Source organism: Periplaneta americana, chromosome 11, assembly GCF_040183065.1.
Source record: "Periplaneta americana isolate PAMFEO1 chromosome 11, P.americana_PAMFEO1_priV1, whole genome shotgun sequence".
Taxonomy (NCBI): domain Eukaryota; kingdom Metazoa; phylum Arthropoda; class Insecta; order Blattodea; family Blattidae; genus Periplaneta; species Periplaneta americana.
The window spans coordinates 137,834,613-138,122,970 of record NC_091127.1 but is presented as its reverse complement, the minus strand read 5'-3'; the positions used below and the strand labels follow the sequence as shown (position 1 = coordinate 138,122,970).

General features: G+C 35.3%; 1 non-coding gene across 1 annotated transcript; it reads right to left on the bottom strand.

The window, feature by feature from the left end:
- Positions 1–239,353: 239,353 nt before the first annotated feature.
- TRNAY-AUA (transfer RNA tyrosine (anticodon AUA)) lies at positions 239,354–239,430 on the bottom strand. Its single transcript has one exon. It is a non-coding gene; the product is annotated as a tRNA-Tyr (tRNA).
- Positions 239,431–288,358: the final 48,928 nt, after the last annotated feature.

Genomic DNA, 288,358 nt, shown 5'->3' with positions numbered 1-288,358 from the left:
CCGAACACGACATATTTTTACATTTTCTGTCATTGTTGGCCTCACAGCTGCTCATACCGCTTTAATTGACATATGTAGTACGTGTAATTCCATTGTTGAAGGTCTGTGGTTATTATTTTTTTTATAACATGTGACATTTTGCCTGTCGTTTTGTACTTATAACCATTTCAGTTGTGTTGAAGACTTAATACTGCAATCCTGTGTCCATTCTGTCGTTTTCACAAATGGATACAATTCCACGAAAACGGTCTAAAATTATAACATTAGCAGAACAATCTTCTATGACACAGAGGCAAATTGCTGCAGAATGTCACATCGGTTTGGCTACTGTTAATTCCATCATAAAACGATACAGGGAGACTGGATCCATCACACCCCAGAAAAAAGGAAACTGTGGCCGGAAAAGGAAGACTTCACCTGCAGATGATCGTTTAATTGTCAGGAAAAGTAAATTAAATCCTACACTAACTGCTGTCGACTTAACCCGCGAGTTAATGGCTACCACTGGGGCGAATATTCACGTCACAACAGTGCGGCGTAGGCTTTTGGAAGCCGGACGAAGGGCTCGTAAGCCTATTGGGAAGCAACTGCTAACCCCTGTTATGTGCAAAAAACGCTTAATGTGGGCAAAATTACATCAACACTGGACAGTGAATGACTGGAAGAATGTACTTTTTTCCGATGAGTCTCGAGGTCCACGGCCACCGTGTTTCTTACGTATGGAAAGGATCCGAAAAATATAACAGCAGCTCATCTCCAACAGGCACCCAAATACCCCCCTAAAGTAATGTTCTGGGGTTGTTTTACACATGAAGGGCCTGGAACAATTAATACCTATCAAGGGAATGATGAATTCTGACAAATATATTCACTATTGGAAACCAGAATCGTACGCAGCTGCAAAAATCATTTCCGGATGGCAGAGGTGTGTTCCAACAAGACCCGGCACCACGTCATAAGTCTCGAAAAACTACACAATTCTTCAACAAGAAGAATATTCAGGTACTCCCCTGGTCAGGCAACTCACCCGACGTCAACCCCATTGAGAACTTGTGGTCAATTTGCAAAAGAAGAATGCAAAAAAATGGATTGTTCTACAAAGGACAGGATTATTTCTGCCCTCATTGGTGTATGGTTTCGCGATGAAGAAATGAAGAATATTTATGGGAAATTAGTGGAATCCATGCCAAATCGTCTCAGAGCTGTTATTAGGAACAAGGGAGGCCACATAGATTACAGAGGTATGATTTAGATCCTTTTTTTTTATCCCGTTTGAGTGTTTTTGCATACCGTTGTTCGGATTAATTTGCACGCTACTGTACGTGTAAATAGTTTGTGTGTGTATTGTAGAGGTGAAACTAAGAATAAAACGTTCTATACAACTTTTTCTCAAAACCTTTAATTCTAGAGTTCCAGTAGATGACACCTATATCGCAGTAACCGCATAGGCATTACTGTTCTCCCACACATTTAGTGTGTACTGTGGGGAATCAGTTACTCGGACCTCGAGTTCTACCTCCACGGTTGAATGGGGAAATCTACCGCGAATTCTTGGAACGCGAATTGCATGGCCTGCTACATGATATCCCTCTTGCAACGCGAGTGAACTAATGATTTAAGCACGATGGTGCTCCTGCGCATTACTGCTGCAACGTGAGGGCGTATCTCAATGCTGTGTATCCAGATCAATGGATAGGCCGCGCAGGGCCATCTCCTTGGCCAGCCAGATCACCGGACATGAACCCTCTGGACTTCTACCTTCGAGGTCGCCTGAAGTCGTTAGTGTATGCATCTGTTGCACCTAACGTAAAAGTACTACAACAGCGAATTGAACATGAATGTGGAATTGTTCATGATGAGATGAACGGGCTGTGTAACGTTCAGAGATCACTAAGGCGGCGAGCACAGGTATTTCTTCAAGTTGAGGGATAGCACTTTGAACATGCATTACACTGAGAATTGTGCAAATGTGTAAAGTCTAGAAGAAATTACTTTACATTCTTTACTGTGTTTGGTTTCAGTTCACAAAACGTGCATAAGTAGACTGCCGAGGATATAGGTTTAGTGACTTTGGTTGCTTTGTACTGAAGTCCAAATGCACTGTACGAAAGTGATGATTAGTTTACATTTGGTGTGTTACCCTTTCTTTGTTTGGGAGCGTAATTTCCACGCAAAATGGAGTTAACTCTGGAATTAAAGGTTTTGAGAAAAAGTTGTATAGAACGTTTTAGTCTTAGTTTCATCTCTACATTACACACACAAAATATTTACACGTAATAATGAATCACCCTGTATAGCGTATGTGTACAGCAAATAAACCGTTCTTGCCTGTTGTCTAATACATGATATTGATGCACTGTCTGATCCCTTTGGGTATGGATAATATTAATTTATTATTATAAAGCAGCGGTGACCAAAACGGGTGTCGTGATTACATCGTGTAATCGCAGACATTCAAACGGGTACGAGGAGTTTCCCACACATTGCTGTGTGTTTCAATCACATAATGAAGGAAAGCAGTGGCTGTATCATGTCGCTCTATAAACTCTGTCTCTACAAGCAGTAAGGGATGGTTTCGTAAAGAATGTAAAGAGAACTTCTTTGTTGTTCTGTCGGACAAAATGTAATATATTTACTTTGCTCAGGTTCAGTTAGGAGTATATAGAAACATTAATTTCCACGCTCAATAATGTATTATTATTATTATTATTATTATTGACCACTAAGTATATGTTTCTGTAATTCTTCTTTACGTGCATGAATATTGATTTTTTTTTTAGATCTTCTCTCTAGAAGAATAAAATTATCGGATTTTGCCTCAATTTTAATCTTCTTAATCTTTAACTGAGGGTAACTATTTATTAGTTATTCATTTGATAATAACAGTAGAAAAACCGATTCAATATTATGTGCCAAGGAACTGTTAAACGCCAGGAATTGACATGTATTAAATCATAGCCAGTAAGAGAAAAATGAGATAAATAAATGTAAGGAAGTCAGCTACCTAATAGGGTTTGAAATATCTCGTGCTCTAAAACCTTTTAATAGAACAGAATTTCTCAAAAGAGTAATGAATAAAGTAGCTTAAATAACTTGTCCATAAGAAGTTTTTAATTTTGAAAAAAACTACAAATTTTTCGACCAAATATCGAGAGAAGAATTTAGAAAATTCCTGATTATATTGAAAAGGAAGGTTAAAAAATGAACCAAGAAAAATCGTATATTATTCATTGGTTCTTGATAACATTATTGATACAGCAAAGCTTGAGATTTTTATCCGCGGGATTGATCAGGATGTTAGTACAGGAACAACCACTGGTTGTAGTTTTCATGTCAACTACCTTTCCTCCGTCTCCTTACTTCATAGACTGTCTGTCGCATGTAACCACTGCACCTCGAGTTTTGGTCACCGATCTTATAAAGCTATTATGTTAGTAGGAAAAATTTATTTCTGGTTATAATATTATTAAAAGATGAGAGTTTCCATATATGACAATCAACAAAACATAATCTGAAAGTAGAAATGAAAATCGTAGATGAATAAAACGGCTACTACAAATCAACACTGCTAAATTTGAGTGTGTTAAATGAGTTCAAAGGGAATTTCGACATGAGTATGGTGTGCGTAATGTACCTATATTTAATTTCTTAATAATGTGGTATCGAACATTTGTAGAAACAGATTCTGTGTTAAAAGACATACAGGAGGTTGCAGGCAAAATCCAGTACGAGAAGCAGCTATCTCTTGGCTTGATCCCCGAACTTCCCAGATCTAACCCCTCCTGACTTCGTGTGGGGTTTTGTTAAAGCCATTGTCTATTCACAAAAACCCAGGAACATTGATGATCAGAGAGTGAAAATTACTCAAGCTTTTCAACAAATCACCTCTCTTATGTTACAACGGACATGGACTGAATTGCATCACCGTTATGAGTTGTGCAGGGTGCGCAATGGGGGTCATGTTGAGCTCTGAGAAATCTCCCATCTTTCAGTGTTGTATACACAAAGTTTCAACAAATAAAGTTCAGTAGTAAATGTTTTTCGGTGGTTTTATTTTACCCATACCCAAACGGATCACCCTGTTATTTCGCGTCAACGATTAATTCATGTAATGTGGACCTCACAATTTTGCATATGGTGCCACAATTATATTTCGACCCTCCCAAGTACTAACATTATAACTCACTTTTTTACATTTTTCAGGAGATGAAAATGAAGTCTTAAAATGATCGTGTAAATTAATGTATACAAAAATGTAGAGTAACAATAAGATTTTACATACAATTGGGAACGTTTAGATTTATTCAATGATAGTACTGGGAGAAAAAGAAACTATTTAAGACCATATTAACTAGAATATCTCAAAACCATGGGAGGGTCGATTTATTACATAAAAACCTTTTTCTTTCGGAAAAGCTCTATTATACGTATACTTCGTTCCATAATGTCTGACAGGAGATATAAATATTGCTGGCAGAGGAGGAGAGAAGTATAATTGCTATTCAGCCAATGGAAGAGGTCTCATTCCACGCTTCACTTGAACTTGGGCGTTTTACCCTCGGCAAGGACCTTAGTAAAGGCACGAAACAACAAGGACAACAATAAGGAGCATAACAAAGACGAGGACCGCTATAGTAGCGACAAAAACAACAAGGACCACGATAAAGACCACGACATGGTTAACGACAAGAACAACGTTAAGTATCACGATAATGATCACTAAAAGAACCATGACAATGATCACGACAAGGTTCACGACAAGAACCACGGTAAATATCATAATAACTACGATACAAACCTGGAAACAGTTGGGTCTAGGTACATGTGTAAACTCCAAACACATTTCATAGTAAAATCTCGTAACAGGTACAGTAGAATTGTTTTTAATGGCGCTGTGTTTTAATAGAAACTTAGAGGATATTGAAATCTGTCGGCAGATCAATCTATATTTAAAATTAAACAATGAAATTGGCAATTCACACGGGAGTTACAATCGCTTTTAATCCCATATAATTAAAAATATTCCACCTCTCTAGAGGCATCAAACTCATAACGGAATTTACGTTTTTGTGAGTAATAAAAGCTGTTAACAGCGAGTGGAGTTAAAATAATTCATCTCTCTGCTTGCAGTTTGAATGAAAATAAGAAACAAAAGAAAGTAACTGATAGGTAAGCATATATTATTATTTATATCTGTCTCGTTTTAAAAATATATAGGCCTACATTGCATGAACATATAAATTATGGCAGATAATAAATACAGAAAAGAGAGATCGTTATGTTAAATGCAAGAGTCTAGTTCATTATCATCTATCGTAGAAACTGAAGAGCCTAGCTTCAATTCTTGGTAGGAGAATGGATATTTAAAAGTACTCGTAGATATTTGATACTTGTCATTTATTTCCAGTGTTTCTTGTATCGCATTGAGCTATGATCTTGTAGATTTTTAATCACGACTACAAACCCGCTCTTCATCGATGTTTGATTTCACGGGTGTAATAATAATATTCTTGTCCCAGAGTTTGATATGAGCAGGAAACACACAAGTCTACCTGAAAGAAATTACCTTCGAGGTGGTGTATGTGTCACTTTGGTTAACAGTAACTTACGTGTAATATTTAATGTAAATTATTGTACAGTCATCGTCGTCGTCGTCGTCGTCGTCGTCGTCGTCGTCGTCGTCGTCGTCGTCGTCGTCATCATCATCATCATCATCATCATCATCATCATCATCATCATCATCATCATCATCAACTCTTCAAGCATTACAAGAGCTCTCCGGTTCCAGATTCATGTTTCATGCCATATTCTTGCAGGTCTTCCTGCATTTCTATGGCCAGAAGGTTGACATCTACAATGTTTGTAGTGGAATTCGGATATTATTCATTCTCAAGAGATAATTTTTCCACTTTATTCTTTTATGATCATAATTATAATTAGGTAGTATAACCGTAGCTATTGTACACGTATTTGTTAAATATATTCGTAAGTCAGAAGTTATTTTTATCCATCTATATGTATAATTTGAAATGATAATGGAAAATACGGGAAAACGGCTGAATGGATTTTAATCAATGACCGGTCATTTTGAAGTTTGGCATCCAAGCATTTCCGAAAAATTGTAACTTTGAGTGAAGCGTTAGTTTTCCTACATAATTTTTCTATTTTCCAAAATTCATCTTTTATCAGTTTTTAGAACTAATTGCATTTCAGAACAAAACAAAACACACACTACAATAAAAAATACGCTGCAGCTCACATTACTGCTTATAGCAGTGATGTAAATTGATGCCCACAGGAGCAAGCGCGCGCTTTAGAGCTCAAGAGAGCCTGAGAGATTTACAGGGGAAAGGAAAGAAACAGACGAAAGAGGTAGTATATGCCACTTGGTCGAGTTATATTCAGGGATGGCCAGCACTGATTCAATGGATAAAGAGAAAAGAACTTATTAAAACTGTATCCATGTTAATTTTTAGATTTGTCTGAGATGTATAAGTGCATTACAAGAATGTAAGTTTTAATTTTAATGCTCATTTTTCACATGTTTGATTTTTTTATTCAAAAGAAATATTTTCTCAGTTTTTTATATAGAAAAGTGAAATTTTTAGATATAGGCCCATTTATTTAGTAGCCTTACAGAATGTTTCCGTAAATTTAATATACCGTAAAAACGTATTACTGAAAATAGTGTATTGAAAATTTTGAAAATATTCGCATGGAAATTGTTTGTAAGGAAATGAATTAACAAAGCAACTACTGTTACATCATAAGCAAAATATACGTGCTCATGTGATGTAAAAACGTCAGCTCTATAGCTTCAGCACATTTCGAGAAAATAATTTAATATTCTGATGACAGGCAGTTGCTCACAAATATCACCTTAAAAGCATAATGCGATAAGAGTTTTGTTATGGAATATTAGTTACACTTAAAACATATACAGCACCTAGGTAACTTTGCTTTGTACTGTAATATTGTTTTGATTAGTTTATTGATTACTTTTGTAAGGCTAAAGGTACCATCAATATCAATTCCAACTTTTCATGTCATTATAATACAGCACCTCATCGAGGAAAATCATGAATTAAAACAAATATAAATGACACATTAAAAATATTAAAAATCATAAATAACTCCACAATAGACACCGCGGAACAATTTCACATTATAAAAGAATTTAACTCAGGAAGACCCCTCCTCAACGAACAAATAGCCAATACAAATAACCCACTTTTTAACTTGTTTCAATTATTCCCGCCGAAACAAACACACACAACAACCACACAGGTCCCACCAATACCCCCTCCACTTCCCACTCCAGATGACGTACATTAAGAAAATATTGTAATTGAGCCCGCCATTCTAGTCTCAGCCATGCACCACATAGGAACACTCCAACATCAGCTAAAATTGTAAGTATTTTCCATACAACCTTTTTACGCGATAAATTCCAACTTAAAAAATCGTCTTAATTCAATCTGTTAATATAAAGTAAATTGTTGCAGACACGCATGGCCATACTAGACAGCGGACTCAACAGAAAATAGCTTGTATTATATACGTCTAAGTACTCAATAACAGCATCCACGATTCACAGTAGTCAACTTGAACAACATCAAAAACTCCAACATACAATACTATGGAAAATCAGTGAAAGTGCGTCAAAAAGACAGTTTTTACCAAGAACAGTAAAAACAACCCAATTTTAACGATATAACAGGCCAACACAGCCAACCATATATGTGATAAAAGTGATATAGTGTATACAGTGTTTTACAGTGTTTTTATAGTGTATATATTTTACTTGTTTATATTTATGTGTCATAATAATGGTTTTAACATAATTTTCTATTGTCCTATATGAGTTTTCAAAAGATAGAATTTAACAGAATCATAACAACCAACCACACACTGCTTATAGTAATTTTAGCTAAATTAAGAAATCATGAAAGGTCATACACAAGTGACCAACCCACAACATAATTAAGAAGCTAGGTCTTCACAACACACAATGACATAGACCCCATATCTGAAGATGACACACACCGAGTGTCGAAAACGTTAATATAAATCCAAATATTAAGATAAGCACAGGTGGAAAACAAAAATTGATATTATAATACAGTGGGCTTATCGGCATCTCCAAAATGAAACTAATTTTCATGTCATACTAAATCTCCTTTTTTGAGATATCAATTTCTTTATGAATGATGTGTTTCATCCATTTAGTACAGTATATTGTACTACTACGGAATTTAAGTGAATATTCCTTCTTAACTCTTTATTATGTTATTAACATTTAAAACACAACTACAATATTAACAAATTTGTATTAGTACTTTTGTTTTACAGACAATATAAATAATATCAAACAGAAAGAAGGCGTATGAGAATAACGACATAAAATTTCACGTTCCGTTTGAAGTTTGTGCACCACTGTTTTCTTAATCCAACAGGCTGCTTATTCATAAACACAACCCTTCCTCTTTCCATACTTAGCGCTTGATGCCCGCGCACGACGTCAAGGTCAGAAAAATGCGCTTGCTTTGACATCACTGTCTTATAGTATTCCCCAAGTATTTAAAGCTATCCACTTTTTCTACTGCCTCATTTAGAATTCGCAAGTTACAGTTTTTTCTTGGGAAAGATAAATGCTGTAGCTTCCTGTTGCTTTCCGCACACCAGTCTTAAAAATTCCAGGGGTCACCAGCGTGAAGGTGGAGAGTTTATTTGACTAATTAGGCCCATCGGACTTCACCGAAATTCACCGCAAGGGTTAAACATCAGTCCTCTCAGGATTTCTGACCAGATCAGAGACAAGGAAGTCCAAATTAACTTTATCCCCACATTGCAAACATATTTGAATTAAATCAGTAGGACCTTGGCTTCATATAAGATATTTTGCCCTAATTGTGTAATTTCCAGGGATCTAAGCCCTCTTGCTCGGAAGAATGGTAACTATAAGAATCGCATAGAGTTTGACTCCGAGAGAAGATGTGTTAGTTTTCTGATACTTGCTACTCAAGTTACAAGTTTAATTTCCAATTCAGAATATGTTAAGAAATTTTGGAATAATGGCGAGAGAAAAAGGAGTACCTATCTCGAGAAATTATGCCTCAACACAGTCCTCTGCAGGAGGGCTTCTCTGAAATAAACCAGGACGCTACGAATCCAGTGTTGGCAACATGTAAATTATATCCCCGTCAGTCTAACACCTGGAAATTCGTTAGAATCCGTCAAAATTAAAAATAAAAAGTAATAAGACTCACTCAATAAGTATATATACAAATGAAAAGCAAATTTTAACACAACTTACATACCAATCTTGATTAAAATAATAAATCGTTAACCTCTGACTTGATTATGAGAAAATTTGAAACAGGGGAATCCTTAACATGCAGAGCTGTTAAAAAAAAGGTAAAATTTCCCAAAAATTAAACAATTATAAATGGACAGTCCACTGCAAGAATGATGGATGTCATTTGGAACACATTTTGCAGGAGACGCAATAATTGAAAGTTTGAAATGCTTAGCGCTCAAAGCTTAACTGAGATTTACCGATCATTACTAGACAATGAATATTAGTGTTAATGCCATATAACTCTCTATGTACATTCTATATGTCTTAAGCTATGCATTGTCAGTCTTGGTTCATTTTCGACAAGAAAGTGACATCCATCATTATTGCAGTGGACTCTTCAAATGACAGCAACTAAGAAAGTCAAAAGACGACGTAAATAGCAAAAATCCGTCATCCGTCAGGGTCATTCTTTTCCCGTCCGCTAAACTGACGGAATTTCCGTCCAGTTGGCAACACTGTATGAATCCGAGTCTCCCACAATGAAAAGACGACAGTTATTTCTTCCGGCTAGTAGCGAGGAGAGGAATATAAAGAAAATAAACTCATTAACTTATTAAATAGCACGGAATCAATTATTCTCGCATACCTGTAGACTCGACTTTAATGATGTCGCAGAGCATATGTAGTTTTTCAAAAAAAGGGTCAGTAGGGAATTTCGAAATTTGGAATTAGTGTCTTCCAAGACATAACTTAAATATCCGACTAAACCATAATTTATAACAATTCCTCAACTTTTTTACTTTTTACAGCGCCCCCTATACGTTCTGCAGCCCGAGGGACGGGTTGAGGCCTAAACTGAACCAACTTATGCGTGTGTAGTCCCTGTTTGAGGGCCAGAGTTTTGTCAAGTTGCAACATCCAACATTTTGCCCGTCACACAGACGGCATGGCGAGTTGGTACCGAGTTTGGTGGTCTCTAATTAGACCACAGGTGCCTGTCAGCTCGACCTCAAGTGTTTTCATCAAGTGCGGAGTACAGCTGTCAGCAACATCTGCCGTCCTGCCCGCATTCTTATCTCCGGAGTAATAAACATATATCATGCCAACCCCATACAAGACCCACTCTCGCTCTATAGGCCTACTACCCAAATTCATACAGCCTCTGATTGCGTTAACAGGAGCTACTAGGTGGAAACAGTGCATTTGCAGCTTAGAAAAGTATTTAAAAATGATCACTACATTTCAAATATATTATAAAAACAATTATCTTTCGTTCATGCATAATACCATGCCGTGTTGAAATAAATATTTATTTATTTATTCTGGTAGAGTTAAGGCCATGAGGCCTTCTCTTCCACACTACCAGAAGTAAAATACATAATAAAACAATGACAAAAATACGAAAGTCATATTCAAAAATAATAGTAATATGCGTTACAAGAACGGTATGTTGACGTTTTTATATCCGAGGGAAAGATTTAAAAAGCGAAACGTAGTTGAGCTTTTTTAATTTCCGAGAACATGAAAACAAACATACCGCCCGTGTATCGTACATTATTTTCTGCGAAGATCGTTTATTACATACCTGAAAGAGGAATTTCTAATTAGTTACAATGAAATCTCCATCTTGGTTTCTGTTCAATGACGGCAAATTTGGAAAACAAATATATCTATCTTCAACACTGTTCCTATAAAATCTTTTCTGTGTTTACTATACTGCAGCAGGCCGTTACATACGTCTGTCTTTTTTTTTCCCCCCAGTCTATGATGAGTCTGGAATCTTGTTGATTTTTTCACGGCTTCCTTAATGTTACTTGCATTACAAATGCAGTAACTTTTGTGGTGTTGTAGAATTTACTTAATTTTTGCAAATATTTGAAAACAATAATTAACAGTGCAATTTAGGTGAAATTGCAGTGGCAAGTTTCCAATGTATAATTATTACTATATTGAACGTCTTTAAAAATAATATGTTAAAAGCCTAAAGCAGTAAAATGAATATGACGCTTAAGCGGTAAGAATAGGGAAATTGTTATGTGTGTTAGGTTGGGAATACTGAATGTGGAATTTTAGACTTTCCGCGGATTGGTTTTGCGCGGAAAGCAAGCAAATACGCACGATTTCGCACAAAATAATTTTCATGCACATTAACAAGCTTACATGGGCTATAATGAAATATTAACTATACATGATACATAATTAAGTTATTTACAATTCATATCCTAATTCTAATTTATGATAGGCCTAAATGACAATTTATATACACACAGAGTAATCTATAAAAAATCGGCTAACACTCACAAATCAATTACATGTAAAAGTATGTAATTCTTAATTTAAATTGATTAACCGTTCGGTAGTCCCCGACATGATGAGGTAAGGAGTTCCATAGGCGACAAACTGACACTGTGAAAGAGGATGAATAGAGAGAGGTACGTTTACGAGGAATGGATAATAAGGCCTGATGTTGATTCCGTAACTTTGTAAGATATTTAAAGCGAGTTCTCAGATATTTTGGAGTAGAATGAATAATATTCTAAACAGAAGAGATAAAGAATGTGCTATTCTACGTTCCTTTAGGCGGTCCCAAGAAAGAACTTCAAAAGATGGTGATATGTGGTCAAATTTACGAGTATTGCAGATGAAGCGGACACACACATTATGAACACGTTTTAGTCTTTCAACTAAATTGACGGTTATATTTGTCAAGAGAAAATCGCAGTAATCAAAACGGGGCATCACTAGCGATTGAATAATGTTTCTTTTTATGGAAAGAAGCAGACAGTTTCGTAAGTGATTTAGAGAGTGGAACAATGAAAATATTTTCTTACAGATGTGAGTTACTTGGCTATTCCAGTTTAGATCTCTATCCATGAATAATCAAAGATTTTTTACAGTGTCGCTATATTTAATAAACGACCCATTTATTGACAATCTTGGTATGGTTTTGTCGTCAATTGTACTGAGTATGCGCTGATGTCCCATTACAATTGCCTGCGATTTTCCTGGGTTTAACCTCAGTCCAAACTTTTGTGCCCACAAATAGATAGAGTTTAGGTCTTCAGTCATTGCGGTCACTGTATCTGTTAGTTCATCAGGACGAAAGTGTGTGAAGATCTGTAAATCGTCAGCAAACAAGTGGTATCTACAGTGCTGTATAGTTTTTGTCACGTCGTTAAAATACGTAATTATAAGAGGACTGTGTTTTACACCAAACAAGAAATTATCCTCTTCTACGAGTCAAAGAATGTTATAGTGATCATTTGTAGTACTATATCCTCTATTGCTAACTAAAGTGTATACAAGACTAGGGCCCGGTTTCTTCAACCTTTGTTAAATTATAAAAGTGTGTTATTCCATTTTATCTGTAAACTTAACAGTTGAAGCATTTCTGCAACTACCGTTAGTACTAACAGGCTGTTAAAACTCATGTTCATTTAACTGCCCAATTTCATGCAGTTAAATCATTTAACTCTCTGTTAGCATAGAAGTATCCAACATACCTGGATTATTTAGAAAATTATATCCATGAATACATCAACAGAGCGGATGATTTCTGTGATTTGACAGACCAGAAGTTCATACAAAGGTACAGGCTATTTTCTGCCAAGCCTCACTTTTCGCTTTCAACTTAGTTCTGGTTGTTTGTTTATTCTCATTAATTGGTTTATACTGCGAAATAATTTCCAGCAGAAGGTTTCTTTCGAACGAAGAGAAATTAGCCCCGCGATTTCTTTTCGTTCCAGTGTTTTCCATTTCATAACAGCAATACCAAAACGCCGCTCCACGCTATTGTGATACAGACGAGGAAAGAAGCAGAAATCAAACCTGAGAGAATAGAAAGACTTCTATTCTCTCTGAATCAAACAACAGAAACAAGCGAGAATCGCAATTGTCAGAGTTCAGAAAACAGAAGTGAGCCTATACTTGGTTATAGGTTATGGTTAAACTCTAGTGTCTCTGGTCCTAACAGAGAGTTAACAAACAGAATGTTAAAATGTGAAATGTAGAGTCGAAGAAACGCTATATTTTTAACTGCAATTCATACTTTTAACTTACAGTTAATTAACGCTATGTTAGGTGCATTTTAACAAAGGTTGAAGAAACCGGGCCTAGATTTAATTACTTCCATAGATGCATTTGTTTATTTACATTAAAATAAATCATAATAAGCGTACATTTAACAGATATAGAATTAAAAAAAAATGGAGTAATTATGGCAGTAGACTAAGAAGAGTTCAACATTAGAGAAAAATTAACTCCCTCTGACCTGAATTTTTTTTTATTTTCCACAATATTATGGGTGCGTAAGGTCATAGAGACACCATGGAGAAACAGAACTATAGTCCCGTCGCTCTTATTTCCGGCAGCCAATCACGTTGCACATCGGTTACATTTAAACATGTGCGTCTTGTCATTCGCTGTTGATTTCGTTATGGACTTTCTAAGGCTCTATAGGTACTGGGTATAATCGTCCGCCATTTTCGTTCTTTCCTTGCCGTTTGCAGCAAACAAACGAGAATTTACAACAGTAAAAATTTTAATTACGCGCTCTTTTGTTTAAAATAATAATAATAATAATAATAATAATAATAATAATAATAATAATAATAATAATAATAGAATCAAGGGTAACAATCGACTTAGAGCCATGCAGCTGGATACTCCGGTAATTAAACCTTCAACAAACAGTGCGACATTTGATCCACATACATTAACATTATAGTCAACAATTGATTTCGTTACGTATGCAAAAGCTATCTCAACATTCACTTAGCTATTTATTTTTAAGCTTCTCACATTAAATATTATGACAAGAACGTAATCGACAGATTGAATTTTTTCCGGCAGCGAGTCCCACAAAGCGCGGGGCCTGGGGTGACCGCCGAAGGGCCGGCCTTCCTATGAGAAACCACAGTTCCAACAGACCTAAGTTGTTACACTGCAAACTGAGATCCGTACATATGTTACTCCCAGTAACTGGGAAACTAGTACGGTACAGATTTCGAATAGGAATCACTTTTAAAAGTAATTCTTTCTAAACATTTCACTCGCTTTGACTCCCATCTAAAGTTAAAAATAGAAAAACTTTTGAAGGTGTCAATGTCTATTTTGAACATGGCACTTCGAAGTTAGTAATTTTTTCTCCCTTCCCAAAAAACATTTTGATTTCGAATTTTTTCTATGCTTTCCTTAGATATTTATCTATGAAACCTAAAATTTACAATGCGATTATCATAGGTGCTACGACGTGATAATGTTTAACGGTGCAGAAAATAGCGTCGTCTGCTAACCGTAACTGGCAATGAAAGAACTAAAATGGCGAACGATTATATGTACCTACTCTTTATAGAACCTACTCTTACTAGGACGTAAGCAAAGAGGCGGAGCCACGCCGGAAATAACAGCGACGTGACTATACAAAGCAATCCTCTTCCTAATAACAGCTGGCCAAGGATCTGGCGAGTGCTGCACTCTTTCGGTAAAGAACAATACTACTACTGAGGATACCAAATGAATCATTAGGCAAATCATACGAGCCACAGATGACAAAAATGTTAGTGATTCCAAATGAACTCATTCGAGTGGAAGGGAATAAAAGTAGCTTAAGATAAGGTTCGGGATAGAAATAGAGCTTATGTTTAGAATATATTCAATTATAAAAAAGAGGGGAAATACAAAAACCAACATTCTTATTTGTGCAGCGTAATGAACTTTCAGGTATCTGTTTTCTCAAACATGTTGTATGCCCTAAGAGACTTTGTAATAGAATCCATTTACGAGAGCTATAAACCGTGCAGGAATGTGACACACTTGCCGACCAGCGTTATGGAGGTCATAGCAACTCCTGACCCGTGTGCTTCAAAGTATACACTTCCAGGTGTGCTACCAAGACGGAAACTTCAAATCTTGACGAATGTAATGCGGAACTTGTGACAAACAAATTATGATATAAAGGTTCTCCAGTAAGTAGCAATTCCTCATCAAAGAAGTAAAAGATTGATATTTGCCATATTCTGTAAATTAATTGTGGAGTAGGCCTAAATGTCGTTTGACGTTTAGACTCATTTCCCAATAATTAATGTCTACTTCCTTTATCATCGCTCAATAGTTTCTCAAGTCCTCAAAGATGCAGCATTACACTTTGTTCCAAAATAGTGGTACAATTTTCATATCATTATTATAAATTAAGCATTCATGCGAAATAAACATGTTATACGGCAACTGATACTCAAACTTTCGAAGTTTCAAGTTCTAAGTTTCGGAAAATGTATTTTTTTCTGTTGCCATGGGAGACATTGTTGTAAAGTGGAAACGGCATCACAAAACGTTTTGCGTCCAGTCCAAACAGCGGAAAACAAGACTCTTTCATGCTGAACTCGGATTGTCATAACCAGATAGCTCTTGAGAAGCAGGTCAAAGACAATTTATCACCATTGTATATAAATTGTCTTTTTATCTAAAGTGAAATAAACTAATTTTTAAATGAATTGTAGTGCTGAGAACCTCTTTGTATAACAAGTAAAATCTCCTGCTATTTACAATTTTAACTTTAAAGTTCACAGCAACTGTGTGTTTGGTAATGATTGTTTGCTTCAGTTTGTATTGAAGATGTTTAACAAATATTTTTGCGCGAGATCGTGCGTATTTGCTTGGTTTCCGCACAAAACCAATCCGCGGAAAGTGTAAAATTCCACATTCAGTATTCCCAACCTAACACACATAACAATTTCCTCTCTTCTTACCGCTTAAGTGACATATTGATTTTACTGCTTTAGGTTTGTAACATATTATTTTTAGAGACGTTCAATATAGTAATAATTATAAACTGGAAAATTACCACTGCAATTTCACCTAAATTGCGCTGTTAATTATTGTTCTTAAATATTTGCAAAAATTAAGTAAAGTCTACTACTCCACGAAACTTATTGCATTCCTGATAGAAGTAACATTAAGGAAGCCGTGAAAAAATCAACGAGATTCCAGATGCCGATGATATTACTGCAATATGTTATATAAATAATATTCTGAAAATATTAAAATGAAAAATTAATCATTACATAACCTTACCGTTTGTTTTAAGTTCGCATTTATAGACTGGGGGAAAAAAAAGACAGACGTATATCACGGCCTGCTGGAGTATAGTAAACACAGAAAACATTTTATAGCAACAATGTTGAAGAAAGATATTTTGGTTTTCCGAACTTGCGTCATTAAACAGAAACCAACATGGAGATATCATTGCAACTAATTAGAAATTCGTCTTTTAGGTATGTGGAGTAAACGATCTTCGCACAAAATAATGTACGATACACGAGCGGTATGTTTGTTTTCATGTTCTCGGAAATTAAAAAAGGTCAACTACGTTTCGCTTTTTCAATCTTTTCCTCGAACATGAAAACGTCAACATACCGCTCTTGTAACGTATATTACTATTGTGCGAGATCTTGCGTATTTGCTTGTTTTCCGCGCAAAACCAGTACGCGGTAAGTGTGAAATACCACATTCAGTATTCCCAACGTAACACATATAACAATTTCCCTCTTCTTACCACATTCATTTTACTGATTTAGGCTTTTAACATATTATTTTTAGAGACGTTTAACATAGTAATAATTATAAATTGGAAACTTACCACTGCAATTTCACCTCAATTGCACTGTTAATTATTGTTTTTAAATATCTGCAAAAATTAAGTAAACTCTATTACTCCACAAAAGTTATTGCATTCCTGATAGAATTAACATTAAGGAAGCCGTGAATAAATCAACAAGATTCCAGATGCCGATGTTATTACTGCAATATGTTATATAAATAATATTCTTAAAATATTAAAATGAAAAATAAATCATTACATAGCCTTACCGTTTGTTTTAAGTTCGCATTTGTAGACTGGGGAAAAAAAAGACAGACGTATATCACGGCCTGCTGGAGTATAGTAAACACAGAAAACATTTTATAGCTGCAATGTTGAAGATAGATATTTTGGTATTCCAAAGTTGCCGTCATTAAACAGAAACCAAGATGGAGATTTCATTGCAACTAATTAGAAATTCGTCTTTCAGGTATGTAATAAACGATCTTCGCACAAAATAATGTACGATACACGAGCGGTATCTTTGTTTTCATGTTCTCGGAAATTAAAAAAGCTCAACTACGTTTCGCTTTTCCAATCTTTTCCTCGAACATGAAAACGTCAACATACCGCTCTTGTAACGCATATTACTATTTTCTGTTGTCATGGGAGACATTGTTGTAAAGTGGAAACGGCATGACAAAACGTTTTGCGTCCTGCCCAAACAGCGGCAAACAAGTCTCTTTCATGCTGAACTCGGGTCGTCATAACCAGTTAGCCCTTGAGAAGCAGGTCAAAGACAATTTATTATCTCCATTGTATATAAAAAAAAACTAATTGTTTTCAGGCACTGTAAAAAATTCATCTTTTTATCTAAAGTGAAATAAACTAATTTTTAAATTAATTGTAGTGCTGAGAAGCTCTCTGTATAGAAAGTAAAAATCTCCTGCTGTTTACAATTTTAACTTTAAAGTTCACAGCAACAGTGTGTTTGGTAATGATTGTTTGCTTCAGTTTGTATTGAAGATGTTTAACAAATATTTTTATTTTGATTTTGTTAGACTCAGTTAGACTTCGCCTTTGGGCAATTGATCTAAATACCTAGTAGGGATTGTTTTGAAGTTCTCGCAACTATATTAAAACGGATTGAGGGAGGTGGGTTATGATGGTAGGGATAAATCGCAATATAGCGAACGCCACTAGGGGAAGTTATCCCCACCCACATGTGTATTCGACACAACACTCGCCTATCACGTAGAGCAGGGGTCGTCAGCACAGAGCACGCTGGGGCTAACCTCTCTTACCCGCAGAAAACGAAGTGCACTGTAGTGCTCTCGTAGCTGCTAGCGGGTATGCTCTCTATCTCTCCCTGTTGCACGACGATGCGCAGGAGACGGCACCGCGTATCCATTGCACATTCCAGCGAGTGCTGATGACCACCGACGTAGAGTGTCTAATGAGCTAGTAGGGGAAAAGTGGAAGGGATCGTGGGCGGAGGTTCTACGTTCGCTATATTGCGATTTTCCCGATGGTAGAGACTGAATTAATCTTGCTCAGGATACGAACGGATGGCGGGCTTACGGGAGGGCGGCAATGAACGTCCGGATTCCTTAAAAGCCATTTCTAAATAAGTATATCTACTGATTTATATCCATCAGTCCATAAAAACTAAACTTTTGTTTGTTGATTTGGTGTCTAAATTTTTTTATCTTAAGCATCGAAGTTTTCCTTTTCAGTTAACCTAGGCAAATGGCGGTATTATGACATCATGCCTCCACCAAGAACAATTTTTTTTTAAATTTTATTGGGTTATTTTACGACGCTGTATCAACATCTAGGTTATTTAGCGTCTGAATGATGTGAAGGTGACAATGCCGGTGACATGAGTCCGGGGTGTAACACCGAAAGCTACCCAGCATTTGCTCGTATTGGGTTGAGTGAAAACCCCGGAAAAAACCTCAACCAGATAACTTGCCCCGACCGGGATTCGAACCCGGGCCACCTGGTTTCGCGGCCAGACGCGCTCACCGTTACTCCACAAGTGTGGACACCAAGAACAATGATGGATGCAAATATAAAGCCCTAAGAAGTATTCGAACCCACAGCAATAGTTTTACTTAATTTAGATGGAGTCTATGCTTTAGTGTACTGTGAATATATATGCATTATGTGAAATTTACGTAGAATTTTTTTATTATATGTTTGCTGAGTTATTTAATGAAGTTTCCTGCATGATTTCCCACACAAATTACCCTCATTTGAATATGCAGGGAGAGAAATTTACTATACTGTTTGTTTGTATTAATAATAAAGCAAATAGAACACATGACTTAGAACTATATTGCTTCTACGAATGGCTCCCTCTGGCATTTGCCGCTTACCATATTAATTCCACACACTTCTAAGAAAAACATAAATATTATGTACACAACATTTCAATCAGTCTGGAAATGTTTACACAACACTAGAAATTTGTATACCTGTTTCTAGTATTACGACTTCTATAACAACGTTTTGTAGGAAGCAATTTAAGCACTGACTGATTGATTAAGGTAAGGTAATTAAAAACGTAACGAGTGTGAAGTACTTTGAATCTTACTGATGTATTCATAATCACATATTTAATATAACAAATAATGCTTTCAAAAATCTGGGTTTTATTATTAGAAATTCAAAAACTTTACAGACCACTTCGACTTTGACAATTCTTTTTAATTGTCATGTTCGCGCTAAATTGGAATATGCATCTGTAATTTGGTCACCCACTTGCAAATCACATAGTAATCAAATTGAAAAAATTCAAAAACGATTATCTAGATATCTGTATTTTAGAAGATATCATTGTTCAGCCCTCCATAACAAAATTTCGTACAACAATCTACTTGCTGAATTTAATGTAATGTCTCTTGCCAGTCGTAGATTACTTACTGAACAACTTTTTTTATATAAAATATTCAACGGTCTACTGGATAATAGCGAAATATTATCACAAATCCAGATTAACGCTAGAACATCACACTTAAGAAATCGTCAATTGTTATATTATAAAAAACCAAACACTTCAGCACATAAAAATTCACCAGTGTTAAAAATGTGTTCAAATTTCAATGAAATATGTAAAACATGGGATCTAGATTTCTGCATTTCTTACATGGAATACAAACATTTTCTTATTAATATACACTGAAGGTAGTTGATTTTATATAATATTGCTATTTGTTACTCTGTAATTTGCCAATTATAGCTACATTTTACATTTTTGTCTATGATATCTATATTTAACTATATTTAACTATTTTTCATCTATTTTATTTTGTATTTTTCATTTATATCTATATCTGTATCTCTTATTTAGGTAGTATCTATTTGTCTGTTCTTTTTTTTTTCCTTCCGTTTCTCATTTTCCTTTTAATTTGTATTTACACTTGTATCTGTTTCATCTCTTTTTTCATGTTATCTATGTTTTTTTTTTTTGTAAACGAATATCTGTACTGTCTATTATAATTGGGGCTTGCCCTGTTATAGGCATAAATATATAAATAAATAAATAAAAAATAAATAAATAAATTTAATATCGTGCAGTCCAGTATGATGTGAAGTATAAAGGAAATTATCAACAGCACACTCACTAGAAGTTTTTATTTATCTAGAGGAAATCAAAACTCGAGTGGGATTTAATTGACTGTTTCACAATTATAAGAAAAGAGATAAATATTGGAAGAAATAAATTATTCTAATACTATAGTTATTAATTCACTTACTAAAATTCTATTTCACTGATGGGAGCTTCACAAAAGCGATTGAAAGGAGCCGCCAGTTTCAGTTGACTATGCGGAAAACAAATGACGAAGTGACGAAAATGACGAAAATATAAAGTAAACACCCAAGCCTATAACTACAGTACATACAGTTCCATTGTTCTATCAGAATGAATACTCGACAATATTTGGTCACCGGATTGCATTTTATTCAATTAAACTGATTACATGTACAACAAATACATCCCTTCACTTCAACAACCCGTGTACGGTGATTCAGATTTCCGCATAATTTTATACGAGAGCACAGAACACTTAACAATAATTTTACTCGCTCCACGAGATTAGTTATATATGTTTTACGACTCCACATTTAATAATATCAGGTTTTTTATATTTCTAGTATTTTATTGATTTTACTACGATCAGCACATTGATTTCTACTTTCTGTATGCTTCTCTATTCACTTTCAACAAGTTATAGGCAACAGTACAATATATTTAAGACACCATGTATTGAGATCTACTTCGTATGCCAACATCACGTATTCAGTTTTATTTCATAGCTATGCAAACTCACGTCGTTTTAAATTTGTTTTTAACATTCTGACATATTTTAATGCTATTGTGGATGATTAATATTGTCACTATGTCATATTTTTACTTTAGATATGTCATTTCCAAATTGAAAGCAAGTTTTTGTAATTGATTTTTGATGATATTTGTTAGTTATAGCTCGTACCTGAAGATGCCCTACAAACGGCGAAAACGTTAGTATTAAGACTAAATAAAATGTAACTCATCAATGTTTTTCTTTCATATGTAATTCAATGCTTAAGCCATAAGACGGAATAAATAATTAATTATATTTTGATATATGTTGTCATGTTCTTTTGTTTTGTGTATTTTCGGAAAGTATAATTTCAATTAATGCTCCATCGTAAATGTTGTAACTAAAACCTTGTGCATCCCTCGTGTTTACCGTCCGGATCGTACTCCCCCACACGTTACCTGTAGAGATGGGAACGAGATATCGGTTTTTACTAAATACCGATATTTTCGTTTAGATATAGCGATATATCGATATCGAAATTTTGATTCAATATACCGTATAATATATCGGTTTTCTCATAAATTTATCGATTTTTTTTGTGATATTATCATCATTATCAACAACAACAAAATCCACACTAGACAACTCCGATAATTCCCGAGAGATGGCGCTACTGAAGGTGGACAGTTGCATAATTGTGCAACCGCACTCAGTACCTTGTTCTAATTGGCTGGACTGGAATTCGAATTCAAACTGTTTAATCAGCGAATAGGGATTATAAAGAATGGACACTGGGCGAATTTTCCTGTGTTTTGTTTCTCTGTGCGCCAGCGGCTAGTTCCACTTTCAAGCGCTAGAGGTAGTGTAATCGAGCATACGCTGAGATAATAATTGAGAATAGAATTAAGGCACAGGATCCAAACATCGCCTACCTTATTGCATAATCCAGTAATGCTTTGCTTCAAATAAATTCAAGTTAACAGCTTTTCCTTATTTCTCAGTGACAAACTAGTTGTAATAATAATATTTTATATTTCATATATCATAAATTATATTATAAAATAATATAATACATTATAAAATTAAGTATCGAATTCGTTTAATATTTGTATATAATATAATAAAGGTATATGGTTTTACTTCTCGTAAGAGTTTTGTTTTTCCATTTTCAGCGCTATCAAATCATTACATATTTTAATTGTTGTTGGGGTCAACGTCTGAACTCTCATTATAAAGGAACTCTAGAGTCTAGACATTACAGTTAATGATGGATTTATTATTTTATGGATCCAATTTATTTTATTTGAGTCCATAATGTACCTAGATGTATTAATTGTACGTGTTATATTTCCGCTGTGTCGACTGCTAGCTGGTGTGATGTCAGCGCCAACTCTAGGGAGAAAGCAGAATCTGACGCTCTAGCTGGCTTGAAGGTCATTGAAATCAGTCCGGCTACATCAAAGGTACCGACGCGAAGTGTCCATTCTTTATAATCCCTATTCGCTGGTTTAATATGCAGCACCAAATTCAAAATGCAGCGTGTGCGAACGTGATACAGACGGGAGGTTTATCTACTGGGATTTTGATATTTTTATTAATGTTCTACAAGGCAGGAGTAACTCCCACCCTGAAAAGGAACCGTTTGACCTCAAAACGGGCATCAAAACTTTTATTTCTATATTCTGAATTGGAAAGAGAAACAAGGATTTAATACCGATGTGACATTTGTTTACGTCTATGATTTATATGCACAAACTGTGCTGAAATTCTGTTTTCTTATTGTATCTTTTAGTGCATAAAAATTCTATCCCTATCATCATCACCATTGTTGTTTGAAATGTTGGAGTGTAACAATAACTTGCAATGAGAACTTACTATAGAAGGATTGTATCAAATCAACCATGAAGTTTGCTAAAACTTGTAACGTTCTAATTACGGTTTACTTACACTTAAAAATAATTACAAGTTTTGTTTACTTACATTTAAAAATGATTACGTCGTTAGATAGAAAAGAGCATTATACAGTGTGTCCTGAATTGAATCCTATATAATATTAGATTAATTGAATCGTGTTCCAATATCAAATATTCAACCATGTAGAGTTAACTTAACTCTTTCCCACTATATCATTTAAGCTCCCTTGCCTCCACTATAATTTTGATTTAGGTTAGGACCTACATCATATGGTATTGAAAATGTATTGTTTACTGTTACAAGTTTACATATATGCTTTTGACTGTTATGATGTTAATTTCAATGGTAAAAAGGAATATTATAATTTAAGTACTTTTATTTTAATGCAGTAAATGCACGCCTTAAAATCCAATTTGCTTACGGAATAGCGATATATCGATAATCGTTCGGTATATCGATATATTTTCAGCGATATATATCGTTTATCGAAATTAGGTTTGCAATATATTGCGATATCAATATATTGGTATTTAATTTATTTCCTCCATCACTAGTTACCTGCACTTTGGTTACGTTTTCACTGTGCCTAAACGAGACGCTCTACTGTAGATCCAAACTCCAGAGCTTTTCAGATTAACCGTTTGTATGTCTGTTGTTCTTGGCTTACTTAACCGAATTTTCATAGGTATAAAGATTTACCACACAATTTTCACTAATCACTGAATTTTTTTATTAACAATTTACGGTGTTTTTATTTCTTGTATGCCCATCTCTAATTTAGGTGTACAAAAAGTTCCTATGCAGACCGGTCCCGGTAGTAATATTCCGTCGGTTTAATGACGGTATTGTGGAGCGCCTATCCTGAGGAAACTATGCGGTAAACTGTAAAGGGTGCAGTGGGACCGGTTTGCGCAGGGCAGGGTGTACAGCTACGTCGGCGTACAACCACTCGCTGTCTTCATCCAGGTTATATTAGTTAAAGCTCGTTAATAATAAACCGGGAACGGAAACGACAACGAGAACTAGAAGGGAAATTTTGTTAAAATAAATGTAATTTAAATGTGAGCATTCACAATTAACTATTCCGAATGCTCGCATTTAAATACTGTACATTTATTTTAACATTATTTCCGTTCTCGTTTCCGTTCCCGGTTTATTGTGAACCAGTATATACTATAGAAAACTACACTTTCTATTGGTGTGCAAGTTATAAATTATTCTTACAGAACAATTCTTATTGTATTGTAGCCATGTTGCAATATAAAATGATATAGGCCTATATAGTTTACAATAATAAACCTATACGTTATAGGAACGAGAATAACAAATTAAGAATTAATAAGATTTCTAATACGTTGTATCTAATGATACTTACAAGACAATAATAATAAATAATAACCATTAAATAATCCTGAAAATCATAATCTTGATCATCCTAATGATTACGGTAGTGATAATTATGATAACAGTGATACTACTAAAACAATAATGATATTTTTTAGTAGGTTATTTTACGACGCTTTATCAACATCTCAGGTTATTTAGCGTCTGAATGAGATGAAGGTGATAATGCCGGTGAAATGAGTCCAGGGTCCAGGACTGAAAGTTACCCAGCATTTGCTCATATTGGGTTGAGGGAAAACCCCGGTAAAAACCTCAACCAGGTAACTTGCCCCGACCGGGAATCGAACCCGGGCCACCTGGTTTCGTGGCCAGACGCGCTAGCCGTTACTCCACAGATGTGGACTAATAATGATATAATGGTCACAATAATAATAATAATAATAATAATAATAATAATAATCATCATCATCATCATAATCCATCGCTGTAGCGTAACGGTTAGCACACCTGACAACGATAACGGAAATATTGTTAAAATGAATACATTTAAATGTGAGCATTCTCATTTAACTTTCCCGTTCCCGGGTTCCTGCAGTCTTCTTGTTGATTTTGAATGCTCACATTTAAATACATTTATTTTAATATTATCTCTCGTCGTTTCCGTTCCCGGTTTATTGTGAACCAGCCTTTAGAGGTTGCAGTGGGACCGGTCTGCATAGAAACCCTCTGCACTGTACCTTTGTTTACGTGTTAAGTATAATAAACAAATTGTATTCATATAAGTTAATTCAGTAAATGGAAAGCATTATGCTGAATATTTTAGCGAACCGTTTCATGATGAAGTACTTCTTCTAAATACACTGCAAATAATAGAAGATGAAAAGTTGTGAATGTTAGTCGATGCAGTCGGTTATGTTAGTAAAAAGTGTAAGTTTCTTTTAACAATAAGGATTGATACTTCAGAGATTTTACAGCGTGATTCTTCACAAACTTCGTTATATTCGTACTCGTGTTAAACTACATATACAAAATTTAATGCATAACGGCAGCGTGAAATTATTTTTGAAGCTGTAATAACGCTACTCTGATTCTTCATTTGTTATTCTTTCTGTGTTTGAGACTTCGGAGTTTCGACGTAATGAAATGTCACACCCCGTGTGTGTGAATTTTGCCTATAAGAAGCGTTTAACGAGCCAGTGTTGGCAATAGTGCACAGCAGCATGCAAAACTCTTTAATAATTCAAGGTTATCAATTATGAAACAAGAATTTATCGTGCGGTTGTGTTGTTGGTTTTAGCTTCATTTCCAAAGATAATCCGATCACTGCGTTGTTCACTTTTTACAACCAAAAAAAATTTATATTTCTAACGACCGTGCAATCGGCTTCATTTTTCCGCGAAATATTGTGACGAGATTTTCTTGGGTGATTTAAAAGATTACAGAGAATTATGTATGTTCAGAATTGTTCATGTTAATTTGAATTTTTTTGTGGTTTTCAAAATAAAAACTTACGAGATTATGGCCATGTGTGCGGCTGCAAATTCACTCACCAATTCATTTATTCAAAAATTGATGTTGGAGGAATTTGTAATGCAAAGAATACACTCAGATCATCACATATTTTGTTTTCTATTATGATGCAATATCTTAACGAAACTCACATATCTTAAAAGTATTTATTTCAGTCACTGACTTCACAGCATATGTTTAAGGTACTACACCTTTACATTACATATTTAAAGGACGTATGAACGTTTTCGTTGGTCTACGCCAACATCATCAGATAGGAAGTACATTTTAGCAATATCAGTGCTCTCTACATAATATGTACAAATACAAAACATATTTAGTGGCATGCAAAATGAGACATATTAAAATACAACATCGCTGTGATACATATTGACATTCATATATGATTGCCTTGATTGTCACTTACTTAAAAACACGTATAGATTACAAAATATATTGATTCACATATGTATATATAAATGCAATTCTTCACATATGAGATAATAAAATGACATGATTTGAAAGTGATAAAAATAATAAAATATAAAACTGAGATAAAAAGTATTATGAATGTGAAGAGTTGCAAAATTACAGTAATTACATTTATTATACTCCTATTTCTGTTTCACAATAATATATATTTCCACCATTCAGAAACGTATGTATCATGGTTTGTGTCACGTAATTATTTGAATATTTTTCAAATTTAAATGGTTTTATTATAAACGCCAATATATTATACGTTGGATTGTTTGGTGTTGATTAAGTGACAATCAAGGCAATCATATATGAATGTCAATGTATATCACAGCAATGTTGGTTTTTAATATATCTCATTTTGCATGCCACTAAATATGTTTTGTATTTGTACATATTATGTAGAGAGCACTGATATTGCTAAAATGTACTTCGTATCTGATGATGTTGGCGTAGACCAACGAAAACGTTCATACATCCTTTAAATATGTAATGTAAAGGTGTAGTACCTTAAACATATGCTGTGAAGTCAGTGACTGAAATAAATACTTTTAAGATACAATATAGACTTCTCTGAAAATTAAAAATGAATTGAAAAAAAAAAAAAAAAAAAGTAACTCATATAATCTAAATAGGTAAATCTTGTAAGATAAATTTTAATACTGATCTTTTGTTTGTTACCGAATGGTTGATCAGTTTACTGGAACACTGAGTGCGTTTTCGTGCATTGATTGGAGATAGTTTCCCGGTTACATGAGTGAGTTAATATTGTTAATTTTTATACTGAACAACAATATAATTTTATTATTTCAACAATTACTCTTCACTTTCTACAATTTAATTCTGCTCCCGTCAACAATGGGATTTCCACCCCACACAGTAACACAGTATTCGTTAGTGCACTCCACAGACGATAATGACAATTTACTTGGACTATTACGAACAACAATGAACTGTTAATCTTAACTAATATTTACAAAGCACTATTTACAACACAGAACTGTCAGTTCTCAGTTCACAGCTCGTTTGTCTTGGCTAGTTATTCTAGCTCAGTCACTCGCGTTCACAGAATCTCGAACCCCAGACCTTCAGAGACGATCCGCTGCACTTCGAACTCAGGTCCCCCAACTGCGGTCCACTACACTCGAACTCCGGGCTTCAGGCTCCACAGTTACGGACACAACTCAAGTCGCGCTCTGGCTTCACTGCTACACAAGACTAACTCGCTTACTGTCCAAATCTGCCTGTAACAACACTGGCTTACTGACTGACTGACTTTCACTTGCGTCTTCTCTTTTATATAACCAAACCATAGTTACGAGAAAGTTCGCGGTCAGAATGGCATTCTCGAATAATCTGGATATTTCCACTTCGACGGACTTCTGGACGATTCGGGAGGGTCCGTCCCCCCCTCCTACACTCCGCACGTAGCAGTTTGCTTCTTTCCCCACTCGGCAAGTAGCAGATGCGCGCGCAACCTCCCCTCGCCGCGTCGCCGTAGTACACTGCCCCTCTGCCCTCTCAGCATGCAGATGCTCCCCGTACCAGCCTTTCATCTACCGCGCGCCCTGTCGGACACGCGTTCGAACCCCGGTGCAGCTGTCACAATATTAATTATTGCGATTTGGTCGAATCTGTGCTATTAAAAAGAATTTGGATGGTGGTTTGGGTTGGTTTCATATGGTTCAGTTTCGTTTGGTTGATTGGTCTTGAGTCAGTTTCGTTGGTAAATTACGGAAGACTGTATGGATTTTCTTTTATTGATTAAATAATCTCTAAAAGGACGGTGGAACTCATTTCCGATGTAAATGGTGATTCGGACGAAGAGTAAATAGTACTTTTGAGGTGGTAGTATGAACTATTCTGAGAAAAAAAATTATAAAAATTTGTCCATTTTTCATTGGGTGTGAAAATGCTCTATTCGAATGTTACGCGTAACAAGTGTTACAAGTAGCAAAAAGGAAAGAGAAATGACTTAATGTTTACATTTATTGCTATAATTTTTTGTATAAAATATGATTTTGTAATGAAAAAATAAATTACTTCTAAAAATATCAATCTATACTAAATAAGTTTTGCAAGAGAAAGAGTTCATCCAAAGGGCTGGACTCGGGAAGGGTACTCAAAACGCTCATTGCATTTCCGCGTTGAATTGCAATACTTAAACGTTGACGCAAATAAGTAGTGCAACGACGATCACCAGTAATGGAGGTCAAAATTTGGTCGATTTGAGATACCAAAACTTTAGCGACATGACTCCAAGGACCGAAGGTCTACACAGCAAAGGGGACAAAGGTATAATTGTCTAAAAGATGTGCTTACTTATTGACTTTTTTTTTGACGGCTAATTCAGCAGCAGATGCTGCGCGTCTGGAGGTATTCGGCAAATGAGATGGAGCTAGAGTGTCAACGCAAGTGGAGTCCCAAATTAAAGATTTTCCTCTACACCATGGATTTAAGGTGAGACCATCGGGTCGTTTACCATCCGCGCGACTAATACCTGGTGGTTCCAAAAGAGAGGGATGCGACAAGAAGTCAGAGATCTTTTAATGATATCATTGAGTGATGTATGTCTGGGAATGCGACCCTTGTTCCTCGCACAACTGAGTACATGATGACCGTAAATATCAGCAATTCCTCCGCAAATACAGTACATTGGTGTGGCTGGCAGAGTTTACACCCAAGGCGTAAAGCCATTGCGATTTTAATGTTAATGTTATGTTTTATTTAACGACGCTCGCAACTGCAGAGGTTATATCAGCGTCGCCGGATGTGCCGGAATTTTGTCCCGCAGGAGTTCTTATACATGCCAGTAAACCTACTGACATGAGCCTGTCGCATTTAAGCACACTTAAATGCCATCGACCTGGCCCGGGATCGAACCCGCAACCTTGGGCACAGAAGGCCAGCGCTATACCAACTCGCCAACCAGGTCGACTTGCGATTTTAAAGGATGTACTATCTATTAGAGTGCAGATGTGAGGAGAAGGTAATGCGTGTAACCAAGCTCCAGGCTCTCACTCTTGAAGAGCTAGGAGACGTGCAATGTCTTGTTCGGATTTGAAAGAAGAAAGGAGTTTATCTAAAGTTTTTTGGGAAAAGATAACGTCCCACTGGTTTTGAAATTCAGGATGGGCAGGAGGATGAGTGGTTTGTGAGGAAGTATACCAACTAGTCAGAGCATCACGCACATGACAGATTTCAGTTGCATCATTGTATAAAGGAAAGAGCGATTTGATGCAACGGAAAACTCCAAAGGCAGAAGAAAGAAAAGCAGGTATACAAACGTCAGAAAGTTTCCAAATGCCCACACCACCAAATTTAATTGGGAGAGAGGCTTGAGTCCAACTAGTATCGCTAAAACATATATTTAGGATCATTTATTGCGTATTTATATAGTAGCCTATCAATACATATCAAAGTAGTAATTAAAAATAATTTCCACAGCTGGTTTCAAACACATAGTCCAAAATATTTTCCTAAGCGCCTTATTCTCAAAATGACATTAGTCTCTGTTACTCTCTCAAAGTGAGAGTTCAAATTTCACAATCATACAGAACAACTGATAATATAACTGTTTTATAAATACGAACTTTAAGCTTTTTTAGAGAGACTGCATGGCAATAGCTTCTCAACCGAATAATGACAGCAATTTTCCATATTTATTCTGCATTCAATTTCCCCCCCTCCCCCCCCCGAGTGTCATTGATATGTCTTACTATTGCTCCACCTGTTTTACTGACCTATATGGGCTCTGCTGTATTTTTTACAAAGACACATTTTATTTAATCGAACTAGTTTTTCGGAATACCAAATTTAATAAGAATATTATAAAACTTCTGTCTTAACCAAGTCATATGCCTTTTTGAAATCTATGAATAACTGAAGTATTGTACCCTTATACTTCCAATTTTTCTCCGATATCTTTCGAATACAAAAAAATCTTATCTACATTAGATTTATTACGACTAAAAGCACTCTGATGATCTCCAATAATTTCATCTAGATATGGAGTTAATCTTCTCAAAAGGATATTGGACAAAATTTTGTACGAAGTCAACAAAAGTGATATATACATCTTGATTACACAACTTTTAACACTGTATCACTTTCGGAATATATATTATATAACTTTCTTGTCTTAAATTCTATCGTATGTGGTTGATATGTTTCGACCTATTATGGATCATCCTCAGAACTGGTCGTTGTTGGTCTTGGCGCCTCACAGACATACAAAAACACATCCCAATGAAATTCTCAACACACAACTCAATTTCAGGACACACACACTCTTTGACCCCACATTACACCACACAAACACACCCTCACAGGAAACAAAACAAGAGGCGCCAAGACCAACAACGACCAGTTCTGAGGATGATCCATAATAGGTCGAAACATGTAAACCAGGTACGTTAGAATTTAACACAAGAAAGTCATATAATACATATTCCGAAAAGTGATATTCCTCGAAAGTTACTACAGTTAGTCTTTCATGAGGATAAGTAGACTGCAATTATTATGGATTCCTTCCATTGTTCTGGTACAAACTGCTTTTCCCAAATAGCAAGTACAAGATTCTAAATTTCGATAGATAATGCGTTTCCACCGTCTTGTATTAATTCTGCTGGAATTCGAATAAGATTTTCTATCGCAATTTCAGGTTCAGAAAGTGTGGGTTCGGATATAATTGATTCAGACGTTTGTATTTGAATTTCGTCCCAATCATTTCTATTTAGCCTAAGAGCGTATTCCGAATCTCAGCGCTGAGCAATCTGATTGCATCACGGTGTTCCGAATTTCACCGATGGCGACACTGATGCTCCACCGTTGTCGCACAGGTGCCATCAACTTGCAGAGGTGGTGGCAGTCTCCATCAGCCGCCATCAGTGAATCTGATTGGTTCTTGTATAGGGCGGGAATTAACAGACGAATGACATAGTGCACTGTTGTGTCATGGCGGTGTGTTCTGCTTTAGTTCTGCTGTATTGTTTGTAATGAGCACAACGTAAAAACAATATATTAATGGCTTATGAGCGAACTTGTCAACGGACCAGTTATTACTACCGGTTCAAGAAATAAATTGTTTATGCTCTCTTTTCTTTGAACGAGATGGCAGTACGGAAATTTCGCAAAATTTTTCTAGCGTAGAACAGACAACAACTTATACAGTCGCCATGACAGCCATCAATCCTTCCAATAAGTTTGTTCCTAATTCGATGCAGCGTGACGTCATTGTTGTCCACCGGTCCGGTGAGATTCGGAATACGCTGTATGTTGGCTACATTTAGTAGCTGCCCAAAATATTTTTTCCATCTGTTCAGAATTGAATGAGAGTCTGCAAGGAAGTTACGATTCTTATCCTTGATCACGTTTACCCTCGTCTGATATCCTGCAAGTATCTAATGTGAATTTATCTGCAAACGTATAAGGAAGGTATGGCTAAAATAATTCCTACGCAATTCACAGAAATGAATCGTTGGAACAGAGTGACATATACCCTTCTTGTATCGACCTGATAGATTCAAACAACGGTGGCGTATAGAGTTCCGGTGACTGGTTTCAACACGTTGGCAGCGCTATCTCGTGGCCTTTCAGCGCACTGAAAGGCGCTGGCTTGTGACAAACCTGCAATTGGTTCAAAAACAATGGCGCCCAACATGTAGGTCAGAAACCTCAGTGCTGCCATCTAGGACGAGATTACCCATTTTTACGGCTCGAGGAAGATCAATTGCGCCGAACACGAGTAGCATGCATGGCGTTGTCTGAGAGACGAAACGTTCTGGATATTAATTTGAATAACACACTTCTAGTTAGCGGTAAATGGCGTGGAAGTAACGCGGACACAAACTGCAGAGGGCCATCATTTAAAACCACTTCCTACGCGAACCGTCGTGTAAGATTAGTTCCAGGAACTGTCTTGTCGAGTAAGTTTGAGTGTCTGAGTCTATAAAAATTATTTTCTTACCTTATATTCTCAAAAGCTGGATGTAAATCAAGTGACAAAGATAATTGTCTCGCTGTTCCACACAACTTCTTTCCTGTAATGAAAAGACAAATTCAACTTAGTCATATGAATAATACCTTTAACACAATGTGTATCCATGCACTTTATACCTAATGTAGTATTATTCAAGTGTAGAAAGAAGTGGTATTAAAAATTACATTAAACCTCGTTAATCCGGACTAATTAGAGGAATAAGTTGACCGGTTTAACGAAAGTCCAGATTAACTAAAATAACAGTAGCAAGTGCATTAAAACTCCGTTTATTATTGCGTATTTAAAGGGCTGGATTTAAATACACTACAGATGTAATATTATAATTATTGTAATTCCATAATTATTAAGTATAAAAGTAAGTCTTAAAACAAGTACTTTTATTTTTTCAAATTCATCTTTTTTTTTTTTTGCATGTTCGGATTAAGCGAAGTCCGGTTTATCGGGGTCCAGGTTAACGAGGTTTTACTGTATGTACTTCTTACTGGGTTATAAATAAAGTCCTCCGTTAGGTCACTTTGAGTACAAGTTAGGTGTACATGGATCATACGCCTATTAGCTACGATTGGAACGGGGACCACTGACTCGTCTCCCCGCTCCTTTTCGTGTGTTTACCTCTTCTTATTCCTACAGGCAATGAACAATGAGGATACTATTGACCTACAAAATATACTGTCACGTGGATTTAATAACAAACTAATTATTTAAACTAACTTATGGACAGCAGAAGATTTTTCTCAGAACAAGTAAAACGGATCTAAATTCTAGATAGGCCCACTTTTTGTATTGCAATACATTTATCATAAAAAGTAAAAACTAATGCTCATTATGTTTCTCTCAATTGCAGGATTTTGAATATCTAAATTGAAGTTTTTGAAATAAATAAATACATTTTATTAAACTGAAACTGACTTTGGAAGTATATAACGTAAGTTGCTGAAATGATTATAAAATTTCTATATTCAAAATTGAAATTAAGTTAATATTGAAATATATCAAATATATTTCGCTTCCGATGATTCAACTTTTATTCATTTAGAAATTTTTGCAGGTTATTTTTATCTCATTGTATTACCGTCTCTAATGCCAGATTATGACTTGTTCCACACGTGAACGTTGTAACTGGACACAGTCTATATAGGTACACATCTGCTATGAATGAATGAATGAATGAATGAATGAACGTATCAATGAGTAAATGAATAAATATATAATTATAAATAAATAAATAAATAAATAAATAAATGGTAGAAATTACAATAATAAAATAAATCACAGCAAAAATATATCCACACCGACTACATGCTTCCCGACTTCTACACATTACGAGTGACTGTAAATATTTTAAGCTTTTCAAATGAAACATTTCGTCTTGCTGATAAAATATATTTTCTCCTTTCCAAATAAAATACTCACTACCAAATCCTCCCATGAGAGCACTGATCTCTAAGCGAATAGCGTTGTTTTGTTTTGACATGTTCACTGGAAAGAAGACCTGAAGTGTGTACGCCGCACTATACTCCATCCATATCTACACAGTTGCGGGTTGCTTGGAACGTCTAGATAACCAAACGCAGAACTCTAGTTCTAACATAGTCAAGAAATTCGTTGATAGGAGGTCGTGAGAGGCTGCTGTGCGATGTATCGCAGAACACATCGAAGTAGTGCTCGTGCGGATAAATGAGAACATTGTCGAAGACAAAAAAATCTTATCGATAGTCGATTTATTATACCAAAAACCACATTGATGATCCCCAATAATTTCGTCCACGTAAGGAGTTAATCTTCTCAAAAGAATATCGGACAAAATTTTGTAAGACGTCAATAAAAAAATTATATTCGTGTTGAAACTTCCGACCATGCAATACATATACCCTCCAATAATATTGAAAGAAATTTTAAGAATGAGATATACATGACTAGAAAACCGACCGAAGTTTACCTAGCAACGGATTATCGGTCTGGGAATTCTCTGGCCGATGCTTGATCAGGAATTAAGATTCCACGTAACGAGGACACACTGTATTAACAATGGGATGCTCCTTTGTTTCGTTATTAATTTATGGAATATGCTGCTGATATCTGTATGTGTGTAATATTTCAAATTAACTTTCTACTTACAACCTAACCGAATGTCCTTGTTCCTTTTACGATCCATTAAACGATATTCTGCACTTGGTCTTACTGATTTCATTGCGGCTATCTCCATTCTTTAACGTTAGTGCTCTGTTAAATCCTAATTTTCTGCACCATACAGCAGTACTACAACAACCACTGCTTTATAAAACCGTAATATAATTTCCTTCCTTTATCTGAGGTCCAATGCAATTTTTAATTTTTCTCAAATTCTATACAAATCTAGAGTTCCATTCTCGGTTATTAGGATAGCAGTATAAAATGAAATGCTCTAGTAAACACAACTAGGGACTTGTTACAGTACATTACTATCAGATACTTTTCAATAATACTTATCATGATATATTTCTAATGTAAAAAACCGCACAAACAATTTCTTAAAAGGAATTCTTAATTTATATAGATTTTTCAACTGAGTTTCACTTCGTAATGTTATTTATGCTTTCATGTTGACATATTTCTCCTATCTTATAATCTTCCATCAAATAAAACGACTTGGGTAAGTAAATGCTTTCTTTTCAAGCTGTTATTTTCTCTTAACACTGATTATAAAATGCTGACAAAGGTATGAATATCTGACTAGACTGTTAAATACGAAAGCTAGTCTCGCAATTTCAACATTTTTGTAATAATCGATCCCGATCTTCCCTCATAGCTGGACACTGAAATTCAATTGATTTATTTCTGCTACCAAGTATGTATCTGAAGAAGAATTCGGTGGCCCTACTTCTGAAATATTGAGAAACACCATAAAATTGAAAATAGTACTCAAAAACTGCAGAACAATTTCACCAGAACGGAAAAGTCGCTCTTACATCAATACAATTATAAAAGTGAAAAACTTTTCTACTTTTCAGATGTTTAATTCCTTCGGAATATTTATTTGCTTAATAGGTCTATTTACTTATTTATTTACATATTTACTTATTTTCTTACTTAATTTGATACACCTATTTATTCATTCCTTCCTTTGTTCCTTAATTATCTCATTCTCTCATTTATTCATTCATTCATTCATTCATTCATTCATTCATTCATTCATTCATTCATTCATTCATTCATTCATTCGTTTATTTATTTATGCATTTATTCATTATCAGAAAGCGGTTGTTTATAAATTCTTAACACTAAACTCTAACCACTAATTTTTATTATTCAGTGCTTTAGTTTTTATATTTAAATAGGCCAGTTTCCTCTACACTTGTACCTAGATTATGCTTATGCATGGTTTCAATTGTCTTTTCCAGAGCCGAGTCGGGGACGATGCATTCACTAGACTTACAGTGTCCTTATGTGGGACATATAGCCTACTTGTCTCTATGCGATGAAGTTTTTTAGTCATTTATTATGATAATGTATAAACTACTAGGTTACTTAACGTCGAGAGGATTAGTAACAGTGAGATATTTGGCTAATGATAAGGAAAATAATTAGCTGTGAGATTACATGACATTCGCTTTACTTTTGAGGAAAATTTCGAAAAGACCTAAACAAATAATCAGCCCAAGGGAGATTCGAATCCATACACGATCGCAGCTCCGAAAGAGCAAGTAAAAACGCTATTGTCTAATATGTATCAAATATGAATGAGGTCTCGCCCACCTCATTATATTTTGCTCGACTAGTATGACTAGTCAGTTTGTTTTTATACCATTAAGTACGAGTATTGTCTAAGTTATACTGGGGACTGCGATTAATATTCAATTCTGACGGATGATCTGGGTGGAATTCCTGAATCAGATGCTTACAGGTGAGCCATTCAGTCTCAACGCTGATGGAGCTAATTCCCATCCCCAGACAAGCACCTGATTGTTACGTCCTAAGGATGTTAATCTATATCACTCCTATATCACTGGAAACCCGTGTTATCGCCTAGTTCAGGTACATCAAAATATCTGCACTGCGTGCTCTCAAGAACCCCACATTGCCTTAAGTGCGATGATTGTACTTTATCTTGCTGAAAAATGCACCTTATTGGATTTGTATTGCTTTTTGTATGAGCATGTAATGCAGGCGTTTTGAATGCCTGGTCTAGTCTATGCATGAGGAGAGTGTTAAATTGCTAAACAAGTATCACAAACTCAATCAAAATAAACAATTATGGCAGAAAAATCAGATAGTACTTTTTTTTCATTGGCAGGGCCATTAACTAATCGTTATTTCTCTTAACTTTACGAGTGTGTTAATAGATGTCGCTAGTGCCGAGAAGCGTAGACGTCTTAGTTCGTCAGAGACTATCCAGAGTGCACTGTAGGGAATGGGTCTACGTTGCACTCGTAATGAATGAAGACGGAGATTTGTTGGACGTCACAGGGAACCCGTAGAAAGCCTATGTGTTGCTTGGACCACGGGCTTGACCAATACAAGTTATAAGATGGATTTGAACTCGGGCCCCCTGGCTTATAAAACCAACGCTCTAGCGCTGAGCCACCGTAGAGAATAATTTGACAAGCAATCATCACTCCCATTGTCTTTTCGAGATTCTAACTCTGATCTGATCCATGCAATGAGGGTGTTATTGGTCTCTTGTATGAGATCGCCATAGATACTTTATGATTCTGGGCGCAACTCGTGAATCCGATGCCGACAAGCAAGCCATCCTGCCTCAACTCTAAGGGAAATAGGTCCCATCCTCAGATGAGTGACTGATAAACCCAGGGTGAAGAACTCCAAGCTCTTAAAGTCTATATCAGCGTAAGACATCAGTAGTACCACCCAAGGCATCACCACATTATTTTTAACTATAGCAGACTAGGAAAAGAAATATCGGAACTAGGAAATGTAATATCAGGCGTGTCTCAAGGGGCGGTCCTTGCACCCCTATTGTTTCTTATATATATATATATATATATATATATATATATATATATATATATATATATATACACATATACATATACGATATAAATAGAAATACTACGTCTCAGATAAGGTTATTCGCGGACGACTGTATGATATATAGACAAATTAATGATGAATCCGATATCGCCGCCTTACAAAACGATCTTAACGTTATTGAAACCTGGACGACAGAATATAAAATGAAAATGAATGTCAGTAAAAGTAAGTCAATATCCTTCTGTAGAACGCATGAAGAAATTTGTCTCGGATATCAGATGAATGGTACATCGGTGCCACAAGTGAACATTTGTAAATACCTAGGTAACAAACTGGGTTGGGAGGAACAAGTCACTAATACAACAACGAAAGCCTGGAAAGCACTACATTTCTCTATGCGTATTCTGAAGAAATCTAACCGAAAGTCAAAAGAATTAGCGTACAAAACCCTTGTTCGCCCAATTATGCAATATGGAGCAGTAGGTTGGGATCCGTACAGACAAAACCAAATCGATTCAATAGAAAAGGTCCAACGCAAGGCAGCAAAATATGTCAAAATGAGGAAGGGACATGGTGAGGAGATAGTAAAAGACTTAGGGTAGGAACTTCTAAAGTCAGGCGACGAAAAACCAGACTCACATGCATTGTTCAAGGCACAAATGGGACACAAAGCATGGACCGATATCAATTCTAGATTAGCAAAACCATCGTACTTAGGAAGGACTGATCATATTAGGAAATTTAAATGTAGGAAACAAAGAACGGACCAGGCAAAATTTTCCTTCGTTAACCGCACAATAGTAGACTGGAACAGCTTACCTGCGGCAATCTTTCAGGATGGTCCTCTTAAAATCAATACATTTAAGGAAAGGTTGAGAAGATTAGACTGAAAATGTAATTGGAGGTGCAGTGTAATTATTTAAGTTGCGTCATGTAATTAATTGAGTTGATATATAATTAATTAAGTTGATATGTAATTAATTAAGATGATATGTAATTTAGTTGATATGTAAATAAATTGAGGTGATATGTAATTAATTAGGGTGATATATAATTAAGTTCGTATGTAATTAATTAAGGTGATATATAATTACTTAAATTGGTAATTGTTGGGTGACATAAAAGTACTTATAAGTTAGATTTACTTATCGTAGGCATTATTATAGAATAGTTTTTATTCATAGTCCTAGGTTTATTGCATCAACTATTTATAGATTTACGTTTATTTTATTTTATTTCATGTAATTGTAATTATTGTATATTATATATCACTACCACCGGGTGTATACCCAATTGTAGTGTTAATAAATACATACATACACATAGAAGGTGGATAAAATAAGGGAGGAATGGAGTGTTTTGGAGGAATGATGGAGGAAAACTAGAGCACCATGAGGAAGTCCCTCTGCAATGACCACTTTTTACACTAGAAATTCCATTACGACCAGGCTGGAGATCGAACAAAAATCAGCGCACTATTGCTAAACCACAGACACGGTCTACATTTACGTTTAATTAATATCTGTATCAGATGAATGTATCTGAACTATTCGGTGGTCTGAAACTATGCACAATTTCTTACTTCTCCCACAACTATAAATTCGAATAATATGACTTTTATGTGACTTGGAAATTAGTATATGGCTGAGATAACACTGTCAAAGATATAGTATATAAAACTTTTTTTATAAAATATATGACAGTAATAGGTTTTCTTTTATCAAAATTTTCGTAACATATAACTGCATCTTGTTGTCATTTATTATAAATCTGACTGGCTTGAACCCGATATAGCGGGAAGTAAATATTGTTGGACTTGTTATACTACTGCACTACGACCAAAATGCTCATATGAGAATATGAAGCAAATGCAATGCTATATAACACAAAACACATGAACTACAAAGCAGAAATAAAAGACTAGAAGACGTGTACATAAAAATAACAGAGACTATAACCCTTCTACAGTAAGGATGCACAAATCTGGAGACCTAACTGAAAAATATCTTCGTTCAATTTCAAACAATTTAAGTAACATTTCAAGTCCTCGCATTGTAGCTCTTTTAGTTAGTTTTGATGGAAATATTTCTTGTCACATCTTGCAATCCATGGTTTAAGCCACAAGCGTTTCCTTTTCTGTATTCTTTTCAGCAATATGAATATTGTAATATTTTTAATTAATTATAACTAAACAAGCATAGTACTATTCTCCATTCATCCATGCTTACCTGTGATAAAAACAGACTATTTTATTATGCTATAAATGTAGACTAATGTTTCTTGTTTCTTAATTTTACGTTTTCTTTAATAATAGTAATATGCGTTACAAGAGCGGTATGTTGAAGTTTTCATGTTCGAGGAAATGTCTGAAAAAGCGAAACGTAGTTGAGCTTTTTTAATTTCCGAGAATTGAAAGGAAACATACCGCTCGTGTATCGTACATTATTTTGTGCGAAGATCGTTTCTTACATACCTGAAAGAGGAATTTCTAATTAGTTGCAATGAAATCTCCATCTTGGTTTCTGTTCAATGACGGAAAATTTGCAAAACAAAAATATATATCTTCAACATTGTTGCTTTAAACTGTTTTCTATGATTACTATACTCCAGCAGGCCGTGATATACGTCTGTCTTTTTTTCCCCCCCAGTCTATGATGAGTCTGGAATCTTGTTGATTTTTTCACGGCTTCCATAATGTTACTTGCATCACGAATGCAGTAACTTTAGTGGAGTTGTAGAGTTTACTTAATTTTTGCAAATATTTAAAAACAATACTTAACAGTGCAATTTAGGTGAAATTGCAGTGGTAAGTTTGCAATTTATAATTATTACTATATTGAACTTCTCTAAAAATAATATGTTAAAAGCCTAAAGCAGTAAAATTAATATGTCACTTAAGCGGTAAGGAGAGGGAAATTGTTATGTATGTTAGGTTGGGAATACTGAATGTGGAATTTTAGACTTTCCGCGGATTAGTTTTGTGCGGAAACCAAGCAAATACGCATGATCTCGCACAAAATGTTTTATGTAGTGTAATATACTCCAAATTCTACCTTTCATCACAGATATTTGATGAAATACAAGTACTTTATCACATGATTATTCAAAGAACTCTGATAAGCTTATGTTAGGGTACTGCAGTACCACGCAGTTTAACAAATTATCAATAATCCTAGGTCATATCAAAACTATTTTTCTATAACAGTGACACACATTTGTCTTTTAGTTGCTATGAAACCGATGATTTGCTTATATCTGTTGTCGATATTGTAATAAAACACATTAAAAAAACCATTTAAATCAGGCTTGGACGCTATTAAATCCATTCAGTCACTGCAGATCATCCCTGAACTACCCACTCCACCTTTCCCGGCTGAAACAGTAAAGTTTTGGTGCGGTAAGAGCAGTTCTAAACGTCAGTGACGGATTGTATCAGGCGGGAATCATAGCTTTTACGTACTTTCGGCTATCACTGGCCGCCCAAATCCACCGCTGATGCATAGAGCCTTACTCTGCGTTTGTTTATAAGGCGGCGTAAGCGAAAAGGATACGGGGGGTGAGTTTGTCCGTCCCTTTCGCTTCCCCTCTTATGCCTTCGGCTGAAATATAACTTACAAGCAAACGTTCTGATGGGGGCAGATAAAAAAGTTATTTTTTTCTTACACCATGTTAATAATGTCAAAAGAAGTGCTTATGCAAATTTTGGCCACTCGACCCCAATTACGAGGCCGTCCAGAAAGTGATTTTCCCTGGGGCCGTTTATAGAAAAAAGCACAATTGCATGAAAATATTTATTGAAACAGATAAAGCAATTATTGCGCTATTTGTCGACATATCCCCTATAGGAATTGAGACATTTGTCATACCATTGGATCAATTTTCGTATCGTAGAAGTCAGCAGCCTTAGATCGGAACCAGCGTTTGATTGCGTCTGCACCTGTCTCTGTCGCTCCCATGATATGAGAAATGTCTCCATTTCGATGGAAAATATGTTGAAAAATAGCTCAACAATTGCAGTGTCGGTTCCAATAAATTTATCCAATGAAATTATGTTCTTTTCTGTTAACGGCCCATGGCAAAATTTATTTTATGCTCGACCATGCCGAAATGTAGTAATTATACACCTGGTAGTAGCCCTTTAATGCACCTCATTAAAGTACACCTATTGATTATAATTCAGTTGTTCAGCCAATGAGAAATCACCATTGTACCATTATAAAACCGCAAGTATCGATTACTCTCGGATATGCAATCGAAAGTCAATTAACGAAAAGTCACGGAGGCTGGATATCCAATACTGTCGCAGAAGGTAATGTTCTGTTACTACAATAATTAGCGTTAATTGTAAATAATATTCAAACAAATTCAATTTGTCATCTCGTTTTCCAATTCTAAATCAATTTCCACGTTATATCAAGACTAATGTTCATGTTATTCTCTAGATTATATCAAGGTCAATGACATTCGTGCCTCGGAAAAAATCAATACTTTCGCGTCTGCGCACGTCTCACAATTCAGGTCAGTTCCGCTCTTCACTTAGATAAACGTAACATGAATACTTATGAATAATTTCACGTTAGAAATATGGTCGAGCATAAAAAGTCGTATGAAACTTGCCTATAATGGTAATTAAGACGCTCTTATGAAAATTATGAAACGAGCGCAAGCGAGTTTCATAAACAAACATATTCGCGTCGTAATTACTACCATTATAGGCTCGTTGCGTAATGTACTATTTTTACGGCCCTCGCAATTGCGGTCGAGTGTCTAAAATTTGTGAAAGTACTTCTTGTGACATTATTAACATGGTGGAAGAAAAAAATTTAACTTTTTTTATCTGCCCCTATAAGAACGTTTGCTTGTTAGCTCTATTTAAATGCATATCTATTTGGGTTATATGTTGCGTTTTACCTGTTTTTCATTGAAAATGTGTAATGATATAATCGCAATTCTAGTGCTTCTGTGTTTTATTTAAGGCAAGATAGCAAAATCAGCAGCTGAAGAAGTATGTGAAGTGGAGAGTGAAAGTGTGTGTGGTCATTCGCAGGACAGTATAGAACTGGTATTAAGCAATTCAATGAGCACCGAAACCTTGAAGAAAAACCTCTCGCTTAAGAAGACCTATTATAGAGAAGGTGGGATATATCCACGAAATTTAAAGCAGCAACTCGCTAGTAGCAGTGCATTTTCACCTAGTCTGGTCTTTTTAAGTCCACAGTCTGTCACCAGTTTCGCCGAAATAGAATTGTGTCTAAATAGCGATTAAATTCGTTTGAATCGACCAAAGCACAGTTATAGAAAAAAACTTTTCAAACGACCTAATGTAAAAAATTGTGACTGTAATTTTTATTATTATTACCACTAATAGTTACACTTCATCGTTGCCATTCCGACATTATTCTTTTTAGTTGTTTATTTAACGACGCTGTATCAACTACTAGGTTATTTGGCGTCGATGAGATTGGTGATAGCGAGATGGTATTTCGCGAGATGAGGCTGAGGATTCGCCATAGATTACCTGGAATTCACCTTACGGTTGGCGAAAACCTCTGAAAAAAACTCAACCAGGTAATCAGCCCAAGCGGGGATCGCACCCGCACCCGAGCGCAAATTCAGACCGGCAGGCAAGTGCCTTAACCAACTGAGCCACGCCGGTGAATTCAACATTATTAACGTCATCGCAGCTATCACCACTACCACCACTATCATCATCAATATCATCACTAACACCTTTATCATCATGATCGCTGGTATCGCCAGGATTTCCTCCATCATCATCATCATCATCATCATCAATCACTTTTCCATTACCGCTTCTATCACCATACTTTTAAAAATGTCTCATCTTGTACAACATACGTAACAAATCTGATGAAGTCGAGCAGATTGGTCGTGTGGGTTAGCTCACTCTCCCACTGAACGACTCATTCATTTCTTTCATCGACTAACATCGTAAACAAGAGTACAATGTGTAACACACACACACACACACACACACACACACACACACACATACTGGACAAAATTTCCAAGAATTGAAACAAAATTGTAAGCGTTAGGGAGGGAAGACTTAACTTGAAGTATTCATATAAAGAACAGAGTTTAGAAACTGTTCTCCGTTCCGTGGAATTCCTGGAACGACTCCAAAATTTCGATTGTGACCACAAAGTTGTTCTTAGCATTTTGAAAGCTGCATACTGCAGGCAGGCAAGCGGGTCTGAATAATTGCTTTAACGTAACTTTTGGTTGCAAGAAGCTGCTCAAATATACTTCAGCACGCAGCTACAATTAGAAGGCTCTCGAAAAGCCGCGGAGCTTAAAACAAGACGTCCTCCAATACTTGGAATGAAAAGCGCAGCGGGAACAAGCAACAGATACTCCTGAATCCTTCATTAAGGTCGGTCATTTAATCTAGTTATAAAATAAGGAAATTTAACGCTTTTGTTAGACATCATATTATGATATTATATAGCTATCAATAGTCACCACCCCGATTATCAAAATTCACCTTTCCGATTGTTCCTTTCGAGATTGTGAATGTCCTATTTTAATTGAATCATCAGAAGTTATTTAGGCATTGCAATCTACCAGCATTTATAATGGAATAAACATATTATTGTAGGATACTTGTGCCATAGGTTACGCAAACAACTTATTTCTTTGTTACACTTTGGTCATATTTACCAGTTATTACATTACATCTCATTTACATAGCTTTATTGTTCCCTGGTATGCAATTTTAGGGTGGAGAAGTGCTTGTAATTCTACTCTCACTCCACTAATACTAGTTCAGAAAATAATAATTAAAATATGCCTTAACAAACCACTTGATTACTCGTCCGAACTTTAGTTCACCCATTCAAATGTTCTTTAAACTAGATAAATTTATTATAATGCCTTAGTAAATTTTATACATGAAAATCGCAATAAATTCAAATTGTATCATTATAAATATAGAACCAAAAGAACACATTTTATATGTGATCAGAAACAATGGGGTATAAGTGCACTTAAGTTATTTGTAAGAAAATGCGATTGAAAGTACGAGTACTTAATATTTTGTAAATTCCGTGATTTTTTGTTTCAATTTTAGTATGTAGTGTGATTAAAAGATGTATCCCTTTGCCATTAAAATTTTAAATGTTTTATCTTGCCCTGGATGCACTTAACACATGCTCTTAGAAATGTCACTTGTACCTCTTTGCGTCTGATCCTCTTATATGACTGGAGCAACCAAAATGTTTCACAAGTACAGCTCTTAATCACGGTACCTACTTTGGTCTAAGTTTATATAATAAAATAACTGAAAAATATCGAGGTATGGAAAATTTTAGTGTCAACAAACTCAAAAATAGCGTTTAGAATTTAATTTTTAAACAATATATATTTGTTTAATATGTAATTATACACATTTGTAGGAGTTAAATTATTAACATTGAAATCGTATTTTTTAAGTTAATTTATACTTAAGCTTTTAAAACCACTTTGTGTCTAATAATTATGTTTATCGTTGTTACGTATGTGTTTGGATAACTCCTGAGCATGCATTTTTACTCCATCAGGGAAGATTTCTGTTTATAATTCTGTACAAGTTATTTTACTAAAAAGAAACGTAACTGCTAAGGATCAGCATGTTCCTGAAATATGAATTTTAATATAAAAACCAAAGAGAGAGATTCTTCAGATCAGACATATCAATACCTACAAAGACAGTAGTGGGTGAGTAAAGGAAGAGTAGTTTGTTTAGATAAAATTACTCAATGTTCATGAAAATATAGAGACAAAACTTAATCTGTCTTGACATAAAAATTTTAAAGTTAACATAATGGAATTTATTTCGCAAACATCAAGTATTCTCATTCCGAAATTCCTTTTTATTAAATCAATTAAAGCATACTACTTATGTCCCACTGGAACATGAAACATAAACATATAAATCTAAGTTACGTTTCACTCAAATTTAAAAGAAGGTAGGTTTGTTAGCCAAGTTGGTAAACAAACCGACAGAATTTGAAGAAAGTAAAAGAGATAGAGAGTGGAGAGAAATGCTATAAAAATATTTTTGTGTTGACGTAAGGGACAAGCAATTACTCTAAACTTCGTCTGAAGGAGTGTAAGATCAAGTTTGTAGATACCAGGCAAAAAGTGAGCATCGCAGTTATATGTAATTACAAGAGCCTTGAGATATAATTAGACACATAAGAAAATTGAATTTACAAGAAAATTGAATTTTTTAGAAGAGATAATGCGAAGGGTCTGAAAATGTGAACCTAACGCTCGAATAGAGAGACATATTATTATTGTAAACAAAAAAAAAAAAAAACGGCTGCAGTTTCTTCCGTAAGTACAGTTATTCATATACACATAATTTGCTCATTTTCTTGATAAAATGGAAGTTAATCATATCACAATTATTGCTTGGAAAGTATATATTGGAAAGGATTGTAATTAGGAAATATGTTAGCTTAAATTTATACTCACAAGCAAACATTCTGATAGGGGCAGATAAACAAGTTATTCTTTTTCTTTCACTATGTTAATAATGTCAAAGAAAGTGCTTATAGAAATTTTGACCACTTGACCGCAGTTACGAGGGCCGTTAAAAATAAGTTCACCAGGGGCCATTAACAGAAAGAAAACACAATTTCATTGAAAAAATTTATTGGAACGGACACAACAATTGTTGAGGCAATTTTCAATATATTCCCCACCGGAATTGAGACATTTGTCATGTCATGGAATCAACAGAGAGATGCAGACAGCTGTCAAATGCTGGTTCCAATCCCAGGCGGCCGATTTCTACGACACAAAGATACAAAAATTGATCCCATGGTGTAACAAATGTCTCAATTCCAGTTGGGGATATGTTGATAAATAGAGCAATAATTGCGGAATCTGTTTCAATAAATCTTCCCATGCAATTGTGCTTTCTTTTCTACAAACGGATCAAGAGAAATTCACTTTCTGGACTGCCTCGTAATTGCGGTCGAGTGACCAAAATTTGCATAAACACTTTTTTGACATTATTAACATGGTAGAAGAAAAGATTTAACTTTTTTGTCTGACCCCATCAGAATGTTGCTTGTCAGTTTTTAACCAACACAATTTCTGTGCCTTACTTAGAAATGGCTTTTAGAGAATTCCGAGGTTGAATTCCACCCTCACATAAGCCCGCCATCGGTCCCTAACCTGAGCAAGAATAATCCAGTCCCAACCATCATATCCCACCTCCCTCACATCCATTTTTATATTATCCTCCCATATACGTCTCGGCCTACCCAAAGCTCTTTTTTTCACTCAGGCCTTCCAACTAACACTCTATATGCATTTCTGTATTCACCCATACGTGCAACATGTATTACACATCCCAAACCTCTGAATTTAAAGTGTCTAATTATGTTAGCTGAAGAATACAATGCGTGTAGTTTTCTGTTCTGTAACATTCTCCTGTAACTTTATTCCTCCTATCTTCCACATATACTTCTTTACTTGTGCCCCCGTATTTCAGTCGGAAGAACGTCGAAATTTAGATGTCAGCATCTCAGGTTCAAATCCTCGTCACTTCTTTTCATTTTACTTCGTTACAGGATAGGATAATATAATAATACAAAAAGAAAGAACCTGTAAGTGTATTGTTCACAACCTAACATTAAATTTCTACTATTTAGGCTACATCGCTAAAGAACGATAACAGAGTATAAATGATAACTTGAATATTATTTATATCGCTAAAAAACGATAACAGAATACAAATGATAACTTGAATATTATTTATATCATTAATGAACGACAATAAAGTAAAATGCTTACTTGAAGAAAGCTCGAACTCTTACTTACTTACAAATGGATTTTAAGGAACCCGGAGGTTCGTTGCCGCCCTCACATAAGTCCGCCATTGGTCTCTGTCCTGTGCCAGATTAATTCCCTCTCTATCACCATATCCCACCTATCTCAAATCCATTTTAATATTATCCTCCCATCTACGTCTCGGCCTCCCCAAAGGTCTTTTTTCCCTCCTGCTTCCCAACTAACACTCTATAAGCATTTCTGGATTCGTCCTTACCTGCTACATGCCTTGCCCATCTCAAACCTCTGGATTTAATGTTCCTAATTAGCCTATGTCAGGTGAAGAATAAAAAGCGTGCACTTCTGCGTTGTGTAGTTTTCTCCATTCTCCTGTAACCTCATCCCTCTTGGCTCCAAATATTTTCCTAAGAACCGTATTCTCAGACACTCTTAATCTCTTTTCCTCTCTCAAAGTGAGAGTCCAAGTTTCACAACCATAAAGAACAACCGGTAATGTAACTGTTTTATAAATTCTAACTTTCAGATTTTTTGACAGCAGACTATATGACAAAAGCTTCTCAACCGAATAATAACAGGTATTTCCCATATTTATTCTGCATGTAATTTACTCCCGAATGTCATTTATATTTGAGCCGTTCAGAGCAGAAGTGGTGTAAGTCAAGAATGGTTAATGAGGGTTAAAGTAAACATTCTGTAAATACAACGCATAGTAGCAATTAATATTAAATTTATTTACACTATTAGTAGTCAGTGGATAGCAAGGAGGACATATTAATTGCCACTTTGCGCTGTATTTTACAGCATTTTTACTTTAAACCTCATTACCCAATTTTGACTTACACCAATTTTGCCCTGAACGGCTTATTTGTTACTGTTGCTCCAAGGTATCTGAATTTCTCCACCTCTTCGAAGGATAAGTCTCCAATTTTCATACTTCAATTTCGTACAATATTGTGGTCAGTGCTAGAACTCACAACCTTCAAATTATTAAGCGAACACACTATCGCTCCTCTACGAGGCGCAGATGTCGAATTACTCCTACTTAAACATCACAGTTCCGAAACTGCTTCTATAAGCGCATGCATCGTGTAACATCACCGTAATCCGAAGAGGACTTAGAAAATTTTCGCTGTTCACGAGTGCGGTCACTTTTTTGACAGCTGTACATCTATTATCAGGCAGTACGTCTCACTTGAAGATATGTGTCAGAGGAAGATCAATTCTTTATATGCGTCTGAAGTCTGATTAGTGTAGACCCTAATAAGTTATGTAGCTAATCGATGATGTATCAATGGAGGGGGAAAAAGGAGCTGATCACCCTGCCACATTATACCCTGGCCCAGTTGCCTCATAAGTGGTGTCTTTTGGTATCACTTGTGAGGTTCAGATCTGTCTTCCGACAGCTGACTAAACACAACAGTGCCGCCGATGAACTAAAGTATGAAGCATCATATCCTTGATCTTGTATCAACATCCTCTCGTTCTCTTATTATATTCTTTGTTTTAATTAATGATTTATAGATTCCAGATGGAATTCCAATGCTATACATCTTTTATACATGTATTATGTATCTTTCAACTCGAATGCGCAACGCATTTTGTAAGATTTACTGCTAACAAAAGACGGTCTGTATCCCGGTTTAGAGACACTTCTGCATCCTTAAAGAACTGCTGTTTGTATAAATTAAGGGTTGCATACCATATGTTCGATACACAAAACATCATATTTCATGCTTGGATGTCTGGAGTCGAATCTATAGAAAAGGAGAGGTTTGCCCTTACAAGAGGAAGACCATTTATCGGCAATCCATAAAACATAGCGGTGTAGCGAGTTGCATCTCTTTGTTGTGCAGGCTGAATGGCGCGCCTTTCTATCTATGTGATGTCGGATGTTCTGAAATGAATGGAGCCCAACTTTGCATAATATTCATTTCCAATCTGTTGCCTCTTTATACAAGGATTTCGAATATTGTGGACAAGAATTGTACACAGCTTCGATTCTTAGACTCCGCAAGCGAGCGAGAGATCAATCGGCGATATTTTTGGCTCACAAAGCTTTCATTCTGAAAGGATAAAGAATGGAAACCTGAAATCCATGACACTAGGATAGGAAGTTCATTGTAAAGCCATAATCAACACAAACATGACATATATTAAACTTAAAATATTTCACATTCACGACAATTTTTTTGTCAGTAGTATAGGGCCGTCCAAATAAAACACTTAACAACAGAACTCTAAGTTTTCAGGGCAGACGATATTTAAAAGACAGGTTCGTAGACATATTGACTTGAAATCCTAGTCTTCTGTAACAAATTTACACTCTGTGTAGTTAAGCGCCTCTTCAAGACCTATTAACACCGAAAATCTTACTTCATTTACAGCTTTGTCCAACAGAAATCCCTGTGGTCTGGCGAGAAGTTATAACTAGGGACCGTATTCTGTTCCAAGCCGTACAGAGATAAGTTTAATTGTTTATAGACTATATTTGCATGGCGTCATATCTGGCGTGTGGCACAGACACTATGAGAGAATACTTGCATTTTGTGTGTATAAGAACCTCAATCAGACGTATGTTATGCAGTTGACGTTCTACTCAAGATTCAAAACTAGATCTCGAATACTGTTGAAAATCCTTTCTAGCAATAAGATTGATGCTGCAATGACCTTTCCTACAATTTAAATTATTAGTTTTATTTATTTTTACTGATACTAGAAGAGGTAAGGCCGTAAGGTTTCTCTTCATCTCAATCAGTACAAAAATACACAGAAAATATGTATAACTAACATCAATACGGGAAATAATAATAATAATAATAATAATAATAATAATAATAATAATAATAATAATGATAACTATAATAATACTTACTAAGTAATAGCTTCTTTTAGAGAACCCGGAGTTCATGGCCGCCCCCACATAAGCCCGCCATCGGTCCCAATCCTGACAGAGCAAAATTAATCCTGTCTCCACTATCATACGCCACCTCCCTCAAATGTATTTTAATATTATCCTCCAATCTACGTCTCAGCCTTCCCAAAGGTCTTTTTCCATCCGGCCTCCCAACTAATATTCTATATGCATTTCTGGTTTCGCCCATACGTACTATAGGCCCTGCCAATGTCAAACGTCTCGATTTAATGTTCGTCATTATGTCAGGCGAAGAACACAATGCGTGTAGTTCTGAGTTGTATAACATTCTCCATTCTTCTGTAACTCCACCGCTTTCAGTCCCAAATAAATAATTAAATAAATATATAAATAATAATAATTTATCTAAAACTGGTTTAGCAATGTGTATACATCATCCAGTGTTCAATACTCTAGTTTTACAAATTAATTTTAAACATTATATAACATATTATAGACCTACGTATAATAATAATAATAATAATAATAATAATAATAGTAATAATAATAATAATAATTATTATTATTATTACTATTATTATTATAAAAGAGAAATGTGTAGATGTGTTTAATTTCATGTAAATCTAAGAGTTAAACAATTACCATTCAGTGTTATACAGGGACATCATTTTATTTTTACTTCAATTGTTATTGTATCTGAGTTTTTGAATGTACTTAACTCCCACCCCTTCTACTAAGGAAGTTCCAACTCCACACAGAACCAAGACCGCAGAAAGTAAGCAGTACTGAGTTACTGAGTATAGTACGTTCCAGAAATATGTTCGCGTTTTCCAGTGACGAAAGAGCTTTCAATATTGAATCATATTTTCGCACAGGTACTGTCCGTTTGCCTACGTCGCATCCCGATTTCCCCCACCTGCTTCTGCTCGCCCCTCTGTAAAAGTTGGGCTGTCTTAGCTCTTTTCTGAAAACATTAATTTCTCTTAGGAATTGGAAGTTTACGTAATATTATACAACTGTTTAATTTAACTTAAATAAAAGGGCCTCGTTAAGTAATTAACTGTCACGTGATTTCCTCCCTTTCTACAACCCTGCGGCATAACCACTTGGACGGACAGTAGATAGCATGTCTGAGTAATTTTATATTTTCGGGTCGGGCAGAAGTGAAGATTGAATTCAAAGTATGTAGAGTAGGTACAGAATTATTTCAACATGAGTTACTAGTACGAAGGACGAAACTGGCAATTGGAATTAGATGCAATAGTCTATAGTGCGATAATATGCACAAAAGAACTGAAGCCTGTATCGAAATGAACGGCCACCATTTTCAAAATTGTGTTTAAATATTCATATTATGATTATTTTTCAATTTAACTTCTTTCTCTATATTGTACGCTAATGTGCTGTAGACAGTATAATATACACTGCATAATGAATACGTTCGCATGGATAACTCACTTCGTGAGTAAAAACACTTATTCTTAATACAGTACTGTACTTTGATTAAAGAAAAACCTAATGAAAATTATCAAACTCAAAATCGCGATATTTCCTAGTTTACGTAAATGGATGAACTACTTTTCTTCCTTCCTATACCTAGTAGAGTGATTTGTGTTTTACGCCAGTATCATCGAACTCCAGTCTTGGAAGGGGGAGTAAGCGGTGTTTCCGGTTCTCTAAAGGTATAGACAGGTTAATATTAAAAATGTTAGTAAAAATAAAATGATGTCCCTGTATAAGACAATTAAAGGGGATGCATTCCAAACTGTCCTAACTCCAAATGACAAGTAATGAGAAAAATGGCAAAAAAAAACTGATAAAATAAATATGACGCCCTTAGATACGTTTGGAAATCAAATGCAGACACTAAGTCAAGACTTCGGAGCGTTTGTTAAATAAACTTCCACAGTTACCATACACACCTACCAGAATTTTTAAGTAAAATGTTTTACACACAAAAACGCGTGCTCGCTCGTCTCCTTAGTTTAGCAACAGTGTGTCGCCTGCTGACGTACGAATGCATACACTAGGGAAGGGAAACAGCCACTCTGGGAGAGAGCTTAGCTTCTCCCGCAGCAATTGCTGTTGTACGTAGGTACTCATGCTGACTGCTCTGTTTACAATACGAGTTTCCCATCCCGTCACACACAAACTCGTTCTGAAAATCTGACAGTGAATTCCGTCACTATGGCATTATGGTATAACTGCCAGATTTCCTAACGATAAGTATTATTTTTTTTTTAATTTTATTTGCAAGAAAATCATCCACATCCATAATTCCTTATCAGTTTCTATTATAATAAGAGTAAACTTCAGGATCGTACGGACAGTACCTACCGAGTGATACAGTGTTAACATTGAGGAGAAGAATTTTTTCTGAAAAAAAAATTATTAATTTGGGACCAACATTGTATTAAAATTTCCTGTTGTACTGCATCCTAGGAATAAACAGTTAAAATCCGTACAGTTACATTACTTCCACCCTGTATAGAAAGTAATAAAAGTCGCACACAATAAACATAGGACGACGAAATCTATCATCACTGTTGGACATTTTGTTCTCGTCTTGAAATTCAGTTTACCTCATTTTATATTCCTACCTCTATCTTCTTTGCCTCCGGCCAGTTAAGAGGTTTCTTTCCAACAAAGTTCATGTAGGAATTTATGCATCTTTCTAGAGATATATTTCCAATACAGCACTATGTTCCGCATGACGATAGACAATTAATGGAAAAAGGGCATATTTACCACAATATTGTTTTCCAGCGAATGTAGAACATCAAGAAATATACTTGACTCTGATAGTCTATGGAACTAACCAACAGTTACTGATATAGGCGTAATTATACAAATTAATTTTATCACAACCGAAATCATGACAGTAATATAAATGCTACTAATATCGCCGTAATGATCAACGTTAATCACAGTTATATTATCAACATCATTATCATCACTATCTCCACTATCGTCAATTGAAACTCTCAGTCATCAACGAAGTTACCCTGTTATAACCAAGACATTAAATATTATAACGAGCGATATCATTGCATCACAAAGCTTAATTATAGACAATTATCTTATTATTAATTAAAACTATCCTTGTCAATATCAAAGTGTGGCAGGTTTGATCATTTTCCAATCTAAATTAGCTGGAATTTTAACATAAGCTAGAGATATATACTATGTATATATGTATATATGTATATATATATATATATATATATATATATATATATATATAGGGACATCATTTTATTTTTACTAAAATTTTTAATATTAACGTGCCTATATCTCTGGATCAACGCCGTTTGCTACCCCCTTCCACGACTGGAGTTCGATGATACTGGCGTAATATACAAACGAATCACTTTACTAGGAATAGGAAGGAAGGAAGGAAGGAAGGAAGGAAGGAAAGTAGTTCATCCATTTACGTAAACTAGGAAATATTGCGCTTTTGAGTTTGATCATTTTCATTAGGTTTTTGTTTAATCAAAATACAGTACAGTATTAACAATAAGTGTTTTTACTCACGAACTGAGCTGTCCATGTGGACTTATTCATTATGCAGTGTATATTATACTGTCTACAGCACATTAGCGTACAATATAGAGAATAAAGTTAATTGAAAAATAATCATAATATGGATATTTAAACACATTTTTGAAATTGGTGGCTGTTCATTTCGATACAGGCTTCAGTTCTAATGTGCATATCATCGCACTATAGACTATTGTACCTAATCCCAATTAGCAGTTTCGTCCTTCGTAACTAGTAACTCATGTTGAAATAATTCTCTACCTACTCTATAAAAGAGTACCTTACGTACTGTAAATTCAATCTTCACTTCTGCCCGATCCGAAAAGATAAAATTACTCAGACATATTATCTACTGTCCGTCCAAGTGATTATGTCGTAGGGTCGTAGAAAGGCAGGAAATCACGTGACAGTTAATTACTTAACGAGGCCCTTTTATTTAAGTTGTTTTAAACAGTTGTATAATATAACGTAGACGTCCAATTCCTAACAGAAATTAATGTTCTCACAAAAGAGCTAAGACGACAACACAGCCACTAGCTGGCGAATAAAAGCGGGTGGGGGAAACCGGGATACGACGTAGGCAAATGGACGACAGTACCTGTGCGAAAATGATTCAATATTGAAAGCTCTTTCGTCACTAGAAAACGCGAACATATTTTTGGAACGTACTGTTTAGTATGACCGTAAGGCTATATGACTGTTTATGAGGTCTTGGATCTGTGTGGAGACGGTTGAACTTTATTAGAGAGGGGGTGCGATTGAAGTACATTCAGAAACTCAGGTACAATAAAAATTGAAGTAAAAATAAAATGATGTTCCTATATATATATATACACAGGGTGGGCAAAATAAAATTGGCCCGGACGCCTGGACGTTTTAACGCATGCACAACAGTAAATTTGTAACGATACAGATGCAGATGCTTTTTGATATTGTTTCGACACGACGTTCTCTAAATTCCCACTTGCACAGATAAACGGCGTTGCGATTTCGTCGGACTTTATTCCACGCTTTCATACATTCGAGCAATGTTTTCTGTTTTTCGAACTCTTTTCGGATAGCTACGGATTTTATTCGCTACAGAGCCCGTTTCACGCCATTTTGCTACTGAGCTTTGTATTGCAGCCTTTGCTGGCGGTTTTTCCAAAACACTTCCAGGCTGAAACTCTTGCGCAAACAGTTCCGCACACTTTCTCCATGAATTGCGCTTCGCATAACACTCGACAATGAACACGAGTTCTTTTATCGTGAGCACCAATTTTTGTATCGCATTCAACTGGCCACTAAACACATCTGCTCCTCTCACTCACTCAAACGTAATGACACAGCGAAGCTCGGGACAGAGCATGCGGGAGATTCGCATGTGCGGACATGTGACAGCAACCCATTGTTGCATCTAAATCACGGTTTCTTGCATTGTCAGGGTCATTTCCGCGTCAGTCTTATACATATAAATTCATATATTTCATATATATTTCCCGAGCGGGCTAGTTTTATTTTACCCAACTTGTATACATATATATTTTGTGCGCGATCGTGCGTATTTGCTTGTTTTCCGCACAGAACTAATACGCGGTAAGTGTGAAATACCACATTCAGTATTCCCAACGTAACACACATAACAATTTCCCTCTTCTTACCGCTTAAGCGCGACATTCATTATACTGCTTTAGGCTTTTAACATATTATTTTTAGAGACGTTTAACATAGTAATAATTATAAATTGGAAACTTACCACTGCAATTTAACCTAAATTGCAATGTTAATTATTGTTTTTAAATATTTGCAAATATTAAGTAAAGTCTACTACTCCACGAAAGTTATTGCATTCCTGATACAAGTAACATTAAGGAAGCCGTGAAAAAATCAACAAGATTCCAGATGCCGATGTTATTACTGCAATATGTTATATAAATAATATTGTTATTAAAATGAAAAATAAATCATTACATAACCTTACCGCTTGTTTTAAGTTCGCATTTATAGACTGGGGGGGGGGGGGGAAGACAGACGTATATCACGGCCTGCTGGAGTATAGTAAACACAGAAAACATTTTATAGCAACAATGTTGAAGAAAGATATTTTGGTTTTCCGAAGTTACCGTCATTAAACAGAAACCAACATGGAGATTTCATTGCAACTAATTAGAAATTCGTCTTTCAGGTATGTAATAAACGATCTTCGCACAAAATAATGTACGATACACGAGCGGCATGTTTGTTTTCATGTTCTCGGAAATTAAAAAAGCTGAACTATGTTTTGCTTTTTCAATCTTTTCCTCGACAATGAAAACGTCAACATACCGCTCTTGTAACGTATATTACTATTACATGATTATTTAACGACGCTCTATCAACCATTATGTCATTTAGCATGGATAGGACTGACGATTGCAAGATGTTATCTGGAGAGATGAGGCCAAGGATTCGCCATAGATTACCTGAAATTCGTCTTACGGTTGAGTAAAACAACGGTAAATACGCAACCAGATAATGAGCTCAAGTGGGAATCGAATCCACGCCCGAGAGAAACTGTGGATCGACAGACAAGCACAGATGACTGAGATACAACGGTAGCCAACTATATATTAATAAGCATTTCGATTCTTTCCAAGTGGGTAGAATTTAAAATATTAAATACCTTTACCAGTAAACTTTCAATATTTCCCTAGACTGCAGATAAGTTAGAAAAAATGTTGCGCTAAAACTGATACAACGGTCGAGTGACCACAGCAAGGAAACCGAAACCCTGGTAAAAGCATGAGATCTCACTTTCATTTTCCAATAGAAATGAAAATAAAAATACATTGCCACAGATCATCCTGTGTGAGTAATGGCTGTACCAATTTGGTAATAACGTCGGTATTATAAATTTGTTATATATTCTTGGGCCTAAATTACTACTCTGATTAAATTAATTAATTAAAAGTAAATATGTTGCTGTATGTCTTGTTATTTTTAAGCCACTGTACATTTTGGCAAGTCCTCTTTATCGAGGCGTTTGCACTGAGTGTCCCTTATGTACCTGTTGCACTGAAGCAGCATCGAAGCTGATATAGCCACTGAACCCACTGGACGTCTAGACTCTAGAGGACATCACAGCTTGTTTGTGGACTTTGTCGAGACGATCTATAGAAACCACAAAACAATATTTCGCGGCTATATCACGTGAGAGCTCAGAGATCGTTTCTGCTCTCTGTTTTTATTCGCACTGATTTCGTTCGTCCACCTCTTGACTTCATCGTAGTCGTACGTTCCCAAGAAGGATGTGACATCATAAGTCTGTCCGAAACAAACCATCGTACCTATCTTCACCCTGTGCATTCCACCTTCATAAAAATGTTTTTTTTTCTTTCTACACAATTTCCAAAACAAAATCTGCAAAACATTTTACGTTCACATAGAAAAGTAAATCGACGGACTTTAAAACCACCTTTACTTGTCACTGCGGATTCTTTTCACTTTGGGAATTTAAACGGTCGAGATGTTTAAAAAGATGTTCTTTTTCTTCTTACTAACACTACCGCAATTCTTCACGTTTACTCTGCTTCTGCAAACATATTTAATTTATTTAACTAGCTAGCTAGCGAGTACGAATTAAAGTTATAAAACAAATATGTTTCTAGCCACTACCGTAATAGCCATGCTCGTGTACGGTGTGGTCTTAGCCAATAATATAACATAAAATTTACAAGGACAGTTTACTAAATACAGGAAGTAACTTAATTCAAACCAATAAATAACACACAAAAGCAGAAAAAAAGAAGAGTAAAAGAGAGAAAAATACACTTTAATATAAATTGACAATCAGACAGAAGCCAGTGATATTCAGTAAAAACATGAATATAGTCAACAAAAATAAATGGTAAAAAAAATACATTTGTTAATATGTATATCATTAATAATTTTATAAATTTATTTTTTAAAAGTTTCAATTTTAAAATATTTCAAATTTGGAAAATGGTTTCTAATTTTATTATAACGTCTTAGGCCGAAACCAAGTTTAAGAGCTGCACTTATATGACATTTATTCTCAATTAATGGGAAAGTAAACTTTTGTCTTCGAGTACGATATTCATGTCGATTAGATTTATGTTTTATTTGATTTCTTTAGTAGTAAGGTAAACTATATTTATAAATGTCTTCAATAGTTAATACTTTAAAATCTGTATAAATTAAATTTGTTGGGTAATCCATATTTTTGGTTACACAAATTTTTATTAATATTCTGTGTAATAAAAGTAATGGATTAAGTACAGATGATGCTACTCAATCCCAATTTATTATACCATATTGTATTAATGATTGTACTAAACCTAAAAATATTATTCTCAATGCCTCCTTAGTGATAAAATTTCGAAGTATTATGAATTTATAAACTGTATTTCTTATACTTTTACACATAAAATATATTTGTTTATCCCAACGTAAATGCTTATCTATAATAAATCCTAAATATTTGACTTGTGTGGAAGTTGTTAGATGTGGACAATTACAATAATTATTTGTTAATTCATTATATGAAATATTATGTATTACTAAGTGATAATTATTCATAGGTGGAGGTAAACATTCCGTTGTCAAAGAAAATGGAATATAGAAGGTTTTATTAGTATTAAAGGACAGGAGATTAGAGTCAAGCCAATTTTTCAGTATTAACTGACAAAAAGTTTCTGATGTCTTGTATGACTTTCTTTCTGAAGAGTTGGTCTAATACGTGTAAAGAAAATTAATTTTCATATTTACAATTGGATACTCAACAGCAGAAAGATGCGAAATGCCAAATTTAAAAATAAAAGTGATATTTCACATTAAATATCTTAAATATCAACAGGGCTAGGTCCAAAGAAGATTGTAGAGTATAATTAAGACTAAAAAACGGCAGTGGTGCAATGTTACCAGGGCTTTCTCATAAAAAGGTGCAATGTACCATTCGTTTTGATTTCCCTCCGTTGTTTTTGTCGTGTTAATAGTGAAGTTAAGACAAAAGGTATTATCGATTGTATACCGTGGTGTTTTCCACAAACGGCAAGATCAACGTAGATAAATCTTGTATATAACAAAACATGTAGGTAATGTAGGGCTATGATTACTAGAAACATAATGTATTACCTCTACATGACACAGCTGGTTTGTTTCAAACTCTTCAATTCCTGGTGTTAAGCGGCATGAAAATGCACAATAAAATGCAGTGAACTAATACGAGAGTAGAAAATATCTTTATTTTCTAAGGTACATGACCAAGATTAATCAACATTATCAACATCTCTTTGCTGTCATGCCAGTACAACGACTTCAATATAGAACGTATGATAATCATGATGAAAGTCGATGATATTAAGTTCCAATTTCTGAGAGTGATTTTCTTCCAGTCTGCAAAACCACTTTAATGGAAGTATTTGCATAAATGAACAGATCTGTGGATAATAAATGGATCATATGAGAAATATTAATGGGACTTAATACTTACTTACAAATGTCTTTTAAGAAATCCGGGGGTTCATTGTCACCCTCATATAAGTTCGCCATCGGTCCCTATCCTGAGAAAGATTAATCCAGTCTCTAACATCATATCCCACCTCTCTCAAATCTATTTTTATATTACCTTCCCGTCCACGTCTCGATCTACCCAAAGGTTTTTTCTCTCCGGCCTTCCAAGTAACACTATACCAAATCTCATAACTTTATTCCTTTGCTGTGGTCGTGCCAGAATATCAGTCCCATTCCGAGGCGTATTTCTGGTTTCGTAACAAGCCGTTACGGCGATGGGTTGTTAGCCCTTCGCCCTACCCGCAAGCTGGAGGACCACCCCTTATCGGTTGTCCGAGACTGCTCATTCAATATACGAGTATTTACAGCTGCCCTCATTTATTTGGAGGCCATCTCCTCTATCTGCAATCTAAGGACGAGCCCTGCTGTGGTGATAGGGACCCACCATACATGGAACTTAGACTAACATCTTTAATAAATTGTGAAGTTCGTTTGTCTCTCATTGTGTTAATTTTAGTAGTACCATCAAAATATTAATAAAGATTGGAGAAAAGTTTTCGTAAGTACTATCAATTCAATTATAAAAAAATATATATATTCTTAAAATTGTTCAAGACTGCAAGTTATTTATTAATAAAATAATGTTCATTAATTTGGCACTTTGCACCTTTCTACTGATAAGTTTCCGATTATTGTACTAAGATTTTATTTAATATTTTAGTCGGATCAGTGTAAATTACTTTCTGTAGAATTTTGGCATCCACTTATAATGTAACAATATTAAATTCGCCTGTACTGAGGACTACAACCTATGTAGGTTTTAACATTTTTAAGTATTGCTTTCCAAGGGCCTAAATTTTTCTGTGGTACATAGTTTTGCAACTGCCAGATTTTGTATAGTTAATGTCTGTGTAGTTTTAACTTTTGATATTGAACTGCTTAACGTCATATCACGATGTTATAATTCTCCTAGCCTCTTTGAGTAATTTGTGCTCTGCATTCCATTACAAGGGAGGGCCCGCTGTGTATTTCAAGGGGAATTATATGGAATCAAAGCATCTGTAAAATGGTATGTTACCAATATATCTTGTGTTTCAAAAACATACAACTCCACTTTAAATACGGCTTCATTTGGTTTCAAAAACAGACAACCCCAGGACTTAGTTCCAGAGATGGACAATTCCACTTCTTAAAATTAATTGCGACCTGAATATTAATTTTAATCGCATTTAGAGACTGAAAAAATGTTTCTATGTCCCATGAGAATGTATAAAAAATGTACGCATAACAGTGATATTGGTTACAAACAATGCGGTTTTTCACTTCTTCTGTAAAAAAGCAAAAGTGGAGTCAAACTTTGAAACGAAGCTCCTCAAATTATTTAAATTCAAAGGTCTTGTAACTGTTTGGGGAAGGTAAACAGCTATTTGAAGGTTTTCCTCAAAATCAGAAGAAGAATTGGTCTCTCAGTTTACAAAATATATTTCCTAAAAAAAAAGCAAGAGCGAAGTGATGTGTTTCTAAATATGAACGAAGATCGAATTATTTTACTTGAGGTCTGCAAGAATTAACCCGCACCGAAGTTGTTAACCTCTTCGCTCGAAGGCGTGAAAATTGATTACAGGAGGACGGTGTAACGAGATATTCCAGCTCGCAGGATTATCAATGTAATAAGCATGGAGGACGCGGCTGTCGATAAGAGTAACAACTTAATTGGATTTGCATTAAACTTAGCAAGGGGTACTTGATACAAAACGGCGGTGATGGTAAGCAAATCCTGCATCAAGAGTACCGGACTCACTTCAACAGAATTATACAGTACATATAATGATGCAGCATGAGTTACGCCATGGGTTCAAATCAAAAATAAGATTTTTTGTGTCCTAGGTACTGTTCCACAGTGGTCCAGTACACTGTCAGGTGCATTTATCTGGATGATTGTGAAATTATAGAACCAAAGAAAATTAAATACCACCACCACCACCACCACCACCACCACTACCACCGTTTTGCTCAGGCTACTTATTTCTTTTGACTCTTACATTATCAGCTTAAGGAAATTATGGAGAGAAAATCGCGGTCGATTTCAAGAGAAGTGTTGCAGTTACTCTCCGAGCTTTCAATACTCGGTGCTGCCGAAGAAGAGACTACCGAGAGGATACAGATTCTAATGGGGATACATGTGACATCTGAACGAGTATGATATGTAGTAATATTCCTTCGTCTTACTATTTCAATTTTAGGCGCATTCCACATGATGAACATTAATTTATCTCTACAATATTCCTAATTTTATTTTTTTTTGTAAAATTAATTGATATTTTCATTTTCATTTTTAAAAAATTATTCACTTTAATAATTGAAAATATAGGCTATAACAAATTTTTATGAAAATTGAGCTATTCGTTTTCGAGAAATGATATTTAGCCTGCTAGACTCTCTAAAGTACACAGTGTGCGCAGTGGAGTCAGGGTACTGCAATCAATAACTCCGCAAGAATTGCGAGAGAATGTAAACAAACACGTCGTATCAGATTCCACTGTTACTTGCTACCAAATGCTCTGTTTCACACCATTCTTGCACTAAAAGTTCGAGTATATGTTTTAATGTATGAAACAAACAAAACATTAATTTTACCAAAAAAGTGGAGCCACCCCTTTTGCTGGGAGCCATCAATAGACTACTATCAATCTTAAAAACATGATTTAATATAGAATTAGAAGAAAGAATTAAATTTCACTAGATATCCTGTTCACTAGACCAATATGCAGTGTGTATATAATTTTGGAAGTTGATATCGCTTACAATCTGTATAATAACTGGTAGCTTTTACAAGCTACTACAACAGAGTTACTGCTTAATTACTCTGAATAAAATCTTCGAATTGGAAATCGTTTAATGTCCGCTTCCCATAGTATGTAGGATGAGACAAATTCATGTAAATATTGTACGTATTTCAGCATTATAATCACAGCTTGAATTAGATTATAAAGTTCATAATAGGCGTTTTCTTCTGTAAATTCAGAATCATTCTGTGCCTATACGATATAAATTTATCTGAATGTTCTAACCTCTACGATCATATCGTAAACCAGTTCTTAACTGGAAAATATTCGCGCATAAATTTGCAATCATCCTGTATAGAATCGCGTCCCACTTTAGGGCGACCATTGTTTCGAACAGAAATTGATTTGAAGCCTGTAGCTGCTATTCTATGCAACGGTATTAGAAAATGTAGTTACAATAGCTAAGTAATTCCAATTGATAGGGGAAAGGGGAGGGTGGATCGCCCGTAGGGACGGTAGAATTAATCCGTTCACCCCTTTTACATATATTTCTCTCACTTTATCTCCCGCTCTCGTATTTTATTCTATTTACCCCTATCATTTTCCTTTCCACCCTCTCCCAGCAAAATACAAAACGATGGGAATTCGATGAAGCCATGTATTGAATAGAGAGCCCCGACTGGAAGAATGATGGTCTGAGAAAACAGAGCGAAAGAAAGGCCTCCAAATAATACCGTACTCAACGCAATGTTCGCAAATTAAATTAAATTCTGGAAGAACGAGTTCCCATCGCTGTGGGGGACGTCCAAGAATAAGTGTACCCACCTTGTCGTGTAGTAACTGTAATTCTTTATTCAATTTCCATGCAATAATAATAATAATAATAATAATAATAATAATAATAATAATAATAATAGTAATAATAATAACAATAATAACAACAATAAGAATATTAATAACAAGAATAATAATAATAATAATAATAATAACAATAAAATTAAAATACCTGGGAGCAACAGTAACAAATATAAATGACACTCGAGAGGAAATTAAACACACAATAAATATGGGAAATGCCTGTTATTATTCGGTTGAGAAGCTTTTATCATCCAGTCTGCTGTCAAAAAAATCTGAAACTTAGAATTTATAAAACAGTTACATTACCGGCTGTTCTTTATGGTAGTGAAACTTGGACTCTCACTTTGAGAGACGAACATAGGTTAAAGGTGTTTGAAAATAAGGTGCTTAGGAAAATATTTGGGGCTAAGAGGGATGAAGTTACAGGAGAATGGAAAAAGTTACACACCACAGAACTGCAAGAATTGTATTCTTCACCTGACATCATTAGGGACATTAAATCTAGACGTTTGAGATGGGCAGGGCATGTAGCACGTATGGGCGAATCCAGAAATGCATATATAGTGTTACTTGGGAGGCCGGAGGGGAGAAGACCTTTGGGGAGGCCGATACGTAGATGGGAAGATAATATTGAAATGGATTTGAGGGAGGTGAGATATGATGATAGAGACTGGATTACTCTTGCTCAGGTCAGGAACCAATGGTGGGCGTACGTGAGGGCGGCAATGAACCTCCGGGTTCCTTAAAAGCCAGTAAGTAATAATAATATTGTCGTGCAAATTTGAAGTGTGTTCGCAGTTCTCATTTTTCCGCGAGAGCACAGAATATCAGAGCACCTTCAAAAGCCGTAGGAGAATAGATTGCTAAAGAATTAATTCATAATCATTCATGATTACAATAATTTAGGAGATTTAAGTGAGGAACAAGGTGACAAATTTCACCAAGATATCAAAACATGACAATGAGGGATCACGGAAAATGGAGTGGTTACATAGTAGCTGATTTCTGAATGTTTAAAAGGTACTGAACAACATTGGAGGTAGTTGAAAAGGGGGAAATTTTAAGAGCAATATTGAGGTAAGGTTATGAATGCGATTGTCAATGCTTAATAGCAAATTGTACCTCAGATTTTTCTTACAAAATGCTTGTTAAAAATAATTTTTTTGACGTTGCACAAAGCTGCAACTTCATACACCAACATATTAATTAATTACCTTTATAATAAATTACGTAACATAATATATTATTTTGTTTTACTTAGGAATTACTTATCAATAAGTTTATTACGCACAATATACTTAACTTGATTTCAATCGATAATGGGGTAACTTATTTAAAACCAATTTTAATGCACTTTATTTATTACAGAAGAAAATAATTAAAATATGTCTTTATAAACCTATTTATTTTCCATTTAAAGATGGTTTTAGATTTTTAAAATACGACAAATTTATTATATTGTATTAATAAAGTTCCTACATAGAAATCGAAATAGTTTTGAATTGCATTCTCATAGTTATGAAACAAAAGGTATGAATTGTTTAAGATTGTTTGGACCAAAATGCAACACTGCTACAATATGTAATCATAGTAGTAATTTAGGCCCAAGAATATATAAGAAATTTATATTTAAATATCCTAATAGTTCTAGTATTGAATTTAAAAAAGTTATGTACGGATTGTATAAATAATGAAAAATTGTATATTTAAATTTATATATTATTATTGTGTAGTAGTCGTAAAACAAATTGTATTATATACTTCTTAATTTAAATTCAGGAATCCATCTCTGCGCATGAATTCTTTCAGGGGTCTGCTAAAATTTTATCTGTATATATTATATTTTATGTTACAATGACACTGGTCAACAAAATTAAACATATTTGTTTGTTAAAAGAAAAATATTGGGTGATTCTTATAGCATTTTTCGTGCTAATTTCAAATATGTTTTCAAAATTCTTCTACCACGCAGGAGTTTTGAGTAATCATTAGAAATTTAATTCAAAATTTTTTAGTATTGATAGGCTCCTTGCACCATTTTCCCTAAAATCATATTTATTTACCTAAAATATTTGTGAAATAGATTTTAGGCTACACTTGGCTTGGAAAACATTTCTTTTGAGAGTCCAGCAGTAGTCTGCCAGAATATTTGGGCTCCATTTTCCCCGGTAGCGTCCTTCAATTTCAGAAAAATCCTGATGAAAACGCTCCCCACGCTCGTCGGTCACTACCGGAAAGTTGTGAGAAAAGAAAAATAGATGAGAATCCAAGAAGTTATTTTGAGAGGCATATTACACCCCATCACGTTATAGTTCTGAATCAGCTCGCTGATAAGTTCTCTGTAATCTTCTGATCCATGGTTCCCAGAAAGTACCAGTATGTTGAATGATCCTTAGGTTCCCGGCATATCATTGGAACTAGAAAAGGCATATGACGGGATCTTTTAGCTAATCAGTTAATAGAATTACATGGAATACAACATATTTCAGAGGCCCAGTTCTTTTCCTCATCTATTCTGCAATAAAGTTAACACTCGTACGTTCTTTTAACTAGTGTAGTAAAATTCACCTGTGTGCTTTCAAAGTTAACTAACCACAAACATAACAAAAATTGTTTATGTGGTTTGCACAATATTTCGAGGCATGTTTCACTTTATAAGACACTTTTACCACACTTAAAATTAGGACAAAGAAAACACAGGTTATGAAACTTGTTTCATGAATGCAAGTTCCAACTCAACTAAGAATTAATACTAACTCTTACAATCTTATGAGGAATAAACTTTATTTTCAAGAATTCCGACTTCACAGGCAACAACGATCTAACGTTATAGGTCAATTGATAAAGCAAACAAATTAAATATTGTATTTCCATTAGCATGTTATATAACTGTATATAACAATAAAAATAAATCAATTTTTCTAAAATTACAAAAAAAAATGGTGGGTGGTAGAAAAATTCTGACTTAATTTTTGGAATCAGCAGGTAAAATTACATAAGAAACAGTACTAATATTAATTTAACAAAATCACTGTTGATCAGTGTTATTAGCAAAATAAATACATTTACATTTACAGTCAGTAATTAATTTATTATTATTTATTCAGATTCTGATGATTTTCAATAAAACCTGACGTGTTGGAAGAAATTGGAAATAATTTTCGAACTCAGCAAAAAATATCCGTTATCGCATATCAGGTGCAAAACGACAACTGTTTCAAAACGCAGACCAGTGTAATCTGTAAATCGCTCAACACTTCGAACGAGAATTTCGAACATGAAGTAATTCAAAGCATTTAGAAGAAGTTTATGAGTCTAATATTGAGAGAACAATTTAATATTAAGATTATTTAGGTACAAATTAACCACTAAATAAGTAAAGATAATTAATTCATTGGTAAATAAATTTGTGCTTTTAATCTATAATGTTCAAAATAATTAAGTTTTCCAATCATTTTATTCTTTTTCTTTCGGAGGTAGGCCTACTGTATGTACATGACTTTACACATTGTTTTATAAGAATTTTGTTTCTTGTGAATGTTCTGTGTTGAAATATCTGTAAGTTAAGCAAACATTTCAAAGCATTTGTTGCATTACAAGAGTTAACAGACGTACACAGAAGATCAAAAGCTATAAACATTGAATACCTACTGTATATTGTAGGTAACAATACGTAGAATCTCAGTAGAATGTAGATGTGAAACTAGTGAATTCTGAAAAAAGTATTGAAATAGTGATATCGAGAACGCAACTCCGCCTTCTTTAACAATATGACTAGCCACAGCAGCATTTCAACTCATATATTGCACTGCACCATGTAGCCTCGTGTTTGGCAAAACACAATGAACGGCCAGACCGGGTAAATAATTCTATGACCGTTTCATTTGTTAGCGCCACCTTGTAAATACAGGTTCAACATCAAGGCATTTCTATTCTCTTTGCTGTTGAATAGATTTCTCGGGTTTGAAATTCAAACAATGAAACATTCCGCTAATTTCTGGGCCGCGGCCCTGGTATTATCTCGTCACACGTTTGATTTCGTGGTACGTGTAGCAATTGCAGTGCTAGCAACAACAATGACCCGTACATTTATTTGAGAAAATAAAACAAGATTATTACAGTGCTTGTTTGAGTAACCCCCGGGTTCCATGTGAATAAATAAATTTTTCTTCAAACTTGGAACTACATTAAAATTCACGGCCAAAAATTTAAAGTCGTGACATTTGAATCAAAATCTAGATATGAAAGAATTTATAAAACTCGCTTAAATCTGTACTTTGTGAAGAAAATAATAGTTATACAAAATTAGTTTATTAACCCTTACATTGACAAAGTATCCTATAGGATACAACAGGCTAATAAGCTATATGCTATAATTTTAATAGAACAATAGAAAATATAGTAATATGCGTTACAAGAGCGGTATGTTGAAATTTTCATTTTCGAGGAAAAGTTTGAAAGAGCGAAACGTAGTTGAGCTTTTTTAATTTCCGAGAATTGAAAGAAAACATGCCGGTCGTGTATCGTACATTATTTTGTGCGAAGATCGTTTGTTACATACCAGAAAGAGGAATTTCTAATTAGTTGCAATGAAATCTCCATCTTGGTTTCTGTTCAATGACGGCAAATTTGCAAAACAAAAATATCCATCTTCAACATTGTTGCTTTAAAATATTTTCTGTATTTACTATACTCCAGCAGGCCGTGATATACGTCTGTATTTTTTTCCCCTAGTCTATAAATGCGAACTTGAAACAAACGGTAAGGTTATGTAATGATTTATTTTTCATTTTAATATTTTAACAATATTATTTATATAACATATTGCAGTAATAACATCGGCATCTGGAATCTTGATTTTTTCACGGCTTCCTTAATGTTACTTGCATCACGAATGCAGTAACTTTAGTGGAGTAGTAGGCTATACTTAATTTTTGCAAATATTTAAAAACAATAATTAACAGTGCAATTTAGGTGAAATTGCAGTGGTAAATTTCCAATTTATAATTATTACTATATTGAACGTCTCTAAAAATAATATGTTAAAAGCCTAAAGCAGTAAAATCAATATGTCACTTAAGCGGTAAGAAGAGGGAAATTGTTATGTGTGTTAGGTTGGGAATACTAAATGTGGAATTTCATACTTTCCGCGGATTGGTTTTGTGCGGAAACCAAGCAAATACGCACGATCTCGCACAAAAAAATTGGTAGGAAAATTAAATTTCACAATACTATAATATTGTACAACATATGGACATTGCGAGAGTTGTTTTCTTTACAGTCCGACAAGGTTTAATAAACTTGTGTGAGAGATGAACTTTTGCCAATTTAAGGGTTAAATAATAATGTTTTACAAAAGAAACCGTCCAAAATAAGGGTTCGAATAGATCGGCCTACTAATCAATAATTCATAAAGAATATTCATTAAAACCAATTGTGTGACAATTTGAAAGGAAAAAGAAAACATTAAGATAAATGGTACGAAAACATAAATTGTAGACGACAATGTTCCAAAACAGTTTATCTACAATATTCATAACATATAACCAAAATAAAATAACCAGAAAACTGCACAACCATTGGCAAACATCATGGACAGAGTCATCATCCAGCAAACTTCACGAACTAGTACAGCATTGCAGAATGAAATATCCACTACAGAATTTTAAACGTCAAGACCAAGTAATAATCACCAGATTGCGAGTTGGCCACACTAGAATTACACATTCTTATCTTCTAGACAGAACTCCTCCTCCAACATGCACCAATTGCCACATTAGGATCTCTGTACGACATTTAATTTCTGAATGTCCACTATATCACCTTCATCGAGATCAATTCCATATACCAAAAGACTTATCAACAGTTCTAAACAACTCATCATTCAGTTCAAACTTAATTAAATTTCTGAAAGCTATCGACATTTACAAATGTATCTAAATGATTATTGTAATACAGTAAACTAATGTAAACTGTAAGAATTGTTTATGTACGTATTGTCGCGATATGACTTCCTAAGTTAAAGCGACATAAAATAAATAAATTAAAAAAAATAATAATAACAATTAAACAAGATGTTGAGCTATCATCTTGGACACCCATCAATACCGGTGTAAGACAAGGATGTGGATTGTCACCTATTCTCTTTATTATTTACATGAACCGAATAACTAAAGAGTGGAAGCAAACTCGCTATGGATATAATATACAAATTAATAGACACCTTAAATTGGATTCAATTCTTTTTGCAGATGATTTGGTATTATTAGCACTTTCAGAAGACGACCTCCAAAGATCAATATATAATTTACAGCAAGTAGCAGCCGCATATAATATGGAAATTTCAACAGATAAAACAAAAATTATGGCATTCTATGGGAAAAACCCAATAGAAAGTATTATTTGTCTCGATAATAAAATATTAGACAGATGTAATAGTTTCCCATATTTAAGTTCCAATCTTTCCATTTTTCAAGAATTGGACATATCACAGAAAATTAATAAATACACATAAATAGTGTGATGAAACCATCCTTGGTTCAGAAACACACCCGCATACGTCTCTACAACACATTGGCACGACCGATGCTCAGCTATGGCAGCGAAGCATGGACACTGAGGAAAGCAGATAAAAGCAGAATAACGGCTTGTGAAATGCGATTCATACGAAGAACACCTGGCTAAACTAAATGGGATCTGAAAAGAAACTGTGAAATTTTAAAGGAACTAAAAACTCAACCGATTTTAGATTACATTGTTCAATATCAGTCTAATTGGAAACATCATTTGGAAAGAATGAGTAATAGTAGACTCCCAAAGGCAATTTATGATTATGTACCACATGGCCAAAGATCTGTGGGTCGTCCTGCTAAGAGATGGCGTGAAAAGTTTATGTGAGACCGTAACAGGCTTTGTGGCCTAACACTTCTCAGGCAGAAAAAAAAATGTTTCGTATACACGGAGCTTTCGCATGTCTTGAGAAAACCTCCTTTTACGTTTAAAATGTAAGAATCGAACTAGTCGCAATCAGAATAACTACGACAATTGATTACGTGCTGTTATAACAATTTTATTATTGTCTTCCCAGGAGAGGCTCAGATACACAATTAAAACAGCGTGTGTACTGCTTTCATGATGATATTTCGTGGAACTCCCTACAGTACACGTACTTCGTAAGACGCAAGAAAATGCGTTAAATTATTACTCTAAATCAGTGGTCATCAGGACAGTGCACCCCCGGGCTAGCTGCTGTCGGTTATGCTCTCTCCCTCTCCCTTCTGCACGATGGTGCATATTCCGATACACTTCTTACCCGTGCTATGATCACTGCTCTAAATCGTCAGGATATTTACATTTAAGCTAGCGAAGTAAAAGAAGATAAATACGAAGAGCAAATTGATGAAGGTGGAAGTTTCAAAACGTATTTTTTTCTACATTAACCTAGTTTATGAAACAGTAGTACAACTGCATTCACCGTGTTACTGTTATAGCCGGCTCGTCCAATTAATACCCAGTCGGAAGGCTTTGTGTTGTATATATCTTTTTTGCACGTAACAATACCTCTAACGTCAAGCGATGTTGTCGCATTTTCGTTACAAAGATAATTATTCCTGGTTACAATTATTTTTCCCCAACACCAATACTTTGATTTGTATCACCACCATTCACAATGAATACATTTTAAGCTGTAAGATTACTTTTAATTACAGTCAAATAGAAAATAAAACGACTAACCTATTCTGTCGCCATCAATTAACTCCAGAAACAACAATGGTTTTTAGTCCACGTGGAGTTGATATGAGAACGTCAATTGCAATTAATACATCATTGATAGACATGTGCTACCGCTCCTAGGTTTTATACTGGTGCAAATATATGCACGTGTTGCTACTCGCTTATCACTACTGTTCTCCAGCCAAGAGATTAACCGTGAAAGGAATATGCTTACTATTGCGTCATCTATTTGAGCGAAGTAGATATATAATATTACCGTTATAACTTCAGTTTAAAAAACATGCGCTCTTCTGCATATGTTATTTCCTGTATGGAGGGATTAAAAGACCAGGAGATTAACCGTGATCTAATTTTGTAACTAGGGTAGTATAAGTATGTGTGTATCAGTGTTATGGTTTGTGCTTCGAGAGTTAGCCAATGGAGATGCGTGTTCCCACGCGTGTGACCTTATGACATCTTATGACATCAACATTCATTCATAGCATTACCCCGCTGAGTCTCATTCCCCCTAGACTTTCTCCTGGTTGGAGTACGGAAGCAGACTTCATTCCTCGGAACGACTCCGTAGCAATGCGCTTTGCAATATAGTCCCGAAATAAAAACATTCTTGTAAGTGTATATTTCATTTTTGTTCACATGTACAGTAAGTGGTTTACGACGGTAATTCGAATATAAATAATTACTGCAAAAGCTCGAAAGGATTGCATTTAATTTAGTTGTGATCATCAGCGGACGTCTGTTGCACAACACAATTAGAGATGGGTAAAAGAAAAGCTAGAACAGTTTATCTGAAACTGGTCCACAATTGAAACTGTTTCGATACGAAACAGTTTCGTAAAATAACCTATTCCAACTGTTACATTGCTCCAACGTTCCACATGGTTCCAAGAGATAAACAGTTCAATTTCTAAACAGTTTTCCTCTTCTTTACTGTCTGCAAAGGCCACGTGTAGCGCTATCATTGACCCCCAATCCAAAGTAGATATAATATTATCCATGTTCCACACGGTCTTCGTGCAACAGTAGGCTATGTAGGATCGCGCAATTTAATTGTCCTAATCAAATTCCCTAATAAATCTGATATTAATTATTAGCTGTCCATTGATGGAGAATATGTTCGTGGTGCCCCAACATAGTGTTAATTATTAATATACAGCTAATGTCATTGTTATTAAATTATTTTACTATTTTTACTGAAATCGATTCATTTTGAATTGTAGTTATTTACTGTACCCTTAACAGTAACCTACACAAAATGGCTTTCGACGTCATAATATACTGAACAGCTGATTTAAAGACGATCCAAGGGCTTTGAGAACATGTTCCCGAAGCAGATGAGAAGTTGAAACAGTTGGAACAGTTGGCACTGATGTTGTAAACATATTCTTATGAAACTGTTTCTTTGAAACTGTTATTTTGGAACAACTTCGTTCATGAAACAGCTACAGTCGAAACTGTTTGTTAAAAAGAGCAGTTTATCCCATCTCTAAACACAATACACATCCAGAGAATGTGTCAGTTCTCGACGACAACTTGCTGCAAGTAGTGCGGAATAAGCACCAAACGCCATCTTCGTCCGAGGATGAACACAGTTTCTTTTGTTTACATCAGGATCAACCTCAGGCCGGCTTTAGTTTAGGAGAGCATCATGTTATGTCAACTCATCTCTCATACATGAGAGTAATCTTATTCCCCCCTCTCTCTGCTTCATACTGTTTGTCTCCAACAGCATGCGGAAAGTGTCTTATAACCAGGGAAAGGAAGTTCATGCCCTAAAGACGTGAGGAATATGTATGCATTTATGCCGTAAAAATAGAAAAATATGCTACAAAATTTGCATTATCAGTCTGAGATTGTTTTAACACAATAGTAAGGTATAGGTAACTTACGTTTAGTCTATGGATTTTGAAGTGCTTGCCTCATTGCTGAATGCTCCAGTTATGCTGTTACAGTTCACAACTAAGCAGTGACGTATGTTTTCTGTTGTCATTCTTCGCCTGTTGTCTCTCAGCATAGCTTTGTAGCGCGAACCGTTCTATGTCACAAGAAGTAAGAGGGGCTTGCACAAAAGCTGTGAGCTGTTCTAAAGAACCTTTTGTTGGTTTTTGGGGTGTTTTTCGTTCGAGAATATCTTGAATTTCTTTTAGTTGATAATAGCCAGAGTTTTGGAAGAATATTTGCTGTTTTCTCGTTCACTTTATCTCCTACATTTTCTGGAACTAAACTGGATATTGTTCTATCGAAATCTGCTAAAGACTGCAGTAAGGGAATACCAATTGCTAACTTGAGAGGCTCCCTATGAGGGCGTCATCGTTGCGTTCAAAATTCATAAACATAAATTAGTCGTGTTTACGAGGTTACACACTTTTAAAAATGAGGGAAAGAAACATACATAATATGCAGTTTCCCTGCATAAATGTTAAAATGTGATGCTTTTACAAATAAAGGCAAAAATACACTTTTATGCACGATAAAAGTAATATCATTGTATTCAGAAATGTGTGATGCATGTAGATAATCTTTCAGCATATTCACAACGATAGAGAACAAATATGCAAGTGCATGAGCTTCCTTTCCCTACTTATAACTAGGGAGCGGATTTTTATGTGCTAAAAATTTAAATATATTTATTTTTATGTGCTAAAAAGTACGAAAATATTTGCTAAAAATAAAAAAAATATATATTTTTAAATATGACAGAAATACCTTACTTAGCTTGGAAAAAAAAAATGTTACTAAGTACTCACCAATCACACTTGAGTATCAGTTGCTAGTAGTTGTCCGAGAATTGCAGTGAACAACAAAGATCATTTCCAAATTCTCCATCACAAATGCATGCCCATTATCTTTGAACAACGACTTATACTGTGAAAACGATCTTTCCACATCACAGGACGTCAGACGTGCATATTTAAAGAGAGGAATGTCACAAACACATGCACCGTCAATTTCACCTACAGGCACACCCTCCAATACTTGAGCAACTTTACACATTTTTTTATATCCACTGTTTTGCCGTGAATGCACACGTGAAGCAGCGGCAATGTGCTTGTTTCCAGACAAATGTTGGGTTACCTGAGAGCTCTGATCTGCACTTACAGATTTACTACATGGTTGGCGAAATAACACTTTTCCGTCGGTAGTAAAAATGTTGTTAAATTCATCTTACATATTGCTGTAGATGCGATCTTAAACTCTATTTGATTTTAGGCATCTTAAGAGGCTAATATACACACGTCTTAAGGTAAGAAAATGTTTCTAGCTACTGACTGACAATGTCGGAGAAAAGCTTCCTATAGCGACGCCACCACGTCTACACTACGCAGCTCATGCTTATGGTCCGATAACGGGGAATCACAACAAGATGTATTTCCTCACTTCATAGGCATGAACGAGAGGCGAGAGATTTGTTTAAATTAAATAATGTTTACACCCGAGCTCTTATCCCTTGTGTTTCACAAAGCGCGGAATGAAATCATCTTCAGCAACAATAAACATTCCTAATTATGTGTTGCAAGATCTCTTCTCCTTGTCCATGTTAATTTATTCTCTAATAATAACACTGATATGCTGCCTAGCAGTTCTCAGAACTTGAGGCGATACTATTACGAAAATGGATCACGGATACACCACACAGCCCATAGAAACACGAAGCAACCAAGAATTCTTAAAAACATAACGTATTTCTAAGTGATATTGTATAATTTATTTAGTTTTAAAATATTTTATGCTCGACCATGCCGAAATGCAGTAATTACACACCTGGTAGCAGTCCTTTAATGCATGTCATTAAAGTACAGGTGTTTTCAGCCAATGACAACTCAGCTTACAGTTCTTCAGCCAATGACAAGTCAGCTTTGTACCGTTATAAAACCGCAAGTATCGATTATTCTCGGATATGCAATCGAAAGAGAATTAGCGAAAAGTCACGGAGGCTGGAAATCCAATACTGTCGCAGAAGGTTATGTTCTGTTACTATAATAATTAGCGTTAATTATAAATAATATTCAAATAAATTCGATTTGTCATCTCGTTTTTCAATGTCGAATTCAATAATCAAAGTTATACCAAGTTTAACGGGATTACATCAAGGTCAATGACATTATTGTTCCTCGGAAAAAATCAATACTTTCGCGTCTGCGCACATCTCACAATTGACGACCTAGAACAAGGTCACTTCCGATATTGTCAGATACAAATAAAATGTATACATCTGAATAATTTCAAGTTAGAAATATGGTCGAGCCTAAAAAGTCGCATGAAACTGGCCTATAATGGTAATTAAGAAGCTCGTATGAAAATTATGAAACTCGCTTGCGCTGGTTTCATAAACATCCATACTCGCTTCTTAATTACTATTACTATAGGCTCGTTGCATAATGTACTATAAAAGTTCTTGTAAAAAAATTATTTAAAAAAAAACTCCAAGATTTATGTGTTTATAACAGATTTCCTGAAAATATGTACTGTATTTACATAATTTTTTGTGAAAATATGTGGTTTTATGCGAAATAAAATTCGGGTTTTAAACTTGAAACTTGACATTCGGAATTTTTAACTTTGTTAATTGTGTTTTATCACACGCAAGAAAAATATTTAATTACATAGGAATCCGCTCCTTACTTATAACTCATTATTTAGTGGTAGAGCTCATATTCGTTTACGTTACGTGCATTTATTAATGGACTCTTAATTTCATTCCGATCGTCCTGTAGAGGTACAACTCACGTGTGTTACATATGCAGCTTTTGCACAAACTAACTTAGCGCACTGAACCTTAATTAAAAAGGTATATTGAAAAGATGTAAAATTGACACCACATATGCGGAGAATTTCCAAAATGTTCGATAAAAATCTTTCACAGGGCATATAAATTTTCTATCGGACGCGGATTCTGCAGTGTCTGCTTTCAAACCCACACTTTTATCTGTATTTTTAAAACCGGAACACGCATCGCACTTCCTGTTTTGTTTGACACTTGGACGCCGATGACAGTAGCGTCATTGTCGCGTTGCCAATCGCTGATTGTCACAAGCGCTTCTAGCGATAAGAGCAGGGTTATCTCTGTGCACTGTCGAAGTGGTTTACTGTATAAAAATTGTTGTGACCTTTCAACCATAGTTCGCTCTTTGGCCGCGCTCTGTGCCACATTATTCAATTCCAGCAAAACACGTGTATCAACCGAAGGGCAACTGGAGCGTTTTAAAACACAATATTAACAACTCTCAGCTAACAATCGCTATTGCCTGAATGCAGAAGAGATGCGAGGTTTCGTATGCTATACAGATCATGTTAATGGAATCATATAAATTAGAACGTTAAACAAGGATATAGGAAAATTTAAATTATGGTTTATTTAACGACACTCGCAACTGCCGAGATTATATCAACGCCGCCGGTGCACAGTGTGCAAATTACTACAAAGCGTAACAGACCTTCTTAAGAAAAAACATACAAAGAGGCTCAAAGTAATAGTCTTACTTTTCTCCAACCAGGAGATAAACCGTGAAAGGAATGTGCTTACTATTGCGTCATCTGTTGGAGCGAAGTAGATAGATAATATTAGAGTCCTAACATCAGTTTAAAAATCATGCGCTCTCCTGCATATGTTATTTCCTGTATGGAGGGATTAAAAGACCAAGAAATTAACCGTGATCTATTGGGGTTATTTTACGACGCTGTATCAACATCTAGGTTATTTAGCGTCTGAATTATATGAAGGTGATAATGCCGGTGAAATGAGTCCGGGGTCCAGCACCGAAAGTTACCCAGCATTTGCTCGTATTGGGTTGAGGGAAAGCCCCGGAAAAACCTCAACCAGGTAACTTACCCCGAGCGGGATTCGAACCCGGGCCACCTGGTTTCGCGGCCAGACGCGCTGACCGTTACTCCACAGGTGAGGACACCGTGATCTAAATTTGTAACTAGGGTAGTATAAAAATGTGTATATCAGTGTTATCGTTTGTGGTTTGAGAGATAGCCACTAGAGATATGAGTATCCACGTGACATCAACATTCATTCACAGCATCACCCCGCTCCGTCTCATTCCCTGGAGACTTCGTCGTGGTTGGAGTACAGTAATAAGGTTCTACATGTCTTAGCATAATATGAGCGTTACCATCCGTCCGGCAAAAGGAGGACATGACTGTGGTGTTTGGGTAAAGGGTGATAAGTAATAAAAATGAGTTTGGAGAAAAATGAAAATTAAACTTCGAACCCTCATTGCAAATAATTTTCTACACAAATAAAGCACCTCAATTGATGGTATTCTTTGATTTTTGCACACTCATTTGTATAATTTAACTTGTGTGTTCATCTGGGAAGCAAAATTTCATCTGCACAAAAAAAAGTTATTTATCCTTTATCCCCCTTTACCCGAACACCACAAATTTTATCCTGTCCGGCAGGCATTAAAAAAATTGAAATGTCCGGCATTTCGCATTTCAACTAGAATAAATATGAATATTGAATAGTGTGCGATATTATGCATAGAATATCTAAAGAAATGTTGAGATTCTATGAAAGAATTTAACTGCTTTCAATAAGTGAAGCTGGAGCTCGTAAAAAAAAACATAACAAATGATGACATATTGACATGCATTGATGCTTACACTTTAAAAATGTCACTATTCATGATTCTAAGCTATTTTATCAATTTTATTCTGCAATGTACAAAGATATATCAACCAAGTTAATTTGGAAAAAGATTTAAGTTTAGATAAACAATGGTGCAAATTCTTCAATTCAAATAGTTCTGCGAGTACTAAAAACTTTCTCAGAACTCTTAAGGGAAGACTCCACTGAAAATTCATGAAAATTTTTCCAAATTTTTTTAGCTATTTCACTTATTCAGAAATTATATTTTCATACCCCAAATGGATTCAGCTCAATTCTGATTACAAATACTCGTATGTTTACACTTTTTAAATTAAGGCTGGAAGGGGGCGTGGAATTTAAAGTGCTGTCAAAATTGTTTTTCATCGAAGAATTCTTTTCTAAAATTTCTGATTACAAATCTACTAACTTTTTGTTGGCTCCCTGAAGTTAATAGGTGAATGTAGCGGAGGAGAATATTGATTTACATAAATATTCATTTTATTTTCAAATCTATTTTTCTGTGTTCATTTTTGTTGATTCAACACCAACTTTCTTATGCCAAATATTAATTAATCTGGATGAAATTTTTTACTGCAAGTATTTATCAGGTAGCGGCATGTTTCTGTGCATATATTTTGTGAGAAATGCTGCTAGCTTGCATGGTCTGCTACATGATATCCCCCTTGCAACGCGAGTGAACTTATGGTTTATGCACGATGGTGCTCCTGCGCATTACTGCCGCAACGTAAGGGCGTAACTTAATGCTGTGTATTCAGATCAATGGATACGCCGCTCAGGGCCAAGTCCTTGGCCAGCCAGATCACCGGACATGAACCCTCTGGACTTCTACCTTTGGGGCCGCCTGAAGTCGTTAGTGTATGCCTCTGCTGTACATAACGTAGAAGTACTACATCAGCGAATTGAACGTGCGTGTGGAATTGTTCGTAATGAGTTGAACGGGCTGTGCAACGTTCAGAGATCACTAAGGCGGCGAGCACAGGTATGTCTTCAAGTTGAGGGACAGCTCTTTGAACATGCATTACACTAAGAATTGTTCAAATGTGTAAAGTCTAGAAGAAATTGTTTTACATTCCTTACTGTGTCTAGTTTTAGTTCACAAAAAGTGCATAAGTGGACTGCTGAGGATATGGGTTTAGTGACTTTGGTTGTTTTTGTATTGAAGTCCAAATGCACTGTACGAAAGTGATAATTAGTTTACATTTGGTGTGTTATCCTTTCCTTGTTTGAGGGCGCAAGTTCCACGCAAAATGGCGTCAACTCTGGAATTAAAGGTTTTGAGAAAAAGTTGTATAGAGCGTTTTAGTCTTACAAGGAGAGGACACGCTTTGTATATCACCGAATGGAATAAGATTGTGTGAGATGAAAGTACAAGAAGTACTGTTTAAAGTCATACCTGGTATGGGTGGCCAATTACCCCTCGTTTTGGAAATATTGGCTATTGTTTGTGACATACTTCCGTTAGGTGCCTCATAGGGAAGCATTACACTATGTAAAAGCGTAACTCATATGGTTGGGTGCTGAGTTTTATCCAGGCGACCTAGGTTCGAGTCTCAACTGGTCCTATTTTTTCTTCCTTTTAATCATGTATTTAACGCTTCATCAAGTTTTAAACAATTTACTAATTAACTTACATTGTATTGTAAAGGATAAACAAGGAAATATTGCTCACGTAGGCAGGTCACTGTTGCCTGTTCTGTTTCTATTCCAATTCATTTTGTACATGATTCATTATGATAAATGCCATAAAAACACACAAAACATACATATTTCCTGCACCATGCACAGCAAATGAAAGAAGGTTGTCCACAGTCACACACATTTTTCCGCACTTCTGCTGCGAAACAGACATTCTTCACATTCACAAACACTACTCGTTCGTTTATTAATTATGATGCATACCAGCATATTTCAACATGGCTTGGAATATAGGAGCTGACAACTGAAAGTGAATTAAGGAGCGAATTTTGAGGGCATCCTCCCTTGAAGCAATTTGTCGTCCAGTTTGTAAAAGGAAAGAGCTATTTTGCAAATATTTGGTAAAAGTCTTCACCTGCTTAAAAAAAATAGACATCACAGGACTGGCGTAATCCAGTACATTTGGGTGAAATCACTTTAAGATTGCACGTTACCGGTACTTCATTTTCTCCATTTGTAAATATTTCATCATGTAAAGAAGGGTTTACCTGCCCTTCTTACAAGTCCAGAATTAGAAGAAATGGCTCTTTCACATATGTATTTATTACTTTCTCCAGGTTTTGTTTATGGAGTTGAGATGTCAGCTTTCCTGATGAAGAATGTGTTACACATATATTTCCGAATTTAGAAGTGAGTTCATCTACTTGACGTTGCACTCTTGGGCCAAATTGTCCTTTTGGTTCTAATAATAATAAATATAATAACAATGATAAATATAAAAATAAATATAATAATAATAATAATAATATCAAGTTTTAAAAAATGAGAAGGCATTACGATTCGAACGGGGGTTGCCTGGATGACAACTCGGCATCAAACCATTTGAGCTACGCTGTTACATAGTCTAATGCTTCCCTATTGGGCACCTAACGGAAGTATGTCACAAACAATAGCCAATATTTCCAAAACGAGGGGTCATTGGCCACCCATACCAGGTATGACTTTAAACAGTACGTCTTGTACTTTCATCTCACACAATCTTATTTAATTCGGTCATATACAGAGTGTGTCCTCTCCTTGTTAGTTCCATCTCTACATTACACACACAAAGTATTTACACGTAATAATGAATCACCCTGTAGAGTTCAGCATACCAGTAGCTTCTTAATAAAACATAAGCCTACATAGAAGCTGAAAGTAGTAATGATTTGCTAACCGAACACAGAGCAATTTGGAAAAAACTCTCATATTTGAACTTGTACACTCTTTAACCAGGCGTTACTTTCAAGTCATGTAATTACAGACTTGACACTTGTCACTAATGGGTATGTGGGGGACTTCGACAAGCCTGAATGCAGCTGTTTTTCTCGTTGTGTCGCTGTGAAAGCTTTCTGCCAGTAATCAATGCGCCTGTATTGTGGTGGTGAAGCAGGGTGTAATATTGTTGTGCATTGCAGCAAATATTGACATTGTGTGCTTGGGATGAGGTCCGTTGAATTCGGCCTAGCACACAGATTATTGTTATGACGAGGTTAAACACAAGTCCATGAATTGAACGATTGTATTCCCTCATACACTGTTTGTGTGTAAGGAAAGCCTTTTGTCTATGGGAACAAATAAAGCGACTGGAATATTAAACGAGAACGAGAGGGTAGAAATTTCCAGCTATGCGTACCAAAACTTCCATTTCTTGCACACAGCCTCTATTCATAACGGTTTTTTTTTTGTAAAAAGTATTTAGAGGTGCTAGAATACAGGCTACGACTCAATATTACTGCAAATTTTGAAGTTGAAATCACTCTAACATATAAACCGAACATACAAAGTGCGCAATATTACGATCTATAATAAATAAGCACGTGGTATTATTTTCCGGCATCCAACTTTCCCACAGAATAACCTTGAACTCCTCTGATTGATTTACAATTCATGTTGCAAAATGTTCAGCTAAGCCTCATGTTAACAACATATATCAAAATATTATTAATTACTAGCCGTACCCGTGCGCTCCGCTGCACCCAATAGAAATAAATATAAAGTAATTACATAATTAAAATAGGACATTTGATCCAGAGAACATTCGTGTTTGATAGAAGGATAAATCGTTTATTATGTTACTTAATTTAAATTGTATTAAAAATTTTAATGCGATCATTTTGATCCAGAGACCACTCATTTGGTCATAAAAATTATTTTAGGAAATACAGGAAACGAATGTACAGAATAGCCTATCAAGTTTTCTGTACATAAGAAGCTATTTTAATCTTACCTGTCCTCGATTCACTCAGAAGTTACTGTAATAACATTATAGCATTATGTCCATCTAGAGAAACTACACTTCCCAATGGTGAATTATTAATTAATTATACAAATCCGATAATTTAGCTTCCGATATTACTTCATACAAACACAGAAACATTCTATGTACACTATGTTTCATAGCTTTCTATTGTTGTTGTCCAAGGCCCCTTATAGAGAAGTCATTTGTTTTTTATTTCATTACACCGCCTTACATGGCGTTGTTATTGTAATTTTGAAACTCATTTATCTCATTAAATATCGGTCCTATCAAAATGTTGCATAGGATAAACTTATCGGAAATTATGTTTGAAGAAACTTTTGTTATGTAATAGGTTTCATGAAAATTAATAATAAGGGAGATATTTCAATTTATTTAATTCAAGCCCCCTTATAACCCCCCTTTTAAATAAAATATTTTGAATGCCATATAGCCTAAATTCTAAGTTACAACGAACTTAATTTATATTCCAATTTTGATATAAATCGGTTCAGTCATTATCGCGTGAAAAGGTAACAAACATCCAGACAGACAGACAGACAGACAGACATACAAACAAAAATTTCAAAAAAAGCGATTTTGGGTTTCAGGGCGGTTAATTATATATGTTAGGACCAATTACGTTCGGAAAATCGAAAATTATCAGAAACATTTCGGCTTCAGATTTATTATTAGTATAGATTTATTCCGTCAATATGGCTTAAGCATTGAATTACATATGAAAGAGAAACATATGAAGGAAAATATTGTATCAAGATTAAATAGGATGTAACACATCAATATTTCCTTTCATATGCAATTCAATGCTTAAGCCATACTGACAGAATAAATAATTAATAATATTTTGATATATGTTGTGCTCTGATTGAGGTTTCTGGCTGATACGTACATGTATTGTCAGACAGTGCATATCACTTGACGATATGTATCAGAGGAAGAACATTGTTTAAGCATCTAAAGTGTGATTATCGAATTTCAATCGCATCAATGTATAATAGAGTATGAAAAGAGAATCAGGCGTGGAAAAATGTTTTATTATTATTATTATTATTATTATTATTATTATTATTATTATTATTATTATTATTATTATTATTATTATTTAGTCAAACTGATCAGCAAACGACGATAATAAATTACGAAGCATAAAGAATACTGTTTAAGGTTGGTACTAGTAACGACGACATTACTGTACTAATATGTGTTTCGATATTATTTTAATGACGCTGTATTAAATACTAGGTTATTTAGCTTCGAGGGAATCGGTGACTACAAGATGGTATTTGTCGAGATTAAGCCAAGGATTCGCTATGGAATTACGTGACATTTGTCCTACAGTTAGAGAAAACTTCTGAAAAACCCAACTAAGTAATCAGTCAAACGGGAATTGAACCAACGCAACAGCGTAGCTCAGGGTCAGCAGGCAAACACACTACCGGCTGAGCTACGCCGGTGGTTGTTTCGCTAGTAGCTGCTTCAGAATAATTTCAATTATCTTTATTGAAGTGTCAACTTCTTTTAATTATATACACTACCGATTATAATTCCATTAGGTAGGTTATAAATTCATCGAATTGTAAATGCAAGGAGTTTTTCTTAGCTTCATTTCAATTTTATGTCTATTGATGAATAATTAAAATGACATATTTCATTTTGTTTTATATTTTTATATAACATAATATGTGGCGTCGTGGTCTAAGGCATCCTGCCTAGGACTCGCGTTACGGAATGCGCGCTGGTTCGAGTCCTCATGGGGGAAGAAATTTTCTCATGAAATTTCTGCCAGTGTATGGAACCGGTGCCCACCCAGCATCGTGATGCACTTGGGGAGCTACGATAGGCAGCGAAATCCTTTTGCGACTACCAGCTATAACGGCTGGGGGGATCATCGTGCTAACCACACGATACCTCCATTCTGGCTGGATGATCGTCCACCTCTGCTTCGGCATATGCGCGTGAGGCCAGCAGCCGGCTGGTCGGTCTAGGCCTTTCACGGGCTGTAGCGCCACGGTTTATTATTATTATTATTATTAGTATTATTATTATTATTATTATTATTATTATTATTATTATTATTATTATTATTTAGTGGAATTGGTGTGCAGACGACGATAATAAATTACGAACCATAAAGAATACTGTTTAAGGTTGGGACTAGTAACGACGACATTACTCTATTGATAGATGTTTCGATATTGTGTTAACGACGCTGTATTAAATACTAGGTTATTCAGTGTCGAGGGAATTGGTGACTGTACAAGTCGAGATTAAGCCAAGGATTCGCTATGGAATTACATGACATCTGTCATAGAGTTACAGAAAACTTCCGAAAAACCTAACTAAGTAATCAGCCCAAGCGGGAATTGAACCCACGCAGCAGCGTAGCTCCGGATCAGCAGGCAAACACACTACCGGCTGAGCTACGCCGGTGGTTGTTTCGCTAGTAGCTGCTTCACAATAATTTCAATGATTTGTATTGAAGTGGCAACTTCTCCCAAGTACATAAAGTACCGATTATAATTCCATTGGATTATAAATTCATCGAATTGTAAATGCAATGAGTTTTTCTTGGCTTCATTTTAATTTTATGTATGTTAATGAATAATTAAAATGACACATTTCATTTTATTTTATATTATTGCATAATAGGCCTATATGAAACTTATAGGTCAATGTAGAGTATTCACCGGCCACTGAACGAATATTGCACACTTTTGTCACTGCCAATGTGGCGCTATAAACCAATTCTCAATACATTTATCACAATCACAACACATTTAAAATCTTACTGTACCATATATAGAGAATTATTACTACATTAACACATTTAGTATATCACGAAACATATCGTCGCTTAAGAACCAATACCGCGTAACTGACATTTTTGGTCAAAACTGTTTTTTTGCACAGATGGTACCTCCACTGTCATCTGCATGCATTGACAAGCGCGGGAATTTGATTGCATGAATGGCCTGCGTGCGAAGGAGGGGGGTACAATACCGCGTAACTGAAGTCACGAGAAGTCTGTAGGAAATACCGCGTATCTGACAACAGATAGGCTGTTATGTCTACTCCCTGCGCGGCCTCAGTACGGAAGCTGGTTTTCGTTACTGCCTTGTAAAATTGTATCAACAGTGTGTGATATTCTGAGAAGATTAAAGACGTGTTCAGTTTCAATTATTTAAAAGGTAAATATAATAGAATTATTTCACTAATGTCAATTGAATGTTAGTTGAGCTGAATTGCCGCAGAATCTCCAAGTTCATTCACTGAAATATAGTACATTTAATATTTTATTATATAGGCCTACAGATACAAGAAAAGAAATGGACAATGAATCAGACGACAGTCAGTTTAGCGAGAACGAAATCCTATCTGTGCTATGTTCTGCATTCAAGACGGGAGAAACTTCTGTGAACATTAACAAAGGTATGGCATAAGAAGTATCACAGTTATTAAACGTTTATTTTTCTTCAGTTACGGAATCAAAAGAGCAAAGTTCATTTAAGTCCTTAATATAAATAATCATGAATGGGGCCGCTAAAATAATTTGCGCTACATTTATGGTGCTGAGCTTGGTTCCTTCCATTTCCTCCGGTAGGAGGAAGATCTAAATTGATGATAATATTTACTACACATGTTTTTAAGCCATTTATATCACATTTATAAACACTAGTAATCTCATCTTATTCGTAGGTGTACTGCCTGATAATTCAAATGCAAAAGAAAACCGTCCTTCTGGAAATGGGCTGCTGCAGATCAGGGATTATCCATCCAGTGTTACCGGTAATGTTATGATCGTATTATGCAGTCTGGTATGATTTAAAGCAACGCTATTAAAATAATGCAGCTAGAAATAGGATAGGGCAGAAACTGAAGACAATACCATGTCAATGAAGGATCTACACCAAATTTCAGAAGCGTCTTCATATGTAGATGACCCCGAAGAATTTGTGAGTGCTACTTATTCTACATCTTTACATTCGTCAGAAAAAGGTAAAGAGAAGAATCTACAAGCGTTTCATGGAAATTTGACACAAAAGAAATAGAAGTTCAAAGCCACAAAAGGATAAGTGGAAGAAAATGAAAAATAGAAAACTTAGAATGGAAGAGGAAGCTTATCTTAGCTACAAGAGATCGAAAGATGGCAAAGTAACACATGATACGGAAAGAGATGCAAGGAATTTGGGGCCAGAGTGTAGTTATAAAATGTGCCAAAATTCGAAAGTAATGGACTGTAATTTAATTTCTAATGAGAGAAGACATCTTTCAGGCATTCTGGAAATCTATGACTTGGGAACAGAGGCCGTTTACGTATCAAATCTACGAAAAGACCTGACAGTACAAATTCTGAATCGAGAAGAAAGAGAACATTTGTCTACAACCTAAAAGTTGATGAGAAAAAAATTCAGGTTTGCAAAAAGATGTTTCCGTATACATTGGAAATTAAAGAATGAACTGTGTAATATTGGTTAGCTAATAGTACTGATGCCGTCCCTTCAGTAAAAAAAAGTCATGTTCTCGTGCAAAAGCACAGAAAAAAAGAGCATTAGTAGCCTGCCTAAATTACCGTCACATTATTGTATATAGAACCGATTGTGCCATAGTTTTTATGATAGTATTCCACACTAGGGTTACTCAAGGATTACTTTTTGTAATTTCAGCATAGGCCTATAATTATTTCTTTATTGTGTTTAACGAATATTGTGCCTGAAAAATTATCATCATTATTATATTTTTATATGATTTTCTTTTTATTATTCGCAAGTCAGTCAAGTACATTGTCAATAATAATAATAATAATAATAATAATAATAATAATAATAATAATAATAATAAATATTATTATTATTATTAATTATTTTATTATAAAATTATATTTATCAGCAACGTTTTAGCAACAATTCTACTTATCTATTCATATACGTAGTGTGAAAATAAAGTACCTGATATCAGATTGTCATTATTATTATTATTATTATTATTATTATTATTATTATTATTATTTACTTACTTACAAATGGCTTTTAAGGAACCCGAAGGTTCATTGCCGCCCTCACATAAGCCCGCCATATTATTATTATTATTATTATTATTATTATTATTATTATTATTATTATTATAACAATAAACATTGAACTGTGTCTTCTTTTTCCTTTCCCATAGTTTCAGCATTTGACTGACTAAGAATGCAGCAATCATTGTCTGGAACGTAATCTAGTGCTGATTCAAGCTACAACCTACCGACCTTAACCTCAAGTCAGATGGTACGACAACAATTCAGATAACACATTGACATATACAAGAGCACGAATAGTATTTCCAGAAGACAGTTTTCACGCAAAGAAAACGCTTGTCAGCATGTGTCCTGAAGCTGCTAAAGTTGCCTCACAATACCGCGTAACTAACAAAATGTAGTCAACGGCAGAGTTCCAATACCGCGTAAGTGACATGGCCAAATGTCTACGGCCATGATCATCCATTTTCACTTAGTTACAAATTAATTATGCTATTTCATAGCCATACACCATTTTTCAAGACTATTGCGTTATTTTTATGGTTTTTATTCGGTTTTTTCCTTCTCCTGTAAAATTTACATTTTGTGAGTTACGCGGTATTGGTTCTTAAGCGACGATATACAATGTAATTATTATGAAAGTCGCCATTGCTTCTTCTTCAAATTAGTAGTATTAGTACGATCCTCTTCCACGAGATGAAAACCCGACACGATTGGCAGAGCCGGAAATACATGAAAACGAAATGATACTAAGTGTGAGGAATGTTACTACAGGTGTGTAGTATTATGTGACAGGTTAGGTTAGGTTTGATTAGGTGTATATTATGTGACAGGTTAGGTTAGGTTTGATAAGGTGTGTAGTATTATGAGAAAGGTTAGGTTAGGTTTGATTAGGTGTATATTATGTGACAGGTTAGGTTAGGTTTTATAAGGTGTGTAGTATTATGAGAAAGGTTAAGTTAGGTTTGATTAGGTGTATATTATCTGACAGGTTAGTTTAGGTTTGATTAGGTGTGTAGTATTATGAGAAAGGTTAGGTTAGGTTTGATTAGGTGTATATTATGTGACAGGTTAGGTTAGGTTTTATAAGGTGTGTAGTATTATGAGAAAGGTTAGGTTAGGTTTGATTAGGTGTATATTATGTGACAGGTTAGGTTAGGTTTGATTAGGTGTGTAGTATTATGAGAAAGGTTAGGTAAGGTTTGATTAGGTGTGTATATTATTACTATGTTGGCCACACTGAAACCCACTGTTACATTAAAGAAATATGGCGGTATTCTTCGTATATAAATAAGGTACATATTTAGGACGGGCTGGGCGGGTTTACAGCTCTCCCAGTGCTCACATCAATTATCTATTACTCAATACTTTAAATCCAAGGCATTTTGAACGTATTTTATCAAGTTTCTGTAGTGGATGGGACATAAGTAACATTTACCAACTTATATGTTATAAGAGCTACAGTAACATAAATTTCTCATTTTTCTCTCAAGTGTAGAAATCAACATCACAATAAACAGTACTAGCACAAACAAAATGACGAGATTTTGGGCATAAGGAAAACAGCGTGTAATTTCCATCAGTCGTACATGTTACTGATCGATGATTTTTGGCAACACAGTGAAGAACAGTAGAGCGGTTTTCTGCCCACACAGTATACACACACACACACACACACACACGAGCAACTTTTTTAAGGATCCCATCTAACTGTGTGGAGTCCACAGTGTGGACATTACAAGATTTTCCCCTGTACATCAGCCGGCTGATGATTCAATTCAAAGCAAATGTTTCTCTGCGATCCGACAAGCGTATTCTCTCTCCTGAAAAGCAGAGCATTTGTCTCCTCACTGCACACATGCGCCATGCTGCGCAAACAGCGGGATGCACGGTGAAAATCTTCTCACGGGAAAGCACGATTCAAATAGCCCGTTCGTGACCTAGCGGCAATCTTTGTGGATACCTTAATGTTAATGTTATACCATGAAAACCAGTGTTTTTCAAACTGAGGTACACTACGTATGTCACTACAAATAATTACGATAAAGGTTGGTAATATTGTGATAGTTCTGTTTGAAAATTTATTACAATTTTACTGAGCGAGAGAAGGACCGATTTTGTGCAGAAACTTGTCCACGAACATTCCCTAACCCATTTACGCCCAGGTGGGTCGTTTTCGACCCATTGATTAAAATTATTTTCCACGCAAATTAGTCTAGACTACACTAAGTGTCTACTTTCCTTAGATGCACAAAGGTACAATGCACTTGTGAAACACGCGGGAAACCAACAGACCACGTCATTATTGCGCCGGAACTTGCCGAATATATATGACGAAACTACCGTCTGCCTTGGAGAAGAAAAAGTGAGTAAAAGCTCTGTTCAATCCGTGAATTTTATTAACAATCACTGTTTCCTGCCAAGAAGATTGAGGAGAATATGTATCTTGTATGTTTTGTCAATATTTACTGTACAGTAGGGCTTAGAATTCAGTGTGGATCGATAACGACCCACTAAGCACTTTTTCGAGGATTACCTTTCACATAGTTTTTCATTATGAAATCATTTTGTTTTCTTACTATTTTTCTTTGAGTGATGTTTTTACGAACAACTACTTCAATAGAAGTTTGTGTAAGGAATAGGAGTGCTTTATTCTCCATTCACTAAAAAGATTGTATCATTATCCATCTAAATTAAAACAGACGCTGGTACAGACACTCATTCTACCTCACTTCGATTATTGCGACGTTTTGTTCAGTGATCTCAGGATTGATTCCGCCCAGAAACTACAGTGTGTTCATAACGCGTGCGTCCGCTTCATTTGTAATGTTCGATACTATGATCATATCTCACCTTCTTTCGAGAAGTTATCATGGCTTAGGTTACATGAGAGGAGAAATCTGCACTCACTTTCTCTCCTATATCGAATTATGCACACTTCATCCCCCTCTTATTTATTCGCTCGTTTTCATATTCTCTCTCGCTATCATAATATTAATACTCGATCACAACGCGATAACACGCTAGAAATTCCACTTCACACATCATCTCTGTATTCCTCATCTTTCACTGTTGCTACCTCTCGTCACTGGAACTCTCTGCCGCCTGAAGTCAAGGGCTGCCGAACATTGAAATCTTTCAAATCCAAGTTAGAAAATTATCTTATGACGAGTTGCCAAACTAACTTACTATTATGACAAGTGTTGTATTGCATGTTTCCACGTATTCACATTTTTTTTTTTTATGTTCTAGTGATATTTAACTTATTTTATATTTTTGTTTTCATATTTTCCGATAATGGTATATCTCTAATGTGATAAGTTGAGCTATATATAAACATAATTTTCCTTACTGTGTATACTTAAAAATATTGTATTCATTGTATGCTTTGTACTGCACTATTGTATTACTACTATTAGTATTATTATTACTATTAGGCCTGTTATTATTATTTTGTTTATTATTATTATTATTAATATTATTATCATCATTATTATCATTACTATTCTTATTTATTATTATTATTATTATTATTATTATTATTATTATCATCAATAATTTTCTTATTTTTTTATACTTTGTAGGCCTCATTTATTTTTGACCTGCTGTTCACATTTTATTATGCTTTTTTCTTTCTTTCTGTATGTTATATATTATGTCTGATTTCTTCTTACTTGTTGTTTACATTTTCTTATTATTATCTTATTCAGTTTTCTGTGTACTTTGTAAATTTGTAGTGTTTCTATAACGCAGTTTTTACTCCTGGTTGAGTGTTAGAGAAGGCCGTATGGCCTTAACTCTGCCAGGTTAAATAAATCATTATTATTATTATTATTATTATTATTTGGGGATGATAATTCTGATAGCATTTCTCAGAATATCTCAGGCTTATTACCGCTTTCGTATACAACATTGTTTTATTTGTGTAATGATATATCTCACCGCTTGGGATGCACTCTGGATAGTCTTTGACGAACTAAGTAGTTCATAATTCTCGGCACTAGCGGCACCTATAAGAGCCGGGTGTGAATAACAATCAGAATGACCCCGTTTTGTCTTTTTATTATCTTCATGAGAGTTGTCTATTCGCCCCATCTGAAAACTGAGATCCTTCATAACAGTTTCCATAATCATAAGTATTCCCTCTTTTCAGACTCACTGATATGATAGTAATATAAATTCTAGAATAGTTGGAGAGATCTGATTCTTCCGGAACCCCAAAATACGGGGAAGATATATTCATTGGTCTGCCTGAGGATAACGGATGCAGATTCTGGAGACGAAGATTGCAAGGACTCCGACCGAGCTCAACTACAAGCCGCAGAAGAGTTAGTGACAGAGCTACTATACACTGTACAGCCTTATAATGAAGAAAGAGGCACCGATATTAGAAAAGATTCAGATCTTATCAGCAATGAAATTGACAATTCCCCACCACCGACACGTAGAATAAAGCGAGAGGGAAATAAAGGTGAGCATCACGTCTAACGAACATGAAGTAGCCCCTTTACAAGAAGAGGAAATCAAAGTTCGTCTGCTTTATGTTTTCCGTAAATATAATTGCAATATGAGTGGAGTACATACTTCTGATATACGTGGAAAAAATGGCACATACCACTACTTTCGTGGTTATTAGATGTGTGCATGAACAATGCTTGGCTTCTCAGGCAATCGATCATATGGAAAGTCTTTGGATGCTTTCGCCTTCGGCCACGAAATAACGCAAGCCTAAAATTTGACACTTCTCCAAAGAGTGGAAAACGAGTTCGTTCCTTCGATACCATCAAAGAACACCGGAGGAAGGATCACTGTGGGCACTACAGCCCAACAACAAAGACGGCGATACCAGATTTGTGGCAATGTCAAAGCATGTCAGAGATGCACCATATCATGAGTAGAACTAAGGACTTATGCCATGTATTTTTAGTAGGTTATTTTACGACGCTGTACCAACATCTCTGGTTATTTTGTGTCTGAATGAGATGAAGGTGATGATGCCGGTGAAAAGTGTCTGGGGTCCAGCACCGATAGTTACCCAGCATTTGCTCATATTGGGTTGAGGGAAAACCCCGGAAAAAACCTCAACCAGGTAACTTGCCCCGACCGGGATTCGAAACCGGGCAACCTGGTTTCGCTGCCAGACGCGATAATGACAGGTGTGGACCTTATGTCATATACCATAATTTATTGTGTGTTTCAAATTATTTATTTCTTCCAATACAAGGATTCCTTTCAGATGTGTGAATGTAAAATACATGTAAATGTGAATATAGCTCTGAGGGAAATTATTCAATATTTTTAAAAATTCGTATGCGTTTTTAATATGGTAATGATTTTTTTATACATTACTTTTAAGTTTAACAAGCTGCATACTACGCAAAAGCATAAATAAAACAGGAAATCATCAAAACATCAACACCCCATAAATTTTTACCAAAGTAACAAAATCAGTATTTTCATAGTTCCTCATGCTTACAACGTCCCTCTGACTCACTTAATATGATATATGAAACAAAAATTAAAAAATAAATAATAATAATCTGGGCATAAATGGGTTAATACGTTGATGCAAAAAAAACCGATCTTCATCTCGTTCAGTAAAATCACAGTCTAAGTATATACAGTTACGAAGCTTGAGTTGTGAGGGTGCTAGGAACAATAGACTCTGCCGGTACTGTTATGCATTGTCTGTAATGAGGCGATATTAGCGATCCTGGTGGTTAGCAGCTATCTATGGATGCATATTTACTGCATATTGAGCTTCGTGACTGTATATACTAGACTGTAGTGTTAGTTACAAGTTCGCCAGGGAGCGGGAAGCGGAAACTGTGCTGGATAGTTAAAAGATATGCCTTGTATAATGGGAAAGTGTAAAATTTCCGGTAGCTTAATTGAGTAAACACGGGCAGACGGACAGGCGTGTTTTATTTTCGATATTAGAAAGTGGAATTTTATTTAGAAGAAGAACTAGAAGGAAAAATTAATCTGAAATAATCACAACATTGAGAACTGCCAACTCGAACAGAAACCCGAAATCTCCAAATGCAAATGCAGCATTCTACCCTGCAGTCACGTTCACGGTATGACAGCAAAACACGCTGCGGTAAACATTGTGCCCGTAACCTGGGAATGGGCGAGATGGCATCCTTTGGCTCAGGCTTCAATCGAACCCGCGATATTCCGTCTCACTGAACACTGTCCAACGGAAGCTGGCCCTCAGGAGATAGCACGATGAATAGTTGGAATTGCTGGGATGGAGATCCGTTCTCTTTTTCCTCTAGATTAACATTCCAAGCCTATGAATTTTTAGGTACTCTCAAATGCTACTCTCTCATTTTATACCGATTATACGTCTACAGTATAAGAGAGGAATATGGAACATTGCTTGCAACTTCCCTATTTCTGATTTTAAGAATAAACTCTATATACAAAAATTAAAGCGCGTGAAAAAGAAGTATTCTTAATACGATTTCAAAAATTATGTTTTCCTCCGATCATATTGAAATTAAGTTATTTTGGAATGATCATATGTATCGAAATGACATTCATATCAATACAGATTATCATTTCAATAGAGATTTCTTATTTCAATAAATATAATTGATTTCGAGATGTTAAACGCTTTAATCAAACTGCAATAGCGAATAATTTTGTCCATAGTGTTGATGATTTCATATATTTTTTTTGTAAATTCTTGAAAGCAAACTAGCAGAACGTTCTCTGAAAATTATTGATGAAACATTTTTCATTCTTCTCCAATCCATCAACTGCCCATACCATTTTCATGTACGTTCTTTGATTTTGCAGTTAATAAAGCATTTCTCACTTTTATAGCTTCCTCTATTATTATCATTTCACCAAATTGCTTGAACCAGACATTATTTAAGGGGACACAACTATATTTTGGAACTTTTTTCCTATTTGACCAATCTTTTTCAAATTTGGAGAAAAAGTTTAATATACACTAGGAAAGTAACATGCAAAATCTCAGCTCATTAGATCCAATACTTTTCAAAATAAAAAATATTTCAATTTTTAATCAATCATTAATTGAAATATCACTTTTAATTATCATATTTTATTTCTTGGCTTTGTGCATTTGACTATGACTTCTCAATGAATAGGGGAAGAATTCTGCATATTTATTTAGTTCTGTCACGTATATTAGTGTAGAAATTTAATTTTTCATTTCTATGACACTTTTTCTCCAATTTTAAGTTGAGTGTCCCCTTAATAATGTTATTGTTACATTTCAGTTAACGTTAATACTTACAAAAAGGAACTGTGATTTCATTTATTTATTTTCGTACCTATAGGATCTGCTGGAAGTCCGGAGGGAAAAATATCTTTGGGGAGGCCGAGACGTAGATGGGAGGATAATATTAAAAATGGATTTGAGGGAGGTGGGATATGTTGATAGAGACTGGATTAATCTTGCACAGAATAGGGACCGATGGCGGGCTTGTGTGAGGGCGGCAATGAACCTCCGGGTTCCTTAAAAGCCATTTTTAAGTAAGTAATAGGATCTGCAAATAAGAATCACATACATTGATTTGTTTCAAACTGTCTCAAACGTCATCGTTTTGTTCCCCACAATCTAAAATTTACAGGGCTGGGCATCGAGAGCGGAACCAGTCTCTAAACGGGGACGCTTAATATTCATCCATAAATGAATCAACGCTGCGCGGTGTTCGGCGGGGAAGAAATGGGATAAAGAGAAATCATATGGCTCCCCGTGAGAGAGTAGAATCCGCTCTTGCTGCCTAGCCCTGACCTAAAACCATATTCATACTTCCATATTGTCAATACTTACTTACTTACAAATGGCTTTTAAGGAACCCGAAGGTTCATTGCCGCCCTCACATAAGCCCTCCAGCGGTACTTATCCTGTGCAAGATTAATCCAGTCTCTATCATCATACCCCACCTCCCTCAAATCCATTTTAATATTATCCTCCCATCTACGTCTCGGCCTCCCTAAAGGTCTTTTTCCTTCCGATCTCCCAACTAACACTCTATATGCATTTCTGGTTTCGCCCATACGTGCTACATGCCCTGCCCATCTCAAACGTCTGGATTTAATGTTCCTAATTATGTCAGGTGAAGAATACAATGCGTGCAGTTCTATGTTGTGTAACTTTCTCCATTCTCCTATAACTTCATCCCGCTTAGCCCCAAATATTTTCCTAAGCACCTTATTCTCAAACACCCTGAACCTATGTTCCTCTCTCAGAGTGAGAGTCCAAGTTTCACAACCATACAGAAGAACTGGTAATATAACTGTTTTATAAATTCTAACTTTCAGATTTTTGGACAGCAGACTAGATGATAAGAGCTTCTCAACCGAATAATAACACGCATTTCCCATATTTATTCTGCGTTTAATTTCCTCCCGAGTGTCATTTATATTTGTTACTGTTGCTCCAAGATATTTGAATTTTTCCACCTCTTCGAAGGATGAATCTCCAATTTTTATATTTCCATTTCGTACAATATTCTGGTCACGAGACATAATCATATATTTTGTCTTTTCGGGATTTACTTCCAAACCGATCGCTTTACTTGCTTCAAGTAAAATTTCCGTGTTTTCCCTAATCGTTTGTGTATTTTCTCCTAACATATTCACGTCATCCGCATAGACAAGAAGCTGATGTAACCCGTTCAATTCCAAACCCTCTCTGTTATCCTGAACTTTCCTAATGGCATATTCTAGCGGGAAGTTAAAAAGTAAAGGTGATAGTGCATCTCCCTGCTTTAGCCCGCAGTGAATTGGAAAAGCATCAGATAGGAACTGACCTATACGGACTCTGCTGTATGTTTCACTGAGACACATTTTAATTAATCGAACTAGTTTCTTGGGAATACCAAATTCAATAAGAATATCATATAATACTTCCCTCTTAACCGAGTCATATGCCTTTTTGAAATTTATGAATAACTGATGTACTGTACCCTTATACTCCCATTTTTTCTCCATTATCTGTCGAATACAAAATATCTGATCAATAGTCGATCTATTACGCCGAAAACCGCACTGATGATCCCCAATAATTTCATCTACGTACGGAGTTAATCTTCTCAAAAGAATATTGGACAAAATTTTGTACGACGTCAACAAAAGTGATATTCCTCGAAAGTTACCACAGTTGGTTTTGTCCCCCTTTTTAAAAATAGGTACAGTTATGGACTCCTTCCATTGTTCTGGTACAATTTCCTTTTCCCAAATAGCAAGTACAAGTTTATAAATTTCGCTATATAATGCACTTCCACCCTCTTGTATTAATTCTGCTGGAATTTGATCGATACCCGGAGACTTGTACTTTTTCAGATTTTCTATCGCAATTTCGACTTCTGAAAGCGTGGGTTCGGGTATAAACGGCTCAGCAGTTTGTATTTCAATTTCGTCCCGATCATTTCTATTTGGCCTATGTACATTTAGTAGTGCGCAAAATAGTTTTTCCATCTGTTTAGGATTGATGGAGAGTCTGCAAGCAATATAAAGAAATATGTATCTAAACGTTAATTTTAATTTTTAATGAATTAATTAATTATTGTCTAACTTACTACAGGTCGTATAAAACAATTGTACGTAATTATCATATTATAATGGCTATTAAGATACTCGTGCAGTTTTCGTCGCTCGTTCGGGTCGTGTTGAAACCGACTCCGGCACTTGTGTCTCATTATATAATCCTTACATAAATAACTATGTTAGACAGTCGTTTCATAATAACGACTTTTCGGTTCTCATTTTAGTACCTAATGAAAAGCCACTGATTTCCGCAACCATAAATTAGAGTGCTTAAAAGTAAATAGTAAATTTCACTGAGTAAGTTTAGTATGCGCACGCATCAAATACACTAATCATTCAAAGTGTGTGTGTGTGTGTGTGTGTGTGTGTGTGTGTGTGTGTGTGTGTGTGTGTGTGTAGTAAAGTTTACTAAACAAACACTTTTCTAACTAAGGGTAAGTAAATAAATAGTGAACAGGGAGCATATTTGCATTAAGTTTAAGCTTCTTTATGTAAGATGCCTTAAAATTGTTTTTACTAAGTTATTACAGAAATAGCTACAAAATACATTACTGACGTGACAATATTCTTATAAATCAAACCGCCTTGGCCTTGCAATATTTCTCTGAAGAATTAATTTCACTTAACACTTAACACTTTTTTATTTTGAAGAATCATGTCATGAAAAGCAACACAATCCTCACTGAAGAATGATTTTACAACAAGCATTAATTTTACTGTTTTTACAGACAATTTATTTTTCTCATCAGTCCATAGAGCTTTCATGCGAGAAAATAATCTTTCGACACACGCATTTGTTCCAGGGATACACATAATGAACTCCACTACCCTCTTCAAATTTGAGAGTTTTCCTTCAGTACTTTTAAAAAGATCCACCCAGACTTCATCTAAACGTTTGGTGCTGCCATCACTCGCCATGAGAAATTAATAACTGACAATAGTTGTTTCATAATAGCCCATCTACAATGCAATGATGCAGTGGGATGTTTGTAATTTGTAATGTAGAATAGACATTGTAACTTCTCCATTTTTTCTCAGTTTAGAACTCTAAAATACGGGACGGAGAGCTGTCCCGAAGACTTTTCTCGGGACAACGGGACGAATTAGCGAAAAAACGGGACGATCCTCTATTTTACGGGACGTCTACGTCTGGAAACCCTATTTTAAGCACGGTAATTAGAAATATTGAACTCATTTTTTCAATCATTTCTTGTAATTGTTATGTGACTCTCTTAAACTTCTGTTATTTGTACTTTCAACAGCCTATTGTACAATATGCTTGTCTTTGTAGCAATCTGTTAATAAAGGAAACTGTTATCCTTTCTTTAAATAAATAAAGAAATAATTTGTTTACTCCTGTTATATTTAAACTGAGATTTTGTGGTAAAATGTAGGTAACAAATGTTGATTATTTTGGACTGTTGATTCCACTGCCAAATACTTTGCCTGTTGATTCGTCATATTATTGTTACTTTTAAAGTTGAGTAATGAGAGACGTTGTTAATACAAATTTGAGTTTGAAAGAAACAGAAAAGTTATCGACTGATAACTTGATACATAGCCTTAAGAGATATGTGCAATTCTTACACACATACTCATGATATGTGTATTTACTTTGGTATATCGGTTGTGTTTTTTTACACCAAATGATACGATAAATTATAATAATAATAATAATAATAATAATAATAATAATAATAATAATAATTTATTTAACCTGGCAGAGTTAAGGCCATACGGCTTCTCTAACACTCAACCAGGAGTAAAAACTGCGTTATAGAAACACTACAAATTTACAAAGTACACACAAAACTGAATAAGATAATAATAATAAAATGTAAACAACAAGTAAGAAGAAATCAGACATAATATATAACATACAGAAAGAAAGAAAAAAGCATAATAAAATGTGAACAGCATGTCAAAAAAATAAATGAGGCCTACAAAGTATAAAAATAAGACAATTATTGATAATAATAATAATAATAATAATAATAATAATAATAATAATAAATAAGAATAGTAATGATAATAATAATGATAATAATAATATTAATAATAATAATAAATAAAATAATAATAACAGGCCTAATAGTAATAATAATACTAATATTAGTAATACAATAGTGCAGTACAAAGCATACAATGAATACAATATTTTTAAATATACACAGTAAGGAAAATTATGTTTATATATAGCTCAACTTATCACATTAGAGATATACCATTATCGGAAAATATGAAAACAAAAATATAAAATAAGTTAAATATCACTAGAACATAAAAAAAAAAAATGTGAGTACGTGGAAACATGCAATACAACACTTGTCATAATAGTAAGTTAGTTTGGCAACTCGTCATAAGATAATTTTCTAACTTGGATTTGAAAGATTTCAATGTTCGGCAGCCCTTGACTTCAGGCGGCAGAGAGTTCCAGTGACGAGAGGTAGCAACAGTGAAAGATGAGGAATACAGAGATGATGTGTGAAGTGGAATTTCTAGCGTGTTATCGCATTGTGATCGAGTATTAATATTATGATAGCGAGATTATTTCTTGGAGAAATATAATGAAAAGACAGAAATGGACATTCCAAGAGAGAAAGCAAGAAGTAATCACACATTATTCAACGGCTTGAAAATCATGGCACCACAGTATGCCGGGTTTGTAGAGAAGTATTTAGAAAATATCCAGTCATGAAGATGAATTCCATTTCCTACGGTTTAATTAGATACTTCCAAGACGCTGTGAAATTTTGTAAAAATTATAGTGGATCATTGTTACTGTTGCTGTATAGATGGCAGAACAGTCGAGGAGAACAATTATGATAGCCACAAGGGCACAGCTATCCATACTGTCACGGCTAATCCAACATGCAAGTTAACAGAGTTTTAAACTATTTTTTGTCTGTTAAGCACACAACAACGCCCGCGGCAGATCTCTTCATCCAGGCCGGTTCATCAAGTTCGTATTGATTGGAATTAAAGCAGATCTGTTAGCATTTCACACGGAGACCCCTGGCATTTGTATTAGGTGTCATTGTCGTTTTTATATATTTTTTCAACATCACAGTATTAACAAGGAATTCCAAATGACTGTCCAGTATTTATACTTTTTTTCGTAATTGTAATTAGGTAAATATTGACAATTATAACTAAACAATAGCCTGTAATCTACAAAGGTTGTTCTGGATTGATGCGATGATATGACGTTTTCTAGTCAGTAATTTAACGACGCTGTATCAACTACTAGGTTATTTAGCGTAGATGGACTTAGTAATAGCGAGATTTTATTTGGCGAGATGAGGCCAAAGACCTGTCATGTGAGTAGCTGAAATTTGCTTAACCAAGTTGGAGAAACCTCGGAAAAATCCCAACCAGTTAATAAGTAACCAGTTCATGACGGAATAGAACACACGCCCAAACGCAACTCCAGATCAACAGTGAAACTCCCTACCGCCTGAGCTTCGCCCATAGGCGATATGGTGTTAATGGAGCACAGTTTAAATGAGAACAATATCTCACATTACTTATCTCATTTCGAATCTTGAATGCAGTTACATATCAGAATTCTCATTTCAGATATGTTATTAGATTTGACGAAGTGATATGAATATATTTTTCTCAACTTCCTTATATTTATGTGGAGTAATTAAATATCGTACAAAAATACTTTTTTAAAGTTCAATTATTTGCTTATTCTCCTTGGTTTCAGGCTCTTTTTTAATATTTAGTTTAATTTGCTGCAGATTTGGCTTCATGTTGGCCGGATAGCTACAGAGCGGTTAGCTCGGATATGGGCCGGAGCAGCGCATGCATTCGTCACAACTGTACCTGCTGGACTTGTCTGCAGCAAGGAAGCATGTTGAATGAAGGTCACAGCCCTGTACGCGTTTCCCATACAGTTATTATCTTGCTCTTACAGCATAAAGTTCTTAAAATTCAGTCTCTTTCGCTGATATACTTCATCAGGCAGTGTAAGTTTTTTTACAAGTGTTATAAAATTCAATATGTGTGTAATTTATCACTTAATTAGCGTGGCGAATAATCAAATTAATCTAATGCAATGCCAAATGAAAAGTTCACGCTTGAACAAAGAGTTTTTATGTACGACACGTAGGCCTATGTAAAAATCGAATTGTGTAGACGGGTGTGTAAATAATTTCAGGTGAAATTTCCTGGTGTCCCAATTCCATTTAGGCTTCCTATTAATAATCTAAGACAGCCATCGTCAACTGGCCTGCATACTAGTTCGGAGCGCCGAGACGCTGGCTGAGGAGGTAGTAGTGTGCAGTGTGTCGAGCCAAGCCATCACAGAAGCCAACTTTCTGACCATAATTTACAATGTCTTCTTCGATTGTGTTCTACACGAGCATTGACCAGTTAGTGAGGGAAAAACGAATTTAAAAATCCAGGAAAACCAATGCTAATGATCAGCGAAAATAATTTTTATCATTTGCTGTTTACATTGTAATAAAATAATTTAGGCCTACTTCACTCTTGTCACAGAAACGGCAATATGCTTCATTTGTTATACATAATAACAAATAATTGATTTTCTGATTTGTAATAAATATAATCCGTGACGCTACAGCCCGTGAAGGGCCTAGACCGACCAGCCGGCTGCTGGCCCCACGCCCACATGTCGAAGCAGAGGTGGACGATCATCCAACCAGAATGGAGGTATCGTGTGTTTAGCACGATGATCCCCTCAGCCGTTATAGCTGGCATTCGCAACCGGATTTCGCTACCTATCGTAGCTACCCAAGTGCATCACAATGCTGGGTGGGCACCGGTCCCATACAATTTCTTCCCCTATGAGGACTCGAACCAGCGCTCATTCCGTAAAGCGAGTCCTAGGCAGGATGCCTTAGACCGGGACGCCACGGCGCGGGACTTGTGATTTAGGCCTATAGTGTCAGATAAAAAGTGAATAATTAATTTTATTTTATTGACGACACTTGAACAAAAGAATAGGCTGACATGATTTAAATGTTACTAATGAATTCGATTTGTTTAATATTTTTTAACAGTGAAAATGCATTATAGGTCTGTAAGTTCCCAATTACTTTAATATGAAAAAAAAACTATTTACTTTCAAAACCGTTGCAATACATAACGTATAAAATACAACTTGTTTCTTGTCTTAATCTGAAAAGTGATTTACTTATTACACAGTTACTCTTAAAATAAATTAAGTACATGCTTCTTCCGTCTTTATTTTCATTATAATTATCAGAGACGGATTAAAAGGTTTGAACAAGTGAACGGACGCCACTGCCATCACCCGATTCCTTCCCCCAACTCCTGCTTCACAGTTGATGTCTAAGGGATAGAACTGAGCAGGAGCAAACTGTGTCCGCACCATAGTGCACTGAGATGACGACTACTGGTCTAAGAAAAACGAGGTCGCTATAAGTTAAAATTCCTAAGCCGAAACGAAGAGTTCTGACGGAGAGAAAAATTGACGAAATCGGTGTATCATTTGCACACACTCAAAAGAAATTTCTACGATTTGTTGCGCTGGAAGTTGATGTTTCAAATGCCTCGGCCTATACGGTTAGCAAACTACTTAAGATTAATACACACACACACACACTGAACACTGTGTATGCTATCAATAGATTGAGTGGGAGGTTACAGATCGAAAGTCTCCGCTGGTGACGCGCCGTCAAGCGCTGCTTCGGCCCAAGGCCCGTTGATTTTCTGCTGTCTACAGTTGGTTGTTCGTTAAATAACTTACAGTTTCCTCTTCATTTGGTTTTGCGATTGTCTAGTTCGTTCGTTCGTTTGTTGGTTGGTCATTCCCTTTATTTAATTTATTAGATTTATTTATTTATTTATTTATTTATTTATTTATTTATTTATTTATTTATTCTGATGTAGTTAAGACCATCAGGCCTTCTCTTCCACAACACCAGGAATACAAATAATAGAAATAAACAGAAAAAAATACACTACATACAAAGTAAAGCTACACAAGAAATAGAGAGAGAGAGAGAGAGAAACACTATAAACAAAGTAAAGCCACACAAAAATATACACAGGTTGCAGTCACACAAACTTTAAATGAGTGATTAAATATCATAATTAATTGTATCCTAACTAATTAACTAACATAAACAAGAAACTTGCAATTTTAATCCTAATTAAAAAAGAAAAAAAACACAAATCAATACTTCTAGCAATAGCTACCTAAAAAACATTAACTAAGACAAAATTTTCCAATTTAATTTTGAATTGTGATAAATTCCGGCAGTCCCTGACGTCATTAGGTAACGAATTCCAGAGGCGAGGTATTTCTACAGTACAGGAAGATAAGTATAAAGACCTTCTATGATGAGGGATAGAAAGAAGTGCTTGATGTCGGTTTCGAAGAGTTGTAAGAAATTAAAAGCGCGATAACAGATAATTAGGAGTAGAAGTATGCATGATTCTAAAGAGAAGAGACAGTGAACGTATTGTTCTTCGTTCCTTCAGACGCGCCCATGAAAGTAACTGGAGGGAAGGTGTTATATGATCAAATTTACGAGTATTCCAGATGAATCGTATGCACGCATTATGAACACGTTGTAGTCCCTCAGCTAAGAGTGAACTTACATTAGTTAGCAAGGATTTATTGGTTGCTTAATTTTCTTTGTTAGAGTTGGTTGCTGTTTCATTTTGTTATGGTTGATTTTCTACTTTGTTTTTCTGTTGCTAGTTTAACTGGATAAATGCTAAATTTCTATATAGATTGACAGCCTAATTTAATGACTATTTTTTTTTACCCATTCACTACTTAGTTTATTGCTTAATCGGATATTTTTCTATGTTTGATTAGTTTGTATGTAGGATTAATTTGATTCTTAATTATTCTTAACAAGGTTAATGGTTGGTCGCCTACGTTGTTGGTTAAATTGTTTCTTTGATTGGGTTGTTGATTGATGGACCTCTCAATCAACTAATTCACGTTTATTGACAAATGAAAATCATCCTGTGAGGTGAAACGTAAGAAGACGAATTATTATGTACACTATTCAGTTTATTGAAGGAAAGAGTTCGCTTTGCTATACACAGGAACAGAAATTGAATCCATTTATTCAAACAATATTTGTTTGACCCGAGTACTGTATAGACCAGAATAGCTCCCAGGTCATAAAAGTGTGGACGAAAAAAATCTAACTATAAGCTAAAAGTCGAGCCGGAATGCTGCAATTGCAATATAAATCCCAATTTATTCGGTGTGTGCCACTGTGTCCACAGTGCAAAGTAAACTTGCTTGTTTGCAGCGCTAATAAAATTCGTTTCTTTTTTTTTTTTTTTTTAACTCTCTTGTAGTGAAATAACACACTTCATACTAAACATGCTTTATACAGGAGTACCACCCCAAAAAAGTGCTAATACTGCATTTCAGTATTTTATTTGTACGTGATATGCTTAGCTTTATAACAAAAATCCTCTCCGACTAACAGAAAACAGCTCTATATAGTACATAATATATTAGATCAATGCCAAACAATTGAAAAGACAAAAAGAAACTCTTACGTTATTTGTTACTGTTTATATTTACAGTGTCTCTGAATGGGCTACCCGTGAGCTGTGAAACTAGCTTCGTGTTCCCGAGTTCAATACGTGAATAACAATACCTGTTCCATAGAAAAACTATAAAACAATATTCTGAAAGTGTACGCAACGAATTTATGAAACACAAAGTTACTTTGTTAGTTGTTTAGTCAACTGCTCGAAGACAGATCTGAACCTCATAAGTGACACCAATAAAGCATCACTCATGAGTCAACTAAGTCAAGAGATAATAGAATAGGTAGCCAATTACTGCATACATCATGACTAGTATCATCATATCATCATCATCATCATCATCATCAGACCGGAAGTTTAGGCATTATGAATCATTAAAACTGGCGGGCAAAAAGGCATCATAAAGAGCTAAAATGGGCAAGCAAAGAGGAATTATAAATAGCTAAAATACGCAACAAAAGGTAATTACAAAAACCTTGCACTAGACCCACAACCTTGCACTTTCCACAAAGGAATTTCGGCAGCAAGAATAGCTTTACATAAGTCCAATGCAAATTCAGATTTTCGACTCGATGATGCAATTACTGTTGGAAGCAAACAAATCTTCTTCTCAGTAGCCTTGGAAAGTGCATTTTTGTGTTTGGTTGTACTGATATGTTGCGATATGAAATATTTAGCTATAATAATAATAATAATAATAATAATAATAATAATAATAATAATACTAATAATAATAATAATAATAATAATAATAATAATAATAATAATAATAATACAAGATCGCAGTACTGAACCTAAAATACATTTAAAATATTTGTACAGTTCATAAAAATTATTTAAATCAGAAATGCAATAGTTAGAAACAGACAACAACACTAAACACTGCTGCTGCTACTGATAATAATAATAATAATAATAATAATAATAATAATAATAGTAATAATAATAATAATAATAATAGTAATAATAATAATGAAACAGAATCGCAGTATTAAACGTAAAATACATTGAAAAAATATTTTTTTTTCATCTGGAGTGATAATAAAGTTAATGAAATTAAATTCAAAATTGCATAAGTAGAAACATTATTTCTTTTCATTTTTTTTCAATATCAATATACTCTCAAAATAAATACAAAGATAATCAATTCTAACTCCATATTATGAAAAAGCTCTTTCTTCTGTGTATGTGTATATATTTTCAGTCGACTGTAAACTTTCAACCTTTCTTTTACTTCTTATCCCCTCTCACTTTTTTTCTCAGCAATCTGTTCCGCTCGCGAGTCGCGAGTCTGCTCAGCGAGCACAAATCGTGTGCAATCTTGTTTTAGAATATATTTAAACAGTTTTTACTTGACAGTTGCATGCATATTTTCACCTTTTTAGGACATAAAGTTCCGCGCAGTCTAATAACGAAAATCTTTGCCACTAGCCGTGTTCTAATCCGTGAACCTTGGACCCAAAAGTCAGCCATAAAACAGCCAGAACACAGAGAACGACTTGTTACAAATTATGTTGGTAGCGATGGTGGTGATAGTTAAGAGGACTGCTGAAAAGCACGATGTATTTAATTGAAATTCACTTTATTAAACATTTTTCGCTATTAATAAACAGCTGATGCTCCTATAGGCGACAGCAATGTTACACATTTTAGAAATTTGAGTGAGCCCTACTTAATTAACTGCACAGCAATGCAGACACCAACCTTGACAATTACAAGGCATTTGGAAATGATTATCGTGAGTATGCCTCCAAACTTTCGTGAGGAAAGTTTGCGCAGTGAGTTGGAACTTGCGCTTCAACGACTTCGTTCTGCTCCTGGGGGTAACTGTGCAAACTCGGCTGAGATTGACAGCGAGTACCGGCCGCTGTTTGCCTTCGTAACAGCCACTAACAACAGGAATACGTGTAATTATTTGCACACGTTTTAACATCACACAATTCAATTCAATACAGTTAGGGTGCGTTACGGTCATGGGTTCCAACCCTCATGTATAAAAATATCTGTTGTGTTCGTTAGAGGGAAAGCCGTGGTAATCCAGATACGTACTTAAAATTTTCAATGTATTTATTCTTTAAATCACTTTATGCTCGACCATGCCGAAATGTAGTAATTATACACCTGGTAGCAGTCCTTTAATGCATGTCATTAAAGTACAGCTACTCATTAAAGTTCAGGTATTCAGCCAATGCCAAGTCAGCTTTGTACCGTTATATCGATTATTCTCGGATATGCAATCGAAAGACAACTAGCGAAAAGTCACAGAGGCTGGAAATCCAATACTGTCGCAGAAGGTTATGTTCTGTTACTATAATAATTAGAGTTAATTGTAAATAATATTCAAATAAATTCAATTTGTCACCTCGTTTTTCAATTCTAAATCAATTTCCAGGTTATATCACAGTAATCTTCATCTTATTCTCTGCCAAGATCGATGACATTCGGCCTCGGAAAAAAATCAATACTTTCGCGTCTGCGCACATCTCACAATTCAGGTCAGTTCGCACATAACCATAAGAAGACCTAATTTTAAATAATTTCAAGTTAGAAATATGGTCGAGCATAAAAAGTCGTATGAAACTTGCCTATAATGGTAATTAAGACGCTCGTATGAAAATTATGAAACTCGCTTGCGCTCGTTTCATAAACAATCATACTTGCGTCTTAATTACTACCATTATAGGCTCGTTACTTAATGTACTATTATGTTTAATAAGGAGAGCGGATAGCTCAGTTGGTAATAGTGATGGGCGATAGTCGCGATAGTCTCGATAGTTTTATCGAATTTTCCTACTATCGATAGCCCAATCTTTAGTTATAATCGATACTATCGATAATCATTACAGACTTTTCGTTAATTGGTTATAAACTTACAGTATATCTGAATTTATGTCTAAATGCGTAGTGTACTATTAATTTAACAAAACCTGTGCAGTAGAGCATCGATTATCCGAAACGATTGGGAACTGATTTTTCGGATAATCTATCATCATTTACAAAAACAAATTGTACCGGTGTCATAGGAGCAGTATGAAACAATGAACCACTGATATTAAACACAAAACTGCACATATATATTTTGTATCACACGTCTTACTAATAAAACAGAAAACTGACTAGCCTAGTTTTATAAGTTAAAAGTGGCCATTAAAGTAGGCCTAAAGTTTAGGAAAAGAAGTCAATTTTCTCTTCCTCTTCTTCTTCTTCTTCTTCTTCTTCTTCTTTTGTTTCTTGCTTCAGAGCTGAAACTCGTTTTTTTTTTGTAGCCAAATCCCACAAACAGCGCTAGCGGAATTTCTACATGGCGCGCACAAACATTTGAATTTGCCGACTGAAACGCTTTCGGTTAACCGATTTTCGGTTGATCGGTATTCGGATAAGCGATGCTGTACTGTATATTGAACTGAATCTGAATTGCCTTCCAAAAAGACAATTTTATAATCTGTCCTTAAAGTCGCAACATTGCCCATCATTATATGTATTAATAATAATAGATGTACTAACAAGTAACAGATCTACTAGTGATAGTAATAATGGTAAATAGCTGTATACTTAGTAATAGCAATAAATGAGGTAACAATATAGCAGTACACGTATTAACAATAAATCGATATAGATCATTTGGTATCTCGTGAAACCTAATGAATGCGTGCGCCGTAACTTATAGTAAGTACCGTAAGGGTAAGTAAACTAGGTAGCTGTAAGTGGAAGCATAGCGAGGGAGGGAAGTTTCACAGTTCATTTTTCTTTTCCTCTTATCTGCAAGATGATTTTACGAGATAATTGTCTATACATTGAAGCCTGCGCATAGATAAATATATAATAGGATGCGAAACTTACTGAGTTTCCCGTAACACATGCTAGAAGAGCTAATGTAGAAATTGATCTTTCTGCCACCTGTTGGGCGGTGGAGAACTTATTACTTCTAGCAGCGCACCAAGTAGAGAAAATAAAAACTAATTACTTCCTTCATTTAGCAGCGCACCTGGTGACGAAAATGTTAAAGTATGCAGAAAGTATTTCCTCCCTCCCACCCTCATCCCTATTCTCAAACTAACCCAATTTAAAATAAAACATTTACATTTTTATTCCTCACATCATCTTCCACTGAAAATTCTTACCGGAGCCAACGGGAAGATAAAGAGACGATCTAATTTACACTACCCAATTAAAATATAACCAGACACGGACAGAAAATAAAGCAAAAGGTTAGATAATTGGGTATTTAGTGTACAGCGCAATAGAAAAGTCTGCAAAAACTACTTAGATAGTTCAATTTATATTGCTATTACTTTACAATACATTCAACAACACTATTTTTATAACATCCATAAATATCACTGTTTAACATACACTGCTTATACACACACGTAGTATCACTTTATTTCCATTTATTAGCAAGTTTCTGGCTGCCATCTTGTCTTCTCGAGCAACGTCTCGAACGAACGGATAAATAGAGAACTCTGGGAAACACGTAGTTCTAATGTTCACCACCTACGACGTCGGGCGCTGATCATCTTATTTGAGCCCCCTGCCGTCAGATGGTACTGATCGCAGTTTCGCATCCTATATTTTATCCATGCCTGGCAGGATTGCTCTGAGCGCGGCCTAGCTTCCTTCCCCTACTCGAACGCACCGAAAGAGGGGTAAAGGTTGATTCACAATAAAACGGGAACGGAAACGACGACAACGAGAACGGAAATATTCACAAAATAAATGTATTTAAATATGAGAATTTACAATTAACTATTGTGAATGCTCACATTTAAATACATATATTTTAACATTATTTCCGTTCTTGTACTCGTTGTTGTCTCCGTTTTCGGTTTATTGTGAACCAGCCTTAACTGTGCAAAGGTTGTCCATGCATAGCTTAAATATAGGAGCGATGCACAGAACAAGAATGACACATACTGTCCTTAATATGGGGAAAACATTACATTATTATGAAATGAAGTGTACAGAGACACTATTCTACATATATTAGAGACTCTTCTTGCGCCCCATTCAGGATATCTGCTTCCAGAGTTGCAGCTAAAAGTAATTTATCTTTCATATATTGCACTGATGAAATGTACGTATAATGAAAAGGACTTGTTTAGTAGTATATGGACGAATCTGTGATCATCTTCAGCAACTGCAAGAAACAGAAGCATATTCGCGACTACGTCCCTCTTTGGTGTGAAGACAACGACGAATTTCGCAACGTTCGATGGTGGAATTAGAAGTTTCGTTGTTGTTCACGCGTCCCGCGTACCGCGTTGGTGTGAGCAACCTTAAATCAATCAAAAAATTGTCTTCCAGAAATCGCACTAGAATTCATACTACCACTACTACCACTACCACTACTACTGCTGCTATTAATACTACTAGCATTGCAATAATCATGTCATATCTTCATATTATAATATTGTTTTCTCTGAATAGAATCTGTATTCTAATAGGAATGAACATTTAGCAATACTGTCATTGTACAACCCATCTCAGTAAATAAATGCCAAGGTCTACAATAATTTGCAAGGGGCGTACTGGACCCGTGTAATGAGCCCACCAACTGATAGAACGCTCGCTGTGCGGACGGGATGGGCGGTTTCACCTGCATCCGTTTAAACTGACATGTCACATGTCATAGCACGAAAGCGCTAATTTCCCAATTACACGGGATGTTTTATTAACGCACGCGTTACAAGGTCTTATGTAATGATTTAGCGTAGCTCTTCTGCACTACTAAATTTTAATTTCTATGCCAAAGCACCTAAAATTACAGTTAACTGCAGCTAGCAGCGCTTTTACATCAAAACACACTTAACTGCGATAGAAGTAGGCAGTGTTAATTATTTATTTAACGCCCCTTTTCAACAACAAAGGCTACTCAGAGATTATGGTAAGGGATACGGCCGTAATATAAAAATGGTTAAATTATAATAATGTGGGAAAGTTAAGTACTAGAAGAAAAGGAGTACCGTACTCTAGGTCTATTTAACATCTCTTTTTAATTTAAAAACTACTTAAAAGAGACAGAACAATAAAATATCTACAACGAAGCCATACTGCTGTAATAACAGAAACCTATGGAAAACCGAAGTAATCGAGAAACATTTTTGGTCGTCCATTTTGAACAAAAGCTACCGTCGAATGATGCAACTATTGCAGTGCACGATAAATTTACCAGAGGACACAATACATCTACATATGCCGAACACATAACTAATGCTAACCACACATACAATAACATAAATACAGACATGGGAATCCTAGACATACAACCAAAAACCAAAAACTCAACACACTAGAACAATATGAAATATATAGACACACTAAAACACATCCTAATCAAATTTTCAACACACAGATCAATTTCAGAACACACACACAATTTGACACAACTCTTCATCACACGAACGCACCCACACAACAGGCAGCGAAGTTGAGATAGCGTCGAGATCTAGTAGGCTCTGAGGATGGTGTCAAGTAACACCGAAACAGATATAAGCCACACATGCTTACATAATTAACACGAGTAAGATCGCCAATTAATCAATGATTTAAATTTAAGTTCTATGACAAAACTTGCCCTAAAATCATATTCAGTATTCATTTCACTGAGATAGAAAATGGCATTCAAAGATATTCGAATAAAAATTATTTACAATTTTTAACGACTGTTTGCTATTATACAGGCAATTTAGTAATTATAATCAGTCACCGTTGTGGAAAATGTTTAAATGCTATGTTTTATTTAACGACGCTCGCAACTGCGGAGGTTGTATCAGCGTCGCCGGATGTGCCGGAATTTTGTCCCGCAGGAGTTCTTTTACATGCCAGTAAATCTACTGACATGACACACTTAAATGCCTTCGTCCTGGTCCAGGATCGAACCTGTAACCTTGGGCATAGAAGGCCAGCGCTATACCAACTCGCCAACCAGGTCGATACCGTTATGGAGTAACGGTGAAACGAGCGGGCCAGGGTTCAAATCCTGATTGGGACAAGTTACCTAGGTGAGGTTTATTTTCTGGGGGTTTCTCTCAACTCATTAACAGCAAATGCTTTGTAATTTTCGGCGCTGGACCCAAGACTCATATCGCAAGCATTATCACATTCATCTCACTCAGACGCTAGATAACCATAGCAGTTGATAAAGCGTCGTAAAATACCCAACTAAAAAAGAATTGTAATGATATACACTGCAGAAGCTATGTTTAAGCCTTGGTTTTTCTGAACCGACGTAGGCTACGTGAGAGGTGCGAGGACAAATCCGGACTACACGAGAGATAGTGAGTGGTTTCTATGGCTGCGAAATGCGCAGAGCAGACCTCGCATCTCGCAGCCATAGAAACCACTCACTATCTCTCATGCAGTTCGGATTTTTGCGAGGTGATCCTCGCACCTCGAATGTCGGATTCGTCGGTTCGAAAAACCAAGGCTTTAGAGCAGTGCTGGGCAGCAAGAGCGGAATCTATTCTCTCACGGGGAGCCATATTATTTCTCTTCATCCCCTTTCTTCTTCGCCGAACACCGCGCAGCGTTGATTCCGTAACTGATGAATATTAAGCGTCCCCGTTTAGAGTCTGGATGCGCTCCCGATGCCCAGCTCTGCTTCAGAGTTTAGGCTATCAGCCTGTCCGGGTTGGAGTCCTATTTCATAGTATTTCCCTTTCGCCGGCATCTAGTTTGGAGACGAAATCTAGTTTGGAGAGAGGGCAGGGTTGTCGCCTTCGAAATCTAGAATCATAGCGAACTTATCGCAGTCAGCTAATGTATGTTCGGAATTCTCTCAGCTGGGGAGTTAGCGCAATATATATTAAAGATTGCAGCGCTGGTTGTAATGATCTTCCTTCTATAGTATCAAAATGAATAATTTTTTCTTCTTTTCGTAATGGAAATTCCCTTACCTTGCTGTATTCGACCCAATATTACGAATGTGGTTAATAGATATTGCTAGTGCCGAAATGTGTAGATCATTTCGTCTTTCAGACAGTATCTAGAGAACACCATAGGCGGGAGGTCCACATGACGCAATGGAGGGGGAAGGTACTTGCCACTCTACCCATTACATCCTGGTTTATTTACTTCATGAGTGATGCCTTATTGGTGTCACTTATGAGGTTCTTCGGACAGTTGACTAGACAACTGATTAAATAAAGACAGCTGGTTATGGCAATAATTTATATGCGATAGGATATTATAAAGTACAGGGACATCATTTTATTTTTACTAACATTTTTAATATTAACCTCTCTATACCTTTAGAGAACCGGAAACACCGCTTGCTCTCCCCTCCAAGACTGGAGTTCGATGATACTGGCGTAAAACACAAATCACTCTACTAGGTATAGGATGGAAGAAAAGTAGTTCATCCATTTACGTAAACTAGGAAATATCGCGATTTTGAGTTTGATAATTTTCATTAGGTTTTTCTTTAATCAAAGTACAGTACTGTATTAAGAATAAGTGTTTTTACTCACGGAGTGAGTTATCCTTGCGAACGTATTCATTATGCAGTGTATACTGTCTACAGCACATTAGCGTACAATATAGAGAAAGAAGTTAAATTGAAAAATAATCATAATATGAATATTTAAACACAATTTTGAAAATGGTGGCCGTTCATTTCGATACAGGCTTCAGTTCTTTTGTGCATATTATCGCACTATAGACTATTGCATCTAATTCCAATTGCCAGTTTCGTACTTCGTACTAGTAACTCATGTTGAAATAATTCTGTACCTACTCTACGTACTGTAAATTCAATCTTCACTTCTGCCCGACCCGAAAATATAAAATTACTCAGACATGCTATCTACTGTCCGTCCAAGTGGTTATGCCGCAGGATTGTACAAAGAGAGGATATCATGTGACAGTTAATTACTTAACGAGGCCCTTTTATTTAAGTTAAATTAAACAGCTGTATAATAATACGTAAACTTCCAATTCCTAAGAGAAATTAATGTTTTCAGAAAAGAGCTAAGACAGCCCAGCTTTTACAGAGGGGCAAGCAGGAGCAGGTGGGGGAAATCGGGATGCGACGTAGGCAAACGGACAGTACCTGTGCGAAAATATGATTCAATATTGAAAGCTCTTTCGTCACTGGAAAACGCGAACACATTTCTGGAACGTACTATACTCAGTAACTCAGTACTGCTTACTATCTGCGGTCTTGGTTCTGTGTGGAGTTGGAACTTCCTTAGTAGAAGGGGTGGGAGTGAAGTACATTCAAAAACTCAGGTACAATAAAAATTGAAATAAAAATAAAATGATGTCCCTGTATAAGTTATTAATAGACTTCGTAGAATTGCCACGAGAATCGCCAGGTTTACTGTGCACGCGGTATAGACTGTATGAGAAGGGTGCGTGCAAAGGATCGAGTATGCCTCTGATGTAAACACTGAGCAGTATACTGCGGTTACAATAAAACCTGTATCCTGCATTCAAGAAATATAATGAATGATCATTGAAGTAGAATATGTCTAAACATCTAAATACACAATTATTTTATAGTGAGATATATTAACCCTTAAAATGTAATGTAAGATACATCATTCTTGAATATGTGCATTGCAGTGAAGAGTTGCGTACATTTTGAACGACTGCAAAGTAACCTCCTCCGATGGTTACTTAAACAGTTTTTATATTTGGAAATGTACGTTCAACATCACACCATGCATATTTGAAGAACGGAAAGTCACTACTTTTTAGTACACCAACTTCAGACATATTGTCGTTACCTGATAGTACATAATTTATAATACGAAGTTGTGAATAGGCAGAATTTTTAGCAATAATGTTTCTCAACTTACATTTCACTTTTTCTGAAATTAGTGAATTGTTATTTTGGATAACGGTTTGTGATACTTTATCCACTATATCAAGGGCTTCTGAGAGTTGCAGTTTAGACGGTTCCAACAGGATGATGCTTTTGGACACGATTTTAAAATTAGAATCAATGAACAGAATATCTTCCAATAGCTGTTCAGAAGGCAATGATTTTACAGCTGCAACATCGGAACTATCTGTGCTATCCAGTGCATCAATTACCTCCATTATTTTGCGTAATGGTCTGCATAATAATTAACAGAATCCAACCACGTTCCCCAATGGGCCAAGACTGGCTGAGGAGATAAGATTATTCCAGGGGCAATTGTTTGTAACAGCAACACTCTCATTGTAGTATATTTGATTGAATTCTTGTCCGCACTGAACAAATGTTAAGCTTTGACTATTCCAACTACAGCAATGCAAAAACAAGTGCTTACATAGGTATACATTAGCTGTAGCTGCTCTATCTATTTGGACCGGTTACATCTCTTAACATGATCTGCTTATACTACGAGACCGGGACGTCCCTCACCTCCTCTATACTATCGTACATCGACAACCTGATAGCATGCTGCGTGTGGCAATTCAACGAAGTCTAGTTATTAATATTGTAATATCGCATTGTCCTATATAGCTTTGGTTTAAATTGAACGCATTATTACAATATTAGTGAATACATGAATTAAATTGTCAACATTATGGCGACACTAAAGCCTTGGTTTTTCTGAACCGACGCATGCGACGTGCGAGGCCCCTCGCAACTCGCATCTGATAACTCGCATGCGACAGTTCAGAAAAACCAAGACTTTAGGCTGCTCTTTGCGAATAACTCAACGATTAATTATTCTTGAGCAGTCGTCTTTCCATATCGCGTTTGAGGACCTCTTCGTTCATTACTTCTCTTCCACATGACCTCAAAAATGTTCACATTAAGTTTCGCTTTCCTCCGATCAATAATTTTCTGTCCAGTGCCGATTAAGCCTTTGTTTTTCTGAACCGACGCGTGCGACGTGCGAGACCTCCCTCTCACAAATCCGGACAACATGAGAGATAGTGAGTGGTTTCCATAACTGCGAGATGTGAGGTCTGCGCACCTTGAAACTACAGAAACTACTCATTATCTCTCGTGTAGTCGGGATTTGTGCGAGGCGGACCTCGCACGTCGCACGTCGCACGTCGCATGCGTCGGTTCAGAAAAATCAAGGCTTTATAAGCAGAATTTCATTATTATAGCCGCTTTGCACAGATAGACAGGCGAATTATGAGGAGTGCTCCACCACGCCAGCCAGATAAAACGTCATCATCATATCCCTCACGTATTAGACCCTACAGGATCTGTTACGGTCTCATGCCAGCGCTTTCGTGGTCTTCCCAATTTCCTCTTTCCTCTTGGTACATAAGTAAGAACCTGTTTAGGCCATCTAGTGCGATCCATCCTTTCGACATTTTTTTTCCACCGAAGTCGATATTGTTGAACAAAATTAACTATAGGATCCATTTTCAGTTCCTGCAATATGTCCACATTTTTAAGGTGTTCCAGCAAAGAGCATCCCGCTGTTCGTCTCGTGAACCTCATTTCCGCTGTCGTCAGCCTTCGCTCATCAGCTTTTCTGATTGTCCATGCCTCGCTACCGTAAGTGAGGACCGGTCGAGCTAGTGTTTTATATACCTTTAGCCTTGTATGTTGCTGAACATGGGAGGATTTGAAGACAGCGTTAACGACGCCAGTGATTTTTATAAATTTAGATGTATTGTTTGACATATCTTCATCAGTGATGTAAGAGAGGTTATAACCTAAATAGTTAAATGAATTTTCTTCATAGCCATCAAACACTTCAAAGAATAATATCAAGGAAATAATGATTTCGAAAGTATAATACAGTATACGCAAACAATAGATAACCCTGCATTTAACACTTCCATCGTTTCATTGCAAATAAATTAAGGCTAAAATAACAGTGAATTACTACTTCATGAAGAAAACACGGCGTAACATCGGCTAAGTAAAACTTCAACCTTTACAGAATATTCAATAGCGGTCACTGGCATAGAAACGCTAAGCCGACGTCCCTTCCTACTATGCATGCCTGTAATTAGGCGTATGATTGGTCATCACGTAAAGTTAATTGCGCCCGCCGGCATTTTTTGCCACTTTAATTGGAAACGTCCGAGTCTATTCATTAGACGTGGTCCATTCATTACCATGCCTTCTTGGGATGCTGCGCCACCTACAGCTAGTGATGTGACGAATTGCGTCACGTCAAGAGTATAGACTCAGAAAAGTTATGAGTAAGTGGGTTTAGTCAGATTCATAAGGTGTCCTAGAATAAACTAACACTTAGTTTCCAAGAAAGTATTCGCAGGAAACGTAATCACATTTCCGAAGAAGTACAAATACACAAGCAAGTGAAAAACTAACGCATCCATAATATAAATTATTATTATTATTATTATTATTATTATTATTATTATTATTATTATTATTATTATTATAATTATTGTGTTTGAGAATAAGGTTCTTAGGAAAATATTTGGGGCTAAGAGGGATGAAGTTACAGGAGAATGGAGAAAGTTACACAACGCAGAGTTGCACGCATTGTATTCTTCACCTGATATAATTAGGAACATAAAATCCAAACGTTTGAGATGGGCAGGACATGTAGCACGTATGGGCGAATCCAGAAATGCATATAGAGTGTTAGTTGGGAGGCCGGAGGGAAAAAGACCTTTGGGGAGGCCGAGACGTAGGTGGGAAGATAATATTATAATGGATTTGAGGGAGGTGGGATATGATGGTAGAGACTGGATTAATCTTGCTCAGGATAGGGACCAATGGCGGGCTTGTGTGAGGGCGGCAAAGAACCTCCGGGTACCTTAAAAGCCAGTAAGAATATTATTATTATTATTATTATTATTATTATTATTATTATTATTATTATTATTATCATTATTATTACAATCTCTCTTGATGCCTCACTTTGATCACGGTGATACTCTCTTGACTGACTTTAACGTGAGACTGACAGAAAGACTACAGGGTTTTAATAATGCAAGTGTTTGATTTACTTCAAACGTCCGCAGATCTGACCGTATCTGACCTTCACTAAATATGCTGTCCTGGGTTCGTCTCAAAGAGCGAAAAACTATTCACTCTCTCACGTTACTCTTCGTCTTCAATATTCTTCAGAACCAAACTGGACTCTCTTAATCGTCAGACGAATTTAATATCATAGCCTTTTATTGTGGCATTTATTTAAACTTGGTTAATTATGATTATTTGATTACATTCTATTTGTTTTATTCTTTCTCACGTTTTCCCTCTTAACTATTTGTACTGATTGAGTTGTTTAGGTTGTATTAGATTTGTTTACTTTTTTATGGTATTATTTTCATTTTGTAGGCCTGTTGTGTCAATTTTGTTATGTTACTATTTTCTATAATGTGTTACGATTTTTGTTCTTTCGCTTTTTGTTAAATTTCACTGGTTATATACTTTGTTTGGCAGAATGTAAGAGAAGGTTTTATAGACTTAACTCTGGTAGTATAAATGAATGAATGAATGAATGAATGAATGAATGAATGAATGAATAAATTGAGTGAGTAAATAAATAAATAAATACACAAATAAATAAATACATAAATAAGTAAATACATAAATAAATAAATAAATAAATAAATAAATAAATAAATAAATAAATAAATAGAGTGTGTAAGTAAGTAAATAAATAAATACACAAATAAATAAATACATAAATTAGTAAATACGTAAATAAATAAATAAATGCATAAATACATAAATAAATGAATAAATAAGTAAATAAAAAATAAGTAAGTGTGTATGTAAGTAAAGAAATAAATAAATACACAAATAAATAAATACATATATAAATAAATACATAAATAAATATATACCTAAATAAATAAACAAATAAATAAATCAATAAGCAAATAAATTAATAAATAAATATATAAATGAGTAAATAAATAAGTAAATAAATAACTAAGTAAATAAATAACTAAGTAAATAAATAACTAAATAATTAAATAAAGAAATACATCAATAAATACATAAATAAATAAATGATTAAATAAATAACAAAATAACCAACTAAATAAATAAGTAAATAAGTAAATAAATACATATATAAATGAGTAAATAAATAATAATAAATAAATAATAGTTAAAGTAAAGGATAATGTTAATGTTAAAATTATAGACAAAGAGGTAGAAATGTAATACGACTTTTCACTGAACTCAAATTAATCCATGGAATATAAATTTGAAAGAGATCCTAAGTAGTATAGCTATATTAGTAGTTAAAACTTGACAAGAGAACTTTAATGAAGCCAGATCGAGGTTAATTACAAATACCGCCAACATAGGTTCCTGGAATATAACCCATGTGTTTGTTACGATAACACAACACACTAGCCAGTATCAACACATTAGTCACAATCAGTAGAGATATTAGATTCTACACTCTTCATTCTTTGAATTGATGCGATTTAGCTTAAAATGTGTTTTTGTGGACTGTACCCAATAGTTTTATTTCTTTCCTGGCCTTGGTACCAGCAAATCGTTGCAAACTTACTTCTGAACCTTTTAAAGTGTTATAAATTATGCACTCGTCTTGGAGCGCAACCCCATCTGTCCGGGCAGAGAATCGCTTTTCCTGCTTGCGCTAAGGCTCATGGGACACTGGCTACGTCATCTCCTTTTACAGAATATTCCTTTTCTAAGGTGTTAAAATCTCTCTTCAGTTTTATTACACAAACAGATTATTTGTGCCACCGTATCAACATTGAATCAAATCTACACGTTTATATCTGTTAGCTGCCTGTTTGGTGCTGTGAAATTTAGGTCCGGTATCATAAACGCCGTTTAAACTGAAGTTTTTCATTCTGCTTCGTATTATAAACCTTAACTGCCAGTTAATCTTGATTAACTTGAGTTTAACTTGATCGGCAGTTCTCTGTCGTTAACAGACGCGATACGGAATGCGTTACGATTTCGCGATAACGCAATATCGCACTATCGCGAAGAGGTGCCCAAACTGGCGCGTCCGCGATACGATATTCTAACGTCCCCAGCCAATCAGATTATCGTAATGGGTGACCACATATGTGGATATGACCACATATGTGTGGCTCACAGAGAATGTGTACATTCGATGTGGGGGTCTGGCGTTTCGTCAGCCCACGCGAGTTGTGTGGATATAGAGGGAAAAGTTAAGATGGTGTCGGGTAGAGTTCCCGGGTAGCTCAGTTGGAAAGAGCGCTGGTACGTTCAACCAGATGTCCCGGGATCGATACCCGGCCCCGGAACAATTTTTCCCTTGAAATTATTCAAATCTGCTTTACAGGGAGCCTTACTTGAAAGACTAGATTTGCGAATGAAGATCAAGGTGAAACACAATATGATTTTCTTCAAAGTAGCTCTTTGCTGATTTAAATTAGGCGAACTTATGTTTTTCATGTTTATATTACCGGTACCTCCACTTTTTGATTCATTATTTTTGTTTAAAATGTTGGCCTAAGCATTTAAACTGTTCACACTCCACAAATTTGTTTTTCATAGTTTCAGATCTAATTAAATTTCATTTTGTGTTTATTTCTTGTAAATTCAGGAAGTGTACTTCATATGTTATTCTTTTTATAGAAAGTCAGTATTAAATATGAATATTTTTATGACTGGTAACTGATTTGGGTCGTTAAGCTAAATTAAATATGTTTATTACATACATTACTGTGTTTCGCTTATCTTATTGCGATTGCAAGTCATTTTTCGGGTGGGTTCGAGCTACGCCAATTAATATGCTTCTTCGTTATGTCTTCCGTTACTTTACCCAGAATCTCGTCAAAACATTGAGCTGTCATCCTGAAACATATATATATATATATAAATGTTTTTCATCTCTATTTAGTTGTTGAACTAAGGTATAAAATTCATCTTTTTCTTCCCTTGTGGCATTTAACTCGTGAATTCACAACCTCCTGCAACAAAAAGAGTAAATTAAAAAAATAAAATAAATTTTATAATCGGGTAGGCGTACTTGTTATTTATTTCATGTTCTTGGCAAAGAAAAGCTAAATCATCACTTTATACATTTTTATATTGTTTATCTTAACTATACATGACTACCATGGACTTACCTGCGCCTGCTTTGCCTGCGACAATTCTCATCCAAGAAAGAGAAGTTCCTCTTCCTTTGCAGATGAATCCATAAATGACACACTTCAACCCAGCATCAAAATAAACGCGTAGCGTTCTCGCGATCTACATCTCCGGGAGAATAGAACGCAGAATCGTCGCGTTCTACTTGCTGCGATAATAACGCATATTGCGATAATCGCGTGTGTGTGAACACAATCATTGAACGCAATGAAAACATTTATAGCAAAATCGTAACGCTATCGTAACGCATTCCGTATCGCGTCTGTTTGAGGGAGCCTTTAAACTGCAGTTCAAGGTTCAACAGTGCAAGATGGCGGTTCCCGCAATACACATGGATATTGCAGATGTTTTCTAAGAACTTATGAGTGACGATAAGCGAGTGCTCAATATTATTGAACGACCATGGCGGCCAAGAATTTTTCGGAATAGAGTGCACTACATTGAAATATACATAAGTGAACGTAAGTTTTAAAATAGATTCAGTATTTGGAAGCAGACAGTCCTAACCTTCAGAATTGGGTTTATACCTTCTTTCGAAAAATTGAAACTCGGTTTCAACATGCAACAGAAAAATGATAAAGTGCAAAAATATTTTTTAGAGTTTCAATTTAAAGATTATTTGAAATTATAAATTATTTAATTTTTATTCTTGAAAACATTGTTGAATCTCTGCATCTGTTACTAGTTGCGCTGCGTTAGTTTTCCTCTGGTAGTAGACATACTGAAAACGATGGAAGATTGAGAAGTATCCATAAATCTACCATAAACCTATTATGCATTGTAATGTGTGTGGCAGTCAGTCTCCTAGTAAGATACGAGGCGTGTTCTTAAAGTAAGTTTCGTTTTCAATTATAGCCGTCGCATCGCTGCAATCGTTATTTTGCGCATGCGTGTTTTCTTCTTCAGTCCTCAGGCAAGCTGTGCATGTAGTTTCAGAGCTTCAGTCCGTGTGTGTGGTTAGTTGTGATCAGTTGATATGTTTAAAGTGATCGAGCACCCCACCGACTGTGAGATGCGCTCTGTTATCCGTTTCTTGAATGCGAGAAACATCAAACCAGCTGACATTCATCGTCAACTTTGTGACGTGTATGGTGATGATGCCATTAGTGATGGAATGATCAGGAGATTGGTTAGGAAGTTCAACGAGGGCCGCGTCTCTGTGCATGACAGGCAGCGTACCGGTCGGCCATCTTTGATCAATGACGATTTGGTGCGTACTGTCGATGAAAAAATTCATGAGGACAGGAACAAATTGACCATCCCCCCCTACAGCCCGGATTTGGCTCCAAGTGACTTTCATCTCTTCCTGTACCTCAAGAAGTTCCTCGGTTGTCAACGTTTTGATGGCGACGACACCCAAAATCTCATATCGAAATTTGGCTGGGAACAAATTGACCATCCCCCCTACAGTCCGGATTTGGCTCCGAGTGATTTTAATGTCTTCCTGCACCTCAAGAAGTTCCTCGGTGGTCGACGTTTTTATGGCGACGACACCCAAAATCTCATATCGAAATTTGGCTGGGAACAGTCCGAATTTGGCTCCGAGTGACTTTCATCTCTTCCTGCACCTCAAGAAGTTCTTCGGTGGTAAACGGTTTGATGGCGACGATGAAGTGAAAACAGCAGTGCGGGAGTGGTTCGCATCGCAGGCGGGCGAATTCTACAATGAGGGGATAGAAAAACTTGTGCCACGACTCGATAAATGCCTCAATAATGGTGGAGATTATGTTGAGAAGCAATTGAAGTGTGGGGAATACAATGCAATAAAAATGGTTTGTAAATATCTTCCCGTTTACTTACTACACCCTTTTGGAACTTACTTTAAAAACAAGCCTCGTATACTACGGGGCCTGATTTATAAACACATTAATAATATTACCTAATTTTGCTAGATTCATAAAAATAATTTTATTGTTTGACTGAATTATGTTCCATACATATTCCAGACATCGCATAAAATACGCACACTGATATTATTATGTGTCAACTCTTAAGTATAGCTATTCAACGCGGTAAGGCAATGACCGTTTTAGGTACTCGTGCCGAATCCGGACCTTTGGACGAACTTTTCCTTCTTTAAAATGTATTAAGTATTCTGTGTGCGTAAGTTTATTTACTACAAATAAGTGATGTAATCCAATTTCCGTCACGAACAGGTCTGATTCAGTAAAATGCTTATTTCATTAAGCGAGACATATAGAGAACAAAAGGGATAAAAGTATTTTGTACACGTGAAATTGTACATTTATGTATAGTTTTTTTGTCCTTTTATCACATTATTTGTGTTATTTCTGGTGGATAATTTACAAACATATTTCAGACGAGCTATACAAAATTGTACATTTCATGTCAAATATACTGTGAAACTTAATTACATCACAATTTACGATATCAGTAAATTATTTTTACAGTACATAGGGGTTCGCTCAGGGATGGTTTGAAATTAATTTCAATCCGATCGTAGCTGATCATGCGCATTAATTTTATTGAGGTTGAAATAGTTTTTAAACAGTTGTTAAACCATTACAACCAACAAACTCGCTGCAGAAACAAACATATTATCAATGTACGTAATTAATAAACCTCTCCATTCTTGTTTTCGTCTTATTCTCGTTATCGATTCACTTTTTTCTACTATGAAGATATATTATTTGAACGTGAAGTCGCTGTGATTTCTGCGGTTTATTTCAGTGACAAATGTATTACATTCCTGTGGAAATCGATACTTCGATACTGACTGAAGTGTCACTATAATTTCTCTATTAGTTTATTTTATAAGATATTTCAGTTGTGAAATGCGGTGCTATGTCTAACATATAATACTACCAGCATTGCTACAGTTATGGAGCAATATTAATTAAATTCGACATTTTATTTAATGCATTCAAATGTTACAAAGGAGGCAGTTTGTTCAACACACTGTTATTCCCAAAATCAATAAAAATGCTTACTTCTCCAACATGCCCCTCCGTGATCCAGAATGTCCTTGAAGAATTATACATCTTCCCAAAAGAATAATTATTCGACAGCATTTTATAGTTTAATATTACATAATAAAGTCTTCATTACAAAAGAACATGCAATTCGTTATGTCCAGTTATCATGTTCTCCAACTTTTTTAAGATTTAGAAATTCTGAAAGTTACATGTAATGATATAACATCTTTATTTATTCATTATCTCGGCCGATTCTTGGGATGTTGTGTAATCCATTTGTCTGCCCTACCATACGTACAGGTGACAAATTCTTCATCTACTTTTTATTATCCTACCATCCTCCATATGTCCGTCCGTCCGTCCGTCTAGTCCACGCTTGTGGAGTAACGGTTAGCGCGACTGGCGCGAAAGCAGGTAGCCCGGGTTCGATTCCCGGTGGGGGCAAGTTACCTGGTTGAGGTATTTTCCAGAATTTTCCCTCAATCCAATATGAGCAAATGCTGTATAACTTTCGGTGCTGGACCCCGGACTCATTTCACCGGCATTATCACTTTCATCTCATTCACACGCTAAATAACCTAAGATATTGATAAAGCATCGTAAAATAAAAAATCCATGCATCCATCCGTCATAACATTATTTATAGGGCAAAACGTTGGTAATATTGTGATATGAGCAATATTGTGATGGGTTTTTTGAGAACATTTTACAATTTTACTGAGAGAGAGGAAGACGGTTTTTTGCGTCAACGTATTAAGGGACAAGTTTCTGCACAAAACCGAACCTCCGCTAAAATGTACCGTGCTCCATACAATTAAAAGCACAAAAGAAGCTCTCATTTTATTTTACTTTATTGTGTTCTCAGTACGGTCCGAAATATTTAATGTAATCAGAAAAATGTTGTGTAGATCTTAACACATTAACCATAGCAACAAGACTGTGTACGATCGAACACGAATTGCTGCTCGAATGGAGGTGTGGCAATCCCCAATTATGGTGCAGAGATGGAAGAGAATGGTGGAAGGAAGAAACTCGACGCTGGACTACAAGACCATCAAGAGACTTCACGGCAACTTGATTCACACTGACTCAGTTACGCAACAGAAGGGTGCTGGCCGGCCAAAAACAGTGAACACAGAGAAGGCCAAAGCAGCCGCTACTAAGGCCTTCCAGAGAAGTCCTAAGAAATCCATTCGACAATACCAGCGGGAATCTGGTGTATCCTATGGATCCGTGCAGCGGTTGCTAAAGGAAATGAATTGGCGGCCATGGAAGCCACACTTTGTGCAAGCTCTGTCATGTGAGGACTGTGATATCAGAATGGAGTTTGCGGAGTCTCTACTAGCATGGATTCAAGAGGAACCTAACCTTTTGCGACACATTCTATGGTCAGACGAGAGGAGTGTGGCCGGGTGCCAAATGAAATGCTTGTGAGAGCAGTACAGAACGTTCAGCCACGTCTGGAAAAATGTGCAGCAAATGCTGGTGCTTACATCGGATTTTAATATCGGTGGAATTTTAAGCAATTCTAATGACTGGACTATTAGTTCATGCTACTTTAATCCTGTCATGTTGACTCATTTACATGTCATAAACGAATAAAAAGTTGGACAATTATCGGTCGCTGTATGTGTGTATGTAATATTTTTCATATTTATTTTGTATTTTGGCCCTAAAATGGAAACTGTAAAGTTTTGTTATTCTGGATACAACGGTTCACAATTAAATAACTTTTTTTAATTTCTGGACACTTTTACTTTTCAGAGATGTGCCCTCTTCGAAATTGCACATTCAATTAAACTGCAATCTTTCAAAAATGTAATTTAAAAACGAGAAATATATTCTTCTCTTTGATTACATAACTTCATGTTAACTACGCCCCTTCCTGGAAACAAAACACTTACGGTTGTGTAATTTCCTTTCAACGCACGCAGTTGATGAAACCGACTTCAAAAAGGCTTATGAATTATTTCTCGAGAGGAATTCCTGACAACTCGCTCCGGTAATTCCCACTCAATGTAAGAGGATTACACTGAAAAATCGCTGCAGAAAGACTCCCACATTATTGGGGCCCATTCCAGTCCACCTGTTGCCAAAACGCCGCACTAATAGGGCAGATGGCGCAATCTGTTATTTTTCACACCGTGGGAAATAGCAATAATCATTCGTGTTGATCACTGTTAAGAAGCAACCTTGAAATTCCTTGCAAATTGGAATGAGTTCAAAATTACAAGTAGTACAAGAAACCAGCATGTTTTCCAAATTATGTTTTTAGACGTTGTTCTTGTATTAAGCTTAACTTAAGTTACATTGCTTTTCACACGACTTAGTTAATACCGGTACATCTTATCTTCGTAGCTACAACATTTTGTCTGGGCGCATATAATATTTATCTTACCGTAACTAAGAGCGACTGAGTCTTAACATTCAGCGTATTCCGAATCTCACCGAACCGGTGGACAACAATGACGTCACGCTGCAGCGAATTAGGAATAAAACTGCTGGAAGGATTGATGGCTGTCATGGCGACTGTATAAGTTGTTGTCTGTGCTACGCTAGCAAAATTTTGCGAAATTTCCGTACTGCCATCTCGTTCAAAGAAAAGAGAGCATAAACAATTTATTTCTTTAACCGGTAGTAATAACTGGTCTGTTGACATGTTCACTCATAAGTCATTAACATATTGTTTTTACGTTGTGCTCATTACAAAAAATACAGCAGAACACACCGCCATGACACAACAGTGCCAGTCATTCGTCTGGTAATTCCCGCCCTATACAAGTACCAATCAGATTCACTGATGGCGGCTGATGGAGATTGCCAACACGTCTGCAAGCTGATGGCACCAGTGCGACACCGGTGGAGCATCAATGACGTCATCGGTGGAATTCGGAACACGTTGATGCCATCGGATTACTCACCGATGAGATTCGGAATACGCTCATTACAAGGAAACGTTGCTTAATCGCGAATGGCTCGTGTTGTTCAAGGCCAGGCGTCCTCAACGACCGTGGCGCTAGTTACGTGTAGCGCCTCGCCTGCTGTGTAGCGATGTCTGTGCAGGCGCACGGACACAGTTCGTTCTCTGCAGTACACAATGGCGGACCAGATATGTGAGAAGGGACATCCGATAGGCCATCCATGCCATTGAATTTATTATTATGGAAAGAGTCATTTCCGTTTACTGAAAAGTCGGGAGTGTTCACATGTTTTCTTTGTGGTAAAGTTCTGAATAACAGAAGGAATTTCAACATACAAAGACATTATTCGTCCTATCACTCAAATGATTATGAAAAATATAAGGGAGAAGTACGACAGACAAACTGTGCTTAAATTTTACAAGACACTGGCAATTCCAACATTGTTATATGGTTCAAAAACGTGAATTCTGACTAGAGCTCAACAGAGAAGAATTGAGGCCGCTGAGATGAGACTCTTAAGGCCACTAGCAAGATTTAGACTACAGAACCATAAGAGAAACGAAGATATACGTCAAGAACTAAATATCGAAAGTATAACAACTATAATTGAAAAATATAGAAATAATTGGTACGACCATATAACCAGAATGCCCAACGACAGGATACCTTTCAGAACATGGTGTTACAGACCTACACGAAGAAGACGAGTGGGAAGACCAAAGAGACGTTGGAGAGACCAGTTTGACGGACAAAATTCTGGAGGTAGAACAGGCCATCGGCCTAAACCTTGAAGTTATTGATTATGATGATGATGATGATGATGATGATGATGATGATGATGATGATGATGATGAGGGAGAAGAACGAACCACTCTCATCCAAAAATTGAAGGATTCCCTTATCACTAACAAGCAAACATTCTCATGGGGGCAGATAAAAAAGTTATTTTTTTTCTTTCACCATATTAATAATGTCAAAACAAGTGCTTATACAAATTTTGGCCTCTCGACCGCAATTACGAGACCGTTCTGAAAGTAATTTTCCCTCAGTCCGTTTACAGAAAAAAAAACAATTTCATGGAAAGATTTATTGGAACAGATACAGAAATTATTGCGCTATTTTTCAATATATTCCCCAACAGAATTAAGACATTTATCATACCGTGGGATTAACAGAGAGGTTCACAAGACGACACAAGGATACAAATATTGATCCCATGGTATGACAAATGTCTCAATTTCAGTGGGGAATATGTTGAAAAATAACGCAAGAATTTCTGTATCCATTTCAATAAATCTTTCCATGAATTGTGCTTTTTTTCTGTAAACGACCTCACGGAAAATCACTTTCTGGGCGGCCTTGTAACTGCGGTGGAGTGGCCAAAATTTGTATAAGCACTTCTTTTGACATTTTTTATCTGCCCCCATCAGAACGTTTCCTTGTCAGCGTGAAGACCATCGTGTTAGCGAGTCGGCTGTACGTCTCAGATATAGGATTTCATTACAAATTCCGAAAAAGTGGAAACCATTTGTTGATGGAATGTTTATTAAGGACTGTTCAGTTATAGCTGCCGAGGAACTTTGTCCTGAGTTGGTTCCTTCCAGAATTTGGATGTCAGCTTCTCGCCTTCTCCAGTTATGCGATGCACCCACGAAATGAGTGAAGATGTTAAAGATCAACTTATCAATACTGTTAAGAGTTTTGATGTATATTCCGTAGCAATCGATGTTGTAGTTCTTTCGACCTTATAGTATTTGTAGTTTCAACAACCACTTGCATTACATTTTGGAGGTTGACACTTTTAGCGCATAAGCTCTGCTGCTGTATGATGCAATGGATGAGTATAACTTGATGCACAATATTAAACTCTAACATTTTAAATAATTGATTAAATGACGATCTTACATGTGTTAACTGTGTAAGCATGTGCGGCTTACAGCTGTTTCGGTGCTTCTTCACACTATCCTCAGACCCTACTAGATCTCGGCGTCATCTCGAACTTCGCTGCCTGTTGTGTGGGTGCATTCGATTGTTGAAAAATGTTGAAATGTGGTGTCAAATAGTGTGTGTGTGTGTGTTCTGAAATTGATCTGTGTGTTTAGAATTTGATCAGGGTGTGTTCTAGTGTGTCTGTATATTTCATATTGTTCTAGTGTGTTGAGTTTCTGGTTTTTGGGTTGTATGTGTAGGATTTCCATGTCTGTATTTATGTTATTGTATGTGTGGTTAGCATTAGTTATGTGTTCGGCATGTGTAGATGTATTGTGTCCTCTAGTTATTGCTTTAATGTGTTCTTTGTATCGAGTTTGGAATGATCTGCCTGTCTGTCCAATGTAGAAACTGTCGCAACTATTGCATGTGAGTTTGTATACGCCTGTGTGGTTGTATTTTTTTGTGTTGTGTGTTGAGATGTCTTTGTAGTGTATTTTCTGTTCTGTATGTTATGTTGTATTTCTGTTTTCTGAATGAGGATGCGATCTCGTGTGTGTTTTTGTTTTCTTATGCTAGTGTGATATATTTCTTGTGTTCTTGTGTTTGTGTTGTGTTTTGTGTGTTTTTGTGTTTGTTGAGTTTTTGTTTTGTCTTCCTTATGATGTAGTCTAATATGTTTGGGTTGTAACCGTTTTCTTGTGCTATGTATTTCATTGCGTTCACTCCTTCATTGTAGTGTTGTTGGCTCATGGGTATGTTGAGTAATCTGTGTACCATTGTCCTCAATGCAGCATGTTTGTGTTGTGTGGGGTGATTAGATGTGTTGTGTATGTGTGTGGTGGTGGTGGTGGTGGTGGTGGTGGTTGGTTTTCTGTATATTTTGTAGGTGTGTTCGTTGTCAACTTTTGTTATGGTGATGTCTAGGAAATTTATGGAGTCATTGTTTTCGAGTTCCAGTGTGCATTGGAGTTTTGGGTGTATTTTGTTTATGTATTGGTGTAGTTTGTGTATTTGTCGTTTGCTTCCTTTGTATGGTATGAGCATGTCGTCTACGTATCTGTGCCAGTATATAATATTGTCTGCATATTTGTTGTGTTCATTGTTGAGTATGTATGTTTATTCTATGTTGTGTAAAAATATCTCTGCTATTATGCTAGATATGGGTGATCCCATTGGCAATCCTTCTGTTTGGGTGTAGTATTTGTTGTTTTGTGTGAAATAATTTTGCTTTGTTATGATGTCTGTGTGTCTAGTAGGCTCTGAGGATGGTGTGAAGGAGCACCGAAACAGCTGTAAGCCGCACATGCTTACACAATTAACACGAGTAAGATCTCCATTTAATCAATTATTTATATTCAAGTGTTAAAAGTAGTGTACGAAAGATTCAACATGGATCTATTATTTTATTGTTGACACATCCCATAAATCCAGTCTCTGATGTCCAACCATTCCTGGGGCGCCATCGGATGCCAATGATACTAGTTTATTCCACGAATAGTCCCATTTTCTGCACAGTCTCATCTATGCATCTGAAGATATCCAAACCTGTCGTTGTGCCTTTAATCGCAAATAAATCTAATAATTCCTCTGTAATTTTAAGACATATATCCACATCTCGTACAAAAATAACCAGCTGAGCTGTATCGCCGAAATCTGTACTCCACAAAAAGCACTTCACTAGTCTCTTCCTTAGTTCTTTTTCCAGAGGTCCACAGAAGATGCTCATTTTTCTATTAAAGGCTTCCTTTGCAGTTGCTATTCTCCTTTTAAATTTTAGGAAGCAGCTCATGTTACTGCTTATAGTACACCCTAAGTATCTGACGCTGTCCACTTGTTCTACTGTCTCATTTATAATTCGCAATTTACCATCTTTACTGTTCTTCCTGTGACCATGGCCTTCGTCTTGTTGAGATTTGTCTTCATTCCATATGCTCACAGCTGTCATTTAGCTCCAGTAGCATATCCCTTAATATCATCTCTTCTGCTAACAACGCCATATCATCAGAAAATCTTACACACTTTATTCTTCTTCCTTCTACTATTACTCCTCTTATGGTATGAAAATAGTTCTTCACTAAGTCCTCCAAGTAGATGTTGAACAGGATACGTGATAAAGGACATCCTTGTTTTACTCCTCTCTCTATTTTACTTCCTTCTAACATTTCTTCTCTTATCCTGACTTTGACTCGTTTCGTATAAAGGTTACTGAACAGCCTCCTCTCTTTCCGATGTACGTCAATTTTCTTAAGGATCCCCATTAGTTTATTCCAATTCACTCTGTCAAACGCCTTTTCTAGATCCACAAATACTATATACACTTCTTTATTCTTCTCTAGGCATTTTGTTCGTAGCAGTGCAATTGCATCTCTCGTACGTTTTCCTTTCCTGAAGCCAAACTGCTCTTCTTCCAACTTTCTTCCATCTCAGAATATAAACGTCGATTCAGCATTCGCACAAGAATCTTCGCTACAGCTACATTATTCTGGGTAATGATTTTATACACGACTGTCTAAATTACTCACAATAACAAAATCTTATTACGGAAGTGCGAGTATAAAAACAAGAATACCATGACATGATACTCTACCAGCAAATGTTTGCAAATCTGACAAAAAATATGTGATTTCACACTGGGAGTCCGTCAAAATTTGTCAGAATCAAGAAAAAATCGAATAGTAACAACAGTGTAAATGCAGTAGTAGTAGTAGTAGTAGTAGTAGTAGTAGTAGTAGTAGTAGTAGTAGTAGTAGTAGTAGTAGTAGTAGTAGTGATAAAAATATATAATTTACCTAGACTACTGGGTGTTCAGTTCAAAATGTGTCTTGGCTAGCTGTATGCCGTCATGTGGCTAGGCTGATGAGCCTAGAGAATTCAATCTTCCTACACTTCCGCAGCTCAGGTGTATAATCAAAGAGGCAGAGAAGTTGGCTAGCAAGTACGGCGTTCATTCTGAAGAGTACGTACCGATACGTACGGTAACGCCGGTAGTGGCAGGAATGTGAACTGTTTGGAAATACGTACTGTCGGGATATGGGGAGAGGGTTAAGACGATTACTTACGTATTTGTTGACATTTACTTCGACGGTCAACATGGACACGGAGCATTTGATTTGTGTTGTGGAATGTTACCGTACGCAACCGAGGATAACAAATACCCTGCGTACGACTTGCCGGCGCAAAACACAGTTCGAAAGAGGTTATGGTAGCACACAGACTGTACAGACCGCCATCTGTTGCTACGACGTTCAAGTTATACCGTATACGTTCTCAAGTTCAGATTGAAGAACGCCTTAAATAATAGGCAACTTCTCTAACATATAAGTTGAAACTCGCTTCAAATCGGTGACCCAACAACAGTGACGTCATGACACACTTTGAAATGAACACCCAGTATTATAATAGACAATTCGTGGAACAATTATTGTAAAAACCGGGGTCCTTAGAGAAAACATTTTTCGTAACATTCTGTCCCTCATGTATATTTAAAAATCTATACTTTAATCTCTGCACTTTAAGAAATCAAAAGAATCCACCCCTGTCAAAAGAGTTTCGTTCGCAATCGAAGATTCAACGCACGCGGTACCGAAGCATTCGTGTGGAAGCAGAATAGGGATTTACCCATGTAACCAACTTCGAGTCTTGTCTCTTTCTCTTCCTTCGGTTTGTAGTGGAAGGTGACGTAACTTTTTTTAACCGATCGCTAGGATCACGACTTCACCGAAACCCACTCTGGTTGTCAGGCGACGAACCTATCACCCATCTCCTGCATGGATGCTCTGCTATAATCCCTGTAATGCACAAGTGGCGTAAGAAACAATAATGCACATACTACCTCATTCTGGGAACATCTGTTGCTATCACCTACGTAGAAATGTATAAATTAACAGGCTAAAAATACTCACTCTGCCTTGCGAGTGACGAATGGATCGATGTTCCCGCAAAGTTTCTAAAGCATTCATTTAAATAACGTTTCTAAAATTGTTACAGATTTATAATGTACCGTAGAAGAGGGTAAAGTCGATCAAAATTTTGCAATTTTTTAATGATATTGAGGTTATGCAATGGAGCGAAGTTCCTCAGAAAATAGCATTTAGTCGTCATATCCTTCACTTATGAAGACACGTTACAAGAATTGAATTACAATCTATAAATTTTTTTTATTTGACTTGTGATCGAAGTTACCTGCTTAAATAGGGTAAAGTCGATCACGATTGCATTTTAGTTTAAGGTCGATTTTAAAATATTGCGGAGTAAAGTCGATTAGCGTTTATGTTTTTAAAAAACAAATTAAGTGTATTACATATATTTTATTTGTTATAAGGGGAGTAAAAACAATAATAATCTTCAATATATGCCTATAGCATTAATTGGTATATATTTTGTTACTGTGATCATACTACTGTATAGGTATCCACTGTACAATCGTAACTATGACTGCCACCTTATAAAACATAAAAACACATTTTAATACTTCACATACCAACAAAGAAAGATTTAAGAATTCAAAATGTACATGGAAATACCACCCTTCAATTATAATCTGAAATGCAATTCATCATTGCTTAGGTTTATATCAGACGTTATTTTAAATCTTCCCCTCCTCATGTCACTTTAGAAACTACGTTGTTCCCATAGTCAGGTAGGTACAGAGGGGTGTACAAAATATGTTCCTTTGGCAGTGCTTCTCTTACACAAGAAATTCACCATAATTTCGTCTTCCTCTTTCCCCACTATTCCATCAATATAAGCTATACTATGACACTTTTCTGTTTATAAGTGTTAGTTGGAGGTATTTCGGTGAACAATTTATTCTTCCTGCTGGTCCTATCTGTTTCGAGTAGGTCGATGGCATGATCGACTTAATCCTACAAAGGTTCAAGTTTTCTTAAAATAATAAGTTTCAATACTAACATTTACGAAATGCAAAACTATTATTTCAGGATACAATCTCAACGAAAAGTACTTACGTATACATCCCGTCTCCTTTCACTGCTGACTATAATTTAGAGTTTGTAAGACTTTGTTTTCATTTAAGGGAAAAAGTTGAAAATAACAATTTTTACTTCAACGGTAATTACACAGTGTTCCCATTGCTGGCATTCGCAGGCTTTTTGTTGTCCCTCTCGCTTACATTTACAATGTAAGGCAATGAAGTCAGCATAACAAAATTTTAACAAGTAACTGAGGAAATATATAATTTTCAATAAAAATCGCAAATGATCGATTTTACACCCACTGATTGACTTTACCCACTTCTACGGTATTTATCCATGTGTTTCCATTAACAATGTCTAGATATATGGAACAGTATCAAAGAAATTCTATACTGCATTATGTTTTACTGCTATTTTCTTGAAGACGTAATTACCCCGTTTATTATTATCGATATACTTCGCGTACAATATTACACGACCGCTGAGCGCTAGTGTCCCCACTGTCGTGTAAAAAACATCGTAGGCCATAGCGGAGTGCGGGGCATTGAGGGGATCAAAGCATTCATGGATGGGGACGACGCATTCTGCTAGTTCGTTGAACCGAGACCGATCAATTTGCAACGAAAGGATAATAACTAGAGAATATATGAACAAAACAAACTGCCGCTCTCGCTCGTTGTGTTCGTTGCATTTGTCTTTCCAGTCTCGTCTCGTCATTCTCGCTTCGCTTCGAGTCTCGCTCGTCATTCTCGAAATAGCATTTGGTCGGCGTGGAAAGATTTCTTAACTTAGAATAAATTTGAAATAAATAACATAAATGTTTAAATGAGACAAAAAGACAAAACAGAACAGTATCTTAGTTATCAAAATGTTCTGGTTCTATTTTATGTTATGACCTGTGGTTATACAAATAAAAAAAAATCTCAAATAAATTTGCATTTCTAAGGAACATAAAACATGACATTAATATCTTTTTACTTGAGATCGCACACTTGATCTTAAGCATATGAAAAGAAAATTCCTAGCCTTTTAATAAGGACCTAGTAATTAAATAAAGACTGGGGAACGGAGTATTATACACTGAAAGGTAGAGATGTTTCTAATACGCTATTTGATTGTTTATACATATATAACAGTTGCCAAAGTAGATAAAAGTTCAGAAAGGTATAAACAACTGCTGATTTCGGGGCTTCGGGAGATGATCAATATCGAGTCTCGGAAGACTCACAACCAGTCTTTACGTCAAGGACGCGACGTAATACAACATTGTCATGCGGGTTTTCTCGATCGTTGTTCATCTCCAGTAATAACTATAGTGAGTTAAAACTCGACCTATACTTCGTTCCATAATGTCTGACAGGAGACGTAAACGTTGCCGGCAGAGGAAGGGAGAAAGATAATTGCTATTCAATCAATGGCAGAGGTATCATTCCACGCTTATCTTGAAGTTGGGCGATCTGAAGCGTTCTAACTCCGCCCAACTTCAAGATAAGTCTGTAATGTGACTTCAGCCATGATTGAGTAGGTATTATCGTTCCCCCTTTCTCTGTCGACAATGTTATGTCGCCTGTCGGAAATTATAGAAGAAGTATAGGATGATGTAACTTTGAAGTCTGTAAAAATTCTTATATTAACTTCCAGTGGAAAAAACGTCAGACCGTATGTAATATGACGAATATTCATTCATTCATTCATTCATTCATTCATTCATTCATTCATTCATTCATTCATTCATTCATAGCTTTCTGTCTAACAGAAGGTCTTTCACTGCTAACCCAGCATTATTTAATCTTTCCTATTTCCTCACTTCTTCATCTCCACATTTATCTTAATGTCGTCTGTCACCTGATTTCTTCTTCTGCCCCGAACTCTTCTCCCGTTCACCATTCCTTCTAGTGCATCCTTCAGCAGGCGGTTTGTTCTCAGCCAATGACCCAACCAATTCTTTTTGCTCTTCTTCATCTGTTTCAGCATTATTCTTTCTTCACCTACTCTTTCCAACACAGCTTTATTTCTTATTCTGTCCACTTCACACGTTCTATTCTTCTCCATGCTTCCTCTTACAAATGCTTCTAATTGTTTCTCTTCACTTCGTCGTAATATCCATGTTTCTGTCCCATACAATGCCACACTCTACACAAAGCACTTCACTAGTCTCTTCATTAGCTATTCTCCCATAGGTCCGCAGAAGATGCTCCTTTTCTATTAAAAGCTTCCTTGGCCATTGCTATCCTCCTTTTGACTTTCTGGTAGCAGTTCATGTTATTGCTTGTAGTACAGCCCAAGCATTGGAAGCTGTCCACTTGTTCTAATGCTTCATTTAGAATTCGCAAGTTTACCTTTTTCATTTTTCTTCCTATGACGATGGCCTTCGTCTTGTTGGTATATATCTTCATCCCATACTGCTCACAGCTTCCTTTAACTCCAATAGCATACTCCTTGACTCTTAGTATCATCTCCTCTTCTGCTAACAACGCCATATCATCAGCCAATCTTATACATTTTATTCTTCTTCCTCCTACTATCTAGGGAAAATAAAAGTATTTAGACATAGAGGAATCGAAATAAAATCTACTGATCAACTGTTTCTCATCTCACCAGACCGTTGCTTTGCAGACGTGTTGTATTTACGGCCCAACGTCCTGATGTGAACAACATATTACAAGAACTCATCGTGTCTGGCATACTAAACAGGAAACAAAGAAAAGATAATTATGATAACGGATACAGAATTCAGTTACTATATTCCGCTCATACTTTGAATAGAAATCAGATGTGAACAATTAATAATCATATAATCACGCTTACAAATATGTATAAAAGCTTTACAGTATTATTAAAATATTTTTAATTACTCGCACAGTAATGTTTTTTAATAATGTAAACACCCTTTCATTTATATGGGATGTGATGATGGAAGAAACGGAAGGGAATTTACATTAATTTCGCATGCATATAATGAGTTGATGAAATATTAACAATTCCCGATAATTTTTAAACTTTGAAATTTTACTATTCATGTCGTTTTCATTACTATATGAAACCGGATTTCCTAAATTATTGAATGTAAGTTATTTATTTACTTCAAAATTCTGTTGTTATGTACAACTTACCATCTCTAACTTTATGCCTCCAAAAGTTTTAGGCCTATGTTAGATTTTTGTCTAAACTGTTAAAAGCAATCTTTTAGAATGCTGTATAATTTGTGACTTGCAATCTGTAAATCATCTTCTGAATCTGGTATTATGAGCTGATTGTCTTGGAACAAACAGTTGACATTTCCTTTGCTCTGGTAATTTCAATTTCTCCATTATTCATTTCTGCCTGTTTGTTTAGAAAATCGTGCAAGTAAATATTGAATAATGTTGGCGAAGCAAACAAACCTGTCGTACTCTCTAGTTAATAGCTTCTTCTTGTGAGAGTAAGGAATTTATTGCTTGGCTATACCGTTTTCGACATAAATATTGACTAATGCTTTTTATAATTTATATGGAATTATTATTGCTTAAAGGATTTTATAGATTTTTTCTTTTCTACCTACGCTGTACCAACTGCAAGGTTGGTGATACAGAAACGATGCTTGGAGATATTAGCCCGAGAATTCGTTGTAGAACTTCCAGAAATTCTCCTTACAGTTGGCGAAAATTCTCGAAAAAAAAAAAAACACAAATAAGTAATAAAATCATGCGGGATTAGAACCTGCACCTGAACGCAATTTCTGGTTACGAGTCCCTTTTGAAACTACGCCGGACAATGGGTCAGAACGCAAATCTAGCTTCACAAAATGAACTTTTCTCGTATAAAACAATTTTTATAAACTTTTTTTTACTTGGTTATTTAACGACGCTGTATCAAGTACGAAGTTATTTAGCGCCGATCATATTGGTAATGGCAATATGAGGCCGACGATTCGCCACAGATTACCTGACATTTGCTTTCGGTTGTATGTATGTATTTATTCACACTGCAATGGGTATATAACCGGTGGCAGTGGTAACTAATTACGCTCAATAATGACAATAATAAACTTATTTATTAAAAATACAGTTAATAATAATACTAATAATTAATACTAAGAATAATAATAATATCAGTGATACATTTTTCTTTTATGTGCAAGGTGATTACGTTTGTATAAAAGAAACTTGTTTTCATGCGGATCATTAGTAACGTCTATGTCTTACGAATTTTATATAATGTTGTACAATAATGGCAAAAGAAAAACCTTTCAGAGCCTTGTTCACTCCAGAGCACGACAGACTGGAAACTTTCGTGGTTCGAATCATGCCTGGGAAGGAAACTTTTTTTTTTGTTCCTTATTCAAATTTATTCCCAATACTTTTCGATTGCAGCGATATTTTACTACTTAATTAACTTATGATTACAAGAACATGGATTTTACCCGCAATCGAAAAGTATTGGGAATAAATTTGAATAAGACACAAAAAAGGTTTCCTTCCCAGGCAGGATTCGAACCACGAAAGTCTTAGTTACCAGTCTATCGTGCTCTGGAGTGAACAAGGCTCTGAAATCAGCTACAAGGATCGGTCCAGTTTTTTTTTTTTTTTTTTTTTTTTTTTTTGCCGCTACTGTAGAAGAGTTACAGGTAGCATTTTTCTCTGTAGAAATTCACATTACGTTTTTGTAAGAAGAAATACACTTTAATAACTTCTCTCCTGACAGATTTTTATTAAACTTCGTACATTAGTTACAGCTACCATACGTGTTTTCTGCACAAACTCTGATTACGCTACGTAAATAGATGCATTTAGAAAAAAAATAATAACTTCTCTCCTATCTAACATAGACTATTTTTATGAAACTTTGCAGAAAAGTTACAGTTAGTATATATTTTTACTATTATTACATTTGTATGTTACTCTACGTGTAATTTATTTTCATTAAGACGTTGCGTACCCAGGGTTCGAGCAGGCAACTCACTGGCCCTTAGTCCAACTCCCTCCGAGCGTCGCCAGCCGGAGTACGGGGAATTTCATAGAATGATGCTAGACCTTCTTCTTCTTTCTTCTAAAAATTAGGATAAAATCCTGTTCAACCACTATCCTTCCATCTTCTTCTTGGACGGCCCAAGCTTCTCGTCCCACATGGAGAGCTGTCTCTTGCGATTTTTACAAGCTTTCCATCCTCCAATTGGTTAATATGATCATTCCAGTTTTGTCTACGTCGAATTACCCATTGGTCGATCTGTTGGATGTTACAAGTTTCACGAATTACCTGACTTCGTTCCCGATCGAATAGTGTTTTACCAATTATTCTTCTCAATACCTTCATTTCTGTTGTCTCGAGTGGTTGTTCTGTCCTTCTAGTGTCAGGTCATGATTCATAAGCATGTGTTAAAATTGGCCTTATAACTGATACATATTCTACATGTTACCTCTTGACGTAGATATTTATTATTCCATATATTATTATTTAATGCCTCTGATATTCGTAAGGTTTTATTTGTTTGTAAGTAAATGAATTATTTTATTTTCTATTTCCAATTTACATCTTACTAGAAGTTTACTAACTGTGAGGCATTCTGTTTTCTTTACCGAGATGTTCATACTATATAATTTTGCTGCTTTGAAGAAGTAATGGAACGGAGAAAAATTCTCTCCGGCGCCGGGATTTGAACCCGGGTTTTCAGTGGATAAAGCATCAGCACGTAGAGTTGAAAATTCGGGTTCAAATCCCGGCGCCGGAGAGAATTTTTCTCCGTTCCATTACTCTTTCATCGTATGATGACGCAGAATATCTGCATGGAAATATCATATGTACTTCGGTACATTAAAATAATATACATTATATGCGTAAATCACTTCGTGATTTAAGACGGCGCTTATTCCATCGGATCCCGGCCAACTAGTCACTCATAACGAGTGCACCTCAGCACATGTGTGGACTTCGGTCCTACGTTCATAGACATCTATGACGTAGTGCAGAAGGCGGCCACTAGAGGGAACCCAAGAGTTGGAGCTTAATCTGAGACGATTCTGTTCGGCGCCGGGGTGGTATCCGGTGTAGCTTAGTGGATAAAGTATCAGTACGTAGAGCTGAAAACCCGGGTTCAAATCCTGGCGCCGGAGAGAATTTTTCTCCGTTCCATTACTCTTTCATCGTATGATGACGCAGAATATCTGCATGGAAATATCATATGTACTTCGGTACATTAAAATAATATGCTTTGAAGAAGGCAAATAAGAGTCTTTGAAGGTCTTTCAGCAATCAGAAATGTATCATCAGCATAACAGACAAATAAAATATTTGATTTACCCATTTTATACCCGCTTTTATGCTTCACTTCCTATATAATTTCATCCATTATTATGTTAAAAAGTAACGGGCTTAATGAGTCACCCTCAGTTACTCTATTTCCTGCAGTTATACTATCAGCTGTTGTTTTATTCACTTTAATATTAATTTCATTATCTGTATATATACGTATTATTAATTTTATTAGAGGTTCGCGGACATGACTCTTATATAAAATATGCACTCCATCTACACATCATCTTGTACGATCCAAAATTAAGAAATAAGGGCTGGATAGTAGAAGAAGAAATCTCCTGTCTAGCTGAAAATGGGTCAACGAGACGAGTAGATATTTTAGCGTACAATGCTGACACTAAACAGAGCATCATTGTGGACAACACGATACGTTTTGAAGTAGAATGTCATCAGTCAGCCGAGGTCCACCTTGAGAAGAAGTCGATCTATGAGCCTACAGTCAACTATTTCAAGCTGAAATATGCCTTAATTCGCGTTGAGGTATTCGGCTTAGCCTACTCATAGGTGCTCGAGGGACTATACCAGCTTTTTTCGAAGAATTTCGACGGCAGTTTGCTCTGCCAACATCTCCGTGGGAAGACATTGTGATAATTGTGTTAAAAAATCCTGCCAAATCCTAATTAATCACATGGTGCCACATTAATAGCAATTGTAATTTTCACACCCTTTTCTTTGTTTCCCTTCTTTAAAATTTAATATCTATGGTTACATACGTATAATATTTTTTTTTTGAATATATACAGAGTCCGTAAGGGCTACCCTCAGTGGGGGCAGTTTACTATTATTATTATTATTATTATTATTATTATTTAACCTTATCAAAGGCTTTTGCGAAATCAATAAAACACATAAAAGCAGTCTTATTAATTTCTAAAGCCTTTTCTGCAATTCGTTTAACAATAAATATTGCATCTGTGCAAGATTTACCTCTGTTGTTCGTCCGATAATTCTATAATTTCGTGCATTTTTTGTGTTATGATTTTTGTTGTGAGTTTCAATGCTGAATTCAATAGGAATATCCCCCTGTAGTAATCGGGATCTCTCGTCTCCATTTTTATATATAGTTATAAGTACAGTAATTTTCCATCTATCTGGAAAATTCATATTTATAATTAGATTCTTGACCTACATCTATTAAAATATGTCAGTTTAGAATGATGACGAAATACAGAAATGTTGACGGAATAATGTAGATGTCTAATATGTGGAAGAAAACCGAGATAAACCCCAACTGCGACCCTGAACGCCAAAAGTATCCCTATGGGATTCTGAAAGAAAAATCTCAGGCCAAACTGGGACTCGAACCTGGACCGCCTGCGTCTCAGGCTGAAGGTCTGACCACTCAGCTACCGCAGGAAAGTATTTCACAACTTTACGATGTTAAAGGCTGGTTCACAATAAACCGGGAACGGAAACAGCAACGAGAACCAGAACGGAAGTACAGAAATGTTAAAATAAATATATTTAAATGTGAGCGTTCAAAATAGTTAAGTATGAATGATCATATTTAAATACATTTATTTTAACAATATTTCCGTTCTCGTTCTCGTTGTCATTTCCGTTCCCGGTTTATTGTGAACCAGCCTTTACAGTTTTCCGGAATGGATTTTCACAATAATATTTGTACATCTACTACTACTTACTTACTGGCTTTTAAGGAATCCGGAGGTCCATTGCCGCCCTCACATAAGCCCGCCATTGGTCCCTATCCTGAGCAAGATTAATCCAGTCTCTACCATCATATCCCACCTCCCTCAAATCCATTTTAATATTATCTTCTGGATTCGCCCATACGTGCTACATGCCCTGCCCATCTCAAACGTCTGGATTTAATGTTCCTAATTATGTCAGGTGAAGGATGCAATGCGTGCAGCTTGCATTGTGTAACTTTCTCAATTCTCTTGTAACTTAATCCCTCTTAGCCCCAAATATTTTCCTAAGAACCTTATTCTCAAAAACCCTCCATCTCTGTTCCTCTCTCAAAGTGAGAGTCCAAGTTTCACAGCCATACAGAACAACCGATAATATAACTGTTTTATAAATTCTAACTTTCAGATTTTTTGACAGCAGACTAGATGACAAAAGCTTATCAACCGAATAATAACAGGCATTTCCCATATTTATTCTGCGTTTAATTTCCTCCCGAGTGTCATTTACCCTTGCTCCAAGATATTTGAATTTTTCCACCGCTTCGAAGGATAAATCTCCAACTTTCATAGTTCCATTTCGTACAATTTTCTGATCACGCGACATAATCATATACTTAGTCTTTTCGGGATTTACTTCCAACCCTAACTCTTTACTTGCTTCAAGTATACTTTCCGCGTTTTCCCTGATCGTTTGTGGATTTTCTCCTAACATATTCACGTCATCCGCATAGACAAGAAGCTGATGTAACCCGTTCAATTCCAAACCTTCTGTGTTATCCTGAAATTTCCTAATGGCATATTCTAGAGCGAAGTTAAAAAGTAAAGGTGATAGTGCATCTCCCTGCTTTAGCCCGCAGTGAATTGGAAAAGCATCAGATAGAAACTGGCCTATACGAACTCTGCTGCAAGTTTCACTAAGACACATTTTAATTAATCGAACTAGTTTCTTGGGAATACCAAATTCAACATGAATATTATATAAAACTTCTCTCTTAACCGAGTCATAGGCCTCTTTGAAATCTATGAATAACTGATGTACTGTACCCTTATGCTCCCGTTTTTTCTCCAATATCTGTCGAATACAAAAAATATCATCAATAGTCGATCTATTACGCCTAAAACCACACAGATGATCCCCAATAACTTCATCTACATATGGAGTTAATCTTCTCAAAAGGATATTCGACAAAATTTTGTACGACGTCAACAAAAGTGATATTCCTCGGAAGTTACTACAGTTAGTCTTGTCCCCCTTCTGAAAAATAAGTACGATTATGGACTCCTTCCATTGTTCTGGTACAATTTCCTTTTCCCAAATTGCAAGTACAAGTTTATAAATTTCGCTAGATAATACGCTTCCACCCTCTTGTATTAATTCTGCTGGAATTTGATCAATACCTGGAGACTTGTACTTTTTTCAGATTTTCTAACGCAATTTCGACTTCTGAAAGTGTGGGTTCCGGTATAAGTGGCTCAGCAGTTTGTATTTCAATTTCGTCCCGATCATTTCTACTTGGCATATGTAGGCTATATTTAGTAGTTGCCCAAAATAGTTTATCCATCTGTCAGGGATTGAATGAGACATCTAGTAACCAGATAATTAATGAATAATTCTACATTGGTTTCTCGTTGAAACAGCAACTATGGCTTTCGTTTTATATCCACTAAAACGTACTGTGCCGGTGACCTAAATCTCTGTTTGAGCATACGCTGAGCTGTATTGCGGGACGCACTGTGGCCGCCGTGAATTACTCTCGGTTGCTCCCTATGGGTCACGACGACGTAATGTGTCTCACGCATGGCGTAGTGCTATTGAAAATCGATTGTGAGTGTAATACGCGTGACAGAGGCTTTTGCTGCAATAAATGCGTATTTTATCCCGATCACACGACAACACAACGACGTTGTGACGTCACTGACAGCGTCTCTCTAGCCATCGGTGTTGTAGCGTGCCACCCAAAGATATTTCCTCATGTGTTGGTTCGGAGCACGTGACGTCAGACAGAACATCTACTCCATTTCTTCACATATTGTAACTTCTCTTATAAAGTGTCAGTAAAATAGTCATGAGAGCCAGGAAGTTTATGCATTTGGATATATTTTTCTATTGGCTGTAATTAATTGCTGATTAATTATCTTCACGAGTCATCATTATCAATATTTAAGCTCACCAAACCGAATTTTATGTTGCATATATTTTAACATTTTTGCTATATATATATATATATATATATATATATATATATATATATATATATAAATTCATAATCAGGGTCGGATATTTATGGAGATCGCGCACATCACGACATAATAGATATACAATAGATTTTTACTAATCTTTACGGATTAAGTCATTCTGATCAATAATATGCGGATGCGACAAATCGCGAAATATTAACACATTCGCGAATTATTACTATTGCGTCGTTTTATACCGAATTTTATATTCTGAGTTTTTTTCTCGGACTTTTTTTTCCACTTGAATGTATTATTTATATATATATATATATATATATATATATATATATAAATAGACTACATTATATGGTATTCCAGGTGTTCTGATTACATTATTGAACTCAAAAGACGGAAAATTGAACATTTCACCAATAATTTGAAAGTGATAATTTGAGGGCTGTAATTTTTTTTTTTTTTCGTTTTTAATGAATGTGTGATAAATACAGTCTCAATTCAACAAATATTGTCTATTGGCCACACCAAACCATTACCAGAAACCAACGAACTTTTAATGTTAATTATTTGGAAAGTAATATTCATACTGAGTTAACACTCCAATTTCAAAATAATTGTAATTTCCAAAATTTCAATTAGGCCTAATCTCCGCAATGAGTACAAATCAATCTTCAACAATGCACAATTTGAATCTTATAAATAAAAGCATCACATTCTATTTTTTAAAACTGGTACGGAGTGAAATTATTATAATTATTGTTACCAAGAAAGTATTAAAAGTTTCGCGGCACACCTAGCGAATCTCACTGTACATTAGTGTGCCACTCTCAGCAATAAATCATCCATTTACAAGCAAAACACATTTAGTGCAAAATATTACTTCTGAGAAAATGGCGTCTGAAAGTTCTCGACAAAACTGAATCCTCAAAATATTATTATTATTATTATTATTATTATTATTATTAGTAGTAGTAGTAGTAGTAGTAGTAGTAGTAGTAGTAGTAGTAGTAGTAAGTTGTTTCTCTTTATGTGTATTACATTTTCCACTGCCAAGTTTATACATAGACACTGTGCACATTAATTACGCCTTTTGTCAGAAGTAATATTTTTTCCTAACGTGTTTTGCTTGTAAACCGACGATATGTAAGTTTCATCTCATCTAATTTGACTATTACACGATTAGAAGAAAGTATATAAAGATTAGAAGAAATAAAGTACTCTAATACAATAAAATATTAATTGACTTACTAAAATATGACATTAGAACTGTGTTGGAAATAGTGTGTTATGATTATATGTTCTCTTTTTACCAGCTGTGCCAATTATACAATGTTCATTGAACTCTATGGACGATTACTAATCAAGAAGGCTTTGTTGATTTAATTTCATTTTTATTCAAACCGTTGTATTCCACTTTAATTATGAATATTATATTAAACAATCTCTTATATGTGACTATCCATATTCTCATATAGTAGAAGCTGTAACATAACCTAAACAATATCGTCGTTGTTCCTGCAATAACTCCTATGTGACATATTTATCGATTTTCAGATTTTTGCTCTATTAAATAACCTATATAGTGATATAGCAAATAATAAAACCTCCTATATGTAATTATATTTCTTTGTTTAGAAAATGTAGAGTCCACTGCAAGAATGATGGATGTCATTTGGAATACATTTTGCAGGAGAAGCAATTGAAAGTTTGAAATACTCTGATTTTCCGATCATTACTGGACAATGACTATCAGTGTTAATGCCATATAACTCTCTATGTACATTCTATATGTCTTAAGCTATGCATTGGCAGTCTTGGTTCATTTTCGACAAGAAAGTGACATCCATCATTCTTGTAGTAGACTCTTCAAATGTAAGAATTCACAGAGCCCTATATACGGCTGCCATAGGATGAATAAATGTTTTCTCTTCCTACTGAAAAATGTCGTATTTTTCACATAGGAGTTATTGCAGGAAGAATGACGATATATAAGAAGATTAATGGTTTTCCATTTATGATGCTATTGAATTAAATATTTGTGATATGAGAAGAAAAAATACAATGCAAATGTCCCACCTGTGACAATGGAATGGCCCCACACTATCCGAAAGATTCCGTGATGTCCGGAACGCAAATGGCGGACACACTAATTATATTGATGAGAAGTACAAGTACAAATGAACAATTAAAGAAGAGCCAAATGTGTTTATATGATTTCACTTTCGTGTTGTACCCCCAGATAAAGCTAATGACCAATCCCGCATTTGATTCACAAGTTTCAGTCTATTTCTAATTGTTCAAACATCACGTGTATTTATTTTATTGGGTCATAATCAACAGCATCATAATCATCACCATTCTCGTCGCCCTCATCAACTTTAAGAGTTTAGGCATGCTGGCTTAACAATCATTACAATCGTTAGATCACATCAAATTTCATTTATTGATCAAACATTTTTAATCATAATATTGTTAATAATATAATTAGGATTAAAAATCCTACAACGTCTTTAATTGTACTATTATTTACATATAAGGGTTTAACATCATTAACGGTAGTATTTATGTACCGTTTAGAAAAATTTTAGAAAATTCTCCTTCTGAAATGTAAAATTTTCAATATTCTTATAAATTTAAATATCTTCTGAATACCTTTAAATGGGTAAGAACAGGGGTTGGAAACTCGTATTGTAAACAGAGCGGTCTGCAGGAGTATCTACGTACAACAGCAACTGTAGCGAGAGAAGCTAAGCTCACTGAGAACGGATGTTTCCCGGCCCTGGTAAGAGATTTGGACTCCAAAGACAACATCTATGAACAGATTGGAAGCTTACAATGTAAAATGTACGGAGAAAGCTGAAGACAACGTGGATGGCAAAAGTTAATAGTGGTGACCAACTCGTACTGATTGTGCAAGAGTCCTCTTCGGTGCTCACGAGCAGCATGCAAGAACGGTTCGTCCTAGTGTTTGCAATGCCAACGTTGTGACCAACTCCGCTGCTCTTGCGGAGAACCTGAAGAGCAGTTGATTTGGTCACCACTGCTTTAGGCGAATGAATACGAAACGTGAACTACTAAAAAATTGAAACGCAGAAATTCTGGGTATTTTAGTCGTATTGTTCCGGATGATAAATGTCAGTCCTTTCGGTTTATTACAGAGAACAAGACAGAACTGAAGGCAGCAATGGAAGAAAGGACTACTGGCTTCGGAACCATATACAATGGTTTGACATCGGAAACAATGCTAGATTGATAGGGTTGACTTAGGAGTGTGAAAGGTATGATATGGTCGCCTAATTTCATTGAGGAAGAAACAGATTAGAAGAAAGGGTCTTAAATCAGTATTATTTTGAAGAATGTTTCTTTCATCTTAAACGTTGGAAGTCAAAATCAATGTACACTAGTCCTGCTACTAGTTTTCTATTATACAGTATCTGCATTTTAAATAGAGAGTAATTGTGTCGTTACCTAGCTTGAATGAATTTGTGATCGCTATGACAATGTTCGGAAAAAATATCGGAAATGTCAACCAGATAAACAACCGAATTGGTATTCGAATCCTAGAATATTGTATGAAGTTCTCCCAGACAATATTCGGCTGTACGTAAAGTATAATCCTCTTGGAAATGGAGTCTGCTTTTTATTTTTACAACAGAATTCTGCTACAACACATATAGAAATCTATTCTGCATCCATATTTCATGGAATATTCTAGATTAGGATTATGAAAAAGAGTATCTAACTCCCTTGATTCCCAGACGTAACCCCTTTGTAACATATATCTGAGGAAATATACAAAAATAATCGTCATATCCTCTAAGAACAGAAAATATCATCCGGAAAACAATGCTTCCATTTCTTAAGAGAAACCGAGCGACTAATACTGCGTGTTCAGTTCAAAGTGTGTCATGGCTCGCTGTATGTCGTCATGCGGCTAGCCGGTGAGCCTAGAGAATTCAATCTTCCTACACTCCCGCAGAGGCGTATTACCTAAATGCGAGAGAAGTTGCCTAGCAAGTACGGCGTTCATTCTGAAGTACGCAGAGTCCGTGGATACCCACGGACTCTGGAAGTACGTACCGATACGTGCGGTAACGCCGGTAGTGGCAGGAATGTGAACTGTTTGGAAACACGTACTGAGGTGAGTTTTTTTCTTACTGTCGGGATATGGCGAGAGGGTTAAGACGATTACTTACGTATTTGTTGACATTAACTTCGACGGTCAACATGGACACGGAGAATTTGATTTGTACTGTGGAATGTTGCGGTATGCAACGGATGATAACAAATACCCTGCGTACGACTTGGCCTCGCAAAACACAGTTCGAAAGAGGTTATGGTAGCACACAGACCGTACAGACCGCCATCTGTTGCTACGAAGTTCAAGTTATAACGTACACGTTCTCAAGTTCAGATTAAACGCCTTGATTAATAGGCAACTTCTCTGACATAAAAGCTGAAACTCGCTTCAAAACGCTGACTCACAACAGTGACGTCATGACTCACTTTGAAATGAACACCCAGTATACAGTAGTACTCATGTCAGGTCCGGCAAATGTTTTGAACAAGAATACAAACAGCATAACATCTCCTTTCTTAATGTGAGTGAGTAAATTGTGTTTTAACTACTTACATTTTGTAATATTTTAAATTGAATATTTGTGGTATACCGGATTACCGATTGTAAGCTATCTGCGGGCCAATTTCAGTAGCTGCTACAGGAATCAATTTCCTAATGCATGAAGGATGATGATGATGATGATGATGATGAAGCTATTTGAGCAAGCGGAACGTACGAGAGCCTCGGTTCATAGCTGGGTCGTCTTGTTGCTGCTCCTGTATCCAACCAGTACAACTACTCTACTAAAGTAACATGGAACTCGTTACAATAATAAATGATAGATTCTGCAAGTCCTTTTTTCTGTGTGAAATTGTAGTACAGAGTGATTTATATAGAACTGACACATTTCTTTCATGAATTGTTTCAAAACGAATTGTGCTAGCGACAACTTATTATACCTAAAATGTAGAGGAATTTTGGGAGATTATTTACCTCTATAGCAAATGTTGAAAATGTCCTCCATCCTGCATAAGGCACAACTCAACACGTCGTTCCATGTTACTGGCCACTCGTTGGAGGACTCTGTTGTCAATAGCTTGAATCTCCTGTGTGATGTTGTGCTTCAGATCGTCCAATGTCTGGGGACGTGTGGCGTAAACCCTGTCTTTTAAGTAACCCCATGGAAAGAAGTCCGGCGTTGTCAAATCCGGAGATCTCGGTGGCCACGGGTTCCTGGAAATTATTCGGTCGTCAAAGAAGCTTGCAATTAGTTCCATGGATTCATTTGATGTATGGCATGTAGCGCCATCTTGCTGAAAATATCCTTGACTCAGCTCTACATCGTCCAGTTGCTCAACAAACTCCATGCAAATCAGTCGGTACTCTGCAGTGTTCACAGTCTGGTTAAAAAAAATTGGCCCTTTTCACTCACCAGAGATCCAGTTGTTTCCAATTTGTTTACCAGTCCCAGTATTGTGTTTCTTTTGGGAGGATTGCGAACACCAAATTCTCTCTGGTATGCCCTTTGAGTAGCTGTAATTGAATTCGTAATCCAGTATTGCTTCACAAAGAAGAGTCGTTGATTTAATGTGTATTGCATTTTCACGTTGACACAAAATGTCGAAAACAGCTGCCAACAATAGGAATAAAACATATACATCTGCGCATCTAGTGACAAGGAATCGAAACTCCAGAACATTCTGCTTAATTTGGTGCTAAAATTGGGTCAGTGCTGCCAACAATAGGAATAAAACATAAACATCTGCCAACAATAGGAATAAAACAAACAAATGCGCATCTAGTGCTGCCAACAATAGGAATAAAACAAACATCTGCGCATCTAATGACAAGGAATCTAAACTCCAGAACATTCTGCTTAATTTGGTGCTAAAATTAGGTCAGTGCTGCCAACAATAGGAATAAAACATAAACATCTGCGCATCTAGTGACAAGGAATCGAAACTCCAGAACATTCTGCTTAATTTGGTGCTAAAATTGGGTCATTGAATGAATTTCCAACGGAATAATTAAAAAAAGAAATGTGTCAGTTCTATATAAATCACTCTGTATATATAGATCTTATGTCATCATCAGCGTGCGACTTAATAATTAAACCGGTGTGTTACGAAGACCATTGTAGTTTAAATAAATATTTATTTTATTGGGTTATTTTACTACGCTGTATTAACATCTGAGTTTATTTAGCGTCTGAATGAAAGAAAGGTGATAATGCCGGTGAAATGAGTACAGGGTCCAGCACCGAAAGTTACCCAGCATTTACTCGCATAGGGTTGAGGGAAAACCCCGGAAAAAACCTCAACCAGGTATATATGATCTAGGGTATAGCCCTGCAGAACCTGTAAGTATGGGAAATATGACGTCAGCCTCAATCCACGTCTTCTATTGGGGATGATCGACTTCCGCGTAGAGTTGTTTACAGTCTCTGCCTGTGGCGGCACTGCAATTTTCGAAAAGGATTGTAATAAATTTATTGTATTTATAATGCGTTATCTCGTTTCAAGGTTTACAATTATGCTAGATTTCTGTCGGTAGTTCCTTTGAGATTTCTTTGCACCTAACCTGCTTTAGATTTTCGAAAACTTTCCTCCTATCTTCACCCACGGAAACATGAATTTATAGCATTTAAGTAATGAACCTTGAAAGTCACTATTAATTTCAATTCAAAATGAACACAACGAATGACGTCCTTAATTTAACAGTATATAAATAAATAATCAATATACAGTTCGTAATAATGAACTTACCCAATAGTTTGTGCATTCCATAATGCTTAATATGGGCTTTGTTGAAATGTGGTTTAATATCAAAATGACGAGTAGAAATAAATTGGATTGGACACAGTAAACAAGCAATTCTTTCGTCTTCTTTAACAACAAAATAATCATATTCCCATTTCCTTTGGAAGTAGTATTTCTTTACGGGTTTAGATTTTGACATATTCCAGTTCTCTTTAAACTGCAGTACGCGTATTGTATATATATATATGTTCATTTATTTATTTATTTTTATTTACTTATTTATTTATTTAGCTGGAGTGTGTTACAATGTTGAATGACGGTATTGACATCCGGTCATATACTGTAGCTATCATTCACTCATCAACCTACAATTTATTTATCGTCCTATTACTAGTAAACCCAGTTAAGACCAGTAATACAAGTTTTGCAAAAACAGGAATTAAAACTTCATTAATGCACGAAAAATCTTAATGAACTCTTCAAATAAAGTAATTGGTTTGTTGCCTGCATGCAACATTTCGGACTTATTTCATTTTAGTAGAATACATAGCACGGAAAGACAAGTCGGGGACTGTACTTAACTTATTTTACACAAAAAGTGGTCTTAATCGGCTTTACTAGTAATAGGACTTCTTACATTATATGCACACACACATTTTAAAATTTATTTTACAAGGCTTTTAACTTATTTATTTTCCTCATATATTTTTCTCTTATTTTCTAAAAGTATGTTCCTAAGGATTTTATTATCTGTTTATTTGTAATTCTTGAAAGCGTATTGTATACCTGCCGCCGCTAGAATGAATGTTGATGCAGCCGATCTTAACTAGAACGTATGACCGCACTGGTAGAAAAGGTGGGTGGGGTTAGGAGGGGTAGTAAAGCATCCGCTCTGAGGAGCTGCAGTTCTGCATGTCTGTCTTAGTACTATTTAATTTGTGGTAGACAAAGAGTATGCGTAATGATGGGTTTATGCGGGTTACTCTCATTTCATCTACCGGGAATGTGTCTTGACTCCATTAATTTTCGGTACTATCTAACGTTAATTCACCGATGTTCTAGCCAGTGGGAATAGGTATTAACCGTTCTTGCATGAGGTATTGAAAAGTATCGGATCACGACATTTACAAGAAAGCAAGCGCGTTTGCAACACAGTACATGTAGAATAAGTATGCTTACTGTATTTATCGTCTACAAGTTCAAACTAATCGCTGTGAAGGCGGAAGATCTATAGCTTCGGTGTGTCACTCTTAAATGAGTAAGACGCAGATTCATGTACCCGCTATTAGAAAGTACTTCTTACACTATGATATAATAAATGTCTACATTTTTATGTTCTTCCGCATAAATGTTACCTCTTATGTCACCTGAAGTGAAACAGAAATAAATAATTCAAAGAAATCATCACATTTCAGAAACATACCAGACCAGAACTGTGTTAGTGCGAAATTTTTTTCTCTTTTACTGTTTAGATTCAGTGCCATATATAACATCGTGTTGGTTCACTATACAGTTTGCAACGTAACAGCACATATCACAATAGAGGATTCTTCATTTTTGTAAATAGCAGCCTTGATTGGGCTCACAATAGCGTGGGCGCTCTGCATGCATACATCGTTTTAAACAAAAGAACGTCTATGTAGCATTAATACAAATTCTGCAGTCGAAAATATCTACTTTTCATAGCAGTATTGTTTCTTTCTTTTTTCTTTTTTTCCCCCTTTTTTTTTTAGCCCATTGTATACCAATTGCCTTAAAGAACGAAATACTTTCGTTCCAAATTACGCCAGAGTTTTGAACAGTGTTTCGTGTAGGTAGGCCTACACTGATGTTGAAAGATACCAGATTCCGCTAATCGATAGTGTTCGGTAATTTGTTCATGTATGTGTCGCTTCTTTAGTTCTTTCTATGAATAGATGGCGAAGGTAACAGTGTTGCCAACAGTACATAAATATACCCGCATTGTAAAATTCAATATTTCATCCTCCCACTATTGTATGGAAAAAAAAAGTACTAGATTTAGAGGGAAACCGCTGGTTCTATCAATTATTAGAATAATTTGTACATAATGTACATCAACATTTTCCCAAATACTATTTTATCCGTCCCAATAATAAGGCCACCTATTGAGAACTAGCGAAATTATTTCAATGTTTCTCAATTTTTATATCTTTGGTTCTAACTTAGGCTGCTATTACACTATCAAAGTTCTTTGACAAATATCTTTTATAAAATATATGACAGTGTAATGGTTTTTCTTTTATAAAAGTTTCTTTGATAAAAGATCTTTTATAACATGTAAGTGCATCTTGTTATCTTTGATAAAGGATTTCTATACCTTGATTTCTATGGCGGACACGGAACGCAAATACAGGGACATCATTTTATTTTTACTAACATTTTTAATATTAACTTGGCTATACCTCTAGATCAACGCCATTTGCTACCCGCTTCTACGACTGGAGTGCGATGATACTTGCGTAATATGCAAACAAATCCCTTTACTAGGTATAGGAGGGAAGAAAAGTAGTTCATCCATTTACGTAAACTAGGAAATATTGCGCTTTTGAGTTTGATCATTTTCATTAGGTTTTTGTTTAATCAAAATACAGTACAGTATTAACAATGAGTGTTTTTACTCACGAACTGAGCTGTCCATGTGGACGTATTCATTATGCAGTGTATATTATACTATCTATAGTACATTAGCGTACAATATAGAGAATGAAGTTAAATTGAAAATAATCATAATATGGATATTTAAATACATTTTTTAAAATGGTGGCCGTTCATTTCGATAAAGGCTTCAGTTCTAATGTGCATATTATCGCACTATAGCTATTGTACCTAATTCCAATTACCAGTTTCGTCTTTCGTACTAGTAACTCATGTTGAAATATTTCTGTACCTACTCTATAAAAGAGTACCTTACGTACTGTAAATTCAATCTTCACTTCTGCCCTATCCGAAAAGATAAAATTACTCAGACATACTATCTACTGTCCATCCAAGTGGTTATGTCTTAGGGTCATAGAAAGGGAGGAAATCACGTGACAGTTAATTATTTAACGAGGCACATTTATTGAAGTTATTTTAAACAGTTGTATAATATTACGTAGACGTCCAATTCCTAACAGAAATTAATGTTCTCAGAAAAGAGCTAAGACATCCCAGCCACTAGCTGGCGAATAAAAGCTGGTGGGGGGAAACCGGGGTACGACGTAGGCAAATGGACGACAGTGCCTGTGTGAAAATGATTCAATATTGAAAGCTCTTTCGTCACTGGAAAACGCGAACATATTTTTGGAACGTACTGTTTACTATGACCGTAAGGCTACTATGACTGAATATGCGGTCTTGAATCTGTGTGGAGGACGGTTGAACTTCATTAGTAGAAGGGGTGGGAGTGAAGTACATTCAAAAACTCAGGTACAATAAAAATTGAAGTAAAAATAAAATGATGTCCCTGTATAACTGTACTGTTGCTACCACAAAACTTCTGATATCGGAGAATGAAGGAAATGAAATGTTGTAAATAAATAATTTTTATAGTACATTATTAATATTATGACGTGTTAGCTGTTGTGAAAAAAGTGTTATAGCATTTGTTCCTAATTTTAGGTTATATTTGATAAAAATCTTTTATAAAACCAAAATCTTTGATAAAAAGTTTCATCATATTCTTTGTTAAAGAACTTTGATGGTGTAATAGCAGCCTAATCCCGTGGTTTGAAAGTTCGTTTAAACGATCATAAAATCGTAGGTCAGATATCTTTGAACGCACGTATACAATCAGAGCCAGAAATGTTGAGCGGCTCGAGTATTTTCTAGGTCAAAGAATGTCACACTGCGCATGCCTGGGTCAAAAGCCTGGTTCATTCCATGAAGAGAAATTCGGCTCTCTCTCTCTCCTGTTTAAATATTACAAATACAGCATATGCTGAGTTGACATTAAAATGGGGGGGGGAGGTTACTATTTAAAATACGTACAAAATACACAGACGTAAATTGTTGTATTTTTATTTTTTGAAAAAAAAAAAAAACCTAAAATATGCAGAAGAGCCGATAGTATTTTATCACATTATGAAATCATCTAATGCTTCAAGGCAAGCGAAGTGGTCCAGTGGGTGAAGCTTGTGTGTCTAGAGTACTGGATCGACGGTTCGAATCCCGACACTATCGATTATGTTTTATATGTTTAAACATGTAAAAAATATACACGCTTTTCACAGGCTTCTTATTAATTTGAGTTTCTACATATTGTGGTCTGTTAATAATATTATTTACAACGTTTATCTTTACACTATACTTCGTTTTAATGCTATACATCAATTAACTCATTCCAAAGACGTTGTAATAATCGTTCATGGCCTACTCTAAGCATGTGGAATTGGGTGATTTTAATTAATGATTGAAAAGTCATTAAATAATTAAAATATTTAATGTGAATTAGGGAAAATACGAGAATTTTACTTCAAGCAAGTAAAGAGATGAGTTGGGAAGTAAATCTCGAAGACAAAGTATATGATTATGTTCCGTGACGACATTATTGTACGAAATGGAAATATAAAAATTAGAAATTTATCCTTTGAAGAGGTGGAAAAATTAAAAAAAACCTGGGAACAACAGTAACAAATAGAAATGATACTCGGGAGGAAATTAAACACAGAATAAATATGGGAAATGCTTGTTATTATTCGGTTGAGAAGCTTTTATCACCCAGTTTGCTGTCAAAAAATCTGAAAGTTAGATTTATAAAACACTTATATTACCGGTTGTTCTTTTTTGTTGTGAAACTTGGACTCCCACTTTGAAAGAGGAACATAGGTTAAGGATGTTTGAGAATAAGGTGCTCAGGATAGGAACCAATGGCGGGCTTATGTGGGGGCGGCAATGAACCTCCGGGTTCCTTAAAAGTCAATAAGTAATGTGAAGCAGTAGATCATTTATTTAACAACACTTCCAAGTGCACGTGGGAAAAATTACCAACGAATTATTTTTGCTTACAGACTTCTATAAAAAAAATCTTCCACATGAGACTCGCAGCTTTAATTCCCTCCCAAAGGAAGCCATTTTAAGTAATTTATCGCCCTTAAAATTCAACGCCCTCGCAATTTCAATCTGCGAATCTCGGAGTCAACAAATTAGTATTTATTTCGTGTATTCAAATCAATTTGGAAAAGCTTATCATATTGAAACCTTCATTGGATGCAAAACGATCTGAGACTCAAGGTCGATATATATCTAATAGTGGGATGGGATCGCATTTAATCAACATGGATTGAGTTGCACGAAACGCGTATCGAGTTCAAAACGCCTTCAATAAGCTACGCGCAAAAACGATAGTCGTTTATTTGATCTGTCATCTGTTTTAGTTATATCAAGAGTGAGCGCAATTCTGTATGTGTTCCGTTTAATAACACTAGACTTTGAAGTTGAGACACAGTTAAGTACACACAGAATAATACAGTGTTTACAAAGCACCTGGCAAGGTACTCTCCCATCATAGGCTACACAGATCATGTCCGTTAGATGGGGCTTTTGCAATATTGACCGAGCAAGGAAAAAAATTAAATGTTCGCCTGAAGGACAAACGTAAATATTATATTGGTTAGAATATATTGTAATACTGTCTCTCGGGTGTAGAAACGTAATATTTTCTTAGGCCTATCAGAGTTATACAGGACAATACTATTTACAAAGATACTTTCTAATACTTTTTACAGCAGTAGCAGTAGCAGTAGTAGTAGTAGTGGTAATGGTAGTGGTAGTGGTAGTAGTAGTGGTAGTGGTGGTGGTAGTGGTAGTGGTAGTGGTGGTGGTAGTGGTGGTGGTGGTAGTGGTGGTAGTGATGGTGGTGGTAGTAGTAGTAGTAGTAGTAGTAGTGGTAGTAGTGGTTGTGGTAGTAGTAGTAGTAGTAGTAGTAGTAGTGGTAGTAGTGGTAGTAGTGGTAGTGGTGGTAGTGGTAGTGGTAGTGGTAGTAGTAGTAGTAGTAGTAGTAGTGGTAGTAGTAGTTGTAGTAGTAGTAGTTGTAGTAGTAGTAGTAGTAGTGGTAGTGGTAGTAGTAGTAGTAGTAGTGGTGGTAGTGGTAGTAGTAGTAGTGGTAGTGGTGGTAGTTGTAGTAGTAGTAGTGGTTGTATGGTAGTAGTGGTAGTGGTAGTAGTAGTAGTAGTAGTAGTAGTAGTAGTAGTAGTAGTAGTAGTAGTAGTAGTAGCAAAACTTTATTATTAGGGTATCAGAACACACCATTTGAAATGTCACATAAATTACAATAGAAGGAAACAAAGCGACATAATTATAGTAATTTACAATTAAATACAGGTCACAGACATATATTTGTTTGTAACTTATAATAAGGATACTATAAAAGAAACATTTAGAAAATATGTAAATCTAACCTGCTTATGAGTAAAGCTCGTGTTCGGAGTGAAAACTGACCATAGAGTACGAAGGAATGAAGATAATATCACGGTCTAGTATATAGTCTACAGCAGCGGTGGCGAAAATGCTATCGTTCGCCGAGCCACTGTGTAAACTGCAACGTGCATAGCACCTATGGAGGGAGGCGGACACTCGAAGGGGAATTGAAGCAACTGTCTGACATTAACGGTTTTTAATTTTCCTTACGTCAAGCACTTAAATAAAATTATATACAGTACAAGGCTACAAACTAATGTTTAGTATGTGTAACGAAGAAAGAAATTAACAAAAAAACATAGGACACATTATCACAACCTAAAATTAATTGTCTTCAGAATGTCTCTGCGGGAGAGTTTCAAAATCAGGAATTATGTCCCTTACTGCCAGTCGTAGTTGATCACGAAGGTATTTGTCTGTCAGTCATGACCTAAATTTGGTTTTTACTATTTTTTTTTCCATTGTTGAAAATAATTTTTCACAAACGTAAGTTGTAGCGAATATGGCTTCAAAAGAGAAAGCGAAAGAACGAAGCTTTGGATATTTATTTTTTGGCAAAGATTTGAAAAGTTCAACATTTGTCAAGTCCTTACATCTAGCTTTCATTTAATATCACATTGTAAATATGTGAATTTAAATTGAAGACTTAACCGCATTATTCGTACATCTGCTGAAAAAGGATCGACGTACAGCGATGATGATGATGATGATGATAATGATAATGATAATAATAATAATAATAATAATAATAATAATAATAATAATAATAATAATAATAATAACAACAGCAACAACACAACCTTCTAATGTTTCATCAGTAACACGTAGTAACTTATAATGCCGTTTTATGTTATACAACCGTTTTCCTAGTAATACTTGTGAATAAATCGTACATTTAATATTCTCATCATATTGTCAGCAAAAAATGCATCCTCTCATCCTACTTGAAACTTTCGTTTTTTATAGAGGTACATGGTTTCGAAAGAGACATTGCGACGATACGCCACTCGCAGGTCAGAGACAAATATACATGGAACGGAGTTTGACTCCAGTGAGTGAGAGGGTGGGGGTTGCAGGTAGGAAGCAAGGGAAATGCACTGCGAACCACAATGTGCTCGTGAGTCGCATTTTCGCCGCGGCTGGTCTACAGTCACGAAGCTTGAGTTGTGAGGGTGCTAGGAACAATAGACTGTACCGGTACTATTTCGCATTATCTGTGATGAGGCGATATTAGCGATCCTAGTGGTTGGCAACTATCTATGGATGAATATTTACTACCTAGTGAGCTTCGTGACTGTAGGCCTATATATATTTTTTTATTATATTGGGTTATTTTACGACGCATATTAACATCTCAGGTTATTTAGCGTCTGAATGAAATGAAGGTGATAATGCCGGTGAAATGAGTCCGGGGTCCAGCACCGAAAGTGACCCAGCATTTTCTCGTATTGGGTTGAGGGAAAACCCCGGAAAAAAACCTCAACCAGGTAACTTGCCCCGACCGGGGTTCGAACCCGGATCACCTGGTTTCGCAGCCAGACGCGCTGACCGTTACTCCACAGGTGTGGACTGTAGGCCTATATACTAGACTGTAATAATATTATAACTAAAATGAAAATAACTCAAGTATCTATTGTATTTAGTAAGAATTTAATATTAGTAAGAAGTCAGAAGAAAGTTTTGTAGGATAACTTGATAACAAAATGCAATACGCTTAGAATCAAATGAATTAAAATAAAGTACCGATATCACACATTCACAAGCTATTTATTTAAAATATAGGTCTATGGTATGTTAAATATACGGCGATATATTAATGCTAATTTAAATTACATTTTGTTTCTTAATATAGATACTTCAAAATGATGTGATTACAATTAATGTTCAGTCCATAATTCGGTACTTGATGCAAGCAGTTGTGGTGTATTTTACCTTTTCAAATAAATTATAATAATAATAATAATAATAATAATAATAATAATAATAATAATAATAATAAATCTAAGGGGCCACAGCACTTGAGGGACCCACACCGACCAGCCGGCCTCACGTTCACATGCCGAAGCAAAGGTGGACGATCATCCAACCAGAATGGAGGTATCTTGTGGTTAGCACGATGGTCCCCCAGCAGTTATAGCTGGCTTTCGCAACCGGATTTCGCTACCTATCGTAGCTGGGTGAGCACCGGTCACATACACTGGCCGTAATTACATGATAAAATTTCTTCCCCCATGAAGATTCGAACCAGCGCGCATTCCGTAACGCGAGTCCTAGGCAGGATGCCTTAGACAACGACGCCACGGCGCGGGATCAAATAAAGTAGGCCTATAGGCTACTGCACTTATTTTTACTTGTAGGGTTTTTATTTGTGGAAGGAATTTAATAGTTTATATTTTTAAATTTATTCCAGTTGAATTGTTATAGACATCGTAATGACTTCACGTTGATCAAACCGTCCCAGCTGCAGTGCCAATACGTACCGAATTCCAACCAATCGTAGACAGATTGATGTAAAAAGTAAGCAAAACTAGCCTGTTCCACTCACCTCTACCAAATACTCTGTTAATCTGTATTTCTCCCACTGGGGCCTGAACTTGGAAGTTTAGTTATAGGCCTAACACAAAATGTTTGGTATAGCTGACGCCAGGGATTTTGGCGCGTGTCCTTGAGTACAATGCACAGTCTGCGAGCATCTATTGATGTGTAGCTGAAAATGGTACCACCTCCTATACACGTCACTTCAGCAATCTGCCAACCACAGCTGTCAGTCTTGCTGCCCAGACTGCGGCAAAAGTAAGATACTCGCACTTAACTTTCCTGCGGTGTGTCCTTGAGTACAGTGTCCAGTCAGTGAGTTTCTGTTGTCACTGCAGCTGAGAACGGTACCTCCTCCTAAATACACGTCACATCAACAATCTACCAATAACAAGTGCCAGCTTTATCGCCTATAAATTGCTACAAAAGTTAGACACTCGCACTTAAGTTTCCCATTACTTATTTCACATGCCAAAATCGGTGGCGCGCCCTATATTTTACTAAAAGCCATTATGAGGGCCTACCATTCTACGGTATATTAAGAGCAAGAGTATTAAGTGGTCATGCGCCTCATTTATAAAACGTTGATTAGAGCTAAGACCTACCTACAGGATGACCAACATGCTAACATGCCGATGACATGTTAACCAAAATCATGTACTATATTCGGAACTTCAGTTTCCGTATTTAAGGGCCGAATTCTTAGTCAACACTTATCGTAAGGAAACACTTAAGCAGTTGCTTATAATAATTTCCAATTCATAAATCCCACTGAAGTGAACACTTATTCAAATAAGGTAGCTTGTCAGCTTACTCAAGTGTTTCCTCATATGCATTGTAATCAGCTGATTCGGTATACAATGGATGATGATTATGATTTAATTTAATTTATTGAGTTCTGTAATTAAAATGAAAATGAGTTTCGGCAAGCAAAAGATATATCAGAGACATGGAAACCCTTTAGAGATGTATAATGATCAACAATTTAAGAGAAGATACCGTTTCGACAAGAACACTGTTGTGAATATTCTGGTGTCTCTCATTTCAATTCACAATACAACCATGAGGCTTAGCGATTTCGCCACTGCTAAAAGTACTGGTTGCTTTGAGATGTTATGGTACAGCAACATTTCAGGTAGATTTAAGTGACATTTTTTTTTTCGAAAAGTATTCACGTCCCAACAAAGTGTTATTTGCATTTTTGTTTGTATCCTATCCAAGGAATAAGCTGTTAAAATTTGCGTAATTATATCACTTCCACTTTGTTTAGCATAAAAATAACTCAAAAATAAATTCAAATGATGTACTTACAGGAATATTTCCGGAGTTTGCATTAAACTCAACTGCAATTTTGTTCCATGTCAACTTCTTCTTTTGCAGAGAACAATTATCATTTTTTTTTTTTACTTTCGACGATATCTCCATATTTCATAACTGGTTATCTTACCTCACTTCTTTCTTTTCTGTAAAATGCTTTCTGGATATCTTGTATAATTTTTAGCTCTAAAATATTTAATTCTGTATTTGTGTATGACAATAATGCCGATTTAACAATTTGAAGGCGCTGGAAAACAATTGAATGTAGGAAAGCGCTCACGTCTAGCCATGTTGCCATATTTCTTTCGATGTCAAGGGAATGCTCAGGACATATGAATGAGTAGCGTCTCTGCAATACGATCTGAAATAAGTGCTAAGGAAATGCTCATTACTTAAGTGTTTCCTCATTTTATAAGTGACGACTATGAATTCTACCCTAAATCGTTCTGAATACGTATTATAAATTACATGACAACAGAGATCGAGATAATCGGAGGGATCGTACTCAATACGTTAAGTCTATTCAAATCAATTTGAATACTCCATGAAAACATTGTAATTGTAAGCGAAGACAGTTCTACATTAGACAGGAAGCGATGCCGAGAGCAACTTGAAATTAAGTACCTAAATTGTTGTCTACAAATTCATATGAATGGCTAAACAAGGCGAAGAAACTAAAAGAAATATTAGCAATATGATAATCACTGAATAAATATTTCTAATTGAAAAATAAGAGTTAAAATTACATTTATAAACATGAGTTGCTGGAGAAAGTCAAAATGACGATAGCAATAGAAAAAGAAGCATCATCTGCGGACGTCTGTAAGAAGAACTGTGGAAGAGACTACTGAAGTGCTTTCTGTGGAGTGTTGCATTAAAAGGGGCAGAGACATGGACATTACGATAAAGTAAAGAAGAACGACTGGAAGCATTTGAAATGTGGATATGCAGAAGAATGGAGAATGTGTAATGGACAAACGAATAAGAAATGTATCTGTGCTAGGAAGAGTAGGTGAAGAAATAATAATGCTGAAACTAATGAGAAAGCGTAGAAAATATTAGCTGGGTCAATGGCTTAGAAGAAACTGCCTATTGAAAGATGCACTGGAAGAAATGGTGAACGGGAAAAGTTCGGCGCAAAAAAGGGTATCAGATGATAGAATACATTAAGATATTTATAAATCGTATGCGAAGACTTGGAAAGAGGCAGAAAAGAGGGAACACTAGAGAATTCTGGGTATGAAATAAATGAGTCAAGAAAGTACAAAAACTTGTGAAATACTCGTGTGCTTCATACAAGATATTGATATGCCCAAATATTGACAAAAATGTTATCTATGAGTGAAAAATTGCTAACGTAATTATTTGAATATTATAAGAATATTTAGGTAAAATATTCTAAATACACATGTTTAAAGAGTGCAGGAGTTGAGATCTTTTAATTAATTACAGTAGTAAATATTGAAATGAAAAAATGAAATATATAGGTTATTATGTCATATACGAGAATTATATCCGTAATGTTTCTCTATTTTTCTACTTCATTTACTTTATTACAGCGGTCTAATTGAATTAATCTGTGGGCTTATGCAAAAAATATTTTCCTTTGGTATCTTTAATCATGTACGATTGGAAAAATGTGTTATCAGCCACATAAATCTAAAACAGACAAGTCTACGCAGTAAGCTTAAACAAATATATATATTCGTTGAAATCATTTAATTGATATTCTTTATCTACTCAAAGTACTTTCGTTTATACAAAGCACAATCGTAATGGCCTGAAATAAAACCGATTATTCTCAGAATATTTCAATATATCAAAGTAAATGACACACTGCAAATTACAGCATTTTAAAAGTATAAGTAATTAGTGATTACCCTTCTATTTACAAAATAAATTAATACTGTATAGTAACGGTAATGGAAGAACACAAACTTACCTTGCAGAGGCATTCCGTCTTCCCTGTGCACTTCCAGGACAGCTCAAATTCACGGTGTCTATGCACATTAATTTTTAACTTATTAAACACGAAAGAACACATTAAAGCATTCAAATGATTCATACGAAATAACTCTGTACGTTATAAATGAAGAAAAACATCTAATTGTAACGAAATAATAACAGAAAACGCTACTTAATACTTAATATAGATTCACATTTCTGAATACCGAAAGAACCGACACGCTGTTTCGCCATACTAAACATCCTACAACTCATTGACCAATCAGATTTCAGAATTTTTTTTCCAAACTTCTGTGGTTGCTTCAAGGAGGAAAGGTAGATGTCGTCACGTGCACACGCCAGTATACTGTAGGAGTGTAGGGTGTTCCAACACATGCATCACGTTCAGACAATTTAAATGCATAAAAATATTTCTCAGTTCTTAATTTGCGGCCCAATACAGTGCACTGCCTTTTATCTAATAATGTAACTATCGAACTCCCGTGTTATAGATGGAGATTAACGCACATTTTTTATGGTGTTAGAGGATGCAAATGTGTACTCACGAGCATTCTACATTGTATTCTATCTAAGGCATGGACATTGAGAGGAAGATTTAAAGCGTTGTTTTAATGCTAACTTGATATCATGCTATTATCTTTCGGTGATGTGGTTGTTCTTATACTATTCATCGGATACGATAGTCACAAAATTCATTCGCAGAAGACAGTGCTGGATTTCAATAAGCCATAACTACCTTTTGCATTTCTTCCTTCGAATTGCAAGTAAAACTAAGAGTGAGTTTCTGTCATGAATTTATGGAACATGAATTTATTCCCTCCCTGACTACGAGGGATCAGTCATTTATTCATATTGTTCTGTACAAGGACAGGTCTTTCACTGCAAACCCAGCATTCCCACATCTTTTCTATTTTCTGCCTTCCTCTTTGTCTCCGCATATGATCCATATATATCAATGTCGTCTATCATCTTATATATTCTTCTGCCCCGAACTCTTCTTCCGTTCACCATTCCTTCCATGCATCCTTCAGAAACCAGTTTCAACCAGTGATCCATCCAATTCCTTTTCCTCTTTCTGATCAATTTCATCATCATTCTTTCTTCATCCACTCCTTGCAACACAGCTTCGTTTCTAATTCTGTATGTCCATTTCAAACGCTCCATCCTTCCCAATATCCACATTTGAAATGATTCTATTCACTTCTCTTCACTTCGTCGTAATGTCCATGTTTGTGCCACCTATAATGCTTAACTCCACACAAAGCACTTCAATAGTCTCTTTCTTAGTTCTTTCTCCAGGGGTCCGCAGAGGTTGTTCCGTTTTCTATTAAAAGCTTCTTTATCTAGCCTATATGAATTTGCGATATTTTCCAATAACGTTTCAAAACCGCCTTAAAATCAACCAATCACAGTTATGTTTCTTGATGAGACGCTTTGTAATGACGCGTCTTATCTGACGCCTCGTACAAGACTGGACATGTAATCGCATTAGTATGCAGTGATTTAATTTTAAAAATTGAATTTTCAATAAATGTAACTTCAAGTAATAAATAAATATCTGTAAAAACCTTTCGTGTTTTTATTCTGTTAATGTAACATTTCAGCTTACCTTACTTTTGAGGTTAAGTATTGTTGTTTCGTATTTTCGCTCAGAGTAGTTGGCAGCAGTATTTAATATGCCGTGATAGATAGCAGTTTGTTTTTGAACTTGATTACAAGGAAACATAATAATGTCTTATTCCTGTGTTTTATAATAATTATTATTATCATTTAAGTTATTTAATTTTACTCGTTGAATAATCTTATTAAATTATACCAAGAAAATGAAACAGCACTCGTGCAATTACTACAGATAATATCTCTACTGAATTATTTGATGTCCCCTGCGACATCTCGTGGGAGTAGCCTATACAGTGTTGGCAATCTTCAAACACAAACTTATGGAATTGCAGTCTAAAAAAAATTATAGGATTTTTCACAAAGTTATCGTGAACATACAATTTTAACAACAATAATAACATCGTATCAACACTTCACACAATACTAAGTTATCTTTCAATGGCTTGTCGCGCAGAATAAGCATCAGCTGCAGCTAAGAGCAGACCATTATGATCAACTGATAGCAAATTATGACGCAAGCTTATTACTGACTGGGGTAAAATGCGTGCCCTTCCCGGTAAAATCTTTATGGAAAGTAGAGCAGATTAAAAGTACCAAAAGGAGAGAGTAAAAAAAAAAACTCAAATATTAATGAAACTTACATTTTTACGTTCTGCTACTTCATACTACTTTTGATCTCTAAAACGGTACTGAATTACATGTTTCAACGAATCAAGGCTGCTTATCCTATAATTCTTATCACCTCCCTAGCATTTGTTTCTTTGTTTGTCAACATTGTACTTACAATAATTGTATCTTTTAAAAGTATTCGTGTTTATTTAATCATCTTTAATTAAAACTTTTCTATCATTTATCTTGTTTATATTATTTAGGTTATGTTATACCTTCTGTTGTATGAGATATGGATAGTCACATATCAGAGATTGTTTAATATAAATTGATAATTGAAGTGGAATACAACTGTTTTAATAAAAATGAAACTGAATCAACAAGGCTTTCTTGACTAGTAATCGTCCATAGAATTCAATGAAGTTTGTATAGTTGGCACAACTGGTAATAAGAGAACACTAATCTAGCGGAATATTTGTAATGATGAGATGATAGATTAATACATTTTCAAAACAGTTTAGTAAGTCAATTAATATTTTATTGCATTACAGTAGTTTATGTCTTCTAATCTTTATATACATTCTTCTAATCGTGTAATAGTCAATTAAATCACACTCGAGTTTTTTTCTGTAGATAAATCAAAACCTCTAGTGAAAATACTGTTGATAAATATTTAAAAGCAAAGCAAAGTTGAATGAATTTAGAGAAATGATATGATTAAGAATAGGGTTGCCATGTCTTCTTCAGAAAAAAAGTACGAATTTGACCGGCTTAATGGAAATCCTTAGAAACTACAATTTTAAGTTATTTATTTTACTATACCATGAGGTTATACAGATATGTTTTATTCTGGCTACAAGTACATTACTTAAATTGCTTATTCATACTTGTTTACTGACTTCGCTTTTCTTAATAATTTCATATAACTTTATATTTTGAAAAAATCCTGGCATGGAAAGTGAAAGTTTACAACTTGTAGTCCTGACTTAATCAAATCCTTGGTATACTGATTTCTAATATCTGTTCATTTGCATTAAGAGAATATTCTCTACACTTACGCATTGAAACCAAGTATACTAAACAAATAGTCTACAACTTTACTAATGTTATTTATATTTTTCTGGTGAACATTGGGCGAAAAGTGAATCCATTTTTCTACATCAGCGTCTTCATACTTTGTACTTGAAGCTTAATCTCTAGTTTCACAAAATTCCTCATATAGCTTATCAACATTAACATGTTCCTTGATTTCAAATATTTCAACGGCAGCCTCGAAACCATCATATTTTAACAGACTTCTTAAAGAAAAGTTTAATAATATCCAACATTTATTGTTTTCACTATCACACAATTTTAAATTATATTTTCACGACAATTTTGAAATAGATTTTTGCTGAAAAGTATATAAACGGAAGTAAGCGTCTTATGGGGAAAGTAAAAACGTAAGACGTAAAAATGAACTAAAAAGATAAAACTTACGGGAAAAACGTACAACCTGGCAACCTTATAATAGAAAATTATCTCATTAGCCTATACATGAGCCGTTCAGAGTAGAAGTGGTGTAAGTCAAAAATGGGTAATGAGTTTAAAGTAAAAATCCTGTAAAATACAGCGCAAAGTAGCATTTAATATGTCCTTCGTGCTATCCACTGACTACTAATAGTTTCAATAAGTTGAATATTAATTGCTGCTTTGCATTGTATTTTAGAGAATGTTTATTTTAACCCTCATTACCCATTTTGACTTACACCACTTCTGCTCTGAACGGCTCAAATGTTATCGCATATCGTATCAGGATTAAAAATATCGCATAACTCGATAAAATTTATCTCATATTTGGTAACGCTGGAGCGCATAGACGTCTGGCGAACAAAGCAAGGAATAAATCGAAGAATATTAGATTGGGCATCCAACTGAAAGTAGAACAATTTTAAAATACATGCTCAACCTGTTCGGTTCGTTTTCGCAAAAATTTCCTTGAACTAACTGAAGAAAACTAGGTATATAAATATCAGTGTTTTATGTAGGAGGGAGTCACATGCAGTAACTTACAAGGTGGAATTACAACTTACAAATGGCTTTTAAGGAACCCGAAGGTTCATTGCCGCCCTCACATAAGCCCGCCATCGGTCCCAATCCTGTGCAAGATTAATTCAGTCTCTATCATCATATCCCATCTCCCTCAAATCCATTTTAATATTATCATCCCATCTAAGTCTCGGCCTCCCCAAAAGGTTTTTTTTTCTCCGACCTCCCAACTAAGACTCTATATGCATTTCTGGATTCACCCATACGTGCTACATGTCCTACCCATCTCAAACGTCTGGATTTAATGTTCCTAATTATGTCAGGTGGAGAATAAAATGCATGGCGTTGTGTAACTTTCTCCATTCTCCTGCAACTTCATCCCTCTTAGCCCCAAATATTTTCCTAAGAACCTTATTCTCAAACACCCTTAATCTCTGTTCCTCTCTCAAAGAGAGAGAGTCTAAGTTTCACAACCATACAGAACAACCAGTAATATAAATGTTTCATAAATTCTAACTTTCAAGGTCGTTGACATTGTAACTGAGGAGTCGACAACAAAGTTTCAGCACGACCCATAAACAAAACCGAATTGCACGTTACGCGTGTGGCCTTTCTTTGTGCAGCAGAGGCAAAGACACTTCCATATCCGTATCGAATCCACTCATATCCTCCCCAACGATATAGACCACCCCTCTGTATGCACACGGATGTTAGCAAATTCCAATCTCGCCGCGAGGGAAACTTTTATGACACATTTTTGAGTCACATTTTCATTTTTCAAGGGTGAGATGCAGGCTTTGGAAATAGCGAGGGATGGCACGTGTGAAAGCGAGGGGATGTGAATTTCAAGACTAACCCCAACCTCAAATAAGCACCCCTCACCGTGGATTAGGTAAAGTGCGACAGAGATTTCATGGGGGTTGGCTTTGACGTACTGTTAGGATTTAGAGGTTTGGGGTTAGAGGTATTTCATCCGCAACTCCTAACGCAGATGGACCCTATCTCGCAGAAACATCCCCCAAGACTGTCGTGAGATATATTAAAACATTCTTCTTTCTATTATCATCAAAACCTCACACATTTTTTTCACTTAATTCGTTGGTGTGCTTTGAGGCAGATTTAAACAAATTGCATTATAAAACATTCCCTCCGGCCTCGGACGGTATGTGGGTCACAGAGAAGCCTGCGTTGAGCTCTACCTTAGGGATAATTACTACTCATCTTCTGGCTACACAAAATAAACCTACAAGAAAATTCCTTCATCAAGTGGCTTGTGGAATTCTCTGTCCTTATTTTAGCTTATCCATTGCTCTGGTCCTGGTACTTTTATCAAGGAATCTTATCCTATGCACAACACACATTCGATGTAGAGAGTGGGCTAACCTATGAAGGAGAACACAATGATTGGCTGAATATTTTAACTTAGTATTTATTTATTTATTTATTTATTTATTTATTTATTCTGGTGTAGTTAAGGCCATCAGGCCTTCTCTTCCACAACGCCCCAAGCTTCGTGACTGTACTGGGTGTTCATTTCAAAGTGTGTCATGACGTCATTGTTGTTGGGTCACCGATTTGAAGCGAGTTTCAGCTTATATGTAAGAGAAGTTGCCTATTATTTAAGGCGTTCTTCAATCTGAACTTGAGAACGTGTACGGTATAACTTGAACGTCGTAGCAGCAGATGGCGGTCTGTACGGTCTGTGTGCTACCATAACCTCTTTCGAACTGTGTTTTGCGCCGGCAAGTCGTACGCAGGGTATTTGTTATCATCGGTTGCGTACAGTAACATTCCACAACACAAATCAAATGCTCCTTCTCCATGTTGACCGTCGAAGTTAATGTCAACAAATACGTAAGTAATTGTCTTAACCCTCTTCCCATATCCCGACAGTACGTATTTTCAAACAGTTCACATTCCTGCCACTACCGGCGTTACCGTACGTATCGGTACGTACTCTTCAGAATGAACGCCGTACTTGCTAGGCAACTTCTCTGCCTCAAAGGTTATACACCTCTGCGAAAGTGTAGGAAGATTGAATTGTCTAGGCTCATCGGCTAGCCACATGACGGCATACAGCGAGCCATGACACATTTTGAACTGAACACCCAGTATATAGTAGACTGTGTTTATATAATTCTACGATCGGGTTCCTTCGGTTTCGCAGTGACTAACAACTCTTTGCCCGGTGTAGTTTTAACCTTGAGACCGCTGGAGTAGATGGAATATAGTGAAATAGAATGTGGAAAAATTTCAACACAAAGTAGAAAGATAAGTTGAACTAGAAACTGGAGAACAAGAAGGAGAAATTAAAGAACAGGGAAACCTAATGGAGTGTGAAGTGGAAAAGGTAATGAAGAAGAAGAAGAAGAAGAAGAAGAAGACTATGATGATTGTGGTAATAAATGATCAAGATCATGATGATGGTGGTGGTGACGGAGATTTTTAAAGTCGGGTCAGAAGTCAAAGATCGTAATGACTGAAAGCTAATTTTTATTACATTACTGCAAAGAGAAGTATTTCTTCCTGTAAATATTTATCTGTAGTAATGTCACGAGAGGTCTGACATTTGCTGATCTCAGACTTCGAGTGACATTTACGAAGACCATTTCGTGAATAAAATAAAAATGTAAATAATATATCCCTAAAATTCGATCACAAAATATTAATAATTGTATATTAACGAATACTTAACCTATTCAGACATTGTGGAGTTTAAATACTCGTAGATGAATATCGATTACTACAATAAAGAAATTCGATGTTATTATTCATAAATGCCAATTGCGAAAAGCGAAATACAGGTTTAACAATGTTAATTACATGTACTGCACTTTTCTCTTATTATTATAGCATAAATACATTTACATTATCTGCTGAAATCATAATTTAATTTTACAGTAACAGTGGGGACAGCTACATACCACAGCGAGATATGTTGCTACACAGAGAAGCCATCTCTGTATAGATAGGCCTAATCAAAAGACGAATGTTATTACGCCATACGGAAAGCAGTTTGTTCAAAGACCTTATTTTTACTATGCAAGGTCTTTGGGTTTGATATGTGATGATGTTACATAAATTTGAACATATGACTTTCTATTAATTGTTTCATTTCATTCACAAAATACAAATTTTGTAGTCTTATAGGTTACGTTACCTGTGGGAACAAGACCAATGTCAGCTGTGCCTTATTTCGACCGTTACAATCAGTGCTACACGAAAGCATTTTTTATAGCTTGACAAACGCATTCTCGCTGTAGTGTGTAACGGAACTAAAGCTGCATCTACACAGTTCAATATTCCAATCGTGTATGCGTGCAATTTGGGAAAAATATTGAAAGAATGGAGTTTAAAATGTAGGCCTACGTTCAATTAAGATGCATGAAGATTTTGTGTCTACATGGTGCGCCATTTTGAACGTTGTCTTCACTGCGTACATATATTAATTAATATTAAATATCAATCTTGCATTCATTGTTTTAAAGTTGAAAGAAAAGTTTAACCGTGTAGTTGCATCTTAATATATTCATGATCATCAATTCACGGGGAAACAGATGGCGACACCGACTAAACAGAAGAACGACCATGCGATAAATTGATAGCGATATATCTAGCTGCAAAAATTATCGCAAAGTGTGACTGTGATTGGTTGGAATTCAAAATTTCATTACAATTCATTGGTCGAAAATGGAATGACGTCATACAAACGAAATAGTCTATAATAATTAGTTTGCAACTATTCCCTATATATCTTTAGTGTGCCTCTTCGGGAATTCATTCTTCGTTCTTGTTCACATGCAGAGAAATATGAATGCAGGACGCGCAGTGACAACGACATCCGTCGGCCAAATTGACTTCCATGCTCACCTTTTGCCCTGACACACGCCAGAGCCGGACAACAGTAATGAAATAAAACATCCCGTCTTCCGACAGGACTGACATGTGACTTCCTTAATTTTTCATATCGTGTTTTGCTGGAGCAGGAAACTGCTCTAGATATTTCCTTATACCAATAAAAAGTTTAAAATAATAAATAAAATGCCTGTGTACAGCATAAGCAAGACCTTTGCTCTGGCTGTGGTCTGGACTGCCAGTATGTCACACATGAAGTTCACTTCAAAGATACGTGCTGAGCACAATGGTCAGAAATCACTACTTGCGCTTACATCGATGTTATTCTAGATGAGCATAAACAACAGTAGAAACGATTCAACAGGGAAATCATTTTATTTTTACTTCAATTTTTATTGTACCTGAGTTTTTGAATGTACTTCACTCCCACCCCCTCTATTAGTAAACTTCCAACCCTTCTCCACACAGAACCGAGGCCGCGTATGAAGCACTGAGTTAGTGAGTATAGTACGTTCCAGAAATATGTTCGCATTTTCCAGTGACGAAAGAGCTTTCAATATTGAATCATATTTTCGCACAGGTAGGCCTACTGTCGTCCGTTTGCCTACGTCGCATCCCGGTTTCCCCCACTTTCTTCTATTCGTCCCTCTGTAAAGTCTAGTAGCTGGGCTGTCTTAGCTCTTTTCTGAAAACATTAATTTCTGTTAGGAATTGGACGTCTACGTAATATTATACAACTGTTAAAAATAACTTAAATAAAGGGCCATGTTAAGCAATTAAGTGTCACGTGATTTCCCCCCTTTTCTACGACCCTGCGACAAAACCACTTGAACGGACAGTAGATAGCATTTCTGAGTAATTTTATCTTTTCGGATCGAGCAGAAGTGAAGATTAAATTTACAGTACGTAAGGGAGGCCTACTCTTTTATAGAGTAGGTATAGAATTATTTCAGCATGAGTTACTCGTACGAAGGACGAAACTGGTAATCGGAATTAGGTACAATAGTCAATAGTGCGATAATATGCACAAAAAAACTGAAGCCTGTATCGAAATGAACGGCCACCATTTTAAAAAATTGTGTTTAAATTTCCATAATATTAATTCTCAATTTAACTTAATTCTCTATATTGTACGCTAGTGTGCTGTAACAGTACAATATACACTGCATAATTAATACATCCGAATGGATAGCTCAATTCGTGAGTGAACACACTAAGTGTTAACACAGTACTGAGTTTTGATTAAACAAAAACCTAATGAAAATTATCAAACTCAAAATTACGATATTTCCTAGTGTACATAAATGGATGAACTACTTTTCTTCTCTCCTATACCTAGTAATGTGATTTGCATTTTACGCCAGTATCATCGAACTCCAATCTTGGAAAGGGGGAGCAAGCGATGTTTCCGGTTCTAGATCTTTAATCCAAAGATATAGCCACGTTAATATTAAAAATGTTAGTAAAAATAAAATGATGTCCCTGTACAAGAAGAGCACAAATGCATAGAGTGCCTACATTCTTCCATTCCATAGGCGTAGAGTGTATTTCATTCTAAATTCAATAATAATTTTACCAATCCACTTCCAAACATAAATACAATTTTCCGTTTTGGTTCTTAAAGGAATACAGGCAGAGGCATATAATAACATAAAAAGCGGCAATCGCCAAAATAAATCCGCTCGACGAAATATAAACGAGTTATTTTGATAGATGCATTATTAAAATATAAGACAGGAGTAATTTATCGTTTAGATTATGTAAAACGAGCAGCCTATCACTGCAAATCTCTTTAATTAAAATATTACATGATTTTAATTTCGATCAACATGTTTAACCATACCAGCAAAATAATTTTGACCAACATTATTATCAGTGGCGTACGCAGAATTTTGACAAGAGAGGTCATTATTAAACTTGTTTACAATTTACATTATCAGTATTTTAAATGTTGTGTATTATTATTATTATTATTATTATTATTATTATTATTATTATTACTTCGGAATATGTATGGTAAGACTTTCCTGTGTTGAATTTCAACGTACCTCGTTTACATGTTTCGACCTATTTATGGTTCATCTTCAGAACTGGTCGTTATTGGTCTTGGCGCCACTTGTTCTGTATCCTGTGAGGGTCTGTTCCTGTGGTATAGTCTAGAGTCAAAGGGTGTGTGTGTTTTGAAGTTGAGTTGTGTGTTGAGAATTTCGTTGGGGTGTGTTTTTGTGTGTCTGTATATTTCATATTGTTCTAGTGTTTTTAGTTTCTGGCTTTTTGGTTGAATGTGTAGTATTTCCATGTCTGTGTTGATGTCTCTGTGGGTGTGGTTAGCACTTGTGGTGTGTTCTGCATACGCCGAACGGAAACATCGAAGGAGGAAAGTTCGATCCGATGCTGTGGTTTGAATTCGGCGCAGCTCAGTGGTCAGAGCGCTTGGTACGTAGAACCAAGAACCCGGGTTCGATCCCCGGCGCCGGAGCGAATTTTTCTCCTAAAATATTAAGTGTCAATATTACAGATAAATTCTGTAGGACAAATGAATATATCTATAATATAAAAAAGGAGCGTTTTAATAAGATATTAAATTCACTTTATCCGGAAAATGGTACGTGATGGGACAATTTCGATTTTATATTCATATTTAGGACACATATTAGTAATATTCACCTATTTTTATTTCAGAGCAAGACAAAAAGTAGAAATTTGTTCTTCAGTGAATCTAAAAATGCAAATATTGTATGTATGCTGTAAATTTTTTAATTCATAGATTCAAAAGTTAAAGAGTAACAGCAAAATTTCTTCACTCATACACACAAGCCTTACGTTCTGACTACCCATTCCCCTTAAATTAGCCGTGGACGAGTCACTGTGTAACCTGCTATGATGTGGCGCTATGGAGCGAGGCGGACACACGAAGGGGAAGTGAAGCAACTGTCTGACTTATTAACGGATTTTCATTTTCCTTACGTCAAGCACTCAAATACAATTTTATACAATATAAGGTTACAAACGAATGTTTAGTACGTGTAACGAAGAAAGAAATGAATAAGAAAACATAGGGCACATTATCACAACCTAAAATTAACTGTCTTCAGAATGTCTTGCGACAGAGTTTCAAAATCAGGAATTATGTCATTTACTGCCAGTCGTAGTTGATCACGAAACTATCTGTCTGTCAGTCCTGATCTAAATTTGGTTTTTACTATTTTCATTGTTGAAAATAATTTTTCAGAAACGTAAGTTGTAGTGAACATGGCTTCAACAGAGCAAGTGAAAGAACGAAGCTTCGGATATTTATTTTTTGGCAAAGATTTGAAAAGTTCAACATTTGTCAAGTCCTTACATCTAGCTTTCATTTAAAATCACATTGTAAATCTGAGAAATTAAATTGAAGATCTAACCGCATTATTCGTACATCTGCTGAAAAAGGATCGACGTACAGAGATAATAATAATACTTACTTACTTACTGGCTTTTAAGGAACCTGGAGGTTCATTGCCGCCCTCACATAACCCCGCCATTGGTCCCTATCCTGAGCAAGATTAATCCATTCTCTATCATCATATCCCACCTCCCTCAAATCCATTTTAATATTATCTTCCCATCTACATCTCGGCCCCCCTAAAGGTCTTTTTCCCTCCGGCCTCCCAACTAACACTCTATATGCAATTCTGGATTCGCCCATACGTGCTACATGCCCGGCCCATCTCAAATGTCTGGATTTAATGTTTCTAATTATGTCAGGTGAAGAATACTAGTACAATGTGTGCAGTTCTGTGTTGTGTAACTTTCTCCATTCTCCAGTAACTCCATCCCTCTTAGCACCAAATATTTTCCTAAGCACCTTATTCTCAAACACCCTTAATCTCTGTTCCTCTCTCAAAGTGAGAGTCTAAGTTTCACAAACATACAGAACAACCGGTAGTATAACTGTTTTATAAATTCTAACTTTCACATTTTTCGACAGCAAACTGGATGATAAAAGTTTCTCAACCGAATAATAACAGGCATTTCCCATATTTATTCTGTGTTTAATTTCATCCCGAGTATCATTTATATTTGTTACTGTTGCTCCCAGAAATTTGAACTTCTCCACCTCTTCAAAAGATAAATTTCCAATTTTTATATTTCCATTTCGTACAATATTCTCGTCACGAGACATAATCATATACTTTGTTAGTGATAATAATAATAATAATAATAATAATAATAATAATAATGTTAATAATAATAATAACACTTAACCTTTTAATGTTTCATGAGTGACATGTAGTATAATGCCGTTTTATGTTATACAACCGTTTTCCTCGTAATACTTGTGATGAAATCAAACATTTAATATTCTCATCATATTGGCAGAAAAAAAAATGTGTCCTCCCGTCCTACTTGAAACTTTCGTTGTTGTAGAGGTACATGGTTTCGAGAAAGATATTGGACGATACGCCACTCGCAGGTCAGAGACAAATACAAATGGAACGGAGTTTGTCTCCAGTGAGTGAGAGAGTGGGGGTTGGGGAAGGTAGGAAGCAAGAGAAATGCACAGCTTTCATTGCGAGCCACAATGTGATAGTCAGTTACATTCTCGCCACGGCTGCCTTAAATGAGTATCAAGGAAATACTGACGAAGAATTACCACATAACACAATTACTAAACGAGAGAATAACGAGTACACTGTGTTGTGCACCTCCCTGTGGTCTCCGCTCTGCTCCCACGGTCGTATCAGTTAATTCGTGATGGATGTATCGTGTGGGCACTTAGCGAAGTTTAAGCACTGTTTGTTGAACGTGCTTTGCAATTGCGACGGGCCGTCTTTACGACGGTTCATTTCGCGTAATGGTCCATTCTTCTGCTTAGAAGCTGATAGTAATGGGCAAATAATTCATGTCATATCCGCTATCTAATAAACTTCGTGTTGTGCGCTCATCTCTCATTCTCCAGACGTTTATTGCCTTGTAAAATTGTAAAATGTCTCACTTATAACGTTCCGTTAAGCTCTGGACATTGTTCAGGCCACGCTGTGCTATTCGTATAAAACCTTTTCTTTTTAGGACTCACTTCAATTAACGCTGAAGTAAAAAAACATTCAGAGATAATTCGAGATTGCGGTATAACACACGGAGATAATAGAGCAGTGATAGTAGTGATGACGAAAAAGCAAACTGAGGTATTGGAGAAGCCTATCTTTTATTACAAATCTTGTAGAACATTCCCAAGGGTATTTCCTCTTTAGGACGAATTCTTCATTCTGATATTAATTTTAAACAGCGTAAAGTTCACAGTCATAATGATACATTAAGTTAATAAGTAAGACGGTATCTTACGAGAATAGTACAATAATGAAAATATAAAATCATTCAGTTACTATGCTTATTTCATTAACAATTAATTATTATAGTAAAATGAAAATAAAAAAAGAAATTATGTGTAGCCTCTATGTATGTTAGAAGTGAAACTCTTAAGCTGTAAATTTGTAAAATAATTGGTTTACGATATCTGACATTGCAATCGTTCCAAAAACTATTATTTCATTCTAAATCATTACGTCGACATGCAACAACACAGTAATTAATCAACCAACCATTACGGGGTTAACATGTGGTTAGCGTGGTGTTCCCCAGGATGTTATAGTTTCTTTCTTCTTTTAGAAGCATCTTGTAATATAATGTAGTACAATAAAGTAAAGTACAGTACAGTACAGTACAGTATGGTGTGATGTGATGTGATGTGATGTGATGTGATGTGATGTGTGGTGTGTGAGAGATGTGTGATGTATGAAGTGATGTGATGTGATGTGATATTGCACTCTTGACTTCTCATTAATTTTTAAAGGTGTAGGAACATTAATTAAATCGTTGACACCTTGTAACTGCACAGCAGAAGAAAGGTTAAAAAGCGCAATTTCCCTTGCTCCGATTCTCCCGAATTCTCTTTTTCCGTATTTGGCAGAATTTTCAGCTGATAATTTGCACGCTTTCTTTCACGCTAACCTCTTGTTCTTTCATCGACTCCTGCATTTTTTTTTTAGAAAATATCTTCTCAACAATGTTAGTTCAGTCATTAATTCCAACTGTATAACGGCACAACACTACACAGAAAATACAGACCCTTGTCACACAACTAAATTTCAGAACACACCTTATTTGAATCCAAATTGCAAAACACAAATCCACTTCCCAGAAAAACAGCTAAGAAATCGGAAGAAGCAAGAACCTCTCTATTTCTAAGACTGACTGATAGTAAAGTCAAAACTAGTCAACTAGTAGAATCCACCAATTAGTTCTTTATACTAACACTAGAAAATCATTATTATACATCTAGCTAAATTCCTAAGCAAATTTATAAGAAATTAAAAATTCTTCAAGGTCATTTGATAATCAAGTGCAACTTGGAATAATGACCACGTTTTGATCCATTAAACAGGTTAAGTTTGCAGTCTTAGTGTTTATATTCTTTTTCCTGAAATATTTCTCTCAGATCTCTGAAATTTCACGAATTAATGTTGACTTGCAGCGATATCTTTTCTTTTATAGATAGACAAACAGCTGGCTCGCGATCACATATTTGTGCAACAAGTTCTTTCATTTTCCCATCAACCTCATGGGATTTGAACCTGCGATCCTTGATTCCAAGTCAATAACGGTATGCAGTAGAACAGCCGTGGCGAAAATGCGATCGTGCGCCGAGCCACTGTGTAACCAGCAATGTGCATAGCACCTATAGAGGGAGGCGGACACCCGAAGGGGAAGTGAAGCAACTGTCTGACTTATTAACGGATTTTCGTTTTCCTTACATACGTCAAGCACTCAAATTAATTTTATACTGTATAAGGCTACAAACTAATGTTTAATACGTGTAACGAAGAAAGAAATGAACAATAAAACATAAGACAAATTATCACAACCTAAAATTAACTATCTTCAGAAGGTTTCTGCGACAGAGTTTCAAAATCAGGAATTATGTCACTTACTGCCAGTCGTAGTTGATCACGAAGGTATTTGTCTGTCAGTCGTGATCTAAATTTGGTTTTTACTATTTTCATTGTTGAAAATAATTTTTCACAAACGTAAGTTGTAGCGAATATGGCTTGAAAAGAACAAGAGAAAGAACGAAGCTTCAGATATTTATTTTTTGGCAAAGATTTTAAAAGTTCAACATTTGTTAAGTCCTGACATCTAGCTTTCATTTAACATCACATTGTAAATCTGTGACTTTAAATTGAAGATCTAACCGCATTATTCGTACATCTGCTGAAAAAGGATCGACGTACAGAGATGATGATGATGATAAACATGATGATGATGATAATAGGCCTAATAATAATAATAATAATAATAATAATAATAATAATAATAACACAACCTTTTGATGTTTCATCAGTAACATGTAGTATAATGCCGTTTTATGTTATACAACCGTTTTCCTCGCAATACTTGTGAACAAATCATACATTTAATATTATCCTCATATTGGCAGCAAAAAAATGCGTCCTCCCATCCTACTTGAAACTTTCGTTTTTGTAGAGGTACATGGTTTCGAGAGAGACATAGCGACGATACGCCACTCGCAGGTCAGAGACAAATACAAATGGAACGGAGTTCGACTCCAGTGAGTGAGAGGGTGGGGGTTGTGGCAGGTAGGAAACGCATAGCTATCATTGCGAGCCACAATGTGCTTTTGAGTCACATTTTCGCCACGGCTGCAGTAGAATATTGAGGATGAATATATATATCTCTCTTTTTTTGGGTGAATTTATATATACAGTGGAAGCTCTTAAGTTCGACATCATATAATTCGACTGCTTACGTAAGGAATTAGACACACCCCTATACGGGCACTAAGAAATGGGTATGCCATTTGAGGGTGGGGGCGTCTCGGTGTTGCGTGAGATTCACTCAGGGTAGCCGAGGTACGGTTGTGGTGTAGGATGATGTCAGGAATATTACCAAGCCGGCTACTTATATAAAAGGCAGTGTAAACTCCAAAACTATAAGTTTATTGTCGTATTCACTTGGTAAACCCTAGAGTATGTATTTCCGGCTGACTTATAATTCAATCGTTGGTCGCACTTCTGTGTCGACTCTATGGCGGCTCTGAATAAGCTCTATCCGATACTATAAATTCAATACTCTGTCCCGTACACTATGATCGAAGCTCCTAAACGTTGGCGAGTAGTCTCGCCGATGACAAAGTTCAATCTATCGAGTCTTCGCCGGAAGAAAGACTATTAAGTTGGGCCGCCGACACCAAAAAAAAAAAAAAACTCAATGTGTCGTGCCGTCGACACGAAAAGAAGTCGTAGTCCTGTCGACACAAAACGAAGTAGTTATTGCGCCCTGTATGTAGGGCCGTCGACACGATGAGAAGTTGTGATTCATTTCCGCTCCCCGTCATCCTTATTTATAAAAACCTATCCTACGCTAAAACTAACTATCCTATTGGTTAAAAACTACGTCACTTAACCGGCCTAAAATCTATTCTCTATTGGTCCAAAGTGACCTCATAAGCTGGACCAAGATCTCTTCTTATTGGGCGCGAAATGCGTCATCTCTAAATTTAGACTTTGGACTTCCCACAACATCTAATTAGTTTGTCGATTTTGGAGAATCCCGTTCTTTGGAAAACCCAAGCTTGGCAGTATCTTTCCCACGGGTCCAGTGCAACTTTGGCTTTTACGCATCGCCGAGTGTCTATATACAATCACGCACAAGGTGGCCCTAAATCTGTCCGATGCTGACAAGTGACGCAGACGAAGACCTGCGTGGGAAGCTAATTCTAACGAAGTCGCCAGAACATCCTCGCGAATACATGTAATAAAAATATGGAGATATCACTTCGCTAATAAATCGGTCTCTCCCTCTCCTAATTCCTGCTTCACATTTGAATGGGAATTGGCTCTGTGTCTTGTAGTGCTACTTTTGTTAAAGGAAAACAGAATATTTTATTTATTAGGACATCCATATTTAATCACTGGTTTTAAATTAATTAACTCTTCTTTTTCTATTTGAGAATTGTGCCGTTTGTGAGACGGAACTGTCGAAACCCACTGTGGTACTAGAAGCACATACACAAGTCTCGGGGCGGGCAGGAAATGCAAGTACAGTACTGTATTCGTTGATAAATTTTTTATTTTATTTTTTTTAATTTTATTGGGTTATTTTACGACGCTTTAACAACATCTAGGTTATTTAGCTTCTGAATGAAATAAGGTGATAATGCCGGTGAAATGAGTCCGGGGTCCAGCACCGAAAGTTACCCAGTATTTGCTCGTATTGGGTTGAGGGAAAACTCCGGAAAAAACCTGAAACAGGTAACTTGCCCCGACCGGGATTCGAACCCGGGCCACCTGGTTTCGCGGCCAGATGCGCTAGCCGTTACTCCACAGGTGTGGACGAATGGGAATTGGTTCTATGTCTTGTAGTGATACTTTTGTTAAAAGAAAACATAATATTTTATTGATTAGGACATCCATATTTAATCACTGGGTTTAAATTAATTAACTCTTCTTTTTCTATTTGAAAATTGTGCCGTTCGTGAGACGGAACTTTTAAAACCCACTGTGGTACTAGAAGCGCATTCACAAGTCTCGGGGCGGGGAGGAAATGCAAGTACAGTACTGTATTCGTTGATAGATTTTAATTTTATATTATTGGGTTATTTTACGACGCTTTATGAACAGGTTATTTAGCGTCTGAATAAAATGAAGGTGATAATGCCGGTGAAATGAGTCCGGGGTCCAGCACCGAAAGTTACCCAGCATTTGCTCGTATTGGGTTGAGGGAAAACTCCGGAAAAATCCTCAAACAGGTAACTTGCTCCGACCGGGATTCGAACCCGGGCCACGTGGTTTCGCGGCCAGATGCGCTGACCGTTACTCCACAGGTGTGGACTCGTTGATAGATAATCAATAAGAATTTGTATTCATTTCACCTGCCACACCCACTACTCTTATTGGACTGAACTTTCAATTCTGTTCAGTCGAACTTAGGAGAGTCCACTGTACTTTTTGAGAGTAACAGATGATTTTTGCAGTAGTTTGTAAATAAATGTTAATAAGAGAGTCACACTAAGACAAACAACAAGTTGAAAACCATCTTTTCAGTGATAGTGATATTAAAAATGCACTGTTATGAAAACAGAAATAATATTACGGTGTCACGATATACCTTTCATAGACTGTATATTTCGTATAACGGGAAGGAAATATAAAGGGAATAGACTTTGCGAAACAGGCTGTGAAACTGCCGCTGGGACTATTCGTCTTGGTGACGCATCGCTCTCCAAAGTTTAAACCGTTGTTGTTGTTGTCCTTGCTCCAGATCCAGAGATCATCCCTCTCCCAACTTATGATATTAAAGCACTTTTCAAAACGTTGATATATTCTACTGTGGAACATTGTCGCTGAGGCCCGGATGTGCGGCTCACACTGCAGACGAACGAGTTAGGGGCTGCAAATACTCAGAATTCCATGTCTCCTAAAGTTGTGTTGCGGTGCGATGCATCTTTCTCCATTAAATTTACTATCACCACAGTCTAGTATATACAGTCACGAAGCTCAATACGTAGTAAATATGCATCCATAGATAGTTGCTGATCGCTACTATCCCTCAGTACAGACCACAGTTTAGTATATACCAGTGGTTGCTAAACACCACGAAATTGTGACGTCATAGAAATGCAACCCGCACACCATTATCCCAGGGAGAGGGGTGGAGTTGGTATCTCCTCAGGTAATGCAGTGAATGACAGTGCAGAGACGGACTGTGACCAACAAACAAAAACAATATAATATTCTTCTACTTATTAACTACACAAACTTCTTCCTGTGTTAAATTTTATCCTCCTATTCATTATTGTTGTATTATTAATAAAATAAAATATATATTTTTTATTTACTATAAAAAGAAATGTACTTTGCATCAGCAGATATTTGAAATTAGAAAAACGTACTAGGCTGGTCACGAAGTTGTAAATTACACTACATACTTTAAAAAGTCTTAGTATTTTACCCCGATAAAGACATAGAAGCCGATACTTTTTATTGCTCGTAATTAAATATTCAATTTACAGGTAAGGGCGTGGTAATCAAGAAAAATCACAACGTACATTGTTCTTTTATACTTAATTTAATATTTTACAACAAATAAAGTAGGCCGATATCATATTTTTGCCGTCTACACAAAAGAAATACTTTTGCTCTCATCCTCTTTAAAATTAATTTTTACATATTCTCTGTTTTCTGTTTTGGAAAATACATCGAAACATATTATCCTACACACTTTTAACATTACATGTGTACGTCCGCTGCTGATAAATGTCTTGTCTTATATCGAAGTGAAGGCTGTAAACTGAGGGTGGGGGTATGAAGCCATGGTTACGCTTGAGTGGAGGCAGGGGCATGTGTCGCGACACAGCTTTTGGCGATCACTGTTGCGAAGCTCAAAACTTACTAAATATGCATACATAGACAGTTGAAATACATATGCATCCATAGATAGTTGCTAGCCACCAGGATCGCTACTATCGCCTCATTACAGACTCTTTCCCTAGCAGACGATAAAATGTATTGTACTTTTGATATCGTGTTTTTTGAAAAATTAACACCTTCCTTCCACTATTGAAATACGAAATACATAAGGTTTATACATTATTTTCATAAAGTATGTATTATATTTTATAAACTCACCTTCCTGGATCTTTCGGAAGGATAACTCTGATCTCTTTTTCTTAGAATTTATAGTGCAACAAACGTCTCCTTGTCCCATATTATTACTCAAATTATTGTATTTTAGCCATTTACAGTTATTACAACCGATAACGAACATTTCACAGTTTACACAACTTTTCACAACAATGCGAAATACGGCACAGTCAATGCCTTTTCGATCTAGACCAGGCCGTAATACATGTTCGGGTTTTCTATTTCAGTGTATGGAGCTCAGTGAATTATTGTATTATAACTTTATTGCGTATCATAGCTAAGTTTTATTTAGTGTAATGTGTCCATAAGTTCCCTTTACTTCTTGATGCATAATATGTTGCAGAAATAATTACAGTACAAAACTGTGTTATTTTAATGTGAAGAGAATTTTACATGTTAACATAATCTTTTCGCATCAAAATTTTAAGTTTAGAATGGAAGCTATTTTGAGGTTTAATAAAAAAGAATTTATATTGTGATTTTAATATAGCACATCTACCTTTCTTGATGAAGACAGAAAATTTATCATACCACTCTTATGAAATTAGTGTACGTACGATTGTTACTTCGTCTCTTAGGTAGTAGATAAATACAATAATTCAATACTTAATGTAATATTAAAATAGATCACGTTGCCAGTGACACAGTCTATTGTTCCTAGTACGCATAGCGCTCCAAGCGGCTAGCAACTATCGCGAGAAATGCAAAAAATTACCCCAAGCTTCGCGACTGTATATACTAGACTGTGGTACAGACAATGCGAAATAGTACCTGCACAGTCTATTGTTCCTAGTACCCTCATAAACTCAAATTTCGTGACTGTATATACTAGACTGTGCTATTACATATTTTGTGTTTGGAAACATTAACATCATATCTTTCTTTTAATAACCATGTTTGTTTTTTAAGTTCTATGAATTTCATATATCTTCATAACTGTTTTGAGTTTATTGTTTGTAGTGAATCAACATGATTATCATAAATCTTTGTAACACTTATTCAATTTTATCATACCTCAACATTTTCCTAATTATAATCGTTGTCTGGTTCACAGCATCCGACTTAGTTTGAATCTTATTGCCATTGTAATCGAATCGCAATTTGTTAAAAGGTCATGAGTCCAAGGAAGTGAAATATTGGAAAAGTGTAAAAAAAAAAAATTGTTGTCCATGTGATAGGTTGTAAGTAAAGTTGTTGTCCATGTGATAGGTTATGTGTAAAGTTGTTATGCATTACAATTATCTTTGGTGCGTTAAAGTGTCAGGCAACAAATGATTAGAGAAACGGTTGAGTGGGTAAAAAATTTCTACAAATAAACACTATAGTAGCTTATAAAAATGAATGGTCCCCTAAACGCCAGCAATCTGCATACATTAGGAAAATTTCTTTTAAAATTAAAATTAGATGGAAAGAGAAAGTCAAAGCTCTAACGGAAATGGAATTATAAATGTTGAATAGTTGGACACGATTGGAAACTACGAAAAGTAGTCAATGAAGTTAACAGAATAATTGAATAATTTCGAGGGAAAAATTGTTCCGGAGCCGGGTATCGAACCCGGGACCTTTGGTTTAACGTACCAACGCTCTACCACTGAGCTACCCGGGAACTCTAACCGACACCGATCCAATTTTTCCCTCTATATCCACAGACCTCACAGTGGGCTGACAACCCGTCAAGCAACCAACTTTGAGTGCACACTAACTCTGTGTGACTTAAATTGTGGTTTTCTGTTAACGAACAGTGACGTGTATTATGCAAATCAAGATTTCAGGTATAACTCCCTGTAAAGTTGATTTGAATAATTTCGAGGGAAAAATTGTTCCGGAGCCGGGTATCGAACCCGGGACCTTTGGTTTAACGTACCAACGCTCTACCACTGAGCTACACGAGAACTCTAACCGACACCGATCCAATTTTTCCCTCTATATCCACAGACCTCACAGTGGGCTGACAACCCGTCAAGCAACCAACTTTGAGTGCACACTAACTCTGTGTGACTTAAATTGTGGTTTTCTGTTAACGGACAGTGACGTGTATTATGCAAATCAAGATTTCAGGTATAACTCCCTGTAAACTTCATTTTAATAATTTCGAGGGAAAAATTGTTCCCAAGCCGGGTGTCGAACCCGGGACCTTTGGTTTAACGTACCAACGCTCTACCACTGAGCTACCCGAGAACTCTAACCGACACCGATCCAATTAGATCCGGTTAGAATTCCCGGGTAGCTCTGTGGTAGAGCGTTGGTACGTTAAACCAAAGATCCCGGGTTCGATACCCAGCTCCGGAACAATTTTTTCCTCGAAATTATTCAAATCAACTTTACAGGGAGTTATACCTGAAATCTTGATTTGCAACAGAATAATTTTTAAGAGATTAAGTATAGAAATGAAAAAAATTAAAGTAAGAATTTTAAATAAAAGATCTATTATTATTATTGTTATTATTATTATTATTATTATTATTATTATTATTATTATTATTATTATTATTATTATTATTATTGTTGTTGTGAATAGAAGATACGTAAAGGTCCAATATGTATTAGTTTTGTAATATTTATATAGAGAGTGATGGCGGATTAAGAACTGGAACACATCTAATCCACCATGACGTGAACAAAGATTGATGAAATAAATAAATAAATAAATATATATATATATATAAATACAAATATAAATAAATAAATAAATTATTTTTGGGCCTTTAAAAACAATTTTATGGTCATGAGTGTCGTTTTGCAATTTCGTTTATTCCTAATAAAATAATAAAAACAGCAGACATGTCCTTTTAACAAACTATATATATATATATAAGTCTTACTTTTTTATGCTTAATTCTTCTATCAGCATTACATTTTCATAACAGTAGAATAAAAATACAATAACTAGAAAGAATAAAATGGAACTAGATTTAAAAATAAAAGGAGGCAAACGTGAACGGCGATGAGTTTAATCATCATCCCTTTCTCCAATGTCGGGCTAATCAATGAAACGTATATAGAATTTCACATGAGTATTTTTCTCTGGCTTATAAAGAAACATTTTCAAAATATCAACAATAATTTTAGCTTTTCTTATTGGCAAGTTTTCCTGCGGCTAGGCTGTCTTTTCTGATAGTGATAAGCATAACTCTTATTTTATGAAAATTTCCTTATGGCTTAGTAATTTGATATTTAAGAAAATTCAATGAAAATTGTTCTCAGACTCATAAGTTTTACTAGTTACATAATAAATCCCTCCATATTATTGACTAGTTTATGTATTAAAATATTTTCTTCCTTCACGTGCAAAAAGACATTTTGAATTCACTGGGTGATAACTTGCAGATCATCTTAAGTAAGCTTTACGACCTGCTCTTTTCCATGGTAACTACTTTCGCTTTGGTTTGTAACTAATGTTTAGGTTAACTGTAGTGTATCAATAGTGTGGAATGGAATGGAATTTAACTGAGGGGGGCACCGATGACCCAGCACTGCGACCTATTGAGATCTATTGCGCTAACCCTTGATATGAAATAAGTTGCATGCCACAGATCTCCTACGCGCACCGCCTTAACCACATGGCTCCCTTAACGACCGGTCCTTACAGCTAACAGAATTCATATACCATTCCTGCTTCAGCAAATTCCTCCAAGGCACCTCTGTCGGTACGAGAAGAAATTCCCCCGAGAAGGTCCACCTGGAGTGCCATTGCAGAAGCCATCCAACATCGCTGAACTACATTCCACGGATGCTGGTCGAGAGAGTCAGCAGCTTCGGAAGGCCGCCTGTAGAGTGATCTGAAAAACCAGAAACGGGATGATGAGGAAAGGATGATGGGGGAGGAAAAGAGCTGGCGAAGATGAGTGGGGTTCCAATCCCCTGATAAAGTTACCTGATATTTATCTATACGAGTGAAAAACCCCGAAAAAACCTCAACTCGTCCTGATCGGGAATCGAACCCTGGACCTCTGGGTTCGGAGTTAGACTCGCTAACCCCTCAGCCACAACGGTGGACGTACTAATAATGTACTCTTGATAAACTGAAAGGTTTGAACGTAAAGAGAACCTTAGTTGAAGCATTAGCAATGTTTTTGGTGACGTTTTTACTTTATTTCTTCTAAAGTGAAAAAATAAGTTTACTTTTAAACTTGAAATAATTTTGAATTTCGCTCGTTACGCTTTTCATTTGAAAAGGGAAGCTTACATGTTTGTCTCCAATGCTCGTTGACATTTTAAATCTTTTCTATAATATTGACGTACACGAACATAACATGAAATAGTGTCCTTTAAATTAATAAGTATAACGTATAATTAAGAAAATAACTACAGTAGAACTTGGTTACAGCGACCTCGTTTTGTGCGACACCTCGCTTATAACGTCAAATATTCTGTGGTCCCAACAAATTTCCCATAAGACATATGCTTTCTTACCTTGCTTAATACGACAAATGTATATACGTCTACTCCGCATATAACGTCGTTTTCAAACTCGGTTTGGAATAAGATTTTCTAAGAATCAAAGCTTTTTAAGAAATATTGTGTTGATCTCTGCAACCTGGCAAATTCTTTACTGTCCCCTTCTGTCATAGACCTCTGGAATGCAGACAGATTCCCCACCCCATTATAATCCGCTCAAATTCATGCGATATTAACGGTACCTGAGTGCAGTCAGTTTTGACAGGATGTTTTCACTAATTGCACGCAATATAACGATGTATCACCAATTAAATGTGAGTGACGCTTTAGAAGCCATTAGAATTGAGAACATGTTCTAAGACGCTAGGGGGGAGCAGTGAAATTGCAACTGAAATAATGAACATAGAACGTAATTTAGAAAGTGTGTATTGGGCAAGTAGAAGACAACATAGTAAAATGACTGATTACATAAAGAAGTTTGGTGAGTACTGTACAAACTGTTTTAATACAGAATACCGTATTTATAATTATACGTGTATTTTATTTTGTTCATGGTAGGCTTAAAAGTGAATACAAGAATCTAAAATAAGCCTAATTAAGTTTGTTATTTTTCATTTTCCACCTCATTAGTCTGATAATATGAATCTGTGTTACTACGACACTCGTTTATAACAACATAATTTTTAAGATCCCTTGGATGTCGTTATAACCAAGTTCTTCTGTATTTGCTACGTTCATTTCCGATAATACATTTCACATCTCCATATTAAACTCACTCTTCATGTAGCCATGTTTCTAATCATTTAAAATTACTGACTCTCTCAATACGCAAATCATTAATAAGTAGTTACTACGCAATAAGAAAACAGGACAAGATTATTATCCATCTTCTTAAACTTGTTTTTTCTTTCTCTGGTACTTATCTTCTTCAGTCCCACGAAAGTAGTATCTTATAAAAATGGCGGGGTGGAGAAGCGTCTGTGTTGGTGCGTGGTGCGATGGACTCACAGATCTTCTTGGCACTCTTATTTATCCGCGGTAACCTGATATGTAGACTCGGATCCTCCCCGCTTGCCAAGCACCACACGTAGCTCATAACAGAGCGGTCGCAGAAACAAGGTTATCGTAACAGCTACCCTCATATACAAATGACTAACCCATGGACTCCCGTGACAGTTTCTGAATCATTGCCTAGCTCCAGTGGCGGATTTCAGTACTAAAAGATTGACTATACTTGTTTATTCACTGTCTGTATTTTGTTCATTTATTTATTTATTTACTTATTTATTTATTGATTCATTTATATATATATATATTCATTTAATCTGAAAGGATTAAAGCCATAAGGCCTTCTCTTTCATCCCACCAGATAGCACACACAAACACAAAAAGGAAGTACAGACAATGATGAAAATAATACAAATTAAATTAAAGCCCTATAAGGGATCAACAGGGTCAAAAGAACACTATAGAGCTCTCATCGAGCTAATACAAGAAAAAAAAAAGAAAGAAAAATAGAGATAGCAATGATGATAGTGATAATAATAATAATAATAATAATAATAATAATAATAATAATAATAATAAATAGGACATATTAATTGTCAATTTTACAACAGCATAGTTACAATATTTACTATATGTCATGGGTTAAGCCGAAGTTACGCAACCTGACAGGTGTTCAACAAGCAATTACATGAACTAGAATGTGATTTTTTAATTTAAATTTGAATTTTGATATTGTCCGACAGTCTCTGACATGGTCAGGGAGAGAATTCCAGAGGCGTGGAATCGATATGCTAGAAGATGATGAGTAGAAGGTTGTTCTGTGCAGAGGAATACAGAGAAAGTACAATACGTGTTCCGGGTTCGAGGTAGTGAAAAGTAAACAAAACGAGATGCTAGATAAGGAGGTGTGGAGGATTTTAAATAGTAATAAGAGAGACTTGAGGAATCTTCTTTCTTTAAGTGCATTCCAAGACAAAAATTCTAGTGGCGGTGTTACACGATCGAATTTTCTAATGTTACAAACGAAACGAACGCAGATCTTGTGAACACGCTGTAGTCTATGGGCAAGATCAGTATTTAGATTCGTGAATAGAGAATCGTAATAATCGAAGTGAGGCATCACTAAAGTTAAGATCAGGTTCTTTTTAAGGCTGAGAGGTAAAACGTTGGTTAAGTGTCTGAGGGAATGAATTATGGAAAACGTTTTCTTACATATGTAGGTCACTTGATTTTGAAAATTTAAATTTGAATCTAAATATAGTCCTAAATTTTTTACTGTCTTACTATATGTAATTGTGGTATTCTTTATTTTTGTATTTGATACAGTGGCTAGATCTATTTTGTTTAATGTTCGTTGGTGGCGCATTATTAGTTATTCATTTCCGATCCATTTAGTTATGTATTTTCTTAGTCATTTACTAAATATCTTACCTGCTTAACAATACACTTACTTTACAAATTCATAGGAATTATTGATTTATCTATTAATTTAGAGAGTTTTATATATATATATATATATATATATATAGCTACATATATAACACCAATTTATAAATTTATGTTTTCATTTATATTCATACCGAGTTTATAAATATTGGATGAACAATCCTTCGCGCGCCCGCCCTTTCACGGTTTACGGCTAGTTGGCTGAAACAACTGTTAAGCTTCCTGCCTCCACTGCGCTATAGATCGCGTCAAACGTCAGTGTTAGTTGTACTCTTGTAAAATAAGCACGTGTTTTTAGGCGACAGTGTGTTAATTAATATGGCTCAATTCAGGTATTATATTCTCCAAAGAGTATTCATACATGATTCATACGAGAGTACAGAATCGACTCGTGGTGTAAGGAGATTATTTCAAGAGAGATTCTAAGGTGTCCAAGTTTCAAGTGGAAGTTCGATTCAAAGATTGGTAAATAAACTTAATGAAACGGAAAGGTTTCTTGATAAGAAACGTGGATAGCCAACGTACAGTATCCACAGGAGAAATGATAGATGCCATTGGGCATGGCTCTGGAAAAATTCCTCTAGATAACCATTTCGACATATTCTCTGCAAGTGGGAATTTCCTATGACTGTTAGAATAGCTACAAAATTACTGAAGTTAAAATTCAGTTTGGTACGGGTAACTAAATTACTTTTACTTTACTTGGTTTAAGTGTTTACTTTTTAAGTATTTATTACTTTTTTGTAAGTGTTTAGGCCTATTAGTAATAACTTACGCATTTGTGAGTGTTTATTAATCTTTATTTTTAAGTGTTTTATGTGGTGAACTGTAGGTAGATTTTTAAGTGTTTATTAGTGGCTATTTTATAAGTGTTTATTAAAGGCTGTGTGATGTATCTTGTCTCACAGTGAAAAGAGAGAGAAAGAGGATGTCTTACTTCGTCTATGTTGTTATGGCGAGGGGGGAGTGGAGCGGTGCCGTCCTTCCATCCAGTGGCGGAAGGGACTAGTTGATACATTCTGTAGCGCAAAATAAAATAACAAAATATCTCTCTTCGTACTGTGTAGTTCCGTCACTGAGCTCGTCTTTCAAGAAACTGAGTTCCGGCAGCCTGTACAATAACAAGATTTTGAAAGGAATCCTGAAAATTTACAACCCCCCTTTAATCTCCACCCTCATTTGAAGGGACTTGGTTTTATTGCTACTGAGACAAGATAAACCTTACCAGGTATAGTAATGACATGCGACAAACTGTAGACAGATTTTTTTAATTTTTTATTAGCAGTAACTTATACGACAAAATATAGGCCGATTTTTTAAGTGTTGATTAATAATAGGCCTAACTTACGCGGCTAACTGTAGGTACATTTTTAAGTATTTATTAGTGTTTTTTTGTTAAATGTTCATTAGTAATAACTAGACGGAGGATCTGAGTGCGTTGTCCCTCAAGGTTAATATGCATGAACTGTGTTTTACTGCTCGTGTCGTGTCTAAACTTTAGAGGCCGTATTCATAGACTTTTTTAGCGCGGGCTTTCGGTGGATTACCAGCGTTTTTCGTATTCATAAACCAGTGTTAGCGATAGGATATGATTTGAATTCTGTACTAGTAACCAGTGGATAGCCGGGGCTAGCTTAGTACGCTCGTAGCGCGTGCTGCGAAATATCTATGAATACCACCCTAGTTTTCTAACCGCACACAGATCCAACCATTAGTAATAACTTACGCGACAAACTAGGTAGATTTTTAAGTGCTTATTATTAAGTGCTAATTAGCAAGAAGTTAAGTTACGCAACAAACTGTAGGTAGAATTTTTAAGGACCATATTCATAGACATTCTTAGCGCGGGCTTCCGCTGGATCATCAGCGAACTAACGTTTCTCGTATTCATAAACCAGCGTTAGCGATATAATATGATATGAATCCTGTACAAGTAATCAGTCGATAGCCGGGGTTAGTTTAGCACGCTCGTAGCGCGGGCTAGCGGAATGTCTATGCATAATACCCTAAGTGTTTATTAGTAATAATTCACGCGACTAACTGATCTTGAAACACTCGTAGCGCGAACAATTTCAGCATTGGCAAATCACATTTGCCTTCTCCTTCAGTGAAAAATAGGTACACATTTTTTATAATATGTGCAGCTTGTCTCTCTAATGAATGACCTCTTCCAACAGGAGAAGTACGAACATTACAATTATTGTCGTCATCACTATGTTGTGCACTCTCTTCAACAGACTCCCATGGTCGCCACATATTTCACTAATTTTAATGCTCACTAAGAAAATTAAAAATATGATACAAACTACGTGAACTCCAAGTCGTTACAAAACTGCCAACCATGTGGTTTTTACCTCTGCGAGGAACGAAGGAAACAGCAGTAATTTGTGTGACCTTGTGTGTCATTTTGCCTTCAGTCCCCAAACCCTGGATTTTTTTTTCCGAGCGAACGTACAGGAGTGCCAAAAAAAAAACCGGACCGACCCTTGTAACCGATTTTAGAGCCTTGTTAACTCCAAAGCACGATAGACTGGTAACTAAGACTTTCGTGGTTCGAATCCTGCCTGGGAAGGAAACTTATTTTTGGTCCTTATTCAAATTTATTCCCAATACTTTTCGATTGCTGGTAAAATTCATGTTCTGGAAATAATAAGTTAATTAAGTAGTAAAATATCTCTGCAATCTAAAAGTATTGGGAATAAATTTGAATAAGGAACAAAAAAGAATCCTTCCCAGGCAGGATTCGAACCACGAAAGTATTAGTTACCAGTCTATCGTGCTCTGGAGTGAACAAGGCTCTGAAATCAGCTACAAGGGTCGGTCCGGTTTTTTTTGCCACTACTGTACAATAAAAACATTCTCTTTCCATCCTCCACCTAGAGTCCAAAAGGCCTACATCTCGTTCATGTCTTTATCCTCTTTCTATACATCATCCATTAATATCACATTCATCCATATGTCATCGTTCATTAACATTTTTTCATTAACACATTATGAATTATTAATCATATAAATTATTATCCTTTATTTTTGTCACTTTAACGATGTCGTATTATTAATTAGTATGTTTAGATGTATGTAATGTTCATTTTTTATTCTTTTTAAATTTTATGTGTAATTACAATTAAAATTTCAATCACAGTTGTTATTATTATTCTTTTCTTCTACCCAATTTTTCATTATTGGTCACATCTGACCTCAAGCATCTTACTTTTTCGGGTGTGAGCAAGTTACAATTTTATTTATACAACAATTTGTAATTTATATTTCTATATGAGATTGGTAAGAAATTTTGAATTTTGAAGACATTCATACACGAGAATTTCAATAGTATTGTAAAATCTTTGATAATGTATATAATTTTTGCTTGCATTAATAAACAACCTTATTATTATTGAAATAAATTAGTCTCTCATCCATCCAACCATCCATCCATCCATCCATCCATCCATCCATCCATCCATCCATTCTCTTCTTCTCATCCTTCGATAGAACAATAAAATAGTTAAAAATTACTTCATTTTATATACTAAAGAAAGTAAAATCTTATAATCAAAGTTTGCTTTGTCAATTTGTCCCTTAGGAACGCAAGGTGTTGCCATACTTGTATAAATATTAATGGAGACATTCTTACATCTACTTACGGATTCGCCCCAGTTAGCTCCTTCGACACTAAAACTTGACTCGGAAGTGTTTGGGAGCAAAGACTGGTATTACCAACTTGCAGTTAGCTCTTGGCTGAGTTCAAAGTTTCCCGTAATGAGTAGAGAAATATCTAAATAATCTCATTTGCATAATTCTCTGCGCTCCTCTAAGTAATTCAAAACCGTGGGAATTAAATACTGAATTTGCATTTGAAGGAAAAAGGGAAAGAGAGTTTAATTTATGTAAATACATGTGTAGAAGACACCTACGTGCGTTTTAGGGATACGAAAGAGAGACTTCGCTACATGCACTCTTGCTACAAATTACCTAAAAGTAATTCAGATTAAATTCTTGCAAAGCATTATGGTATCGTTACAAACCCTTTCAGTGAAGCTTCGCAATTAGAACACAATGTCTGGCGTCATATAAATTCACATTACAATTCTTATTATAGTAGGCCTAGTAATATTTTGTATTTTACGTCGTCTGTCAATGAAGAATTTTCTGATTATATTTTAAATGTTTAGCCCAAATATGTTCTGTAATATTTATATTTCCTCTTGTTAATATAATGTATTGTCGTTTTACGTTTATTAAATTTTGTTTATTCTTTCACATTCTTTAGACCTACTCCTTCTATCTACTATATTTATTTATTTATTTAATAGATTCATTTCTACTCGCAGAGTTGAGACCATAAGACCTTCTCTTCCACTGAACCAAGATAAGAACAATAACAAACATAAAAATGAGAGCAATATAGGAGCAAAATACAATTAATAATAATTAGACAGTGGATGTGGGATGACATATCGTTGAATGTAGGTGCATATTTACTATATGTTACATTTTTTTCATTCTGACCATTGGCTCAACAGGTTTTAAACGTAACAGACGACGTCAACATGCTACTGTATCTCCGTACAGTCAGACGGAAAAGAAAAATAACGTACTGTAGTAGTGTAGCACATATCTTGCAAGTTCAGTCCTCGTCATAATTGATGCAATACCAGCGTTGCAGTAAACGACGATATATTCTCGTAAGTTGTCGAAGCTGAATCGTCTTCGCCTATCGCTTAAACAGTTTTTGTATGGAGAGAATTTCTGAAGAAAAACTCTAAAATGGGGATCACTCAATTTCTTTAGAGGAATATTTGCACTGAGCATCATGTTGCAAGTGTCGTTTAGATCCGCACAACTAAATGATGATGATGATGATGATGGTTCCTCAGATTTCATTTCAACGCATTTCCTGTGCGATGTACTGTTGCATTGTTTCTCTATAGCCTGAGTTGTTCTGGTTTTTATTTCAATTTTACATACATTACACACGATATTGTCTCGTTAATACATAAAATGTCACTCTCATATTTCTTAATTGCATTTCGTATCTCTAAGCGAATTTAACGTTTTGACTTCTACATTATGAATGGATCAGCACTACACTATTCAACTCGTACTAAATACTTGAGCAGGATAACACAACTGCACACGACCGGGGTTCCTTCGTTCTGTACGCTGCTGTACTCGCCAGGTACACAAAAGACGGACGGCGTGGCACGTGCCATATACTCCGATACTAAACAACTTCACGTTTCCTTAAGTCATCTCGCATCCACTGTCCAATAATAATAATAATAATAATAATAATAATAATAATAATAATAATAATAATAATAATAATAATAATAATAACAATAATAATAAACATCATCATCATCAAAAATTAACATATTTCTAACTGTTAAAAAATATTGCAACAATGTGAATCGAAGCAATTATTAAAATAACAGAGAAAATTTATAAACAAATATATTTTATAAACAATACATTTTGAGAAAACTCACAGTCTAAGCAGTGTATATGACAACCGGCTTCTGAGAGTGGTCATTTTCTGACATCCCCTTAAGGCTGCCATCTGCAGAAATGTACTCACGATGATATCAGGCAATGCAACCAGCAATACACATGATATCGCATGATTGTGGGTAGGGTGGAGGGCCCACTCAGACATCAGTGGCTGCTTTACTGTATGTAGGTCAATAATTGTACCATTGTTATATTTCATATTATACTTTTTCCTGAAGACAGTATTTGGTAACGGAAGTGAACTTGCTGAGGCGAGGAACAGTTGGCTCGTAATTTTGCTAGGATCAAGGTTCCTTTACGTGCCCTAAATAAACAAAACGGAACCTCTAAAAACTTTTATCGTCCTTTAAATACCTAGTGTTTTTAATCTGCCTCTCCTCGCCCGCATACTGATAAGAAAGTCAAGTGGAAAATAATGGAAACCGAAGTAAAATACCCGCTTATGACTGTGATTGCTCAACGTTTCAATAAGGTTAGACCTACGTTGTTAACATCTTAACATCGTCTTATAGTTGCACATGTTTGAAGTGCACTGAAAAATAAATTAACTCGCCTACCCGCAGTGCTGCGGTATATTGACTACTGATATGTAGGGGTGAAGGAAATAATTTAAATGCCGATATATTGATATCGCAATATATTGCAAACCTAATTTCGATAATCGATATATATTGCACAAAATATACCGGTACATCTAAACGATTATCGATATATCGCTATTCCGTAAGAAAATTAATATATGAATCGGTCATTGCAGAAAGGGGATAAGTCATAAAATCTTACTTTTGAGATAATCAATCAAAATTGTTTTCTTCTTCCAATACGGGAGTAATCATTATAAATATTTTTTCTTACTTTGTTTATGAATAGTGAAGTATAATACATCATGTTAGACATCTGACATCTCAAACACTTTTGTTTAAAGTTGTTTAATCGAACCATGACTTATCCCCTTTCTGCAAGGAATTGTTAAATATTATATATATATATATATATATATATATATATATATATATATATATATATATATATATATATATATATATTAAAAATTTACAATTTTGGGCTAATGTAATATTTGAAAACAAACTAAATGTTAATAATTTTACAATGATAACGATGTTTTTGTGTATAATTACTTCATTACTGTCACCATTTACATAATTATTTTTGCATTTTAATCATTATTCCTGCTACTGAAATGTACGGTACCAATATATGATTTTATATTACAGTTTTAAATCAAAATTCTACTTTTAAACTAATACTTAAAAACTGCATATAGGAGAGGACAATAAAAATAGACTAAAGTACTACATAAAATAATTTGTTTCAATTTTTATAGAGTGTATTGTTAGACGTTGGAAGGTACGTCGTCTGTAGATTCATTGTCACAAGATGGCCAGTTCAGGATCTATTCGTAAAAGGAAGTGTGTTCAAATGGAATATATTGCCTCACTTTCGATACGTCTCCAAGTTTTTTTTCGTATTAATGGGAATTTTCCATTTGTATGCTTTTGTGTAGGCATTACTATGCATCCAGAACTTGGTTTTTTCATACAGAATCTGTGTTTCCTCATTTCACTACTAATGAACAAACTGGCAGTCACACATCCTGGATCATCTTTAGAGTAAATAAATTCACTCAATTGTGCTGAAGAAAACATATTCTTATCTATCCTTTCTTCCTTAGTGTGTTTAATGAGCAGGTGGTTTTCTTGTAACACTCTAACCATCAGTATTTAAAATTCAAAATATCATCAGTAGTAACTGATTCTACAGAAAATCTGTTATTTGTGTTTGCCTGGTGGGTCAAGGTATTGTATTGGTCTGGCACATATACCCTGTCTGTCTTACTTAGTTTGCGCTTCACTACACCAAAGTTGCGGTCACAGGGGAGAAATGAATGGCCTCGTTGTGGAAAATAATGAATGATATTGCTAAATCTCCCCATTTGGGTCAGTGCAAGCAACAATAGAATTAAGGTATGATTTTTATTTTGCCCTCCACAGTTATCAGAGAAAAGATACAATTCCTTGACTGGAGAAGGGACATTATTTTCAATGTAGTTCAGAAGGAACACACTTCATTTGAAGATTTGTGGCCTATACCTTCATGATACGAATAGAAGTGCGCCGAATGGTCTTTGAAATTGTGAATGTTAAAAATTGATGACCCAAAGTTGCGTCTAAACAAACAATGAGTAGTTTCTTACCCACATTGTTCTCCTGTCGTACGGGCTGCTACAGACTTCCCAATGGAATTGATGTTCCAGTGCCTTCAGTTTATTTTTCTTATTTACATTTCTGCGGTAGTTAATTTCATTGCGTTTACGTTTACCACTAATAACACAGTTTTCTTCCCCTGGGTCACTTACTACTTCTAGCTTATCTGTCATTTTCCTTATCAGCTGATGGGCGCGTAACTTATTAGCTCCGCGGCACTCAGTTGCGTCACGTCGTCAGTCAGTGCAGAAAGAAGGTAAGTAGCTGACTTGTCCCCTTTCGGCAATGACTGCGCTGCCTATGGTACTCTACTTTGCGTTGGGAATGAGCAAATTTGTCCCATTTCCTTACGCAAATATGTGTCTAGGTCTGGATAAAGCAATGACACTCTTAACTCATTTTCGCGTTTTTCATGACTTATCCCCTTTCTGCAATGACTGATTCATATACTGATGCAATTACATTTTCAGTTTTACATTTACTTACTTACTTACAAATGGCTTTTAAGGAACCCGAAGGTTCATTGCCGCCCTCACATAAGCCCGCCAGCGGTCCCTATCCTGTGCAAGATTAATCCAGTCTCTATCATCATACCCCACCTCCCTCAAATCCATTTTAATATTATCCTCCCATCTACGTCTCGGCCTCCCTAAAGGTCTTTTTCCCTCCGGTCTCCCAACTAACACTCTATATGCATTTCTGGATTCGCCCATACGTGCTACATGCCCTGCCCATCTCAAACGTCTGGATTTAATGTTCCTAATTATGTCAGGTGAAGAATACAATGCGTGCAGTTCTGTGTTGTGTAACTTTCTCCATTCTCCTGTAACTTCATCCCGCTTAGCCCCAAATATTTTCCTTAGCACCTTATTCTCAAACACCCTGAACCTATGTTCCTCTCTCAGAGTGAGAGTCCAAGTTTCACAACCATACAGAAGAACCGGTAATATAACTGTTTTATAAATTCTAACTTTCAGATTTTTGGACAGCAGACTGGATGATAAGAGCTTCTCAACCGAATAATAACACGCATTTCTCAGTTTTACATTTATTACAATAAAATAAACTTACTGAAATTTTAATATTTCTTATTAGCATTAAAATTATCATAAGAGTCAAAAGCAAATTTATTGTAAACAGAGCAGTTTAGGATGAGTACCTACGTACAACAGCAACTGATATAGCGGGAGGAGGTAAATTCTTTAAAAGAAGCTTTTCCTCGTCGCTGCAGTGTAGACAGAGGTTGACACAGCGCATGAATTTTTCGTTGCTTTTGCACCGGTCATAAGTGTGAACCATAATTTGTACCACGACGGTATAAGATTAAGCATTACTGAAGTATTTACGAGACGCCGCGCGTGCATCTAGCAAAAGAAGGACTTGACTTAATACTCACAGGACTCTTGTTTGGTCAAGTTGGGTACAACAAAACTTGGATTACTTTAACAGTTACACTAATATTTGAAATTTAAATTATTTATACTAATGTTTGAAATTATTTATACTATGTATACTAGATACTACAATACGCTATTTTTACAATTTACACTATCATAAAAATGTAGACCAACATTGATCAAACATTATTTACACCATTGTACACAGTTTTGTGTAACGTAATGCAAGGTATTTTATTTAATAATACTATAAAATACTTATTTTATAAATAATGTAGCTATAATAGTGCAAATATGTTTAATCAACGTAAGCCTACATTCTTTATGATAATGTAAATAGTAAAAATAGCGTATTCTAGTGTAAATATTGTAAAGTGGCTGCCAGACATTTACTCATTTCAAAAGCCGAAAGTCAAAAAGACTGCTTTTTGTTTCTTGAATATTATCCTTCTCAAATATTACTTTTGTAGAATATTATTTTTATTTTTAATACATCAATTTAGCCTACCAACATTATAGTCCTAGTTATCTAATTTAACACTAAATTATACTTGTTTTAGTCTTAGAAATGTAACTAAACACATGTAGATATTGTTCTTTCTATTATCATCATCATTATTATTAATATTATTATCATTGTTGTTTAGTTAACTGTCCGAAGACAGGTTCGAACCTCATAAGTAACACCAATAAGACATCACTCATGAGACAACTAGGCCAGGAGATAATGGGATAGGGTGGTCAGTTCCTCGCCTCCTCCATGCATATAGCCTATCGCCTATTAGTTACATCTTCCACTAATCAGACTTCAGATGCACACAAATAATTATTCTTCCTCTGACATATCGTCAAGTGAGATGTACTGTCTGATAATAGATATACATATCAGCCAGAACCTCAATCAGAGATATTATTATTATTATTATTATTATTATTATTATTATTATTATTCCTTTGTTTTCTGTGTTTGCTGTTATTTAAATTAGCTATAAATTTTATAATGGTTGAGTGGAAGGGAAGGTCTCATAGTCTTAACTCTGTCAATAAAATTAAATCAATTAAATAAACGAATCAAAAATTTAAATTGTAGAAAATATAATCGTAATATCAGTCTTTATCATATAATGCATTTTGAACAGTCTGCGTGCTTTATTTTATAATCATGAATAGAACGTCAACTGCAACACGAAGAAGATGCAAGTGTTCCCTGATAGTAGCTGTGCAACGCGCCAAACATGACGTCGCGTCAATGTAGTCTATTATCTCTGTATGTCCTAGGCCATAATACGGTCCCTAGTCATAAGAATGTTTGCGATTTATAAAAATATTATTCAATTATGACCAATAAGAAGCGGGAGTACATTTTAGAAACCTATTGCAACACACATTAAGTCTTTTCTTTTCCTAAAACTCCATTTAAACCATCCGGACTTTAACTCGCATCTCCAACGTGTAAAACGACGCCATAATCGTTCTGCTAACAAAGCGCCGTAAAGCCATTTAGCTGGACTGACCTCGCCTGGAATGGAAGCGGGAACTTTCTGGGTAAAATCGTGTGCTTCCCTTTTCAACCTTTTGTGTCTTGCACTCCATACCATATAAGATGTCGTAGCCACTTCTGATACGACACAAAGTTTGTGTAGTGTGGGCTTGGTGCTGACAAGGTGGAAGTGATGATGGATCGCACTGTGTTGCTCGCAAGTAATTAAAGAGCATTCGGTCTTGGAGACTTTTCTAGCTTGGACAATTAATGGCTGACTTCAAAGCATGGCGTCACTGCGGCAGCGACTTTCGTTGACAAGCAGTCCAGATTCAGCGTCTTTTGGAACGAAAGGAAAGTAATCACGTGCAAATATCGTGACATTAAAATACATAAGAGTTGAGTTCCCGCTTACAGAATGTACAGTACACTGCTTAACCACAGATTCAGTAAAGAAATAAGACTTCAAACTAATAGAAGTTATATTGTAAATACAACACAATACATAGTATGGCATGTTAATGAACTTAAATGAACGATTATATGATGAAAGATTTGTTCCCATATTATCCCGGTGATGCATTTTCGCAACATTTTACTTCTTTGCTATTAAACATGTGCGAAATAGAGTTTTTAGTATTTGTTAAGTTTATGACACATATTTTCTATTTATTTATTTATTTATTTATTTATTTATTTATTTATCTAAACGATAACAGCTCCCTGTATTAACAGGCTGCCACAGAGACAGTTGTGCAATAGGCAGTGAAAGTATAAATAATATACATATGTTTAAGTTGAAGGGAGTCTTACAACAATGACAAGAAATGACTGAATAAAAATAAGTAGGTACTAATTAACTATTTGAAGATCACTGTTGACCGTAGAGATGGTTTCGGAGTACAAATATTGATCCTATCAGAGCTGCAAGAACGATGTCATCAATTGCCTTCCTCTGTAGGCCGAAACGTTGCCAGGTCTGGAAGAAGAAACCGGGAATAGTTCCGCGCGCTCCAACCATAAGGCTTATTACTTCAATTTGGTGTAGGCCGTATTTGTTCATGAAATATGGAACGGTACGCGTACATAGATGTCGTTTTTTTCCCTATTTATATCTTCAGGTTGGCTCTTTTGTTTTTCAAATCTAACGGTGGGATCGATGATGTAACCATTGTTGTTATTTGGTGGGATGACAATCATGTCTATTCTTCTTGTACTGCCATTGTCTGCCAGTCCGTGTACTTCTTCGAACACTTGAAAATTTATTGATCTAAACTGTTCGGCGATCATCGAACGAATTCTATGGTGTCGTGAGTTGCGGAGTAGGCCTACTTCACCGTGCGGACAAGAACCCAGGACATGTGCAAGTGTTTCTGGCTCTCTATGGCATCGCCGACAGAGGATGTTTTCCCGAGTCCTGCCCGGAAGGGTAGACTTGGTTTATTGAAAACATTTTGTAACTGATTCATTGTTGGCGTAATACTTCAGAAGAAAGAAAGTGCTCATTTTAGTGTTGAAATGTTTGCAGATTGTCATAAAGGAAGGTAATTTATGTTTATTATTGTAATTTTATTATATATTACAATCTAAAGACACCTAGGATACTTCTTGCGAAAGTATCTGGATATTGCAAGAAAAGTTATTTGTGTTATATATGCCTGAATGTTGGTGTTGCGGTTTTGCAACAACCGGGCACATGGAATATCATAACAGTCTTTCTGAGATTAGTGAAATAATTATATTATAGTCACTCATATAATTTGATTTTTCGCATAATACGGTTATTGTATTCATGGTTTGTATTCAAGGGGCCTAAGTGTACATGAAATAATGACCATCATGGAAGAGAACGACAGAATTCAGGGAGATTCTATAGAGGTTTTCATATCTCCACCGGAAGCTAGAAGATACCAATGAAGACAGTGCTGACGAGGACTTTGGTGGAAACATAAATAATCTAAAGTGCCATCAACTGGGGGCTGAAGGGGAAGAAATATGGAAGAAGATACATTAATAGAAAATTAGGCGCAGAATGAAGAGATGCTAGAAGGTGCAGATCTGTCCTCTCATGACGATGATCACAAGGATTCAGAATAATTTTAAACGTTTCTACGGTAATGAAGACAGTTGACGTAGTAAATACAAAGACAAATTAATTTGAAAATATTAAATATTTAAATATTAGTCCCTTCAAAATTACTTTAAAAAGAAATTGATGAAATTTTAGAATTTACAGTTACTCACTTACAAAAACTAATCAGACTTCAGATGCATACAAACAAGTGTTCTTCCTCAGACACATATCGTGAAGTGAGATGTACTGCCTGATAACAGATATATATCAGCCAGAACCTCAATCAGAGGTATCATAGCTCTTAATGAAGTTAATTTTCGAGAATGTTTGCTCACATACGTATGTAAAACCAAGCGCAGAATTCATACGTATTTTGTGATTGTTTTGAACAGAAACATTCATTTTCTCTTTGCTCTTTAAACCGGTATTGTCCAAACGACATTGCGCTGAATTCTATCACTACACAGTAAATACAAATCCCTCTACCCTATCATGACGCTTGGAGTTAAAGGAAGGGATGAATAACGTATTCCGACTTGTGACATATGCCACAACTGTCGCCCAGTTCTGCATCCCTGCTGTATATCAATCAGAAATGAACAAACCTAACTGCCGCTCTCGCTGGCTGTGTTCGTTGCATTTGTCTTTCGACTCTCGTCTCGTCTGGTCTCGTCTCGTCTCGTCTCGTCTCGTCTCGTCATTCTCGTGCGCTTCGAGTCTCGCTCATCACTCTCGAAATAGCATTTGTATGTATGTATGTATGTATTTATTCACACTGCAATGGGTATATACCCGGTGGCAGTGGTAACTAATTACACTCAATAATGACAATAATAAACTTATTTATTAAAAATATAATTAATGATAATACTAATAATTAATACTAATAATAATAATAATAATAATAATAATAATAACAACAACAACAGGGAATATACTAAATTAAATGAAACGATCACTTAAAATAACATTTGAAATATTCTAATTTATATCTTAAAACTAAGATCGAACTAAAACCCACGAGTATATGTTCATATCTGCACAAGTACCTTTCAACATTACACTCATTTCGCTGTCAACTCACTCACTGCACTGGAACTACGACACATTTCACTGATTCTATCCTGATTTCACTAACACTTCAAAAACATTTCACTGTTCAAATACTTTGCACTGCCACTATAACCTATACAGCTTCACTGACAGGAACACGTTTCACTTACACAGCACACTTCACTGACACGACATACTTCTTCACTGATACAACACACTTCACTGACACAACATAATTCTTCACTGATACAACACTTCAATAACAACATATCATTTGGTCATCATGGAATGATTTCGTAACTTTGAATAACATATATCATTGAAATAAATAACATTATAAATGTTTCAATCGGAAAATGAGACAAAACATAACAGTAGCTCAGTTATCAAAATGTTCTGCTTCTATTATATGAAATTACCTATGGTTATACAAATAGAAAAAAAAACAATTCTGAAATAAATTAGCATTTCTAAGAAACATAAAACATAACGTTAACATTTTTTAATTGAGATTGTACATTTGATCTCAAACGTACGAAAAGAAAATTCCTAGCCTTTTAATAATAGTCTAATAATTAAATAAAGATTGGAAAACGGATTATTATGTACACTGAAAGATAGAGATGATGTTTGAAATAGGCTACTTGATTGTTTATACATATATAACAATTGCCAAATAGATAAAAGTTTAGTCAGGTATAAACAACTGTGGCGATTCAATGCTGCTTGCCGTTCGGGACTTCGGGAGTGATCAATCTCGGCGTCCCGAAACACTCACAAGCAGTCTTTACGTCAACGACGCGACGTATACAACATTGTCGTGCGGATTTCCGGCTTTGCGGGCGCTGTTAGTCTTGCTTTCTCGATCGTTGTTCAACTCTAATATCAATGATCGGCAAAATAACGTCATATGAAATACATCCCTCAAAACACACCAACGGAGGAGGAGGAAGGAGAGACTATAAGAAGGGAAGTAGCGGAACACCTGCACTATTGCAACTTTTGCGAGAGCAGAGAAGGACAGTGAACGTACCCAAACTAAGGAAAAATGTCAATTACGTTTATGTTTATAATATATAATTGTTCATTTCTTTTTCATTTTTGTGTGTTGTGATCTCCTTTTTTATATACAATTTAAACGTTAATATGGATGTGTAATTAACTCATTAAAATTAGGAGTCAAATTTCATGTAGCCAATTTCAACTGAGCAACGAGATATTCTTCTGTAATACGTGATTTTTTTTTATTTTACAACTGATCCTGTCGTGTTTACTTGAACACTGCGCAACTTTGAATGAACAAGTGATGAATAAGGTATAAGGAAGGGAGTTCATGCCTTACCTCTCCATCCTGTTTTTGTGCTAAAGAGTCGACTCGCGAGTCAAGAAATGTCGACCACTGCTGTAGATGATTAGTCAGAACCTCAGTCACAGGTACAAGAAAGGTAGTTTCGTTGAAATAACTCGTTTTCTCGTACTATGTTGATAGCACTGATCAAGAGCGGGGGCCGACATTGTGCTCTTCCCCATGTTATTCCCAAAAGGCATGCAACCCTTAGTTGTTTAACTGAGACATTAAGTTGGTTGAAAAATATACTTCGCAAGCTACTTACTCAAGGAAGAGAGGGAGAAAGAAATGCAATCCGCTACGGCAAACAAAGTCGTGGGGAAGGTCTTGGGCACCTGTCTCATTTACTATTCCTTTTATGCTCAAGGAAACAAGAGGGGGGAAATTAAGGAGGGTTCTGGCCATCTTGTAAGTGTAATGAACCGGCAAGACACTGCGGCAGGCTTTGCATTCAAAATTCAAGAGGTTTTGTAATGAATATTCCTTGTTGTAATTGCACAGTCGCCAAGATCCTCAGATTGGGTTTTGCTCTACGTCCCTTATTGTGCTTTCTGCTGGAGACTCCAATTACCTGATTATTTCTCGCGAGCCTTAGGGTCGCGTGTCTCTCATTTCCACTTCCTGCTTGAGGAAAACCAGGATGCGAAACTGCTATTTAGCTGTTGTGTTACTGCAGAGAGTCACCGTTTTACCCGAGATTTAACATACACAGATTTCCTAACATATCTTACATTATTACATTTCTGAATCACAGCAATTATTTGAAGTTTTAAGAAAAAAACACAATCAAAGAAATGCAAATTTTAGATATTAAGCATGTGGTGAGCGTATTATAGCGGCGATCTACTGAAATTGTATATACTTCGTACATGACCGCGCGCCGTATAAAGTAGCGAAGAGTAAATAGTACAAACAAATCGTTCTAAAGTTTAAAGAGTTGTGAATTGAGTGTTTCGAGTAAAATGGATCCGGAAAGTCTTAGGGAAAGCATCGTTAAAATCAATAAGAAGATAGAAGAATTGCAAGAGGAGAACATGATGTTGAAGAAGAGAGTGAAAGACTTAGAAGAAGAGAAGAGGAAGAATAATTTAGCATTTTTCGGGATCGAAGAACAGGAAAGAGAGCAATCTTGGGAAACATATGAAGTGATACTGACTGTGTGCTGGGAGAGGATGGGATTAGATATTAGTAACGGTCAAGTGAAGGAGGTCTACAGAGTGGGGCATGGGGCTAACCGGCCTATACTAGTCAAATTGGCGAACTCTATGGTAAAGGATATGATAATGAGCAAAAAGAGTGAGTTAAAAGACTCTAATATTAGCATCGATAGTGACTTTGATTATGAAGTGAGGTGCAGGAGGAAAGTGTTAGTGCCTTTTTTGAAAGCGGCAAGGGAAAACGGTCACTACGCGAGGCTAGTGAAGGACAAGTTAAAAATTAATGGCGTGACTTTCGACGTAGAGTTATGTTTGGACAGCGTAAATAACATTAAATGATGAAGAGATGTCGGTCATTAACATCGAGTATTGTGCAAGTTGTAAATAGTATATGGAAGGGGCTGCTGGTCCGAATACTATATATGTGAAGGCCAGCAGGACCAAAAGTTTGAGTGAGAATAAACCATACCATACCATACCATACCATACCATATACTTCGGACATTCCTGCAACTCCAACTGCACAAATTGCTATGTATGCAGATGATACAGCTATTTATGCAACCCATCGCAACATTAACATAGCCTCAAATCACCTTCAGGAAGCCTTAAACATCATATACCCTTGGATTGAAAATTGGCGCATCGCACTGAACTACAGTACAGTAAATGCGAAGTAATGATATTTACTTTGTGTCGTCCTGCTAATCCTCCATGCATAAATCTTTCAACCAACGTGATACCGTGGAAACCAAAGGATGAAGCTGTAAAATATCTTGGAGTGCACTTAGATCGCCGTCTGTCATGGAAACATCAGATCAACAACAAACTTAAATTGGCCTACTCAAGACTCGCTAAATTATATCCGCTCCTCAACAAGAAATCATCTCTAAAGCTACAAAATTGCATGATACTTTACACATCTCTATTACGACCTCTACTGCTTTGCCTGTCCTGTCTGGGGAGGAGCTGCAGTAAGTGAAATTAAACACATCCAGTCATTTCAAAATAAAGTCCTACGAATTTCACTCAATTCTCCTTTGTTTGTCCGTAACAGCCAACTACACAGAGAAACTGGTATTGACACAATCAAACAGTTTATTCATTCACATCCTAAGAAGTTCTATAACAACCTAGAAAATGTTCCAGGCGCCATCCATTACTCTCTCGGAAGGAAGTCCACATTTCCCACCAGAATCCAGAGCCGACTTCCAATGGACCTCATATCTTTTTTTTTTAGTTGGTTATTTAACGACGCTGTATCAACTACTAGGTTATTCAGCGTCGATGAGATTGGTGATATCGAGATGATATTTGGCAAGATGAGGCCGAGGATTCGCCATAGATTACCTTGCATTCACATTACGGTTGGGGAAAACCTCGGAAAAAACCCAACCAGGTAATCAGCCCAAGCGGGGATCGAACCCGCGCCCGAACGCAACTTCAGACCGGCAGGCAAGTGCCTTAACCGACTGAGCCACGCCGGTGGCTGACCTCATATTATAATCAAAATTTATCATCACACCAACCTATGTAAACAATTATTTATTAACAATTATTTTTGTTCATTGAGAAGCCCAATCTAGGCTGCCCTCAGTTCAGTGTCATGTATTGTATTTATATTTTAGAAATGATCTGTATAGCGCTAAATGCGCTGATCGATCAATAAATTGTTAAAAAAATCTACTGAATTAGTTTTTAATTAAGGAAAACGCCATAGTCCTATGTTATAGGAGTGGAAATTTTCAGTAGTTTTCATAAAAACAACCATAGTCCAAAGACTTTTTTGTGAACACAGTCATTGCCCAGGACGATGGCAGCATTTAGAAATATACCATTCATATCATCTTGAAACATTTATCCATACAATTTTGAAGTGTAGTAAACTGGCAGTACTATTACTTCTTATGTACGCGCGTGAATTTATTTATTTATTTATTTATTTATTTATTTATTTATTTATTTATTATTTTGCTAATAATTGCAACATAAAATATAATATATAAAGAAAAACTTTAGCTTGCCCTTGAAAGAGTAGAACTCGTGCTCAGGGGCGGATTCCTGAATTGAAATAAATAATTATACAATACAATTTGTCTTATGCCTACTATGCAATTATAGTACAGGGACATAATTTTATTTTACTGACATTTTTAATATTCACCTGGCTATACCTTTGGATTAATGGTTCAGAGCCGGAAACACCGTTTGTTACCCCCTCCCACGATTGAAGTTCGATGATACTGGTATAAAATACAAACAAATCACTTTACTAGGTATAGGAGGGAAGAAAAGTAGTTCATCTATTTACGTAAACTAGGAGATATCGTAATTTTGAATTTGATAATTTTCATTAGGTTTTTGTTTAATCAAAATACAGTACAGTATTAACAATAAGTATTTTCACTCACGAACTGATTTATTCATGCGAACGTATTCATTATGCAGTGTATATTATACTGTCTACAGCACATTAGCGTGCAATATAGAGAATGAAGTTAAATAGAAAAATAATCATAATATGGATATTTAAACATTTTTGAAAATGGTGGCCGTTCATTTAGATACAGGCTTCAGTTCTTTTGTGCATATTATCGTACTATAGATATTGCATCTAATTCGAATTACCAATTTGTCGTTCATACTAATAATTCATGTTGAAATAATTCTGTACCTTTTATATAAAAGCGTATCTTACGTACTGTAAATTCAATCTTCACTTCTGCTCGACCCGCACAGATAACATTACTCAGACATGCTATCTACTGTCCGTCCAAGTGGTTATGTCGCAGGATCGTAGAAGGGGAGAAATCACGTGACAATTAATTACTTTTATTTTAATTATTTTAAACAGTTGCGGGTGAGGGAAATCGGTATACGACGTAGGCAAACGGACGACAGTACCTCTGCGAAAATATGACTCAATATTGAAAGTTCTTTCGTCACTGGAAAAGGCGAACATATTTCTGGAACGTACTATACCCACTAACTCAATACTGTTTGTGTTTACTAAAACCTTAAGGCGACTTTGACTGTATACGCTTGGTTCTGTGAAGAGAATAGTTGGAGGTTCACTAGTAGAGGGGGTGGGAGTGAAGTACATTCAAAAACTCAGGTACAATAAAAATTGAAGTAAAAATAAAATGATGTCCTTGTATATAAATTTAAATTTACAATTTTTCAATTTTTATAAAATCCATACATAACTTTTTAAATTTAATACTAGAACTATTAGAATTGACAATATTAGGATATTTAAATATAAATTTGTTATATATTCCTGGGCCTAAATTACTACTATGATTAAATACTCTAACAGTGTTGCATTTTGGTTCAAACAATTTTAAAGAATGCATACCTTTTGTTTCATAACAATGAGAATATAGTTCAAAATTTTTTCGATTTTTATGTATGAATTTTATTAATACAATATAATAAATTTTTCTTACGTTAAGCACATTAAAGTCTAGAAACAAATTATGAGATGGAAAATCAATAGGTTTATGAAGACATATTTTAATTATTTTCTTCTGTAATAAATAAAGTGGATTAAAATTGGATTTAAATGAGTTACCCTATCCTATAATTCCATACATAATTACCGATTGAAATAAAGTTAATTATATTGTGCGTAATAAACTTATTGACAAGTAATTCCTCAATAAAACAAAATACTATACTATTTTGTTGTGTTAGTTATGGAGTCATATTTAGGATCAGGAGTAATCACAATGGAGAAACCTAAGCAACAAAAGGAGTAGATACAGGATATAATAATAAAGGAAAAGAGGATTAAAGACAGGCATACTTCAGCCACAACAGAGATTTTTTCTCAAACAAACTATTATCCACAGTTACATTTACACGTTTATTTCTATGAAGTAATTTGAGTTATGCATTTTCTTCAGTTTTCCCAAGTTTCCACAATACCTTAAGAAATGGCATGATGAATTTCATACTTGAAGTGTCAACAATACCCTTAGTTTTTTGTTTCTCCTGAAAATTTATGTTTTTGAAGTATGGTTGTTTTTACAAAAAAAAATCCTTCATTTCAGTCTGTCTCTCTCTCTCTCTATATGTGTGTGTATATATATATATATATATATATATATATATATATATATATATATATATATACCTGCAGAAACGAACACTATATTATCCATGTGCTAAAAAGGATTTAGTGTCCATCTTCTCTCTTCTTTAAAAAAAAGTTCCTTGTGCAGACGTTTGTATTGCTCGATTTTGATTAATGCCGACATTTTACTGACTGACCTTTCCAGCGACAACAAAACAAAATTTCAATTGCTTATAATTTGTGTGTACGTTTTGTAAACAATTTTTGCAAATGTGATATTACCTACATCTCTGGAAGTAATAGGTTGGCTTAAACTAGATAAAATAATAAATTTACATTCTCTTCTCCTTCTCTTCGAAATCTTGAACGCTTCTATTCCTTCGTACCTGTCGTCTCGCTTCACTTACCTTTCCCCTATCATAATTTGAACACACGTTCTCGCCATGAAACAATACTAACAATACCATCCCATCGCGCCCACCTACATTCATCCTCTTTCACAAAGGCCCTGTCGACTCTGGAATTTTTTACCTTCTAGCATCAGGTACTGTCGAAAACAAATTTAATTCAAACGCAAACTTACTAGACAAATATTGAGTAATTGAGATTCGTTCAGACATGGCTTCTTGTAAGTAGTTCTCTTATTCTAGCATAAAATATTTCAATTTCCAGTAATTTTGTTCCTATATAAATATTCCAGTTTTAAGTTGTACCCTAGATCATATATGTAATAGATAATTCATCGCTATGTTAAAATCGGCAGCACTTTGAAGAGAACAACCGCCAGGATCGCCACCCGTCCGCCGTAAACGAACACGAGATGGCAGTACAGTCGCTAATGCAATTCAAATGGGAATTATGACGTGACTCCTTATTAACTAGATGGCAGCGTAGTAAACCTGACAAAAGTTGTTAACGTCAAAGCCTATAAGGCCGACCTATCTGTTACATATATGATCTAGGGTTGTACCTACTTCAGTAAAAATAAATTATTTATTTTTTATTAACTTCTACAATAAATTGTCTAGGCTTTATTAATCAGGCAATTTTTAATACGTCGATTTTTATTGTAATTTTAACTGTAAATTTAATATTAATTGTAATTATAATTTTAATTGTATTCTTATATTTTAGTTGTAATCCCCTGGTATAGGGGAAGAGAAGGCCTGATGGTCTTATCTCTACCAGGTTAAATAAATAAATATATATATATATAAATAAATAAATAACTAAATAAATACTAAATAAACGGAACAGACTTCCATTTCATACAGGAAAATTCAGATTGACTTCAATCCAGGGGTAGACAGAATGTGACCTACGCATTGTGCTTGTGCTTTAAGCCATAATCTTCATACGAACAAGAATCCCAGTCAATGTTAATGTGTAATTTTACTTTGTAATGCTCACATGAACGAAGCTGGAAAAGGTCAAAGTGCTCAATCTTTCAAATTATATAAGAATTTATTCATAACATAATAGTAATTTTATACTAGGTGTTCCAAGATCTGAAAGAGTGTGTGTGTAATTTTACTTTGTAATGCTCACATGAACGAAGCTGGAAAAGGTCAAAGTGCTCAATCTTTCACATTATATAAGAATTTATTCATAACATAACAATAGCAATTTTATACTAGGTGTTCCAAGATCTGAAAGAGTGTGGGGTTGTACCGTAGTTTGTCAGCTCTCAATGAACTAAATCAATTTTAAGCTAATTCTAAAGCTGTTGTGGACGTTCTTCGTATCCAATATGCCAATATCTTCTATCTCTTCACCCATTTTCTTCCATTCCTTTTCCTGTAATTGCTTTTATCGTATTACATTCCAGTCTCACTCCAATCTTCTTCCTCTAGAACACTTTTAGTTCCATCCGCACATTATTTGGGGCATTAATGCTCCATTCTTTTAACACGTCCAACTCATTTAGTGTCACTTTATTATTCTTACAGATCCACAACATTTGGTGTAATCATTGTTGTTATATCTTCAGATCCAGAGCATTTCGATCATCGATGTTTTTGCATTCTTACAGTCCACAGTATTGTTTCGCTTGTCTTACAAGTTAAGATTATTTTGAGATCGTCAGGCTTTTCAGGCTGTCATAGTGTTTGGGACGATGAAAGCTATTAGACTCTTCTTGCAGGTTAATAATATTTGCTGTTACGAGTTTAATTTGCTTACACATCATAACATTAGGCTGCGGTCCAGAGTGCTGCATTGGAGTTAAATCGTTCGCTTGAACTCGGTCGAGTGTCGCACCCTCGAGTGAGATACGATCGGTCGTGATACGCTCGTAATAGATAGAAGCCCAGTACAAGGTCATCTCACCGACATTTCTTATCTTGTATGGAAGGCGACAGATAAGATACACATATGTTTTGCTCACACGGTAAAAATAAGGCTTTATTTTCTGCGTTTATGACAAACGTTTAATGGAACAGTCAATGGAACTTAACAAAACAGGAACATGAAGTTATAAATAAAATAGTATGAAAAACTTCGATATACAGTTATTATTGCCAATTAATAATTATTCAATATTTGATTTACCACATAATATGATAAGTCCATACATAGTGTTCCGCCTATATACTGCGACAATGTAGAAACGTTTTACAAAATATTATTGATATAGCAGTAGATTAATAACAATATTAGTACAGAGATAACGTTACAGAAAATATAATAAAACGAATAATCATGCTGCACAACTGTTACAGACGCAAAGATTGATACACTAATTATTAGAGATTATTATTATTATTATTATTATTATTATTATTATTATTATTATTACTACTACTACTACTAGAAAACTTGATACAATTCTTGCATTAACGTGATTGTGTTCTCCATTTATAGACTAATCATTACATTTACATCCAATAGCATCTATCAGATATGGCAAAAACAAAATCACTCCTGTGTGGGGGGAAAAGAAAACATTTACCTACAACATTTATATTACATTTTAAAACAAGTTTTGTAGTTGTACTATGGAGAGGTTAGTTAAACACTGCAAAGTTTTGAAATGATAAACATCTATGATGTTACTACACAGTTCATCACTGTAACAAGAACGCATGTCTAACACTCGGCTTATACCGTTCGAGGATTTATCGCTCGTGACAATTTTACCCATCATGCATGTGCGCTACCTATCAGATTATGCTATGAACTACTTGGCGTTCGAGCGAAAACGTCCGATGCAGACCTCTGCTGCGGTCACATTGAAGGCACGCTTGGACAAGTAAAATGGAAGCGCCTACGTCCCCAAGCGTGCCTGAAGAAACAAAATTGGTGAATGTCTGTTTGAAACTATTGGTGGCGCGGCGAAGGTGTTCACACTGGAAGCAAGTTACAAGCGCAAGCTTGTGCACGCTTGTTCACCCGTGTCCGCGGATCAAATAAATTTGTTTTTTCTAGCACGCTTGCCTGTGTGACGTGAACCTTTGGTAGATGTTTTTGTGAGTGATTTTTCCCACAATGGATGTTGAAATACTAGTAGCATGTATTCAAGAAAGAAGAGCAATCTGGGACGCATCTTGTAAGGATATTTTAAAATAATTAAAGAATAACTCTGGCTGTTTAAGTAGATTGGATTTTTTTTTATATTCTCCATCTTCCTCCCTGCCCTTAAAATATTCGTTCACCCATTCATCCCTTCATGGTGCACTCGTAGCTGTAACCTCTTCCTGCTGCACGACGGAGCACACGGGACGGCTCCGCTCACCCTTTACCCATTTCAGCGAGTGCTGACGAACACTGATCTAGACGTATTTACTTCTAATCACTTACGACTGTATCCGATACAGCTTAACATCGTATTTTTCTCTTTTTCTAACGATATTGTCTGATTTAATTTCAATTTTAATAATAAATAAGTTAAATAAATTGTTGTTGTCGCTTAGTCAACTGTCCGAAGACAGGTTTGAACCTCATAATTAACACCAATAAGGGATCACTCATGAGGCAACTAGGCCAGGAGATAATGGGGTACGGTGGCCAGTTCCTTTCCCACTCCAATGCATACGTCGCCGATTAGTTACATATTCCCCTAATCAGACTTCAGATGCATACAAACAATAAAACTGTTCTTCCTGTGATACATATAGTCAAGTACTGCCTCATAAAAACACACGCACGCACGCACACACAAAAGTTAATAGGTGATTATATTTTTTGTCATATTTCTCAGATATTTTATACAGTTAATAGTTTATTTTCTTTCTTACTGACTGAATTACACTTTTAACACAAGTTTCTTTTTTATGTTCTTTTTTGCTCTCTTTGTCAGTTATTAGTAATAGTATTTCTTGCTACAAACAACACAAAGTAGATACATATACATATGTCACGTACGTAGCGCACACCGTAGCGTATTTAATACAAATTGATATATAATATCCTTTTTACTTTCCTATTTAATACTTTTAAGCAAGTGTATAATCAATTCCCCCTTTTTCTTTGTTTGATATTTCATTCAAATTAATAGGCGATTTCCTGTTTTGCTTTTTGTCTTATATTATAGGTGTTAATATTTAATTTAATGTTTTGTATAGGCCTAATTATTAGATTTTTTATTTTAATACGTTATTTTACGACGCTTTATCAACATCTTAGGTTATTTAGCGTCTGAATGAGATGAAGGTGATAATGCCGGTGAAATGAGTCCGGGGTCCAACACCGAAAGTTGGGTTGAGAGAAAACCGCGGAAAAAACCTCAACTAGGTAACTTGCCCCGACCGGAAATCGAACCCGGGCCACCCGGTTTCGCGGCTAGAAGCGCGAACCGTTACTCCACAGGTGTGGACCTAATTATTAGATATTTTATATAAGTTACTAGGTGATTACCTTTTACTTCTTAACTTCTCTCTTATCATGTTTAATTCTTGGACATACTATATCTGTAAAAAGCTTTCGATTGAGCTGAATGTACTGCTTACTTTTTAGTACTTCATTTATTCAAAATTCTCTATTTAAATATCGTATAGTGACGTATATAATATTTACCCATTAGTGTTGTAATTACTTTGTTTTTATTCTACGTAATTGTATGTTGTAGGTACCATGATAATAGCCATTTCTATAGTTGAACTTCTCTCTTTCCTAACATTACTCAATTGCTAATATCAATGTAAATTATAAGTGATAAATACACTGCTTGAAACTAGATGTGGACTTGCCCATGTAGAAAAAATTATGTACAACATCGCACAGTAATTCAGAAAACACAGTGTCGCTCAAGAAAGAACTGAATGAGAAAATTCAGTAAGTGTGTGGATATTAGAGGAATCAACTGAAGATCTATGTGTGAGTGCCGAATATCCGTGTCAAAGCCAGGGAATACCTGACAAGTCGTTTCCTAATCGACAGAACTCCCCCAACAATTTTTGATTTGATTTAGGAAGTTTTAAAAGAAGAAGGAAGAAGTATAATTGGAAGAAGTTTTCGTGTGAATCCTCCGTCCCCACACATAAACTACGTTACACTCGGCGAAAGAACAGAATTCACTGCTTTTAGGGAAATAACAGCCCAAGTCACAAATATTTTTTCTTTTTATAAGACGGTCTGTAAACATTACAATTTACAACAAATAATTAATTAATTTAGAAATCTTCTCACTATTCGTGAGCTGCCACAAGGGACAAAGAGTACTTAACCATATAAATGTTTACAAGTTCAGTGAACCATTAATTTTGTTTTGACAATGAAACTCCTATAAGTATAGCTGCAAATACATTTTCAGATTAGTGGAAATATACCTAGTTTTAGAGAGGCAAGTGTTACAAATAAGTAAAGAATGCTAATGAACTTGGTTTCATTTCGAATATAGGTGATGCTGCAGGAGAGCAATTGATCCTTTCAATGCAGCTAAAGCTACAATAGATGTAGGTATTGCAAGCCTCTTAAACACATCTTTCTTGAAGACAGTAGCGGTACCTCTTGATCCAACCAGAAGTCCGATTACTTCAAGCTATTCTAGCTGGTACTTTTGGAGGTAATATGGAATGGTAGGATTGTAGATATTCTTTTTTTCCTTATCCACTTCTGCTGGCTGTTCCTCATCCGTTTCGAAACGCACAGTGGGATCAATTATGAATCCAGATCTTGTACATTCCTTGAAAGCTATTATAACTATGCGCCGTGTACTGCCAGTGACGGAGAGACCATGTACTTCTTCAAAGCTGTTGAAATCGGCATCTACTGCTCATCGATATTTTGAAACGTATACTCATGCGAAGAATAAGGAAATAGACTTACTTACAAATGGCTTTTAGGGAATCCGGATGTTCATTGCTGCCCTCACGCAAACCAGCCATCGTTTCCTATCCTGGGAAAGATTAATTCAGTCCCTCCGGCCTCCGAACTAACACTCTATATGCATTTTTGGATTCGCTCATACGTACTACGTGCCCTACCCATCTGGATTTAATGTTCCTAATTATGTCAGGTAAAGAATACAAGGCGTGCAGGTCTGCGTTGTGTAACTTTCTCTATTCTCCTGTAACTTCATCCCTCTTGGCCCCAAATACTTTTCATAATGATGTTGATGGTTGACCGATAAGCAGGAATAATTTATATATATGTATATATATATATATATATATATATATATACACAGTAGTGTTAGGTACAGTAGTACATTTGTTAAGATATTAACGTTTTCGGCATTATGATGCCACCTTGAGATCCATTATTAATATCTTAATAAATGTACTGAAATAGCTAACAGTAATTTGTACACGGTCCTCACAATACACGGGGTGTTTCCGAGGTGGCGTTACAAACTTTCAAGGATGATGGCGAAGGGCACATGTATCAATTTGAGATAAGGAACCCTGGTCCGGAAATGACTGAATCGAAAGTTACAAGCAAAAATAGTTCTGTGGAAATGAAATAATTTTATTTCTCTCTACACCTTATTTAGTGTATTTATCTATACATCTTACACATACTGACGTTGTTTACGTTGTCTACTTACAGTATTCCATTCAGTGCTCTGTCTGAGGGATGGAGACAGGAAACTACACTAAAGCAATGCAGATAGCGTGATGTGTAACGGACATGGTCGGTCCTGGTATGCACGTCTGTAGTCAGCAGTGTATGTGTACAAGTTGCAGTGTCCAGTCGATCAGTCCTAGTGAAATGGAGGAGTAGACGAGAGCGGAATAAGCAGACCTGATTTTCGAATACGGATGAGCCAATGGGAACAGTAGAAAAGTTCACAGATTGTATCGGGACAACTACCCACGTAGGAGACATTTGGCTCATACCATTTTTCCACTACTGTTCCAAAAATTAAGGGAAAGAGGGCACGTGGTGCCAAATTACAATTCCATTTCCTCACAACTATTTTTGCTTATAAGTTTCGACTCAGTCACTTCCGGACCATGGTTCCTTATCTGAAATTAATACATGTGCCTTTTCCCATCATTCCTGAAAGTTTGTAACACCACCTCGGAAATACCCTGTATATATAACCAAATATTTTCCTAAGCACCTTATTCTCAAATATCCCTAGCCTCTGTTCCTCTCTCAAAGTGAGAGAAGGAAATAGACCATGTACTTAATTTTATTATAAAACCATTAAGTTACAATACAGGTGGTTTTACATGGACAACTGTATGAATTTTAAGAAAACAGCAGACAATCATAAGTCGCAGAAACGAGACTTATTGAACCAAGATGAGATACAGAATATAGAAGACGAATAAACATAGGTCACATAATGTAAACAACAAGAATTCATAACAAATTACTCATATGAAGGTTTTAGAGAATCCGGAGGTTCATTGCCGCCCTCATGGAATTCATTACATCACTGCGCTGAATCAAGTACTAGGTTAACCGTTGGAGCTGGTGATAGAAAGATGATGTTTTGCGAGATAAGTCCGAGAATACGCATTGACATTACCCGACATCCGCCTTACAGTTGACGAAAACCTCGAAAGGAGACCAACGAAGCAATCGCTCCTGTTTTCAATCTCAGATCAGCGGGTAAATGCGATATCGACTAAAGCTACGGAGGTGGCTTAAAATAACATCCTTGCTATTATGATGGCGACGACGACAAAGATGATGATGGCGATATTGATGATGGTGGTGATTATTATTATTATTATTATTATTATTATTATTATTATTATTATTACTAGCTGTATCCGTGCGCTCCGCTGCACATATTAAGAAATAAATATAAAGTAATTACATAATTAAAATAGAAGACTGGGTCCAGGGAACATTCGTGTTTGATAGAAGAATAAATTGTTTAATATGCTACTTAATTTAAATTGTATTTAAATAATTAAAATGCTATCATTTTGGTCCAGAGACCACTCATTTGTTGCAAAGATAATTCGTTTAACATTTTTCTAAATTAGTTTTGAATGCATCCTTTAATAAATCACTCCAAATTAATAGAGATGATTGTGTACGAAGATCATTTTTATGTTAACCTTACTGTGCATCTTTTTTTTTTTTTTGTTAAGTTTATGTTATTCACGCCTTAACATTTGTGGTCATGTCTCGTGTTTAGAATTTGTGGGTATATCAGCAGGCCGTTTTTACTCTTGTTGAGTTCCTGTTTCTATTGTGTGTTGTAGATGTCTTGTGTTCATGAAACTGATTATAGAATTTGATTAATGTTTTTGGTATTGTAATTGAGGCGGTGATGAATAATGACATGTATCTTTCCAATCCGGCATTTCCCTTTATGACTAAGGGAAATCATGAAAAACCCCAGTCAAATTGGTCGGTCACGGGGTTTGAACCCGGGACCCCTAATGCGTGTTTGAAATGCTACCGCCTGAGCCAACTCGCTCGGTTGTATAACACTGTTTATGCAAATAAAAAAGTGACGTACCCTACATATATATATATATATATATATATATATATATATATATATATATTATTTTAAGAAACACAGGAAATGAATATGGATAAATTATGAGCGCAGGAACGCCATTTCATGACACCTTTTAAAATAACTCAGCTCCAGTGATCTCAATTGTAAAATGAGCGTATAGAATTATAGTATTATATGTGGACCAAATAAAGTTGCAATAATCAAGTTATACAATATTTCGACAGAATATCAAGTTTTCTGTCCGTACAGAATTATTTTCATCTTACCTCAGTACTCATTTGTAGCATTACATCCATCTAGAGAAACTACAAATTTCAAATAGTGAAGGTTAATTAGCTTCTGAGATTATATCATACAAACACACAAAATATTCTCTGTATATTAATATTGATAAACGTCAAGGCCGCCTTAAATAGACGGAGTCATTTGTTTTGATTTCATTGTAGCCATCGTCGTCGTTCCTACAATAACTCCTATGTCACATATCGATTTTCAGATTTTTGCTCTATTAAATAACTTAAATAGTGATGCAGAAAATAATAGTACAATCTACTATATATATATATATATATATATATATATATATATATATATATATATATATATATATATATTATATTTCTTTCTTTCGAAAATTAAGAATTCACGTTCTCCTACGCACTACTGCCATAGAATGAATAAATTTGTGTTTCCTCCTACTAAAACATTTGATATTTTGCACATAGAAGTTATGGAACAACGACACTATAATCTGAGGCGGCGCGGCGGTGGAAATGTATTGTATTGTTATTGTAAAACTCTTGTATATCCTTAAAGATCAGTCCTATCAAAAGTTTGCCTGTGATAAAACTTATCGGGAATCGTTTTTAAAGAAACTTTTGTTATATAACATTTTTCATGAAAATCAATAATAAGCGAGATATTTCGGTTTATTTAATTCAGGCCCCCTTACAATCCCCCTTTTAAATAAGGTATTTTGAATGGCATATAGCCTAAAATCTAAGTTAAAACGAACTTAATTTATATTCTAATTTTCATCGAAATCCGTTCAGCCATTATCGCGTGAAAAGGTAACATCCAGACAGACAGACAGACTTAAATATCAGTCCTATCAAAATTTTGTCTGGAATAAAACTTATCGGAAATCATTTTTAAAGAAACTTTTGTTATGTAACATTTTTCACAAAAATCAATAATAAGCGAGATATTTCGGTTTATTTAATTCAGGCCCCCTTATAACCCCCCTTTTAAATAAAGTATTTAGGATGCCATATAGCCCAAACTCTAAGTTACAACGAACTTAATTCATGTTCCAATTTTCATCGAAATCCGTTCAGCCATTATCGCGTGAAAAGGTAACAAACATCCAGACAGATAGACAGACAGACATACAAACAAAAATGTCAAAAAAGCGATTTTCGGTTTCAGGATGATTAATTATACATGTTAACACCAATTATTTTTGGAAAAGCGAAAATTACAGAAAAATTTCGCTTACAGATTTATTATTAGTATAGATTATTATTATTGTTATTATTATTATTATTATTATTATTATTATTATTATTATTATTATTATTATTATTATTATTATTATTATTATTATTTACAGACGCAGGAAATCAAATGTTATTGACATTTAAATCGATTTGAAGAGTCTATTAATTAATTAATTAATTAATTAATTTACTTATTTATTTGTGTGAGTTCGTATCGGCTTCTAATAATCTGTTTTGACGTTTATCTGTTGACTGAGGCTGGTCGTTTTAGGCTCCCGCAGTAACATCTAAAGGCTGGTTCACAATAAACCGGGAAAGGAAATGACAACGACAACTAGAACGGAAATAATGTTAAAATAAATGTATTTAAATGTGAGCATTCACAATAGTTAATTGTGAATGCTTACGTTTGAATGCATTTATTTTAACATTATTTTCGTTCTCGTTGTCGTTTCCTTTACCGGTTTATTGTGAACCAGCCTTTAGGATGGTCGTTTCGACTCCCGCTTCAACACTGAAGATTGGTCGTTGCGGCTCCTACTTCGAATTTCATTAATACATTTTATTGTTGTAATTATTTGAAAATGAACTAAAATCAATGCATATTTATGACAAAATTTTCTTTCCGTCAAATATGTTTGTCCGTTTTAAATCCCATCACTTGTAGCTTCGAATTTCGTCATTTCGCAAGGCAACAGGTGACACAATTACTACAGGACATGGTTCTAATCCTCTTAGATTGTGATCGTGGCAAATGCGGAGTATTTGAGTTCACGTCCCGGCTAATGACTGTATCGCCCGGTAATGCAGGAATTATGTTAATAGCAACATGCAGTCAATTTATACGAACATAAAGTCCTGCAGCCGCGGACTGTTTAACCTTGGTATTTTGATTAGTTAATTAATTGACATAAACTGAGGTGGCCACACTACACAACTGCATTAGCCACCAATTTATCTGCACTTTGTTGAATTCCTGAAATCAATTCATCGGTGCAGAGTGGATGGTCGTAACAACATCAAGCTGCATGTTTATTGTTATTATTGCTTCGGGATCTTTAAAATATGTCCGTTATTTATACTAGAAACAAAATTAACTGTGCGTTCCTGTGGACTCCCGCGTCAGTCCTCAACGCTTGTTTACTGGTCATTACAGTCACCTGATATTTGGGCTTCATAATCCAGATTTATATACAACTGCTTTGTGTTAAACTGAACTGAAATTGCTTCTCATTTTATCGTAACTGAACAACGAGGAAGATTTACGCTCTACGATTGCTCTTTCTATTTCTCTTCTGTATTTTATCCTCCGTTTCGTTTACTATTCTACTCTACAGGCCATTTTTCTTATGTTCATATGAGGCGTTCCGTAAGAGAAGGGCGAACCCGCCAAATGTACCTGTAGAGATAATCGATGTTCAAAGTATTTTACCTGTAAACGAGATAATCCGCCAAGGACATGTCTGTATAATGATAATTATTATTTATTTATTTAACCTGGTAGAGATAAGGCCATGAGACCTTCTCTTCCCCTCTACCAGGGGATTACAACTACAATATTAAGAATACAATTACAATTATAATTACAATTAATATTAAATTTACAAATACAATAATAATCGAAGTACTAAAAGATTAAGTGATTAATAAAAACTAGATAGTTTATTGTAAAAGTTAAGAAGAGAGAAACATTTCTTTTATTGATTAAGTAAAAATTAAATCTACTCTACACAGTAAGAAAATGCTTAATAAGCTTGCTTTTGAACGCTACTAAATTCCGACAGTCTCTGATGTCACTGGGTAGGGTATTCCACAAGCGCGAGAGCGAGATTGTGTATGATGATGAATACGATGATGTCTTATGTGTTGGTATGGCTAGTATGCGGCTATTTTGCGTGCGTATGAAGAGATTTGATATGATGACAGGTAACTGAAACGGGAGGCTAGGTAGGTAGGTAGGTGTAGAAGTGTGAAGGACTTGGAAAAGGAGAACAAGAGAATGAAAATTTCTACTTCGTTAAGCCGTAGCCAGTTTATAGAGTTTGGAAGGATGGGGTAATGTGGTCAGCGCGACGGACATCGCGGACGAAGCGAACACAAGAATTATGAACACGTTGTAATTTTTGCGACTGGTTGACATTGAGGTCAGTCAGTAGAAAATCACAATAATCACAATTATTCTGTACACTGAAAAACCAATACCTTCATTGAAAATTGCAATTAAATGTCCAATTTAATATTCCAACTTAATACTGATCACAGATGACATTATGAATTCATCAATATTATGGGAATAATTTGAAAACAGTATATTAGAAAACGCGAAAGACGTAGAATGAATTCAATAGTAGGGGATAATAATAATAATAATAATAATAATAATAATAATAATAATAATAATAATAATAATAAAACACTTAATCGCACTGACATAACATTTACAAAGTGTCTGAAATTATTCATAAACAAAAAATAAGTAGATACCTGTCATGTTACTACCCTTGCTCTCAAAAGTGGTCTCACTTGTTCTGGGAACAGAGGCACTAATAATCCATTACATCATCTTCATAAAGACGTTCCTCTAAGTTGGTCACTGCTAGTTTTCGTATTAATGTACGATTCACCTTTGTTCCTTTTAATCTTAGGTTGTACATTTTTCCATTTTTCGACATATCTGTGACGTTTCCTACAAAAACCAGTTATGTCTGGCTGATTATCACTGTTACTATTACTCATTACAAGCTATTAGAATGTTCATAAATACACGTAATACGGTTGTACTCGGCTGTGTGGTTACAACAACACTGAGACAAAGAATGGCAGGCAGAGTGGCGTACTCGTCCTTCTCGTACGCAGTAATATGAATATTATAAACCTATCACAGGCTACGCAGTTTCTCCAACCTTACAATGATAATTTTTATATAGTAAGGGCGAGCCCACCAACGTCTGCCAGGCTTATGTTGCAGATATGTGTCTTAAATATTCGGAGGAGTAAAAAACACAAAATTCGACCTTTGGCGGGCTCGCCCTTTTCTTATGGAACGCCTCATATCATGTGTCTCTATTTCTTAGTTGCTTTCTTCTAAATATCATCATTCTCTTAATCGTTTATTTTACTACTTTCATTCTTTTTATTTCTTATTTCCCTCTTTACATTTTTTGTATCTTAACTACGATATGCGGCAAAATATAATTACAGGCAAACAGTGGTCAAGAAAAGCAATGGACAGATCTCATTAGAAAGAACTAGGACTGATGCGAACTAGAAATAGTTAAGAGTGTTACAGTGTATAGTGTTAATAGGTTACAATGACGACTAGCGCTATATATATGTAGTAGGTCTATACATTAGTATTAAGGTATACAGACCGACAAAGTGAAATGTCGCCTGTAATGGCTCAAAAAGCGTGTAATAACGAGCCATCCCTTTTATAGAAGGCCGTTGTCCTTCACGGGAAATAATGGTTAAATTCATTCATTCATTCATTCATTCATTCATTCATTCATACGTCTTAAAAATGATTCTTTCAACATGCCCCATGTGTAGGCATCTGGGGTGGTGAGATTCTTGGAGAAGGAAGGGTACTGGAATGGAGTTCCACGAGAAATTAGGTGATCTCCAAAGTGTTGTTGCAGAAGAGGAAGTGACTTTCCCGTGGTGTGGGCTGTAGCATCATCTTGCTGCAGCCGTTGTTGTTGGAGGGGTAAGTTTCTCTTGCGACAAACACGGCCAAATCCCGCACGAATTGGGTAATAATGAGGTCTTTTTAGACCCACCTACAAATATTCCCGAATTACGCGAGAAGATAACATCATTTTTTGTGTCTTTACAACAACCTTTGTTCATCAACATGTTCGAAAATCTTCAGAATAGTTGTGAACAATATGTGGCACGTGATGGTAGAACTCAGTTAAATAAAAATTCAGTGTCGTTTTTTGTGCCGCATATTGTATTTATTCGTGACTTACTTTTACAACAGTTTATTCCTAATTAATTTCTTCCTCCCTCATTTTTCACTACATATACTTTTTTAATTTTGCCACAATTTCAAAATATTTCTTTTAGCTTCTTTCCACATTTACTCATTTCCTTATATTTCTTCTTCCGCACTTCTTTTTATCTTTCTCTCTTTTTCTTTACTTTTTAAAATAAGTTCTTCTTTTGTACTTATTTATTCTTTACACGTTAATACTTTGTTCCCTATCTTCCTAGCACAATCTTTCTTCTTATCTACTTCTTGAAATTAGGCCATAAATGTGTCTCTACTTGGAGACTAAGTCCTCTCATATTATTACGGCCAATCTTTCTTCTTCGTTTAGGTATGTAATGCAATAATGTGTGTTGTCATTCTTTGTTAAGTTTTAGAATTTCAAACTATCTTACAGGTGAAATATGTTCAACTTATCTCTTATAGGCTACTCTGATTATGTTTCTTTTCATGTAAAATGTAGCCCGCCACTAAAAGTATTTAAGTCTCACGAGTTGCGGAAATTCGATCCAAAAACTCGTGGCCCTCTTTGTTAGAGCCTGAAAATGTTTGCAATGAAGTCTAACTCGTCTTGCCTTCTTTGTTTAATCAATCATTTCTGAGCACACATCTCACCCAGAATTTTTTAAACTTTGGATACTAGTGAATATTTTGTTCAATACTATAAATTACATGTATTATACTTTTTTTCGCCAATTTCACGCACACTTAATCCTAAAATTGTTTCGAATATTTTCTTCACCTCATTAAATCTTCGGTTTGTTGACAGAACTCGCGGAACCTACAGCATATGGCTTGTTATGGCTGGTTCACTATAAATCTAAAAAGGAAACGGAAGCGAGAACGAGAACGGAAATGGTTAAAATAAATGTATTTAAATGTGAGCATTCACAGTAGTTAATTGTGAATGCTCACATTTAAATAGCCTACATTTATATTAACAATATTTAAGTTCTAGTTCTCGTTCTCGCTTTCGTTCCCGGTTTATTGTGAACCAATCTTAAGAATAGAAACTATACGGTATGGGTGTCCAAACGCCCATAGAACCAGAAGATATTGTATGTCAAGCATGCTCTGCTAAGGTCAATAACTTTCCATATAAAACAGGAAAAACGACCTTAAAGAATATGCTCTGCAGGTTGCTTAAGCCAGAGGTTACCTCGTATGAGTTACGATTTGACATGTATGCTATACGGAAACATTCTTTCAATGATCTGCATTACTCGAGGATTAACGGAAAATGAAAGTTTGGTTAGTGTAACAGACTATATTTACATTTATTTATTATAAGTCAGGATTATAATTCGAGGAAAATTAAAAATGTCCACAACAAATTTGAATCATTCACGTTCCACGTATTACAGAAAACTATGTTATGTCATAATCTGTAAATATTAAAGTGTTATTCATATAAAATGATGAATAGCTGTATCATAAGGCTTCATTCTTTCCTAGAAACCGACTTGAAATCCTGTACGTGCAGATCTTAAGGGCTTTTCTCGGCGACTGCTATCAACTGTGGTGCTACATGTACCGTAGCTTAAGTCTAAATCGCGTAGATTTAATAAAGGGTCGTTATTTAGAAACAAGTCTCCGTGAAATTCATGTAATCAGGATAAGGGACGATGCCTCGGTTATTAACTCCGAAGACATCGTACGCACTTCTTGTTACGCAGTAGGGTGCTCTTCTGTTAGATTGTTACGCAAAGGAGGTCACCTCCAGTGTTGGTGACGAAACATACAAGTATTGATATCATTCAGATAATTGAGGCGCTGACATGGGAAAGGTAGTAACTGCCAAAAACAATTTTTTTCAGGGGAAGCAAAAAACAAATTTATGAACACTTTCTCACTTACATTATTACAGAAACTGCTTTAAATGAAAGGCATACATTCATGTTCGTGTTACATATGAAATTTGAAAAGTCTGGCACAGATTTATCTGTGAAATCCTATTTTATGAAAACACACTCCTTAGCCAAACTGAGAATTAACGTTATTTATACATTATGCACAAATTTTTCTTTAAAATGCATGATACTTTTCATCGAGGAAGTCTAACATAGATAACAAGTCTCTCTTTTTGGCATCAGGGACGACTGGTCTTCTTTCAAGGCGTTGCAAGCACTGCAAGTTAGTGATTGACGTTAATGACTGTCCTTTCTTAAAAATCCTGTGCTCTGTCCTCATTTCAAGGTCATTAAATGACTGTCTTGTTTTTATTAGAGGAAAATCAGCTCTTCAGAATCAAATCCAGTTGAGGGTGCTGATTTTGATAGGAGTTGTATTAAAAAACTTGTCACATTCTGTAGAAAAGTCGAAGAAATCCCATCCTTCATCACTATTACATTATTAGGCCTTACCTCTTCTGGAACCATGCATGGTCTTGCATCTTTTTTTTCTTTTCTATATGATGCCAAATTCCCTATCACATGGCATGTAGGAATGTTCTGAAACCAGGAATTTCAAGTCCACTGATTCAAAATGTTTCTTGGCAGTAATGTAAATCAGGACCATTAGAATCATCCGATTCTTATTGTGCCCTGCACAGTTATCAGCCCATATTTGTCTAGACACACTCTGATGTTGTAAAAGGAGTTACTACCTTCTCCGCGCCAACAGCTGTGCACATACAACTTACAACATCTAGTGACTACGTTTCCAACTTCGTTTCATTACATACGGACATACTACCTACTCTGTGCCATTGGCATGGCCATTTAATACCTTCTCAATGAAAAACCTAAAAATTCGAATTTTTGGCAGTTACGACCTTTCCCATGTCAATGCCTCAATTGTCAATGTAGTGTAACACATCTTAAAGTGCTGTTTGTTTCAATTAAATTTTATTAACATAAATATAGTGATAAAATATAGTTCATATATATAATCTTATTATAATCCTGATAGAAAGTTAAATTTCACCGCAGTAGCCTTGAGCAATGCATTCATAATTACTTCGAAATGCAAACAGATTAAAAAAATGCAATTTTATACAAGCAGGCCTAATTGGTATATTGCATGTATGTATTTATTCACACTGGAAATGGGCAAACACTCAGGGGCAGTGGTATTAATTGCTCTCAATAATTAGAATTCGTAATTAAAACAAAAATAATAATAATACTAATAATTGGAAATGGAAAACTAAGTGAAAAGAAGCGTCCTATTGTAACCGATAAACCCCTCAAAAAAGCTGGAAAATTGAACCCCCATGAGTGCGGTTAAATAAATAGAAAAATTTAAATGAACTTGTGGTTTATTTAACGACGCTCGAACTGCAGAGGTTATACCAGCGTCGCCGGTGTGCCGGAATTTTTTCCCGCAGAAGTTCTTTTACATGACAATAAATCTACTGACTAAGCCTGTTGTATTTAAGCACACTCAAATGCCATCGACCTGGGCCGGGATCGAACCCGCAACCTCGAGTACAGAAGGCCGGCGCTATACCGACTACGCTAAAGAGGCCGACTAAATATGTCTCAAGAGAAATGTAAAATACTTCAGGATAATGTGGTTTGGGTTAACCAATATGTTTGGAAGAAAGGCTAGGTTGATGTCCATACGATGCAGGATTAACGTAGGTAAATAGTTATCGTCAATGTGGTTTGTCGTCTGGCTTGAGTTCTTGGATAATCCGAATTTTGTAAGGACAGAAATGAAGACGCTTGTACAACATACAATTAACTTTTATTGACATTATGTTAAAAGATTTTCAGCCTTATGAATTGTATTTGCATGTACTTGTGTCAAATGTCGCTGAAAGTCTTCATAAAATTCTTTTATGTGCTCCTCCAGATTTTTCAGAGCTCCTACGGTCGCTAAGAAATTTTCAAAATTGCCATCATTATTTTTTAATCGGGTGGACCTCCATTTACATTCGTCAATAACTTATTTATTCAACAATTTATTTTGTTCCCACAAACCACACGACAACTTGAGCATTCTTTTTTGCAGTAACCTTTCTAGTTTGAGTCAGAAAGAATAACAAAATTCAGCGACATAATCATGGATTAATAATAACTTATTTACTATGTTAGTATTATAAAAAATACTTGTTTGAATAGTTTCGAGGAGGTGTCCCTCATTGTCCGAAGTCTAGTAAAGTCTAGCAATATCTTCTGGTTTCCTGTTGTGGTGGGCTGTGTTCATGATTGTGTCGAAAATTATGTGTGTTTTGAAATTCAGTTGAGTGTTCAGGATGTGCTGTGGGTGTTTTTGTATTTTTTAATATTATAAAAATGCCTGGTTTACTAGTTTGTCCGAAATCTAGTGAGGTCTAGCGCTACCTTCTGTATCCTCTTGTGGTGGGATGTGTTCATGATTGTGTCGAAAATTATGTGTGTTTTGAAATTCAGTTGAGTGTTCAGGATGTGCTGTGGGTGTGTTTTTGTATTTTTTAATATTATAAAAATGCCTGGTTGGCTAGTTTGTCCGAAATCTAGTGATTTCTAGCGCTACCTTCTGTATCCTCTTGTGGTGGGATGTGTTCATGATTGTGTCGAAAATTATGTGTGTTTTGAAATTCAGTTGAGTGTTCAGGATGTACTGTGTTTTTGTATTTTTTAATATTATAAAAATGCCTGGTTGACTAGTTTGTCCGAAATCTAGTGAGGTCTAGCGCTATCTTCTGGTTTCCTGTTGTGGTGGGATGTGTTCATGATTGTGTCGAAAATTATGTGTGTTTTGAAATTCAGTTGAGTGTTCGGGATGTGCTGTGGGTGTGTTTTTGTATTTTTTAATATTATAAAAATGCCTGGTTGACTAGTTTGTCCGAAATCTAGTGAGGTCTAGCGCTATCTTCTGTTTCCTCTTGTGGTGGGATGTCTTCATGGTGTTGAAAAGAGTGTTTTGAAATTCAGTTCAGTATTGAGGCTGTGCTGTAGGTTTTTGTATTTGTTAATATTATAAAAATACCTGGTTGATTAGAGTCCATATAGGCCAGTTTCTACCTGATGGTTTTCCAATTCACTGCGGGCTAAAACAAGGAGATGCACTATCACCTTTACTTTTTAACTTCGCTCTAGAATATGCCATTCGGAAAGTTCAGGGTTTGGAATTGAACGGGTTACATCAGCTTCTTGTCTATGCGGATGACGTGAATATGTTAGGAGAAAATCCACAAACGATTAGGGATAACACGGAAATTTTACTTGAAGCAAGTAAAGCGATAGGTTAGGAAGTAAATCCAGAAAATAAAAAGTATATGATTATGTCTCGTGACCAGAATATTGTACGAAATGTAAATATAAAAATTGGAGATTTATCCATCGAAGAGGTGGAAAAATTCAAATATCTTGGAGCAACAGTAACAAATATAAATGACACTCGGGAGGAAATTAAACGCAGAATAAATATAGGAAATGGGGTGTTATTATTTGGTTGAGAAGCTTTTGACATCTAGTCTGCTGTCAAAAATTCTTAAAGTTAGAATTTATAAAACACTTATATTACCGCTTACTCTGTATGGTTATGAAACTTGGACTCTCACTTTGAGAGCGGAACAGAGATTAAGGGTGTTTGAGAATAAGGTTCTTGGGGCTAAGAGGATTGAAGTTAAGGGGAATGGAGAAAGTTATACAACGCAGAACTGCAAACATTGTTTTCTTCACCTGACATAATTAGGAACATTAGATCCAGGCGTTTGAGATGGGCAGGGCATGTTGCACGTATGGGCGAATCCAGAAATACATATAGAGCGTTAGTTGGGAGGCCGGATGGAAAAAGACGTTTGGGTAGGCCGAGACGTAAATGGGAGGATAATATAAAATTGATTTGAGGGAGATAGGATATGATGATAGAGACTAGATTAATCTTGTAGGAGATAGGGATCTATGGCTGGCTTATGTGAGAGCGCCAATGAACCTGTGGGTTTCTTAAAAGCCATTTGTTAGTAAGTAATATGGAATGTTAGAAAGCAATATTGTTTTATCATTGGTACTCACAATAGGAATTGGCTAGTTGAAGTTACAGACTCTTCTGTTCATGTGAGGTTTTAATCGTGTATACATGGAAATCTATAGAGATGAGTTTATCAGAGTTCAAGGGAGTTAGACGCTTTTCCAACTGAACGCGTGGACGATATAAATTGGAAAGGATATGACAGTAATTTATGTTTGCGGTGTATATTAAATGGATATGAAGAATTTATTTGTATATGTGATTTTGAATCGGTAAACTACAATTATTTTTGTCTACTTCCAGATACGTCAGCAGCCCATATCAAAACGCTGGTATATTTTTTTTATCGCGGAGATAATGAGGTTATGCAGCCCACAATTAGATTTTCCCCTGCAATCGCTGTTATAGCCAGGCTACACACCTAATGCAATGACAGATATTCTATATTTTTGCAACAAGATAAAAAAAACTGCAATGTTTCATACATATTCGTGCTTCATAAAAGCTAATCTCGTGGTGTCTACTTTCCTTTTCATAAGAATAAATGGTTGCATTGTTGAAATTAATTTCGATACAAAATTCCATTAGTGTTGAATCACACTACGGTCAAGGGTTCGAAAACGATCTCATGCAACTTACTGGTGATGAATTATTATAACTGCAAGTAGGAGGTTTGTACAATAATTTACTTAAGGCATAATAATACTGAAAAAGGTACTATATTATTTTGTTTATTTTATTTATTGTGAATTATATGAAACTACACAAGCTATACATAAATATAAATGAACAATCTAAGATACAATTATTGATGATTTACATGAGCGGCAGTTATAAAATACGAATATATAAAAATAATAATAATAATATTAATAATAACAATACTTACTTACTTACTTACTTACAAATGGCTTTTAAGGAACCCGAAGGTTCATTGCCGCCCTCACATAAGCCCGCCAGCGGTCCCTATCCTGTGCAAGATTAATCCAGTCTCTATCATCATACCCCACCTCACTCAAATCCATTTTAATATTATCCTCCCATCTACGTCTCGGCCTCCCTAAAGGTCTTTTTCCCTCCGGTCTCCCAACTAACACTGTATATGCATTTCTGGATTCGCCCATACGTGCTACATGCCCTGCCCATCTCAAACGTCTGGATTTAATGTTCCTAATTATGTCAGGTGAAGAATACAATGCGTGCAGTTCTGTGTTGTGTAACTTTCTCCATTCTCCTGTAACTTCATCCCGCTTAGCCCCAAATATTTTCCTTAGCACCTTATTCTCAAACACCCTGAACCTATGTTCCTCTCTCAGAGTGAGAGTCCAAGTTTCACAACCATACAGAAGAACCGGTAATATAACTGTTTTATAAATTCTAACTTTCAGATTTTTCGACAGCAGACTGGATGATAAGAGCTTCTCAACCGAATAATAACAAGCATTTCCCATATTTATCCTGCGTTTAATTTCCTCCCGAGTGTCATTTATATTTGTTACTGTTGCTCCAAGATATTTGAATTTTTCCACCTCTTCGAAGGATAAATCTCCAATTTTTATATTTCCATTTCGTACAATATTCTGGTCACGAGACATAATCATATACTTTGTCTTTTCGGGATTTACTTCCAAACCGATCGCTCTACTTGCTTCAAGTAAAATTTCCGTGTTTTCCCTAATCGTTTGTGTATTTTCTCCTAACATATTCACGTCATCCGCATAGACAAGAAGCTGATGTAACCCGTTCAATTCCAAACCCAATAACAATAATAATAATAATAATAATAATAATAATAATAATAATAATAATAATAATAATGTTTTATTTAACCTGGTAGACTTCAGGCCATACGGCAGTGATGTGAAAGCAAGCGCATTTTTCTGATCTTAACGTCGTGCGCGGGCAGCAAGCGCAAAATATGGAAAGACGAAGGGTTGTGTATATGAATAAGCAGCCTATTGGATTAAGAAAACAGTGGTGCACAAACTTCAAACGGAACGTGAAATTTTATGTCGTTATTTTTATATGGCTCTTTTCTGTTTGTTATTTTCTATATTGTCTGTAAAACAAAAGTACTAACACCTATTTCTTAGCCTAATAACATTATAAAGAGTAAAGAAGGAATATTGACACAAATTCCATAATAACTACAACTATACTGTACTAAGTGAATTAAACATAAAGAAATGTCATCCCAAAGAAAGACACTGAATATGACATGATAAGTTGAAATTGATATTGATGGTATCTTTAACCTTATAAAAGTAATCAAAATAATATTATAGTACAACGCAAAGTTGCCTAGGTATATGTTTTAACTGTAACTAAATACATAATAAAACTCTTATCGCATTATGCTTTTAGGTGATATTGGTGCGAAACTTTCTGTTATCAGAATATTAAATTATTTAGAAATCTGCTGAAGCTATAGAGCTGACGTTTTACCAACATATATGCACATATCTTATGTTTGTGATGTAACAGTATTTGCTTTGGTAATTCATTTCCTTACAAACACTTTCCATGCGAATATTTTCAAATATTTTAACACATTATCTTCAGTAATACATATTTACGATATATTAGATTTACGAAAACATTGTTTTAGTACCTGTAAGGCTACTAAACAAACATATCTGAAAATTTCACTTTTCTGTAAAAAAGTTGAGAAAATATTCCTTTTGAATAAAAAGCAAACTTGTGAAAAATGAACATTAAAATTAAAACTTATGTTCTTATAACGCACTTATACTTCTCAGACAAATCTAAAAATTAACATGGATACAGTTTTAATAAGTTCTCTTCTCTTTATCCATTGAATTAGTGCTTCCCATCCCTGTATATAGCTCGACCAAGCGGCATATACTACCTCTTTCTTCTGTCTCTTTCCTTTCCGCTGTAAAGCGCTCAGGCTCTCCTGGGCTCTAAAGCGCGCGCTTGCTCCTATGGGCATCAGTTGACATCACTGCCATACGGCCTTCTCTAACACTCAGCTAGCCGAAGGAGAATAGCAAACATAGTAAGGAGGTACTATCAGTATAAAATTAACAACTACCTACGTTAAATGCTTGAATAATACCAAGGGAAAATTTGTTCCATATCCGGGTATCGAAGTCGGAACCTTTGATTGAGCGCGCCAACGTTCTACCAACTGAACTACCCAGGAACTATACCAGACCCTGGCTCAAGTTTCTTTTATATCCACATACCTCAAGTGGGTTGACAGAACGCCAGAGCCCAGCATTGAGTGCATACTAACTGTGCGACTTGAATTTGTGGTTTTCTGTATTATACAAATCTGGCTTCCAACGCTCTACCGACTAAGCTACCCAGGAACTATACCATATTTCGGCTCAAATGCACATTAAACGGTATTTTCGTGCTATATCATATAACTTAAAATTTCGTATAGCTGTAGCCAGAGACATAGGACGAAGAAGTTGAATAAAATCATGAAAAGTATAGTGGATCTTTTTTAAATTGGACATTTTATGTAATCAAATTAGTGGACTTTGAATATATTGGACATTATATCCGCTGGATATTTAATTCAGTGGACATTAATATGGTGTGGACATTTTCAGGTATGGACATTCCTGTATATGGATATTTGTACATAGGACATTTTAATCTCCAACCGGTATGAACGAAGTTCGGTATATTTATTATATTCCTTCAAATTGCCAAATTGACTCCTTATAGTAAATATCATTTTATACATGTAACATAAGTTACTGTTCCTTCATTTTCTAAGTTTCAGTGATGGATTGACGTTCAATTACGACTGTAACTCTATATCCTACTCACTACAAAAACTCGTATACCACAATGGTGTTTGTCTCTTAATGTAATGTAATCCGCCACTATCGGTCTTGAATTCTAACAAATATAGGTTTCTTTACAAAACAGAAAATTCGTTGACTTTCGACGCAGAAGAACCTTTGCGATTAAAAGAATTTTTACATTAAATATTATTACCACCGCTATCACTAATTATTATCTTTACTTTTAAAATTTTGTAGCTAATATTTTCGTAACATTTGACATTTCTTTTGGAAAAATTTGCAAGGCATCTGTATGAGATTTTGTAAAATGAAAAATCCTCAATGCCACGATATATGATGTGTAAACTATATGTGGTTAAGACGTCTTTTTCTGGGTATGTTCACATATTTGAAATCCACGCATTACTTGATTATTTTCCTAGTCCCCACACTGGCCTGTTACAACAATCTTGTGTCTATCTCCATTCTCGGCGTCGACTCCGCTGAACTGATGGGCCCACCTACTCTGCATACAAATTGATATTTCGCCTTGCCGGTATCCTCACACTCCCAACGGGTGTATAAAAATAATCCCTTAATTCCTTGCGGTTGCTGTTATGGGGATAGAAAATCTCCAGTGTTCCCCCACATCAACCTTTTAACACCCCCTTCAGTTGGATACCGTCTCGGTTGTAGGAAAATTGGTATAAGGCCTAGAAATACCGTCGTATTTATCTGGGTTAACCTGCCATCATAATGTTCCGCGCTATAGGAATCCAATAATTACATGGAATATATTCCCGGAAACAGAATAAACTAACAATGTCATAGCGATATCTGAATTCACAGTTAATTAGATAAAGGAAGCAATGACGTAAAATTCAAGGAATTCAGGAATTTTTATTTTTCTTTACATTCAAATACTTTTTCTGATACTACATAGAATTTGTTCATTATTTTTCAGCCTTCGCAATTCAAAATTACATTCAAAGCCCGTCTGGTGATATTTCGACATATTTTTATTCCCTCTTCAAATGCAGCGTTCCATTAATTTCTTCTGTAGATTTCAATTCAATCTTTGTTTCAATTTTACTCCAATGTTTCAGTTCTTTCTCTAAAGCTTCATTCCTTCCTTTTAATTTCTCAGGTTTCTTAATTAAGTCATTCTCAATGTTTATTTACTTCTAGTAGTACGATCAACATCTGCTGTCATTCTGAAAATTATAATTGTCTTATGTTTATCTGTGTGTGTTGTGCGTCAATTTTTGTAGCTACCATGCTTTTCATAAAATTTTTTTTTTAACACGAAGATAACCACAATACTTGTAAAATAACATAGATAAATACACTGAAGTCAGTGAAATATATTTTAATAGAAATGTGTGGAGAAAGTTTTAGAAGGATATGAAACAAAGATTTGTAAAAATCCTTCAAAATTTTCAGGATGAACGATATCTAAACAGCTTAAGAACAATGCAATGTGACAGCAATAATAATAATAATAATAATAATAATAATAATAATAATAATAATAATAATAATAATACATCTTGATTACACAACTTTTGACACTGTATCACTTCGGAATATATGTATGATAAGAACTTTCTTGTGTTAAATTTTAACGTACCTTGTTAACATGTTTCGACCTATTTTGGGTCATATTCAGAACTGGCCGTTGTTGGTCTTGGCGCCTCTTGTTTCCTGTGAGGGTGCGTTCGTAGTGAAGAGTCAAAGAGTGCATGTGTTTTGAAATTGAGTTATGTGTTGAGAATATCGTTGGGGGTGTGTTTTCGTGTGTCTGTATATTTCATATTGTTCTAGTGTGTTGAGGTCTGGCTTTTGGTTGGATGTGCAGTATTTCCATGTCTGTGTTGATGTCTCTGTAGGTGTGGTTGGCATTTGTGATGTGTTCTGCATATGTGGAGGTGTTTTGTAATTTTGTTATGGCTGTGATGTGTTCTTTGTAACGTGTTTGAAATGATCTGCCTGTCTGTCTTATGTAGAAGTTGTTGCAGGTGTTACATTTGAGTTTGTATACGCCTGTGTGGTTGTATTTGTTTGTGTGTGTTTTTGTGTGTTGAGATGTTTTTGTAGAGTGTTATTTGTTCTGTATGCGATGTTGTAATTTAATTTCTTGAATGCGGTTGGAATTTTATGTGTGTTTTTGTTTTCGTATGTTAGTGTGATGTATTTTTTGTGTTCTTGTGTTTGTGTTGTATTCTTCTGTTTTTTTGTGATTTTGTTTTGTCTTACGTATTATGTTGTCTATTATGTTGGGGTTGTATCCGTTTTCTTGTGCTATGTATATTTGATTGTGTTGAGTTCTTCGTTGTAATCCTGTTGGTTATTGGTATGTTGAGTAGTCTGTATACCATTGTTCGGAATGCAGCTTGTTTGTGTTGTGTTGGATGGTTGGATATGTTGTGTATGTGTGTTGTTGTGGGTTTTCTGTATACTTTGAATGTGTGTTTGTTGTCTACTTTTGTTATTTTGAAGTCTAGAAAATTTATGGATTTGTTATTTTCAATTTCTAATGTGTAGTGTAGCTTTGGGTGTATTTTGTTTGTGTTGATGTAGGTTTTGGATCTGTCATTTGTTTCCTTTGTATAGTAGTATGTCATCTACATATCTGTGCCAATATATGATGTTGTCTGCGTGTTTGCTGTTGTCTTGGTTCAGTATGTATATCTGTTCTATGTGGTGTAAGAATATTTCACCTAGTATGCTGGAAATGGGTGATCCCATGGGTAGGCCTTCGGTTTATGTGTAATATTTGTTATTAATATATATTAATAATAATAATAATAATAATAATAATAATAATAATAATAATAATAATAATAATAGACGTCTTAATCTACTGCATTTCTCTTATCCTTCAATTTTACTACCATTGTAATTCGTATTCCCAGTAAAACCGTCGCGTAATTCGAAAATTGTGACTTATATTTCCTACTAAAATACTGCTGTAAAAATATTTTAATAAATATGTACCGAAACCTTTGATAATTTACTATTTTATTATTAGAATTTCATAACTCCAACTAGTAAACCATCGTTGAAAATAATTTACGAAAGTAATATGTAATTTTCGACATACGACAGTATTTCACTGGTGTGAGAATTGTTCTCTTCTTAATAAAATACATACCTCTGGTTGAGGTTCTGCCTGTTATGTGCACTAGGGTGGAGAGAAAATTTCTTTTACTTATATCCTAGATGATATATGTAACAGATAACTCATCGCTATGTTAAAATCTGCAGCACTTCGACGAGAACAACCGCCAGGATCGCCACCCGTCCGCGTAAACGAACACGAGATGGCAGTACAGTCGCTAATGCAATTCAAATGGGAATTATGACGTGACTCCTTATGTAACAACTAGATGGCAGCGTAGTAACCCTGACGTATAAAGCCGACCTATCTGTTACATATATGATCTAGGCTTATATCTAAAAACTTAGACGTGTGAAAGTTGATGCATTATGAGAGTATTTACCTCCTAAATTTATTTTTTAATGGAGTCATATCTTCGAGTGCCATAAGAGCCCCAAAGATTATATCTTCAATTATTAATATTTTATTTTTTTTACATCCATTATGATTTCAAATGTCATGTACCTTGGGTTTTAATTATGTTAGTGGAAGTGTAAATATTAAGAAATAAATTATCTTCTCTGAAACTCAACTTCCAAGTGCTAATAGAGTCGTGCAAATCTGAGAAATGTTAAAAAAAATCACAAATTGTGGCTACAAATTTCTATTCCTTAAATGATTATAGTTGAACCAATATGGGCTCGTTATTGACAAGAAAAGCTATGAACATGAAAAACAAGTATGCTCACATCAGAGACCAAGTACATTACAGCACTTAAATGTAGTTTGTGAGCATAACTGAATAACAAATTAACTGTAAAGAACTATTAACTCTGATTATATTACATATGATATTCAGTTTTTTTTTGTTGAAATGAGGCAAGACAGTCCTTGATTGCAGTCTGTCTCCCTAAGTAAAGTACCTTCCAATTTCCTTTCTGGATACGACGTTTAAATATCCTCCTCGCATTGTTCAGTGACTTGAAATTAGTGGTTTTTAATTTAAATTTACAAGAAAACTGTCCACTATATTGAAATACGTCTTACTTACTTACAAAGGCTTTTAAGGAACCCGGAGGTTCATTGTCGCCCTCACGTAAGCCCACCATTGGTCACTATCCTGTGCAAGATTAATCCAGTCTCTATCATCATATCCCACCTCCCTCAAATCCATTTTAATATTATCTTCCCATCTACGTCTCAGCCTCCCCAAAGATCTTTTTCCTTCCGGCCTCCCAATTAAGACTCTATGTGCATTTCTGGATTCGCCCATAAGTGCTACATGCCCTACCCATTTCAAACGTCTGGATTTAATGTTCCTAATTATATCGGGTGAAAATACAATGCTTACAGTTCTGCTTTGTGTAACTTTCTCAATTCTCCTGTAACGTCATCCCTCTTATCCCCAAATATTTTCCTAAGCACCTTATTCTCAACACCCTTATATTGAAATACTTCAGAGAGATAAATTATTCTTTATTAGATTTTCTATGAATACAGATGAAAATCACGGCCGTATCCTCAATATTTACTGAATAGAAGGGTGATAAACATTTGGGAACAAGCATTTTTTCTGCGAAATGGTTGAACCATTATAACTAACAGGTGGCAGACCGAAAATTTCGATATCAATAACTGGACTATAATTATGTGTTTATTATAATTGATTTAGTACCATTAAGTCCATCTGAAACTTAATTAACCAAAATATGTAATAATTAGAATTTTGAATTTGTCTTTGTAGATTATCCATTAAGTCGTATTATGATGACGAGTAATGTGGTTTTAATGCTTCCGTCTTGACTTATTTATAATGCCAACCCAAAAAAATATTTTTGTTAACACATTTTAATTATTTTGTGAACGTTTTCGCCCTGTGTGGGCATCTTCAGCCAATATAGATATCTGTAAATAATTTATATCAAAATTACATAATACATGTAACCAGTGATGCAAATACTTACTTAAAGTTTTAAAAGGCAATTAAAAACACTTTTAAAAATCTAACCAAAAGTACAGCAACAAGATTAATCAATAAGTATAATACATATGCATATTTAATATCATACTGTGATCGTCCATGACAGATAGAGATCACAACCGGGCTATTATGTGGGATCGATAACCTGTATTGTTATTAGTATATGTGAGAAGACTCGTAGGTGGACATTTATTTCACAATAGGACGCATAATTAAATGTGCATATTTTAACAAAGAATACCATGAAAATGTTTGCAAATCAATGAAGGTAAATAGGATCATGGATAACTAGTATCCTTCTGAATTGGTGTTTGGGCGTGAATAGAAAATGTTATGAATTGATAGGAGTCTTGGAAATACAAGATAAATGTAGTTTACACAAATTTAAGTAAGTAATACTATGATCACTTATTAGCAAATATTTAAAGATAAAAAAATATTATTATAAAGAGTTGCGGTTGTATGGTAAGTGAAAATCAAATGTTATAAGTGTACATCATTGTGAAGTGTAGCATCATGTATACTATTAATCTCGTACTGGCGTAGATGATCGCTCTATGTTTTTCTAACAGAGACTAACATGAAAATATTTACAAAACAATAAAGGTATATAGGGTCATGGATAACTGGTATGATTCTAAAATTGGTGTTTTGGTATAAATGTTATAGATCAATAGGAAGGCTTACAATAATATTTTATCTTTATAACATATTTGTTAATAAGTGATCACAGTATTACTTATTTAAATTTATGTAAACTACATTTATCTTGTATTTCCAAGCCTCCTATTCATCCATAACATTTTCTATTCACGCCTAAACACCGATTCAGAAACATACTAGTTATCCATGACCCTATATACCTTCATTGATTTGGAAACATTTTCATTGTATTTTTTGTTAAAATATGCACATTTAATTATGCGTCATATTGTCAAATATGTCTCCTCCTACGAGTCTTCACACATATAATAACAATACGGCTTATCAATCCCACATAATAGCCCGGTTGTGATCTCTGTCTGTCATGGACGATCACAGTATGATATTAAATATGCATATTTATTATACTTATTGATTAATCTTGTTGCTGTACTTTTAGTTAGATTTTTAAAAGTGTTTTTAATTGCCTTTTAAAACTTTAAGTAAGTATTTGCATAACTGGTCACATGTATTATGTAATTTTGATATACATTAGGTACAGATATCTATATTGTCTGAAGATGCCCACACAGGGTGAAAACGTTCACAAAATAATTAAAAAGTGTTAACAAAAATTTTTTTTTTTTGGGTTGACATTATAAATAAGTCAAGACGGAAACACTGAAACCCCATTACTCGTTCATCAAAATATGTGATGCCAAATGAATGTCTGTCCTTGGTGGAGGAAACTATGTTTACCAAATATTTACCTGGATTTGGCCGTTGAATGCAAGAAGTTAATATATGAGTTTTAAACTTCATCTTTGTCCCCGATAACTTACAAGCAATATGTATGAAACATTAATAACATTAGGGTATGCTATCCGTAATGATTCGAGTATTGAGAACTATTTTGTGCAAACTGTGCCTGTATTAAATTACTCATTAAATTATATTATTTTCCACTCGCAATATTGTTTGTTTTTACCATACACCCCAAATCATCGAATTGATTTTCGATGCCTTAACTTTTTCATTTTATTTGAAACCACGATATTTTTATGTTTGTTCAACAGCCATATTTGGCGTATACCGTAGTTCGACAAACAGTGAAACAAATTAAAACAGGAACTCAATAGAAAACCTAAAATGTACCGCATCAATGAGAAAATACTGTAACGCACATATCAGTTTGTGCCATTCCCAGTTTACTTCACTTAAACAATTAGCGTCTTCTTCACAACGTTTCTTTTCGAAGTCATGAAGTGAAGTGGCAAAGGTGGAGGAAAGAGAAAAATAAAAGAAAAGAAAGAGAGGGATAAAGCAAATAATGGAAATTTAATTTATATAAAATAAAATAATAATGTAGTCTATGTCACAAATCGTTAATCATAAAATTAAGAATGTTACGTTCCCAATAATATTCATTCAGATGTCGTTAAAAAAATTTGCAACAAATTTTGTATTCCTTACTTTATAACCACTGATTTTAATACATCACATATTCATTATATATGAGGTCTCGCCCACCTCATTGAATATTACACGACTACTATGAAGTAGCCAATATGTATCATCACCATTTAATTCGATAAAAATTCGTTCCGGCACCGGGAATTGAACCCGGGACCTCTCAGCTTTATGCGCTGAATGCTCTTTCCAACTGAGCTATGCCGGGACACGATCCACGGTGCCGGCCGAACTCCTCTCGTAATGTTTTACGGCCTTAGTACCTGCACTTTAGACAATGTAAGTCGTACATGCAGGTGCGCATATTTAAATGATCGTGTCCCGGCATAGTTCAGTTGGAAAGAGCACTCAGCGCGTAGAGCTGAGAGGTCCCGGGTTCGATTCCCGGTGCCGGAACGAATTTTTCTCGAATTAAATGGTGATAATACACATTGGCTACTTCATAGTAGTCGTGTAATATTCAATGAGATGGGCGAGACCTCATATATAATGAATATGTGATGTATTAACTGTTAACAGTTGTCACAAACTGAGGTTGAATATGGCCATAAAGTCATTTAAATATGCGCTCCTGCATGTATGAATTACATTGTCTAAAGTGCAGGTAGTAAGGCCGTAAAACAGTACGAGAGGAGTTCGGCCGGCACCGTGGATCGTGTCCCGGCATAGCTCAGTTGGAAAGAGCATTCAGTGCATATAGCTGAGAGGTCCCGGGTTCGATTCCCGGTGCCGGAACGAATTTTTCTCGAATTAAATGGTAATAATTGATTTTAATGTTAGATATATTTTCATTCTTTGGATATCGACAAGTTTCATTTTTAATAATATCTCAAACAGTTATAATTTTATCTGCATTTTTTATTTTTTTAATCAGATGTATTCGTGTTTCCAGCTAGTTTCATGGTGAGATGTACTAACCGTTACTCCACTGCGGTGGATTCATCCCAAACTTATTACCAGTGAAGTATGTATTCTCTGTAACTTAATATTTTTCTCTAAAACTGTGATAAAAAGTAATAATATTACTTAATTCATTACCGTTAACTTCTGTATATAACATACACGGTGATTCACGAGTAGTCACCTCAAGATACGGAGCTTATTTTCGAAGGAATTCTGAGCAAAATATATCATATAAACATGGGCCCTATTCTCAATATTTTCAGAGTTATATTAATTTGAAATCATTTGTAAAATAACTATTTTATTTTCCATTTTGAATCTCCCGTACACTACTTTTAACACTTGAATTTAAGTAATTGATTAACTAGCGGACTTACTCGTGTTAATTACGTAACTCTGTGCGGCTTACAGCTGTTTCGGTGCTCCATCACCCCATCCTCAGACCTACTAGATCTCGGCGTCATCTCGAACTTCTCTGCCTGTTGTGTGGGTGCGTTTGATTGTTGAAAAGTGTTGAAAAGTGGAGTCAAATAGTGTGTGTGCACTTAAATTGATCTGTGTGTTGAGAATTTGATCTGGGTGTGTTTTAGTGTGTTTGTATATTTCGTATTGTTCTAGTGTGTTGAGTTTTTGGTTCTTGGGTTGTATGTGTAGGATTTCCATGTCCGAATTTATGTTATTGTAAGTATGGTTAGCATTGGTTATGTTATGTGTACACACACACTATTTGACTCCACTTTTCAACACTTTTCAACAATCAAACGCACCCACACAACAGGCAGAGAAGTTCGAGATGACGCCGAGATCTAGTAGGCTCTGAGTATGGTGTGATGAAGCACCGAAACAGCTGTAAGCGGCACAGACTTACATAATTAACACGAGTAAGTCTGCCAGTTAATAAATTACTTTTTTTTATTTTATGCTCGACCATGCAGAAATGTAGTAATTATACACCTGGTGGCAGTCCTTTAATGCATGTCATTAAAGTACACCTATTCATTAAAGTTCAAGTTTTCGATTATTCTCGGATATGCAATCGAAAGACAACGAGGCAAACGTCACGGAGGCTGGAAATCCAACACTGTCGCAGAAGGTTATGTTCTGTTGCTATAATAATTAGCGTTAATTGTAAATAATATTCAAATAAATTTAATTTGTCATCTCGTTTCTCAATTCTAAATCAATTTCCAGGTTATATCAAAATCAGTTCATATTATTCAGTAGATTATAACAAGGTCAATGACATTATTGTTCCTCGGAAAAAATCAATACTTTCGCGTCTGCGCACATCTCACAACTTACGAGCGATTCACAAGGTCACTTCCACTCTTCAGTTAGATACGAATAAAATGAATACTTCTGAATAATTTCAAGTTACAAATATGGTCGAGCATAAAAAGTCATATGAAACTTGCCTATAATGGTAATTAAGACGCTATTATGAAAATTATGAAACGAGCGCTCATAAACAAACATACTCATGTCTTAATTACTATCATTATAGGCTCGTTGCATAATGTACTATTATTTAAGAGTCAGAGAATAATACAGATAGGAAATTAACTATTTACAAGTATAATTTCTTTAATTGGCTAGTATTCTGAAGTTAAAAATGTGTTGTTAATTCTTAAAGAGTGTACAAAAGTGACGTGATTTGTGAGAACTATTGTAATAAGTGCATAAGAAAAATGTAATTATGTAGAGTAGTTAGAAAAAAAAATCTCTATGAAGCAACTATGAAATTAACAACATACTTTTAGCTTCAAATCACTACTAGATACTTTTCAATCGTTCATTCTCCATCTGTAATATTCGCTTGCCATTATAAGTACACAAAGAAAGTCGGAATATGTATGATAAGACTTTCTTGTGTTAAATTCTAACGTACCTTGTTTACATGTTTCGACCTTTTATGGGTCATCCTCAGAACTGGTCGTTGTTGGTCTTGCTTACTTTGATTCCTGTGAGTGTGCGTGCAGAACACATCACAAATGCTAACCACACCGACAGAGACATCAACACAGACATGGAAATACTACACATCCAACCATAAAACCAGAAACTAAACACACTAGAAGAACATGAAATATGCCGACACACGAAAACATACCCCAACGAAATTCTCAACACACAACTCAATTCCAGAACACACACACTCTTTGACTCTACATTACACCACACGAATACACCCTCACAGGAAACAAAACAAGAGGCGCCAAGACCAACAGCGACCAGTTCTGAGGATGACTCATAAAAGGTCGAAACATACAAACAAGGTACGTTAAAATTTAACACAAGAAAGTCTTATCATACATATTACAAAGTGATACAGTGTTAAAAGTTGTCTAATCAAGATGTAGAAAGAAAGTATTTTACACACAACTTCAAATTAGTATAACTCTGAAAATATTGAGAATAGGGTCCATGTTTATAGGACATTTCTTGCTCAAAATATTTTCGGAAATATGCTCCGTATGTGGTGGTAGCCCTTCGTGAATCACCCTGTATAAGAGCTATAAAGTTACGACTTTTGTATTAATCCATATACGTCCTATGTAGTAGCAATGTAGAGTGTAAAGGATACTGACATCTAGTTCAGAAGCAATTGAAACACATTTTACCTGCTTATACAGGGACATCATTTTATTTCTACTTCAATTTTATTGTACCTGAGTTTTTTTAATGTACTTCACTTCCACCCCTTCTACTAATGACGTTCAACCGTCTTCCACACAGATCCAAGACCGCATATACAGTCATAGTAGCCTTACGGTCATAGTAAACAGTATGTTCCAAAAATATGTTCGCGTTTTCTAGTGACGAAAGACCTTTCAATATTGAATCATTTTCGCACAGGTACTGTCGTCCATTTGCCTACGTCGTATCCCGGTTTCCCCTACCAGCTTTTATTCGCCAGCTAGTGGCTGGGCTGTCTTAGCTCTTTTCTGAGAATATTAATTTCTGTTAGGAATTGGACGTCTATATAATATTATACAACTGTTTAAACTAACTTAAATAAAACGGCCTCGTTAAGTAATTAACTGTCACGTGATTTTCCCCCTTTCTACGACCCTGCGACATAACTACTTAGACGGATAGTAGATAGCATGACTGAGTAATTTTATGTTTCTAGATCGGGCAGAAGTGAAGATTGAATTTACAGTACGTAAGGTACTCTTTTATAAAGTAGAGAATTGCTTCAACATGAGTTACTGGTATGAAGGACGAAACTGGTAATTGGAATTAGGTACAATAGTCTATAGTGCGATAATATGCATATTAGAACTGAAGCCTGTATCGAAATGAACGGCCACCATTTTAAAAAATGTGTTTAAATATCCATAATATGATTATTTTTTAATTTAACTTCATTCTCTATATTGTACACTAATGTATTGTAGACAGTATAATATACACTGCATAATGAATACGTCCATATGGACAGCTCTGTTCGTGAGTAAAAACACTCATTGTTAATACTGTACTGTATTTTGATTGAACAAAAACGTAATGAAAATTATCAGACTCAAAAGCGTGATATTTCCTAGTTTACGTAAATGGATGAACTACTTTTCTTTCCTCCTATACCTAGTAGAGTGATTTGTTTGTATATTACATCACTATCATCGAACTCCAGTTGTGGAAGTGGGTAGCAAACGGTGTTTCCGGTTTTCAATCGTTGATCGAAAGGTATAGCCAGGTTAATATTAGAAATGTTAGTAAAAATAAAATGATGCCCCTGTACATAATATGAAAAGCTATACAGTCCTGTAGCAATGAGCTCTGAAAGTGTTTCTAGTGGCAATCTTACGCCAAGTTCAGCGAGTGAATGTCTGTTACTTCCCGGCCTTATATTGCAACCTTGTTAACTGTTATTTCTTGCGGTAACGTCGAGTAGGCTTTCGTGGAGAGCACAGGGAAGAGTGTTTTCATCTCTGCCCTCACATTCATGTCCTCCTGCCCTCATAAAGACCTCAAGAAACTCCGTTCCAAGACAAAGCTCTTCAACTAAATAATATGAGCAGAAGAATAGACTCTGCAAGTTCGGCTTTTCCATTATGGTTGACCTGTGGTATGGAAACTTTTCCAATATGTCCAGCCAGAAACCATTCTCCCATTCAACGTCGTACAGAATATTTCACAAGCGGAGATAATGCGATCAGCGGCATAGTAACGGGTCGCAGTGGCGGATTCTGTCTCACCAAATTGGAAACGATTTACTAAATTGGGGACTTTTGTTGGGTAAGAGACATTAAAGCATAGCCTATAGTTATAGCCTATTTAGGACAAATTATAGACATTTTTTGGTTTAATCTGCGTTGATATTTTCACAGTTAGGCCGGCGTAAATCGTGATCTTACATTGCACTCGAGCGAAGGTTCAAAACCAGCGTGAGTCGAATTCCTATTTCGGTATTTTTCAGAGGTTTTTCTCAAAGATTAGGGGGAATTTCAAATAATGCTGTAGCCAATAGTAGACTCATAGCACCAAATATAGTTCCTCTCTAATTAAAACTATCGAAACTACTCAACTTTGTAGTTTCCTATTCAATAAAGAAACCGATCCACTTGCCCGTACTTTTCTGTATTTTAATGTAAATAAAGAAATAGATTTGGAAGTAAATCCCGAAAAGACAAAGTATATGATTATGTCTCGTGACGAGAATATTATACAAAATGGGAATAAAAAAATTGGAGATTTATCCATCGAAGAGTTTGAAAAATTCAAACATGTTGGAGCAACAGTAACAAATATAAACGACACTCGGGAGGAAATTAAACGCAGAATAAATATGGGAAATGTGTGTTATTATTCGGTAGAAAAGCTTTTGTCATCTAATCTACTGTCAAAAAATCTTAAAGTTAGAATTTACAAAACAGTTATATTACCGGATGTTCTGTATGGTTGTGAAACTTGGACTCTTACTTTGAGAGAGGAATAGAGATTAAGGGTGTTTGAGAATAGGTTCTTAGGAAAATATTTGGGGCTAAGAGGGATGAAGTTACAGGAGAATGGAGAAAGTTACACAACGCAGAACTTCATGCATTGTATTCTTCACCTGACATAATTAGGAACATTAAATCCAGACTTTTGAGATGGGCAGGGCATGTAGCACGTATGGACGAATCCAGAAATGCATATAGAGTGTTAGTTGGGAGACCGGAGGGATAAAGACCTTAGGGGAGGCCGAGACGTAGATGGGAGGATAATATTAAAGCGAATTTGAGGGAAGTGGGGTATGATGATAGAGAGTGGATTAATCTTGCACAGGATAGGGACCGATGGCGGGCATATGTGAGGGCGGCAATGAACCTCCGGGTTCCTTAAAAGCCATTTGTAATAAGTAAGCATGTCGCAATGTTATCGAAGTTACATAGCAACGGTGACCGCATCAAATTCATAGCAGTAAAATGTGTAACCATGGTGATAATTTGTTGTGGACATAAATAAGACAAGAAGTCCTGTAATTTCTATTTGAAGTGGGACTCGAAGTTCCAGTCATTACACATGCAAGTTCAGGTTGGCGGGGTCATTTGTACTGCCGTTCTCTTCCAACCGCCGGCGCTGGAATAATGTTGGGTGCTTTGCATACGGAATTAGAAACTGTTAGAGAATTTGCACACGAAATTAATATGAGAATGAATGGTGTAGTGAGCACAAGCTTGCCGTGGTTAGAAAAACCGCTCTAAGGTGAAATCAAATACACGCACATTCATAAGCACAATGACACTGCCTGGGGCAATCACAAACCGTACAGTACAATATGTTTACTTTCAATTCCTTTTCTTTGCTGTTATTTTAACCCTTCTTGAGCCTTTTTCTTCTGCTGTCCACCTCTCCTTTATTACCTCCGACCCTCTTTCCTCTTCTGTCCACTTCATTCTTCTCTTTCATTCCACTCTCATTCATTAATAGTTTCTGCCCAATGGCAGGTCTTTCACTGAAAACCTAGCTTTCTCCAATCTTTCCGTGGGACTGAAGCCGGATGGTCTATGGCGAGTCCTTGGCATCAACACCTTTGATTGATTACCCCCTTTGATTTGATTACCTGGTTGGGTTTTTCCGAGGTTTCCCCCACCGAAAAGGCAAATGCCGGGTAATATTTTGGCGAATCCTCGGACCTCATTTCATCTCACTACATCTCGCCAAAATGTAAAAAAAAAAATTGTACAACATTGTAAAAATTGTAGAAAATTACTAAATTGTAAAACTATAAAAATTTGTAAAAATTGTAATTGTAATATTGTAAAATGTTGACATGTTCCACATCTTAAAGCTTCATTGCTCATGTAAGATCTATGGAATAAAATAAATGAATGAATGAATGAATTTCTGTCTTCCTTTTGATCTCCACATATGATCCATGTATCTTACTGTCGTCTATCACCTGATATCTTCTCTGCCTCGAACTCTTCTCCCGTTCACCATTCCTTCCAATGCATCCTCTAGTTGGCAGTTTTTTTCTCAGCTAGTGACACAGCCAATTCCTATTTTCTTCCTGATCAGTTTGTTTCTGATAAAGTAACTTTATCAGGATAGGCATCCTTGGTCCGTGTGTTTTGTTTAGAAACATTAACTATTTGTCACGTGTACCCCAGCAGTAGTGACCACTTATATTCAGTACCTAACGGCTGTAATATCTATTCACTTATGTTGTACCTAGTGGGTGGGGAGCGCTCTTCCCAGCACGTAGAGTTTAAGCTAGTGGAAGGGGGTAGTGTTTACTTAGTATTAGTATTTATTTATTTAACCTGGTAGAGATAAGGCCGTCAGGCCTTCTCTGCCCCTCTACCAGGGGATTACAACTATAATATGAACAATAAAATTACAATTAACATTAAATTTACAATTACAATTACAATAAAATTTAAAGTATGACAAGATTACCTGATTAATGAAAGCTAGACATTTTATCATAGAAGTTAAGAACAAAGAATATATTTGTATTTACTGAATTACAAATTATACCTACAATAACAAAAATCTATATTAATGAAATTACCTGATATTGAAATATTTTGTGATAGATTAAGAGAACTATTTACAAGAAACCATGTCTGAACGAGTCTCAATTACTGACCAAGTGCCTAGTAAGTTTGCGTTTGAATTCAGTTTTATTTCTACAGTCCCTGATGCTAGCAGGTAACGAATCCCAGAGTCTTTGGCAGGGCTATTGTGAAAGAGGATGAGTATGAGGAGGTGCGATGGGATGGTATTGTTAGTATTGTTTCATGGCGAGAGCGTATATTCAGATTGTGGTGGGAAGAAAGGTAAGTGAAGCGACACGACAGGTACGAAGGAATAGAAGAGTTCAAGATTTCGAAGAGAAGGAGAAGTGAATGTAAATTTCTTTTCTTATCTAGTTTAAGCCAACCTATTGTTTCCAGGGATGGGGTAATATGATCATATTTATGAACATTGCTTACAAAACGTACACATAAGTTATGAGCACGTTGAAGTTTCGTTTTGTTGTCGCTGGAAAGGTCAGTGAGTAAAATGTCAGCATAGTCAAAATAAGGAAATACAAGCGTCTGCACAAGGGACTTTTTTAAGCAAGAGGGAAAATGAACATTTATCCTTTTTAGCACATGGATAATAGAACATACTTTTCTGCAGGTTTCTGTGATTTGCATGTCCCAGTTGAGATTATTATCCATGTGAATGCCAAGATTTTCTTACCGAAGAACTGAAAGGGATATGCACTCTACTTACTTTAACGGGGGAAATGTCGAGGTGCTTTACAGCGTCGGTTTGCCGTTTGTTTCCTAATATAATTGCTTGTCTGAAGCAAGTCAAAGCCCTATACTATAGGGTAAAATTGCCTATTTCTGTGATACCCCTAATCCCGTGATACTTTTTTAAAATTGAATGTCAGTCAAAGCTTTGCTGTTCGACCATAGCGCCAGACATCTTTCTCGAAAGAGCGCATCTTTGAGACATCGGTGAACTTCCTAGCAAGATACCTAACAACGTGATATTCAATGCAAAAAGCGTATCACGGAATTAGGACTATCAAGAAATTAGGAAACTTTGCCCTACAGCTATATAGCCTATCTTGATACAACTACTTTATCCGAAACTTACTGATCAGTTTCAGTATCATTCTTTCTTCATCCACCACATTAAAATTTATTTGAATTCCTCTATTTCCCTTTCACTCCTTTCTCCTCTTTTCCCAAACCCTGTTTTCTTTAACCACCCCCTTTCTTCTTATTTTTATTCCTTCTCTCAACTTTCCATTGCACCATTCTTCTTTCCAATCCTCTCTTCCACGTCCACTTTCACCCCTCCCTTCTATTTTCCAACCCTCCCTTTTGTTTTTCACTCCTTCCTTCTTTTTCGCCCCGCGTTCATGTTCTTAATTCCTCTCTTTTATATTCCAATCCTCTATTCTCTTTTTTTACTCCTCTCTTTCTTTTTCCATTCTTCTCTGAAATGATTCTGGAATTTCAAGCTTTCAGCTTACAAGCAAACGTTCTGATGGGGGAAGATAAAGTTATTTTTTTTTCTTCCATCATGTTAATAATGTCAAAAGAAGTGCTTATACAAATTTTGACCACTCGACCGCAATTATGAGGGCCGTAAAAATGTTCGTCAGGGTCTGTTAACAGAAAGAAAACACAGGTTGATTGGACAAATTTATTGAAACAGACACAGCAATTGTTGAGCTATTTTTCAACATATTTTCCATCGGAATTGAGACACTTCTCATATCATGGGATCGACAGAGAGAGGTGCAGACGCAATCAAACGCTGTTTCCGATCTGAGGCGGCTGAATTCTACGACACAAAAATTGATCCCATGGCATGACAAATGTCTCAATTCCAGTGGGGGATATGTTGTCAAATAGCGTAACAATTGCTGTATCTGTTTCAATAAATATTTCCATGCAATTGTGCTTTTTTCTTGTTTACTGCACATGTGTTAAATTGTTGCCTAAATATAGGTGAATTCCCATTAAGACTAACTCAAATTTTAATTCTGCATCTGTACAGGGAAAACCAAAAGTCACTTCTACCTTCAGAAGAATTGAAAATATCATTGGCAAAATATAGTAACATCCAGGTTTGTACAGGGACATCATTTTATTTTTACTTGCATTTTTATTGTACCTGTATTTCTGAATGTACTTCACTCTCACCCCTTCACTAATGTCCTTGCTCCCGACAGACACACAAACTTACGGCCGCTGTTGCATTCGAAGTCTTCAAGCAGTGAAGTAAACACTGCAGTGTATAGTGTGTTTCATAAATATGATTGTGTTTTCAATAGAAGAAAGAACCTATATTAATAATATCGTACTAAAAAATTATATTCAAGAAACGATAAATTCAATTTCAGAGAATATGCTTCAAAATGTTTTAATAATATGCGTACTGAATTGAAGCCTGCATTGTAATGAACGGCAACCATTTTCAGAAACTTGTTTAAAAATTCGGATTAGCTTTTTTTGAATTGAGGTGGCTAGAAGCAAAGGAATGCTAGTGACATTTGTAATAACATGAGTTAAGTGCATCCAGTGTAAGCAAAAGTATCTAAAATTATAGTGGCAAAGAGATATTTTAATCGCATCACACATTAAAATTTAAATAAAAATTTCACTGATTTTAAGAAAGCTTAAATATTTAAACCCCATTTTCTCAAAAGTAATTTAAGTGCACTTACAGCCCTTTACTTACGACCCCCTCAATTTAAATGCACTCTCTATATTGTATGCTAACATCAATAATTAATATGCTAAATAAAGTAGACATTACATAACGAACATAGCCGCCTGAAAAGTTGAGTTTTTGAAAAAAAAAATGTTACTACTCTACTGTATTTTGATAAATTCCGTAAAAGTGATGATCAAACTGAAAATCGTAATATCGTATTTCCCTACAACATAAATGGATACACTACTTTTCTCTCCTCCTATACCTAGTAAAATGATTTGTTTACATATTGCACTAGTAACATCAAACTCCTGTAATGGAAGGGGGCAACAGTGTTTCCGAGTATAGCCAGGTTAATGTTAAAAATGTTGGTAAAAATAAAGTTATGTCCCTGTATATGTTCTTCTTATATCATGAAATCCAAGGGAGATTCAAATTTAGGTGAAGCAATGCGTGTTTCCAATTCTCGTCAAAAATATATCAATAAACAATCATTGTTTCCTTCCTTATTCAAAAGAGAAAAGGTTTCTTACTTATGAACGTCATGTAGATAAGAATCAAGGAGTGGTTATGTAAGGCCCGTCTGTCTGCACGTAGCACCCATCATTTGCGTAACGGTGTACCACCACAAAGAAATTAGTACAAATTTGAACCCTCCCCCGCTAATAGATGTGATAGAAGTAGTAAGGAGGAGCACATATTAACGCTAACAGTGGAGTCGTTACTTTAATGACATCGTTAAATTGTGATCAAAACAGAAAGAAGTTGAAATGCAATATAAAAAGGGAAAGAAGATCCAGTGAATTTAATTTCCACCTAATACGCAATAATATCTGAAAATAGGATAGGCAAAAGCGAGATAGAGGGATAGGCGAGTAAAGCAAGGGGGTAGCTTGTCCCCCCCTTTCTTGCATCGTTTGCGTTATTCAATAGCTGGAGGGAAGTTATTTGCCTTAGTAGGGAAGATTTTACCTCGGAGTCATTCCATTAATTTCAACACAAGCACCTAAATACTCCGAGGCGTGCCACGAAAGTAGGATTCTTGCATGTAAATACTGTAGGGTGTTCTACACAAAGAGCATTCTTCTCTAAATGCTTCGAGGCATGCCACAACAGCTGGATTCTTACATGTAAATACTTTGATGCATACCTCAACGTGAAGTATTCTGGTATTAAATACAGCAAGGCGTCTCAAACAAGCAACATTAATACAAGCAAATACGCCGATGAGTGCCACAAAAGCATTCTTGCATGAAGTCAATATTCCAAGGCGTGAAAAAAAAATGATAATTGTATATATCACAGAATTTTTTCTCCTAAAACTTACATGTAGCTCATATTTTGTGCTTTCTGACCTGATATTTACCGGAGGTACAACGGAAATCTAATAATAGACGTCGACTAGAATATACCGTATGCTCATACGTCATATTACCGGTAGGCCTCTGTGAGTATGTATGTGTATATAATGCTCAAAATATAGATACAGAGTTCTGAAGTGATTTTTCTAAGAAGAACTGGATCGAATAATGAATGAAAGCATGACAAAAGTTGCAAGTTTATAATTTGAACAAAAAAGGAAAGGAATATCGTGACAATAGAGGCGGTTAGAAGCAAAGTGGTGTAAGTGACATTTCTAAAAAAAAAAATGATTTAATTGCATCCAGAAGTAAACCAAAACGTTTAAAATTTCAGTGGCAAATGAATATATCTTTTAACCACATCACACATTAATATTTAAAATTAATACTTCATGAAATTTACGAAAAATTAATAACCTCCTGCTACCAAGGTTTTTCACAACTTATACTACCCAGGGGAGTAATATAATTATCCCAATCAAAATCATACATCGATCTTCGTTAAGCATTTAGAACAGTGATGTGAAAACAAGCGCATTTTTCTGACCTTGACGTCGTGCGCGGGCATCAAGCGCTAAGTATGGAAAGAGAAAGGGATGTGTATCTGAATAAGCAGCCGGTTGGATTAAGAAAACAGTGGTGCACAGACTTCAAACGGAACGTGAAGTTTTGTGTCGTTATTTTTATATGGCTTCTTTCCGTTTAATATTATCTATATTGTCTGCAAAACAAAAGTACTAATACCAATTTCTTAATATTGCAGTTGTGTTTTAAATATTAATAACATAATAAATAGTTAAGAAGGAATAGTCACATAAATTTCATAGTAGTACAACTATACTGTACTAAATGGATGAAACATAACATTCATAAAAAAAGTGATATCCCAAAAAAAGAGATTGAGTGTGACATGATAGCTTGGAATTGATATTGATGGTATTTTTAGCCTTATAAAAGTAATCAATAAACCAATCAAAACAATATTACAGTACAAAGGAAAGTTACCTACGTGCTGTATATGTTTTAAGCGTAACTAATATTCCATAACAAAACTCTTATCGCATTATGCTTTTAAGGTGATATTGGTGAGCAACTTCCTATCATCAGAATATTAAATTATTTTCTCGAAATGTGCTGAAGCAATTTCTTTGTTAATTCATTTCCTTACAAACAATTTCCATGCGAATATTTTCAAAATTTTCAGTACACTATCTTCAGTAATACGTATTTACGGTATATTAGATTTACGAAAACATTCCGTAAGGCTAATAAATAAATAGGCCTATATCTGAAAATTTCACTTTTCTGTAAAAAAAGTTGAGAAAATATTTCTTTTGAATAAAACAAAATCAAACTTGTGAAAAATGAGTATTAAAATTAAAACTTACATTCTTATAATACACTTATACTTCTCAGACAAATCTAAAAATTAACATGGATACAGTTTTAATAAGTTCTCTTCCCTTTATCCATTGAATCAGTGCTGGCCATCCCTGAACATAGCCAGACCAAGCAGTATATACTACCTCTCTCGTCTGTCTCTTTCCTTTCCACTGTAAAGCACTCAGGCTCTCCTGAGCTCTAAAGCGCGCGCTTGCTCCTATGGGCATCTATTAACATGACTGATTTAGAATATAAACAATTGATGTATTATTGATTATACACTTACAAAAAATGTAAAAATATAAAATAATAGTACTATTTTTAAAAACACAGGATTGTTCAAAAGTCATGTTAGCTATTATAACATAAATTGGAAATCATTTCAGTTAGTTATTGAAAATTAAATTTTTGAAAATGGTGTCACTTGTGAGGTTCAAACTTCTCTTCGGACAGTTGACTAAACAACAACAACAATGCCATACATACAACCATGAGCAACTCAACAATATTTGTTTATAATAAAATAAAATAAAAATTAATTACTAAAAACAAATAAATAAAAATATGAGAATAATAATTCGCCGGCGTAGCTCAGTCGGCTCTGGCGCTTGCCTGTCGACCGGCTTTGGACTCAGAGCGTGGGTTCGATTTCCGGTTGGGCTGATTCTCTGTTTGTTTTTTCCGAGGTTTTCTCCAAACGTAAGGCAAATGTCAGGCAATCTATGTCGAATCCTCGGCCTCATCTCGCCAAATGCCATTTTGTTATCACCAATCCCATCGACATTAAATAACCTAGTAGTTGATACTTACTTACCTACTTACTTATGGCTTTTAAGGAACCCGGAGGTTAATTGCCGCCCTCACATAAGCCCGCCATCGGTCCCTATCCTGAGCAAGATTAATCCAGTCTCTATCATCATATCCCACCTCCCTCAAATCCATTTAATATTATCCTCCCATCTACGTCTCGGCCTCCCCAAAAGTCTTATTCCCTCCGGTCTCCCAACTATTTTCCTAAGAACCTTATTCTCAAACACCCTCAATCTCTGTTCCTCTCTCAAAATGAGAGTCCAAATTTCACAACAATACAGAACAACCCGTAGTATAATTCTTTTATAAATTCTAACTTTCTGATTTTTTGACAGCAGACTAGATGACAAAATCTTCTCAACCGAATAATATCATGCATTTGCCATATTTATTCTGCGTTTAATTTCCTCCCGAGTGTAATTTATATATGTTACTGTTGCTCCACAAGATGTTTGAATTTTTCTACCTCTTCGAAGGATAAGTCTCCAATTTTTATAGTTCCATTTCGTACAATATTCTGGTCACGAGACATAATCATATAATTTGTTTTTTCGGGATTTACTTCCAAACCTATTTCTTTACTTGCTTTATGTAGAATTTCCGCGTTTTCCCTAATCGTTTGTGGATTTTCTCCTATCATATTCACGTCATCCGCATAGACAAGAAGCTGATGTAACCCATTCAATTCCAAACCCTCTCGGTTATCCTGAACTTTCCTAATGGCATATTCTAGAGCGAAGTTAAAAAGCAAAGATGATAGTGCATCTCCTTGCTTTATCCCGAAGTGAATTGGAAGAGCATCAGACAGAAACTGGTCTGTACGGGCTCAGCTGTAAGTTTCACTAGGATACAATTTAGTAGTTGATACACAGTCGTTACATAACGAAGTAAAAAACTAATAAATTTAATTTTAGTTATTTGTCGAAATTCGAATATCACCTTTACTACAACGAGCATCACGAAAAAAGGTTAAACTAATAATTATTTCTAACAAAATCTAAACCTTAAAACACAGAAATAAAAAGTAAAAAACTGCAAGTAACATAGCATGATAATATAAATAACAATATAGGATTGTTATAAATGACAAAAAATAAAATAATTTGGAGGCAGACAAACATAGACATAAAATAATTAAGCTTACTTACTTACTTACTTACTTACTTACTTACTTACTGGCTTTTAAGGAACTCGAAGGTTCATTGCCGCCCTCACATAAGCCCGCCAGCAGTCCCTATCCTGTGCAAGATTAATCCAGTCTCTATCATCATACCCCACCTCCCTCAAATCCATTTTAATATTATCCTCCCATCTACGTCTCGGCCTCCCTAAAGGTCTTTAAAATAATTAAGCTAGAGATTGAATATTATATCCTGGAATTGTCGTAACGCAATTATTTCTGAATGGTAGTTGAAAATATTAAGAGATTCACATAGCTTGCTAAAATTTCACAACGTAGTTCTTTATACATGTGGTTACATGTGACGTTGATATTTGTCAGTTGTGATCAGAATTTTGAAAGAAGCTGCTCTGTGAAGTGTTGCCGGAACTGCTTGTCATTAATTTTATTTCACGCTTGATATGCGCCCAAGTGAACCACTTTTTAGCCTCTTCTCGATGAAACGTCAGTGTGTTCTACGCCGCTAGTTGACTGAATGGACGCTTTATTCCTGCGCTGTACGTGTCAATGATAACACATGACGCAAAATGGCGCGCGTTATGCTAAGCCCACATCAAACCGCTCATTCACTCAACAGCGTTTAAAGCCCTTCAGAACAGTGCCTAGGGTTTGGGGTGCATTACATGTGTCATTAGACTCCTAAAGTAGACGCCAGGTTTTATGTCGCATTCATACGGGAAGCCAATCATATTCAACCTTAATGCGTTTACCATGTTGCAACATCAGAGGTATTCAGAATTATGGACACACTTGACAGCTACACAAACTCCTACAATAACTTTTATTGTATCTCTGCTTATGACTATGGCACATTCTAGAGCAAAGTTAAAAGTAAAGGTGATAGTGCATCTCCTTGCTTTAGCCCACAGTGTATTGGAAACGCGTCTGACAGAACTGGCCTATACGGTAGAGATGGGAAAAGTTGTTATTTTCTCGTAACGGTTCCAACTGTTCCAGTTCCTTGAAAATACTAGATTCCAAATAACAGTTCCGAGTACCATACTTTGGAACCGGTACGTACTACTAGTATGTAATGTATACAGTGGAATTTTGAAAATGCACGTACGACTAGTATGTAATATAGCAGTAGTATTTAAGACGCTAAATGATCACATACTTCTCTGTATGCCACGTGATGCAGTATAAAGTCACAGTAAGCAGAGATGTGAATTCGTGGAAAAGAAATGTTTCCTAATACCAAATTGAATTCGTAGATCAGGAAACAGAAAATGTAACGCAATTTAAATTATTTGTGAATTTCATTGGTTATGAAATCGAAGTGGATCCCAATTGTAATTAAAACCTAAACTATTCTTTCTCTTCTGCTCAGCTCAAGTTTACAATAGTGTTCAATTTCTCCAAAAATTAATAAATAAAGCTATGATCATATCTGCCGTGCTAAAATTCATATTAATACCTTCATGAAGGGTAATAATCTCACTGTAATAAAATATGAAAATTTACCGTCATATTTTTGTAAATAAAAAACTTCGAAAATAGTCATGTTTCAACAGAATTTTGTTTAATTTCAAGAATTGGTAAGGAAACTAAAATTGTAAAATATTTATAAATATAACATAACCTATATATTTTCATCTCCATTGATAAAATTCACAATGTAGTTATTATATTCTAATACAGGCATTATGCTAATATTTGTTTGATAGAATCCTATACTTAGTAACATTACCTTTCAGAACATGGTGTTATAGACCTACAAGAAGAAGACGAGTGGGAAGACCAAAGAGACGTTGGAGAGACCAGTTTGACGGATAAAATTCTGGAGGCGGAACAGGCCATCGGCCTAAACCTTCAAGTTATTGATGATGATGATGATGATGATGATGATGATGATAGTAACATTAGTTTCAAGATAATGTATAAATTTTTTTAAAGAGTATCTTCATATCTTTACTATTTGTCTTTCACTTTAGATTCCAACATTTCTTTCGGTGAGACAAAAGGATTCCTAATTCTGCTTTCAAACAGTGGCGCCAACTTATATGGGCTCGTGGGATCCGAGCCCACACAATAATTTATCGTGTTGTCATTATACTTATGACATTTATTTAACTTATACCTGACATGTTTGAGCCCACCCAGTGTTTTCTAAAAGTAGGCGCCACTGCTTTCAATAGTGCCAAACATGTTCCGTTCTGTGGAACAGGCGTTGTCATAATGTAGTTCCAAAGTGAAACGAGTATTTTGTAACAGCAATTATTTCGTACTAGCGTTATTTTAGGTTCTGTTAAGTTTTGGAACAGTTACAAGCAAGGAACTGTTCCTAAATAACCGTTACGTTACTTTTCCCCACCTCTACTATACGGACTCTGCTGTACGTTTCACTGAAACACATTGTAATTAATCGAACTAGTATCTTGGGAAAATCAAATTCAATAAGAATATTGTATAAAACTTCTCTTTTAACCGAGTCATATGCCTTTTTGAAATCTATGAATAACTGATATACTGTACCCTTATACTCCCATTTTTCCTCCAATATTTGTAGAATACAAAAAAATCTTATCAATAGTCGATCTATTACGCCTAAAACCACACTGATATTCCCCAATAATTTCATCTACATATGGAGTTAATCTTTTCAAAAGAATATTGGAGAAAATTTTATACGACGTCAGCAAAAGTGATATTCCTCGAAAGTTACTACAGTTAGTCTTGTCCCCCCTTTTAAAGATAGGTACAATTATGGACTCCTTTCATTGTTGCGGTACAATTTCCTTTTCCCAAATAGTATGTACAAGCTCATAAATTTCGCTAGATAATTCGTTTCCACCCTCTTGTTGTAATTCTGCTGGAATTTGATCGATACCTGGAGATTTGTAATTTTTCAGCTTTTCTACCGCAATTTCGACTTCAGAAAGTGTGGGTTCGAGTACAAATGTGTCAGCAATTGTATTTCAATTTCGCCCCAATCATTTATATTTTTCCTATGTATACCTAGTACTTGCCTAAAATAACTTTTCCATCTGTTCATGATTTAATGAGAGTCTGCAAGCAAGTCACCATTCTTCTTATTATTGTTATTATTATTATTATTATTATTATTACTATTATTATTATTATTATTATTAGCAGCAGTATTAGTATTAGTAGTAGTAGTAGTAGTAGCAGTAGTGCTACTACTGCTATTAATTATTATTATTATTATTATTATTATTATTATTATTATTATTATTATTATTATTATTTACCATCTTGTCGGATGTTCTTGTGTAATATATTGTGCTGTATGAATATGAAGAAAAAGTTTTTGTTTCGTATCGTTTTTCTGTATGATATTATGGGAGTGCAAGCAAGTAGCTACTGTTGCTGCTGCTGCTGCTACTACTACTATTATTTATTATTATTATTATTATTATTATTATTATTATTATTAGTCTTTTTACCTTTTTGTCGGATGTTCTGGTGTAATATATTGTGGTGTAATAAATATGAAGCAAAAGTTATTGTTTCGTATCGTTATTGTGTATGACATTATGGAAGTATTTCGAAAAAAAATTTACACGCAGAGCTCCTATCAATAGCAGTGGCATTCTCTTTGTCCTGAGCCTTTTTATGGTCTGCAACGTTTGGAAAAATAAATACAAATTCATTTCAGATGCGTTAGCTGTCTGCTGCTGCGGATTTGTATTCTATACAACTTTCTTACCTGATATGCCATAAACAGATTCACAGATAGAAAGTTCAGTGCATTTCGTGGATTAAATTAATACCTTCAGTCTCGTTAGCATACAAAGTTAACAATCAGCTATATATTTATGAGTATAATATGGAATTAAATTGTACTCAAAATATCGAATTTCTGGATTATTCATGTCCAACAGTAGCCTAAATATGAAGCGGCTGTTTTCTGAACACTAGTTATAATAATAATAATAATAATAATAATAATAATAATAATAATAATAATAATAATAATAATAATAATAATAAATACAAATACAGAAGAACAATAAGTATTAAGTATCTTAGAAAAAAATAAAAAATTACTGTTAATGAATCATTTGAAAATTAAGTTCCGCTTTCATTTATATTTATTTTAAATCCCGTTTTTAAAACAATCTAAGTGTAAGGACATAAATAGCCAGGAATACTGACGCCACCTATATACAGATAATGAAATAAAATTTGGAGTTTGCTTATTGTACAAGTTTTTCGCTTACAACACACTGAGCATGTGCAGTAAACAAGAGCCCCTCTATATATATGCTACTTGTGGATAGTCGTGCGAAATTGTTGCCTACATACAGGTGGACTCCTATCAAGACTCGCTCCAAATTGTAATTCCATATCTGTACTCGTACATACATCTGACTTACTGTCGCACTACCTAAATTACTAAATACTATAAATCTCTATAACAATTACATTACATGTAAGTTGTGCAAAGTAGATATAAATGTTTCAAGAAAACAGTGCATTGAAAGACACTGCAATACAAAAAGGGATAGAAATATGGTTTTACGTAACTCAAAACAAGCAGTACCGTCAAATTCAGATAGAGTACGATAAGAAATCCACGTTTTGCAGGGATCTATGTGCCATGATGGTCTATGATAATATACCGCTTAATAAATTGAATAATAAACACTTAAGAGAATTTCTAGAAAAGTACACGAACGAACATATTCCAAGTGAGCCCCAACTCCTTAAGCACTTTGTAGCCATATTTTATGACGAAAAAATATTTGTCCCGCAGGAAGGCTCTGGCCAGCTTCTGGCTGTTGCGCCGTTAGATGATAAAGTCAGTAGTTGCTCTACTTTGATTTCAGGTTGGATGTACTCTATGAACATCCAGTAAGAACATGTTTGTCTGTCTATTTCTCAGCTGCATCACCTGGGTTTCATCTACTATATAGACTATTTATCCGCAACTTGAGTCTTTTGGTAGCAGGAATACTAAGTTTAGACATGATTATATCTGTGACGTGTTCTTGTTGAAGCTTTAAAACCATTTTTTCGAAAATGTGGAAAATATATGTAATAAATAGGCTTCGAGGCTTGGGCCCCGATACTATAAGTTTACTATGCATGTACTATAGGCTGTTGTCTCGCTGCAGGTAGTGAAAGGTAGAGATGTGTTCAGGTAACAACGTTGCTGTTTATAGTACAGTACGGTAGTATGGGGAAACACACACATATGTATATTCTGAAAGTAAAAATAATGTACGTTACACAATGACAATGTCAAAAGAATGTGAAAAGCATTTATTCTCCTGTCTTTCATAAGCATTTGTGTTTATTTATACACAATGTTGATGGTGGAAATAAACATGTAGAAATTTTAATTTCTTCGTTTACGCTATTGGTCGTCTTTAGGGAGTGCAGTTACAGTACCGAATTGGAATGTACTACAAGATACATTCTCAGTGTCTCAAACGTAAATCTTCTTCGGTTATCTGTTAAACAAAGTTTGTACTGTGAAAAGCTGCGCTCTACGTCGCATGACGTGATAGGAGCAAAACGAAAAAACCTAACATCATTGCAGTCTCTAAGAGACTGTTCTTTATTCTCGGGTGACTCTATGTTCATTAATTTGCTGTTTTTGTTACATAATGTTCCATATCCGTTATTTTTACATAAAATTTATTTCCACTTCTGTTTTACACTTTCAGTAACCGGTGTACTTGGTGTCTCATCAAATCTCGGTGTCATTTCCTCAACTAATTTGAGGGCTTCCGGCATCTCTCGCTCTGACTTTACTAACCGTGTAATAGTTTCAGTCACAGTTTGAAAATAGGTTTGTATGAAAACCAAATTATTCGTCAGAAAAATCCAGAGCTTTAATTATTCTGATTGCAGAACAGTCGTCACGCAATGTGTTGGTTATCTGCACAATTGTACGGGAGTATCTGGCATAATAAATAGCTGCATTAAGCCATGTACCCCAACTAGTAACAATTGGCTCTGGAGGTAGAGGAAGAGTGTGTGCTAGTTTCTAGAATTTTGCAACCGTCTTTGCGTATTTGTTGGCATTCATTCTACAGTACCCCCACCCACTGAACAGTACGCTTTACCACTATACTCCGTACGCAGTTATGCGGATTTTCCACTGAACTGCTCTATTGGGTCGGAAGTCTCTAAGCCTGGTAATAAATAACCCAAATGGCTAAAAAAAAACTTCTAGGCCTACGAAGGTCCATCGTAATGATGAAAGCATTTGTTTTAGTACGGAATAATTAAATATCGTTTCTCAAGCAGTCTGTAGTTGCTAGATTCATATTGATCGATCAGTTTGTTTAGAAATTATATTAATTTCAAGCTTGTTATTTACTTAAAAATAACCCTAATGTATGTCTTGCCTTCAGTTGGCTACATCCTATGATTCCAACCTGAAGATCAAGAAGTGCCACTTGGCTGAAGACGCTCATAAAAAGGATGTGGAAACAGGCCAAAAGGCCAATTCTCTGAATGAGATGAAGGTAATAATGTAACCCCTTGCGTATACAATGCGTAGTGTAATGGATATTAAAAGCTGGCGACTAAGATATTTCCATTATTTCAAGTGTTTAGCCTGTAACGTGCGTAAGAAGCCTCCACACTTTATTAAGGGCGCGGATTATGAGTACAACGACAACACTGCGGCGGTTAAATGAAACAATGAAGTTTCTCATATCGCCGCGTAATGGGGCACTAAATTTTTAATTGAGGAAGGAAGCGCTTCTGTGTCCGCTATAAGCAGTTCATAACTCGATCGCTATGGTAACGAGGCATCAACGTCAAGAAATGGCGCGACTTAGCAATTCCTTTCTCAGTGTTGCCAAATTAAAGAGGGCTCAGTAAATGTGAATTAATTTAATTAATGTTTAGACAATAACTGAACTACTGCAGCAGATGAAATAATCACATTTTTATTTAATTAATATAATATTTGAAAATCTTTCCGAAAAATGCAGAAAAAAATTCGACATACAGTCATCTCATGTGCAAATATACACAGTTTCTTCTCTGAATACTTTTTAATGAGAGGAGATGACAAAAAGATATGCCATATACGAGATTGGACAGACAGAGTAAAAATTGGTGTGGATTGGAAAGCGAGAACACTGTTCAGTAATCTTTACATGAAACAACGAGTGAAAGTCAGGATAGGAGAAGAAATGTCAGAAGGAAGTGAAATTGGGAGAGAATTACGTCAAGGATGCCCTTTATCACATATCCTGTTCAAAATCTACTTGAAGGATTTAGTAAAGAACTGTTTTCAGAACATGAGAGGAGTGATAGTAGGAGGAAGAAGAATAAAGTGCATCAGATTTGCTGATGATATAACGTTATTAGCAGAAGAGGAAATGATACTAAAGGATATGCTAGTGAAGCTAAATGAAATCTATGAACAGTATGGGATGAAGATAAATGCAAATAAGTCGAAGAGCACGGTCATAGAAAGAAAAATAAAGAAGATACACTTGCGAATTCTAAATGAAGCAGTAGAGCAAGTGGACAGCTTCGAATACTTGGGGTGTACTATAAGCAGTAACATGAGCTGCTGCCAGGAAGTCAAAAGGAGGATAGCAATGGACAAGAAAGCTTTTAGTAGAAAAAGGCGCATCTTCTACGGACTTCTAGAGAAAGAACTAAGAAAGAGACTAGAGAAGTTCTTTGTATGGAGTGTGGAATTGTATGGGTCAGAAACATGGACATTACGACGAAGTAAAAGAAGCGAATAGAAGTATTTTAAATGTGAATATGGAGAAGAATGGAACGTGTGAAGTGGACTGACAGAATGAGAAATGAAGCTATATTAGAAAGAGTGGATGAAGAAAGAATGATGCTGAAACTCATCAAGAAGAGGAAAAGGAACTGTTTGGGTGACTGGCTGAGAAGAAACTGCCTACTGAAGGATGCACTGGAAGGAATGGTGAACGGTAAAAGAGTTCTGGGTAGAAGAAGATATCAGATGAAAGACGACATTAAGATAAGTGGATCATATGCGGAGACAAAGAGGAAGGCAGAAAATAGGAAAGACTGGAGAAAGCTAGGTTTGCAGCGAAAGACCTGCTCTTGGGCAGAATACTAAATGAATGAAGTAAGAAGCGAAGCTGTGTTGGATAGAGTGAATGAAGAAATAATGATGCTGAAACTGTTCAGTAAGAGAAAAAGGAATTGGCTGGGTCATTGGTTGAGAAGAAACTGCCTACCGAAGGATGCACTGGAAGGAATAGTGAACGGGAAAATAGTTCGTTGCAGAAGAATATATCAGATGATAGACGACATTAAGATACATGAATCATATACGGAGACAAGGAGGAAGGCAGAAAATAGAAAATACTGGAGAATGCTGGGTTTGCAGTGAAAGACCTGCCCTTGGGCAGAACACTATGAATGAATGAATATAAGACATATTCGCATGAACTTATTCAGAATATACAAATTATAACTACGTCTGAATTTAATGAAGCTGACAATTCTCACCGCTTCATTAATCCTAAACCTGAAATATCGATCTGCCAGGCCGGTAGGTATTTTGTTTCTTGAATATTTGCAACACTACTTAATATTATCACAGTCTACTGTATACAGTCACGAAGCTTGAGTTTTGAGGGTGCTAGTAACAATAGACTGTGACGGTACTATTTTGCATTGCCTGTAATGAGGCGATATTAGCGATCCTAGTGGTGAGCAACTATATAATGTTTGCGTATTTACTACGTATTGAGCTTCGCGAGTGTGTATACTAGACTGTGATATTATGTCTCATCGTTTGAGCTATATTTTCTTTAGTCCTCTTTTAGATGTTCTATATTGTGGTTGTAATTTGTATCTCTTCAGTGCATTGTTGTCGCTGTTTCTTATTAAAGTATGTAATTTTTGTCTTGTATATTCGTCGGTCTCACAGACCGACATATGGTACTGCGTAGTAGTTCGTCAACTTCATTAACGTTGTAAGTATGTTTTGTGTTTATTTTTTTCAGTAATTAGTTTTTATTATGTCTCACAGCTATTTGAAACGTATCGCACCATGTCAGCTATGCCCACTGATTCTAATTTTCGGAAAGGAATGCAGCAATAGCTAAACGATAAAGGTGAAGTTGGAGATGAATATGAAGTAGGTGAATGTCCATATTTCGATGATTTTTCCCAAATCCTGATTTTATCATCCCTAATGCTAATCAGACTAAAACATCAGATTCAGAGTCAGTTGACCAGTTGTTAGAAAGAGACATACAACTCCCTAATGAAGTTGCCAAGTAAGAATAGAAATCAAACAGCTCCACCTCGTTCACCTAATATTTCTCCAACAAATGGCGTATATCTTCGAGAAGACAAGTTTTGTATGGTACAGCCAACCAAACGAAAATGCGTAAAAATATCTTCACGCAATATTATTCGAGGCCTACCTGGTATTACTACATCCGCTAAAAACTTCGGTAGTGCAGCTGCTTCTGGTTAATTAATTCATAAATATAAATTATCTTGAATTAAATACGTATAATTATATTTATTCTAAAATATGTGTTCATTGATAAAAATATATTATCTTGAATTAAATGTGTATTACTCATAGGAACAATAATGTTTAGACTTCGTGGAATTGCCACGAGAATCGCAAGGTTTACTACGCTCGCGGTAAGGACTGTATGAGAAGGGGACGTGCAACGGATGAAGTTATGCCTCTGATGTAAATACTGAGCAGTATACTGCTGTTACAATAAAACCTGTATCCTGCATTTAAGAAATATAATGAATGGTCATTTAAGTAGGAAATGTCTAAACATGTAAATATACAATTATTTTGTAGTGAGATATATTAACTCTTAAAATTTAATGTAATATACTCACATCATCCTTGAATATGTGCATTGCAGATAAGAGTTACGTACATTTTGTGCGACTGCAAAGTGAACCTCCTCCGATGGTCACTCTAACGTTTTTTATATTGGGAAAATGTACGTCCAACATCAAACGATGTAATATTTGCATATTTCAAGAATGGAAAGTCACTACTTTTTAGTACACCAACTTCAGACGTCTTGTCGTGACCTGATAGTACATCATTTATAATACGAAGTTGTGAATAGGCAGAATTTTTAGCAATAATGTTTCTCAACTTACATTCAATTTTTCTGAAATTAGTGAATTGTTATTTTGGATAATGGTTTGTGATACTTTATACACTATATTAAGGGCTTCTGAGAGTTGTAGTTTAGACGATTCTAACAGGATGATGCTTTTGGACACGATTTTAAAATTAGAATCAATGAACAGAATATCTTCCAATAGCTGTTCAGAAGGAAATGATTTTACAGCTGCAACAGCGGAACTGTCTGTGCTATTCAATGCATCAATTACCTCCATTATTTTTCCGTAATATTCTGCATAATAATTAACAGCATCCAACCACGTTTTCCAACGGGTTAAGACTGGGTGCGGGGGTAAGGGTATTCCAGGGGCAATTGTTTGGAACAGCAACACTCTCATTGTAGTATGTTTGATTGAATTCTTGTCTGCACTGAACAAATGTTAAGCTTTGACTACTCCAACCACAGTAATGCAAAAAAAAAAGTGCTTACATAGGTATATATTAGCTGTAGCTGCTTTATCTATTTGGAGCGATCACATCTCTTAACATGAACTACATATAGTACGAGACCGGGAGGTCGCTCACCCTTTCTATACTACCGAACATCGGCAACCTGATTGCATACTGCGTGTGGCAATTCAACGAAGTCTAATAATGATATATGCTCGGTCTCCACGACCGATATTTCTGTAAGCGTGATTTTATTCTATCTTTCGGGTTAAGGATTAAAAACTGTATTCGATATCAACTGGCATATTTCTTATGGCTAAAGACTCGCGACGAAAGCTACAATGAACAAATTTAGAGGATTATGCCGGGTTTCCAAGTCACAAATATAAAGAATATAGTTAAAATGTAATCCCCGTTTATCTGAGTTTATTTAATACTAAACTGTGGATATTATTGAATTAACATTAACGAGGTCTGCTGAAAGTGACCTACAATTATGAGACATGTTAACACAGACACACTGAACAAGTAAATTTATATTCAAACACATTACTGAAAGTATTTTACAAGCTTCTTCGTTGTTTTAAACTTTGAAAACATCTATGTAATTGTATATTTTATGATAATTCTTATTTTTATTTCACACTTTCAGTAGCCTACCACCCATAGTGGCTCACGTATCACCTGTCGTACGTGTACCATCTGTGATACGCTTACCATTTGGTTGAGAACCGCTGCTTTGGACGATCACAAATAGCCTACTGTTTACTATATAGTTTTCAATATCATGAGATTATAAACTGGGATAATTATATCTCTTATATGTGCTCTGAAGGAATTAAATTTCTTCATAGCGAAAAATCAGTGACCAAAACTCGTAAGTCTCTAATTTTTTATGACATGCTCAATTCCATAAAATGTATTAGTTATATTTATTTAATACAATAATCATAGCTATTGTGGTTAATGTTAAATAGTTTCTGTTTAGAGGATTCCAAAGACATGTAGTGAATAGTCATTATTTCAATTGTTTCTAAATATTTTCTTTTGCTTTATTTTTATTACTATCTGTATATCTGTCTGTATTCCGTGTGGTAAACGGAAATAATTTACAATATACAGTAGATTGACGTTCGCTCACGGATCGGTGTGGTGCGAGAGCTATGGATTGGGCGATTACGTACTAAACTCAATAATTTCAAAGCTAAAATTAATTACAATTTATAGGAGACGTAAGCCTATAGAAGGTTTAAAAATACGCAGTAGTGCCCATCAAGAGATAAATAATTAACGTTTTAACTTCTACCACCTCACGAAAGAGCGTAAGAGACGCCATTACAATATTTTGTTTCATATCACAGACATGGATGGTACTCATTACTACACAAAACAATTATATAAATGTGTAACCGATATGAATATTAGTCTGAATTAAAATGTAGAATAATATAAATAAATGTAAATAAAGGGAGAAAAGAAAAATAGAAGGCCTCGATTATGTACAAAAAGGCTTGCTTTGTTTTTATTTTTTTAAGGTTGGTTATTTAACGACGCTGTATCAACTACGAGGTTATCTAGCGTCGATGAGATTGGTGATAGTGAGATTGTATTTGGCGAGATGCGGCCGAGGATTCGCCATAGATTACCTGGCATTCACCTTACGGTTGGGGAAAACCTCGGAAAAACCCAACTAGGTACTCAGCCCAAGCGGGGATCGAACCCGCGCCCGAGCGCAACTTCAGACCGGCAGGCAAGCGCCTTAACCGACTGAGGCACGCCGGTGGCTTTTTTTGTTCTTATTGTTAATATAACAACCTAAGCGATATCAAATATCGTTTTAAGTAACTTATGTCCAAGGTTCGGATAAAGTAGCTGTATCAGGATAGGCTATACAGCTTTATAGGACAAGACCTTGACTTTCTACAGACTAAGTAAATACTACTCCCTTCCACTAGCTAAAACTCTACCTGCTGGGAAGAGCGCTCCTCACATCATAGCTAAAACATAATGAATGAACAGTATAGTCGATTGGAACTGAATGTACGTCGTTACTGGAGGACATGTGCCAACTAGTTAAAGTTTGTAAACAAAACGCACGGACCGAGGGTCCCTATCCTAATACAGCTACTTTATCGGAACCTTAGTTACGTCAATGATAACAAGGGAGAGGATTTTAATGTGCCAAAAAATTTAAAAATATTTATTTTTTGTGTGCTAAAAAGTACGAAAATATTTGCTAAAAATGAAAATATATTTTTTTAATATGACAAAAATACCTGATTCATTCATTCATTCATTCATTCATTTATTTTATTCCATAGATCTTATATGCGCAATGAAGCTTTAAGATGTGGAACAAGTCAACATTTTACAATATTACAATTACAATTTTTACAAATTTTTATAGTTTTACAATTCAGTAATTTTCTACAATTTTTACAATTTTGTGCAATTTTTTTATTTTTTTTTTCTTTTTTTTTACATTTTGCGAGATGTAGTGAGATGAGATGAGGTCCGAGGATTCGCCAAAATATTACCCGGCATTTGCCTTTTGGTGGGGGAAACCTCGGAAAAACCCAACCAGGTAATCAAATCAAAGGGGTTGATGCCAAGGACTCGCCATAGACCATCCGGCTTCAGTCCCACGGCTGGGGAAAACCTCGGAAGAAACCAAAGACCAAAGGGGGATCCAACCCAAGCCCGAACGCAGCTCCGGATCAGCAGCCCAGCGAGTCTGCCGACTGAGCTACATCGATGGCTCTAAAAGTATACAATACATAGCCAATCAGATTAGTAAATTTACAAACGCAAACGATCATTCATAAGTTGAGCTATATTATAATACAAAACAATTTAATTAAATTTAAGGCATAAACAATTCAACCAGTTGTGATATACAGAAATTGATAATACATATCATGCAAACTACTTCAAATTAGAAACACAAACAATTTATCAGTAGAGCTATATAGATTACTATTCAATTTAAAGCATATACAATTCATCGGCCAAAATTATACAAATATATACAATACAAAGTAGCATACGTTCATTAAGCTATACAAATTTGTGCTATTAATATCAAGTAGATTCATTTAATTTACAATCATAAACAATTCATCAGTTGAGCTATACATATTACCATTCAATTTACAGTAGGTCTATGTACAATTCATCAGTAGAGCTACACAGACTAGTAATCATTTTAAGAACATATACAATTCATCAGCCAAACTATACAAACATATACAATCAAATTAGTTCAATTTACAAACTTATTTTCGTTAAGCTATACAATTCATATGAAGTAGATTAATTCAATTTATAAGCTTAAACAATTCATCAGCTGACCTATACAGTATACTATTCAATTTACAGTACATACAATTCATAAGTTATGTGCTAAACAAAAAAATACAATACATAGTAAACAGATTAAGTCAATATAAAAACATATTTTAGTTGAGCTATATAAAATTTTACATGTCATTTAAGTAGAATAATTCAATTCACAAGCTTGGATAAAAAAATTGTTACTAGGTACTCACCAACCACACTTGAGTGCTAGTAGTTGGCCGAGAATTACAGTGAACAACAAAGGTCATTTACAAATTCTCCATCACAAATGCATACCGATTATTATCTCTGAACAACGACTTAAACTGTGAAAACGATACTTCCACATCACAGGACGTCAGACGTGCATATTTAAAGAGAGTAATGTCACAAACACAAACACCGTCAATTTCACCTACAGGCACACTCTCCAATACTTGAGCAACTTTACGCATTTTTTTATATACACTGTTTTTCCCAAACACATTCTGGAATTTGTCCCTTAGTACTTGTACTTCTGAACCTAGATTCGAGTCTAGTTTAATGTTCACGGCACGCACCTCCCTGTTTCAGACAACAGGTTTTTGGACGTTTCGAGTTTTTTTATGGAGTCACACAAAAAGCTTAGATTTGCTAATAGGAAAGCCAAATCGTTTTTTAAACAACCATCTTTCAGTATATCTTGAAGGATATCGATTGACGAAGCCCGGTAACAGGGAATCACAAGACGTATTGCCTTACTTGATGGACATGAGCGAGAGGCGAGAGATTTGTTTAAATTAAATAATGTTCATACCCGAGCTCTTATCTGTTGTGTTTCACACACAAAGCGTGGAATGAAATCATCTTCAGCAACAATAAACATTCCTAATTATGTGTTGCAAGATCTCTCCTTCTCGTCCATGTTAATTTATTCTCTAATAATAACACTGATATGCTGCCTAGCAGTTCTCAGAACTTGAGGCGATACTATTACAAAAATGGATCACGGATACACCACATATCCCTTAGAAACACGAAGAAACCAAGAATTCTTAAAAAGATAACGTACTTCTGAGTGACATGATTGATTTAGTTTTTAGTTTAAAAGATATATGTGTTTATAATAGATTTCCTGAAAATATGTATTTACATAATTTTTTGTGATAATATGTGTTTTTATGTGAAATAAAATTCGGGTTTTAAACTTGAAACTTTATGTTCGGAATTTTTAACTGTGTTAATTGTGTTTTATCACACGCAAAAATAATATTTAATTACATAGGAATCCGCTCCTTAAAGATAACAGCCCGGCCGGGTGATTACGCGGTAAAAGACACTCGCTCCGAAGGTTCATGTATTCGAATCCTGCGTCGGCAAAGGGTATTATATCCTTCGTTAACGTTCTGTCCCGTGTCTTTCTCTATGGAAACACCTTACAACACTCCGCTGATCCAAGGCAAAGGGAGGCCCACATATACATCCGTGTCTAATCTATGGAGTCCATATAATCATCTTCCCCTACAGACACTGATGTGCAAGTCCTGAAAGAGTTGGAAGTTAAACTAAAAAAATAATAATAACAATATTTATGGAATTCATAGCAGTATGATGACTGGATCTTCCAATACAAGGACATTCATATAAAATTATTTACAAACTATCCCAATAGAATCATAAAGAAGTTTCGTACGGCATCCCACCTCATATTAACATAATATATTAGTGGAAAATGTTCGGAAAAAGAAGTTCGTTTGGCAAAGAAGAAGTTAAAAATAGTGTTCTAACTAAAGAAGTGTTTGATGATAATGATACTTCAATGCATTAATGTATGTTTACTGCATGAACAATAATTATAAGATTAATATATTTTTATATAAAAAGTAACTTAGATCTCTACTTTAACCCTCGTAACTTAGCTGCCCTAGAATTTCATGCTACTTATCTGGGGTCTTTCTTGACCCCAAGAATATGTTGTTAATATTTGGAATATTTTATAGCTTAATGCATTTTGTTATAAAGTATAACCAAATTAAAAGCTTTTATTGCACCTATTTTGACTCACTATGTTTAAATAACTAATTAATTTAATTATTTTAATGGCATACTGTTTATTCTGTATTTATGTTTTTATTTTTTCAATTATTGTATCAAATATTAATTATGTTTAGAAATTTAATTAATTAATTAATTAATTAATTTAGTCTCATAATTAGCTGCAGTAAAAAGAAAACGAGGCTAATTTTGCAATTAACACAAATAATTCCTAGAAAATTTTACCGATATCCTACACAACAGTTTATACTGTATTTGTTTCATTTGTTTACTTTCAAAATTGCTGATATGGAATTAAAATTTGGAACGAGTTTTGATGAAAGTCCACCTGTAACTAGGCAGCAATTTCACACGACAGTCAACAAGTAGCATATATACAGGGGCTTTTGTTTACTTTACATGCGCAGTGTGTTGTAAGCGAAAATTAAACAATAAGGGAGCTCCAAATTTTATTTCTGTATCTGTACAGTACATGTTCACTTTGTTTACAACAAAACACTATCACTACAAAATAATTCTAACTAGAAAATAAAGACGTGTTCTATAGCTGGAGCCATCCACAAACCTAAGCAATAAACATGAACGTAATAATCAATATCTAGGCCTAATTATAAAATAATAACTTTAATTGTAAAGGAAACTAAAATAAGAAAGGACAGCATATTTAGATTACTGGAAAATTTCGGAGTGTGTGGATGTAGATATTAACAATAATATATGGCGCGAGGTCAGAAAAGACACCAGATAAGTGTGGAGTCTTAAGAACATTCTTACGTCAAACGAAACAAACTTACAGACGAAGCTATTCAGGAATTTTAATCAGTACAATCGAAACGTACAAATTATACAGGGACATCATTGTATTTTATTAACATTTTCAATATTAACCTGGCTATACCTTTGGATTAATGGTTCAAAGCCGGAAACACAGTTTGCTACCCCCTTTCACGATTGGAGTTTGATGATTCTGGCGCAAAATACAAACAAATCACTTTACTAGGTATAGGAGGGAAGACAAATAGTTCAACCATTTACTTAAACTAGGAGATATCGTAATTTTGAATTTGATAATTTTCATTAGGTTTTTGTTTAATCAAAATACAGTACAATATTAGCAATAAGTGTTTTTACTCACGAACTGAGTTATCCATGCGAACGTATTCATTATGCAGTGTATATTATACTGTCTACAGCACATTAGCGTACAATATAGAGAATGAAGTTAAATTGAAAAATAATCATAACATGGATATTTAAACATTTTTGAAAATGGTGGCCATTCATTTAGATACAGGCTTCAGTTCTTTTTGTGCATCTTATCGCACTGTAGACTATTGCATCTAATTCCAATTACCAGTTTCGTCCTTCGTACTAGTAACTCATGTTGAAATAATTCTATACCTATTATATAAGAGAGTACCTTACGTACTGTAAATTCAATCTTCACTTCTGCCCGACCCGCACAATTAACATTACTCAGACATGCTATGTACAGTCCGTCCAAGTGGTTATGTCGCAGGATCGTAGTAACGGGGGAAATCACGTGACAGTTAATTACTTTTATTTAAGTTATTTTAAACAGTTGCGGGTGAGGGAAATCGGGATGCGACGTAGGCAAACGGACGACAGTACCTGTGCGAAAATATGATTCAATATTGAAAGTTCTTTCGTCACTGGAAAACGCGAACATATTTCTGGAATGTACTATACTCACTAACTCAATACTGTTTGTGTTTACTAAAACCTTAAGGCGACTTTGACTTTATACGCTTGGTTCTGTGAGGAGAACAGGTGGAAGTTCACTAGTAGAGGGGGTGGGAGTGAAGTACATTCAAAAACTCAGGTACAATAAAAATTGAAGTAAAAATAAAATGATGTCCCTGTACATTTATACTTCGTCTGTGTTACTATGTGTTTCATGACCAGATAATATGTGGTTATTTGTGACTGTGAATGTCCTCCAATTTTAATTCATGTAATTTTTGTCTAAGAAACAAATTGTCACGGCGCACACCATAAGATCTGTCAAATAATAACGTAGGTATATACTCGTAAAATCGAATTATATGCAATACGAACTATAGTGTGTTTTCATTACTCTTTTTCAGAGCTGAAACTGAAAAAGAATCGTGTTGCCCAACTACAGTTTGAAAGTCTTATAATATAATATTATCAGGGAAAGGATTTATATGTAAATACATATTTACTTATAAAGCTAATATAATTTATATTTTGCATTATCTTTATGTTTCACAATGTGTAGGGTTGAAACATCCTACTTTTATTTTCCATATTTTTCCATATTTTAGAGTTTAGTACATATTTTCGTTAATTTCCATATATTTTCCATATTTCATATAAAACAGTCCATATTATATTAGGTTTAACAATAAAACAAAACAAAATTCCATTAACTTTTAAAAATACATTTCAACAATAGAGATTTAAACACATGTTCAGTAATCCCTTTAACATCAGAGTTATTTGAAAATTAGCAGTCCTATCAACAATGGGAAAGTAAGTTACAAAACTGTATTAATTTAATTTAAAATTTTTAACAGACTTCAGTTGTGCAGCTCAACAGTTAAATGCCAGTCAGAGTACACATAGGTTCAGTTTTGTAAATCATACTATAAAGACGGTAAATATGCCAAAAGTACGTCATTCAGTCAATTTAAAATCAAAACTAACAAGTTACATTTCAGAATTTAAAGAAGATGGTTTATCAACTGACAATAAAATATTATTTTGTAATTTGTGTCAGTGTGCAGTATCATCTACACAAAAGTTCCTGGTGCAACAACACATTACAACTAGTAAACATCAGGCCAACAAACAACTAAATTCCAAGCAGAGACAATTGTTTTTAACACAACCAACAACATCGAATGTAAGATCTGAGTTTAACATCGACCTGTGCCGTTCTCTCATCTCTGCTGATATTCCTCTCTACAAACTAAAGAATAAGGTCTTCAGGGAATTCCTTGAAAAATATACTCAACATACAATCCCGGATGAGTCAACACTTAGGAAGACGTATGCTCCATCCATCTACGATGAGACAATACAGAAGATAAGAGATGAAATTAAAGATAGTTCAATTTGGGTTTCCATTGATGAGACTCCCGACAAAGAAGGTAGACTTGTTGGTAATGTAGTTATCGGTTTGTTAAGTGAACAATATTCTGAACGAATTCTTTTACATTGTGATGTTCTAGAAAAGTGCAATAACAAAACTATAGTTAAACTGTTCAACGAAGCTATGGGTATCCTGTGGCCAAAGGGTATTATGTACGATAATGTGTTATTCTTTATTAGCGATGCTGCCCCTTATATGGTCAAAGCTGGACAAGCATTATCTGTTGTATATCCTAAATTGACTCATTTTACTTGTGTGGCGCATGCATTTCATCGTGTGGCAGAAGTGGTCAGAGACAATTTCCCTAAAGTAGATTTGTTGATTTCATCAGTGAAAAAAGTATTTCTCAAAGCTCCCAGTAGAGTTAACGTGTTGAAAGAAATGTACCCTGAAATTCCATTGCCACCAAAGCCAATTTTAACTAGATGGGGTACATGGCTAGAAGCAGTTGAATATTATGCCGAACATATAGACTCTATTAACAATGTTCTCCTTGCATTGGACTCTGAAGATGCAGTCTCAATTGATACTGCGAAAACAGTTACCTGTGACATAAGTGTGAAGAATGACTTAGCTCACATTCAGCATACATTTTCATGCATCATAAAAACGCTCAAAAGTCTCCAAAATAGGCACCTTTCACTATCTGAAAGTTTTGAAATTATAAATAGTACTGTGGAACAACTGAATCGTGGTAGAGGTAAAGTTGCAGATGCAGTAAGAGCTAAGGTGGACACTGTACTTTCAAAAAACCCTGGATATGAAGAACTACAAAAGGTTGTTGCTGTGATGAGTGGTGAATCAACAGTGAAGATTAACTTGGACTTATCCCCAGCAGACATTGTGAAATTGAATTATGTACCAGTTACTTCTTGTGACGTCGAACGCTCTTTTAGTCAGTATAAATCTATCCTCAGAGACAATAGAAGAAGATTCACTTTTCAGCACTTGAAAGAAATGTTTGTAACCTATTGTTATGGTAACAGACAATAAAAATTGTGTTTTGTTGAAACTACATTGGAAGATAAGGTACGTCCATTATATTTTTTGTTTAAAATGTACCAATATTTAACGTACATAGTCATTTTTTTATAATTTTAAGTCCATATTTAATTCCATATTTTGGTAAAAATCCATATTTAATTCCATATTTTGGTAAAAATAACTACATATATATTTACATATTTCATATATTTTTAGTCCATATAAATCCGTTCCCTGAATATTATTAATGATATTCCCTCTTTCGATAGTATCTATAATCGCCTGAACTATCGATAGTACTGCAAACAATTTGACTATCGATAATTTCTCTAGGTGAAGTCATAACTAATCGATAGTACAGGGACATTATTTTATTTTTACTAACTTTATAATATTAACTTGCCTATACCACTGGATCAACGACGTTTGCTACCCCCTTCCACGACTGGAGTTCGATGATATTGGCATAATATACAAACAAATCACTTTACTAGGTATAGGAGGGAAGAAAAGTAGTTCATCCATTTACGTAAACTAGGAAATATTGCGGTTTTGAGTTTTTAATCATTTTCATGAGGTTTTTGTTTAATCAAAACACAGTACAGTATTAACAATGAGTGTTTTTACTCAAGAAGTGAGCTGTCCATATGGACGTATTCATTATGCAATGTATATTATACTGTCTACAGCACATTAGCGTACAATATAGAATATGAAGTTAAATTGAAAAATAATCATAATATGGATATTTAAGCACATTTTTGAAAATGCTGGCCGTACATTTCGATACAGGCTTCAGTTCTAATGTGCATATCATCGCACTATAGACTATTGTACCTAATTCCGATTACCAGTTTCGTCTTTCGTACTAGAAACTGATGTTGAAATAATTCTGTACCTACTCTATAAAAGAGTACCTTACGTACTGCAAATTCAATCTTCACTTCTGCCCGATCCGAAAAGATAAAATTACTCAGACATGCTATCTACTGTCCGTCCAAATGGTTATGTCGTAGGGTCGTAGGAAGGAGGAAATCAAGTGACAGTTGTTAATTACTTAACGAAGCTCTTTTATTTAAGTTAGGCCTATTTGAAACAGTTGTATAATATTACGTAGACGTCCAATTCCTAACAGAAATTAATGTTCTCAGAAAAGAACTAAGACAGCCCAGCCACAAGCTGGTGAATAAAATCTGGTGGGGGAAACCGAGATACGACGTAGGTAAATGGACGACAGTACCTGTGCGAAAATGATTCAATATTGAAAGCTCTTTCGTCACTGGAAAACGCGAACATACTTTTGGAATGTACTGTTTACTATGAATGTAAGGCTACTATGACTATATATGCGGTCTTGGATCTGTGTGGAGGACGGTTGAACTTCGTTAGTAGAAGGAGTGGGAGTGAAGTACATTAAAAAACTGAGGTACAATAAAAATTGAAGTAAAAGTAAAATGATGTCCCTGTAATATCGACTATTACCCATCAGTACCTCAAAGCAGAGAATAGATACTAATTCATATTCGATTATATTGGAGCCTTTAACCGTCAACGAAACTCGCCATACAAATTGAATAAAATAGAAAAAAAAAAATTCTCAACAATCTCGAAACAGGATTAAATATGCAATAAGTTTAACAGTTATCTTCCAATGCAGTAAAAGTGACACGTAGGCTAGTGTTCTCGGTTGAAGTTCACGATTGCGAAGTCTTTTCGTCTTCTAAGCTTCGTAGTTATTCTGACGGGAGGTTGCACATTAAGGACTCAGGAAAGAGAATAAAAACTCGCCTCTTTGCCTTTTAATTAACCCCATGCCTCCTACTTGGAATTCTGTGAAGCCCTTCCAATTAAGACTCCTCGCACGTAACTCACGCGTCCTTCAAGGATACGACGGGCCATCCCATTCGAATACAATGGCCTTAATTGAGTCCGACTACCCTGGATGCATCCATCTATGCGCTAGAACATTCCAAATACGAGCAGTTACTTAAGATTTTACGCTTGGCTCAATATTTATATTACTAAATGCACAGAGTTTTATTGAAAATAGTCAAATTATTACCTAGCACGTATGTATGAAAAGTGACGCATGACGACAGCCAAAGTTTCTGAGCAAATGCACGAGTGAAACCTCGTAAATTTACAGTTTGTCCAGTCATTTTTAGAATCTCTTTCCAATCCGATATTGAAAGGCCTTCATGTGTCTTTACCCTTTTATTTGCATGTTTATACTCTTGGAATAATTCAATTCCTTGTCCTTTGTGTTTTAATGCACGCCATTTCTTTTCTCTTATCTATACTCTAACCACGACGTAAATACCAGATCACTTATCTGTGGCACGCTAAGTATACCTCTTCATAGAACATCTTGTTATTCATCATCTTTTACAATATCCACCTCGCGTCAATGGAATTCCTTGTCACAAAGTATTAGGGGCTGCAAGACAATAAACACCTTTAAGAACAGCTTAAAAGATAACCTTATTAGCATTTCACTCCAATCATACTGATTTAAACTATCACTGACTACATTGTTACTTTTTTCTTTAGACATCATCCTGATTGTGCTGTATTTTAATTGTCTCGTAATAATCTCTTTCTATTATCTAATATTATTTGAAATATATTAACATTCTATGTATTTTAGTTTAATTCTGCTACACAGTTTATTTCAGTGTTTAATTAATAGTTCATAGTATTTTGTTGTTTAATTTGTAAATAACTTTTGTATACATGTAACTCTCATCTAAATCAAATTGTTGGATTCTTTGTAAGTTCATGCATATGTATATACACTTTTTGCTGGTTGAGTGGAAGAGAAGGCCTTACGGCCTTAACTCTGCCAGCTAAAATAAATCATTATTATTATTATTATTATTATTATTATTATTATTATTATTATTATTATTATTATTATTATTATTATTTCTTATATTCTTCAGTTCTCAGAATATTCCTTAAGCGTTCCAGATTTCTGACGTGAATGTGATTGTAGTTCAGTTTTACAGATTCCAAGTTTTTGGAGACATTGATCAGTTTTTTGGAGTCAGATTTTTACAGCGTTGATATGACAATTATCTTTCTTTATTAAAGTCATGCTGTTATTACTGTAAAATGCTGCATGAATGCCTCCCACGTTGCCTCAAACAATCGTAATCCTTTGACGTTTGGTGAGCTGCAGAACATATTATGTGGAGTGTCATTACTGTCATTAGGTAAATCCAGGATTTGCTTCAATGTTGGCTTCACAAGTCAATATCTCTCAGAAAAGGCATTGGTAATTAACTCATCGGAGTTGATAGAAGGTAATATACTAGTGCTTGGCCACATAGAAGGGTTAAAAATGTTTAGTTCTTGATCTGCTCGTAATAACGGGGTTGAGACAGATGTAATAATCTTTCAGTCAACAATATTTAATCATAATAGTAATTTAGGCCCAAGAATATTCTAACAAATTTATATTTAAATATTCTAATCTTGTCAATTCTAATAGTTCTAGTATTAAATCTAAAAAGTTATGTATGGATTTTATAAATAATGAAAAATTGTAAATTTAAATTTATATATTCCTATCGCGTACTAGACATAAGATAAATTGTATTGTATACTTCTTAATATCAATTCAGGAATCCGTCCCGAGCAAGAGTTCTTCTCTTTCAGGGGTGTGCTAAAGTTTTTCCTGTTTTTATTATAGTTCATGTTACAATTATTAGCAAAATAAATAAATAAATAAATAAAATAAATAAAGTAAAAATATATATAAAATTAAAAAAAATAAATTGTTGAAAAATATTTGATTTATGTAAAATTATTTCATCATCCAAAATCATTCCTAAATATTTAATATTTACTTGTGGAGATATTGATTGAAGACTGATATTATTCATAACATTACTGATATTTAATATTAAGGGGTCAGTGAAAGTTTCCGAGTGAATGTATGAGTGAGACCTAGTAAATTTACAGTTTGTCCGCTCCTTTTTAGAGCCTCTTTACAACCCGATACTGATTTTGCTTTTAACGGAAATGAATTATCTGAATCTTCCTGATCAAGAATATTGTTGCGATGTGTCTAACCTATAAAAAATCAGCGTTTAATTGAAGCGGACGTCTCATTACATCAGTAGTGCCACGCCCCTTCACTGAAATGTGAATTTCTCTGTTTGCTATGGTGATAGAATTTTCGGGAAATTCGTTTCTTTGTAGCTCAGCTATTGCCAGCCCTGTTGCTCTACTTGAAATGAATGTAATGGCTTCTTGTGTTTACATTTTGAAGTAAGTGACAGTATATTTGGTGTTGGAGTTAGTTCTTCAGTGTTATTGTGTTATATAATTCGTGTTTTTGATCACAATAAGCGCTTAAATGGGTAGAAGTAATAGCTATTGTAATAAACGTAAATTTCATGGTACACTAAGAAGAATAATAATGAACATAACTTCCAAACTCCATGTGCTAATCCACATAGAGGGAAAGAACTTTGCCCTTCTGCGTCCAGTTCCTCCAGGAGAAAACTCTTTTACTTACATCAAAGTTAAAACTTTGTGCAGAATGTCTGCTCGTTTTTCAAACTTTTCTACATTTTGTAAAAGAACTTCCCAATTTTGTATCGTAATATACTATTAATTCACATTTTAGTCGTTTATTTTAAAGTATGTATTAGTGTTTATTTTTAAGGGGGGCAGAGGTGAAATTTTCGAACAAAACTGAAGAAAAAATGAAAATTAGATTTTTTCCATTTTTATTATCTTTATTTTGATATTCCGATGTTAGTTTTTTATTTTGTGCCCTTAAAAGTATGAAATTAAAACCAAGATAACTGTATTACTATATTATTCCCATAATAAACTAATACTTATCATTATTTATATACCTTCTCTGAACATATAAATAAAAAGAAATATTGAAAATTTCTTATAATATGGTGCATGGAGCATTTTATATCAAACGATATAAAGTTTTATAAAATTATTAATATTTACAGAACTATTGCACTTAGAAAGTTGAAACTTGGTATGTCCATTACTAATAACATACTTAGTATCCATGATTAATTTCAAACAAATCGGATAAATTTTGTGGATTTTGAAATATTCACCTCTGCCTCCCCTTAAGTGTTTATTGGTAACAATAAACACTCGCCCAAGACCCGCAAGCAATGGAAGCGGGCGCACGGAGGATTGTTCACCCAGTACAATATAGGCATACAATTCCTTATTGAATTTGGTTTGGTTGTTTGTGCGTACGATACTTGAGAAAAATCCAATCATTTTTGTTTTCTTTCTCTGTAGAACATTCGACACAATCATACAAAATAGGTTTACTAAAAATGATGACAAATTACACCAACTTTCCGCTATTTCTCATGTAGTTAAGTCAGCTAATAAATTAATTAGATACTGTAGAATATTTAAAAAAAATGGTTTGAGGTAAGTAGACCTGCATTATGTTTGTTCAACACAAATTGCAATCCAACAGACAAAGCAAAAACGACATTGGTGCAAAACTTAGAAACAGACTTTAGTCAACACTGGTGTTAACAATATTATAGTGAAGATTAGACGATCTGGCATTAGAGACGAGTATGCAGATTTAATAGAAGCTGCAAAGTGCTTCGAAACAGAGTGACTGACTGCAAGGCACTGAATAAATCAGCAAGTTATTTAGATAGGATCGCGCTACTCAAACATGATATCGTGGTCAGCTCTGTGGCACATCTTCAAAATTGATGACTACAGCTATTCCCTCGGCCATAAATACTGGACCCAAAGCACATAATTCTGTCCGATGGCGGACGATTTTCCAGCATTCCACCTCTGGGACAGTTTTCACGTAAAATAATCATGCGTTTCCGCAAGCGCACAGATAAAACATTTCCAAACACAACTGCATTAAGAAGGGGTTCGTAGTTTACGGCAGACAAAGACCCAAACTTTAATTATCATCGTGGTCTTCATCATCATCACCATTATCAATACCACCTACACCACCACTATTTCTCAGTCCTGCATTACTGGAACAAGTATCTTATGTTAGAAAACCAACAACAAGAATAAAAATACCAAACACGGGAATTTTACTTGAAGCAGGCAAAGAGATAGATTTGGAAGTAAATCCCGAAAAGTTAAAGTGTATGGTTATGTCTTGTGATCAGAACATAGTATCAAATGTAAATATAAAAATTGGAAATTTATCCTTTGAAAAGGTGAAAAAATTCAAATATCTTGAAGGAACAGTAAAAATATAAACGAGGAGCTTGGTATCAAATTTGGATAACTCCACTTTAATAATAATAATAATAATAATAATAATAATAATAATAATAATAACAATAATTCTTTATTTATACTGGCAGAGTTAAGACCATAGGGTTTTCTCTTACACTCTACCAGGGCACAAAGTATACAAGCAGTTAAAATTTAACAAAAAGTTAAAGAACAGAATACTAACATATAATAATAATAATAATAATAATAATAATAATAATAATAATAATAATAATAATAATAGGCCTAATAATAGCATAATGAAATCGACACTAAACAACATGAAAATAATACCATAATAGAGAAAAGAAAGTAAAATACATTGGACTATAGTGAAAGCAACTCATTTAGTACAAAGCCTTAATATGGAAATACGTAAGGAAGAATATAACAAAATGGGAATGTAATAAAATAATAATAAAAAAGAAAAGAAATACGAAAATTAAATAAAATTCACAATAAAAAGGCTATGGTAATAAATTCATCGGCTGATAAAGAGAACAATAAGGGGAAAGGAAGGAAAAGAAATATATAGCCTATATATTTACAAAACTATCGCGGAGAAAAGGGCTTATAACTGAAAGGAATCTAATTCAAAAAGTGCAATTTTAATTTATTTTTGAAACTAGACAATGTCCGACAGTCTCTGACATGTTGCGGTAGAGAGTTCTAGAGATGAGCTGTTGTAGAGACGGTGAAAGATGAAGAGTAGAAGGATGTTCTGTGTTTAGGAATGGAGAGTGTGATATGGTGTTGTGAGCGAGTATCTATTTCGTGATATGAGGATGTTGAAAACGAGAAGCTAAGCAGCTAGGGTTGGAGGTTTGAAGAAAATTGAAGAGTAAAGTGAGAGACTGAATAGTTCTTCCCTCTTTGAGACGGCCCAGGACAGCATATTTAGTGAAAGTGTGATACGATCAGATCTACGGACGTTGCAAATAAATCGAACACATGCATTATGAACACTTTCTTTTACAGGAGAGGCGAAAAACTAGATCCTTGGAAACCAATGCCATCGTTATACGTACATTTTTTTTAAACATTCTTATGGGTCATAGAAATATTTTTTTTTCGGTCTCAAAATGAGATTAAAATTAATATTCAGGTCGAAATTTACGTTAAAAAGTGAAAGTAAGTCATGGAGTTGTCTGTTTTTGGAACGAATGAAACCATATTTAAAGTGAAGTTGTCTGTTTTTGAAACCAAACGAAGTCATATTTAAAGTGAAATTGTTTACTTTTGAATCTAAGTCACTTCTAACTCGGTTTCAACGCAAACTTACAGAAATTGTATTTATTGATCCACAAACCGACTTTATAAACAATCAGCCATGTTGGATCCGCGATGCGTGATGGGAAAAGATGGTACGAATATGGGCTTCTCATTGGCTACTGAAGAAATTGTCTCAATTTCAAACAAAGCCACTGTGCATTTGTCTACAGTTTGATTCTAAAGCGTACAATTAAATGCTATTTTCGCTCTGTTGTGTCTGTTTTTGAACCTAAACAGTTCCAGAATCCCAAAAATCACGTAAAATTCTATGAGAAACAATATCTCGAAATTGCAAAAAAAAAAAAAAAAAAAATAGTTGTCTAACTTTGATATTATGCTCCTCAAATGACACTCGAGAGGAAATTACACGCATAATAAATATGGGAAATGCCTGTCATTATTCGGTTGAAAAGCTTTTGTCATACAGTCTGCTTTAAAAAATACTCAAAGTTAGAATTTTTAAAACAGTTATATTACCGGTTGTTCTGTATACTTGTGAACTTTCACTCTCACTTTGAGAGAGGAACAGAGGTTAAGAGTATTCGAGAGTAAGGCGCTTAGGAAAATATTTGGGGCTAAGAGGGATGAAGTTACAGGAGAAAGGAGAAAGTTACACAATGCAGAACTGCACGCAATTTATACTGCACCCAACATAGTTTGAGCATTAAATCCAGACGTTTTAGATGGGCAGAGCATGTAGCATCTATGGGTGAATCCAAAAATGCGTATAGTGTGTTTGTTGGGAGAGCTGAGGGTAAAAGATCTTTGAAGAGACCAAGACGTAGATGGGAGTATAATATGAAAATGGATTTGGGAGAGGAGGGATATGATGACAGGAACTGGATTGATCTTGCTCAGGATAGGGACGGGTGATGGCGGGCTTAGGGCGGAAATGAACCTCCGTATTGTTTACTACTTATTCCATAATTTGGGACATCTGGCCGACATCTACGGCTGACCACTAGGATCCAGAATATAAAGCAAATGTTACCTTAAAATAAAATAGGCCTACAATATGGTTTGCGGAGAGAATACAAAACAATGATAAGTTTAAAAATAAAGTACAATTTGATTTCCGAGAAGCATGACATCAAAGTGCAATGAAGAATAATGAAATGAATTAAATAAGTAATAAAAAAAATAATAATAATAAAAAAAATAATAATAATATTAATAAAAATTATAATAATAATAATATTAATAATAATAATAATAATAATAATAATAATAATAATAATAATAATAATAATAATAATAATAATGTTCCGTGGCGCTACAGCCCTTGAAGGGCCTAGACCGACCAGCCGGCTGCTGGCCTCACGCCCACATGCCTAAGCAGAGGTGGACGATCATCCAACCGGAATGGAGGTTTCGTGTGGTTAGCACGATGATCCCCCCAGCTGTTATAGCTGGCATTCGCAACCGGATTTCGCTACCTATCGTAGCTCCCCAAGTGCATCACGATGCTGGGTGGGCACCGGTCCAATAATAATAATAATAATTCAAATAATAATAATAATAATAATAATAATAATAATAATAATAATAATAATAATAATAATAACAGCACAAACATTCAATTTATATTTGAAAATATTTCCCTGAAGTAACATTAAAACGTACTTTTCGCACCCTGACGTAACCATACGGCGTGCTACGTAACCATGACAACGGGACTGCGTCGCGTCGCGTCTGAATATGAGCAATTACAACACTGCCGTCATTCTTTATTGCTTCCTGGGAAACTGATGAATGTAAAGAGAGAGACAAAAGTGGCAGCGAGCTATGACTCGAGGGTGACTTGTAGGGGTGGAAGACGAGGTACACATTCTGTCAACTCATCAAATGCGGTCGGAACAAAGACTAGAGCTGATTTGACACTTTGTCACGTCGAATAACAGCTACTTATGACTTGCAAAAAGGAGAGCCAAATTTCCCCCTCCGTGAGGCGGTCTTTGCTTCTGGTGCAGTTTTATTGCGTTTAAAATAGTGAAGCACACACTGTGGTCCGCAATGCTAGTGAGGCAAGATCACTAGGTTGTCTTTTTTTTTATTGATTAATATGATAGTTATTAAAGTCGAGTTTTAGAGTTCAAAACTGAATAAATGTAAGCTTAATGAATTTTTAATTTTTTTTTTGCATTGTAGCCACTTTTATCAGTACATAAAGTGAGCCTTTAAAACACTAGTGCGTAAAAAATGTAAGTAAACACTTTACACACTGCTATTCATTTTACGCAGTGTCAAAGAAAACTCAATATTCGATGTACAAACTTCATTCAGTAAGAAGTTAATACAATGCCCCGATATGTCATGACGTAAATATTACACGTAATACAAATAAGTAACAAATTTAACATGCCTATTTATATTTTAGTCCATATTATTCTGAAATTACATTTCTAGTATTCATTACAAGACGATATAGCATTCAAATTTTCAAAATTCTTTTGCTGATTATGTAACCGGTTTAGACGGCCAAGAAATCGTGATCATGAGTAAAATAGGCTGTAATTCCATGGATACTTGTTTATTAATTGAAGACTTGAAATAAAAAAGGCTCTAAGTGCCATAATAAGGAATTTTGAAATTGTGTGCAAAATGGGATCTATATGCCAAGCCCAATAACGTATAAAAGGCTCGAACTTCCACGAATGAAAATGTAGTACCAAATGCAATTGAAATATAGCATGCGGTTTAACTACCACTGCTGTTAACATATGAAAGGCTCTATGTCCCGCGCGCTTCCTCCTCATAGTTAGATTAAATGGCGGATGCGGCAGATATTTGTAAGAGTTTGAGTGGAAAGAAACGACGAATTAAAGGAGAAGGTACTGCGCTGCAATGAAAAAAAAATCTGAAAAAATGGAGGAAATGAGTACATAGGCCTAAGTTCATATACCGGTAATAAAAATGTTCCTGTAAAAGCTCGTCCAGCACAGGAGGAACATTTTCTGAAATATTTGCGTTAACTCAGAAGAAAGTCCAGGTATTAACCGAGAAGAAGAATTTGACTGAAATGATACAGTGCCTGACAAATGATGACCACAAACAGTTTTACGGAAGCATTACAGAATAAACTTTTATTTTATGAACAAAAAACTATTTTTGTTTCATTCGTTTGTCCTGTTCATTATCTTTATACTAATTCTGAACGATAGAACTTAGAGCCCTTCATTAAATTTCCAATTTCAGTACGTTTTTCATACTATTACAATATTAATTTTGTAAGTTCCTTTGGATACTAGCTCCATACTATGCTTATCTTTCAATTAAAACACATTAATACTGAAATTATGATCATTAATTACCTAGTACACTTAAAACTCATTTTCCTCAAATTCATGATTATGGCACTTAGAGCCTTTTTTATTTCAAGTCTTCAATTATTCTTCTGAGTTTAGACTGCCATGACATCGTGATTTTACAATATCTCCAATTTGAAACATTTTTATAATATAAATTTCTGCTATCGTAGAAAAAACACTGTATGATACACATTCGCAAAGTTATTTTTTGTCTCTCGTGTGTTTGTGAAACGAGGCGAAGAATCACAGAACAGGAGTGGTAAGCACAATAAGCCTCAGGCTGCTGTTTAAGCCTTCGGGTCCCTCCTCCATACAAGAGTGAGAAAGAAATAGATCATATAGGTGTAGGCTGTAAACGTATTTGTGGCTGCGCCCAGGGAGATTGGTAGTGCAGGAGTCCTGACCAAACAGTATAGGCGATCTAGAGCTTATAACTTATTATTTATAATGAGTGCTAAGCTATAGTGACTATATGAATGCTTATATTACACAGCGTAATCCACGAGGAAGGGTAAAAAATTTAGGATACGATATCTTAAGCCATTTTGAGTCAAAAAGTTCATTGAACATACGTCCGTTTTCGAACGATAGCGGAACTAGATGCATTTTTTTGATAAAACGTCTCACCCCATTCTGAATCAGACGTTACCATATGCTGCTGACGTGCGATGTGAGACAAGGTCACGGAATGCAATGAATGACGTAACATTGGACTCTGCCTTGTGAGCGATGTGGATAAGATAAATTCATTCACCTCACAATCCGAGTGATGGGGCATTACCAGGGAACGGATTTATATGGACTAAAAATATATGAAATATGTAAATATATATGTAGTTATTTTTACCAAAATATGGAATTAAATATGGATTTTTACCAAAATATGGAATTAAATATGGACTTAAAATTATAAAAAAATGACTATGTACGTTAAATATTGGTACATTTTAATCAAACTAAACAAAAAATATAATGGACGTACCTTATCTTCCAATGTAGTTTCAACAAAACACAATTTTTATTGTCTGTTACCATAACAATAGGTTACAAACATTTCTTTCAAGTGCTGAAAAGTGAATCTTCTTCTATTGTCTCTGAGGATAGATTTATACTGACTAAAAGAGCGTTCGACGTCACAAGAAGTAACTGGTACATAATTCAATTTCACAATGTCTGCTGGGGATAAGTCCAAGTTAATCTTCACTGTTGATTCACCACTCATCACAGCAACAACCTTTTGTAGTTCTTCATATCCAGGGTTTTTTGAAAGTACAGTGTCCACCTTAGCTCTTACTGCATCTGCAACTTTACCTCTACCACGATTCAGTTGTTCCACAGTACTATTTATAATTTCAAAACTTTCAGATAGTGAAAGGTGCCTATTTTGGAGACTTTTGAGCGTTTTTATGATGCATGAAAATGTATGCTGAATGTGAGCTAAGTCATTCTTCACACTTATGTCACAGGTAACTGTTTTCGCAGTATCAATTGAGACTGCATCTTCAGAGTCCAATGCAAGGAGAACATTGTTAATAGAGTCTATATGTTCGGCATAATATTCAACTGCTTCTAGCCATGTACCCCATCTAGTTAAAATTGGCTTTGGTGGCAATGGAATTTCAGGGTACATTTCTTTCAACACGTTAACTCTACTGGGAGCTTTGAGAAATACTTTTTTCACTGATGAAATCAACAAATCTACTTTAGGGAAATTGTCTCTGACCACTTCTGCCACACGATGAAATGCATGCGCCACACAAGTAAAATGAGTCAATTTAGGATATACAACAGATAATGCTTGTCCAGCTTTGACCATATAAGGGGCAGCATCGCTAATAAAGAATAACACATTATCGTACATAATACCCTTTGGCCACAGGATACCCATAGCTTCGTTGAACAGTTTAACTATAGTTTTGTTATTGCACTTTTCTAGAACATCACAATGTAAAAGAATTCGTTCAGAATATTGTTCACTTAACAAACCGATAACTACATTACCAACAAGTCTACCTTCTTTGTCGGGAGTCTCATCAATGGAAACCCAAATTGAACTATCTTTAATTTCATCTCTTATCTTCTGTATTGTCTCATCGTAGATGGATGGAGCATACGTCTTCCTAAGTGTTGACTCATCCGGGATTGTATGTTGAGTATATTTTTCAAGGAATTCCCTGAAGACCTTATTCTTTAGTTTGTAGAGAGGAATATCAGCAGAGATGAGAGAACGGCACAGGTCGATGTTAAACTCAGATCTTACATTCGATGTTGTTGGTTGTGTTAAAAACAATTGTCTCTGCTTGGAATTTAGTTGTTTGTTGGCCTGATGTTTACTAGTTGTAATGTGTTGTTGCACCAGGAACTTTTGTGTAGATGATACTGCACACTGACACAAATTACAAAATAATATTTTATTGTCAGTTGATAAACCATCTTCTTTAAATTCTGAAATGTAACTTGTTAGTTTTGATTTTAAATTGACTGAATGACGTACTTTTGGCATATTTACCGTCTTTATAGTATGATTTACAAAACTGAACCTATGTGTACTCTGACTGGCATTTAACTGTTGAGCTGCACAACTGAAGTCTGTTAAAAATTTTAAATTAAATTAATACAGTTTTGTAACTTACTTTCCCATTGTTGATAGGACTGCTAATTTTCAAATAACTCTGATGTTAAAGGGATTACTGAACATGTGTTTAAATCTCTATTGTTGAAATGTATTTTTAAAAGTTAATGGAATTTTGTTTTGTTTTATTGTTAAACCTAATATAATATGGACTGTTTTATATGAAATATGGAAAATATATGGAAATTAACGAAAATATGTACTAAACTCTAAAATATGGAAAAATATGGAAAATAAAAGTAGGATTTTTCAACCCTACACATTGTGAAACATAAAGATAATGCAAAATATAAATTATATTAGCTTTATAAGTAAATATGTATTTACATATAAATCCTTTCCCTGGGCATTACAAACGCCTGTCTGATGTAACGACACAGAA